The sequence below is a fragment of the Lepus europaeus genome, chromosome 13 (genome assembly GCF_033115175.1).
Source record: "Lepus europaeus isolate LE1 chromosome 13, mLepTim1.pri, whole genome shotgun sequence".
Lineage (NCBI taxonomy): Eukaryota > Metazoa > Chordata > Mammalia > Lagomorpha > Leporidae > Lepus > Lepus europaeus.
In genome coordinates this window covers 31519996-31808353 of record NC_084839.1, presented here as the reverse complement: position 1 = coordinate 31808353, position 288358 = coordinate 31519996, and positions in this window count along the sequence as shown.

The following is a 288358-nucleotide window of genomic DNA, read 5'->3' as shown; positions in this document are numbered from 1 at the left end:
TAAATGTCATATTCTCTGAAGGTCTTTCTAAAATTTTATTCTTGCTAATCTGGTATTTTTAATCTATACCCTTACTTTATTTTTCACTTAGTACATGCTATTTATTGTACTGTACATTATTTTTTTAAGGCCTATCTTTATCACAACAGTGTAAGATCCGAAACAATGATGGTTTTTCTTCACAGCTTCATTGCTGGAGTCTAGAATATAGTAGACTTCCAATAAATGCATATTGGGTATGTGTATACCTGAATAACTAATGGCTCCCATCACTTAGCCCAGTTTGCTTCCCTAACCTCTTCATTTGCCATACCTGCAACTCTGATATTCCAGTCTGTTCACAAAATCTTGCTGCTCATTTTATATTTTTCTATTCCTCTGTACTTTTCTGTTTTACATCTATCCAGTCATCTTCATCACCTGCATGCAGCATTTCCTGCTGCTACTTTCCACTCCTCAGAAATCTATGATTTCTATCACTGAGCACAAATGTTATTACAGGGATCTGTGGACTTGTTTGTCTTGTTCCCTAGCCTTAAGCTCACTGAGGATATCTACAGAAGAGATAACAAATACCATGCAAAAGCAGATATATTTTACCCTCTAGCTTTTTCTGATGAAAGAGATAATACATATGCTAAAAAGAGTAAATGACTAAGTAATGAGAGAGACTGGAATATATAAACAGTGTGAAAGAAAAAGGTGTGAAAGTGAAAAAGCAGAGAGGGCAGATTAACATGAATCTACACTTTTTAGAAAACAAAATTCAATTATGAATTCAGGATGTATTCATGATCTATTCTGGGCTGGATATTTTACCAAGATAAGTGAATGGAAAGGAGAATAAATCTCTTCTGCTGTCCTCATGGAACTCATACTATGAACAGAAAGACAACCTCCGTTGAAGTATGCCCACCTAGAGCAAGCATTGTGGTGCTCCTGATTAATCAGAGTACCAGTGAGTCCCAGCTATTCTGGTTCCAATCCACCCTTCTACTAATGCTCCTGGGAAGGCAGCAGAAATGGCCCAGGTACTTGGCCCCTGCCATCCATGTGGGAGCTCAGGATGGAGGTCCAGGTTCCTGTGTCTGACCTGACCCAGACCTCTATGTTGTGGTCATTTGTGGCCATTTGGGGAATCAACCAGCAGAGGGAAGATATCTGTCTCCCCCCTACTTCCCTTTCTCCCCCCTTCACTCCACTCTCTCCCTCCCCCTCTCCCTTCCTGTCTCCCTGTTTCCCCCTCCCTCTTTCTCTGTCCCCCTCCCTCTCTCTCTCCTCCCTCTTCCTTCCCTCTCTGCCCCCTCCCCTTCCCTTCCTCTCTCTCTCTCTCTGACCCCCCCTCCCCTTCTCCTTCCTTCTCTCTCTCCTCCTCCCCTCCTTCTCTCCCCCTTCTTTGCCTTTCTCCCTCCCTCTCTCCCCATTTCCTCCCTCTCTGTCCCTCCCTCTCTCAATCTCTCCTTGTCTCTCCCTCTCCCTGTCTCTCCCTCTCCCTCTCCCTTTTGCTCTCTTCCTTCATCTCTTCCTTGCTCTACCTTTAAAATATTTTTTTAAAAGCCACAAAGGAAGGAGTATGTCTGGGCAATATGGTGAGAGAATAGATCCTATCAAAGAAGCAGTGAAAGCCTGCAGCTTGGGAAGACTTTCAAGGATTAATTGAAAATCAATAATTAATTAATTGATTGACTTTGGCCTTTGTGGATGAGTAGGATAACACTAAATGATGTTATGCTGAGTGGTGTAATGTGATTTATATTTTGACTGGGTTATATGGGTGTCCAGAGAGGAAAGAGGGGATCCATGGTAGCCAGGTGCCCTGAAGTCAATTGAAGAACAATGCTTTAAAGTACGTGGCATGGTCAGATATTCCCAAAGTCATCAATAGGTAAAATAAAAGCTGGCTAACTGATCATTAGAGATAGCAAGAGTGATGGCATTGCTAAATCCACTAGTGCTGCTGATGTTTTTCTGCAATGTTAGGGGGGAAATGCCTAGTTACAGAAAGCACAAGAAAGAACAAAGGGAAATTTTCAGAAATTTGTTTTGAGAAGTATGTACAGATATATCAGGGCCCACAAAATAATTACTTACAGTATAATAGCTACTTGCAATAAAGTGCAACAATGGGTGTTTAAAAGTTTTCTAATATGTTTTGTAAGCTCAGTGACGGAGACAGAAAAGGTGATTCAAGAAGTAGAATCCCGGGTAGAGAGTTTCCAAATAGGCTTGCTAGGAGATTACTACATAGACCTTAAAGTTTTGAAAATGTAACCCAGTGTGTTTGGAGGATACATCAAGTCCATATTTTCATATCGTGTCATCTTTAAAAATTAAATTGTACTTGGTCATTTTACCTCTAACTTGCTTCATTTATGTGAGAGCTGAGCTGGTTTTCTCACAGTGGAGATGGCTGGTGGACACCCTCCTTCCCCCATCAACAGAGACAGATAATTAAAGGCTCTCAGTTGAGGTTAAAAGTTCAGATAATGATTGCTGAGTGGCATCTTTCTTCGTTCAAAGCTAAATAGCGCCCCTTGTACCACTGGCCACTGGCCTCATTAGCACCGTTTTTTTGTATGTTTGTTTGTTTGTTTTAGCATATATTCTTTTCTTTAGAACCAGTATGTTCAGCATTGCCAACTATGTCTCACTTTTTTAGTTCTCCCATGTTTTATGTTTCATCTCCTTTTCAATCAAATCCTATGTGTTTCCACTAAAAAATAGTATTTTACAAAGCAGTTGCCATAAGGGTTCAGAAAATCCTAACATACTGCCCAAGGCAGGCTTGTCATAACATGAAAAATTACTGGTCATCCTGAGTCTTTGGCCTGCCTTGAAGAATGCCCTTTGCTGTGAAACTATAGACATTTCTCAGGACTCTTTTCAGTTTTCCCAAGGGTGGCAACATATTTTACAAAATTTGAGCAGTCTGTGAGCTCATTAAGAAAGTGGGGAATACTTTATGAAGTAGTTTATGGTGAACAGATTTTTAGAACGAATCCATTTCATCTGAGACTTTTAATGGATTTGCAGCTTAAGGCTGTATGATAAGCTTTGTTATATGGCAGGGAGCACAGATTCAAGTATTTTCAAGGATCAGGAAGATAATACAAATGAAAGAAAACTAGCTGATATACAATAATAGAGAGTTGCGGGACCTTGGGGAACAGATAGAACATACCCTGGCCAAGTGAACTAGTAGGTGCACATAAAGGTGAAGTGTTAGAATGAGGGCTGGAGATATCAAACCTTTTTATTTTAAAGATTTATTTATTTGGGCCGGCGTCACGGCTCACTTGGCTAATCCTCCACCTGCGGCTCCAGCACCCCAGGGTTCTAGTTCCGGTTGCTCCTCTTCCACTCCAGCTCTCTGCTGTGGCCCGGGAAGGCAGTGGAAGATGGCCCAAGTGCTTGGGCCCTGCACCTGCATGGGAGACCAGGAGGAAGCACCTGGCTCCTGGCTTGGGATGGCGGGCCTTAGCGGCCATTTAGGGGGTGAACCAATGGAAGGAAGACCTCTCTCTCTCTCTCTCTCTCTCTTTCTATGTCTAACTCTGCCTGTCAAAAAAAAAGAAAAAAGATTTATTTATTTGAATGGAACAGTTGTAGAGAGGGAGGGAGAGAGAGAGAGAGAGAAAGAGATCTTCCATCCACTGGTTCATTCTTCAAATGGCTGCAAGGGCTGGGGCTAGGCCAGGTCAGAGCCAGGAGCCTGGAATTCCATCTAGGCGTCTCACATGGGTGGTAGGACCTAAGAACACTGCACAGAAATTCCCTTTTTTCTTCAGTCCCTCTTACACACACAGGCTAATGTTTACCTAGCTACCTTAACATTTTTAATGCATAAAGAGGGACCTGGCATTTCATTGTTGCAGGTAAGAGTGGACTATGACACTGAAGTGATTGGGCAAATAAAAATGGTGGATGGTGAACACACACAGTGAGACGCTGGGACATAGGAGTTTAGGATAAAGGTCAGGATAATTTGCTTGGCATGAGGATTCATCTCTACAGAAAGTTTGAAAGTTTAGGACCCACCTCCTGTGGAAATATTTATTTCTTAAGATCGGGAGTTGGCAAACATTTTTGCAGCAAACCCTTTGTAGACATTTAGGCTATAAGAGCTATGTGGTGTCTGTTGCAAATAGTCAACCATATGCTAATTGTGTGTAGAAGAAACTACAGACAGTGTGTAAACAAATGAGTGTGGACATGTCCCAAAAAAACTTTATTTAACTCAAATGGGCAGTGGGTCACAAGTAAGCTTGCAATTGACTTCCATGAGAGATAATGAACTTTCTGTTATTTCAAGAAATGCTGACAATAATCTATTGCTTAGAGTAGCTGTTCTCTCTGTAGTCACTGATGTCTGCCTGTTTGAAATGACAACTCCTATCATAGTTAACAGCTTCAGGTAAATCTAAAAGTTTTCTAGTAAACTTTTAGGTTTATTTATTAATCTAACAAATATTTATTGTGTTCTCATTTTTGCACAAAGCATAGTCCTTGGCACAGAGAATATTGGAACAAAAAATAGTTTCTTATGTCAAGGATTGTTCCAGTTTATTGGCAACTTAATAGGTGACCACTGAAGATGATATTCTGGGTATTTTTAGACAGACAGTGTGGAAATTCTCCAGGAAATTCCCTGGAATCCTAAAAATATTTTATATTGAGCAAAACAAAATACTGAGAGAGGGGAGCCTGAGTGGTGCACCTTTTAGACTCTTCTTGACTCTTATGAAGTATGTCTGCAGGTTCAGTCCCTGAGCAACAGGACACGCTCACTGATGCTAACCACTTCTCAGCAGCACTGATACAGCAAAGAGGAGAAAGGGGAACTTTTCAGCTAATGATTTTTTTTTTATCCTTTCTGGTAGTTACATTCTCACAGACAATTCCATGTTGATAGAATGAGGGGCAGCATTCTAAAATGTAATTAAAATAAGGATTTTTCTTGAGATATATTGGCAAAATTTTTAAAGCCATGGTAATGATTTCTCATCATGGTCTGAAAGCAAAGAATAAACTGGCTAAAATGCTTGATAGATTTCACAGTCTCAGTTGCAAGTGCTTAGCAAAAAAAAAAAAAATTGCGAGCTAGAGTGCCCCAATAAAACATCCCATAGTAAAAGTGATGATAGTTATAGTAAAATAAAATAGGATGACAGCCAAAGTGAAGATGTACTGCAACTTCTCAAACAACATAATAGCAAAAGAGTGGGATGGATGTTTTTTCTACATGATATTTCTGCAGCCCACAATTCTTCCTTCTTTTATTTTCAAAAATAAATCTTTCACAGTTGTTAAATGTGCCACTTCTCATTGTAACCATGCAGCATTATAGTTTGAGATAATCAAGAACACTGAAGGCAAATACTCAAAGTTTTTGGATCAAGCATGAGAACACCATCCTTGTGAATGTCATTTTGGCTGTATTTCTATCAAGGTATCAATTATTTATAAACAGCCTCTGATCTTGATGCATTTCTCAGTTAAGGGATTGTTGTACAATGCATGTGTATGGAGGATGAGGGAAGGCACCTGTAATGGGACAGAAGTAGAGCAGTTGCAGGAAAATAAAACAAAACCCACTGGGAAGGTTTTTCAAAGTATAGCTAAAGCTCAGAATTTTTTAATTCACTATGTACTTTTTAAAAATAATTATTTATTTATTTGACAGGTAGAGTTATAGACAGTGAGAGAGAGAGACAAATAGAAAGGTCTTCCTTCCATTGGTTCACCCCCCAAATGGCCATTACAGCCAGAGCTATGCCGATCCGAAGCCAGGAGCCAGGTGCTTCCTCCTGGTCTCCCATGTGGGTGCAGGGGCCAAGCACTTGGGCCATCCGCCACTGCCTTCCCAGGCCACAGCACAGAGCTGGACTGGAAGAGAAGCAACTGGGACCAGAACCCGGCACTCACATGGGATGCTGGCGCCGCAGGTGGAGGATTAACCAAGTGAGTCATGTTGCCGGCCCCACTATGTACTTTTTATAATGTAATTTTTACATTTAAATCTGAAAGGCTTATTAATCACACAGATGAAATAAATCTTCCTTCCTAGTTGGTTTACTATCTGACAACTGGGAACACAGTCTGGGTGATCTAATTTAATCCTTAAAGTGGAATAAGATAAAATATAATTATGTTGCTTTGCTTGACAAAATATCAGTTTAATTATTTGATCAACACTAATCCATTTTCCTTTCAGCTTCTTGAAATTATTATTTAAGTATGTGTGTGATTTTCAACCTTTTTCTGAATATAGAAGCTTCACAGCCCTTGTTTAAGCTACTTATATAAGCAAATTTGAATATGTATGTCACTATATATGATTTAAGATGATATAAATATTAAAGATATATATTTATAAATATATTGCCTTGAACATGGTAGAAGTTTAATAATATAGTTATTGAAACAGTAAGAGTTGAAAATTTAAGTACTGATTTAATATGAATATGTCACAAATTTGGAGTAGATTATTGAAACTTCTGAGGAAAAGCTGTTTTTCATGTTAGCAAAAGTTCAACCAAACAATTTTTTATGATGATCCAACACAGACTATTATCTGTTCCAAATACTATGAAGCTCCTCTTTAAGGGTTCTGAATGTATTGTTGGCAGCCTTCAGCAATTTGTAACCTTGACTGATGACCTCACATACTACTTTTGAGATTTCTTGATTCTTTTCATTGATATTAATATGACAACCTCAGGCAGTAAAAATGTACAGGTGATTTTTCCGGAGTTTGAAGATATGTTTGCACTTTTCTCTCTGATAAGTGACATTTGAAGGAATGCCAAGATGTTTATCATATATAATTTTAACTAAAAAAACCTTTTTATAATTTTAATGTATTGAATATATCATAGATTTCATCACCAGGAATACATTTGAGGGGGTCTTCAGAAAGTCTGTTGAAAATGAATATTAAGAAAAATCTTTGCATAAATTTCAAAATTTTTGTACCAAAATATACTTATCTTTTAATTCCATTTTTCAGCAAACTTTTTGTAGTCTACTTTGCTAACTGGCAAAATAACAAATATCTAATTAGCTTCTTGTATGTAGTTATTTTTCAGTCCAATTTACTGAGCTATGATTGACATATAAAAAGCTGTAGACATTGAATGTATGCATCTTGGTGAGCTTTCAGATTAGTATGCAACATGAAACACGATCATCAAGGCAATGAATATACCTATCACCTCCAAATGTTTCATCCTACATGTATTATTATTATTTGGTAGGAACAAATAACTATCCTCATTGCAATGTTAAATACACAGGACAGTATTGTTACCTATGTCAAAATGTTGTGTAGATCCCCAGAATTTATTAATTTTGCAGAACTGAATCTGGGTAGCCTTTGACTAGTACGCCCTAATTTAACTTCTTCCCAGTTCCTAATAACCATCATTATATTCTATTCTCAACTCTACCAGTTCAACTATTTTACATTTTTTTTGTAAGTGGTGTCATGTAATATTTTGCCTTCAGTGCCTGGCATACATCACTTTGCAAAATGTTACCCATATTGTTGCAAAAGGCAGGATTTCCTTCTTTTCAAGAATGAGTAACAATCCACTGAATGTAGATATTACATTTTCTTTATCCCTTCATCTGTCAAGAAGCATTTAAGTTGCTTCCATATTTTGGCTCCTGTGAATAATGCTGCAGTAAACCTGGAGTATAGATATTTCTTTGAAATTCTGATATCTGATTTTTGTTCCTTTGGAAACATACCTAGAAGTGTGACTGATGGATCATATAGATGTTCTATTTTTAAATTCCTGAAGAATTTCCATACCGTTTTAATGATGGCTACAAAAATCAACACTCCTGCCAACAGTGTCAAGAGCTCATTTTTCCACATATCCTTGAGAAAGCATAACGTTTAATTTTCCAAGTAATATCTATCCTAACACATATAATGTGGTACTTTGTGATTTTGATTTTCATTTCCCTGATGATTAATGATGTTAAATAACTTTTCATGCACCTGTTGGTCAGTTTATTGTCTTTGTTGGGACAATTTTTATCTGTATCCTTTGCCCTTTTTTTGGTAGGTTATTTTCTTTTTGTTGTTTTTATTGAGTCATCAGAGTTCCTCATATGAGTGTAGTTTGAATATTAACCCTTTATCAGTAAATGCCTGCTAATAATTTCTTCCATTCTGTAGATTAACTTTTAATTATTTTCAGTGCTGAGCTGAAGGTTTTCAGTTGAATATCATTTGTTAATTTTTGACTCATTTTCTGTGCTTTTCATTTCTTTCCCAATAATTGTTATAAAGACCAAAGTAAAGGAGATTTAGTCCTGTGTTTTCTTCTAGGAACTTTATGGTTTCAGGTATTACATTTCAGTCTTTTATCAGTTTTGAGCTAAATTTTGTGTCTAAGTGTCCAATTTCATTCCTTTCCATATGGATATCCAATTTTCTGGACATCACTTGAAGATATTAACCTTTTCCAATCCTGTATTCTTGGTGTCTTTAAGATTAGTTGGCTATTTATACATGGATTTATTCCTGGGCTCTTTATTTTGGTCCATCTGTCTATGTATTTTTTTCATTTTTTATTTATTTATTTAATTAATTAATTTATTTGTTTTTGACAGGCAGAGTGGATAGTGAGAGAGAGAGAGACAGAGAGAAAGGTCTTCCTTTTTGCCATTGGTACACCCTCCAATGGCCGCTGCAGCCGGCGCATCGTGCTGATCCGAGTCAGATGCTTCTCCTGGTCTCCCATGCGGGTGCAGAGCCCAAGGACCTGGGCCATCCTCCACTGCCTTCCCGGACCATAGCAGAGAGCTGGCCTGGAAGAGGGGCAACCGGGATAGAATCTGGCGCCCCAACTGGGACTAGAACCCGGTGTGCTGGCATTGCTAGTGATCCTGAACATTTTTTCATGTGTCTGTTGGCCATTTGGATTTCCTCTTTTGAAAAATGTCTATTGAGGTCCTTGGCCTATCTCTTAAGTGGGTTGTATGATTTGTTGTTGTGGAGTTTCTTAATATCTTTGTAGATACTGGTTATTAATCCTTTATCTGTTGCATAGTTTGCAAATATTTTTTCCCAACCTATTGGTTGCCTCTTCACTTTCCTGACTGTTTCTTTTGCAGTACAGAAACTTCTGTGTCTCCATATGAATTTCAGCATCATTTTTTCCAGATCTGAGAAGAATGTCTTCGGTATTTTGATTGGTACTCTATTGAATCTATAAATAGCTTTTGGGAAAATGGACATTTTGATGATATTGATTCTTCCAATCCATGAGCATGGAAGATTTTTCCATTTTTTGGTATCCTCTTCTATTTCTTTCTTTAAGATTTTGTAATTCGCATCGTAGAGATCTTTAACATCCTTAGTTAAGTTTATTCCAAGGTATTTGATTGTTTTTGTAGCTATTGTGAACGGGATTGATCTTAGAAGTTCTTTCTCAGTTGTGGCATTTCCTATGTATACAAAGGCTGTTGATTTTTGTGCATTGATTTTATATCCTGCTACTTTGCCAAACTCTTCGATGAGTTCCAATAGTCTCTTAGTAGAGTTCTTTGGATCTCCTAAATAAAGAATCATATCATCTGCAAAGAGGGATAGTTTGAGTTCTTCTTTCCCAATTTGTATCCCTTTAATTTCTTTTTCTTGTCTAATGGCTCTGGCTAAAACTTCCAGAACTATATTGAATTTGAATAGCAGTGGTGAGAGTGGGCATCCCTGTCTGGTACCAGATCTCAGTGGAAATGCTTCTGACTTTTCCCCATTCAATAGGATGCTGGCCATGGGTTTTTCATAAATTGTTTTGATTCTATTGAGGAATCCTTCTATACCCAATTTGCTTAGAGTTTTCATCATCAAAGGGTGTTGTATTTTATCAAATACTTTTTATGCATCTATTGAGATAATCATATGGTTTTTCTTCTGCATTCTGTTAATGTGGTGTATCACATTGATGGATTTGTGAACATTGAACCATCCCTGCATACCAGGGATAAATCCCACTTGGTCTGGGTGGAAGATCTCTGTGATGTGTTGTTGCATTCTATTGGCCAGAATTTTTTTTTTTTAATTTTTGACAGGCAGAGTGGACAGTGAGAGAGAGACAGAGAGAAAGGTCTTCCTTTTGCCGTTGGTTCACCCTCCAATGGCTGCCGCGGTAGCGCGCTGCGGCCAGCGCACCCGCGCTGATCCGATGGCAGGAGCCAGGTGCTTCTCCTGGTCTCCCATGGGGTGCAGAGCCCAAACACTTGGGCCATCCTCCACTGCACTCCCTGGCCACAGCAGAGAGCTGGACTGGAAGACGGGCAACCAGGACAGGATCGGTGCCCTGACCGGGACTAGAACCCGGTGTGCCAGCGCCGCAAGGCGGAGGATTAGCCTGTTGAGCCATGGCGCTGGCCCTATTGGCCAGAATTTTATTGAGGATTTTTGTGTCTATGTTCATCAGGGATATTGGTCTGCAATTATCTTTCAATGCTGCATCTTTTTCAGCCTTAGGGATTAAGGTGATGCTGGCTTCATAGAAAAAATTTGGGACAATTCCCTCTTTTTCAATTGTTCTGAATAGTTTGAGAAGAATTGGAGTTAGTTCTTTAAATGTCTGGTAGAATTCAGCAGTGAATCCATCTGGTCCTGGGCTTTTCTTTGTTGGGAGGGACTTTATTACTGATTCAATTTCTGTCTCAGTTACGGGTCTGTTTAGCTTTTCTGTGTCTTCATGGTTCAATTTAGGTAGGTTGCATGTGTCCAGGAATCTATTTATTTCTTTTTCTTTTAAACTTTTATTTAGTAAATATAATTTTCCAAAAGTACTGTTTATGAATTACAATGGTTTCCCCCCCATAACTTCACTCCCACTCGCACCCCTCCCATCTCCCACTCCCTCTCCTATTCCATTCACATCAAGATTCATTTTCAATTCTCTTTATATACAGAAGATTGATTTAGTATATATTAAGTAAAGATTTCATTAGTTTGCACAACACAGAACATAAAGTGTAAAATACTGTTTGAGTACTAGTTATAGCATTACTTCACATTGGACAACACATTAAGGACAGAGATCCCACATAAGGAGTAAGTACACAGTGACTCCTGTTGTTGACTTAATAATTCGACACTCTTGTTTATGGTGTCAGAAATCTCCCTAGGCTCTAGTCATAAGTTTCCAAGGCTATGGATGCCTCTTGAGTTCACTGACTTCGATTATGTTTAGACAAGGCCATAGTCAAAGTGGAAGTTCTCTCCTCCCTTCAGAGAAAGGTACCTCCTTCTTTGATGGCCCCGTTCTTTCCACTGGGATCTCACTCACAGAGACCTTTCATTTATGTGTTTTTTTTTTTTCCAGAGTATCTTGGCTTTCCATGCCTAAAATACTCCCATGGGCTGTTCAGCCATATCTGAGTGCCTTAAGGGCTGATTTTGAGGCCAGAGTGCTATTATGGACATCTGCCATTCTATGAGTCTGCTGTGTATCCCGCTTCCCATGTTGGATTGTTCTCTCCCTTTTTTATTCTATCAGTTAGTATTAGCAGACACTAGTCTTATTTGTGTGATCCCTTTGACTCTTAGACCTATCAGTGTGATCAATTGTGAACTGAAATTGTTCACTTGGACTAGTGAGATGGCATTGGTACATGCAATCTTAAATGGATTGTATTGGAATCCCCTGGCACATTTCTAACTCTACCTTTTGGGGCAAGTCTGATTGAGCATGTCCCAAACTGTAAATATCTATTTCTGATAGATTTCCCTGTTTGCTGGCATACAACTCTTTATAGTAATTTCTGATGATTCTTTTTGTTTATCTGGCATCTGTTGTTACATTTCCTTTTTCATCTCTGATTTTATTGATTTGAGTCTTTTCTTTTTTTAGTTAGTTGGACCAATGGCATTGTCAATTTTGTTTATTTTTTCAAAAAAACCAGCTCTTCATTTGGCTGATCATTTGTAATTTTTTCTGGATTCAATTCAGTTGATTTCTTCTCAGATTTTAATTATTTCTCTTCTCCTGCTAGTTTTGGGTCTGGTTTTATGCAGTTTTTCTAGATCCTTGAGATGCATTGAAATCTCATTTATTTGGTGCCTTTCCAATTTCTTGATGTAGGCACCTATTGCTATAAACCTTCCTCATAATACTGCTTTTGCTGTATCTCTACGTTTTGATATGTTGTGTTGTTATCCTCATTTACTTCCAGAAAGTTTTTGATTTCTCTTTTGATTTCTTCTATGACCCAATGTTCATTCAGGAGTATGTTGTTCAGTCTCCATGTGTTTGCATATGCTCTAGGGATTCCTGAGTTGCTAATTCCCAGCTTCATTCCACTGTGGTCTGCAAAGCTGCATGGTATGATTCTAATTCTTTTGAATTTGCTGAGACTTGCTTTATGGCCTAGTATGTGGTCAATGCTAGATTACGTTCCATGAAGTGCTGAGAAGAATGTAAATTCTTTAGATGTAGGATTGAAAGTTCTGTAGATTTCTGTTAAAATCATTGGGCTATAGTGTCAATTAAGTCTGCTGTTTGTTGATCTTCTGTCCGCTTAACTGTCTATTTCTGAAAGTGGAGTATTGAAGTCCTCCAGTATTATTGTGTTGGAGCCTAAGTTTCCCTGTCTCCCTTAAAGTCTCTTAACATATCTTTTAAATAGACCGGTGCCCTGTAATAAGGTGTATATATGTTTTTAATAGTTACATCTTCCTGTTGAATTGATCCCTTAATCATTATATAGTGCCCCTCTTTGTCTCTCTTAATAGTTTTTGTGTTAAATTTTATTTTGGTCTGATATTAAGATGACTACGCCAGCTCTATTTTGGTTTCCATTGGCATGGAATGTATTTTTCCAACCTTTCACTTTCAGTCTGCATGCATCTTTGTTGGAAAGATGTGTTTCTTGTAGGCAGCAAATAGATGGGTTTTGCTCCTTAATCCATTCAGCCAGTCTGTGTCTTTTAACTGGAAAGTTGTTTTTGAAAACTTCTAAATGTTCTTACCATATAATTTTTGAAATCTGTATCTTGCATTTCTTCTATCTCATCATCTTCATAATCTTGGATTGGAGTGTCATGTTCATTTGGTGGCGTCATAATGTTTTCCTTGTTTCCTTGGTTTCTGCGTTTGTTGCTTGGCATTGTGGAGATATTCTTTGGTTTCTTCTTCTTCTTCTTTTTTTTTCTCTCGCTGTGGTGGCTTTTCTTGTTATACTATGACTCTAGATTAAGTGGACTGTCTGCTGTTGGTGATTCTTTAGAGACTTGTGATGAGTGTGGCCAGAGAGCTCTGTTCAGTTCTTCAGGATTAAGGGTGTGCCAAAGGTGATGCACCCAGGTTTGGTGTGGTAAATCTTCTCTCTCTCCCTTTTTTTTATTCAGAAGGGAAGTAATTCCGCACAGTTCAGCTATTCTCCTTGAAAGAATCAGTGTCTGAGCAAACTTTAACACAAAAACTATTAAGAGAGACAAAGAGGGGCACTATATAATGATTAAGGGATCAATTCAACAGGAAGATGTAACTATTAAAACAGATATACACCTAATTACGGGGCACCAGTCTATTTAAAAGATATGTTAAGAGACTTTAAGGGAGACAGGGAAACAGGCTCCAACACAATAGTACTGGAGGACTTCAATACTCCACTTTCAGAAATAGACAGTTAAGTGGACAGAAGATCATCAATGAAACAGCAGACTTAATTGACACTATCGCCCAAGTGATTCTAACAGATATCTACAGAACTTTTTGTATTAGTTTTGCTGTACAAAACTCTGACTGTAAAAGTCATGGTCATAGTGCATAGTAAGTTCTTTGTTAAGATAAAAAATGCACTAAATTATAGGGTTCAGTATCTTGGATCTTGGAACATATTCCCCATGCACAAGGGGGCAGAGACTACTGTGTATTAAATGCATTTTAATTTTTACTAGTTTAAACTTATGATATATTTATTGATATGAATGCCATAAAAAGTTGAGGTGCATCTATATATACACATATTCATGGATAGCTATAGACACAAATACATTTTTTTAAATGTAAATAATTTCCTTTAGTTGACTACCCAAAGACAATATGTATTTGCTAGTCTTGTTTCATATTGTTTGTTTATTTAATAAGCTTGATTTCTTACAAAGGAACACATTGAAATAAATAATAAACTTTTCATGAAAAACATAGGATACTGAAAACACAGGAAGTATGCCTTCAATAATATTTGGAATACAAATTTAATTGTCAAATTCTGTTATGTATTAAATATGAATTATATAAGAAAAATATATGAGTATAGAACACATATTTTTAACAATACTACAGCTCAGAAAAATTATTTTATTCACTGACTTTTAAGGAAACTTAGGGGGTTACTTCTCAAAAATGACAAAATATATTAAAAATCAAGAAAGAAGCAAGATCTTGTGGAAAGACTATTTAACTTAATTGATCAATAATTGTAATTATAAGAATGCAGACAGATTATAAACCTTAATAAGAGATCCAGATTGTTGGGGCTAGTATTGTGTTGCTGCAGATTAAGATGCCACTTGTGTATTGAAATCCTGGTTTGGGTCCCAGCTGCTCTGCTCTCTCCTAAGGCACCTGCCTCCCATGTGGGAGACCTGGATACAGTTCCTGGCTACCAGCTTCAACATGGCCCACACCTGACTGTTGTGGAAATTTGGGAATGAACCAGCAGATGGAAGATTTCTGTATCTGACCTCTCTTTGTGTTGCTCTACTTTTCAAATATATAAGTCTTCTAAAAAATTCCTAATTTTCATAGGCAGAGTGATGATCTACAAAAAAATAAAAGTGATGAAAAATAAAATATAAATAAAACAAAAATCAAATAAAGTTTGAAATATCAATTATTTGAGGACATTTAAAGGCATAAGAATACAGACAAAGGAGATCATTTGAAAGTGTTAGAAATATATGTAATTCTAAAGAAATTTATTGAAGTAATGTAGGATATGGTATAATTTTAGACAATTGTTTAGAGAAAAGAAAAGACAATTTATTTGATTTGATGTTAGGACCATTCTGACATTGAATTTAGGGAGAAGGAAATACAATTGTTGAAAATTATCTGACATGGCATTGGACAATGTTTCTCTAAGTTCATAGTAAAATTTCATTTACTGCTTTCCTTTTTTTTTTTAAACTCAACCAATGAACCAAATAATAAAGATGATTATTGGATCAAGGAATGCTATTTACCTCACAATCTTATTTTCTTCTATTATTTGCTAATACAACCTCATATTTTGCTATACAAAATAGACTAGTTATCACAGATTACAATTACCTGAGGGTGCTATCTGACCAAGAAGTAAGATGGAAGTGGAAATGATTGTTAGAAACTCCAAGAAACTTCCTTAAAAAGAAAAGGCTCACATACCACTCTCCTTCTGACTCTTGGTTTGATTGCTTGTTCCTTCTGCATTATTTCCCCAATAGCTGGAGCTACATCATTAGTTACCTTAGGACACAATGAAGATGGTATATGTGCACCAAAATGCTAGCACAGAATAACAGATGGTCCCAGTGTCCTAGTGAGAGTTAATCTGCTGCAGGACTCAGGACTATCCAACTCCAGACTTCCTTTATAAAGAAAACTGAATATACATGTATTTTGCTTTTTTCCCATAAAATGTTCTTTTTTCCCCTATTATATGTGTCTGAAACAATTCTAATTGACTGAGTTATGCTTAAATGACAGGGATAATTTGTTAATAAGGATAATAATGTTGATAGTGAGAAGTAGATATTATAAAATTAGAGGATTTAGAAAAATTAGAGTAGGAATAATAATAGCCTTATGGAGTAGAGAGAAAACATTAGGAAGATAATGTGCTGACAATTAATAATTTAAGAATATTATTTAAAATTACAAATGTTGGCCGGCGCCACGGCTCAATAGGCTAATCCTCCGCCTTGCGGCGCCGGCACACCAGGTTCTAGTCCCGGTCAGGGCGCCGGATTCTGTCCCAGTTGTCCCTCTTCCAGTACAGCTCTCTGCTGTGGCCCGGGAGTGCAGAGGAGGATGGCCCACGTTCTTGGGCCCTGCACCTGCATGGGAGACTAGGAGAAGCACCTGGCTCCTGGCTTTGGATCAGTGCGGTGTGCTGGCTGCAGTGCGCTGGGCGCGGCAGCCATTGGAGGGTGAACCAATGGTAAAGGAAGACCTTTCTCTCTGTCTCTCTTTCTCTCTCACTGTCCACTCTGCCTGTCAAAAAAATAAATAAAATAAAATAAAATTACAAATGTAGGGGCCAGCACTGTGGTGCAGCAGGTTAATGCCTGGCCTGAAGCGCCGGCATCCCATATGGGTGCTGGTTCTAGTCCTGGCTGCTCCACTTTCAATTCAGCTCTCTCCTATGGCCTGGGAAATTGCAGAGTGGCTAGGAAAATGAGCACATGGCATGCCCCAACAAACAGACACTCTTCCATGTTTATGTGGCCTCTTATTAAACCAAACTGATTTGATCATGTGGACTCATTTTAATAACCTAATGCAATGTAACCATTTGTCAAAGTTTCAACCTTAGGACACCATAATTGTATAAAGTTTCTACACTTATAATCCATTAACCACTAATTGTTTAACCATTAACATAAGTCTTTTGGGAACTATCTTTGGTACACAGGCTTTAGGGAGACACCCAAATCCAAAGCATAGCACATTTCTAGACTTTAATTGTAAGGAGCTATTAGGCATATGATAAATTATGTGAAGGAGAGTTTTAAATTTGTTATGTATTTGGGAAGGCAAGAACATAGACAGAATGATAAACAGAGATCTCCCATCTGCTAGTACACTATCCAAATTTCTCACGAAAACCAGAGCTTCATCCAGGAGGTTGGAACTCAATCCAGGTCTTCCATGTGGGTGACAGGGACGCGACTTCTAGAGCCATCACCTGCTGCCTTCTAGAGTGTGCATCAGCACTAAGCTGAATTAGAAACAGTATCAGAACTTAAACCCAGGTACTCTGATATGGGATCCAGGTGTCCTAAGCAGCATTTTAACTACTATATCAAATGCTGCCCTGATGGAGAGCTTTATATTATTTCTATCTGGACAAATAAAATGCAAAGTATAAATAAGTAGGAGAATACTGGAAAATATGTTTAACTCACAATAGATAGATCAGGAAGTAAAATGGGAAGAAGATAGAACCATTTATTTCTGAGTAAGATCATAAATAATAACTAAATCAATATTTCTTTAATCTTCAGATTTCACCTTCATCAAATGTTAAACACATTTTTTAATTTTTTTTATTCTGGCTGCTCTCTGCTGCATGAACATGATCAAAATGTTTCTGAGAAACTTTTCACCCTAATCAGGCATATGTAGTGAATTATGGTTTGCTTTTCATGATAGTACTACTTGATGACATGTAAGTTATCTGATCACTTTCCTACCTAAATGAATGCTTTATTTCTCATAGTTTTGCTGATAATATATGGATGCAAAAAGAACGCATATCCAACAATTTAGTAAAACCCCCACTGAGCTTGAAATGTTGTCCTGTGTACTTGTACCGAAAACTCATTCTACATTCTATTTCATACAGACCTTTCAACCTGACTGTAGTCTTTAAATATTTACTACCTAATATAAATATTTAAAAATTTAATATACAGCACTGACCTCCGTGAAACTGCTCATGCTGAAGCAATGACTGGATATTTTTCTTTTTTTTTCTTTGCAGTTTGTTGGATTCTTTTTTGAATGCATAAACTATTTCCATAACAAGAACCTTTCAGTATATGTGATACATGTAAAACATACCAAAAGTGAGTTGAGCAGATGCATAAAATACTAGATATGGAAAAGTTTAATGAATTGGTGTTTCCATTTTCTAACAATAAATGAAATTTACTGAACATGTAATAATGTTGGTTCTTTTATTACTGTAGAAAATTTTGAAGCTATACACTGTTAGTTGCTGGCTGTTGATACCAATTCATCTGTATGTAGTGTCTGAACACTATTAATAGGAGTAAAATAAGTAGTTATGAGCATTGCATATGTGGTAAATGTAAATGTTGAGACACAAAGTTACAAATAATTTAAAGCTCATCTCCACATAATGATAATGAAGCCCAATAGTCATTTCAGCCTTTTATTCTGCTGGAATAAATTAAATCTCAATGAACTTTGGGTCATTTCTATCTTTATTCCTGCAAATATAAGTTATACAGGAGCTTTTTAAGTGCCAGATAATATGTCATCATATATTCATTCTGGCGTCAGGTCATCTCCATGACATTCTTCTGTTTCTATGCTAAGAGTAGTGTGTTCTTATTACAGTTTTCAGAATTATTCAAAATGGTTGCATTAATCACATATTCTTTCAGTCTTCTTTCATATACACAGAATCTGGATTTGAATTTTTTTCCTCTGTTCCTTGAACAAGGTGTGTTGATTAGTGACCCGATTATATTTGGATTTGGGAAAGTAATGATAAGCTTATAGATAACAGTGACAAATAACTGAATTCAGATAGTGCTTTCTTCTACAGTGCTTTCCATGCAATGTATTAGATTCACATAAAAAACAATGAGATATCAATTATAAGTATGCTAACTGTAAAGATTAATTGATGCAAAGAAGTTAATTGACTTTATTAGCTTGAATCTGTTGTTGATCTATTATTTGACTTTGCAGTTTCAATCAATATAATTTTCAAAGGGATTATTACTATTTTGTTTGTGTGCATATAACATAGTTACCTCACCATTTTATTTGTTTACACACTTAATAATTATTTTATATTCACTTTCTAGGGTAATTTTTTTCTGCTTCATCTCATTTTCTTTTTTCTTTTTTTTTTTTCTTTTGGTGACAGGCAGAGTTAGAGAGAGAGAGAGAGACAGAGAGAAAGGTCTTCCTTTGCCGTTGGTTCACCCTCCAATGGCTGCTATGGCCTGTGTACTGTGCCAATCGAAAGCCAGGAGCCAGATGCTTCTCCTGGTCTCCCATGCGGGTGCAGGGTCCAAGAACTTGGGCCATCCTCCACTGCCTTCCCGGGTCACAGCAGAGAGCTGGACTAGAAGAGGAACAACCAGGACAGAATCCGGCACCTGGACCGGGACTAGAACCCGGTGTGCCAGTGCCACAGGCGGAGGATTAGCCTAGTGAGCCTCGTGCCGGCCTCATTTTTTTTTGTTTGTTTCTATTCTCATTGCTTTCCAAACATAAAATTCATATTATTTGGAGCCTTAAATGAGGTAGCACTTAGATACTTCTGTTGAAGTTAGTTCCACAAAGTTCGCATTATTTTTCACCATTACTCCAAAACACAGGGAAACTGGGGCATATTGTAACTGAATTCTTGGCTTGACTTTTTTCCAGACCACTTTGTAGTGTAAATTGCGGAGAAAAAAAAAAAGCAAAAAACCCCTGCATGAGATAGACTTCTCTTTTTCTATACGGAAATAAAAATAATAATTTTCCTTGAACTTTTCTTATTTTCATTTTTTAAAAATTTTATAAAGATATTATCTGGAGGCCTGGAAGGTAATGATATTATTGGTTCATCCATAAAGTGACAGATCAGGCCATTGTGATTCTTTTCCTATGAACAATACTTCCCACTAGAACCCTCTATATCTTGAATTACTGATGGGCTAACAAACCATGAAAAAAATGCCCAAAGGGCAAATGTAGCTTCTCTACTCTTCTTGTTTCTCTGGCATCTCATTTTCACTTAGTGTTTGAGTTCCAAGGATTGCTTCTTTTCCCTACAATTTCATGACTTACTTAGAAAATATAGTTAAAGGTATAACAGATATTTTTAGTTGTTTTCATCAAAGAGAATATTGAGAGTATTCACACTTCCAAAAGCATGAAACTGAAGTTTAATTCCCTACTGTTGGAATACTAATTTTTCTGTTATAAATACTGCTAAATCTTTGTATATATCTTTAAACACATCTAGAGAAATAATAAAATAAATGAAATTGGTGAAATAGTATGATATGGTTGAGACTTAATTTTGTACTAATGTATTGTCCATCACCAAGTTTTACCACTATCAGGGTTAACAAAATTGAATAGGAGTCTAAATATAATTACTATTACATCATTTTACTTTTGAAACATGGTAAACTAAAATGTAGCATTTATTTTGTGTGCTATTAGACAACACTGATTAGTATGTATTGAAACAATATGTGATTTACTTGATATACAAGGAGCTTTATCATAATTATTGAAAAACTAGCTATATTACAGTATACACTTAATTCTTTTATTTTGTGATTCTTTGTCAGTAGAGAGAAAATTACACAGTTTTCTGTTGTGAAATTTTTTTTGCATCCTCTTCATACTTTTCTATCAGAATGAGCATTTTTTTAATTTCAAATACTTCACAATTTAAGAATACCTGATGGTTGGCCAGCACCGTGGCTCAACAGGCTAATCCTCCACCTGCAGTGCCAGCACACTGGGTTCTAGTCCCGGTTGCCCCTCTTCCAGGCCAGCTCTCTGCTATGGCCCGGGAAGGCAGTGGAGGATGGCCCAAGTCCTCGGGCCCTGCACCCGCATGGGAGACCAGGAGAAGCACCTGGCTCCTGGCTTCGGATCAGCGTGGTGCGCCAGCCACAGCACACTGGCTGCAGCAGCCATTGGGGGGTGAACCAACGGAAAAGAAAGAACTTTCTCTCTGTCTCTCTCTCTCTCACTGTCCACTCTGCCTGTCAAAAAACAAACAAACAAACAACAACAAAAAAAAAAAAACAAAAAAAAAAACCTGATGGTTTAATTTGTCATTTTCTGATAGAAATCTTAAATTTTATATTTTAAAAGTTAAACATTTACTTTCCCTTTTTTATCTTTCTTTTGACATTATGCTTAAAATATTTCTTCTTAAATAAGTGAATTTTGTTCTTATTCCTTTATTATCCTATTTTTTTTAAGATTTATTTATTTGTTTGAAAGTCAGAGTTACAGAGAGGCAAAGGCAGAGACTGAGAGAGAGGTCTTCCATCCACTGGTTCACTCTCCAAATGGCTGCAACAATGACCAGAGTTAAGCCAATCGGAAGCCAGGAGCCAGGAGCTTCTTCCAGGTCTCTCATGTGGGTGCAAGGGTCCAAGGACTTGGGCCATCTTCTACTGCTTTCCCAGGCCATAGCAGAAAGTTGGCTTGGAAGTGCAGCAGCAGAGACTTGAACTGGTGCCCATATGGGATGCCACACTGCAGGCAGCGGCATTACCCACTACACCACAGTGCCAGCCCCTATTATTATATTCTTACCTATTAAATTAATCTGGATAAGTGGTTTTTTTTTTTTTGCAAAGAATGAATTACTTATCCTCTGTATCAAAACCAATTATTTACAAAGTCATCATTTCTCCACTTGTTTTATATATAAATTATAATTCACTTTTTACAGAATTAAATTATTCTACACAAGGGTTGTTCACAGGGTATTCTCTTGTTTAAAGATGACACTGCACCATTTTCTTTCTTAGATTCAGTGAAGTTGTATTGATCTCTTAATCATATAAGTGATTGGAAAGCCCAAATTTTCTTTGTAGGTATATGAATTCAGAACTTCCTGTTTGTAGCAGAGATCCTATATTTTTCTTTGAATCCGAGAGTGTGTATCACAATAATATATGTGTTTTATCCAGGGTTCCTTAAGATGTTAGCAAAGAAACCTAATTTTAATCAATTTAATAGTGGGGGGAAATAATAGGAAAAGCAGAGGTTCTTGTTTACAAAATCAAATGATGGAAAGGTGTGACACTGGGCTGCTTGGCACCTCTATATACCCATAGCCACATCCATGGGCATTCTGAATGTTGCCTTATTTAGGGGAAAAGGGGATCTTTTTGGAGGTAATTATGGAAAATTTGAGAGAGAGACACACAGAGAGAGAGAAAAAAATCACTATTTCTGGCTTAATAGTGACAATGTTAGTTATAACTATCTCTGTACAAAGAATTGTTATTGCTGTATGCTAAAAATGCTTTCTAAATGGATCTAAAAGGGAGATAGTTTTTGAACAAGTAAAGTCAAATAAGTGAATAAATGTCTATCCTATCCCATTCCTTTATTCTGTACACACACACACCCACATTATATACATACACACACAGAGGTGTTCATACATGTATAGTGATAATTTCAATACCTGAAAAATGTTGAGTTTGCCTTAGCTACCACTCTTTTTGTGTTACTTTCACTTCTTTTAGCCTGAAAAGCACCTACATTCTATGAATGATTCTAACTCAATATCTGGCCCTTTATGTAGAGGATGAGGATGACAAAGGAGTTCGTTTTAATACCTGCCATGGTTTTACCCCATTGACAAACCTATCATTCCCAACTCTCACTTTGTTTCTTCAGTGTGTGCTCATCTGAGTACTGCCAAACAAATACAAAACCTTGACTTGTTTTCTATAGCTGACTCCTGTGTCATGTTAATTTTTTTAAAATTTTCTTTTAACTGACACATGAAAATTATATATTTTATGTAGTATTATGCAACAGTTCTATACATGTATATACTAGGTAATGGCAAATCAGGATCATTGTATCTACTCAAACATTTAATATTTACTGATGCAAAAACATACAAATTTCTTTATTTCATTCTTTTTTTAAGAGAAATATACACTACATTATCATTAGACTTAGTAAAAAGAATGATATCAAAGTTTGGATGTTGGATGGTTTTAAGAAATGTTCCTGTGATTGATCCATTGATACTGTCTATTTAGTTTTTCCTTTTCTGTAGGAGGTTGTGATTCAATTCTTCCCACCTCTACCAAATACACATGAACTAATTCTACATTGCTGAATATGAAAAAAAATCTGTGAGTTATTACAAGAAAGATGGACTATATGTATAAAGTTTCTAGAATTCAATATAATAAATCCCTAGAAATCTAGGTATTATATACAAATGCAAGTTTGACATCAATTTGTACAATCAATTATGTTGTATCATATCTGACATTCTCTAATAGTGATGAGAATACAGTATTAGAGAGGTAATAAATACTTCAATATATAAAACTTATTAAAGAAGAAGCAAAGAAAATATGTAAAACATAAGGATGGGATGTATTACACTGCTAACTGTAAGATAAATTTTGTAGAACAATTTTCTGTCTGGTGGCAAATTTTCTATTCCAAAGGAGAACTAGTCAAAAATGGATAAATTTCATGCTTCACATAAACTACAGTGACAATTTTGGGAGCTGAGGAAAAGTCATATAACATTCTGAGATACACTTAGCAGATGAGAGAAATGATATACTAAAGGCATCAATTGAACTGCAAGTTGTGTGTGAAGCAGCATAAAACATTAGGTTGGAATTTGATGTGCCAAAAATGAAATTAAATATAAAAATGAATAAATCTGAAAGCCATTCTGTCTCAAAAGCAATCTCAACATTTTTCAATAAGAGAAATGACATATCCACATGTGGCTTCTTCAGGAAAATATGACAAGATTCTTGAATTCTCAGATCTGACAGGTCCGCCAACAAAGCAGAGGGGAAAAATCATCTAAAGCTGTTGGGTTTTAAATGATTTTTCTTAGTCAAAACTTAATATTTAGCTATATTTAATAAATCTGTATTTCCAGAAAATTCATGCCTATAAGAGGGGAAAAAAAGAAAACATAAACTGACTCCCCAGGGAGCAGTTATAATGATGACACTTTTTTCTCAACCTAATTTTGGCAATTTTCAAGTGATTGTACAACATATGGGAACCTGTAATTTTTGGTCCCCGAGTCTAGAACAATGTCTAGCACTTATAGGTTTGTTCTGTGAAATGTACTGCTGAATTTCTTAGCAACACATAAAAGGTCAAACCACTCTGCCTGCTTCCTTCATCCACAAACTGTAATGCAGCAGCAAAGTGGCTCTCCTTATGCAACACTGAACAGTCAGATTTAAGCTAAGGATATGCAATCCATCTGATTAGTATTTTCAAACAAGAAAATTTGAAGTTTCAATAAATCAAGCACTCATTTAGTAAAATAACTTACTTTGAATCTGGTTCCATTCTTTAGCATTGTATACATCAAGAGATGGCAGGGCAGGCACTGTGGCATTGCAGGTTAAGCAGCTGCCTGCAAAGCTGGCATCCAGTGTGGGCTCCAGCTCCTGTCCTGGCTGCTCTACTGATCCAGTTTCCTGCTAAGGCGCCTGGGAAAGCAGTGGAAGATGGTCCGAGTGCTTGGGACCCTTGTTACCCATGTGGGAGACCCAGAGGAATTTAGAGGAAACTCTTGGCTCCTGGCTTTTGTCTGGCTCAGACCCAGTTGTTTTACCCATTTGGAGGGGTGTGAGCCAGCAGATATATTTCTCTCTCTCTCTCTCTTTCTCTCTGTCTCCCCCCCTTTTCTTTCCCTGTAATTCTTCCATTCAAATAAATAAAAACAAATCTTTTAAAAAAACAATTTGCAAACTATAGCCCCTGTGTGAACTATGTTTCATGGGTGAAATATGGCCTATTATTTATTTTAGTAAATTAAGATTTATTGGTGCATAGTCCTATCGATTCATTAATTCATTACCTATTGCTGCTTTCTTGCTACAGTGGCAGAATCAGGCAAACAGCACAAATGATAGCCCACAAGGGTGAAAATATTTCCTGCCTTTCTCTTTACAGAAAAAGTGTACCATCTTTGGTCTCTATATGGCAAATTTTGGACTTTCATAAGAAAGAAAATAAAATGCTGTAAGTTGCATCCTTCATTACAACTTGAAAATGCTCTGGCCTCTAGGGAATATACATGTCTAAATAATGGCACGCAAAGCATAAAATGTAATCGGATTTGTGGATTTTCAATGAAGAAAAGTGAACTCTTAGGAGGAAAACACTTCAAATTCGGTAACATTGAAAACTAAGAAGCACAGGAATGGCTTAGAACAAATATGATCTTTTTAATCTCAACTAAGGGATAAAAACAATGTCCAGTTTCTTCTGCTCAGCCTTGTCCTGACTTTGCGGGCACTGTGGCAACTGCCTGCAATGCTGGCATCCCATATTGGCGCAGGTTCAGTGCAGGCTATTCTACTACCAATCCAGCACTCTGCTAATGGCTTGGGAAAGTAGTGGAGGATGGCGGATGGCCTAAGTCCTAGGCCTCTGTACTCATGTGGGAGACCTGGAAGAAGCTCCTGGATCCTTTGGCCTGGCACAGCCTTGGCCACTGGGGTAGTTTGGGGAGTGAACCAACGAATGGAAGATGTGCCTCCTCCTTTTGCGGTGACTCTTGCTCTTCACGACCAGAGAATTAGGCAGGCTGCCTGCAGCTTGCCTTGGCTGAGGAGGGGAAGTGCGCCACCCACCACTCAGCCTTCCCCCAACCCCCGGGGGACAATCAGATGCGGTGGGGAGCCCAGTGGAAGCAGGATCTCACTTTATTGTAAAAGGGAGGTGTTTATTTAGCTGTGGTACAGAGCTACAGAGTGGGTGCAGGCAAGGAGTGTGGTGATGTGATGTAAAAGGGTCTTAGCCACTCCTATTATACCACCTTAATGATCATTAGGTAAAAGCGCGCTGGGGCTGGGGTGTTTGCCACCAGGGATTTGAAACTTAAAGACAGGTTTTCAAATTTGAAGCAGGCTCAGGAAGTTTCCTCTAGGCCTCTCCAGATTCAGCCTCCCCCACATCCCTTTCTATAACTCTACCTTTCAAATAATTAAAATAAATCTCAGAAAAGGAGAAGTTGTTGGAAATGCTTTGCTCTCTTGAACCACATACAAGAAGGGATCTACTGATCCTACCTTTTAGGTGAAATATTACCCCACTCCATGTTATCCCTTAGAGTTGAGGATTAGTATGGCAGTGTGGGGGATCCTGGGTAAACCACCGTATTTTAGTCAACTCAATCTTCAGATTACACTGACCACTCTCATCAGATATGCATCCATTTACAATTATGATTTATTAAAACATAGAAGCAGATTGAATCAGGGCCAGCTCTGTGGCATAGCAGGTAGAGCTGCTGCCTGCAGTGCCGGCATCCCATATGGGCACTGGTTCAAGACCTGGCTGCTCCACTTTTGATTCAGCTCTCTGCTATGGCCTAGGAAGGCAGTGGAAGATGGCCCAAGTCCTTTGGCCCCTGTACCCACGTGGGAGACCCAGAGGAAGCTCCTGGCTCCTGTCTTCCGATTGGCGCAGCTCTGCCCATTGTGGCCAATTAGGGAGTGAACCAGTGGTTGGAAGACCTCTCTCTTTGTCTCTGCCTCTCCTTCTCTCTCTCTGTAACTCTGAATTTCAAATAAATAAATAAATATTTTTAAAAAAAGAAGTAGATTGACTAGGAAATAATTGATTTATTTTATGTCCACAGAGACAATTATAAACCCTTCAGCAATTGTTTAAGCATAATTCACAGAATTATCTGCCTGCAGTTATAATGCAAACATAATAAAATTGTTCTGCTACCTCAAGTTTCAAAATATATGAAGAAGAAAATAAAGACAATATTTTAATAAAGAGTATATTGAAAATATACTCCAAAGGTTTATTCTATTATTGTAGGTAGAAGTAATAAACAAAAATTGTACTTTAATAATAACTACACTATATATAATATATGTATTTTTGGATAACAGTTGACTTTAAAGACTTTGGAGAATGGAAAATGAAATCTTGTGGTAGGAAACAAAGTTTGAGTCAAGACAAAATGAACAACAAACAAACAAATGGGTTTAAAATCTCTGTCTCATCATGGTGATGTGATTTTTTAGTGTTCTGCATGTAGTGCCAGCTCAGATCCTCCTTGGCTCATCCTCTCCTCTCTCCAACCACTCTCCCCACAACAACCATGGAAAAGGGTTAATAAAGATCAGCTATCAGCTCTCTCAAGAATTTTCCCTTAGCTAAAGACAGCCATCTCCCTTAAAGTCATACTTTCTTCCGAGGTCAGCTCCCAATCCATGATTGATCAATATGTTGCATAAAGGATCAGACCTCTCTTGTCTCAACTTGAGAGAATTCTGAAAAGCTATCCTGCCTTCAGAATTTTATATAAAGTTTGTTGAAGCCTTATTTTGACTGCTCTACAACCAAATTTATCCTTCTATATCTTGTTTTACTCCTTGCCCAAAGTATTGATTCCAAGAGCACTTGTGAATCAACTTCCAGCATGGTACTCATCACCAAAACATTGGCTTCCAGGGTAGACATTTGGTATAGCAGTTAAGCTGTCACTTGTGATGCCTGTATGCTATATTGACATAACCGGCTGAAGTACTGGCTCTCAGTTTCTGATTTCAGCTTCATGCTAAAGCACACACTGGGAGGATGCAGTTAATAACTCAAATAGTTAGGTCCCTGCTACGCATGTGAGAGGCCTGGACTAAGTGCGGGACTTCAGGCTTTGGTGGTCTGGGAGAGACCTGGGCAATATAAGCATGTGGGGAGTGAACCAGCAGATCAAAGTTTTCTGACTCTCTTTGTCTTTGTTTTCATTCCTTTCAATCATCGTAATAATACATACATACATAGAATTCTGCTTTCTATAAGAATCAGTGGTAGCACTTGTTTGAGAAAGCACATCTTAAAAGGAGATTTTGGAGCCACAGCACCCCATCCCTACTGGAAAGAACACAGATGGTAATCTGGTAATCGGAGAAAAGAACAATGGCCCAAATCATGAATTAGCTGGCTAGTGTGTCTTGGTAGAGAAAGAGTGGCTAACAGCAAGCTCTTAAGTGACTAGAACTATCCACAATACAATTGGTTATAAAATTAAAGATGATTGGTGGATATTCCTTGGGAATGGAAGCTACAAATTTGGGATTGAGCATTAGCAGGGTGAGATAAATTGAGTTATTCAACAAGTTTTATGGACTCCATATTGATCAAACCATTGAATTAGCATCTCTCCCTTTGCTGAAATTTATGGTCACATAGCTGTTTTCTCATGAACAAATGATGGAAAGGAAAAAAAAGTCACGCTTGTTTCGCTGATCAGAGTGCTTAGTTTAAGTGACTGAAAATTGAAAATAAATAGCAGTTGGAAATCCACGTTGGGCTGAAGTAGGAGTGGCCTGACAAACCTATGTGTGCATGTGTTTGTATAATGTACATACTCATAAGCAGTGACAAATAGCTTGAGGGAATAACCATAGACTGGAAAGAGAAAAAAAATAAATGTCTTCGAAATTTTATGAGAGACTCTTCTGGGGTGTATTATGGGCTTTTGCTGCCCATATTCACGCAGATGTTTAAATCTCAAAGTCTTGTTAATCACTGATGCATTAAGGTTAGATATCTGGTCTAATTATGGTATCTGGGAGGTGGGTCTGTGGCAGGTCTTTAAATCAGTGATGTTGTGCTCTAGGAAAGTAGTTTTTGCAAAAGAGTTGTCTGTGTTCAGTCTATCTTTTCTCTTTGATTCCCAGCTCAAAAGGCAGTCATACTTCTGTTATTCTTCAGCCTCACCAGATGCCTGTACCAATAAGTCAACCCATTCTGGATTGTGAACTTCCAAACTGTAAGCTAAAATCAATCTACTTACCTCCTGAGTTGTTTTTCTCAGGTACTTTGGTTAAAGACTGATGAAGAGACCTACAAAAAAAATTTCAGATAAAGGACACAGAAGTCTGAAATAGCAGCATGGGATAAAAATTTGTGTAGTCAATGTTGATGCTCACTAGCATGCATCCACACCAATGAGGGCACTAAAAAGCCAAGTAAAGAACACGTTAGCTGGTTGATACCAGCTGCCTATGTTATACCTCCATCCCCCATTTCTGATTCAATGAATGAAAGAACAAAATAGTCAGGAAGGCAAAGACATTCATAAGCACAATTCCCACTTAACAACATGGTAGAAACTACAATTGGTGAATTTCCATCCCATTAACAACCAAGTCTAAACCTAAGCTCCAGATACAATTCAATCCCCAGGAGAGCATTTTATGCCTTTGCATCACATATACTTCATTAAGCTCCCTCTGTCTGGAATGATAGTGACTTATTTTTATAGGGATTGATACATTTTCAGGTATGGATTTTTGTTTCTGCTTGAAGAGCCTCACATAGGTCCACTATCAAGGGACTAATAAGTATTTGATATATTTATATGGCAGCATTATGAATAATATTATGTTAATTGGGTTAATTTCATAAAAACTAGAAGTATAACAATGCATACATAACACTGGCATCATATGATTCTATTACAATCTGTCAGAACAGTGGGATAACCTATTGATGGTACAACTGAGACCCCAGTTCATCTGTGACCCTTCTTCATCTGTGAAAATGAGGCAACTTTTTCTTGATAGCACCTACACACTAAATCAATGAGAATTATACAAACATGATGCCATATCCATAGCAGGTAGAATACATATTTTGGCAAAGCCAAAATAGAGGGAAAATAGATGGACTCTGATTCTCATTCTGAGTGACTCTATTGAATAACTGCTTTTTATTGGCCCTACAATTCTGGTGGTTTTGGTGGGGGGCTAAAAAGTGATGGTTTTCAAGGAAAACAGTTCCACCAGGAGACTTAACAAGTGTCAAGTTGAACTTTCATCTACACTTTCAATTGCGTACTTTGAATGTTTGTGCCATAGGACAAGCAAGAAGAAAAATAGCCATCAATAGGAAATACAGTCCATGCTATAAAAGGGGACAGAGAGGAATATGTTCAGTATCTCAAGGATCTAGCTGTAAATTTATTATTCTTTTGTCCAATTTGATAGTAAATGGATAAATGCAAAAGTCTAAGCCTGAGATATGGTAAACAAGGGCTCACACCACTCAAGAATGAAGGTCTGGATTTTCCCAATAAGGGAATTTACCTAAAACAGTAGAGGTGTTAACCAAGTATGGGTGGAATCTAGGATTGATGTTCATAGATTGTTATGTTAAGTATCAGTTATGTTTGTAAGATCATCTTTTGTGGCAGGGCTGTTAATTCAAGTTAATATCCATCCTATTACAAGAACTTCCCCTATCCTATTCCTACTCTTAATTTTTACAAAGATCTATTTTCAGTTTACATTATACTAATAAGATTAATTCTACACTAAGAGTTCAACAAAGAAGAGTGGGAGCATAGGTGGGAAGGGAGAATAGGGTGGGAAGTATCACTATGTTCCTAAATCTGTATATGTAAAATTTGTATACCTTAAATAAAATTTTTAAGAACTTTAAACAAGAGAGCCGGCACCGCGGCTCAGTAGGCTAATCCTCCGCCTTGCGGCGCCGCGCCGGCACACCGGGTTCTAGTCCCGGTCGGGGCACCGATCCTGTCCCGGTTGCCCCTCTTCCAGGCCAGCTCTCTGCTGTGGCCAGGGAGTGCAGTGGAGGATGGCCCAAGTCCTTGGGCCCTGCACCCCATGGGAGACCAGGATAAGCACCTGGCTCCTGCCATCGGATCAGTGCGGTGCGCTGGCCGCAGCGCGCTACCGCGGCGGCCATTGGAGGGTGAACCAACGGCAAAGGAAGACCTTTCTCTCTGTCTCTCTCTCACTGTCCACTCTGCCTGTCAAAAAAAAAAAAGAAAGAAATTTAAACAAGAAGAACTTCTCAAGGAAACGAAGCCCAGTGCTTGGAGTTCAAAGATAATTACTTCTAGGACTTATATGAATCAAGTGTATCAGATAAGCCTAATAAATGAACCTTCTTGGATGTGGTAATCTGCAGTTTAGATTTCTGTTCAGTCCAACTGCTAGTAAATTTGTCAACTGAAATTTTTAGCTGTGAACCCTTTCCCTTTGGTAAAATGTAACATTGCATGAGGTCAAAATCATTTCACATGACAGCTTGTCATATGACTGGCCAAAGTGGAGGTATAAAACATCTTGCTCCCCAACCCCAAATTGAGACATGTAGAGGGCAATCCAGCGTCATAGCTCCCTATGGTTTGCCAAATCCTTGTTGAGACAATATTGTAACACATATTCTCTCTTGGTTCAATTCCGCTTCCTTACCTTGCCTAAAATATAATGATCTCAGGAACCCTGAGAATTTTCTTCCATGCTAATCTTTGACTCAGGGGAAATTTAATTGACATATTCCCAATTTTTTATTTTCCAAATGATGGATAGTGGTCTAAAAGCAGCACTGTCATGGTAGTTGAAACAATGTACAGGAAAATGCCTTGACTATTGCCTAGAATCTCTGGATATTTAAATAACTGTTAGTACTCTTATTTCATTTGCTTTTCAAAATAATAAAATGATTGGAAGAGTTTATTACTAATATAAAATATAATTTCTCCTTATTCAAAAATATCTCCCTCCTGAAGATGTCACATATGAAAATCATTTTAAAATTACACAAATATTTTCTTTCTCTCTTTTGATTACTGTTTCCCATTTCACCAGAAACTAGTTCAAAAACAAGCTTCATTTTAATATATCTTTAATCTATTTAGTGATTCAAATTTATCCTTTACACTTGAAATAGACAATATTTCTAGTAATTTGTGGTCATGGCTTAAGATCACAAAAAGTTGGCTCTGATTGCAATTCATTTTCTCACTTATTATTTGGCATTAGGTATTACATTTCTACCAAGGGAAAGGTATACTGGAATTGGTGTTCAATAAATAAGCAGTAGTAGATTGTAAAGAAAGAGAAAGCATTTAAGCAAAGAGAACCACTTGCATAAGGTTTTAGGATAATAAAATTATATACAGGTGACTCTGAATGTACTGAGTGATGGTAGGCCATAAACTGTAACAGCTACAAACATAATACATTGAATTTAGATTGAAAAATCATTGTCATGTTACAGAATATGATTTGCTTTGTTTCTGAAAAATTACATGAATTATATGAGCATTTCAATTGGCTGTTGGCCTCATGTGTTTCAACAGTGACATTTATCATGCTTGCTAAAAACAGACAAAACCTGTTTGTCCACATAGACATATAATATTTTTTACATAGACCAAATAGAGATTGTTGTAATCATGTTATATAATCATCTTAAAATCAAGGCATTTAAAAAATGAAGAGAAACAAGTTCTGGAAACAACTTTACTTGAATAGCATATGGGAGAGTTTTTATGTCAAAACCCTTGAAGATAACAATTTATTTCAATTAAAGATTGGAATTATATTTTTGGTCTTTAGCATTATTTTGTAGTCTGTCATATTAGCTCTCTGCTGCTATAGAACTTCAAGTACATCTGATGTAGCTTGTATGCCAACATGAAATTTATGTGGAAAAATGAGACTAGAACAATCAGAAAAACTACAGATAAGAACTCATGTTCCAGTTGTTAGTCATCTATTTTAAAATCATAGGAGCTCTTAACAACCAGCTTTATTTTACATGTATATATATATATATATATATATATATTTACATGTAAAATAGTATACTATTTTAGGATACTATATAGTTCTATGTTAATTATTTTCTGGACTGAAATTTTATGACTGAGCATTACATTGGCTTCCAACTCAATTCAGTTTAAATACATGGTTGTGTGCTGTGATTGATGTTCTAGAACTTTTTTTTTTTTTTTGATGTAGAGACAAGTGGACTAATGAAGCTTTATAGGAGCCATTCATATCTGGTTGATGATATGAAAATATGTAGAAAGAAACAGTCAAGCTACCCTCCTATTGGGAACTACAGTATATGAATCTTGTGAAAGTTTCCTATTGATATCAGTTTTCAATCTCCACATACCTTTTTTATATACCCAGATAGTATTAGAAACAAGAGACTGTATTCCCAATACTAGCTAGCTATCAATTTGGGCACATGAACAAAAGTGATACGGCCCTTTCGGGATCATATCTTCAAAAAAGAAGCTGCCTTCTCTTCACTTTGTGTTTCCTTTTCTGACCTTCAGAAAATAAATAAACCCAGAAATAAAAGCTTCCTGTAGAAGATAAGAATGGTCTTCAAAACTATATCTTCCTCTGTCACTGTATTTTTAGATATCTCTTTCTTAGAGAGGTATACTTCAAGCCATGTAAACAAATATACCATATAAATCAACCAAAACATGAAAGAAAATTCAAGTGCCATGTCTTGGCACATGAACAAGTAACTTGTATTGGTCCTAGGAATCAAGAGTAAATATGAAAGTCTTTGAGAAATGAGGTGAGAGGTGTATAATATTAAAGATGCAAGAATTTGAAGAAAAGTATAAGGAAGAAGAAAAGCTTAGAAGAACAGCAACAATAGAGACCCACTAAATGACTCTTACTTAAATAAGTGGCCAGAGTTCATGGCAATTTTATATGAAATTCAAACTGGAAAGGCATGGACACATTGATCTTAATTCAGATGTTCACTTTTATGTTTCCAATGTGGATTCCTTATTGTTTTCCCACAATTCAACTCTGAACTGTAACATACAGTCATGGGGAAGGGGGTGCTTAGAGCTTATTATGAGTATTTAATTTTATGTGCTTTTTAAAATTTTATTTAAGTTCTATAAACTTCATGCATTTCATATATACAAATTTAGGAACATGGTGATTCTTCCCACCCTACCCTCCCTCCTGCTCGCACTCCCACCATTCTTCTTCCTCCTTCTCCTAGTCTCATTCTTATTTTTTACAAAGATCTATTTTCAGTTAACTTTATTCTCATAAGATTAACCCTACACTAAGTAAATAGTAAAACAAATAGTAGGGAAAAATTATTCCTCAACAGTGAGACAAGAGCTGTTAAAAATCATTACCTCTCAAAATGTCAATTGAACTCCTATAGATTATCTTTTAGGGACTCTTGGTTACTACAGATCAGAAAGAACAGGCTCTCATACAGAAATCACCAAACAATGTGGGTAAGGGTGTGGAGGAAAAAGATACCCTAATCCACCATTGGTGGGAATATAAACTGCTGTAGGCGCTGTGGAAGACAGTATGGTGATAAATCAGATGAATGAACATTGATGTACCATATGACTCAGCCATCCCACTCCTGAGAATTTATCCTAAAAAATCAGCATATGAAAGAGTTATCTGTACCCCTTGTTTATTGCAGCTCAATCGACAGTAGCTGAGATATGGAATCAACCCAGATGTCCATCAACTGAAGACTGGATAAAGAAATCATAGTAGATATACACTAGGGAATACCACACCTCAGGGGGGAAAAAAAAGTATGTGCTTTTGTTGCAGAATTTCTCAGACTTAGTTCAGTTCTTTCAATGACTTATTAGACTCTGAATTTCACTTTGTTCTTCTGTATATGAGGATCATATTACGTACTATAGGACGGTTTAAATAAGTAAAAATATTTAAAGGGCTTATTAAATTTCCTGGCACAAAGAAAACATGAATTTAATCAGTTTATTGTTAGAATGTTATTGATAAACAAGATCATAATTGATGTTGTTTTGTTCAATGATCAAGCCTATTGTTATTAAGATACTTGAAAGTGAAACATTTTATTGTCTCTCTTCCTGTAGGTTTCTAACATATTAAAGAAGACTTACACAACTAGAAAAATAATGAGAAGTTTGCATCTGCTTTCTTACTTCACAGTGATTGCTGATCCAAAGACATTTTTAGTGTGATAACTCAAAAGTCTATTCTCCAGATTCCTTCATCCATGCAGAATGCTGTACTCTTTCTCTATTTTCGAGTCATAATTTAATATGGGTCAAGGTCCTGGTGTTTAATGATAAATGACAAAGAAAATGGCCTCTCCAAATGACAACAAATTAATGGGCCAAGACCACAGGTTTGCCTGCTTTGCTTACTAAGCTTAGAATTTAGCAAATAGCTCCCTGCATGCACATTAGAATTCTTATAGATACATTTTACAGCACAAAGAAACTTTGTGTATGTAACTATTCATATGGATCATTTTAAGTTTGGGGAACTTTAAATGAGATAGGTAGAGTTCCTGAAGAAAGTAATGAATCATTGGAGCTGAACTTTAACACCCATCCAACATATAATTAGTTGAATTAGAGCCACTTTGTAAGGGAGTTAATCAATGCTTTAGCTTTAGCTGCCCCAATGCTTCTGAAATTTGCTGATGTTATCATTACATTGGGGCGAGACACACTCTGCATTCTAATAAGAGCATTTCTTGCAGGACCTTAGTGGTACAATACAGAGCAAGTACTTAAAACACATATATATTTTTTCTACAAAATGAGGACTTTACAAAGACAGCATTATGAGCTTATCTGCATAATACAACAAAATAATTTATCAATCAAACATTGTAGCTTCTTGAAGAGCTGCTTCATAGACTATACTTAATGCAGTGTCTGGCATAGACTATGATTTAAGTAAAATCTTTTATAACATTGTTTATGTTATAGTAGTAATATATAATTATCTATTTTGAATAAACACCTAGTGCAGTGGGCTGCTGAATACCCAATACAGTATAAGAGCCTCAGAAAAACATTTTATCTATCCCCTAGATATTTTTTACTTAAAAATTATTAGCTTGTCACTAAAGTATGCCATGACAAAAATGCAAAAGAAAACAGCTTTTAATTTAAGAATACCTATACTCCAATATATAAAGTGTAACTGCATATCAGGCATGCGACTAAGAACTTAGAATTTTTTTATTTACTTATTTTTATTTCATTTAAAAGGTAGAGGCAAAGAGAAAGAGAGTTCTTACATCCACGGGTTCACCTCCCAAATGTTCAGAACAGCACGGGCTAGGCTAGGATGAAATTGGGTGCCTGGCACTTAATGTGATCTCCCATGTTCGTCGCAGAGACCTCAGTACTTGAGTTGTCATCGGCTGCCTCCCAGAGTGTGCACTAACAGGAAATTGGAATCAGAAGCAGAGCCAGGTCTCAAACCCAAGCACTCCGAGATGTAGTTATCCCACATGCCAAACATCTGCCCAAGACTCAGCACTTAAGATACATTAGCTAATTTAATCCTTACAGCATTTAACGGTACATAGTACTATTATTATTTGTTATTATTAGCTACATGTGAATGCATTTGAAAATTGGTGAATTAGTAAACTTACTAGAATTCTGAAGATGCTAGCCATTAACTGCTAGGAGGCTATTTTAGAAAACTCCATGTATCTAGAGGCTAAGTCCTTAATTGAGTAATTAATTAATGATTTATATTGAATCTAATTATGACTTAATCTTTCTGAAACACATTATGCTCTCCCAAATTTGACCTTTTTAAACTCAAGACATATGGGACTAGAATATGCAATGCAGAAAAATGCAAGGCATGATATGTAACACATTCAAGAGGTGCTGAGCAAAAATCTTGATGGGGCAGGTATTTGCCTTAGTGGTTAAGAAACTGCCTGGGACACCTCACCTGCATTGGAGCACCTGTATTAAAATGAGTTCAGGCTCTCATTGTTGTGCACCCTGGGAGGAAGCAGGTGATAGTTCAGGTAGTTTAGCCCTTGCCACCTATTTGAGAAGAGAAGGCTCCTGGCTTCAGCATGGTCCAGCCTTGGCTGTTGAAGATATCTTGGGAGTGAAACAGTGAATGGAAGGTATCTGCCTGAATCTGTCTCTGCCTATGACATATAAAAAATATATAAATATTTTAATAAGTAAAAATATTTTGGCCGGCACCGGAGCTCAACAGGCTAATCCTCCACCTTGTGGCGCCGGCACACCGGGTTCTAGTCCCGGTCGGGGCACCGATCCTGTCCCGATTGCCCCTCTTCCAGGCCAGCTCTCTGCTGTGGCCTGGGAGTGCAGTGGAGGATGGCCCACTGTACTTGAGCCCTGCACCCCATGGGAGACCAGGATAAGCACCTGGCTCCTGGCTTCGGATCAGTGCGGTGTGCTGGCTGCAGTGCGCTGGGCGCGGCAGCCATTGGAGGTTGAACCAATGACAAAAGGAAGACCTTTCTCTCTCTCACTGTCCACTCTGCCTGTCAAAAATATTAAAAAAAAATTTTTAGCATCAATGTAAAATGTCTTGAATCAACATAAACATCTCCAGCTTTACTAGCTCTCTATGTTAAACTATCATTTCCTTTAATCAGTTCATGTACTGCATCATACTTATCATCACGCAAGCACTTTGAGAAAGACATTGGTTTTGAAGTTCCATGTTGGAATTCTTGTCACTCCTGTCAGTGTGTATTTGAAAATCAATATCATTAAATAATTACATGATTTAACATTCATTCTCTAATCTAGATTATTGTTTCCTCTGCTAGGCACCAGAGGCCTGCCAATGTCTAATGTGGTATTTTCTTGATTTTTAACTGGACTTCTGCATGTTATTTGGGGATTATTAAAATTTTCATATAGGACAATCTGTTCTATAGCATTAGTAGCGTTTCACATGCCAAAGAGAAGTACGTTAAAAACTGAGTTGTATTAATATCTATAAGTTAAGTCCATAAATATGCAAATGTGATGCCTCAATGTGGAGATAAAATAGAAAACATGACTCCCTATATTCCATCCGTATGAATGGCCTACAAAAATTCTGTGGAAAATGTGTCTTGTGAAAAAACTAGGCATGGATTTCAATTTTTTGCAAGAAAATAAAGGTATCTTATGATTCCATTTTCCACATTTATTTATTTATATTTTAAGGAATTTATAGATACTTTAGATTCTCAAGGTGCTAGCAAATGATAATTACCACAACACAATTCTCATCAATTTTCAGTTACTGTGATATTAATACAGATAGAACAAGTTCAGTGTGGTTCATAGATGCAACCCTACATCAAGAAATTGGAGAGGCACCAAATAGATGAGCTTTCAAGTCATCTCAAGGATCTAGAAAATCTGCAGTAAACCAAACCCAAACCCAGTAGAAGAAGGGAAATAATTAAAATCAAAGAAGAAATCAACAGGATTGAATCCAAAAAAACATTACAAAAAATCAGCCAAACGAGGAGCTGGTTTTTTGAAAAAACAAACAAAATTGACACCCCATTGGCCCAACTAACTAAAAAAAGAAGAGAAAAGACCCAAATCAATAGGATCAGAGATGAAAAAGGAAACATAACAACAGACACCACAGAAATAAAAAGAATCATCAGAAATTACTACAAGGACTTGTATGCCAGCAAACAGGGAAATCTATCAGAAATGGACAGATTCTTGGACACATACAACCTACCTAAATTGAGCCAGGAAGACATAGAAAACCTAAACAGACCCATAACTGACACAGAAATTGAAACAGTAATAAAGGCCCTCCCAACAAAGAAAAGCCCAGGACCAGATGGATTCACTGCTGAGTTCTACCAGACATTTAGAGAAGAACTAACTCCAATTCTTCTCAAACTATTCAGAGCAATCGAAAAAGAGGGAATCCTCCCAAATTCTTTCTATGAAGCCAGCATCACCTTAATTCCTAAGCCGGAAAAAGATATAACATTGAAAGAGAATTACAGACCAATATCCCTGATGAACATAGATGCAAAAATCCTCAATAAAATTCTGGCCAATAGAATGCAACAACACATCAGAAAGATCATCCACCCAGACCAAGGGGATTTATCCCTGGTATGCAAGGATGGTTCAACGTCCGCAAAACAATCAACGTAATACACTACATTAACAGACTGCAGAAGAAAAACCATATGATTCTCTCAATAGACGCAGAGAAAGCATTTGATAAAATACAACACCCTTTCATGATGAAAAATCTAAGCAAACTGGGTATGGAAGGAACATTCCTCAATACAATCAAAGCAATATATGAAAAACCCACTGCCAACATCCTATTGAATGGGGAAAAGTTGGAAGCATTTCCGCTGAGATCTGGTACCAGACAGGGATGCCCACTCTCACCACTGCTATTCAATATAGTTCTGGAAGTGTTAGCCAGAGCTATTAGGCAAGAAAAAGAAATTAAAGGGATACAAATTGGGAAGGAAGAACTCAAACTATCCCTCTTTGCAGATGATATGATTCTTTATTTAGGGGACCCAAAGAACTCTACTAAGAGACTACTGGAACTCATCGAAGAGTTTGGCAAAGTAGCAGGATATAAAGTCAATGCACAAAAATCAACAGCCTTTGTATACACAGGCAATGCCACGGCTGAGGAAGAACTTCTAAGATCAATCCCATTCACAATAGCTACAAAAACAATCAAATACCTTGGAATAAACTTAACCAAGGACGTTAAAGATCTCTACGATGAAAACTACAAAACCTTAAAGAAAGAAATAGAAGAGGATACCAAAAAATGGAGAAATCTTCCATGCTCATGGACTGGAAGAATCAATATCATCAAAATGTCTATTCTCCCAAAAGCAATTTATACATTCAATGCAATACCAATCAAAATACCGAAGACATTCTTCTCAGATCTGGAAAAATTGATGCTGAAATTCATATGGAGACACAGAAGACCTCGAATAGCCAAAGCAATCTTGTACAACAAAAACAAAGCCGGAGGCATCACAATTCCAGACTTCAGGGCATACTACAGGGCAGTTGTTATCAAAACAGCATGGTACTGGTACAGAAACAGATGGATAGACCAATGGAACAGAATAGAAACACCAGAAATCAATCCAAACATCTACAGCCAACTTATATTTGATCAAAGATCCAAAACTAATCCCTGGAATAAGGACAGCCTATTCAATAAATGGTGCTGGGAAAATTGGATTTCCATGTGCAGAAGCTTGAAGCAAGACCCATACCTTTCACCTTACACAAAAATTCACTCAACGTGGATTAAAGACTTAAATCTACGACCCGAAACCATCAAATTATTAGAGAGCATTGGAGAAACCCTGCAAGATATAGGTACAGGCAAAGACTTCTTGGAAAAGACCCCAGGAGCACAGGCAGTCAAAACCAAAATTAACATTTGGGATTGCATCAAATTGAGAAGTTTCTGTACTGCAAAAGAAACAGTCAGGAAAGTGAAGAGGCAACCGACAGAATGGGAAAAAATATTTGCAAACTATACTACAGATAAAGGGTTGATAACCAGAATCTAGAAAGAAATCAAGAAAATCCACAACAACAGAACAAACAACCCACTGAAGAGATGGGCCAAGGACCTCAATAGACATTTTTCAAAAGAGGAAATCCAAATGGCCAACAGACACATGAAAAAATGTTCAAGATCACTAGCAATCAGAGAAATGCAAATCAAAACCACAATGAGGTTTCACCTCACCCCGGTGAGAATGGCTCACATCCAGAAATCTACCAACAATAGATGCTGGAGAGGATGTGGGGAAAAAGGGACACTAACCCACTGTTGGTGGGAATGCAAACTGGTAAAGCCACTATGGAAGTCAGTCTGGAGATTCCTCAGAAACCTGAACATAACCCTACCATACAACCCAGCCATCCCACTCCTTGGAATTTACCCAAAGGAAATTAATTTGGCTAATAAAAAAAGCCATCTGCACATTAATGTTTATTGCAGCTCAATTCACAATAGCTAAGATCTCTCTTAATTTTTATAATATTCTACTTTCAGTTTCCTTTATACTCATAAGGTTAACCTTACACTAAGTAATGAATTCAATAAATAGACGAAAAAAAAATCACTGTTCCTCAACAGTAGAGACAAGGGCTATAGAAAATCATCAGATCTCAAAATGTCAATTTAGCTCATACATATTGCATTTTTGGTACCCAATAGTTACTGCAGATCAAGGAAAACAATGGCATTTGTATTTGGGGACTGGCATATTTCATTAAGTATAATGGTTTCCAGTTTTATTTATTTCATTGCAAAACACAGGTTTCCATTCTTTTTATGGCTGAGTAGTATTCCATAGTGTATATATGTCATAATTTCTTTATCTATTTATCAGTTGATGGCCAATTGGGTTGATTCCATATCTTGTCTATTGTGAATTGAGCATCAATAAACATGAGGGTACAGATAACTCTTTCATATACTGATTTCATTTCCTTTGCATAAATTCCCAGGAGTTAGATTGCTGAGTCATATGGTACATCTGTTTTCAGCTTTCTATCTCCATACTGTTTTCCACAATGTCTTTACTAGTTTACATTCCCACCAACAATGGATTAGGGTATATATTCCTTCAAAACCTTGCCAGCATTTATTGTTTGTTTGTTGATTTCTGCATGAGAGCCATTCTAAATGGGCTGAGATAAAACCTCATAGTGGGTTAAGGTTTACTCATTTATGTGAACAGCAGTATTACACAGAAGAAGAGGCAAAGAGAACAAAAAGAAAGATCTTGTATTCACTGGATAAGTCTCCAAATGCAAAGTCGAGTTGTGATAGGCCATAGCCTGGAGCCAGGAACTTCATCTGGGTCTCCAGATGGGTGGCAAGGACCCAAACACTAGGGCCATTTGTTACTTTCCCAGGTACATTAGCAGAAGGATGGATCTGAAGTGGAGCAGCTGGGACTCAAAGTTGTACTTGTATGGGACACCAGTATCAAAAGTGGCAATTTAACCTCTAGGCCACAATGCCAGCCCCAGGTACTACTGGTTTCTTAGCTGTGACAAATACACCCATAATCCTGTAAGAAGTTAAGAAAATGAGAAAATGTGGGAGCTCAGCCTCCTCATTGTAACTTTCCTGTAAATCTTATACCAATTCTAAAATTTAAAATAATTGATTTAAAATATAAAGTAAAACACAGAACATATAAATAAATTGTAGCCTTGCACAACAACACTAAAGAAGTAAAAACTACTTGAAAGCACTTGAGAATGAGTAAACTGCAAACAGATTTTAGAGTGGTCAACAGTTGGCAAATGGAGTAACCCAGAGTTTATCGTTTTTAGTTTGCAGACAAGTCGAAGACACAATGCAGGGTGGCCAAATTCCAAAAGAATATTTTCAGTCACATCTTGCTCACCACAAAGGACCAAAGGACAGTTTTCAGACAATCATAGTTGCTAGAGCACAACAGATAGGGACTAGAAGGGGTAGAAAGATGCTGAAAAAGAGAGAGCCAGAAGTGAAGCCCTAAATTATGTGTATAAACTGTCTGTATCTCTGGATGAAGCTGAAATCACACATGGGACAGACTCCTCATAGCCCAGCTAAGGATAAAATACCTGAATTTGAGATTAAAAAAAAAAGATTTTAATTTATCTATTTATTTATTTCAAAGGCAGAGCAACAAAGAGAAAGGAAGAGGTAGAACAGATCTTTTATCCAGTGGTTTACTCCTAACATGGCCATAGTAGCCAGGTCTGGGCCGAGCAGAAGTCAGACGCCAGAAACTCCATCCTGGTCTCCCACATGGGTACCAGGAACCCAAGTGCAGGGTCATCTTCTACTGCCTTTTTAGCCACATTAGCAGGAAGCTAGGTTGGAAATGGACTGAGATTTTCAACTGGCATTTTGGGAAAGGATCCTCACTATACCACAACTCCAGCTTGCAGAATTTGAGTTTTGAGTTGATCCTAAACAGTAAAGTTTACAGGCTGAGATCAACTAAATGAATTGCTTGCTAAAATGACAAAGTCTACATTTTTCTAAAAAATTATAGGGAATTAATCTCTTGGTAGAGTGTGGGCATTGTCTACTTTATTTAGGATTAGTCTGTAAGATTTATCTCATTTCTTTTATTTTAATTATGTATTCATTTATTTATTAACATCTGTATATATTCACATACACTTATTTTGCATTTGGGGTTATAAACTTACGGCATGCTGTGTATTTTGTTTCTCAAACTTTTCCAGTTTTGCCTTTGGAATGTCTTTCATTTGGCTCCTGAGTCCCTGTAACATACTCACATCATCTGTTTTATTTGGCACTTCTTATTTTTTGGCATGATAAGATGTTTCTTGCTTAGCATGTATTTTCCCTGTTCTAACCCATTGAGGGTCAATGGATTCAATAAGAATACCAAAAAGATTTGTCCATGAAATCTGTAAATGTAAATATATATGGAAACACTAGATTATAAGTATAGAAAAAGGAAAGTTTTGTATAAATAGTGAGGAGAGAGTAAATTGCATGGGTTCATTAGAAGCAAGAAAATATATTGAATCCAGAAATAAAGTATAGTAATTAAAGTTGTATTATTGTCATTTAGATTCATAGGTAAACAAATATAGGCAAAATGATATATAGTACTCATACAAGTAGAGCTCAAAAATTCATAAATATAAGGGAATCTAATATAAACACTTCATGCAATGTTAGTATGGAAAAGATGAATTAGTCAACAAATCATGTCAGGAAATTTTCCTTTCTAATAGAAATACTGTTAGTTTTTTTTTAAATTAAATATTCATAAAAATAAATTCCAGATATATAAGCAACTTCAGCAGATGATAATAAAAGCAAAAATTAAAACTCAATTAAAAGTTATAAAAATATAAAATGATCTATTGCAGAATATGCTCATGGACTATGGAAATGAAAAAGTAAAAAAACTTATGAAGGATGAGAATAGATAAATCTGTCAAATTTAATATTTAAAACCTATGTGCCATATGTAAAAATGATTGATTGAAGAAAGTACCAGAACATACACCAGATAAATTAGTAGTGCTCAAAAACTTCATTAAAGGCAGATTTTCCAATTTTAAACTGGGAAAGATCTGTGCAAAAAAACTTCAGAAGAGGAAATACAAATAGTCAATAAAAATATGATTTATATTTAGTAATAATCAAATTCATGATAATCGTGCCAATGAGATATTTTTTCTTTATTTTTTAAGATCTATTTGAAAGGCAGAATTACAGGAGAGAGATAAAGAAAGAGAGAGAGAAAGAGAGAGAGAAATATCCTGTATCTGCTGGTTTACTCCTGAAATGGCCATAATGGCCAGGGTTGTAAAAGGCTGAAGCCAGGAGCCTAGAGCTTCCTCCATGTCTCACATATGGGTTTAGGGGCCCAATCACTTGAGTCATCTTCTGCTGCTTTCCCAGATGCATTAGCAGGGAGCTGGATCTCGAACTGGTACCCACGTGGGATGTCAGCATTGCAGGTAGTGGCTTAACCATTATATCACAATGCTGGACCCAAGATATTATTTTTCAATCAACTAGATCACTGTGAGGGTTTTAGAGTCTCAATACCAGTTTTGTCAAGAATATGTGTGGTGGTACAGAAATTCTGAAGACAATTTGGAAGATTTTAATAACTTTAAAAATGAATACAACCTGTAATCCAATATTTATTCTAGATCCAGTGCAGAGGAAAGCATGAACATGGAAATTAATTTGTAGTATACTTTAGAATGCTAAAATATTCCAAACAGTTTAATTAGGAGACTATCTCAAACTTCAGTGTGACAATTATAATGGAAAATTTACAGCAATTAAAAAGAAGAAAAAATATTTACATGTACTATCAAGGAAAGATCTCAAAGTATATATTTGAGAAAAAAGTTTCAGAAAATAATATGTTATAGAATGCCTATAAAAATGTAGTCACATGTATTTATCATTTATAAGGAATAAACAAGGATATTTATAAGGAAAACACATTAACATACTCCATGTATATTAAAACCAATTTGATTCAACCACAGAAGTATACACACACTTGATCTTAGCCAAAAGGCCGAGAAGTGATCAACCACAGAAGTATAAACAGTCTAACTCATAAAGTAAGATTATTACTGACATAATCTGATTAATTTATCTAGTACTGAGCCTTATTAACAGTAGTGTGTGATATCTGAATAAGAGTTTTATGACAGTATGTTTCTGGTATGATATCATACTATATGATAGTAGGCAGACGTAGTTGAAAGACATGTTGCAAAGACACTAAAAATAGTTCAGCCTTTATTTCAGAAAAAAAAAAAGGTAAAAACCAAATCAAAGCCCTTTTTCTTTTAACATATACTTTTATTATTTACAAAACATATGGGGATCATGAGTCATGTCACAAATTACAAAAGGGAAGAGTAGACACAAATGAGCTAAATGGTAACAAGGTAACCATTTGTATCCAAAGCCCTTAGATACTGAAATGTGGAAAGATATGCCAATAATATTATAAAAATAAATATTTTTCTACAATATTATTACATGATTCTTACAATAATGTTGACTAGAATCAGGAAGGATATAGACTCTCTAAAATCACTACAATTATAAAACACTGTTAAAAAATTCTGGCCAGTCTAATGAGATATAAATCCAAATGATACAATAAAACAAAGAATTATAACCACTAGAGAGGAGGTACACATTTTATGGTAATATTTCACTGTTGCCTTGAGACAGTCCAAAAATCTTGGAAACTCCACCTCTCTATTCTGTTTCTAGAAGTTCCATGTGCCCATAATCATTTTTAGGGGTCCCTGAAACCAAATTTTTAAATCTACATGGCTTGTTTATACTATTTGACATTCTTTCTCTACTTAATGGCAGTTTATTTGAAGCTGCCTTAAAGTTATATTCATGGTTAGTGATCATTTCACTGTACTAAACATAGGGGACAACATGGCAGGGAAAAAAAACTCATCTATACTGTCAGGAACGTTTCAATGATAAGCAACAAATTACTATTTTTTACAAATTTTTTGAGGTAATTGGAACAAGTTTAAAAAGAAGTAACACAAAATCTGCATGACAAAATTCTTAATACAGCCCTGAAAGGCACAGAATTAGACTTCAACAAATATTGACATATACTTGTTTCACAGGCAATAAATAAAGAAAATCAGCATTATTACCAAGGCATAACATTAGAAATTGGCATGTAACCAGTATTGAGTTTATAGTAGTGGTAACAGGTGATTCGCCTGACTCCTTAGTGACTTCTCTTTTTTTCTCCCTTTGCATGTGTCTCCCTTTTCCCTTTGCCTCTCTTTCCTCCTTTGTCTCTTCCCCACTTTCTCATTCTCTTCTTTATCGTGATATATTTTCTTCAATTTTGGAGACTTATCTGAGTTCGCACCATAATCGCACTAGGAAAGGCTCTGTGCTGTCATCTTCCAATTCTTTCCCCAATAGTGAATCTGTCCCATTCCTATCCACTAAGGGTCCTTTATTCATACTGCATCTGGGCCCTTTAGCTCAAGTATTGTCACATACTATGCTCTAACAAGAAAGAAAAATATTTTAGTATAATTATTTTTTAATTTGTTTTTTTTTTTCTCAGTCACAGAGCAGAGTCAAAAGTTCGAGGGATGCTTTCCTGCATAAGATGCCTGTCCATGCTTGCTGGTTTATTAACCATCTAACGATCAGGAAGTGTATTCTTCAGTATATATTAATAAGATATTAAATAGTACATGAAATTAAATAATAAAACCATTCAAAATCTCTAGTGTTTGAGTCATTTACTTAATTATTGCTAAGTCTGCAATAACAAAACCTCATGAGATTGCCCTTTGCTTTTAGACTAAATGACGTAGGCACACATACACATCCGTGTGCTTGCACATACACATTTCTTACAAAGAAAACTATATTGCTAATAATTACTCATAGAGATTCACAGTCTAAGTTTCAGTGTTATAAACTTGTCAGCAGGAGCTCTGGTAATGCTGAACTGGACAATGTTTTACTCAATTTTGTGTCTTTTGGAAAAAAGCCCACAACAATAAATGAAAGGAAAATTATCTGTTCAGCTACCTTGAGCCAGAATCTTAGCATTTTCCTATTTTCATTGCCTTGCAAAAGATCATTCTTAATAATAAGCAAAGGACTCACTAAAAAAGTAGTGAGATGTTTTCTAAAGCTTCCTTGTGATTTTTCTCAGCTCTTAAAATTTGAAGACAGAATGTTGTATACAATAAAATAATATTATATAATTTTAAGTAAAATGACTAAAATTTAGAGTTTGAATTCCATTGTCTGTTATCATTTCAAGTTCAATATAGCTGATCTCAAATAAATCACTTTTTTTTTTTAACTTTCTGTTCTGATTTTTTTTCTATTTTTTTTTTTTTAGGAAGCACATAATGTTTTTTGTTCATTTTTACTAGGATTCAAACAAAAGCAGATTTCATGGAAAATTCCCTCTAAAAACATTAGCTGTTGTCAAAGCACTTGTATTTGTCTATTTTGGCAATATTTTAGGATCATTGGCAAGGATAATGCTATCCCCTGGGGAAAAAAAAGAATTGATCCATCCTATGGAAGATTTTTTTTAAGCAATTCCTTTGTTAATATCTTTGAAACTGACAGTTCTTCTACTGAGAATGCCATCAAATTGAATACAAAACATGAGATGAGTAGTATGGTATTGAGGCATAATTATTTTGATGTCTAGAGGATAGAAAAGAATTTTAAAACCTTTCCTCTCATTTTTGGCTGATTGATACTTCCCTTCCGAAATATTAGGCATTGTGAAGTCCTTTTGGAAAAAAATAGATTTTAATGCTTGAGTTAGCATGTAAGAACTTCAAAACTTTTAAACCACTCATAAAAGGTATGAATCCGATTCTCTGTGACACAGGTGCCTTCCTCATTCCCACAGAGCAATGATTCACTCCTCACTGCTGCCAGTTTTTTGTCTCATAGGCAGCTGAGACTCCAGGAGGTTGCATGTGTAAGGCCATTTAGTATTTTCCCTTGAGTCACACTGTATGGAGAAAAAAGGGAAGGTGCACAGGGTAGGAGGATTGCATTCTGAAGCGACTATAATGAGTTTTCAAATGTTCCTTTCAATGGCAGATGAAACCTTGGATGTGGGTGATAGCTTGATGCTGTTCCTTTCCAAAGACAAAGTGAAGAGGAAAAGAAAAAAGCGTTATTTTATGTGATCATTCACTTTGATAATAGAACTCACAGGATTTGGTAATTTGACTCATTCTCTCTGGTTAAGTTTTCTCCTAGACAAGTATTTTGCATTTAAATGAACCCTTCTTTAGGCTGTAGCCATGCCTGAAGCAGGTCTGTTGAGAACCTGACAAGGGAGGTGAAGGAGGCAGTTCTATTTTTCAATATTTCTATGGATGTTTATAAGGTGGAAGAGGAGGAAATGAGATCATTTATGTTGCGTTGTTAGGAAAGATACATAAATGGTGTTCAAGTGTCATAAGAAGCCTAGGGAAAGAACTGAAGGATATTAAGCCCTGCTGACTTTACATCAGCAATTCCAGTAGCTGCCAAGGGAGAATGTATAGTGTTTTATTTATCACTGGGTATTGAGAAAAGCAGTTCACCGATGCAATCTCTCCAACAATGAGCTTAAATAGTTGAAACTCAATACTGTTTAAACTATCTAGGTTATAAAACCTCATGTGGGGCCGACACTGTGGCACAATGGGTTAAAGCCTTGGCCTGAAGCGCCAGCATCCCATGTGGGTGCGGGTTCTAGTCCTGGTTGCTCCTCTTCCAATCCAGCTCTCTGCTATGGCCTGGATAGCAGTAGAAGATGGCCCAAGTCCTTGGGCCCCTGCACCGGTGTTGGGAGACCCGGAAGAAGCTCCTGGCTCTGGTCTTCGGATTGGCGCAGCTCCAGCCCTTGCGGCTATCTGGGGAGTGAACCAGTGGATGGAAGACCTCTCTCTCTCTCTGTCTCTACCTCTCTCTATAACTCTGTCTTTCAAATAAATAAAATATATCTTTAAAAAAAAAAACCTATGTATATGGTCCATAATAGACACATCAAAATAAGAATGAATTTGTCTTTAAATCCAAGGGAGAGGACTGGCACTGTGGCATAGTGGATAAAGCCACCGCCTACTGTTCTTGCACCCATATGGTTGCTGGTTCGAGTCCTGGCTGCTCCACTTCCAGTCCAGTTCTCTGCTATGGCCTGGGAAAGGAGTGGAAGATAGCCCAAGTCCTTGGCCCCTGCACCCGCATGGGAGACCTGGGAAAAGTTCCTGGCTCCTGGCTTTGGATCAGCATAGCTCTGGCCATTATGGAGAGTTAACCATCAGATGGAAGACCTCTATCTCTCTCTGCCTCTGCCTCTCTGTAACTCAGCCTTTCAAATAAATAAAGTAAATCTTAAAAAAAAAAAAAAAGGAGGGGGGATACTTAAGACTTCTTTTAGAAATAAACTATAAAAGTCAACTTGTTACTCATGTAAGTTTATCAGTTAATATTAACTTATCCAAATTATTTTTCAGAATCTTTGTCAATTATTTTTGTGTGTTTATTCTTGACAGCTTAAATGATTTTTCACTTCTTTAGCTCTTCATTTTACTTTCTCAGTACAAACCTCCCTAATTAGGGATTGATTATACTTGGATACACTTCATGCTATGCAAGAGGATTCAAGAAATCAGAAAATACGCTTCTAAGAGATAAATTACCTCTCTTTCCCTTCCTGCCGCCTTCTGTCACTTTCTTAACTTAACCTACAGATTTGTATAAAACCAAACCTATCTTTTAAAAAAAGTCTTCAAATTTATATTTTTATTTGACCAATCGGCATTGAAACTCTTACCTCAAGCCCCTGGAACATCATTTGAAACATAGCAACAGCCAATACAGAAGTTATTAATGCCAATATTTTAGAATTAGTAAGCTTACGGATCCTAAAAAAAAGTGAAGAGGAGGAAATTAAAGAGTATTGACTTGCATATTGGATTAACACTCTCAATAAAATGACTTGAAAGAGTGAAGAAGGGCAAGCTGGACATGAACATTTTTTTTCTATTATACCTGCTTAATATTCCAGTGTACTTGTGCAATTGTCTTGAAGTGTATGAGATTTCTGAGTGTAAACTTATAACTAAAGTTATTGTTATGAACATCTTCCTGTAGATAAATAGTATATAATAGATTCAGCTTGCTTTGAAAAAGTCTGTAGAAGTGAAAGAAATCAAAGATAGAGTCCTGGTACTCTATCATATTTTGAGGTCAAGTAGGGAATATAGTATAGAGAGGACACTGACAAGGGCATTTTAACTATAGAGTAGAATGTGAAATTTATATTAATAAAATAATTTTAACATTAAAATGAGGATAGTGGAAGGATTTTTGTGCTAATATGTGACAGCTTGATCTAGATTTTCTGACCCCTGGGGGCAAATGCTCTTGCCTTTAAACTTTAAGGGGCACTGTGGTAAAAATATTTGAGAAGTATGCTACTTTCTCTAAAATAAACTACTTTCTATTTTTTGCAGCAAAGGTCAACAATGACCTTTAACTCTGTACCCTTGGCCTCACACAGTCATATAAATCATAAGAATGAAAAGGTTTCTCAAATACAGAGACGAAAAGGGCACTGAAATTTTTGTGTTGTGATTCTTTTTCTCCATATATTGCTTCTTCATCTGTTTTACCAGTAATCTCTAGAAAATTCTTATAGTAAAGCAGAACTTTTTGTCTTTGAAAATTAAAAAAATGTGAAGTAAATATTACCTTTAATATTCGTACCACTAATTAATTCTAATTTAATAATATAAGTTAAAAGAAAGATATACATTGGAATCCCCTGGCACATTTCTAACTCCACCATTTGGGGCAAGTCCGATTGAGCATGTCCCAAATTGTACATCTCCTCCCTCTCTTTTTCCACTTTTATATTTAACAGGGATCACTTTTCAGTTAAAATTTAAACACCTAAGAATAATTGTGTGTTAATTACAGAGTTCAACCACTAGTACTAGAACAACAACAACAACAACAAAAATACTAAAAAAGGATAAAGTATTACATTGTACATCTAGAGTCAGGACAAGAGCTGATCAGGTCATTGTTTCTTATAGTGTCCATTTCACTTCAACAGGTTTCCCCTTTGGTGCTCAGTTGTCACCGAGCAGGGAAAACAAATGATACATGTACCAATGCAATCTTACTAGTCCACGTGATCAATTTCACTTCACAGTTGATGGCTCTGATAGTCAAAGAGTCAAAGGGATCACACAAACAAGACAAGTGTCTGCTAATACTGACAGAATCAAAAAGGGAGAGAAGGATCCAACATGGGAAGTGGGATACACAGCAGACTCATAGAATGGCAGATGTCCTAAACAACACTCTGGCCTCAGAATCAGCCCTTAAGGCATTCGGATCTGGCTCAAGAGCCCATGAGAGTATTTTAGGCATGGAAAGCCAAGATACCATGGAAAAGAAAAAAAAGAAGAAGACCTAAATGAAAGATCTCTGTTAGTGAGATCCCAGTGGAAAGAATGGGGCCATCAAAGAAGGAGGTACCTTTCTCTGAAGGGAGGAGAGAACTTCCACTTTGACTATGGCCCTATCGGAATAAGTCAAAGTCAGCGAACTCTAAAGGCTTCCATAGCCCTGGCAACTCATGACTAGAGCCTAGGGAGATTACTGACGCAATGAACAGGAGTGTCAAATTATTAAGACAGCAACAGGAGTCACTGTGTACTTACATCCCATGTGGGATCTGTCCTTAATGTGTTGTCTAATGTGCAGTGATGATATAACTGGAACTGAAACAGTATTTTTACACTTTGTGTTTCTGCGTGGGTACAAACTGATGAGATCTTTACTAATTATATACTGAATCGATCTTCTGTATATAAAGATATTTGGAAATGAAAAAAAAAACCTGGTGTTAAATTGGAAATGGCATAGAAAATTAATTAATTTAAAAAAAATATTATGTAGGATCTCTGTCTTTATTGTGCTGTACACTGTTATTTAATGCTATAACTAGTACTCCAACAGTATTTTTTTCACTTTGTGTTGCTATATGGGGGCAAACTGTTGAAATCTTTACCTAATATATACTAAACTGATCTTCTGTATATAAAGAGAATTGAAAATGAATCTTGATGTGAATGGAAGGGGAAAGGGAGCGGGAAAGAGGAGGGTTGCAGGTGGGAGGGAAGTTATGGGAGGGGGGAATCCATTGTAACCCATAAGCTGTACTTTGGAAATTTATATTCATTAAATAAAAGATTAATAAATGAAAAAAAAAGAAAGATATACAGAGAACGTACTATCTCAAGATGTTTTATATATATACCACATACATATTTTTATATTTCTTATTCTACCATTGAGGAAACATAACTTTCTTTTAAAATACAAATATTCCTTATCAAAATGTGATAATTCTAACAGATCATATATTTTGATTATTTACCTTAGGCTGACACTTATAATAAGAGATATCTAATGAAAATCATTCAAATGATTAATATTAAATCATAAGCAAATAAATGGTTCCTGACAAAAATAGAACTCAATGACAATAGTGGCAAGACCATGCAGACACATGTAGAAGGACTTTTCAACTGGCAGGGGACACAGGACATTGGCACCCAGTCTGAGAATGCCCTAGAAGTCAATAACAGAATCAAAATATGAGATTGAGGTACTGATGATGACCAGCTTCCCAAACTCCCCAGTGATAATTTTGGTCTTTTTGCTCATATTGAATGTCTAAAAGAAACACCATGTCCTAGTGATAAAGATAATGCACTGAGTCTGTGGATGAAGATTCTCTGCTTGGCCAAACTTTGGTCAAACTTGGATCACTTATGGCCAAGAACCCTGTTATGTCAGTTTGGCAAAAGTCTCTACTCTTCATACCCGATATGCCTCAATAACTGATCAGGTTCCTCTGCCTCCACTATCTCCCAGGTGACATCTGATCAGGCTGGCCTGTTTCTATCAAAAATCATTTTGGTCAGTTTAGCCAAAACTCTCCTTTCTCCTGATGTTCTGATAATTTTTCACCCAATTCCACCCTCCTGTTATTTTGCTATAAATTCCAACTTGCCTATGTTGTAGTCCAAGTTGAGCTCAAATTCTCTCCCTCAGTTCAAGATCTCATTGTAGTGGTCTGTGTACCTATTATGATAGATCTGAATAATCTTCCTTACCAGGCTTCAAGAAGCATCACTGAACATTTTTTCTTTATACCAAATAAATCTGATTTTCCATCCTGACTCACATGTGACTTTGGACAAGTTATTTATTTTCCTCGAGCTTAAATTTTTTCCATTTGTAAGAGTAATAAGAATTTATCTCAAGACATTCCTTGGAGGATAAAATATTAAGTGAGCAGATACCTTGGGTCTAAGCTGTCAACAAATGTCTAGTATTAATACTCCAGAAAATGACAGAGCAATCTCACGATCTCTTATTATTTTCATTCAAACAGAACCAACTCTTCATTAAAATTTTCAGAAGAAGCAATGACAGATATTTTAGAACTAAAGTAAAGATATTAAATATAGGTGCTCAAAGATAATATTAAGTACATGGTCACATATTATAGAAAGAGGACTTTGAAAGGGAGCTAGGCTTAACAAAGAAGGCAACTAAGATTTTAAATTGTTCTTAAAATATGTGACCATAATCCAATTGGCTGCATTTGTCTTAATTTTCTAGATGTTATTTAAGACTAAAGTATTCCTCTGTAGTGATGTTAAGTCTGATGAAATAATGTGCCCACATTATGAAGAATGAAGTTCAGCTACTTGATATTTATTATAGCACCTTCAGTTAGAACAGTAAAAAGGGTGATTCTGATTCCTATGGAGAACCTCCTACCGAGATGAGTAAAGCATTACGCATCCCTGTAGGAGGTCCTCTACAGGCAGTAAAAAGCTCTCCACAGGAGACAAAGAACTCTCCCAGAAACCACAATATAATTTAAAGTGAGGAGCTGCATTTAGTCAAAGCTAATCTAAAGCTTCCAGCATTTTATTTTAGGTAGATGTCCATATGGAAAATAAATGAAACAAAAGTTATTTCATTCTTACCAGAAGAAAAACTGAATATTGAACAGTTACTCATGTTTTTGAAGTTTGGCTTTACATATTTAAATTTCTTAAATACTCAGACACTCACACCCAATCTTTGCTGATATTCACACACATATATCAGCCTTGCAAAGATTTCATAAATCACCAAGGATAATGATTATTTCCAAGGGCTTGGTGATACAGAGTCTTGTGCTAATATTCAAAGTTGTTTTTTAAATTAAAATGAAATCATTTATTTGAAAAACAAGTAGAGAGAGACAAACAGACTGAAAAGGAGAGAAAAAAAACAGAGAGTGCTCACTTGCCAAATTCCCGCAAAGGCAGAAGTTAGACTGAAAGCTGGGAACTGGGAACTCAATCTAGGTTTCTGCTATGCATGTCAGGAAGCCAATTACTTGAGCTATCAATAATGCCTCCAAGGGTGAGCATTAGGAGGAAGCTGAAGTTGAGAGCCAAAGTCAGGAAATGAACCCACATAACTCTACGGGCAGAAGGTGTCTTAATCACTAGACTAAATGTCCACTTATCTAAAGATTTGCATGCCAGCAGAGGAACGCATATAATTATATAAGCATTTTTAGTATATTATTTAACAAACATGTACTTTTATGAATAGTACAAAAATATTCCCTTAAATAAATGATTATCTTTTAAATATTTAAATGTTTTGTACATTTAATAAATCAAGTCTTAAATGCAAGAACTTCTTATTTACCCAAATACTTTACAAAGTTTACCATTTTATTTCTCCTGAAAACTGAACTGCAATTACAAGTCTGAAATATCAGATCAGGTAAATACATGAAAAAATTATCAAAATACATGCATGTATTACAATAATTACAAAACACTTTATATATTCCTATTGAAAGCAATTACAATGAAATGAGTTATGGTGATATCAAATTTGCTACTTTCGTCATCATTGTCATGATTATCATCATGCTTTTTATTCTTTTCAACATTTTTCTGTCTTACTGAGTTGTTGGCAAACTTAATAGGCCATGAGAATAAAGACTACAAGAACTGTAATTATTTGATTCTCAAGGGGAAAATAGGCAATAATGTTTAGACCTAAAGAAAATGTTCAGACAGATACTAAGATAACCATTTTCTCCTTCTCAATTTAGGATTTAGTTTTAGTAATATAATGTGCTAGGTTTTAGGACTGTTTTACTAGCATCAGCCAAAATTTAGGATATAAATTTTAAAAAAATCTTTGCAACGTATTAATGAACAAGTAGGAAAGAAAGCAATTCTCAGATCAAAAGAGTTAGTGAAGAAGGAAACCTTGGCAGAGCCTATGGAGCAGAGCCTTGCTGTCAAGTTGGTTATCCTCAGGACATTTACTAAGCTATATGATCTTGAATTTTAGTTTTCATTGCCTCAGAGCACATAGGAAACAAGAGGGCCCACCCCACTTGAGGAATGTATTAAGAGCTGTGATCCATGAAGCTGGAATACAAAAGACTACAAGATTAGTATAAGAAGGAAAACAAAAAGTTGTTTAATCAGAAATGAAAACAAAAGGAAATTCTATGATCTAGAATCTACTTAGAAGAATTTTAAAAGTCCTTGAGAATCTGGATCAAGTGAATTCTCAGGCAGTTTTGTACTCTATATATACATCATTCATAAACACAGAGGAAGAAATTAGTTTTAAGTGATCTTGCATTGGTACCTTCTGTCTCCTGGAAAAAGCAATGCAAATCTCTGAAGTAAACCAACTTTTTCATATAACTTAAAAATTTTCCATAAATTAATTTTATTTAAATGAACAGCTCACAGAAAAGAAAAAATAGGTAACAAGCAGAGAAAGGGAAAAGTGGGAGAACCAGGTGTAGCCTGTGAAGTCTTCTGGTTATGAGACCTTGTTTCTCACCTTCTTAGATAACGAAGTTTGACCTCAAGCTGCAATTAATCACACACAGCCTTTCCTCCATCTTCGTACATATATGCATGGGAGCATGTTTCAAGAAAAGAAATTCCAGATAAATTTCCTGATTCCAAGTAGTGACCAAAAGTCCATTTTCCTATGTCTATGAGATTCTTTAATCCCTGACCTTTCTTTTTGAGCACAGATTGCAGTCTCTCTGTCCAATTCTGGTCTAGCAGTACACAAGATTGTGCTTTAATCCTCTTTATCTCTCTGCATTTCTGTTCTGCTACCAGGGATACACTTCTTTGTGTTGTTATGCATCCCATTCATGTGGCTCAGTTTTTCTTTTATATTTTGTCATGAGCTGAATGTTTTGGTTTTCTCAAAATTTAAATGGTGAAATACTAATCTGCCAGATGATGATGTTGGAGATGGGGCCTCTGGGAGGTAATTAAGGTTAGATTAGGTCATAAGGGTAGACACTCATGATAGGAATCCCCTAAGAAGAGGAAGAGAGGGAAAGAAAGAGAGGCCAGGAGTGGGCAGGAGAGAGAGAGAGAGAGAGCTCTGTCTTCATGTATACACACCAAAGAAAGGCCATGCAAGGACACAGCAAGAAGTCATCCATTGAAAGTCAACGATATACAAATTGGTGGGTAGTTTGATCTTAGATACCCCAGCCTACAGAACTGTGAAAAATAAATTTCTGTTAATGAAATCACCCAGTCTATTTTACTTCTGCTATAGCATCCAAAGCTGACTAAGGATAATATTATCTACATTTGAAATCAATGTACTGAAAGTGTTCTCATCACTCATTGACTTATCTGATGATTTTGTCAATGTAAAGAAAAATGATCAAGACAACAATAAAATTCAGAAATGGCCAATGTGATTACAGAAACAATACTATCCTAGTGAGAACTGATATTCCTTCTGTAGAAATCATGTAGACTATACACTTCAAAAGCAGAGGTAGCCATTACTCTCATCTCTCAGAATATATATAAGGTTAGAATCAGAGATGCAAAAGATCTATTTCTTATTCATAGTCCAGACAGATTCCCCATTATGTTTTGTTGAAACAAATTCCTTGCCAACAACTGAAAACAAAATTATAGCTATGTTATTATTTACTATCCAATAATGAAAAAGTTATTCCTGAATTGAGTTATCTCAAGATATTTATTTATTGATTCAATAAGCATATGTGAAATCCAACTGTGTTCCAATTTTTAAATTTCGAGTCCCGACCATTTACCTCATATCCAGACTTGTATGGCTTCTTCCTTTGGACTTCTCAATTTGAAAATCTAATAAGTATCCCAATTTCATGCTTCCCTCCTGACAAGTTCTAGTTGCTCAGGCGAAGAGGTCTGGATCATCCTTCCTGGTCATTAATCTTTCACACTTCACATTCACTTGCAATTCTAACAACTCTATTTTTTTTTTTGCAGCCTACACTGCAACAAGCTGTTTCAAGCAAAAGACTAAATAGACTGTCATTCCTTACAGTACACAGAGTTACAATAGACCTTTTTTTATGCCAAAACTTATAATGGCTCCCAACTACTTCAACATAAAGGCCACTTCTTTCTGTAGCATACAAGTCTCATAGGATTCACTCAACACCATTTCTGTGCTCATCTCCCACAATTCTAGGCTTATTATATCAAAGCTACAGCCAGGGTAAGCATTTGGACTAGTGGTCTGGGCTCCTGATTTCTGTCTAAGTTAGCCGAAGCCATAGCAGATATTTGAGAAGCGTATCAGTAGATGAGAGGATGAATGTTCTTTTTCTCTTTCTCTCTGCCATTCAAATAAGTAAAATAAATAAATATTTTTAAATAAAGCCACACTGTCTTTCTTGGTAGTCCTAGAATATGACAAACACAGACCTGTCTCAGAGCCTTTTATTCTACTGTTTCCTTTGGCCAGGACCTCTCTATGTGACACAGGTCTTGCTCAGTCACGTGTTCATCTGCCTGATCAAATATGATGCTCTGGGAAATCCCTTCCTTCCCCACCCTATATACAACTGCACATTCTCCCCACATTCCTTTCCTTACTTCCTTTTAAGTTATTCATATTTTTTTTTCTTTTTTTTTTTGACAGGCAGAGTGGACAGTGAGAGAGACAGAAAGGTCTTCCTTTGGCCGTTGGTTCACCCTCCAATGGCCGCTGTGGCCGGCACACTGTGGCCGGCGTACCGCGCTGATCCGATGGCAGGAGCCAGGTGCTTCTCCTGGTCTCCCATGGGGTGCATGGCCCAAGCACCTGGGCCATCCTCCACTGTACTCCCTGGCCACAGCAGAGAGCTGGCCTGGAAGACGGGCACCCGGGACAGAACCGGTGCCCTGACCAGGACTAGAACCCAGTGTGCCAGCGCCGCAAGGCAGAGGATTAGCCTATTGAGCCACGGCGCCGGCCATTATTCATAATTTTATCCCTTCCCCTTTTCATTATCCACACACGAGACTGCATTTTTCTGTGATTGCTGTTAATTTGTTATATTTACTGCTGCTGATTACACAGAAAAATCTACTTATGCAAAGATTTTTTTCACTTTCTTTCCTGTTTAAAGTTTTTGACTGTGATGAGACAAATGTGTATTAGTCATCAGTCATTGAATAAATAAATGTGCCCTTTTTCAAGGAAAATACTGACTTATTTGTAGCATCTTTTTTTTTTTTAACAAGGATATGCTCCATTTTTAAAACCCATCAACTGAAACTGAAAATACACTGATGTTTTAGAGAAACATTTTAAAAGTTTTTTTTTTTTTTCAGTGAATACATTTTCATTCATACTTCATGTAAAGGCCCTATAGACTATGTAGTCTTAGGTAATGAATGCATTACCTGGAGGACGCCCTGCCTGATTGCTAAGAAAACATGCACCTTTTCCTTTGTCCAGAACTCTTCTTCTGGATAAAAGGACAAAGATAAAGAAAATCCTGATAATGACTAAAATTCACTTTTTCCCAATCTGTAAAGAATGTGATTGAGATTTGAATTTTAACTGATTTTGAAGACACTGTGATCAAATGTTTTGCTTATCATATGTTTGCTTTGATCCAATGTTTGTATTAAAGGCTTTGTTTATCACATGTTTATATTCTATGTGACTTAGCATCTTAAGAATTCTATTAGGCACATCTATCTCACCTTTGCATGTCTTGAACTTCAAGGTCTTTAGAGAATGTGTGACTGGAAGTAGTCCTTGATTGTTACACCCCTTTCTACTCTCTTAAAACACTCTCATTCTGGATGAGTATTGCTCAAAATCAGAATTACCTGTCCTAATCATTAATGAACCCCCAAACCTTCCATAAAATCTTCCAAAAAACCTTCCATAAAATCTCCCATAAAATTTAAGAAAACAATGATATATTTGGTTGTAGATGTAGATATAATTGAGCCATCTTTGAGGTAAAGGGATTTCGAGGTTAAATCAGTATAATTTTTAAAACTGAGTCTTTAGGAAGATGATATAAAGATGAATCTTTATATCACCCATAATTAAACCTTTTGTCAGACTCATACAGATGGAGACCCTTTTGTGGAGAGTTCATGAATACATTATAATATCTAGTTTAGACATTCATCTAGGAAAGTGTTATGCTTACTAAGTGAATGAATGAGCTCCAGATGCTCTTCTATTCTGGTGGCCTAAAATTATTGTGCTTCGATAGAAAAGCAGTATCTTATAGTGAACAAGGAGGCAGCGTGTGTTGCTACTTAGATGCCACCAAGAAACTGAATTCCCACGGCCCTTATATGCTATTCTTTTTGTTTGTTTTTGACAGGCAGAGTGGACAGTGAGAGAGAGAGAGACAGAGAGAAAGGTCTTCCTTTTCCGTTGGTTCACCCCCCAATGGCCGCTGCGGCCGGCGTGCTGCAGCCGGTGCACTGCACTGATCCAAAGCCAGGAGCCATGTGCTTCTCCTGGTCTCCCATGCGGGTGCAGGGCCCAAGGACTTGGGCCATCCTCCACTGCACTCCCGGGCCACAGCAGAGAGCTGGACAGGAAGAGGAGCGACCGGGACTAGAAACTGGTGTGCCGGCGCCACAGGCGGAGGATTAGCCTATTGAGCCACGGTACTGGCCCCTTATATGCTATTCTGAAAATCTTGCTTTGATTTTCTTGCCAACATTTATGATAATTTCCATTTATTGATTCACTTCCTGTTTGCACTGAAAAGGATGATTTTGAAGCTATAATGTTATTTTTCATGTTTAAGCTTTCAAATACTTGACAGTTATTTGTCATATTTGTATTTCTGTAATATTTTGAAATTCTGATTCTCTTTGAAAACTACTTATTTGTAAATTACTTTTTCTTTCTACTCATATCCAAATGATCTATTTGCACTAGCTTATTAGTGAACCTCCAGTGTTCATTAAATGTGGTTACATTTTCAGTTCTTTAGCTTGTGTTGTTCAAGTAATCTATCAATAGAGTGGAGGTGGAGCATTTAGGGAAATCAGTATCTGGTACAACAACCCTAAAATTCATAAGCACATGAATTCAATGATATGAGATATTTTTATCCATAAACTCTTTATAGGTCTGGTGACCTTATCTGCTTTTGTAAAGCCCATACACCCACAAAAAGGCTGACAAACTACATTCTTTTTGGGGGTTATATTCAGAAAATATTTGAAGTATTCCTAAAGATCTGGAAACATAATATGTCTGTTTGAGAAAACTGGTTCTGTGTTCTATGGTAGCATTTGAAAGATGCTAAAGGGCACTTCTTCCATCTCTCTTCAAATTCATTTAAAAAATCCAAATCATATAGTTTTTAAAAAGAGTTATTTAATTATGGATATTCCCTGCATGGGTCTTTAGACACTGGAGTTTGCAGAATACATTATAGAAATTTACAGTATTAGCTAGCTATTACTATTTCTAATAGGAATATTATCAGAATAAATCAGAATAGTTTTATTAAATGCCTACAAAATAAAACAGACCAGAGGAAAACACCTCAGTTATCCAGAAGATGCATTTGTTCAGAATCTCAGATGGGACAGTTTCATATTCTATCAGATTTTAGCTGAAGGCAACCCTGCAGCCTCTAAGTTGAAAGTGGAAGAAACAGAATTTGGAATACGACACCGATTTATATATTGATCCACAGGAAACTGTAAGTTTCTTAAGAGATACTGGCCATAGAATTCTAGCAGCAATAAAGTGCTAAAAATTATTTTACAGCTACTTTTATGGCAGCCTAAATTAATTTAATAGAGCACTGTCAAATCAATTCATTCTCTTAACTGTTAGGCTGCATCACTGTAATTTGAATTGTTGGAGAATCAGGCCATGTAGCAATTATAGGGCGGCATGATGTTTGATATATTATCCACAAGGCCAGCCACCTGAAAAACGAAAGCAGAGGTATAAAGGAAATTGTGAACTGGATTCTCCATAAATTGCACATCATTGAATGATGATCCTAGAGTTTCAGGCACACTAAATGCATACCTTTACATCACAGAAAGAATTATCACATACATTTATGTTTATAAAGGGTTTAAAAAGTAAGAACTATAGTTTTATCAGTAGATAAAACTTAACATACAATTTTAAGCTATACAAATATTTATGAGGCAAATTTAGCATGACATATTTACCTTGTAGGCTATTCAAGTTGAAATATACTTGGAGCATGAATAAGTATGTTTCATGAGGAAAGTCATATGGCAGTACATACACAAAATATCTTGTGAATTGATCTTTATAGCAGTTAATACAAGTGTTGTGTATATCTAAGGAGTTTGCTAAGCATGCTGGATGTATTATTTCATATAACATTATTTTGAGTGAGATAAATGAGGCTTTGAAAGGTGATGTGGCCTGCCTTAAGACAGTCTAATAATAACTGGAATTAGGGTTAGATTCTGGCAGATATCTTAGCTCTTCTGTGGACCCTTATACATGATGCTGTACCTCTATGTCACCTCTAAGAGAAAGTCAGAAGCCATGACCCTGCAATACAAATATTCTTCAATTCTTTATACGTTACTAGGTAGCTGCTAAGTGCTCACAAAAGTCAGATAGATGATGAACTAATAATGTCAGCTGTACCTTCCTATTTCCCAACAGAACTTTTAAATGTTGTGTTTATTTCTATCAAACTAAAAGTTTAACCTTTTAAGTTATTCAGTGAGTAAACTCATTATTGAAACATTTTCCAAAAATTGTTTAAAATGATATTTTGTGCATTCTTTAAGTACTGTAGTCATAGGCTAGACACTAATACAACAATAGATATAATACCACAGGGGCATTAACTTTTCATAGTTAACTACAATTCTCTAAAATAAATTCTACATATTAAGAATAATTTGCAATGATTTAGGTGAGCAAAGAAGATTATAATTTTTAGTTTATTAACAATCCCAATGAAAAAACAGTTATTCATTGAAGTTCAAACTTTAGATGACTATGGACTTTTTTATAAAAGAAAGTACATTTTTATATTGATAATAGGAATACATTAGAGTTGTATTGTCAGACCACTGTTTTATTAGCCATTCTATGTCTAGAAAAATCATTAATTAAAATGAGAAACATTGCTCCCCTAATATGACAGAGTTGATATTGAATATAAAGAGTAATGTGGGAGCTGGCACTGTGGTGCAGTAGGTTAAACCTCCACTGGTTCTAGTCCTGACTGCTCCTCTTCCAATCCAGCTCTCTGCGATGGCCTGGGAAAGCAGTAGAAGATGGCTCAAGTGCTTGGGCCCCTGCACCTATGTGGGAGACCGGGAAGAAGCTCCTGGCTCCTGGCTTCAGATCGGTGCAGCTCCAGCCTTTGTGGCCAGTTGAGGAGTGACCCAACGGAAGGAAGACCTTTCTCTCTGTCTCTTCCTCTCACTGTCTACTTCTCTAATAAATAAATAAAATCTTAAAAAAAGAGTAATTTGGCCGGCGCCGTGGCTTAACAGGCTAATCCTCCGCCTTGCGGCGCCGGCACACCGGGTTCTAGTCCCGGTCGGGGCACCGATTCTGTCCCGGTTGCCCCTCTTCCAGGCCAGCTCTCTGCTGTGGCCAGGGAGTGCAGTGGAGGATGGCCCAAGTTCTTGGGCCCTGCACCCCATGGGAGACCAGGATAAGCACCTGGCTCCTGCCATCGGAACAGCGTGGTGCGCCGGCCGCAGCACGCCTACCGCAGCGGCCACTGGAGGGTGAACCAACGGCAAAAAGGAAGACCTTTCTCTCTGTCTCCCTCTACTGTCCACTCTGCCTGTCAAAAAAATAAAAATTAAAAAAAAAAAAAAAGAGTAATTTGAAGAAGACATTATAGAGGAGTAGAAGATAAATGGACATGATTTTCAGTTATCTTCCAAATATCTACAAAATCCTGAATAACCCCTACTTACTATAAAAATACTCCAGGGTGGGAGTTTCACCTGTCAGTTAAGATGCTGCTCTGACACATGTATCCCTGATCAGAGCACCGGAGTTCAAATGCCAGCTCCACTCTCATTCCAGCTTTCTGCTAGTGTGCTCTCCAGGAGGTAGCAGAAGATAACTCAAGTTTTGAGTCACTGCCACACACATGGGAGAACTGGATTGGTTCATTTAGTGAGTAAACCGGCCAATAGGAGAGCTCTTTCTCTCTGTCTCTATGTCTCTCTCAAGCTCTCGCTCTCCCTCTCCATTTAAAAAAAAAGAGAAATGCTCCTTTTGAACTTCTATTTTATTTCAGATACAGATGGTTTTATTGTAACTCTTAAAGCCTAATAAATACTAAAATTAGTATAATTACATTATTATCATTGTGAAGTTATTTTATTTGACTATAAGTACTTCGAAGTTAGACCTACATTTTTGTGTAATGTAACTAAATACAATTTCAATAGATAGGGTATTACAATGGTGGATGTTCCATTAAATTTACCTAATGTGGTTTATTAGTACCTATTAAAATAATCAAAAGTCACTGAGGAAGATTTTGGGGAGTAATTTTACATAAAATTCAGCAAAGACCCAAGCCTTCCACACGAGAAATATGGGATAGCTTTCTATTGTAGCCCGGTTTTCAGATGTCTGCAGTTCTTGCTGAAATTTTTATGGAGCTTCATGAGAGAAACTGAGCCAGAAACACGCAGATGCACCATGTCCTAACTCACAATACACACAGACTTTGTTTTAATCTGCTAAATGTTGGGTTAATTTATCACAAGAGACAACTAATAGATAATTATAGTTCATCTACATTGTATTATATTTATTTTAGATATTAAATTACATTTTACATGTCTCATTCTAAGAAACAGGATACCACGTTAGAAGGAAAAGAGAGAATTTTCCTGGAAAAAAAAAAACAAAACAAAACTTTGCTTTTTATTTTACCAGGAATTTGGTTGAAACGAAGACAGGACAAGAGGAATGTTGCCATGGTTCAGGAAGAGTCATCACTAAATATTTAACAGAATGGGTTCAAGTTGTACAATGTATGTATCAAAATCCAGATGAACTATTTCTTGGTTACATGACAAGGGAAGATTTATTCTATTACTGTAGAAAATAATTGATTCACATGGAAAGTAAAAATAATTTAACTGTGCTTCTTCCACTAAGTTATTTTATAATTTTAATAAGCTGAGGCCGTTTAATCACTTACCAAAATAATATCTGGAACATACAGGAAAAGAGCCAGAATAATCCAAACTTGTATATACTTCTTTTTTTCTAAAAACGATGATTATGCTATGTAAAAAATAGTATAGCAGCACTCAGTATCAGAATGGATTTTCAAACAAATAGTTTGTCATATTCAGCATCAAATAATGTGAACATCAAGGTCAAATAGAGAGCAATCAGTAAAAATGACAGAAAAATAAACTCAATTTCCTTTTACTAAAAGATTATTAAACTTCTAAATGAAGGAGATAGATTAGATAAATTGTATCAGAACTTCAGTAAAAATGCTTTACACGACATTTATAGGGAAAATGATGGAAAGTGGATGATGATACTGTGTGAGAAATTTGTTGTTAGTTTGACAACTGAATCTGAAAGTTATCAATTTATTAATTTGTTTTCCCTGAGAGAGTTCTTGAGTGGCATGCCTCAGGGTTACTTCTTCTTCCAGTCATGTCTCAATCCTTTTGTCAATGACATGAAAATAGATTTCACATTTGTCAGTTCCAAAAGAAGGAGAAGCAGCGAGCATATTTCAAATGGGGAAAAACACTTTTGAAAGTATAGAATTAAATGCTAAAACCCAGAAGATGACATGTTAGTGAAGGAAGTAATAGGTGTCAAAAATCATGTCCAACATTTAGATGTAAAGAAACTTTACTATGAGGTACTTGAAAAACAAAGTTATCAAGACAACTAAAAATTTAAAGTGAGACTGTTTATAATGCTATCACAGGTATAAAAATGGAAAAGAGACAATTGCTGATATTTAGCCCTGTTTGCAAGAGAGAGCTTAGCCTACCAGAATTTCATGGGGACTGGCAGAAGACAAGTGACTGCAAGGTCAAAGACAAAGGATTGCTTATTACTTTTCAACAGCAACAATCAGAATATCATCATTTGTACCAGTTCCCTATGATCAGTTCCCACAGGATAAAATCAGAGGGCTAGCTGACTCCTGCATGTGTGCTGGAATGCATTGCAGCAGCAAAGCTCTGAATGTATCATGTACAGTAAGCAAGCCTGACTTTTGTGTCTGCACTGTCTTTCCAAGGATGTTTGTATAGCAAATGTTCTTTAAATGTATTGTGTCTGCTTTCACAATCAGGAGAAGGTTTGCTAATTGTTCAATATACTAGTATTTCCCTTTAAGACAAAAGACAGTAACTGCTTCTGGTTGCCAGTTATGCAAAAATTTAACAGAGCTATAAGGAACTGCATGCCAGCCTTAGCAATTTGAAAATACAATTAGAAGCTGGCAACCAGATCTCAAACTATTACCATTTAATAGTAAATTGCACAGCTTGCACCATTAGTTTTTTTTTTTTTTTTTCAATTTTGAACAGCATATTTTAAAGTTCCCCCACCCCACATTCTGTGGTAACTGAAGCTCAGGGAAGTGGTACAAATGGTGATATTCTAATTTTTGCTATTGAGAAGTAATAAACTCTCATTTATCTTTGACCTGGGTGCCTTTGTCTCCTGGCCGCATCCATGAAGCTGTCAAGCTAGCTTCTTTCAAGTACTCAGGAGAAGGCCGAATGTGCAAAACAATACACTTGGGAAATTATTGATCTACAAAATATCACAGATTAAAAAAAAAAGAACTAAAAGGAAACTTATGGGTGAGTACTAAGAATTTTAAGTGACTGCTTTGCAGTGAAAATAAAAATTAGAACTTCCTGCAACTCTCTCCAATCCTTAGCTCAGCTACATGTAATACTTCCAACTAAAATTTGTGTTTCTTCAAGTGTGCTCTCAGAATCATTTGAGTTTGAATCATAATCTTTGGAAAATCTCTAATGCTTCAAACACTTGAAAATCATTCCATAATACATACTTGCCTCACCGTAAGACCTAAACAAAATCACTTCTCAGAAAAAGGAAAGTAATCATGAATTAAGAAAATTCTAAATCTGAGCATATTTGAAGTGATAGGAAAGAAAATTCAGTCAGGGTGTGAGATAACTAAGAAATTCATGGTCATAAGGCCGGCGCCGTGGCTTAACAGGCTAATCCTCCACCTTGCGGCGCCAGCACACCGGGTTCTAGTCCCGGTCGGGGCGCCGGATTCTATCCTGGTTGCCCCTCTTCCAGGCCAGCTCTCTGCTATGGTCCGGGAGTGCAGTGGAGGATGGCCCAAGTGTTTGGGCCCTGCACCTGCATGGGAGACCAGGAGAAGCACCTGGCTCCTGGCTTCGGATCAGCGCTATGTGCTGGCCGCAGCGGCCATTGGAGGGTGAACCAACGGCAAAAGGAAGACCTTTCTGTCTCTCTCTCTCTCACTATCCACTCTGCCTGTCAAAAATAAAAATAAAAAAAAAAAAGAAATTCATGGTCATATATGTGTGGTTTAGAAGAAGTAGAGAAGGGTAATGCAGAATAGTCTCTGGGAATCACAGTCATTAGTATGCTAAGGATCTAGAATAGCACTGACTTCAGAAATTCTGTGTTGTGGAGGAATCCCAGTGAATCTCACTCAAGGACCTCATATCATGTCTTTTGATTCTTATGTACTGTGGGAAATTCTGGCATGGAAGACGCCAGGCAAGCCTAGGGATATTTAGGTTTATTTATTTGAAAGGCAGGTACATAGAGAGATGGAGGGAGGGAGGGAGGGAGGGAGGGAGCGAGAGAAGATAGAGAGGGGACAGAGAAGGAGAGGGAGGTGAAGGGGGTGTGGGGGAGAGAGTCTTCCATCCATTGGTTCACTCCTGGCCAGGGATGGGCCTGGCCAAAGTCAGGAACCTGGAATTCCATCCAGGTCTCCCATGAGGATTCAGGGATCCAACCACGTGGGTTCAGGAGCTCAATTACTTGAGCCATTTTCTGCTTCTTTCTCAGATGCATTAGCAGAGAGATGAATGGGAAGTGGAGCAGCCAGGACATGAACAGGTACCCATATAGGAGGCCTACATCATAGGCAGTGGCTTAACCCACTGCACCACAATGCTGGCCTCAGGAATTTTCTTAATAGTTAAGGATTCAGCAAAAGCAATGTATGATTGGTAAATTAAGGAGAAGTAGGATAGATATTTCCATTTATGACAAAAAAAAACAACACTAGAATAAGTGGTACATTTAACTGGGGGTACCAAGAGACAAACAATAAAATGAAGAAATGAATCAAACATAAGATAATGATTTCTAGTGTGGGTGACAATACATCACCTGTGGAAATAGTGACAAGAACATTTTAATTATACAAAGACATGGACATAAATATAGACAAAACTTTGGTTGTATGAAAAACTCTAGAGGGATGAATCAGTACAGAGAAAAACAATGAATTTGAAAAGTAATTTTATAAAATGTTTCTTGAAAAACGGTGTTCTAAATTTACAGAAATTAGCTTCAGGTATCAGAAGAAGGTTTTGAACTATGTTTTGTGTCTTCATTTTCTACATTGTAATAACCTGAGCAGCTTTAAAAAAATACTCATTCTAGTAGAGTGACTATAGATAATGATAATGTAATGTTAATTTATTCAACAAAAAAAGCTATAATAAAGTATTTTAGATATTCACCATAAAAAGATGGTACATTATGGAAAAGATAAAATATTTTTACCCTGATTATACATTACACAATCTGTACATATATCAAGAAATCACATGGTACCCCATGAATATGTGTAATAGTAATGTATCAGACCAAATTTTTAAGAATTATCTCTGAATATTAATTCCACAGAAATTCTTATATAATTGGCCAGGATATACATATTTAAGAGACAGAGAAGCAAAGAGAGCATTCTCATTCACTAGTTCACTCTTCAAATGCCTGCAGTAGGTGGTCTTGGACTGAAGCCAGGAGTTGGGGACTCAATGCAGTTCTTTCACAAGAATGCCAGGAACCCAACTACTTGTGTCATTATAACAGATTTCCAGGGTCTGTAATACCACGAAGATAGAGTCAGTATCCAGAGCTGGGCATTAAACACAGGGACTCTGGTGTGAGACATGGACATCTTAACCAGTATCTTAATTATGAAGCCAAATTAGAACCCCAGGATGCTATTAAATGCCACTTGGGTAACCTGATGTGAAGTTAAAGTTGAGGACCATAATTTAGAATTGGAGTAGAGACCACTTACAGAGGCTAATCTGAAGATCATTAAACATATATTTGACCAAGGAATTCTTATTATCAGGGGGTAAAGGCTGTTTTTGGTGAAGATGCTGTTTTTGAAAATCTTGGTTGAAATATAAGTGCTACCGGAAAGAATAACAATGTGAGTGCATGGAAACACAGAAAATAGTAAAAACAAAGTTACTATTATTATCATGGCTGATGATTATATGGTACGCATCATCCATGTCACGGGTTCTTGTCCATAGGACACAGATTCCTTATATATTGACTTATACATTATGTATAATATCCATATATGTGAGTCCCTATGCTCTACTGGTCTTTAAATGTTTTAGCAATAACCAGTTATTAGTATTAGTCAATGACATTGAAGTATGTTCATGAAAAATCTTGCTACTTATCAATTACTAAAGCAAATTAGACAGGAGGCATTTAAAATGTTGAAGAAATCAAGTCAGTAGCAAGAACATATTGTTGAATCAGAAGACTCAAGAGCACTCTGGGTAGTCAGGGGATGGCTTGGGTTTCAGTTATCCAGGAGAGGACTATGGTGTTTCACTAGAGAGGAGTTAGGGGCTTAGAGTCAAAAGGACAGAGTGTGTAGTGACGTGATATGTCAACTAAACCCAGGCTTGGTTTAGCTAGAGCAAGCAGTATTTTTATTATTTATTTATTTATTATTTTGGCTAACAGCAGGGCAAGTTATAAGGCTGAGAATAGAGAGACCCTACTCTTGCAGAATAAAGAACCACAACACCAAAGAAAAGATGGCATTTCCAGGAGACTGATGAGGGAAAACTGCAGTAAAGAAGTGATAGGAACTATAAGAGCACAGAGACTCAGAAAGTCCCAGAAAAAAGCATACAAAGGCTGCTATCCTGGCTGCCTTGACGGGGCCTCCATGTTGCCTGGAAAAAAAATATACAAAAAACTACATAATTCCCATCATTGCTGCAAACTAGCAGTCCTAACTACAGGAGAATTTCACTGTCCTCACTATCTTTAAATCCAGTCTAAAAAGCTGAGGTCTGAATGACTGCTTTGCTCCAGAAAATAAATGCACATTGTCCCACCACTCACCTTCCCAGTACTTCAAAACCCTAGACCAGAGCTGCAGCAGCACAACCATTATAAACTCCATTCTGTATTAGAGGAGAACAGGCAGCCCCAGAAGTCCCCCACCCTGGTAACCACATGTCTGCATTCACTCTATAATTTCCATGTGACTGTGGTGTGATATTTGTATTAGCAATCTGTGTTCTTAATCTGTCAGAATTGTCCATTCATTTATTTTTATTATAATATTTCAATGAAATCTATTATAATTATAGGTTAAATATTAGCTAATTAAAAATGATAGTATAAAGATTATATATTTATGTGTGAGCTCAATATTCACACATATATACTTTAATTTATTTTTGTTCATTTATTTGAAAGGCAGAGCTACAGAGAGGACAGAGTGACAGAGAGGGAGCATCCATTTGCTGATCATCCCCAAATGGTCATAACAGTCATGTGTAGGACAGACTTATGCCAGGAACCAGGAACTCTTTCCAGTTCTTCCACATGGGTGGCAAGGGCCCAAACACTTGAGATGTCTTCTGTTACCTTCCAGATTCATTAGCAGGAAGCTGGATCAGAAGCACAACGATAAGGACCTGACTTTGGACTCTGATATGGGATGGGATGCTGGTGTTGCAAGCTGTGGCTTGACCTGTACAGCACAATGCAAACACTGTTCCCTGTATAGTATTTTATTTTTATTAAATTATGGACAATAAATATGTTATATTATCAAATACGTGCATTTGAAGCCAGCACTGTGGTATAGGGGGTAAAGCCACCTCCTGCAGCACCGGCATCTCATATGGGCACTGGTTCAAGTCCCAGCTACTCCACTTCCTATCCAGCTCTCTGCTATGGTCTGGGAAAGCAGTAGAAGATGGCCCAAGTCCTTGGGCCCCTGCACCCACCTCTGCACACCTTCGAGTCCCAGAAGAAGCTCCTGCATGCTGGCTTTGGATCAGTGCTGCTTCAGCCATTGTAGCCAATTTGGGAGTGAACCAATGGATGGAAGACCTCTCTCTCTGTCTCTCCTTCTCTCTGCGTGCAACTCTGACTTTCAAGTAAAATAAATAAATCTTTTTAAAAATGTGTATTTTATAAGCTTTCTTGAAAATGTGTTGTTTTGGTAGACAGTTATGTCACATTCGTATCATCTTAATACTGTCAAGCATGGTTTCAGGTTTAGGATGGTTCTATAGTAGCTGATACAGTAGAAATGATTTATTAACACTAATGACCTGCAATCCCAGTATGGAATGGACTGCGTATTCATTAGTATCAAAATCTTATAAAGTTCTATAATAAATATTGGTGCTTATTACACATGAAAGTATATAAGTTGTACTTTTACTGAGCTTTTTGAAAAAGGAAATAAACATATGTAATCTAGAACTGCCCCATGATATATGGGTAGGACAATATGTGAAGTTTCAGGATTTGGTTTACAAAATACAAAGAAGACAACACAATTGCAGATGTCCCTTTATTCTGTCATCTCTATGGATCTGGAGCTATAAACTTCTGTCATTTTGAGACATAGAATGAGGATGAATCTTAAACGTGGGTGCAGTGGAACAGAAATGTTGAAAGCAATTTCCCCCTTTTGACAACCTTGAATTGCTGAATACATGTAACTGTATCTACTTCTGGTCTTTTTGATAAATGCTACAGTATATATCTTAGTCATCTTTTAAAACATATAAAACAGTGCCTTCATAACTTAGTTTAATATCTGTTGGCCAAGAATTGAAAAGCATGATCAATTATATCATTCCTACTTGCTGCTTGTTTTCCATTTCCTGACATTTTATACTATTCTAGTAAATCATATGATTCTACTAATTTGAAATAAATGTATCATGAATCTCCAGACAGATACTTTTCTACAAGTTTACCCAAAGAATATATCAATCTCAGAGTGTCTGCCAAAAGTAGCACCCTCCATTAGGTTATATCTTTTTTCCAATAACTCTCAGCTTCTCAAATGAAATAATATCTTTTAATGTAGGTAAAAAAAATAGCTCTTTACCTCTGTTCTCTGTTCTTGCTTTCTCTAGTTGAACTATTATAGCTATTAAGGACTGGTGGTTGCAGAAGTAAAATCTAACCATAGTATTGTTTATTTTCCTCATCTGACAATTTGTTTTAGAAACATGAAGAGTAAAACTGACTCTTGACCAGATAAGCTGAAATGTGCATATTTATTATAAATATTGACATGTTCAACTTTCACTTTTCTCAGTTCAATCTTCAGACATAATTAATATCTTAATATTACTAGCAACAAAAATAACAACATTCTTGCTTTAATTTTACATTAAGGAATTACTTTCAGTGTGTTTTGAGAATTATTTATTTATTTATTTCTAATATGTTTCCCAGAATCTTCACATTTTTCAAGTGAATTACAAGGATTTTATTTTCAATAAGTCCACGTATTATACTAACAGATGAAAGTGAGGCTGCTCAGAGAATATTTGACAATGTTTAATTGATGGATAGAACATGTGGTGTCATGAATATATAATATATATTCAGAGGAATGTAAGTTTAAATAGTTTGATAGGGAAATTATTGAGCATAATGGATCTTTAGTTTGACATTAAAAGACATTGAAAGGTGAATATTTTTTCTTACAATATGATAAAAGAGTATATTCTTGACAAGAAAGTTTAACCAGATAGCAATTTAAAAAATTAGAGAAATGAAAACTAGGAATCATTAAGTTGATTTCGAACTGTCCAATTACATTGTTATGATCAGATTACATATAGAATAAAAAAAGTAATAGGAATTTAAAATGTTAAGATACATGAAATCTGTAAATGTGGAACAAAAGATAGTCCATAATCTTCCAATATCATACTGGAGTATTGCCTTACAGGTCTTCCCAAGGACTATTTCATATTTTGATGCACCTTTCTTGTCTTGTTTGCCACTGATAGGAAAACAGATTTTTTTGTGTGAGATTAAAGGAGCATTTTTAGGTTTTTGCCCAGTTAAGATGCAAATGACCCTTGTTCAGTAAAAACACAGCTCCAAACTAGCAATGTGTTTCCAGGTAGGAAATGAACCAGTTTTTTCTCAAATTTTGCATATTTATTTTGATATGTCTTCTTGGCTAGCATATAAACAACATTTTTTTTCTCTAATTCTTCTGCAAATCAACTTTAGTTTTCAACCAGTTTTTCATTAAAATAAATGCTTGACACATACTTGTTCTCTACATAAAACATGCTTTGAACATTTTTCATAATTATACATTGACAAAAGAATGGGAAAATGTGAACTGTTGTACAGATATGTTTAGGAGGACTTCCTATGAGAAATAAAAATGCTATATTTTCAACAAAGACTTACACCACTATGCAAGAATGAAATTTGCAGCTACCTTGTATGTTCTGTTACAAAATATGAAATAAAGTTTTTCTTTTTTAAGTAATGTAATCTTTTATAAAGATATGTATCTTCTAGTTGAAAATCTTTAACAGCAGGATATTCACTATATTTACAAGATAATTATCTTAGTTTCTAAACTACTCATTTATTTAGCAATGTTTTCCTTAAAATGAGCTACATTTATCTGCTTTATAATTTAAATCTATCACCATTATTTTTAAATTATGAGGTACAAAGAATATGCCAACTTGCTTATAGATATACTAACACTTCAAATATTTCCAGCAATTATAGTTTGCTGAAATAATTCTCTTTTCCAAGTTAAATATCTGTAATTCATATAATTGACTCATTAGAAATTATATAGCAATCTATTATTGCTCTAATAGTTACAGGACATTTTCAATTTATTCTCAATTTTTTTTAAGATATGCTTAAGGATCTGATCAAATACATAAGTTTATAAATAAAGCAATGCATAAGTAGCACTGGGAAAAGATATTACTAGAATTACAAACTTTGAAAATTACTCTGAATTTATGAAAGAAATCTTAAAGGAATGTGGTTCATAAGCCATCACAATCAGCTTATTCTGAATCTTTTTTATAATTTCAAAAAAATTGACAAAATTCCTTCCATTTCTTTCATTTTAGAATCTTATGAAAGACGTGTGTTGTGCTATCCCAGTAACTAAATCCATATTTCATTAATAATAGTAATCACAGCATAATTAACACATAAATATGACCCTAAAAATTCCCTAGCTAACCAATTTAAAATTAGAATTTTACTTTATCATAGCAACCACAAGTTTCTATCATAGTAGATTACACCTTTGTGCTATATATGTATGTGCAGGTGGGTATGTGTGTCCTTTGTGGTTTGTCTTAAGATAAATTGAAGTTCCATGGAATATTAACCACATTTTACAAATGGTAAAGCATTCAAAAGAGAATAGATTGACTGTCAACCTAAACTCTGTGAAAAAGAGTTCTACAGAATTTTGTTTCTTCTGTAATTTGTGTATCAATAGTTCTGCTGATCTCAAAAAAGTATGATTTGTGTAATTTATTGAGGATTTCTAATTACCACAAAAAGTGTGAAAGTATGTCACTACTTATTACATACAACCCTGTTTATTTCCTAATAACTAAGCATAAGTACTTATTCCTAAAATAATTTCAATTAGTCAAATTTTAATTTAAAAGATATATATTCATGCATATATTTATTTGCAAGACTGAGAAACAGAGTGATGAGAGACACAGATATTTCTTTCACTTGTTTGGTCAACAAATGCCATATATAGTTGAACTCATTCCATTTCTACATGCCATAAACATTGTAGGATATAGTATATCTTTAAATATGGCAACAAATCCTCCATATTGGATTTGTTTAATATTGCATTGGCTCATCTAGATAGTTTCCATGCATAATTGAATCAGCATCAAATTCTGCCCCCCAAAATCCATGGTTTAGTCCTAAGTATTTTATATTGTTACAATAATATCATAAATAAATTACTTTTAAATATCATTTTACAGCCATTTGCCACTAGAATACCCAAATACAGTTAACTGTATATTGATCTTGCACACTGTAATTTCACAGAATTAATTTATTCATATTAGCAATTTTTTTGCAAATTTGTTTTCAAATGTTTATTTAAATAAAATAAATAATAAATATAAATAAATAAAAAGATTTATTTATTTCATATTTGAAAGGCAGAGTTACAGAGAGGCATAGACAGAAAGAGACAGGGAGAGAGAGAGAGAGAGAGAGAGAGAGGTCTTCCATCTGCTGGTTCACGCCCCAGATGGCTGCAACAGCCAGAGCTGTGCTGATCCAAAGCCAGGAGCCAGGAGCTTCTTCTGGGTTTCCCACGTGGCATCCATATGGGATGCCGGCACTGCAGGCGGCGGCTTTACCTGCTACGCCACAGCACTGGCCCCTATGTAAATAATCTTTTCACCTGTGATATTTCAGTTTGAAAATCTTCCTTGAACACATTTTTAAATAGAACTATTGTTTATATTTTAGACTTTGTTTATTTGTACATATCTGTATGTCACATTTAATAAAATATTTTCCTAAACAGACAATTGTGTTTTGAGTACTCTTCCTTTCATCACTTTCAATGTTATTCCATTGTATTACCTGTCCATTGTTTCTGATGATAAATATGACATCAGTGAAGTTTTTTTTCTCTTGAATATAATTTATGTTTTGCTCCCATCTGCTTTTAAAATTATTTTTTTCACCTTTGGTTTGTAGCAGTTTAAATCTGATGTGCCTACATGCGGTTTCATTCATTTGTTTATTGTTAACCAGACTTGGAAATTTTTCATTTACTTTTCTTAAATTATCCTTCACACCCCGTTTTCTTTCTTTTCTTCTGAGGCCTCAAATTATATATATGTATGTCAGGCTACAGGTTTTCCATATCAATATTATTCTCTGTGTTTTTCAGATTGTACATTGTCTAATGTTCAGCTCAAGTTCCCTGCACATTCTTTTTCCAAACTTCTATCCTTGCTTATTAAAAGTTTTATATTGCATCTTGACCTAGAATTTCTTCTGAAATTCTTTGAGTTTCTAATTCCTTACTGATGTTCTTCACTTATTGATTTATTATGATATTCTTTTTTGTCTTTGAACATACTTATAGCAGCTGCTATAAAGCCCTTATATACTAATTCCAAAAATAGGGTCATCTCACTATCTACTTTTATTAACACTTTCACACATTTCATGTTATTTCCTTTTTGTTCACATGTCCTCTGAAACTTATTTTATACTAGATTTGATGGATGGCATCCTGCAGAAATCCTTTAATCTCTTATCTTTCTTTTAACAATAGTAAATTTTGTGTTGCCGAACACTTAATATACTGGCTTATTACCTTGAATTTGTGGAGGGTTATTTCATACTTCTTAGAGATGGTCTACTTAATTTTGTACTATTGTCTTTATTCATGTAGCACAGCCCTTCTAATGCTTCAGTGCAAAATAAGAGATACTTACCAAGGCATTGCACCTTGGCAACATTCAAATGGCTACATTCCCTTTCCTTAGAAGGGTGACAATTCACACTGCTCAGAATTTTCAACCATTCAGCAGGCAGGATACAACAGATTTCTTGAAATCCACTCCGTTCACATGCACAACTCATAGGCTGATACAAATTGGAAGCAGGATTCTGAACTCTCCCTCTCTGTTTCTCTCTCCTTGCTGGAAGTTGCCTTTCGATTTCCAACTACTCTGGAAATGGTGCACTCTGAATTCTGAAGTCTGGCAATGATAAGACTGACATTTTCTGCTTGACTTCTTGATGTGCTACATCTTGTAAACCAGAGAATTCCCTTGAGCAAATACTGTACAAGTATCTTATCGATGGAAGTTCTTTCTTTGCATGAAAAAAAAAAAATCTCTCCAAGTTAGAGTTGTCTTGTTTTTGTCAACATTGCTATAACTTCAAATACAGCTGTGTGTGAGTGTGTGTCAGACAGAGAGAGAGAGAGAGAGAGAGAGAGATCACTTTTGTGTATTTTAAGTCTTTAAAAGTCATCATGCAATTATCAACACTGCAATTTCTAAGTCTAAAACACATGAAAATAATTTTTACCAATTGTTAGCCAGACTTCCATGTTTTTGGTTTAAAAGATTCTTATAATTGTAATTACAGGCTTTGCATTCATACTACAAAACTTAAATATATTTGTGTGATATAATTGTATGTTCTAATAGTAATGTGTTTTTATTAGAAACCCTACGTAAGTACTTATATTTTAATTTTGAGATTATTGATTATTGCATATTACTCATAATAGTCAATCAATAATTATTTTCAATTACTTAGCAAGTTTTGTTTATAATTGAATTTACTTGTGTTTTAAACAAAAAATAAATTTAAGAGTTTTTTTTCTGTTTATTGCCTTTACTTTAAATTCCAATGCAATTCCACTTAAGAATTTTCTCATTAAGAGGAGTTCAAAAAAATGGCAGAAGACTTATTGTGACCCAAATCACTTCAGTTGGAACAATGTCTTATATTTGCAAGTTATCATTAGTTTTCATATTTGATGGAATTTCTAAAGACCTTAAAGTTGATAGATACTTTAGCCATATCCCCTAATCAGGTAAAACATCAGAAATATTTTGGTATAATAATCACACCCATAGATATTAAATGTGAAATATAGAACATTTTCATCTTTGCGGAGTCTTCTGCCTCTATTTTCTTCTACCCAACTCTCACCCAACATAAGCAATGATCTGATTTCTACCAATATTGATTAAGAATTATTAGGAGTAATATATTTATTTGTATTTTTATTGATTCTTTGGTGGGAATAATTTTACTACATAGATGGCATTTTTAATTTTCATTACAACATTGATTGAATCAAGGTTTAAATATGTAAGGATCAATTCAAATAATGTTTTGGGATGTTGGATTCATTCTATTTTTTTTTTCCCGGTGGTGTACACTTTAAAAGGTAAAATTTGGGGCCAGCGCTGTGGTGCAGCAGGTTAAGCTGCTGTCTGCAGTTCAGGCTTCAGAGTTTGGCTGCTCCAGTTCCAATCCAGTTCTCTTCTAATGTACCTGGGAAAACGACGGAAGAAGGCCAAAGTCCTTAGGCCCCTGCATCCAAGTGGGAGACCAGGAAGATGCTCCTGGCTCCTGGCTACAACCTGGCTCAGCCCTAGCCATTGTGGCCATTTGGGAAGTGTGAGAGTCTTAAATCTACTAGAGTCCTAGACATCTCCCCGACTCTTTCCTGGTGTCAGAAAACAAAAACACAAAGGTGTTCTGCACCTGGAGAGCCTCACTGTTCCCACAATTTGTCTCAGCTACAAGTCAGGGAAACATCCTGTGCCTCCTGGTTCCTATCACTGCCCCAACAATGAATCAGGCATCCCTGGAGACTCCCTGTTTCAGGGACATCCTTTCTCAAGACAGTATCTGGGGTCCTCTCCAGCTGCTCCAGCCCATCTCCCACATTCCTTTGTTTGGCCTCTCCAACTCATCTCCCCCTCATCTCCCTTCTCCCTTGACTCCAGCTCATCTCCCCCCATCTCCCTCCTCCCTTGACAAAAGTTCCCTGTAAAGCCCCAGCATTACAGATGAGCATGGAGCTCTTCTCTCTCTGAGGCTGCTCCCTGCAGTTATTTGCCCTAATAAAACTCTTTCTTGGCCTGCGCCACGGCTCAATAGGCTAATCCTCCGCCTTGTGGCGTCGGCACACCGGGCTCTAGTCCCGGTTGGGGCGCCGCATTCTGTCTTGGTTGCCCCTCTTCCAGGCCAGCTCTCTGCTATGGCCCGGGGGTGCAGTGGAGGATGGCCCAAATGCTTAGGCCCTGCATCCCATGGGAGACCAGGAGAAGCACCTGGCTCCTGCTATCGGATCAGCGCGGTGCGCCGGCCGCAGCGCACCTACTGTGGCGGCCATTGGAGGGTGAACCAACGGCAAAAGGAAGACCTTTCTCTCTGTCTCTCTCTCTCTCATTGTCCACTCTGCCTGTCAAAAACAAACAAACAAACAAACAAAAAAACCTCTTTCTTTGCTCAGCGTGGCCTTGCTTGTCATTCTTGGTTGTGGTTGAAAACCCTAACAGGGAGTAAGCCAGAGGATAGCAGACCTCTCTTTCTATCTATAAATATGTTTTTCAAATAAATCTTTTAAAAAGGTAAAATTTACTGTATATAAATTTTAAACATTAAGAATAGAGGCATTAATTCAATTAGCAAAATTAGCATTTGGGTTATTAATTTAGAATGTTATTATACTTAAATTAGGGTTTAGACCATATGCTTTTTTTGAGTATATATTTCAGGACAAAAAAAGCAGTACATATTCTTATATTTACTTAGTAGCTTTATTTTTCATAGTAATATTGATACTACTCTTTTGGATTTCATCTACCTACCATCTGTCAAAAGTAGATATAGCAAATCAGTTATTAATAATAATGGCCGGCGCTGCGGCTCAATAGGCTAATCCTCCACCTTGCGGCGCCAGCACACCGGGCTCTAGTCCCGGTTGGGGCGCCGGATTTTGTCTTGGTTACCCCTCTTCCAGGTCAGCTCTCTGCTGTGGCCAGGGAGTGCAGTGGAGCATGACCCAAGTACTTGGGCCCTGCACCCCATGGGAGACCAAGAGAAGCACCTGGCTCCTGCCATCGGAACAGCGCGATGCGCAGGCCTCAGCACGCCGGCCGTGGCGGCCATTGGAGGGTGAACCAACAGCAAAGGAAGACCTTTCTCTCTGTCTCTCTCTCTCTCTCACTGTCCACTCTGCCTGTCAAAATAATAATAATAATAATAATAATGGGACTGGTATTGTAAAGCCACCACTCGCGGTGCTGGTACCTCATAGAGGCACTGGTTTGATTCCTGGCTGCCCCACTTCTGATCCAGCTCCCTGCTAACATGCATGGGAAAGTAGTGGTAGGTGGCCCAAGTGCTTGTACCTGTGCACTCACATGGGAGACCATAAAGAAGCTCCTGGCTTCAAACTGGCCTACCTTCAGCCCTACCTTTCAACTGAATAAATAAATCTTTAAAGATAATTATGTTAGTAGGAATCAACATTTTCAACATAAAAGAAAATAGATACTAATAAATAAAAGAACCTAAGTTAAATAAAATCCATGAAATATTAATTTTGATCTGGAAATATAATTATGAACTCATTTCTTCTAAAAATATACATATATTTTATGTCACTATTAGAAATAATGAAAAACAATGATAATGATATCTAGCTTCATGATTATAATAACCACATAGAATTTCCCACAAAAACAGACCAGGATTCTGGGACAAACATAAGATTTCATGTCTGTGACAGAAAAAGGATAAAATAAGCCCAAAGAAAGCAAAGACCTTATCTAGAACTGATAGGATTATGTCAGATGGACACAAAATCCAACTTCAATGGTTCCCTCTGGCCAAAGATGTACAAATTTGAGTGTTATAACCAAGGTGATAAAGAATTGCAATTCAGATATACAAAATTTCATGTGTTTGTAATGGTACTTGAAAAATCAAAAAGGATTTCATGATGATGTTTTGAGTTTTGCTAACAGCATATCCAGTGAATTTCTATAGATACAAAAAAAAAATCAATCCTTTTTCTATATGGACTTTCCTAGAGAGACAAGATAGGTGAAACCTCTATAGAAGAGCTCCAGAGAGAAATGTCAGGAGTTACAAAATAACTGAGACTTTGCCCCATTTACAATCCCAGAATTTAACCTATTATGATTATGAGGATGTTGGCAGAAGACATGAAAGTAGTACATTCCTCAAACTCCAGTTCCTCAAAGTACGTGATGAGGGACACATGATGTGCACACGCGGAGTGAATGTGTTAAAAGAGAGGAACTCTGAATTTTAGGAATGGACTACAAGCAAACCCATTCAATTGTGTTTCACTATTGCAAGCAGCAAACAAATCTGCACTGTGCTCCAGAGAAGTTGCCATCTCTCTCTTCTGAACTGGTTCATTACACATACATCCTTGAATAGATACTCTGGATTAAAGGCCATCAGTACTACTTCCGTCAAAATGTGAAGAAACACAAGAGATCCATGGATCATTGACTCCCAACAATAAATGTAAAAGTAAGATAGAATTAGAAAATCACCATTTTGCAACTTCTAATGAAATAATATAGCTAGGCAGTGATTACCAGTGAATGTAAAATCATTAAAGCAATGGTGGGTGAGGAATTGATAATGAATGCATCAGGCTGACAACACCTAAATCCATTGACCAATGTCAAAATCATTAAAAGTGAAATTATCAGAGATCACATACCTCCTGGTATAATGAAATAGGAAGTTAAAAGCAACACTTACATTGTACTCTTGCAAAAATTATAAGCAACACTTACATTGTACTCTTGCAAAAATTATTTAATTTGCATATAGAAAGTTCTAGCTCTAATTGCATGTAAAGAGATACAGGAGAACTAAAAGTTTAAAAAGAAATGAAGATTCAATCCTCAGAAAGTAGAAAGTAACAGGTCAAATGTCTTATTCCATAAAAAAAATGGTAGAAATAAAAACTACATTGGGACTTTTTAAAATTAGGAGCTGTAGCAACCATATATATGTATATGTATATATGTATATATAATATATACAAATAACAAGATATATATTTTTGTTTTAATCTTTACTTGAACAAACAGAAAAAAGATATTTTGGGATAATCTTGTTAAATTCATCATAAACTAGTTATTAGGTATCAAGAAATTAACATTAATTATGTTAGGTGTATGTTAACCACCCTGGTATTGATTTTTAAGTAAGGTTCATGTTTTTTAAAGTATTCTAAATTAATTTATGTACAATACGGTGCCCAGGCTTCACTTTAAAATATTTCATCAGAAGGAAGGATGGAAGGCAGGCAATATTGATAATTGTGTGATGAATGCAACTATATCTAATATATTACCGTATCTAATTTTCTGTAAAACTTACATTAAATGCATTTTCCGATAAAAGCACAAACTTACCAGTATTATCCTTCTCAAGATAACTTTGGAATGAATAATCAACCTATTATAGCTTGAAATATATATTAATTAATAAGAAATATACATATGGATTCCCTGGAAGTTTTTGGGTTAGAATGTCACAATACAATCTTGTGAAAATAAATCCTAACATTATAGTGCAAGTACTACATCCAAATTTCATATGGTTTACAGTTCTTGTCTAACTATAAGACTGCTAAATATAAAAGTTAGAGACACAGAAGTAAAAGTAGGTCTGATTGGAGCTGGTGCTATGGTGTAGTGGGTAATGCTGGCACTTGGAATGCTGGCATCCCATGTGGTACCAGTTGAAATCCTGACTGCTCCACTTCCTTTTTTTTTTTTTTTTTTTTGACAGGCAGAGTGGACAGCGAGAGAGAAACAGAGAGAAAGGTCTTCCTTTGCCGTTGGTTCACCCCCCAATGGCCGGCGCTGCAGCCAGCGCACTGCGCTTATCCAAAGACAGGAGCCAGGTACTTCTCCTGGTTTCCATGCAGGCGCAGGGCCCAAGGACTTGGGCCATCCTCCACTTCACTCCCGGGCCACAGCAGAGAGCTGGACTGGAAGAGGGGCAACCAGGACAGAATCCGGCGCCCCAACTGGGACTAGAACCTGGTGTGCCGACGCCACAAGGCGGAGGATTAACCTATTGAGCCGCGGCGCCGCCCTGACTGCTCCACTTCCCATCCAGCACCCTGTTAATGTCCCTGGGAAAGCAGCAGAGGAAATCTCAACTACTTGGGTCCTGGCACCCACGTGGGAGACCCAGAAGAAGCTCCTGGCTTCAGATCAGCTTAGTTCTGGCCATTGTCGCCATTTGGTGAGTGAACCAGCAGACCGAAGATCTTCTCTCTGTCTCTGCCTCTCTCTTTCTCTCTCTTTCTGTAACTTTGCCTTTCAAATAAATAAATAAATCTCTAAAAAAAAGAAAGAAATTAGATCTGCTTTGCTGAGGTTTAACAGAAAAATATATTATAGTATCTGATTAAAACTAGGAAAAAGACAAATGCTCCAGTGGTAGGTGTTTGCAGCAGTGGTTAAGGTACTGCTTGGGACACCTGCATCTCATTTTTAAATGTGTGGATTTGGAGTACTGGTTCTGCTTCCTATACCAGCTTCCTGCTAATGTGTAACTTGGGAGCCAACAGGTGATACTTGGGTCCCTCCCAGTCATGTAGGAGATGTGGATTGAGTTCCAGATTCCTGGTTTCAGCCTGGCTCAGCCCTGCAAATTGTGGGCATTTGGAAAGAGAACCAGCAGAGGCATGAACTCTCTTTGTCTCTGTCTCTCTCTTTGTCTCTTTGCCTTTCAAATTAAAAAAAAAAAAAGAGAGATTGAAATAAGAGAAAAGAAAAAAGAAAGAAAAAGAAGAAACAGAGAAAGATGTATCTAGACCGTTTTGTAAGAAGCAAAATGTTTTTTTTAATTTTTTTTATTTTTGACAGTCAGAGTGGACAGTGAGAGAGAGACAGAGAGAAAGGTCTTCCTTTTTGCCGTTGGTTCACCCTCCAATGGCTGCCGCAGTAGCGCGCTGCGGCCAGCGCACTGCGCTGATCGGATGGCAGGAGCCAGGTGCTTCTCCTGGTTTCCCATGGGGTGCAGGGCCCAAGGACTTGGGCCATCCTCCACTGTACCCCCGGGCCATAGCAGAGAGCTGGCCTGGAAGAGGGGCAACCGGGACAGGATCGGTGCCCCGACCGGGACTAGAACCTGGTGTGCCGGCGCCGCAAGGCGGAGGATTAGCCTAGTGAGCCGCGGCGCCGGCCAAGAAGCAAAATATTTAAGATCCATTAATTCTAAGTAACCAAAGCAGCTCAGGTTTCAAAGACAGAATTCTACTTTGTGATTGTCAGATTTCAAGGATCCGTCTATTTTTACATTGTAAAGAAAAGTCTGACCTATTGTGTCACAACAGTAGTGTGTGCCAAACAAAGAGAAAATTCTGGTGAGGGTTATATGCAGGGTTACATATGTTCTCAGTAGCAGCGATGTCAGGCAGTCATCTAGGGATCTGAGAAGCAGTAATCGTTGTGGGAGTGGTCACAAAGAATGAAAGTCTGGAGCCATATAGCAGAACCCACAGAAACTTGGAGAGGGTGTTGTGTGCTTCCTTCCTTTGCTGTTTCCCACTGAAGCCCCTCTGAGGAAGCACCAGTCCCCTTTCCGATCCAGTGATGCCCCCTGTCTGTAGGAGTCAAGCACAATCAGTCTGATTTGTGATCATTTGTTTATCTCCCACCTCGGAGAAAGGGACTAAAGGTTGTCTTGATTCTTAACAGAGGATTTTTCATACTTGCAAAGATCACTTCAAGTCTTCCCTTTTGTTTTCTGGTAAGATTTCTCTTTTGTTATTTCAAATATATGAATAGACTTCCCATTGAGTATAGAAACTTCTGCAGACTCTAGGCAGTCCGTCTTCATGAGTCACATGTATAGATAGCTTAATACAGTGTGTTTTTCTTGTGTACTGAATGTTAGCTTCTGAGTGATTCAGTTGATTGAAGAGCCCCATCTATCACTGAAGATTTTGCTTTTCTCTAGAACTTCGTATTTACTGCCTCTTCAGCATATGGTTTGTGGTGTATTAGAGTGATCTTCACTTAAATTACATTTCACTTTGGTATTTAAATCAATGAATTTAGAATACTGCATAATGATTACTTTCAATTAGCCTTCACTTAAGGAAGATGATATAATTAAACATGTTTGTTTGATCAGGTCTTGCAAATGAACCCACACATTTATATTGGATCTCTGAGATAATTCTCTCTTGCTTTTTAAACCATTGGAAGATTTCAACATTTCTATGGCTAAGACAGATTTCTCCCTTCTCTTTCTCCCTCTTTCTTCAAACTCTTCTCCCTCTTACTGATTTTTCTCTTTCACTCTTGTCCCTTTCTGTATCCTTCTTTTCTTACTGCCATTTACTCTATTACCTGCTGATTGTGTGGCAGACACTGTGCTAAATATATTGTGCTAAAATACTGAATAGCTTAGAAGTTGATTCTCACTTGTGTTGTCAATTAGGGACCAATTATATTTGCTATTGCTTCCCATGCCCAAGGAATTTGCACTGCAATATTGGCCAGAGACACCGTGCAGAAGTTAAAAAGAAAAATCAATTTTAAAGAAAGGTCGGTATACTACTCCATGTTGCCAAAATGTTGAGATGAATGAGAATGGTAGATGGTCACCTAGATGATATCACATGCTATTTCACCACTTTTTCATTATCATTATCTTCCATTTCTCTCTCTGATATTCTCATGCTTCACTCTACCTTTTTGAATATATGACACGTAGATACAAATACTGTTTTATAACCCAGTCTGCTAATTTTATCATTTGTGTAGTATCTTAGTTTCTGTTGATGGATGTCACTTTTTGTGTATTATAATTTCTTGCTCCTTTTAAAAAAATACTCATTTATTTGAATTCAAAGTTATAGAGAGAGAGGGAAAGGGAAAGGGAAAAGGAGAGAAATACAGGAGGGGGGAGAGAGAGAGAGAGAGAGAGAGAGAGAGGGAGAGAGAGAGACACTAGAATTGAACCAAGCTCCACGCTGAAGCCAGGAGCCAGCAGTTTCGTCCAGATCTCCTACATGGGTAACAGAGGCCCAAACACTTGTGCCCTTCTCCATTGCTTTTCCCACATCATTATCAGGGAGTTGGATCTGAAGTAGGGCAACAGGGACTTGAACTCATGTCCAAATGAGATGTTGGTGTTACAGGTGGCAGTTTTACCCACCATGCTACAATGGCAACCCTTCCTGTTCCTTTTAATGTCTGCTAATTTTTTATTTGCTAGAATTAGAATTTTTATCATTTTTAGTGCTCTATAATTTTGTAATCCTTTAATGGTGACTCTGGAATCCAATTAACTAAAATTTTGATTTTTCCCCTTATGTATTTGATAGACACATAAACAGAGAATGCTCATTTACACTTACTTGTTCACTCTCCACATGCCAGTAGTAGCTGGGGCTGTGATGGACTGAAGCCAGGAGCCCAGAACTCCATGCAAGTCTCCCACATGGGGGGTAGAAATCCAATTTCTTGATTCATCACTGCTTCTTTTCAGGAGTCTGCATTAGCAGGAATCCAGCGTCAGGAGCTAGAATTGGGAATCAAACACAGGTACTTTGACGTCTGATGCAGGTATCTTAACTGCTCAGCTAAATACTCACTCTCTAATTAACTAATTGGAATCAGTTTAAAATATTTTAAGGTTTTCTTTTAAATTTTTGGAACAGGGAACAAAGCAATTTCTGGCATAGAGCTAATTTTGCTCAAATTCTGAGATTAAAAAAAAGCATAACTTTGGAGTACTCAATCATCCATTTTGTGAGATTTCACCTGGTAAGAGTTGTGAAGACTGTTTAATTCTTGATCTTTCTGAGGGTTCTTTCCCAACTTTGGGTATTTTCTTCACAGGCACTGACATTTACATTCAACTGAAGGTTCAAGGGGAGCTTTTTATACATTTCAAGAATTCTCTCGTTGCAGAGCTCTCTTCATGAAGCATTCTCTTCCCCAGGTGGCTCTTTCCTTTTGGTCCAGCTCTCCTCTTGGTACTGTGCTCTGTAAGCTATGGGCAGCTTGAGCTCTGCATTCTCTACTGTGTGCCTTCATCTGAAGGTATCTGCTGGAATGTGTTTGGGCTCTCTTTTGTTATGCTGGAGAAGAAAATGCTCAGTGGAGAGAGAGATCTGCACATTGAGAGAGCTCTTGAGATGTATGAGTTCCTCTTGAACCTTTAGCTGAATATAAATGTCAGTGCATGCAAACAGAATAGCCAAGGCCGAGAAAGAACCTCAGAAAGGACAAGGTGACGTGGTCCTCGGAGCTTTCATAAAGAGCAGTCTTCAGCTGGGATTCCCACCAGATAGAATGGAAAACCTCATAATATACAGACGATTGAGTATTCAAAAGTTATTTTTTTAACTTTAGTAGTGGAGCAAAAGTAGCTCTATACTTAAAACGGCTTTGGTTCTTTATAAACAAAAGAGCTGAAATTCATCTAGGATAAATCATTTGCTCAAAATCACATATTTAGTACAGACAGAGCCAATAGACAAATGCTGTCCTCTCATATAGAACTTCATAGCTCATATTCATTTAACCTTTACATTAAGCTGCACATTCTTGATCCTAGAAAATCACTATAGAATGGTGGGATGGATAGAATGTAATTTCTAAGAGATCAGAAATAGGTGGCTCCTACTGAAAATGATACTTGCAGACTTATTTCTCCTAGAACTTTGGCTGTAAAGGAAGAAAAAGATGACTACCTGAAATAAAGAAAAGGGATGGTAACCTAAGAAGAGTGCAACAAAATTGAGGGATCTTGTGTACCATACATATTTACTCTCAACCCGACTGCTCTCTAGTCAGTCAGAGAGACTGGCAGTGCTCAACCTAGTCAAAGCTTAGAAGACTCAAGAGGTAGAATGTTCTAGGCAAAGATCTTCAGAAAGTGCTTGCTGGAGTAGTTGAGATGCAAGAAAGTCCTGGAAATACTTAGAGGCACCAGGGAATTTGTTGCAGGGAGCTTGGGAAGAGAGGAAGTAGATGTGTGGGAATGTACAAGCTGTCTTTGCAGGACAGTGAGAAGATAATTTCATGTACAGAAGACAGATTAGTTCATTATTTCACTGCCTGTATTTTATTACAAAACACATACTCATTGTCAGAACAGTTGGGGTCTAGGGACCACAGACCAGAGCTGCCTACTAGTTTGTCTAACTCTCAGTTCCCCATACACACATATTCAGTTATTAGCCAACAAGACTTACTATCTTACAAGTAAATTTGAAAGTTTGGATGAAAACCGTTATGAATATAATTATAAGGGAATCAATGTGTAATTGATATTTATTTCTGCAAACAGATTAGTTCAATTCTTTCATGGTACAGGAATCTGAAGAATACTTTCCAATGCACTATGTTCTGTATGATTCACAGGAGAATTGCTTCATCTGGCCACCTCTTTGCTTACTTATATCAGTGACCCCTCCTCCAGACACATCTCTTCATCTTTGTGAAGAATACTGAGGCATTCTGACCTATGATTAGGTGAGAATTTGATTCATTTGAATTCTTACTAAACGTCTAGTTCACGACAACTTTTGTTGACACATGCAAAGGTCATTGATAGTGACAATAAAATTGAAGACAATGTACTCATATTTGTATCTAAGAACAATCTTGAATAAGAAATTCATGTTGCTTAAATGGATGATGCAATTCCACTGTAAGATCTTCAGATTATCTGTTTTTTTTTTTTACATTGAGGCTAAATGTCAGTATATTTAAGGAGCCTAGACTCCTGAGAAATTAGGAAGTTGTTTCTATTTCTTAGACAAAATCAATTACTATTTCTGAGCAACAGATTACTCACCTATAAAACAAAAGTAAATAACCTGCTTTATTAACCTTGGAGACCGAGACGACTTTCCCTTTGTAAGGAAGCCATGCTGGTGGCAAAGAAGTCAGCAAAGTCAGAGCAAGGGTAGAAAGTAAAAGACTGGGAGAGAAGACCAGCTGGGAAGAGGGGGGGACTTCAATGGTGTGATCAGACTCTGCAGAATGTTGTGTTGGAGAAAACAACAACAGCAACAACAAAAACAGAAACAGGACAATCATGCCTGAGGGACTTAAATATTGACTCTGGCTGGGAGTACAGTGCATATCTGTTTCTATTAAGAGGGTTCTAAATAACTTGAATACTGTTACCCTACACTCATGTAACAACAAGAATATTTTAAATGTTGAATTTTATGGGATACATAGGGGGCTCCAAATTATATAGCATGCCTATACTACCTCATGACAATAAGTCTTCCAGATTTTAACCTATAAAAGTGTAGAGATGAAAAAAGGTACAAATGAGCTTCAACTGACAGCACCACGTCCTGAAGGCAACTATATTTCATTTTTTAAATTTAATTTATTTAATTGAAATGGAGAGAAACAGAGAGAGAGAGAGAGAGAGAGAGAGAGAAACAGGGACCTTCCATGCAGATAGTTGAGCTATCAACAGCAGCTTCTCCCCCAACCCACCCCAGGATGCACATTAGCAGGAAGTGGAAGTGGAAGTGCAAGTGTTCCAAGTACTATCATAACTGCTATACCAAATGCTCCCCCACATAAAAAGTATTTCAATGCAGCAGGAGGAATGATAGCAATTTCACGATTTCATGAATTTTATAGATGCAATTCCAAGAATACAATGATACTTTCCTTCCTCCCTTCCTGCCTCCATCCTCCTTCCTTTACTATTTTTTTTTTTTTTAGTTTTTGTGATAACATACTTTCAATTTACTTTATAATCACAGGCACAGTGCTACTGTAAATAATGAGCTCTACAAGTAGAAGGTAGATAGGCCACTGTTTCACAAATATATAGACAAGAGTTACAGATAACAATCAAATCACAAGATGTCAGCTTAGTTCTATATACATACAGTTTCTTTTTTCCATACTCTATATATTAACTACAACCAGTCAGAGAAAACATATGATATTTGTCTTTTTGGGACTGGCTTATTTCACCAAGCATAATGGTCTCCATTTGCATCCATTTGTTGAAAAAGACAGGATTTCATTCTTTTTAAGGCTGAGCAGTATCCCATCATGTATATGTACCACATTTTCTCTTTTTTTAATGTGAAAGTCAGAGTTACACAGAGAGAGAAGGAGAGGCAGAGAGAAAGAGAAAAAGGTCTTCCATCCGCTGATTCACTCCCCAACTGGCTGCAAGGGACAGAACTACACCAATCTGAAGTCAGGAGCCACGAGCTTCCTCCGGGTCTCTCACAGGGGTGCAGGAGCCCAAGGACTTGGGCCATCATCTACTGTCCCAGGCCATAGCAGAGAGCTGGATTGGAAACGGAACAGCCAGGACTCAAACCAGTGGGATGCGGGCATTGCAGCAGCGGCTATACCTGCTCTGCCACAGCACTGACCCCCTATTTTCTTTATCCAGTCATCAGCTGAATGATATCTGGGTTGATTCTGTATCTTAGCCATTGAGAATTGAGTTGCTATAAACATAGGGATAACAGATAATTCTTTTCTATGTTGATTTCATTTCCCTTGGGTTTATTGCCAGGAGCAGGATGGCTAGTTCACATGGTAGATCTAGTATCAGATTTCTGGGGGATCTCCATATTGTCTTTCACAGTTTTACTAGTTTACATTCCCACCAACAGTGTACTACGGTACTTTTTCTCCACATCCTCACCAGCAGTTGCTACTTTTTGACATTTGGATGACAGCCATTCTAATTGTCACCCAGAAAGACGCTTACCCAGAAAGAATATTACTTAATGTGATATACTAGCAGTCCTAATACAATATATAAGCTACCTGAGGTCTTGAAATGTGAGAGAAAGAATTAGGATAATAAAAAAGGTGTTAGGGGCCGGCACTGTGGTGTAGTGGGTAAAGCCACTGCTGACAGTACCAGCATCCCATATGGGCACTGGTTCAAGTCTCAGCTGCTCCACTTCCGACCCAGCTCTCTGCTATGGTCTGGGAAAGCAGTGGAAGATGACCCAAGTCCTTCGGCTCCTGCACCCATGTGAAAGACCCACAGCACGTTCCTGGCTCCTGGCTCCTGGCTTCAGATTGGCCCAGCTCTGGCTGTTTCGGCAATCTGGAGAGTGAACCAGCGGATGGCAGACCTCTCTCTCTCTGCCTCTGTCTTTCTGTTACTCTGACTTTCAAGTAAAAAAAAAAATAATGATTTTTTTTGACAGGCAGAGTTAGACAGTGAGAGAGAGATAGACAGAGAGAAAGGTCTTCCTTCCATAGTGACCCCCGAAATGGTCACTGTGGCTGGCCCGCTGCGCCGATCCGAAGCCAGGAGCCAGGTGCTTCCTCCTAGTCTCCCATGTGGGTACAGGGACCCAAGCACTTGGGCCATCCTCCACTGCCTTCCCAGGCCACAGCAGAGAGCTGGCCTGGAAGAAGAGCAACCGGAACAGAATCCGGTGCCCCAACCAGGACTAGAACCTAGGGTGCCAGTGCTGCAGGCGGAGGATTAGTCTAGTGAGCCACGGTGCCAGCCAAAAATAAAATAAAAAAAAAAAGAAAAATATGGTGAACAGTAGTCAGATATTTCTTCATTTTTTTAAAACTTTTATTTAATGAATATAAATTTCCAAAGTACAGCTTATGGGTTACAATGGATTCCCCCTCCCAAAACTTCCCTCCCACCCACAACCCTCCCCTTTCCCGCTCCCTCTCCCCTTCCAATCACATCATGATTCATTTTCAATTCTCTTTATACACAGAAGATCAGTTTAGTATATATTAGGTAAAGATTTCAACAGTTTGCCCCCATATAGCAACACAAAGTGAAAAAAATACTGTTGGAGTACTAGTTATAGCATTAAATAACAGTGTACAGCACATTAAAGACAGAGATCCTACATAATTTTTTTTAAAAAATTGATTAATTTTAGTACACTAAACTGATCTTCTGTATATAAAGAGAATTGAAAATGAATCTTTATGTGAATGGAAGGGGAAAGGGAGCGGGAAAGGGGAGGTTTGCGGGTGGGAGGGAAGTTATGGGAGGGGGGAAGCCATTGTAACCCATAAGCTGTACTTTGGAAATTTATATTCATTAAATAAAACTTTAAAAAAAATAATTAATTTTCTATGCCATTGCCAATTTAACACCAGGTTTTTTTTTTTCATTTCCAATTATCTTTATATACAGAAGATCAATTCAGTATATAATTAGTAAAGATCATATCAGTTTGTACCCATGCAGAAACACAAAGTGTAAAAATACTGTTTCAGTACTAGTTATAGCATCACTGCACATTAGACAACACATTAAGGACAGATCCCACATGGGATGTAAGTACACAGTGACGTCTGTTGCCGACTTAATAATTTGAAGCCGGCACCGCGGCTCACTAGGCTAATCCTCCGCCTTGCGGCGCCGGCACACCGGGTTCTAGTCCCGGTCAGGGCACCGATCCTGTCCCGGTTGCCCCTCTTCCAGGCCAGCTCTCTGCTGTGGCCAGGGAGTGCAGTGGAGGATGGCCCAAGTCCTTGGGCCCTGCACCCCATGGGAGACCAGGAGAAGCACCTGGCTCCTGCCATCGGATCAGTGCGGTGCGCTGGCCGCAGCGCGCTACCGCGGCGGCCATTGGAGGGTGAACCAACGGCAAAAGGAAGACCTTTCTCTCTGTCTCTCTCTCACTGTCCACTCTGCCTGTCAAAAAAAAAAAAAATAAATAAATAAAATAATTTGACACTCCTGTTGATGGCGTCAGTAATCTCCCTAGGCTCTAGTCATGAGTTGCCAGGGCTATGGAAGCCTTTAGAGTTCGCTGACTTTGATCTTATTCTGATAGGGTCATAGTCAAAGTGGAAGTTCTCTCCTCCCTTCAGAGAAAGGTACCTCCTTCTTTGATGTCCCCGTTCTTTCCACTGGGATCTCACTCGCAGAGATCTTTCATTTAGGTCTTCTTCTTTTTTTTTTTTTTCTTTTCCATGGTATCTTGGCTTTCCATGCCAAGATATTTCTTCATTTTATGGGCAAAAAATATGACATGATATATAAAGGAGTCAAAAGTTATTTGTTAGATACTGCTCAAGATACAAACTGAGGGCAATGCATTTTGTTCTTTAGAGAACATATTTTTAACTTTTATTTCTATATAAGTGATCAGAAAGAATAGTATATAATAATAGTGTGCAACAATAAATAGCCAATTCTATCCTTGAAAGGCATCAAAGGGGTTACAGGTACTTATGGCTTTCCTTTGTACAGTGGCAGAAAACCTATTTGACCTTTTAGACCAAGAAAAAGAATACAGGCACTGATAAGAAATGGAGAAATATAAATCTATTTTATATGGTTTTTGTGTGGTAAACAAAACAAAAATATCACAGAATAAAAATTAAATAACGAGATAAATATTTTCAAATAATTCTGATAATGTATGTGTGTATGAATATATATATATATATATATATACATATATATATAAATATCTGAAATCCACAGAAAAGAAAGGCAGAGGACAGAAGAGAAGCATGAAAGCAATGAGAAAGGAGAATAAAGGAAGTATCCAAAGGAAGCAAGGCTAATTGGCTCATTGGGGATTGGATCCAACACCTTGAAGAAGGAGTTCAGGAATTGGAAAGTGTACGACAAAGTGGAAATAGGAGTCAAAGAGACAAGGCAAACTGTGTCCTAAGAAAGCCTCAAGGACTCATTAAAATACCCAAATATGGGTAGGACTAATGTAAATTAGATGTGACCAGGAAATATAAATTTCGCAGGGAATGCAAAGGTTGGAGTTGAAGCCTAAGGGACCATGAAAAAAGGAAATTCTGATGCTTTTGAGTTTAGAGAAAAAATATTTTCCATTTTATAGAAATTTATCATACATTAAGCCTCATTGCATAATAATTTTTGTAATCGTTCCTTTTACTAAGAAATTGTTTTCATTTATGCATATATATTTCAAAAATCAATACAATGTATAAAATAATAAGAAACAATAATTTATAACAAATATACATTTCAGCATTTACTTCTCAATAATGAAAGTAGTTAGACACGTAATATAGCCAGATGCTTGTTAAAATCATGAGGTATGTGACAGAAACAAATGCAAGCTAATAGGGAAATCTTGTAATGATGAATCAAAATATAATCAATAGTGGGATTTCATAAATATGGTTACAACTTGATCATATACGAATGCAAGTGTGTTTGCAAAGACAAATATTTTTTGTAATCTTCCTAAGATAAGAGCAAGAATCCTTTAGTACTAAACTGAAACTAAGAGAAGTATATATTTCTATAGGATGGCCTAATTCCAAATTTAAATTCTTTGTAGTCCATCAGATATATACCTATCATATCTTAGACATCGTACTAAGCTCTCTGGAATTAAAAAAAAATGAATGGTAGCCTCTGATCTTAGGAAACTTTAGTATGTTGGGATATATATACACACATATACATATATACATGCATTCATACATATAATGACTAATCTGGTTCAAAATTACTGTAGTGATAGTTATTGCTAAATTTCTTAGTAATGATTACTAAAGAGGTTAAAGCCTGAGATTTGTTCCTATTTTGTGCTTTGAATCCTTTTATGCCTTATATATTAACTGCTTCTAATGGACAAACATAACAGTGCCCAGGATCTGAAATCCCCATCCTATCCTAACTTTTTGCATTGTGCATGTTCATTCTTTCAGTGGGTCTTCTCTGAAGATATTTAGAGCAAAAGAACAATCTTAGTTTCCCTGTAATTTCTAGTGTGTATTCTTAGGCTAATACACAAAAAGCTTCAACATCTATGAGCCACAGAATCACAATGTATCCCTCTAGCTATAGCTATATTAAAATCAGATTTAAATACTCTGACGTGCACTTCCATTCCTTTAAGCTCCCCTCTAATCCATGTTTGCTTTCTTCTATTTAGATCACATTAAAGTATGATACATACCTGAAAAAATTACTTTAGAGGCAGTTAAGATGAACAGGAGGTCAAATCAAATAAAACAGGATTCTGTAAAGCCTTCAGTTCTCATTATTAGAAACCTCTGATTAGGGGTTAAATTGACAACTGAGACGCTGGCATCCCATATCAGAGTGCTGGTTTGAGTCCCAGTTACTCCACTTTTGATCCAGTTATGACTGAGAATGCACAAAAATGCTCCAACAGCATGGGTTCCTGCCACCCATGTAGGAGACCAGGAAGGAGTTCCTGGCTCTTTGTTTCTGCCTGTTACAGACAAGGCTATGGCAGCCATTTAGAAAATAAACAAGTGGACAAAAGATTTTTCTCCCTGTATTTCTCTGTCTGCCTGTCTTCTCACTCTTGCTCTGCCTTTCAAATAAATACACAAAATAAATCTTAAAAATATTTTGAGGGGGGCTGACACTGTGGTGTAGCAGGTAAAGCCACCGTCTGCAGTGCCGGCATCCCATGTGGGCACTGGTTCAAGTCCTGGCTGCTCCACTTCTGATCCAGCTCTTTGCTGTGGCCTAGGAAAGCAGTGGAAGACGGCTCAAGGCCTTGGGCCCCTGCACCCGCATGGGAGACTTGGAGGAGGCTCCTGGTTCCTGCCTTCGGATCAGTGCAGCTCTAGCTGTTGTGGCCAGTTGGGGAGTGAAGCAGTGGATGGAATACTTCTCTCTCTCTCGCTCTCTCTCTCTCAATCTTTCTCTGCCTCTCCTACTGTCTGTGTAACTCTGAGTTTCAAATAAATAAATAAATCTTTAAAAAATAAAAAAAATAAAGTTACAGCTTAAAGATATTAAAAAAAAAGCAGGAAAATCTACCAAAAAACAGAAAAGAATGTTCTAATTAGCATGAATTCTTGAACATTTGAATATGTTGATTCAGAAATCTAAATTGACACATGTTCTTATCAAAATATAAACATAAAAATATAAGGAGTTTTGGGTGGGAAAATTGCTGAACATTTCTGAGCATTTTTCTTTTAATGTACAAAATAGGTAAGATGAAGACTAAAATTATTAAGCTAACACTGAAAAAATGACAATTTTTTTATAATAGTTAGATTATAGAAGTGTTTCTTGAAAAGATTAAACATGAATAAAGAGGGGTTTAAAGAACTACTCTTTAAAAGATTGTCCAAGGGTAGGAAACATAATTAAAGATAAATCAATTTTCAAATGGGATCAGAATTGTCAAGCTTTTGAAGAGGACACTTGCTTTTGTGGCAGGCTTGGGAATCCCTTGTCTGATATTTTTATCCATGGAATTTTAACAGAAAATGAAACCTATATGGATTTTAACCCATGTCAGTATAGAGAGACTTAAGAATGAAGTAGAATTAATCACCTGATCCAGGAATACCTTAACATATATTTGGCTGAGTATTTGCAAATGACTTAAAGCTGCAGCAAACCATACTTGTGAGACATTGCAGGAGGAGCCACAAGTTTAGAAATAGAAAGGCTAAGATTTAGGCACACTATTGGAGGCCTAACATTTAGCAGTCTGACAAGGTCTAGGAAAAAGTGGCCATCTGTGCATATAGCTGCCAGTGTGTTAAGCTCACATGTAAATCTTGAAGCTTGAGTCAAAAGCTTAAAAATTTCCAAGGGCAGAGCTAATCTTAACAAATAACCCACTCTATATGCTCTAGAAGAACCAAATAGGAGGGGAAGAAAGAGAGCCAAATATAGATTTTTAGGGCCAATGTTTCATGTTTTTATTGCTGCATTATAAACCCGTCCAAAATTTGGTGGTTTATATAAGCAACAATCATTTATTTCACCCCAACTCTTGCTATGTAAGCTGACTGTAGCAGGGAAGGTTTACTAGGGGGAACAGACATAAAATCATTCTTTCTCAATGAAAAAATTGGTCCCCTTTTGGTCTGCCACAGACAAGGAGCCAAATTAGAATCTCTAGGAGAGTATCAAAAGTAATACTGTGGTAAACATATAGTGGCCTGAATATGAAAAGTAAAGAGATAAATTAGAACTTTGATATTATTCAGTGGTTCAAACAAAGGTATAATGGGAAATGTGCAAAAATACAACCATCTGTATAATGGATGTGCGATGCTACCCAAATCAGAGTTCTAAAAACTTGAGAGTTAATGCTTGGAAGGATGCTAAGAAGCATACACAAGGGGTTATAATCACTTCATACTTATATGCTACCACTGAGGATCAACATTGGTCAAGTATCTGGTTAATCTAACTTGTCCAGATAACTGTTTTCCTTACTTAGGAACTTTAGAAACAGAGATTTTCATAAAAATCAATTTTTCTTTGGTATAGTATGTCACAATTGAAGCAGAATGATAATATTAATATCACCTAACACATTCACACACTTTCTTGCAGTAATAGAAAAAATAAAGTAATAAATGAAAAAAGTGCATAATTTAATATCTAGGTACTTTCCATTTAATCCTCAGTTACTAAATATCACTCCTAATCAACACTGGCTTAATCTAGGCATACAAAATTAAAAAAAAAAAATCTTAGATCCAGCCTACAGAAATCATTCTGTATGTCTTATGAAGGATATACACACTAACTCTAATGATTACTATACAACAAAAATAATCTGTATAATGTACAACTTTGTGATTGAAAAAAAATGTATATGGGTTGTTTGTTAGGGTTCAAGGCAATCAGACACATACCATCATAAAAGTGAGTGGAGATTGTTTTGATACAGTAGTATTAAAGTTGCAGGATTGCAAGATGGTGAAATATGGAAAGTACTACTGCTTTAGGCTGGGGAAAACAGCAAAAACACAGAGGATGTGCATTCCCAGGGGAAAGCTGGAGAAAAATTTGCAGTGAAAATTCTACAGAAGAGAGATGGGCAATGTAGATCAGCAGGGAAGGTGTGAACACACAGCAACTAGAGTGGACACAACACATGACCTCTGCAGCTAAGACACAGAGGATTTTACCAGAAAGAAAAATCTGTATTTCCCACTGAATTTGAATCTGTCTAGGAGGATTTACAGAGGATGAAATAAAGACGTTTCATAATAAACAGAAATTAAAAGGCTTTGTCACTACTCGTCCAGCATTACAGAAGATGCTTAACGATGTGCTAAACAGGGAGATGAAGATATATTTATCATCTTGAAAGAATGTGAAGGCAGAAGATCTCCAAGTAAAAGTACACAAAGGAAATCCAAAGCAAACAACAGGAATACTAATGGAAAAATGGTAAGGTCAAGTCATTACTTATCAATAGTAACCTTGATTATAAATGGCCAAATTTTCCATTTAAAAGATACAAACTGGCTGAATGGTTAAAAAGCAACACCCATCTATTTGCTGCCTACAAGAAACACACCTCACTAACAAAGGTACAATAAGACTGAAAGTGAAAAGATGGAAAAAGACATTACATGCTAATGGAAAGCCACAACTAGCAGGTATATCCATCTTAATATCAAACAAAATAGAATTTAACATAAAAACTGTTAAAAGAGACAAAGAAAAGCATCAGATAATGATTAAGGGATTAATTCAACAGGGAGATGTGATTATAATAAATGTATATGCACACAATGCCAGAGCTCCTGGCTATTTAAAACAAATGTTAATGGATCTAAAGAGAGACTTAGAATCCAATACATAGTAATGTGGGACTTCAACACCACACTTTCTTCAATGGACATTTCAATTAGACAGAAAATTGACAAATAAACAACAGAGCTAATCAACACTGAATCAAATGGACCTAAGTGATATCTATAGAATGACAGTTGTAGAATACGATTCTTTGAATCAGTGCTTGGAACTTTCTCTATGATATTCTAAATGCTAGGCCATAAAGCAAGTCTCAGAAAATTTAAAAAATTGAATCATACCATATACCTTCTCTGACCAAAATGGAATGAAGCTGGAATTAAAGCAACTGAAGAATCTTTAGAAAATATGCAAACACATGGAGACTGAACAATATGCTCCTGAATGAACAGTGGATCATTGAAGAAATAAAAAAAAATTCTGGAAGTGAATGAACATGACAATACAACATATCAAAACTTATGGGGGTATAGCAGTAACTGCAATAGCAGTGGTAAGAGGGAAGCTCATAGCAACTGGTGCCAACCTCAGAAAAACTAAAAAGTCACCAAATAAATGAACTAGCAATGCATCTCAAGGACCTAAATAAAAACCACAAACCAAACCCCAAATTAGTAGGAGAAAAGAAATAATTAAAATAAGAGAAGATATAAACAAAATTCAAATAAAAATACAAAATATCAGAGGAATGAAGAGCTGGTTTTTGAAAAAAAAATAAGCAAAATTGATACATCATTGGCACAACTAACCAAAAAAAGAAAAGTCCTAAATAAATAGACTCAGAGATGAAAAAGGAAATGTAACAACAGATACCACAGAAATAAAAAAGAGTTACGAGGATTTACTACAAAGAGCTACATGCCAACACCTTGGGAATCCTGCAAGAAATGGGTACATTCCTGGACACATACAATCTACCAAAATTGAGTCATGAAGACATAGAAAAACTTAATAGACCAATAATCAAAATTGAGATTGAGTCAGTAATAAAGAGCTTCCCCAAAAAGAAAAGCCCAGGACCAGATGGTTTCACTGCTGAATTCTACCAGACTTTTAAATTAGAAAGAATTCCAATTTATCTCAAAACAATTGAAAGGGAAGGACTCCACAGAAACTCCTTCTATGAAGCCAGCATCAATAAACCCTAAACAAGAAAAATATAAAACAGAAAGAGAACAACAGACCAATATCCTTGATGAAAATAGATGCAAAAATCAGCCGGCGCCGCGGCTCACTAGGCTAATCCTCCGCCTTGCGGCGCCGGCACACCGGGTTCTAGTCCCGGTCGGGGCACCGATCCTGTCCCGGTTGCCCCTCTTCCAGGCCAGCTCTCTGCTGTGGCCAGGGAGTGCAGTGGAGGATGGCCCAAGTCCTTGGGCCCTGCACCCCATGGGAGACCAGGAGAAGCACCTGGCTCCTGCCATCGGATCAGTGCGGTACGCTGGCCGCAGCGCGCTACCGCGGCGGCCATTGGAGGGTGAACCAACGGCAAAAGGAAGACCTTTCTCTCTGTCTCTCTCTCTCTCACTGTCCACTCTGCCTGTCAAAAAAAAAAAAAAAAAAAAAAAAAAAAAAAGAAAATAGATGCAAAAATCCTCAACAAAACACTAGCTAATCAAATCCAATGACACATTCAAAAGATCATTCACGCAGACCAAGTGGGATCCATCCATGATATGCAAGTGTGGTTCAACTTGCATATTTATAAATTTATAAATCAATAAACATGATATATCACATTAACAAACTAAATAAAACCATATGATTATCTCAATAGATTCAGAGAAAGCATCTGATAAAATACAACATTCTTTCATGAGAAAAACCTTAAGCAAATTTTGCATAGAAGGAACATTCCTCAGCATAATCAATGCTACTTATGAGAAATCCACAGTTAGCATATTATTGAATGGGGGAAAGTTGGAAGCATTTCCACTGAGATCCAGAACCAGATAAGGATTCCCACTTTCACCACTGCCATTCAATATAGTCCTAAGGTTTTCACCAGAAACATTAATCAAGAAAAAGAAAGCAAAGTGAATCAAATCTGAAAGCAGGAAGTCAAACTATCCCAATTTGTGGATGGCATGATTCTACATATAGGGGATCTAAAAGACTTGACTAAGAGACTATTGAAACACATAAAAGAGTTTTGTAAAGTTGCCAGGGTATAAAAATAACACACAAAACCTAGTAGCCTTTGGGTACACAGATAATTGCATGGCTCTGAAAGAACTCCTAACATCAATCCAATTCACAATAACTACAGAAAAAAAAATAAATACCTGAAATAATTTTAACCAAAGTGTTGAAAGATCTCTACAGTAAAAATTACAAACATTAAAAAATAAATAGAAGAAGAATCAAAAAATTGGAAAAAAATCTTCCATATTCACGGGTTAGAAGAATCAATATCATCAAAATATCCATAGTACTGAAAGCAATTTACAGATTCAATCAGAATACCAAGGACATTCTTCTCATATATAGAAAAAACAATGTTAAAATTCAAATGGAAATACAAGACACCCCAAATAGCTAAAGCAAGCTTATACAACAAAAACAAAGCTGGAGGCATCACAATACCAAACTTCTAAACATATTACAGGGCAGTTTTAATCAAATAGCCAGGTCTTGGCACAAAAACTGATGATTAGACAAAAAGAACAGAATAGAAACTCCAGAAATCAATCCATACACCTATAACTGATCTTTGACAAAGGTGTTAAAATCAATGCCTGGAGGAAGGTCAGCTCTTCAACAAATGGGGCTTGGAAAATTGGATCGCTGCATGAAGTGTGAAACAAGACCCTTGTTGTACACCATTTACACAAATCAACTCAAAATGGATCAAGGATATAATTCTATGAACCGATATCATCAAGCTACTAGAGGAGAACATTGGGGAAATTCTTCTAGACATGGCATAGGGAAGGATTTTTGGAAAAGACCCAAGAAGCACGGGCAACCAAAGTCAAAATGGACAAATGAGGTTACATCAGGATGAGAAGTTTCTGCACTACACAAGAAACATTTAGTAAAGTGAAGAGGCAAATGGCAGAATGGGGGAAAATATTTACAAACTATGCAACTGATAAAGGATTAATATCCAGAATCTCTAAATAGAGTTCAAGAAACTCAACAACAACAAAACAAACAATCCAGTTAAGCAACTGACAAAGGACTTTAACAGGCATTTCTAAAGAAAGGAAATTCAAATGGCCAACAAACAAATTAAAAAATGCTCAGGATCATTAGCCATCAGGGAACTGCAAATCAAAACTATAATGAGGTTTGACCTCACCCCAGTTATAAGGCCTTTATATAGAAATCGATGAACAGTAAATGCTGGCAAAGATTTGGTTAAAAAAGTACCCCATTCCACTGTTGGTGGGAATGTAGACTCGTGCAGCCATTGTTTCAGACAATATGTACAATTCTTTGAAAGTAGAAAATAGTCATATCATATGACTTGCAATCTCACTCCTGGAAATTTACCCAAGGGAAACCAAATCAGCATATGAAAAAGTGATCTATACCCCCATGTTTATTGTAGTTTAATTCACAATAGCTAAGATATGTAATCAATACAGATGTCTATCAACTAATGAGTGGATAAAGAAATTATGGTAGATATACACTATCAAATAGTACTCAGTGATTAAAAAAAATGAAATCCTGTGTTTTTCAACAAAATGGATGCAACTGGAAACCAACATACTTAATTAAATAAGCCAGTACCAAAAAGTTAAATACCACATATTTTCTCTGATTTGTGGTAACTAATAGATTCCAAAAATATAATGAGTAAGAATGAAATTGAAATTTTGAGGTTTGGGAAAAAATTAGTTGCTAACTCTTTTGAAAATAAATAGCAAATAACAATGAAAGAGAAAAAAAAAAGTTGTGATAGTCCAGTGAGAATTTTAATGGAAAGAAAACAGTCACAAGAAATAATTTTGAAAACCCAGCAATAACAACAAAAAAAGTAAACCATCTCTTTCAGAGTTGCCAAATGACATTTTCTTGAAATTGATTTCTAAGCTCACATGACCAAATACATTGAACATATATGTCTTAATGTCCTCGCTTATGGATGAGAATGAAAGATGTTTTGAAAACCATATTTTGTTTTGAAAACCATATTTTATTATTTTGAGGTAGAAGAGGCAAATAATTAAAAAGCAGTAAGAAACTTATACCAGTAAGAACTTCAGTGGAATATATTAAAGTGCCTGACAAGTTTAAGCCATTAAAGAGACACGATGTGCAATGGTAGTTCAATTTTATTCCAACTGACAGATAAATCTTGCTTTAAAAATAACTTTTTTGTGATCTGCAAAATGATCAGAAGAAAATTGTGAGTATGCAAACAACTGTAATAAATCATCTGCATATAGAGAAACAATATATCAAATGATGCCAGTTCAAATATCTCATGAGAAATTGAATTAAGATGAGTAGCAAGAAGCTCAACTTAAATTTAAAGAAGGTGAGATAAAAGGCAGGCTTGTATTGATGCCTGGTTCCTGTTGTTATTAAAAACAAGGAAGCATCATGTATTGTTAGCTAGGATACAAGACCAAAATTCTCATTTCAATTCTTAAGACTTAAGAGTTATGTTAGTGTGCAAGGAAATACAAATGAACTTCAATTGTATCTACAGTCATCCAAATGACATGCAAAGTTTTATGTTATAATGAATGTATGATTTTCTCTAACTCCATGTTAAACAGAGGCTACTGAATTACATATGATAATTATGTATCTTTAGATAAACTCCTGGAAACATTGTGTATATAGTGTGAGCATGCACACACACACACACTACACACACCATGTACAAAAATATAAAACACATGCATACATATGTATACATATTCATAAATATATATGTATATGTAAATAATTGTATATTTCAGTTTAACTGTCACTTTTTTGTACAGAACTATAGACTTTTGTTTTTAATTCTATAAAACCTAATACATATAAGCATTCATATAATTATCACTTCTTTATTAAAATCAGACAGAATACTTTCATCACCTATGTTTTCTAGATGTTACATGAGGGTACTTCAAATAGATTGTGGAAAAACAGAATTAAAAGTATGAGTTTACTTATGCATAAAAGTTCTAGAAGTCCATGCACAGTATTTTATAATATGCATTACCAACTAGTTATGAAAAAGTTTTTTGCACCAAAACAAGCACATAATTTTAATTCCACCTTTCCATGAACTTTTTGAAGTATCTTCATATCTAGAGTCACATAATACGTTACTTGTAAGACCATAATTTTTAGTGGCTTGGTTCATACAGTACAATGACTATAGAGTTTTCAAAGTTATTACACACATAAATAATTTGCTTTTTTTATTAGTCCAGTATTCCATAATATAGCTGAACCACAGTTTGGTTATCCATGTAGGCACTGAAGGATGCTTGGGTAGTTTCCAGTTTGGGACAATACAAATACAGCTGCTATAAATATATATGTAAAGGTTTTTCTGTGAATGTTAAGTTTTCATTTGTCAAGGATAAATATCCAGTCTTGGGAATGTTAGGTCACATAGTATGAGTATATTCAGCTTAGAAGAAACTGTCAAGCCATCTACCAGAGATGCTAAAACTCAGGAACATTCTATCTACATCCAAAAGTCTCCTTGCATAATGTGACACTTTTAGTGTTTAGCTATCAAACAAGTCTTAAAGAACTTAAGTAGGAGAAAAACTAAATGCATTTACCCAAAATTTTACGATATCTATGGTTTTTCCCTTAATTCTAATGTTTCATGTTTTCCTTTTTTTTGTTTAAAAAAGGATTTATTTATTTATTTGAAAGGCAGAGTTATAGAGAGAGACAGAGAGGGAGAGAGACAAGGAGATCTTCCAGCCCCTTTTCATTCCCCAAATGGCTGCAAGGCACAGGGCTAGGCCAGGCCAAATTCATGAGCCTTGACCTTCTTCCAGGTGTCCCAGGTGGTGGCAGGGACCCAAGCAGGTGGGCCATTCTCTGCTAGTTTCCCAGGTACATTAGCAGGGACTTGATCAGAACTGGAGCAGGAGGTACACAAAACCGCACCCTTATGGGATGCTGATGTCACAGACAGTGGCTTACACTGGTACGCCACAGTGCAGACTTTTGTTTCATGTTTCCTTCTAAAATCATTCCCTTTCTTTCTGAAGAACTTTATTTCTTCACATACATTTTCAATATCACTACTCATCTTCTCATCCTTCTGGAACTCTGATGATGTAGATTTTATATTTATTTCATATTGTTTCAATCTGGTATTCAAACAGTAAATTTTTAAAATCTTGGTTATGGAGTTTTTCACTTGTATAATTTTCATTCTGTGACTCTTGATATCTTTCATTTCTTTGTTGGGACTTTCTGTTTTTGCATTTTCTTCAAAATTGTTCAGAACTGCTTTTGATAAACTACATAATGGCTGTTTTTAAGCATTTTTCTGATAATTTCAACATCTGTGTCATCTTAACTTTATCATTTGATAACGGTCATTTCCCTATGTGAGCTGAGATTTTTATTTTTCTTTGTAGGTCAAGCAATTTTGACTTGTCCTGGCACATTCTGCACATTTGAATATGACACCAAGGGTCTTTTCTAATCCCTACGGAGAATTTGTTTTAGTCAGCAATTGTCCTGGTTGGATTTGGTCACAGGCTCAAATCTATCTTCTGTGTGCTATGGTACAGTTTATGGATTACAATAGCTTTTTCCCCCTCATAACTTCCCTCCACCTGCAACCCTCCCCCTCCCTCTCCCCTTCCATTCACATCAAGATTTATTTTCAATTATCTTTATATACAGAAGATCAATTTAGCATATATTAAGTAAAGCTTTCAACAGTTTGCACCCACGCAGAAACACAAAGTGTAAAATACTGTTTGAGTACTAGTTATAGCATTAAATCACAATGTACATATAACAAATTAAGGACAGAGATCCTACATGAGGAGTAAGTGCACAGTGACTCCTGTTGTTGACTTAACAAATTGAACCTTGTTTATGGCATCAGTAATCCCTCTAGGCTCTAGTCATGAGTTGCCAAGGCTATGGAAGCCTTTTGAGTTTGCCGACTCTGATCATATTTAGACAAGTTCATAGTCAAAGTGGAAGTTCTCTCCTTCTTTCAGAGAAAGATTCCTCCTTCTTTGATGACCTGTTCTTTCCAGTGAGATCTCACTCGCCATCTTTCATTTAGGTCATTTTTTTTTTTTTTTTTTTTTGCCACAGTGTCTTGGCTTTCCATGCCTGAAATACTCTCATGGGCTTTTCAGCTGGATCCAAATGCATTAAGGGCTGATTCTGAGGCCAGAGTGCTGTTTAGGACATCTGCCATTCTATGAGTCTGCTGTGTATCCCACTGCCCATGTTGGATCATTCTCTCCCTTTTTTATTCTATCAGTTAGTATTAGTAGACACTAGTCTTGTTTATGTGATCCCTTTGACTCTTAGTCCTATCATTATGATCAATTGTGAACAGAAATTGATCACTTGGACTAGTGAGATGGCATTGGTACATGCCAACTTGATGGGATTGAATTGGAACCCCCTGGCACGTTTCTAACTCCACCATTTGGGGCAAGTCAATTTGGGATTGAGCATGTCCCAAATTGTACATCTCTTCCCTCTCTTATTCCCACTCTTATATTTAACAGTGATCCCTTTTCAGTTAAGTTTCAACACTTAAGAATAATTGTGTATTAATTACAGAGTTCAACCAATAGTATTAAGAAGAACAAAATATACTAAAAGGGATAAAGTATTAAGTTCTTCATAAAAAATCAGGGCAAGGGCTGATCAAGTCACCATTTCTCATAGTGTCCATTTCACTTCAACAGGTTTCCTTTTTGGTGCTCAGTTCGTTGTCACTGATCAGGGAGAACATTTGATATTTGCCTCTTTGGGACTGGCTTATTTTACTCAGCATGATGTTTTCCAGATCCCTCCATTTTGTTGCAAATGACCGGATTTCATTGTTTTTTACTGCTTTATAGTATTCTATAGAGTACATATCCCATAATTTCTTTATCCAGTCTACTGTTGATGGGCATTTGGGTTGGTTCCAGGTCTTAGCTATTGTGAATTGAGCTGCAATAAACATTAAGGTGCAGACAGCTCTTTTATTTGCCAATTTAATTCCCTTTGGGTAAATTCCAAGCAGTGGGATGGCTGGGTTGTATGGTAGGGTTATATTCAGGTTTCTGAGGAATCTCCAGACTGACTTCCATAGTAGTTTAACCAGTTTGCATTCCCACCAACAGTGGGTTAGTGTCCCTTTTTCCCCACATTCTCTCCAGCATCTATTGTTGGTAGATTTCTGAATGTGAGCCATTCTAACCGGGGTGAGGTGAAACCTCATTGTGGTTTTGATTTGCATTTCTCTGATTGCTAGTGATCTTGAACATTTTTTCATGTGTCTGTTGGCCATTTGGATTTCCAGATGGATTCACTGCTGAATTCTACCAGACATTTAAAAAATAACTAACTCCAATTCTTCTCAAACTATTCAGAACAATCAAAAAAGAGGGAATTCTCCCAAATTATTTCTATGAAGCCAGAAGCACCTTAATCCCTAAGCCTGAAAAAGATGCAGCATTGAAAGATAATTACAGACCAACATCCCTGATGAACATAGATGCAAAAATCCTCAATAAAATTGTGGCCAATAGAATGCAACAACACATAGAAAAGTCATCTACCCAGACCAAGTGGGATTTATCCTTGGTATGCAGGGATGGTTCAATGTTCACAAATCCATCAATGTGATACACCACATTAACAGACTGCAGAAGAAAAACCATATGATTTTCTCAATAGATGCAGAGAAAGCATTCGATAAAATTCAACACCCTTTCATGATGAAAACTCTAAGCACACTGGTATAGAAGGAACATTCCTCAATACAACCAAAGCAATTTATGAAAAACCCACGGCCAATATCCTATTCAATGGGGAAAAGTTGGAAGCATTTCCATTAAGATCTGGTACCAGACAGGGATGCCCACTCTCACCACTGCTATTCAATATAGTTCTGGAAGTTTTAGCCAGAGCTATTAGGCAAGAAAAAATTAAAGGTATACATATTGGGAAGGAAGAAGTCAAACTATCCCTCTTTGCAGATGATATGATTCTTTACTTAGGGGATCCAAAGAACTCTACTAAGAGACTATTGGAACTCATAGAAGAGTTTGGCAAAGTAGCAGCAAATAAAATCAATGCACAAATATCAACAGCCTTTGTATGGTTTCAATATTCCAATGCCAGTTATTGTCTTTCATCATTCAGGAACTAAATGGATATCAATCTCTTTACTGTCTTCAGAGTGTTTGGTATGATAATTGGGATTGAATACACACATATGCAGCTAGCGGGGCAAACACAGAAGCTTAAAAACAACTTTATGGGATTGCCATTTTGTATCTCAGACTAAGCAGTAAGATAAAAGAGAGGGGAGACTGGTGCAGGAAGAGAGGGTGGAGAAGGAAAGGAACTGAGAAAATTGGTGGATTCAGCCGCATGCTCTGGGGAGGACTGCTCTACTGAACAGATAGGGAGGCTCACATATTAAGAATTGTTCAAAATTGTGTCTTTTGTTTTCTCACCATAACTTTTCACCACTGAATTACTTAGGATTGGGCATGATAATAAACAGAAAAGAAACTTGTATGGCATTTCTCCTGGTTTCTGAGTGTTGGACATTCCTGTCACACTCATCAGTTCAGAACTGGAAGGCATTCTCCCTGAACTCTCTCTCAATGGATATGATTGCCAACTGGGGACTTTGAGCTGCCTTGAGTCAAGACCAGGAAACAGCAGTAGAAAAATTGGTAACCTTGCAGTCAGTTTGGTGGTGTTGTTCTTTGAATTTTGTTACTCTTCTCTGATATACTTGATGCTTTTATCTCCGAGTCTTCGTTACTTGCTCCAAATTATATAAATAATTACAATAAATATTAATAATCTAAATTCCCAATTAAAAGGCAGAGATTAACAGGGTAAATTTTAAAAAGCTACTCAAAAACAAAGTTGTACTGTCTATAAGAAACTCCCTTCAAATGCATTTATATAAGTAGATAAAAAATGAAAGAATGTGTAACAGATAGTATGAAAAGAAGTTTGATGGGCCAAGATTGTGTCATAACAGGCCAAATAAGTGCCTGCAAGTATAGCATCCTGTGTGGGCTCCACATCAAGTCCTGGCTGTTCCACTTCTGATCTGGCTCCCTGTTAATGTACCTGGAAAGGAAGCAAAATATAGCCCAAGTGCTTGAGCACCTGTACCCATATGGGAGACCTGGATGGAGTTCTAAGCTCCTAGCTTTGGCCAGAACCATCCTTGGCTGTTGGTCCTGGCTACTGCTGCCATTTGAGGAGTGAACCAATAGATGGAAGATGTCTCTCTATATAACTCCCCCCCCCCATAATTCTGCTATTCAAACAAAATTTAAAAATAAATCCTTTTTATAAAAGAAGTTGAGTGGTTAAATCAATATTATTAAAAAAATGAGTTTAGAACAAATGAAACAATTAAGAACAGCTAGGGACTTTGCATAATGTTAAAAGTCAATATATTAATATAGAACAATCTTAAAGGTATGATCATAAAACAAAAGAGCAAAAAAATTATATGTGAGGCAAAATTAAATTGATGGACCAGCATTGTGGTACAGTGAGTTAAGCCACTATTTGCAATGCTGGCATCCCATACTGGATTGCCACTATGAGTCTTGGCTACTCCACTTCTGATCAAACTTTCTGCTACTGTGCACAGAAGGTAGCAGAACATGGTCCCCTGTGGGAGACCTGGATGCCATTTCTGGGTCCTGGATTTGGCCTGTCCCAGACCTAGCTATTGTGTTTATTTGGGGAGTGAACCAATATATCCAAGATTCATTCTCTCTCTCTCTCTCTCTCTTTCATTATGCCATTCAAATATAGAAATAAATATTAAAAAATTTCATTGAACTGAAACAGACCTATACACAATTAAGGTTATAAACAACTGAAAGAACAAATGAAGAAGAAAGATACAAAACTAAACAATATCTTCAACCAAAAGAATTTTATCCACATTTATAAAATAATACCATAACAAAGCAGAAAGCATATTCTTTGAAGTTTCCATGGAATATAAAGCAAAATATATCTTATCTTGTGCCATTACAAAATAATCAAGTTTTAAAGAATTAAAATCATACAGACCATTTTCAAATGAGAAATCAGTAACAGAGTTCTAATAGAGGAATCTCCAAACACTTGGAAACTAAACAATACACTTTTAAATAATTCACAGGTCAAAGAGGTTGTCCCAAGGGAAATTTCAAAAAAATACTCTGAACTGAATGCAAATAAAAGTACAATGAGTCAGAACTTGATAGACATATCTAAAAAAGTGCTGAGAGTCAGAATTACAGTGTAATAACTTGCACAGGAAGAAAACAATATCACAGACCCATCATCAGTTTCTGATCAGGCAACTAAAAAACAAAAGTAATGTTCATCTACAGTAAACAAAAAGAAAGAAACAATAAACCATAGAAATCAATGAAACATAAAATAATAGGACATGTAATCATAGAACATAAAATAGAACATATTAATATAATAAAATTTTGGTACTTTTTAAGAAGTCAATAAATTTGACAAATCTGTAGTGAGAATGAGAAAGTACAAAAAGGAGATGACACAACTCCAAATATCAGGAATAAAATAGGAGATATTACTGCAGAGTTTGATGTCAAATGGTTAAAAAATATCCTAAGAACAACTCTACACACACAAATTTGAAATGCATGGAATAAGTGGATCAATCCTTTGAGAAATACAACTACCACAATTCATCCAATATGAAATAAATAATGCAATTCCTGTATATATAAAGGAATTCAATTTTTATTCATAGAGAATTTTTCATTTTATGTAAACTGTAAATTAATAGAGATGCTAGAAAAGCAACTTTAGAAAGACAAACCTTATCATGTTTTAGTTTTAAATTATCATATGTTAAATTGATCTTTTAATTTTGCTATACAGTTATTTATATCAGGAATATTCAAAACCTCCTCTACCTTGTCAACTCTTGTCAACCATACTTATCCTGCTACACTAAAGTATATCAGAAGCTATTCCTCCTATTTAAACGTACTGATACTAACCATCCTTTTTCTACCCATGCTGTAATTGCATTTTATTCTTCTTTTTCAAATTGTTATATCTAGCCAGCTCTTAAGCCCTTCCATATAAATTTTTGAATCAGCTGAGACAAGAAATTTTAAAGAGAAAATATTTACATCCTTAATCTTAACCAATTTAACCAACATAGGGATGAAAGAACAGTTTTAACTTCTCTTAAGAAGAAAAACAAATATTTAATATTTTATGGTGATTTTCAAATATATACCTGATGTGCACAGATACCAATTTATAGAATATTAGCCAAAAATATTTAATATTAAAGACTCAGGTTTTTTGGCTGCTATTGATTTATATCAAGTTTAATTATTTCCCACAGACATAATCTGCTATATATATATATATGTATATGTGTATATAAATATATAGCTAGCATAGTAAAGTGAAAATAACAAAATTAAATACATCTAAGAAACTTTAAAAAAATTGAGAGGCAGAGAGACAGATAGATTTCAGAACCACTAGCTCACTGCCTCAATGCTAGCAATAGCTACAGCTTTGGGCAAATGATGAGAGATGGTAAAATCTCCCACGTGAACGACAGTGGCCCAACTATTTGAGCCATCACCTGTTGTCCCAGGGCATACATCTGCAGGAAGTTAGAACTTTAATAGGAATTTGAACTCAGTGTATCCTATCTAGTGTATTAATCACTAGATCAATACCACTCCTTAAATATCATTACAAATAACAAGATTTGAGCTTTGTTAACCCTCAAGGTAAATAATAAAGCCATCTGTTTGAGACATCTAACATTCCATATATCATACCCCCTTCAATACCTTACTTTCCATTAAATCCTATCCACCTCATTGAACACAAAACTTGACTCTTTCTTTCCTATCCCCCTTTATAATGAACCAATTCTGGGGCTGGCGCTGTGGCTCACTTGGTTAATCCTCCACCTATGGTGCCAGCATCCCATATGGGTGCCAGGTTTAAGTCCCGGTTGCTCCTCTTCCAGTCTGGCTCTCTGCTGTGGCCGGAGAAAGCAGTGGAGAATGGCCCAAGTGCTTGGGCCCCTGCATCCACATGGGAGACCAGGATGAAGTACCTGGCTCCTGGCTTTGGATCAGCGTAGCTCTGGCCGCAGCGGCCATTTTGGGGGGTAAACCAATGGAAGGAAGACCTTTCTCTCTGTCTCTCTCTGTAACTCTGTCAAAAAAAAAAAAAAAAAAGCTTATAATGAACCAATTTTGGAAAATAGTATCAGGAACCCTTTGGTGGAATTCTGGAAAAGTTTTTCTCCAAAATGACACAAAGAAAAATGCCTGCCTTCATTTACTCATGATGTATCCATGTTTGGATGTCTTACACAGTAATCATCCTGTGACAATGAGAATGATCATGGCAATAAGTGGTGTGACTGAATGTAACAATAGAGGAGTGCGTCATTGATGAGATTTCTGCATTTCTGTATTTGCAGCCAGTTCTGGATCTGCCATATGTCTCCAGAACAACTCCTTGAAATGAATTACCCTGTCTTCGAAGTCATTTTTGGTTGGGATTGCTATTATTTTTCAAAGGCCTCTTAATACTTAAATCTCCATAAATGTACAAACAAGAGAAACATAATTCTATTGTCTCTTCATTTCTTTAGCAGAGAAACTGAAAGCCTTTAATAATAGAGTAAGACATTCACTCAGGACTCCTACACGACCATGTAGTGAAAAAGAATTCTGTCCAAACACTCTGACTTCCTTTATTAGAAATCTATTCAAATTTACTCACCCTGAATTTCACAGTTGTGGTTTATAATTAAAATGGGATACATGGAGCAAAAAGAACTACACTTGGTGTCCACAGATCTCAATCTTGTTTCTGACTATGCTAGTAATTAATTCATCGATTAGGGTGATTCATTAGCTACTATGTACTAATGAAAAATGACCCCTCTATGGAAGTATTGTAAATTCTATAAGAAATTAACTACTACACTACCAAACCATCACCCTAACACACAAACTCACTGTACTGCTAAGGAGTACACCTAAAATAAATGACAAATATCTAATTATACATAGAACGAGATTTGGGATCCTCCCTAAGGTTCCAGTTTTTGTAAATTTTGAAATATTCACACTCTCTATTTGCTGGTTCCTGTATCTTTGGTAGAATGCAACAAGCTTTCTATTGTCTCTCAATTGAGATCATCATCACTCACCTAGACAAACACTAGGTGGCTTAGGAAAATTCTGTTACTAAACTTGCCTGAAAAGTATATTATTTCTACAATTCTTCCTGCTATTATACTAGAAAAGTAATCAGGTTTAAGATTATTGTATAAGGATAGAATGAAGAGGTCAAGAAACTGATTGAAACTTCATCCAGAGGAGAAAATAAAATCTGTGCTTTCTTTTAAGACTCATCACAACAGTGTGATGTCAGGTTTTCTTCTCTTGTTGACATCCTTAACAATTCTGCATATTTCCTAGGCCCTTAAGCAACCAGATACTTTCCTCTGGGTATCTGGTCCATTGTGTGCAACCATTGTATAGGTGATTGGCAAAGACTGAAGGAAAGAATGTCAGTTAACATGAAGAGATATGATCTGCACTTTCATTGAATAGGACTAAAAATTTGTAATAAAGGACACTTACATAATCTTTAGAAATGCATATCACTTAAATACAATGAGAAATTAATTCATAACAGCTCTAACAAAACTGAGGAAAAGTATTGAACCTAAAAACATGGCTTGAAAAGTACAGAAATTGGCAGAAGTAGAAAGTATAATTGTGCAGATCCAAAGCCAGGAGCCAGGAGCCAGGAGCATCCTCCGGGTCTCCCATGAGGGTGCAGGGGCCGAAGGACTTGGGCCATCTTCTACTGCTTTCCCAGGCCATAACAGAGAGCTGGATCTGAAGTGGAGCAGCTGGAACTCAAATTGGTGCCCATATGGGATGCCTGCATTGCAGGCAGTGGCTTTACCTGCTATGCCACAGAGCCAGCTCTAAGAACATGTTTTTGTAGGAGACCAAAAGCATGGAGATGTCTTGAAATGTGAATAGGTGAAGAGATCTCATCTATTGCTAAATATTTTATTTAGAACATCACTTTTTACGATCCATAAATATACAAATGTGTTATTTGTCAAGTAAAAATAAACAAAACTTTTAAACTCACAAGCATATCAAAGATGAAGCTTTGATATGTTAATTATATCATATTTGAAATACCTGAATTTCTTTGATTTAATCCATGCTTAACATAGTAAGCATGAATTTTTACTTGTGTACAAGGCACTCTAATGGTACTAGGGCAAAAAGATTTTGTCTTAGGTTACAACAGTTTTAGTCTTTTTCTTTAATTGCCTTAATCTCTAAACAAGAAGACTAAAAAATAACTAACTACAATGAAATGTCCTATCTGGTATAGTAAGCAAATACCTATTAGAAACTCTGGTATATACTGAGTATTCAAAGGGTACTTAATTGAAAAACAGAGATAAATTGATGCAAGTGTGTGCATGCCAAATTATGCGATGGTCCTGTGATCAGAGAAATGTTTAGGAAATATTTACTAGAGGAAGTGGGTGTGGAAGAAACAGTAGGAGTTGATCTTGATGAACACAGAGCAGAATGGCATCATAGGCACAGGAAGTGTGCCTGAAGAGTCAGAGAGCTGCATTTGTAGAATTGTATTTATATTTGGCAAGAAGTCTGTCCCAGAAGAGGCTCTGGCATTTTGTTAATGTTATGAGGGAGTATTGTGGTTAGCCTCTACCTTTCCAAGATGGGGAGTGCTTGTAGTCCGTTGCTCCTGGGAATCTGATTAGACAGCATTGAGAAAGCTGTTTGTTCATTCACTGAGTCATATATTCTTGTATTCAAATACATTTAAGTAAATATTTCCATGAAAATCTGTGTTACTAAATCTGTAAAGCCTGTAACCCAGGATGTTTCCCTGGCACAAGAATCATCTCCATTGCCCAGGAGTTTGATAGAAATGCATATTACCAAGGCCAGCCGCCAGCCTACTCAATCAGGCTCTGCATTTAATAAGATTCCCAGAGAGTTCATATGAATATATCTTAGGGATACAAAGAGCTTGCTTACAGCTTTCCAAGATTTCTCAGTCTAATAGTGGAAATGAAATTCATATACCAACAATCATACTGTAAGACCCATACCTATGTGGCCAGTGCCAATGTGTATAACACAGCTGGTTTTATACAGCCTGACAGATATTGTGTAGTCAGACTAGCCTCAACAAAAACAAAATCTCAGGTGATTATTTTCTTTGTGAAGTTGGGCAAGTGGTTTTCCTTTCTCTGACTCAATTTCTTTTGTAGACTGAGTGTTAATACAAGAGGTCAAGTATACAGATAGAGATATTCGACACTCCAGTCATGATTTTCAACTATGTGAGCTACATGTCTTACCCACACAGCTGCTACTTGAGAGTCAAGGACTTTATATGTTATAACAGAACATCCATCATGCAATTTGGACCTGATGGTAAATTCAGACTGATCATCAGTTTAGACTGATCTCTCAGCCCATTCAATAATATAGAATAAACTAGATAGGTCATTCAAATGCATAACTAATTTTGTTGCTTCAAAATACTGTTAAAACTAAATTCTTTCAAAATAAGCTAGCTACCTCTTCTCATCCTTTTATTTCTCCTAGAATTAAAATGAAATGGCTTGGCTTCTTTTTTACTGTTGAAACACATTGAAGATTTATAAAAATCACAAAATTCAAACATGAGTATGCATAGTGAAGAGACAAATACACATCATGCGCTTCAGAATTTGCTGCAATTTGTTAACTATATTCATTGGTAAAGCATAGACTTCTATTGTGCATTGTTTTATTTAAGAAATTGTAAGCAAATAAAACCATTTCATCAAACTCACTTTCATTATCAAAGCCATGATGGGTGACAAAAACTTGTCTTTTCAGTGTGCACTAGCAAGAGCTTCCATCTCTTTTATATCAAACACCGAAGAAAGGCAAAGTGTCTAAATCATACTAATGAGACCATGACTAATGCCTAGCCACTTAATTATTTCATTGCAATTTTGAGTAAACTTCTAGTTAAAAGTGCTATAGCTAACACTCATTGTGGAACTATTCAGAAGGTAAGAAAAGGCAGTAAGGGACTTCATATTTAGGGACATGCCTGTATTATTATTGAGTATTCCAGAATTTTTCTTCCTCTCCCAAACCCCTGAACAACCAAAATGAAATAATCTTCAGAGGACAACAGGAAGTTACATAGAGATCAGACAAAGGTATAGAAAACAGAACTCAGGGCTTCCTCATCAAATACTCCAGTCCCTCAAGGGCTCGTATATTTCCATCTGCCTCAGGTTCTGCTTTTTATCAATTATGCTGGTTTTCTTTGTCTTTATCTTTTTTTCCTCCCATTGGGAGCCCGTAAAGTGGATGTTAAGACTTCCATCTGCCTTCCACCTGCTTACTCAAGAGAGTGAATTTTTGCTACAGGCAAGAAATAGACGAGGTGCTGAAAGCTTTTAGGTTTAGGTGTTTTAAGAAGGTCATAACGCAGGAATTTCCAAAGTGTGTTCACAGGGCTAGTAGTAGTGGACTCTTGATATTACCATGTGTTCTATAAACAGCTTGACAATTCGGGACTAAAAATTAATGAAGTGCTTTGCCCCCAATTATTCCACGAATTTTATTATATGGAAGGTTTTCACTAAGGTACTATTACAAGCTTAAAAAGTTCACTCGTTTTTATTGAAGATACTTTGAACAGCTCTTCTCACATACCTTTGCATTTATAGGTTGTTCCTTGTCACAGCAAAGTATTTCCCATCTTTTGAATGTTATTATTTACATAGGCTAAATTGGCACATCCATTGTTTTTGTTACTTTTTTATTTTAAATTATGATAAAAGGTCCATTAAACTCAAAAAAAGATACACTAAAGTACAAAGGAACAATAAAAGAGTCTGTGCTTTAAAAAGGGAATATGTAAGTGAGGTAACTTTTATGTATTTTAAATAAAAAGCCAGTTAGAAGTATGATATAGCCACTGGAAACAGATTTTTTTTGTAATTATAATCACTTTTTCCTTTAGTCCGCACTGTCTTATCTGTTTAAATAAATTAGCAACAGGTCTTGAAGCCAAAGATTCTTTTCTTTCTTTTTTTTTTTTTTTAATTTATTTGACAGATAGAGTTAGCGAGAGAGAGACAGAGAAAAAGGTCTTCCTTCCGTTGGTTCACCCCCAAAATGGCTGCTAAGGCCGGCGCGCTGCACCGATCCGAAACCAAGAGCCAGGTGCTTCCTCCTGGTCTCCCACACGGGTGCAGGGCCCCAAGCACTTGGGCCATCCTCCACTGCCTTCCTGGGCCACAGCAGAGAGCTGGACTGGAAGAGGAGCAACTGGGACTAGAACCCGGTGCTCATATGGGATGCCAGCACCACAGGTGGAGGATTAGCCAAGTGAGCCATGGCACTGGCCCCCAAAGATTATTTTCTTTTTATTTTATTTTTTTTTATTTATTTTTATTTTTTTTTAATTTTTGACAGGCAGAGTGGACAGTGAGAGAGAGACAGAGAGAAAGGTCTTCCTTTTGCCGTTGGTTCACCCTCCAATGGCCGCCGCAGTAGCGCGCTGCGGCCGGCGCACGGCGCTGATCCGTTGGCAGGAGCCAGGTACTTCTCCTGGTCTCCCATGGGGTGCAGGGCCCAAGGACTTGGGCCATCCTCCACTGCACTCCCTGGCCACAGCAGAGGGCTGTCCTGGAAGAGGGGCAACCGGGACAGGATCGGTGCCCCGACCGGGACTAGAACCCGGTGTGCCAGCGCCGCAAGGCGGAGGATTAGCCTAGTGAGCCGCGGCGCCGGCCCCCAAAGATTATTTTCTAATAAAACACAAAAACCTATTTGTAGTATCAATAGATTTTCCTTAACAAGTGTAGAATAATGCTGTCCTGTATGATTTTAATACATATGGTCACTCATGGAGTAGAAGATACACAGAAAGCTGTTTCACTTATGACAAAAAATAGCCAATTGCTTGTAGAGTAGCTTATGAAACCAGCAGCAAAATTAAACAGTGTTCTCATAGAGAAACTAAGGAAGCATTGCCAAAATCTTTTATTAAATGGCATCACTGAACATCATATAGTAAGTACCTTTAGGAGTAAATGCAGATATTATCACGAGTGGAGATTTGCAGACGTTTATTTTTTTAAAGATTTATTTACTTATTCATTTATTTGAAAGTCAGGGTTCCACAGAGAGAGGAGAGGCAGAGAGAGAGAGAGAGAGGTCTTCCATCTGCTGGTTCACTCCCCAATTGGCTGCAACAGCCAGAGCCACCTGGATCTGAAGTCAGGAGCCAGGAGCTTCTTCCAGGTCTCCCACATGGGTGCCATCTTCTACTGCTTTCCCAGGCCACAGCAGAGAGCTGGATTGGAAGTGGAGCAGCCGGAACTTGAACTGGTGCACATGTGGCATGCCAGCACGCAGGAGGCAGCTTTACCTGCTATGCCAAAGCGCAGGCCCTGACTTGCAGACATTTAAACACACATTATTCTAAAATTGTGCAGTGTTATGGGACCAGTGTTGTGGCAAAATGGGCAAAGCTGCCATCTGCAATGCCAGAGTCCCATATGTGTGTCAGTAAGTGTCCTCGCTGGTCTACTTCCAATCCAGCTCCCTGCTAATGGCATGGGAAAGGAGTAGAGGATGGCTTAAGTGCTTGAGCCCCTGCCCCTCACATGGGAGACCAGGAAGAAGCTGTTGGCTCCTGTCCTAGTCTGGCCCAGGCCTGGCCATAGGTGCCATCTGGGGAGTGAACCAGTAGATGGAAGATTATCTTTCTCTTTTTCTTTTTCTCTTTCTTTCTCTCCCTTCCCCAACCTCCCTCCCTCTGCCTCTCTTTCTGTAACTCTTTCAAATAAATAAAGAAAGAATTTTAAAAGCAAAAAACAAAAAAACTATGTAGTATATGAATATATTCCTGGCATACATATTTTGAGTAAATGTTTATTATTTGTAGCTTTGATTTAGATGTAAGCAGCTTTGTTAGAATCAAGGCAAAGACTGATGTCTCGCAAATAAAGGTGTGCACCTAATTGCCTGTGCACCCTTGCTTTATTCATAGAAAACCGTCAAACGAAGGCAAAATAATGTCTCATTTTGGGTATATATTAAAATAAAAAATAATGAAATTGTAAATATAGCCAAATAACAACCATACAGAAATCATCATTCTTTAGGGAAACTGGCTGTGTGCAAAATAAAATTTACAAATACATGGTAATTGAACAATATGATCCTGACAAACAAATGAATCATTGAAGAAATTAAAAAAGAAACTTCAAAAAAAATCTTAAAACAGATGCAAATAATAACAACATAGCAAACCTGTGGAATATAGCAAAAGGATTATTAAAAAGAAGTTGTATAGTAATATGTGGTCACATTTTAAAAAAAGATCTAAATAAATAATTTAATGATGCAGCTCAAGGGCTTAGAAAAACAAGAACAAACCCCAAATTAGCAAGAGGTGTGAAATAATATTGGAAAATAAATAAAATTGAAACTAAAAAATACAAAAGATAAACAGAAGAAAACATCCTTTTTTGAAAAGGATAAACAAAATAGACAAACATCTCATCAGTCTAACATAAAAAAGAAATATTCAAATAAATAAAATTAGAGATGAAAATGGAGACCTTAATCACTATTAACACAGAAATAACAAAGGATCATAAGAAAGTACTATGAACAACTGCACACTAACAAATTGGAAAACCTCAAAGAAATGAATAAATTCCTGAATGCATATAACCTATCAAGATTAAATCAAGATGATATAGAAAATCAAAACTGATCCATTACAGGTAATGAGATGAAGTAATAATTAAGCATCTATCAAAGAGAAGTCCAGCAACTGATGGCTTTACACCTGAATTCTACAAGACATTTAAAGAGCAACTAATTCCAATATTGTTTAAACTATTCAAAAATACTGAAAATGACTGAAGTCTGTCAAACTCTTTTTATGAGGCCAGAATTACTCTGAGACCAAAACCAAAGACACCATATAAAAAGAAAAATACAGACCAATATCCTGAATGAGATAGTAAATTGAATGTAATACTATTTCAAACGATCATATATCACAAGCAAGTGGGATTTATCCCTCAGAAGCAAGGGTGGCTCAATATTCTCAAATCTATTAATGTTATAAATCATATCAACAGAATGACAGAACCTATATGATCATCTCAACAGGTGCAGACAAAGCATTTGATAAGATTCAACATCTGTTCATGATAACAAATAAACCTTCAACAAATTAGGTATAGAAGGAACATACCTCATAATTATAAAGGCTATATATGACAAACCAACAACCAATACCATTGTTACCGAATGGGGGGAAATTGAAAGCATTTCCCCACAGTTGTGGAATGAGACCAGGACGTTCACTTTCACAGGTGGGTCTTATTCAATATAGTGCTAGAAGTAGCAAGAGCAATTGGTGGGGGGTGGGTGGGGAAGAATAAAGGAAATCAGAATTTGCAAAGAAGGAATCAAAATAACCATGTTTGCAGATAGCATGATTTTGTAGATGGAAAAACTTACATACTCCACCAAAAGGCTGTTATATCTGATAAAGCAACTTAGTAAACTCACAGGGTACAATCTCAACATATAGCATTTTTAAATGATTTATTTTACTTATTTGAAAGGCAGGGTGACAGAGAGAAAAAGATGGAGAGAGAGAGAGAGAAATATTTCTTCCATCCACTTGTACACTTCTGAAATGGCCACAACAGCCCAGGTTGATCCAGGTAGTGAAGTAGGCAGGCATACAGGTTAAAATTGTTAGATTTGTGAACTGGAAGACCACGCCTTTGCCACGCCCCTGTGTGACCTCATGTCCCTACCTGATGCCTTTGCCACACCCCTGAGTGGCCTCATGCCCCTGCCTAGCCACACCTGGGTGCCCACCAGCCAATCAGGTTAATTAACCACTCCCCTTTGGAAGTGGGTTAAAAGCCGGACATGGTGTGGCCCAGCCTGCTCTTCTTCCCTGGCCTCTTGTCAGGAGGGGGCTTGCTGTAGCCCCACGCCTCCAGGGTGCATGGCCTTCGGGCCATGTGCTGTAGGCTTTCTGGCCTAGATAACAGGCCTAGATGCTCTTCCACGTGGCTGGTTCCTGGTGCTCGGTATGAACCCCCATTCGCTTCTCTCTCCTAAATAAAGCTCTCACTCTCCTATGCATCTTTCTCACTAAATAAAAGCTTAAAACGTACCATGCTGCCTCGTTTATCTGTGCCGGTATTTAGAATTCTCTAAATATTAGGCAAGAACCCTCTTGGGCTTATTAATATCGAGGATTTAGTAATAAGCCCGTGGTGAAATCGTAAGACAACCCAAATTCCGGTAGCACATGTGGCTGGATAGCATTTCTAGGGAACTTGAAGGGGCCACATTTCAGGGTAAATTTTCGGGGGTCTTCTCCGATTTCAGTAGAAGCTAGGAGCCCAGAACTCCATTTAGGTCTCCCATATGGGTGGCAGGGACCCAAGTACTTGGAACACTGTCTGCAGTTCTCTCGGTCACATTGTCAGGGAGCTAAATTTGAAACAGAGCAGAGTAGATTCAAACCAGTGCTCTGATGTGGGATGCTACTGTTGTAGGCAGTGACTTAAGCCTTACACCACACTGCAGGCCCAAAAGGAGATCTTTTTTGCATTTTTAGTGGAAATACAAATTAATATAGCCGCTTTGGAAAACAGTATAGAGATTTCCTTTAAAACTTGAAATAGAACTGTCATAAGACCCAGCAATACCACTAATGGCTATATATCTAAAAGACACAAAATCATTTTATCCAAGATACCTCCTCCACCATGTTATTGTAACAGTGTTCACAATAGCCAAGGTACTGAATCAAACAAGTTGTCCATTATCAAGTGAATGGCTAAGGAAAATGTCACATATACATATTCAATGTGATGCTAAAATAATGAAATCTTATCATTTGTAACAAAATGGGGTAAACAAGAGGACATTATATTAACTGAAGTCAGAGAGCCAAATATTGCCATATTCTCCCTCATATATAGGAGTAACAAAATTAACTCAACATGAACATAGAATGTAGATCACTAGTGCCTGGGCGGGCTGGGAGTGACAGAGGGAGTTTGGATTGAAAAAAGAGGTGAAGCTGGGTGTGGTTCTATGAGTTGTGAAAATACTAATAAAAGATGTTAATGGAGAATCTGGGTGTGCAGAATATGGGAACTCTTATAACTTTATAACTTTTGTTTTTTAAATTTAAAGCTATACTGAAATAAAAAGTTAAAAATATAAATTTAAAAATAGGCAATAAAGCAAAAAAAAAAATCCCTTTTCCATTCTTATGTTAGCCAACAGCAAATGGTCAAATACTCAAATAATCATTATAAGTGACTGATGGATTAAAAAAATTTTAATGACCAATTATATGATTACTAACATTTTGCTCAAATGTTGTTAACAACTGAGTTTTGAAGAGATGTAAGATGTTACTTTACAACTGAAATATGGAGTTAAAGTGGTAGATGAAACATCTGGGCTCTGTAGGCAGGGAAAATTCAATACAAGTGGATCGATTACTAAGAAATGTATTCTTTCCCAAAAAGTAATAGTTGTTTTCATTCATCTGCAAATCACCCCTGAATGCTTAGACAAAATGTGATGAAATTCGTTCTATAACAGAAAGCAGTAAATAAATGGATAGACAAACTGTTTGTTCCTATTTCCCAACATAAACATAAAATGTCAATTTATATTTTAGTGGAAGCCATGAAAAAGTTAATAAATACTTTTTCCTTCTGACTTTATGTTTGATCCTAATATAGAGATCTAACATAGTTGTCAAGTAATTATTCTTATTCCAGACAAACTATCATTGTGAGCTAAGGTAGTACCAAAAAATAAAAAATAAATAAAAAATAAAAGAAACTAAGGATCACAGTCAAGCTACTCACCATTAAATCAAATAAAAATAATGTATGGAAAAAACTGAAATTAATATCCTGTAAGATAGAAGAAATACTTTATATGATCATATTGTCTTAAAGATTTATTTTTATTTATTTGAAAGACAGAGTTACAGAGAGAGGTAGAGACTAAGAGAGTCTTCCATCTGCTGGTTCACTCCCCAAATGGCCACAACAGCTGGAGCTGAGTGGATCCAAGGTCAGGAGCCAAGAGCTTCTTCCAGGTCTCCCATGTGGGCGCAGGGGCTAAACACTTGGGCCATCCTCCAGTGCCTTCCCAGGCAACAGCAGAGAGATGGATCAGAAATGGAGCAGCCAGGACTTGAACCAGTGCCCATATGGAATGTCCGCGCTTCAGGCCGGGGCTTTGACCCACTGTGCCATAGTGCCGGCCCCTACGATTATATATTAAACAATAATGAATAAGTATTTTATAATTCGGAAGATGGCATATTGTTAATGAATATGCATATTAAGTGGTCTGCTAAAGTAAGACATTTTGCAATAACTACAAACCCGAGGCAACTGCTTAGACTTTTAATCTCTTAATTTGCAACTGTCATGTCAGCATTGGTACTCCCATTTTCTAGAGAAAGAGAAACTGAGATTGCCCATCCACTGATTTTATCCCCAAAAGCTTAGAGCAGTCTGAGCTGGGCCAGGCCAAAGCTAAGAGCCAGTACCTCAATATGAACTTCCCACATGAGTAGCAGGGACCTCATTTCCGGAGCCGTAATCTGCTACTTCCCTGGGCTCTGCATTGATATGAAGCTGCACTTGAGAGCAGAACCAAGAATCTAACACAGACATTCCAATATGTGATGCAGGTGTCTCAAACAGCATCTTAACCATTGCACCAAGTGCCCACACTGTATACAGGCTTCTTAATTAAGAAAATTCCTGCTCCTTGGAAATGTTTTACTTTGCATGCATATTCAGCAATCTCTTCTAGCTGTGGATAAAATTTAAGAAGCAAAATTTTTACCTTAAAATACTGAAATATTGGCCAATGTTAGCTAGGTTTCAGTATGATGAGAAATGAGATATAATTCTCCTTTCATTTCTTTTAACAACCTAATTTTCTTCTTAGAAGTTTTTATATCCCAAGGTTCCTGATAATATGCCTTAAGTTACTAGTGCCTCATTTATGGTGTGGGGCACTCTGGGCATCATTCAACTTAGAAGTTTATATCCTTCATCTCTTGGAAAGACCCAACACTATCAATTTTTAAAAAGTTTTATTGATAAATAGTTCACATATCATATGATTCAACCATTTGAAATATACGATCAAATAGTATTTGAATATTCTAGGTTTAACATCCATTACTATGATCAATATATAAACATTTTCATTACACATCCCCTCCTCAAATAAAGTACCACACTTAGCCATCAATACCCATCTATCCCACCCATCTCTAGGAAACTACTAATCTACTTTCATCTCAAAATTCTGTCAACTAGGATATTTCATATAAATGTATAATCCTTTGTGACTGACATAGTTCACTTAGTTTTCTTTCTAGGTTGAATTAGGGTATAACATGTATCAGTGCTTTATTTCTTTTTACTGGAGAATAATGTCATAGGGATATGTCCCATGTATTTACCTGTTCATCAGTTGATAAATATTTGAGTCATTCCCAATTTATAATGCTAATATGAATACTTTTGTAAAAATTTTATGTGTACAGATATTTCTTCATTTCTCTTGAGCACAAACATAGGAATTCAATTGCTGCATCATTTGACAACTCTGTATTTAAATTTCTGAGGAACTGTTAGGATATTTTCCAAAGAAGCTATACAATTGTACATTCCTAAGAGCAACATATGAAGGTTCCATTAGACAACTATCCTTTCCAACACATTATTAGCTTTTTCTATTATGACAGACTAATGGAAGTGAAATGGTTTCTTATTTTGATTTGTTATTCTCTTATGCTTAATGATTTTGAACATCTTTTCATAATCTTTTTGACCACTGGTTTATCCTCCTTAGAACATTGTTATTCATATCAATTGATCAGCTCTAAAATTTATTTATCTATCTATTTATTTGTTTGAAAAGCAAACAGAGAGGTGGAGAGCACTAGAGAATGGGGGGAGGGAGGGAGGGAGGGAGGAAGAGAGAGAGAGAGAATTTTCCATCTGTTGGTTCACTTCTCAATACCTGCAAAAACGGGGGCTGGGCCCTGCTGAAACCAAAATCCCAGAAGTCCACCTTCGTGGCCCACCTGGGTGGCGAGGACTAGATAGTTGATTCATCACCTGCTGCCCCTCTGCCCAGGTGCCTATGCAGGAAACTGGAACCGAAGCAGAGGCAAAACTCTCAATTCCAGGCACTCTGAGATGTGAGGCATCCTAAATGGTGGTTTCTTTTCTTTTTTTTTTTTTTTTTTTTAAGATTTATTTATTTATTTGAAAGTCAGAGCTACACAGAGAGAGAAGGAGCGGCAGAGAAAGAGAAAGGTCTTCCATGTGCTGGTTAACTCCACAATTGGCTGGAACGGCTGGAGATGCGAAGATCCGAAGCCAGGAGCCAGGAAGCTTCCTCTGGGTCTTCCCCTGCGGGTGCAGGGGCCCAAACACTTGGGCCACCTTCTACTGCTTTCCCAGGCTACAACAGAGAGCTGGATTGGAAGTGGAGCAGCCAGGACTTGAACCAGAGCCCCTATGGGATGCTGGCACTGTAAGCAGTGGCTTTACCTGCTATGCCACAGCGCTGGCCTCCCAAATGGTGGTTTCACCTGTTGTGCCACAATACTTGCTCCTCTAATTATCTGTTTTTCACTATATATTTGGTTACTTTATTATTGATTGGCATATTTTATTTATTTGCCTATTTTCTCTGACTAGAACTTTATCCAACAGAAACTGTGAAAACAGACATCTTTAGTTTGTTCTTGATTATAGGGGGCTAGATTTCAGGTTATCATTAAGTATGATATTAGCTGTGAGACATTTATATATGACCTTTGTCATGTTTAGCAAGTTCACGTCTATTCCTAATTATTTGAAGGTTTTATGTGTTACATTTTGTTAAATACATTTCTTAATCAATGTAGATAGTCATGTGGATTTAATATAATGTGTTACATTTATTAAGTATATTTTGTTGAATAATCCTTGAATTCCTCTAATATAAGATCCCAGTTGTTCATTGTTTTAAAATCTTTAACAGCTGCATTTATTTTGCGTTGTACATCATTTTGCAAACACTTTGTAGTTCTCTCATGATCCCTTTGTCTAAGTTTTTTGTTAGAGTATCTTTGACAGAGAATGAGGTAGGAAATAATCTCTTAGATTGAGAGAGACTTTGTGAAGTAATGGTTATTATTATTTCTCCTCAAAACTTAACAAAAGTGAAGCTATCCATCTAGATTGTTTTGCTGTTTGGGGGAGGTTTATGATTATTGATTCAATCTCTTTACTTTTTGTTATCTACCTGGATTTTTTATTTCCTCCTGAGTCAGTTTTGATAGTTTGTATGTTTCCAGTGTGTTTTCTACTTCACCAAGGTTATCTAATTTATTGGCATACACTATTATTTATAACATTGATCTATAGACTCATCTCATTTTTTTTATTTTTTATTTTATTTTTTTTTTTTATTTTTGACAGGCAGAGTGGACAGTGAGAGAGAGACAGAGAGAAAGGTCTTCCTTTTGCCGTTGGTTCACCCTCCAATGGCCGCCGTGGTAGGCGCACTGCGGCCGGCGCACTGCACTGATCCGATGGCAGGAGCCAGGTGCTTCTCCTGGTTTCCCATGGGGTGCAGGGCCCAAGGACCTGGGCCATCCTCCACTGCCTTCCCTGGCCACAGCAGAGAGCTGGCCTGGAAGAGAGGCAACTGGGACAGGATCGGTGCCCCGACTGGGACTAGAACCCGGTGTGCCGGCGCTGCAAGGCGGAGGATTAGCCTAGTGAGCCGCGGCGCCGGCCTAGACTCATCTCATTTTTAGAAGGATGATACAAATGTTTCTACATTCTTTTATGATTTAGAAATGTCTACCCCTTTAATTTATTGTTCATTCTAGCTAAAGTTTTGTCACTTAGGTTAATCTTTTCAAAGAACCAATTTTTGCTTTCATTAATTTTTGTCTTTATTTTTTATTCTTTGTTTATCTCTCTACTTCTTCTATCGTTAGTTTTAATTTGTTCTTATTTATCTACTTCTCCAGGGTCTGGAATTGTTATTATTTTAAGAGATTTCTTATTTGTTTTTTGTTTGCAGATAAAAATTTCCCTATGAGCAGTGATTTTACTACATCCTTTAAATTTTTGGTACATTGGTTTAATTTTCATGCATATCAAGTTATTAAACTATTTTCTAACTTCCTTTGTGATCTATTTTTTTTAACCAGTGATTTTTTTTTTTATTTATTATTTGAAAGTCAGAGTTACACAGAGAGAGAAGAGGCAGGGAGAGATAGAGGTCTTACATCCGATGGTTCACTACCCAGTTGGCCACAACGGCTGGAGCTGCGTCAATCCGAAGCAAGGAGCTTCTTCCGGGTCTCCCACGTGGATGCAGGGGCCCAAGGACTTGGGCCATCTTCTGCTATCCCAGGCCACAGCAGAGAGCTGGATCAGAAGTGGAGCAGCCAGGTCTCGAACCAGTGCCCATATGGGATGCCGACACTTCAGGCCAGGGCATTAACCCGCTGTGCCACAGTGCCAGCCGCCAGACCAGTGATTTTGAAATGTATTTCTCTTGCTGGTATCTCACCTTTGAACTTTAGATACACTATCTATTTGTTTTGTTTTTTTTTTCAATTTTATTTAATCAACATAAATTTCCAAAGTACAGCTTATGGATTGCAATAGCTCCCCCCCCCCATAACTTCCCTCCCACCCACAACACTCCCCTCTCCTACTCCCTCTCCCATCCTGCCCTTCATTGAGTTTCATTTTCAATTACCTTCATATACTGAAGATCAACTTAGTATATACTAAGCAAGGATTTCAACAGGCTGCACTCACACAACTGCACAAGGTATAGGGTATTGTTTGACTAGTAGTGCTGTCTTTAAGTTTCATAGTAAAACACATTAAGGACAGAGATCCTACATGGGAAGCATGTACCCAGTGACTCCCGTTGTTGATTTAACAATTGGCACTCTTATTTATGACGTCAGCAATCACCCGAGACTCTTGCTATGAGCTGTCTAGGCTATGGAAGCCCCTTGAGTTCACCGACTCTGAACTTGTTTAGTCAAGGCTGTATCACAGTGGAGGTTCCTTCCTCCCTTCAGAGAAAGGCGCCTCTCTCCTTGATGGCCTGTTCCTTCTGCTGGGGTCTTGTTCACCAGGATCTTTCATTTAGATTGTTTTTTGCCACCGTGTCATGGCTTTCCATGCCTGTGAGACTCTCATGGACCTTTTAGCCAGATCCGAATGTCCCAAGGGTTGATTCTGAGGCAGGAGTGCTGTTTTGGGTGTTTGCCAAACTATGAGTCTGCTGTGTGTCCTGCTTCCCCCCCAGGATCATTCTCTCCCTTTTAATTCTATCCTTCATTATTTGCTTACACTGGTCTTATTTGTGAGATCTCTTCGACACATACCCTATCTTTTTGATTGGATGTGTATTTATACTTATCACTTTACACAGTGTGCTGGCATTGGTACCTGCCTCCTTGGTAAGATTGAATTGAAATCCCCTGGCATATTTCTAGTTCCACCATTCCAACCTATATATCTCTTCCCTCTGTTATTCCCACTCCTATGTTTAACAGAGATCACTTTTCTGTTAATTTTAAACACCTAAGAATGATTGTGCATTGATTACAGAGTTCAACCAGTGGTCTTATGTAGAACAAACAGAGCAACAACAACAACAAAAATACTAAGAGGAATAAAATAGTAAGTTGTTCCTCAACAGTCTAGACAAGTGCTGATCATGTCATTGTCTCTCATAGTGTCCATTTCACTTCAATGGGTATCATTTTAGATGCTCATTTAGTTGCCATCGATCAGGGAGAACATATGATATTTGTCCCTTTTGGACTGGCTTATTTCGCTCAGCATGATGTTTTCCAGCTTCCTCCATTTTGTTGTAAATGCCCGGATTTCATTGTTCTATTTCTGTTCTATTTATATTAATAAAAATATAAAAAGAATGTTATTTAATGTCCACATGGAAATATATAATTTTCTTTAAAGTTTCTATTTCTATTTCTATTGCATTATTGTTAGAGAAGATATTTTGTACTATATCAAGTTTTAAAAGTTATTTTCAAGATTAAACTTTGATTTATCCTGAAAATTGGTTCATATTAACTTCAGAAGATTGTATTTTATCCTGTTGTTTAGTGGAATGTTCTTTACATGGCTATTAGGTTCAGTTGATTTATAGTGCTTTTTAAATACTCTTTTTCCTTATTGATTTCCTAATTGTTGTATGTGTTATTAAAAATAGGTCATTGGAGCTGGTGCTATGGCACAGAGGGTTAATGTCCTGGGCTGTAGTGTTGGCATCCCATGTAGACGCAGATTCAAGACCTGGCTGCCCCACTTCTGATCCAGCTCTCTGCTATGGCCTGGGAAAGCAGTAGAAAATGGCCCAAGTCCTTGGGCCACTGCACCCATGTGGGAGACCCGGAAGAAACTCCAGGCTCCTGGCTTCGGATCAGCCCATTTCCTGCCGTTGTGACCAACTGGGTAGTGTACCCTCAGATGGAAGACACCTCTCTCTCTCTTTCTCTCTGCCTCTCCCCTCTCTGTGTAACTTTGACTTTCAAAGAAATAAATAAATCTTTAAAAAAAATAGGTCATTGTAGTCCCCAGTTTAAATTACAGAAATATCCACTTAACTTTTTATATTTTTCTAATTTTGCTTCACACATTTTTTCATTCTGTTTTAGGTGAATATACTTATAGTTTTATGGCTTCATGATAAAGTGATCCTTTTTAATTACACAATATTTTTACTTAGTGCCCTGTACCAATTTTTTACTTGAAGCCTAATTTTCTGATACTAGTATAACATCACTCTTATTTCTGGTTAATTTCACTTTCAAACTATTTATTTCTTGTATCCAAAGCTGGTGTCTTATAGAGCTTAATCCATTTACATTAAAAGTATCTGCTAATAAATTAGGATTTCTAGTATTTAGTTTTTTTTCTTTATGTCATCTATTTAGTACATTGCTTCATTGTTGTATTTTATGAGAAATTGATTTTTAGTTATGTATCTTTTGTCTCCCTTCCTATTTCCTTTTATGTATATATTGTAGTAATTATCTTAGAGATTAACTTGAGCTTTAAGATTTACATTTCCTCTCCAGCTATTATAATGTATATTTTTTGATTAATTATTATTTTTTGCACTATGCAGAAGTGGCTCAATTAGCTTCCTAAACTTTGGAAGAACATTCTTTTCAAAATCATTTCTCCACTCCAAGAGTGTAAAGTTAGGCAAAACAAAGTCAGTCCCTTGTGTCATTTCTTCAAAGATTTCCTTACACAGGTCAAGCAGAAAAAAATTCCTTGGAAATGATGTTAACTCTGCTTCCTTCTTAACCATGTGTTTTCACAGGGTTCATGGACTGAAAACTGCTCTTAGTCTTGGAAGAGGGTTATGAGTCAAGGGAAAGTAAAAGTACCACAAATCTCTCCTATTGTATGTTGGAAGCTTTCATCCTGATTAAGCATCTGGTTGGCTGCTGTAAATCCTTGACTATCTCCCACAGATCTTATAAGGCTGATTTCTATCAGTTCTGCCAGATTGTTCCAGGTTTTTGAGAATACATGGGCCCCAGGAGTCCCCTGCTCCATTGTTTTCGCTGACACCATTTGCACGATTCTTGTCCCTTGTGCTGTGGAAAATGGCTTATGAATTTTTTTGTCTAGAATTTTTAAATATCTGTATTAATTATTGAGTTTTTTAAAAATCTCTATTCAAGGGAGCCAGTGTGTGGCACAGTGGAATAAGTCACAACTTGCTACACTACCATCCTATATGGAGTGCTAGTCTGTGTCCCAGCTACTCTGCTTCCAATCCAGCTTCCTACTAATGTGCCTTGGAAGACAGTGGATGATGGCCCAGGTACTTGGGCCCATGCCAAGCATTTGTGAGACCAGGGTGGAATTTCTGGTTTTTGCCTGACCTAGACCTGGCTATTGTGAACATGTGGAGATTGAACAACTGAATGAAAGATTGATCTCTCTCTCTTTCTATTCCTCTCTCTCTCCCTCCCTTGTTCCCTTTATCTCTCCCTCTCCATCTCACTGTTGTTATGCTTTTCAAATAAGTAAATATTTTTAAAATATGTATCCCTAAGTGAGATAATTCACAATAATTTTACTGTATAATGTTCTTTTCATATCAGCTGCCTTCTCTGCTATACATGTACAAGGTCTGAAATAATCTATTACTTAGAATACTATGTAAATAACATTGGATACCTACATAACAGTTTATGTCTGTGTGTTTTATCTAGTAGTACATTCATTCTATCTAATGAACCATCAAGACAACCTTAGTGACATAAAATAGAAAATGTTTGTTTGCTACCACTATCTTTGTTATCTTTGGTTTGTGTAGGTCATTTTGCTGACTTGGGTTGAATGTACTTATTTGGGTGTCAGCTGGCTGCTGACTAATTTTGGATAGCCTTGAGAATTGAGGGAATTTGGCTTCATTTCAGATATTTCTCTTTCCATAATAGTCTAACTTTGGTATGATGTCATGGGAGTACTGAAGGTGAATAGGCAAGCAAAAGCTTGCAATCCATGTTACTTAACTTCTGTTGGTATCATGCAAATATTTTGTTTGCTAATATTATATCTACTAACATTTTGTTGGTCAAATAAGTCACAAGGTCAAACCTAGATTCAAGTAATGAGGACATAGGCTTTGAGAAACAACAAAATCACAACGTTTAAGAATCTGGATACAGAAGAGGGTAAAGAATTGTGCTCATAGATATTAGAAATTTTTTTAAAATGACAGATGGATGCATATCAATAAATTAGATTATTTCCTAAAATCAGTTTTTGGGAAGTTTAGATAAAGACACAAGCAGGAGAATGAAGAATGTGCTAATGATAGGGTCTGGATTTTAGGTAGCACTGAAAACCAGTGGAAGAGCAAAAGGCAAGTTTTATTAATTGGTAATTTGTAAATTGCCACAAATCATTTATAAAATATTTAGTTTCAATGCACATTCTGGTATATCAGAAAGCTCATTTTTAAGTGTATTTCATTTAGTCATTAAGAATTTTAAAATTTAACTGACATGATATATCACAGAGCAATACATAAAATAGCAGTGTGAATTCAAGTATCGTAATTCTAATTTTTGCTAACTTATCCTAAAGTAAGTCATGTATCAGAGAGTAGCTGAAGGTAATACTTGATGGGCAGCTTGAAAGAGAAGAAATAAGCAATTTCTTACATATCTAAAATAAATTATCAGCTGCCTGATAATATATTTTAGCATGCTAGTTATACCCTGAAGCTTTTCAGAAAAATTTTCCACAGAAACCTTTTTCTTCCAAGTAACCATGTCATTTCTTGCTTATACCAATTGTATTATTTTTCTGTGAGTGGTTTGGCTTTTCTTCTCTGTTGACATATATTTATATCTTCGTTTTTCATTTTTCAAAATAATGCAAACTACTGGGCCAACCTTTTCCCTCATTCCTTATCCATCCTATTGCTTATTATTAGTTTCATTTTTGGTTGAGAAGGAGGGAAGGAGAAAGGAAGGTGGGGGTGGGGGGAGAAATAGACAGACAGAGTAAGCTCCCATCCATTGGCTCAGTACCCAGATGGTTAAAACAGGAACTGAGCCAGGCTAAAGCTCAGAGCTGGAAACAATCTAGGACTACTTTATGGGTGGCAGGAACACACTTACTTGAGCCATCACTACTGCCTCCCATGGTCATCAAGACCAAGAAAGCAGAATCAATTGCCAGTGCCAGAGATCAAACCCTGTTACTCTGATATGGGATGCATGCGCGTTAATGTGTGTCTTCACCACTAGGTTAAACTCCTACTCCACTATCTGGTTTTTAAATTAATATTGTTGGAAAAACAATCATATTTTATTTTATGGAATGTGTGATTATGTTTTCAAATGAAAAAGTGCCATGTTGAATGACTGCAACAGGGATCCATGCAACATATAAAACAACATAAAACAAAAAATAAAAATAGTATTCCTGGCCTCTTATAGACTGTTTTACTAGGGTATAAACTGTTCATGTGCAGAGATTTAGTAATATTTTTCAAACACTTGATGAATGAGTTGTCTCAGTTTTAACACCATCTGATATTTTATAGTGAATTTGTTCAACCATATATAATTATCCTGAGGATACTTTGACCAGGGATGTCACTCATATTTAAACTGCCTTCAAGAAAGGTAAAACCCTGTTGGAAAGTTATGAGCAGTTTTGTATGAATTAGAGGTATTTTCATACTTACTGATGGTTTGGTAAAGTAAGTCTAGTAGGTCCTCATGGGACTAGAGCAATGCATTTTGACAATTTCCAATTAGCAGCCCCAAACTGAATCTCCAAATAAGACTGCAACTTCTCAAAAGACCCATGTTCTCCCCAGGCAGAGCTGAGTTGCTATAAATCATAGTGACATAATGCACTCACCCATAAGACCTAATATAAGGATAGTCTCCCAAAACACATTCCAATTCAGCCTTATCATAAAAAGCACCTTGGGGCACACTGAAAACTCTGACCACTTCAGTCTTTTTATCAGTTATAAATGGATGAATTTTAAAAAATGAATTTGTGTGTTAAGAAAGCAAAGTAAAACTTGACTGTTTTGAAACATTTTAAAATTAACAGTCAGCATTGTGGGTGATGCAGTCTAAGTTCAGGATCATTACATTTTCATTTACATCCAGAACGAGCAATCCATATGAATACAGTCAGTCTAGCTGTTTAACATCTTGCAGCACACACCCCTATAAGTATAGTCAAAAATACAGAGGTTTAGTTATTTATCTGTAGAAGTAACATGTTTATTTCAATTGGGTGCCTAGAAACGGTTTCTTAGCTTTACACATATGTAACGTGTATTGCTGATACTAGAAGAATGCAGGAGCAAAGAGATAATTAGATGCTTAACTATTTAAAAAATCAGATTACTAACACATTTAAGTCATAGTTGTTTTTTTTTTTGTTTTTTTTTTTTTTTTTTTTTTTTTTTTTTTAGCAATAGATAAGATTTGAAGGAATATCTGGCCAGACATACTCATTTTAGAAATGGGCAAAGAGAAAAGTGATTTGTCTGAAGTTTAACATCTAGCCTTAGTATAAAGACTAGGATGAGATGCCTTTTGCCCAGTTCCTGATTGGGCAACTACACATTGCTGTCTTCTTATGATATTAATCCCAAAGAAGATTTCTACCATTTTACTCCTCTTTGATAAGAATCAGATGAGATTTCATTTTGTCTGACTGGAAGAGAAAGGCACCATTATTCCCACATGGCGGATTACACAATTGAAGGCTGGAAGTGAGAAGTGATATGCCCAAAGTTAGGCTGCAGGAGGTTTCAGCACCCTCTCTGCCGGTCTCTTCACTGGACTCCCACAGAGGGGGCTGGTTTCTGCATGATGCTTATTCAACAATTTTCATTCCACAGACAATCAAATGGTGCATTCTGTAACTATATGGCCACAGGGCATGATTAATTACAGTGTGTGTTAATTTAGATGTTGTGGAAATTAAGAGATAATTATATGTCACTAAATTATCTGAATACATCACCAATTAACTTAAGACTCCATTGTTGGCAGTAACACTGCCCTATAGGAAAAAAAAAAGACAATGTAATGTGAAAAAAATACATTTTTCTAAGACAAAAAAGTAATTTCTGATTATCATGGTGGTACAAATCACTTAAGAGAAGTGACATTTAGCCGGCGCCGCGGCTCACTAGGCTAATCCTCCGCCTTGCGGCGCCAGCACACCGGGTTCTAGTCCCGGTTGGGGCGCCGGTTCTGTCCCGGCTGCCCCTCTTCCAGGCCAGCTCTCTGCTGTGGCCAGGGAGTGCAGTGGAGGATGGCCCAAGTGCTTGGGGCCTGCACCCCATGGGAGACCAGGAGAAGCACCTGGCTCCTGCCATCGGATCAGCGCGGTGCGCCGGCCGCAGCGCGCCAGCCGCGGTGGCCATTGGAGGGTGAACCAACAGCAAAAGGAAGACCCTTCTCTCTGTCTCTCTCTCTCTCACTGTCCACTCTGCCTGTCAAAAATAAAAAAAATAAAATAAAATAAAAAAAATAGAAAAGAGAGAAGTGACATTCTTAACTTGCAATATTATATTCTTTCTTTTTTTGTAATGAAAATCCCTAACACTGTCTTGTGAAATGATAACCTACCACCTATATTTCCCATAGTTTTAATGTCCAGATGGTGACTTCAGTCTTCATAAACTACTTTGAAGCAGTACTTTGTTTAGGAACAGGAACTCTAAAACATATCAAAACATGTTTTCAGTGAGATGTAAATAGGAAAACACAAATCTAAACTCTGACACCTCATCATAACAAGGCCTTCTCTAAAAACTACTTGTAATTATGAAAAGAACAGGCCTCACTGTGCTATTTTCCTAAGTTTCCCTCTTTCTCACATCTCTCCGATGTGTTTCTCCAGATAATAGTCTATAGTAAGCATTAGGAAATGGAAACAATTTAATGAACATGATTTTAAGACTCAACTAAATCAATTAATAAACTATTTACATATATATCTTAATGCTATCATTATACTTTAAAAAGCAGATCAACTTCTATGCAGTTTTTTAAGACTTTCTAACATTTCATTTTCTAATCATCAGTAAATTATGTTCTGAGTTTAGCGCAATCCAGATGATGTTTGTTGGCAAAGAAGAGAGGTGGTGAATGATATACGTGTGCTTGTATGAATTTAGTGAGGGATGGCTACTGCTGATCAAGTCAATTTAGCTGTCATGATGGAATTAGGCATATTTTGTCCTTAGACATATTTTAGGCAATTAACTCCAAGTCAAAGAATAACTATATTTTGTTTGTTTTGTGTGTCAGCTGCCAATCATGGCTTTTTATCCGGGGAAGGAGAACATATTAGTTTGTGTGTCATGGAGAACAGTTTTTCAAAATCTAGATGCCAAACATGATACTTCTTTCTGAGGAAATCAAATGAAGAAGAGAAATTTATTCTGCCCTTCATAAAAACTTAAATAAAACTGGGTTATTTATTTTTCTTATACCTTGAAGAACAGTAATAAAATTTTCCTGTCATTCTTGAAATTCTGACATACTTCATTCTCTAAATTCCTGAAAATAAAAATGCTTACGCTGTTACTAATACAATATTGTCATTATTCTTAATACCTCTATGATTTCTTATAATAAACCCTCAGCATATCAAAGAAAACAGGCAATGTAAAAGACTGGGAAGTTGGAAAAAAGCACCATTGCTATACTTCAGAATACTCATGGAGTAGAAAGGAAACACATATTTCATCAGTGCTAATCTGCTTATTTTCATTAGTTAGTGGACAAGAAGTCTTTAGAATTGAATCTACATTTTCAATAGTATTTCCACTACTAAAGTTTCTAGACTTATCTCAAATTATAACCCGACTTTCATTATTCATTCCAAAATAAGTATTTTATGATCCACCTATAAATAATAGTTTATAGGATAAATTCAGTTCTTTTTGCTCAGCTCTTTCCTACACTCTTTCTCTTATGTTTAACAGTATTTTACTGACCTGTTAAAATCTAGCCAGAATGCTTTGCTCACCAACAATGAGACATAATCATGAGATACAGCCTCACCCCTTTTTCCCCACACATGTATATCTCCATCATCACAATCTGTCTCTTACTGCAGGAGCTTCATTACCTACTTCTTTATCTCAAATGACAATAAGATGTTTAGGAAAATGACACTGATTATAAATCTCTTTATATATTCTGCAGGGAGTAGGACATGGGCCACCGTATGGTTAATGCTTGAATAGTTTGATGATCTGAGCAGAGCTGAGTTGATTCTCATTTGGTCTGTCCAGTAACATTGCTTTTTTTTTTTTTTCCTTTTAGAAGTCTTGATTAGTTGAAATAATGAACTTTGCCCTGTTTAGAGCAACCTGCTTCATAATAATGTCTTTAATCAATTATTTTCAAAATATGGTTCAAAGAGAATGAAAATAAAAATGTCTTCAAGAATTGAAATAAAAATATTCCTTAATAGTTAACAATATAAAATCCAGTAAGAAGAATGGGTTTTTCCGCATGCATAACAAAAAACTGCATTTTTTGACTCTTATTAAATCTACCCCAATCAGATTTCAGAAATTTCACGCTGAATAAACCTCATGGAAAAAAATGACCTAATTAGTTATTCAGGAAGGTTATTAATGAACCGAAATTGTGAATAAAATAATATTTCCTCTGCTTTATTTGATTTCTTCTAAAGCGTTTTAAATATTTTACATTTATTGCATTATTTTAGACTTTCTAGTTTTTGCAAGCTGAAATGATTCAGGTATTACTTAACTACTTTACAAAAAGTTAGTAACTGAACAATAGTGGTCTATGAAATCATCTCTTTAAATCTTGTTTTTTCTTTTTCTCTCCCCTTGGATATGATACCATCCCTTATATTTCTGAGGTTCGTTTCTATTTCTCCCAGGAAAATTTGTGGTTGTCTGGCCTACCTGGTGCCCTACATTTACCCTTCCATGAATTTAAGTACATCTCACTAAAATGTGTGTTTTCAATATCTAACAGACAGATATCTACTGGGCATTCAATAAATATTTGGTAGAAAGTGAAATGACTGGTTTTAACTTTGCAAGATATGTATCTGACTGTCTAACTTTTTCTAATTTTATACAAATATACTCAATGTGCTTCTCTAATATAAGTTGAACTAAACCATAATGAAAATTTTTATCAAACAGTAAATTACCTTGATCGTTTTTTATCTCTTCTATTCTCTTTCTAAACCCCCTTAGAACACACACACACACACATACACACACATAGAATTCAGCAACTGAAGCATAATGATAATTACTACATAATTCCAGGCATTTTTCCACTTTTAAAATCACTACTGACTGAGCAGTTATGACAAGCACTATTTGATCTTTAGACCATGCAGAACATTATTTCTAAAAACAATTCATTGCAACAAAATTTATAATAAAAACATTATGTTTACAGGAATTGATCTTTTTATGTATAATAGAAAGTGTTCTCTAAGTAATTATTAATGCAAATCATTTATAAAATTAAACAAATTTTGAATATTTGCCTTGCACTATTCTAATAGGTAAAGATGAACAGTATTTTTAAAGTGCGTGACTTATACTTTCAAGTTAACTGAGATGTGATTTACCACTTCTAGAAAATGACTTGAAGTAAAAACAGTAGTTCTCCATCTTGATTTTTTTTAGTTTTGGGATTACAGTAAAAACTTGGAAAATGCAAAGTAGAGCTGCTTTTTTTAATTTATGCAGAATGGCCACAATGCCTTTCCCTACTTGTGACCTCTCCACTTCATTGCAGTTTGAGCATCTACTGATATTACTGAGCAGTCTCTGCAAATGAGGCTTAATCTTACAAGCAAGATTTCTGAATTGGAATTTAGAGAAGGGGTTCCATTACAAGTACATGTACAACTGTATGACAAGAAAGATGATAACATATTTTCCCACTAAGTATAAAAAATAATATATCATTAGCTTCTTAATTTCTTTTTTAGTTTCCTAAACTATATTTCTTTTTATATAATAATAATTTGTATAACAATTAGGGCAGTGACTCTGTTGACTATTGCATTTCAAGGATTAAGTAAAAACCATTTAACAGGTAAAATAATATGAAAGGAATGTAATAAAACTAGTAAGTGATGTAATTACATTCTTTGAATTAAAAAGGTCTCAGGCATCGTTTTTTTCTACATTTAAGTTGGGGGCTTTATCTTCATTCAGCCCTCAAATGAAGGTAATTTACAAAGACAGACTTTCTGTGTTTGGTACCATTTGTTCTTAGAACTTGAAAAATCACCTCTGTGAAACACTTCCATGAATCTCTTCTCTGTCTCTCCTCTATTATCACCAAGCTTACTCTTTATTTTTGAGTCTAATTTTACAGTCTCTCTTTTTGACAGGTCTCGGTTGGAATCCAGTCATTTGTCTCCCAATTATAACTTTATCAGGGCTGGCATTATGGCATAGTGGGTCAAACTGCCACCCACAGAGCCAGCACCCCATATGGACACCCATTTGAGTCCCCGCTGCTCCACTTCCAATCCAGCTCTCTGCTATGGCCTGGGAAAGTAGTAGAAGATGGCCCAAGTCCTTGGGCCCCTTTACCCGCATGAGAGATCTGGAAGAAGCTCCTGGCTCCTGGTTCCTGGCTTCAGATCAGCCCAGCCTCTGGCAGTTGCAGCCATCTGGAGAGTGATCCAGCTAATGGAAGACATCTCCCTCTCTCCCTCTCTCTATCTCTTTCTCTCTCTCCCTCCCTCTCTCTCTATCCAGCCAATGGAAGATGTCTCCCTCTCCCTCTCTCTCTCTCCCTCCCTCCATCTCTCTCTCTGCCTCTCTGTAACTCTGTCTTTCAAATAAAATAAATATTAAAAAAAATAACTTTATCTAGGTTACCCATTTGAATAACGGTTTTCCAGACATGAATGTCTATCTACTCAGTCTCCTTTTTACATTTCTTTTTTTTTCTTTTTTTTGGACAGGCAGAGTTAGACAGTGAGAGAGAGAGAGACAGAGAGAAAGGTCTTCCTTTCATTGGTTCACCCCCCAAATGGCAGCTACGGCCAGTGCACTGTGCCAATCCGAAGCCAGGAGCCAGGTGCTTCCTCCTGGTCTCCCATGCGGGTGCAGGGCCCAAGCACTTGGGCCATCCTCCACTGCACTCCCGGGCCACAGCAGAGAGCTGGACTGGAGGAGGAGCAACTGGGACAGAATCCGGCGCCCCGACCAGGACTAGAACCCGGTGGTGCTGGCGCCGCAGGTGGAGGATTAGCCTAGTGAGCTGCAGTGCCGGCTCCTTTTTACATTTCTGTTCCTTTACACTCAATAATTTACCATATCCTACTATTTTGTTTAATAGCTCTAGGATTAGTCTCCTTGTATTCACCATAGCTTCCCCAGGCCCTAATCATCTTTGTTTTGTCCTCTTGCAGTTAGTTATCTCCTCAATTAACTGCTAGGAAGCCATCTATATTCCTCAAATATAAGGTAGATAACATCACTCTCTTCCTAATGATTCTTCAGTTTCTTCTCATTGCCTATAGAATACAATCTAATTTTCTTGACTGACGTTCAATGCCCTCTAACATCTACCCAATTTTCCAGGATTATAAGATTTTATACATACTGAAATAATCACAGAGGATTTGTCTACAGTCTTCAAGATGGCCATATATTGTAATATTTCCAGACTCAGCTAACCATTCACGTGAAACACCACCTCATGGATGAAGTCTTCTCTGATACTCTCTACACGGTTTTGCTAGCCTTATTTTATACCACAAATTTATTTCCATCTACCACTGCTCTTTTTTCATATACACCTGTCTCTATATTGCCTAGGAAACCTCTACAAACAGGGATTGGATTTTGTTTAGCTTCAAACCTTTCAAAAAACATTGAGTGAATCACATCAGTGTTCTCTGGAGGATTCATTTGGATATGTCATTTCTTTCACCAAAGAGGCTAGGATGCTACATTTTCAATCTGTTGTGAGTAGGAATGTGGGAAGGAAGAAGAAGTGAGGTTTGAAAGCTCTGGGTGATTCTCCAGCAGTGCAGGCTGTGGTTTGACAGCTCTAGGCTTTCTGTGGTTTGACAGCTCCTGTGCAACTCACTGGGATGGCCCTAATGGCCCTGTTGGGATGGTTCTGGTGGCCAACCTACTGCAAGACATCCATGTCCACCCTCTGCATCACAGCCCAGCCCAGCCCACATTGACAGCCTGCTCAGTTAACATGACAATCCCTTTTCTGTGCACCATTCAAATTCCCTTCCCTGTCTGTGCACCATCCAAGCCTCCAATTTTGTGTACTATCCAGGCCCACCTCCTGTGCACCACCAAGCCCCCCACCTTCTCTGTAGGAGAAACTGCAAGTCCTATGATGTTGCAAACTTAGAACCAGTGCCAACTGGAATTATCCAATCTGTGTGCAGGATATATTCTGATGCTAACCTTCAGGTCATTATAATATCATTATAATAAAATATCCACGGCCAGTACTCCCACTCTCATCATGTACCTGACATCGTGACATTTCTGATATTTCCAAAATAAGGTCACAGAAATAGCTAACACTCAATCTGGGTCCAAACCTCCATCTATATTTTTTAATTCAATTAAGTTCTACCCATGACACCATTTCCTGTGTCTCCTTCTAGTATAGAGGAACAGGCAAAACCTTGTTGTGGGGTGTTTGTTTCATTTGGGCTTTTATTGTTTTTTTTTTTATTTTATTTTATTTTTGTTAATTCTCTTTCTCTGTGTTTGTTGAACTGGCCTGACTTATTTCTAGATGGTGCACTTTTATTTGGAATGAATCCTGTTTGCCTTTATACTTTATTCCTTCACTTTGAATTCTTTCACTCATGGAAAGAACAAGCTGGAATAAATCGAGCTGAGGACCTGGCTAACTGCAACACATTCACTGTGTAAGGCCAAATTTACTTCTTAAAAAGTATTTATCTGTTTATTTTAAAAATTTATTTGAAAGGTAGAGAGACAGAGTTTGGGGAGGGAGGAAGGGATGGAGGGAGGAAGAGATAGAGGGAGGGAGGGAGGAAGAGATAGAGGGAGGGAGGGAGGGAGGGAGGGAGGGAGGGAAGGAGAGAGAGCAGAGAGAGAAAGAGAGAGAGAGATCTTCCATCTGCTGGTTCATTCTACAAATGACAAAAATAGTCAGGTCTGGTGTAGGCCAAAGTCAAGTAACAGGAACTCCATCCTAGTCTTCCACATTGTGCCAGGAGCCAAAGTACTTGGAACACCTTCTGATGACTTGCTAGGTGCATTAGCAGGAAGCTGGATCAGAAGCACAGCAGCCAGGACTCAAGGTGGCACTCTGATATAGGATGTTGGCCTTGCAAGTGTCTTTTTAATCCACTATGGGCAATACCAGCATCCCAATTTACCTTTTTTTTTTTAAATGATTTATTTATTTATTTATTTGAAAGGCAAAGTTACAGAGAGGCAGAGGCACTGACAGAATCAGAAAGAGAGAGAGAGAGAGAGAGGGAGAGAGAGGTGGCTTCCATCCTCTGGTTCACTCCCCAGCGGCTAGAGCTGGGCCAATCAGAAGCCAAGAGCCAGGAGCTTCCTCTGGGTCTCCCACGTGGGTGCAGGGGCCCAGGGACTTGAGCCATCTTCTATTGCTTTCCCAGGCCATCACAGAGAGCTGAATCAGAAGTGGAGCAGCCAAGATTCGAACCGGTGCCCATATGGGATGCCAGCACTGCATGAGGCAGCATTTCCCACTATGCCAAAGTGCTGACCCCCCAATTTACCTTTTAAAATTGTATCCTTATCTTAGATGCAATAATCAGTTTAATCAGACATAATAACAATAGAGTCTTCTATAATTTCCTGATCAAGAAATATCATCTAGTAATAATTTAGATAATTAAAATAAGTGTCCTGAGATATAAACACAAATTTAACATGGAATGACAACTTCTAAATAAGCATGCAAATGGGCCCTTTAGCCATATAATTACTCAGTTGGTGGAACAGATTCCTGAATAGTGTGACTTGATCAGTCTGTGCTACAAGAATATTTTCTGTTTATTTTATAGGTTTTGTTGCATTTTATTTTATAGTGTATTTAATACATATACATATATGACAGTCTTCCAACCCCTGCCAAAAAATAAATAAATAAATAAATAAGAACAAACTACTCCAGCTAGAGAAATTTGCAGCACTCAGAATCTTGAATGTTTAAAAACGCTGAGTGGATCAAAAGTGAAGAAATAAAACTGTTTAGTTTGTGAAAATACAAATAAGACAGGTTAGCCTGAGGCTTGAAGTGCATAGGCTTCATTTAAAGGTCATCTGTGTCAGGATCTGTCAGACATCAGGGCACAAATAGTTAACCACAAACCTAGTAAGATACATTGCCTCAGCAGCAACTTTAACAAGCCAAACTGCCAGAACTATACATGGCAAATGAGTAGCTTTGCCCTTTCTCTTCTTGCTTAACATGGCAACTAGCTATGTGTGAAACTCCCTGTCTTCAACCCCCCCCCCCCCCCCCCCGCTTCCCCTTATCATGATCAATAGTTACTGATGAGGTTTTCTTTTCTTTATTTTTCTTTTTAATATTTTTCCATATCTGGCCCTTTGTTGGCAATCACCCCTCAGGGCCAGTAGCCTAAAAAGACTCTACCCTCTGGCTGGGTGGGACTGAAATCTTACTTCAAGTCTTCACTGCCTGCTGCCTGGGCAGGCTAAAATCCTATTTTACTATGCTGTTCTTTATAAAAGCAAGCACCTTTTCTGCCTTGACTAGTCATCTCCTAGTTTATGCCTGGCTGGGAGAATGCCTGCCTGTTATATATTTCTGTTAGCTGTCACAAAACACACCGAACACCAGAGTAAGAGAAAGAGTTTATTGGGGAAAACGCAGCAGACTGGAGGGACGGGGCGAAGAAAGAAAAGAGAGGTGGAGACTGTAAGAGAGAGAGAGACAGAGAGAAGAGAGACGAGAGGGGGAGAGGAGAGCAGAGAGGAGCCAAGAGAGCAGAAGAGAGGAGAGCGAGCAGGAGAGAGCAGAGCAGAAGAGAAGAACCAAGAGAGAGGAGCCTGTTCAGGAACAGGTCCTTTTAAAACCCTGGCTTCCAGCAATGGTGTGGGGGAGGGGGGAGGACTAGACCTAGGGATGTAAATCAGGGTGTAGATTGCGCCATAGATAAAACTGCACCAGTTTCCTAACACTGCCCAGCCCCTGCAGGAGGTTAACCTGACTGCTGGCAGGCAGCAGGAGCCCCAGGCGCGTTTCCTCCACTCCCTCTTTCTGTTGAAGAACCTTGTAATTGCCAATCAGGTAAAGTGCTCCCTGGTGTGGTCCAGGTCCATCAGGAAGGCTACATGACCTTCAAGCTGAATGGAGAAGCACAGCAGTGCCAACATCAGCTTTATCCTATAGAATTAGTGTTGCCCTGAATTAGCTATGCCCCCTCTGCCTGCCCTTTAAAAGGTTATGCTTGATCATTAATAAGTGGACATATTCACCTAAACTTGTCTCCGGTGCTTCTTGTTGAAGAACGTTGTCACCCCACCATCCTGGCAGTGTGGACCTTGCAGGACGAGTCTGCAGTCTCCCCTGCACCTTTTTCTAGACCAGTATATTAAACTTAACACTGGTGCTAAAACCCAGGAAGGAGCCTTAGTGGCAGCTGGTCTGTGGGCAACCCCACCTCCCCATTGCTCCTCAAACACATCACACTGGTCCTGGGAACAGAAGTAAATTATTTTGAGGCCCATCTCAAGGGCTGGGACATATTCCTGTTTCACCAAAAATCCTAACCCTTGGTCAAGGTCCTTCCCCTAGCCTGACGAACTGTCTCTTCTGTCCTGAGCTTCTGTTACATGGACATCCAGAGTAAGAGATGGCCTCACCATTTTAAAGTAGAGAGAGGGAGATGATTGGGGGATGCCTTTCTTCCTCCTCCTTCCACTTACTGACTCTAGAAGTCAGCATACACTCCTTTCACATGGAAAACACACCCTCATGCCCACCTAAGGATTTGTCCCTGGGGTGTCTCCTCCATAACCTTAAGACCCTATATCGAGAAGGAGAAATTAAGCAAAAGAGGCTCATGTTTTTTCTGCAATTCGGTTTGGCTACACTATAAACTAGATAATAATAGTCAGTTGCCTTCAAATGGGACCTTTGACCCCCAAATTCCCTGAGACTTAGTCAATACCATAATTCACAGTGGAAAATGGTCTGAGGTTCCCTGCGCTTGGGTATTCCTCTTTGTCAGTAATTGTCCTTTACTCCGTCAACCTTATACCACCTATCATAATCTCCCTTTTAGAGAAAAGATCAAATCTTTAACCCCTGATCCTCTAAAGCCTGGGTCTTAATTTGATCTTGCCGATCATGTCCTTCTACCTCCTCCTCCCCCTAATCCCCCCTTGATACTCCGAGAAACATCCTCTCCTTCCAAACCTTTTTCTCACATGTATGTCTCAGCTTTCAGTACTTTGCTGAGGTTCCCTGCCTGGTCTGTCAGGTGCATTTTCTCCATTAAACCATGTAACCTTGCTTCTTGCTTACCCCAGTCTGAATGACTGGCACACTCTGTCTCATATTCCATCTGGAAATGCTCATCTGTTCTGATAGATGCCCTACTCATTAAAACTTGCTGTCTTGCTTACCCTTCTCTATGTCTCATGCCTAAATTCTTTACTTACAAAAAAATACGATCAGCCATCTTCAGTAATATTTTTGATAGAGCAAATCAAGAGAGAATGGTTCCAATGGCTAATTTCTAGGGTTCACAACACTTTGATAAAGTACAATTATGTACCTGTTTTCTATTTATTCGTCTAAAATTCAAAAACTGCCTTAAAGTAGCTGTGGATTAAGATGCTGTATGTTCTATTGCTTCTCAGCCTTTTGGCTAAGATCAAATGTAAAATGCTGTATGTTCTTTAAAAGATGTTTTTCTCTTAATTTAAAGGTGTCAAGTGATTGTTTTAGGATGTAAATTAAAGGAACTGGTAGGAAGGAAGGACAATTGTGGATACAGCTATAAGCATGAGAATATATTCTTGGTGATAAATATTAGAAATGATAGAAAAATTTTTAGATTCAAAGAAAAAATGAGGGAATTAGTATGTTTACTGTGAAAGGTTTTTTGGAAATTAATTGCTGTGTGAGATTAGGATGGATGAGAGTAAAATGAAATTATTTGAAGCTAGCTATTCTATGTCTTAAAGGTCCAGATAACAGGATTACCTGATTTTTCTACCTCTTTGTTCTTTGATAGATTTAACTATCTTAAGTAATATTTTTGTAACTAGCCTAGGTAATGGTAACTTTATGTATTTCAGGAAGGGTTTCTCATGTTTTCTGTCATTATTCAGACTTAATTACTTGAGAAAGCTGAGTCTTAAAAGAGTTAACTTTATCTGCCTTCTAAAAATAGTTTAAACCTCTGACAATTCTTAGATTCAAATATCCAAACTCAATCTTTTGGCCTTGAGGCTTCCACATAGATTCCCTGAAGTCTCTAAGGATAAGACTCTCACCTGAGAGAGATAAGAACAGTTTAAGTTAATTTAGACTGTAAAATATATGGTAAGTTTATAAAATGACGCCAAACTTACATTATGCTTATATAAAGGTTTGTTATTTTGTGTTCTGGGATCAATGGGATGCAGTTCAAGAACTAACCCATCTCTGCCTTGGATTTAGATTGGTTACATGATGATGGGTGTAACAAAAATGTGTGCTGTCTTCTCCATGCTCAGTGTCTGACTAGGGCTGACCAACACGACACAGGGAGCTGACTGCCCTCTCCCACTGTACTCCCATCCTTTCTCAGAACCCTTTTCCCCTTTCTTCTTCCTACTACATGTCCAAGCTCCCAGAAGCCATCTCCAGCTGCTCATCCCCTGCCATCCATACCTCTCTTGCCTCCTTCTCTCTTGCCTCTTCGTGAGGTGGCTGGCACTGAAGCTATCATCCATGTCCATGTCCTCTCTTTCTGACCTGGCTCAAATTAAAAAGTGCCTGGGTTCCTATACCATGGATCCTGACCAATATGCCAAAGATCTACTGTACCTTACCTACCCCTATAACCTCAGGTAACACCCTGCTGAAACACATGCTGTTCCTTCTAATGAACTCAAATGGAATTATGATAATATTAAAAATTCACCCAGGGCCACTGTTGTGATGTAGTGGGAAAAGCCACTTCCTATGATGCATGCATCCATATAGGTGCTAGTTTGGGTCCTGGATGCTCAACTTCTAATCCAGCTCCCTGCTAATGGACTGGGAAAAGCAGGGGAAGATTGTCCAAGTGCTTGTGCCTCTGACACCTGCATGGGAGAAATAGAAGAAGCTCCTGTGTCCTGGCTTCAGCCTGGTCCAGCACTGGCCACTGTAGCAATATGGGAAATGAACAAGCAGGTGGATGATTCTCTCTCTCTCTTTCTCACTCTCTCTTTCTCTCTCTCTCTGTAACCCTGGCTTAAATAAATAAATATATTTTAAGAAATAATCACTCAAAGACTTGGTGAGAACCCTGCAACTTTTATGAGCTGACTCACAGAGGCCCTTCTTAAATACAATTTAGACCCAGTGTCAGAGGCAGGGAGATTCTACTCTAACTCATTTTATTTCCAAAGAATCCCCAGATATCTGAAGAAAAGATAGATAGCTCAAAAAATTAGAAGATGGTATCCAAACCCCTCAAGAGGATCCCAGGACCTTTAAAAATAGCAGGAATCTAAAACTCAAAAATGATAATGAAGACCAGGCTAAAAACCAACTACATGCTTCCATACCTCAAGGAAGCAATAAGAGACATCCTGTTTGACACTCTTCTAAATCCCCAGGGCCTTGCTTCAAGTATGGCAAGGGAGGACACTAGACATGAGCCTACCTCAATCCCTGAGCTGTGCTGAGTTCATGTCTAATGAGTAGGGGACAGGAACCCCTGAAAGTCTGAGTGCTGCTGCTTCTTTGAAGGCAGGGTCACTCCTTCCAACCCTAACCAGAGCTGGTATTATCCCTTCCTGACCTCTTTGGACTGGCTACTGAGGATTCATGAGGTCTGGGTTTAAAGGACCCCACCACTTTCATCAGCAGTACAGACCCCAGGGTTTGTCTCATGATAGTGGGCAAGCCAATCTCCTTCCTTTTTGTTACATGGGCAACTTATCTGGTCTTATGGGAACATGCAAGACTTTAGTTCCTTCCTCTCTATTATAGGGGTCAGTGGCCAAATTTTATAGCCACCAATGCATGATTCAACATCTTATTTGATCAAGGATCTAGTATATTTACTCACAGCTTCCTTATTTTATCTGCCTGTTCAACTCCACTCCTTGGTTGAAACATGTTGACTAAGCTACACTCCATCATTACACTACAGCCCTTTGACTCTCACCTAACTATTCTCCTGTTACACACTCCCTCTCTTGAGACCCCAAACATCTCACAACTTCTGAATATCCTTTCCAGCTAGCTAGACCCTCTTTTCTGGGATGCTCAACATCCTTTACCACACCCCAGTAATGATAGCCTTCAAGGACCCCTCTTCATTCCACAGGCAATCTCAATATTCCTTTAACCCACAAGCCTTACAAAGGTTCCAACTTATAATCACTAGACTTTTAAGCCAACTATCAAGCCCTTTTTAACACCCACATTTGTCCTGTCAAAAAGCCTGACAGAACATATCATTTGGTCTAAGATTCACATATCATAAATGAGGCTACATTTCCCACAGTTCTGGTTGTCCCTAACTTGTGCACTGTCCTCTCTTTTTCTCCCACACATTACTCATTTCACTGTCATAGACCTCAAAGATGCTTTTTACTATCCCTCTCAACCTTCCTCTGATGATCTTTTTCCATTTACTTGTACAGACCCCTCTACTAATATTTTTCAACAGTCAACCTGGACAGTCTCCCCGCCAGGGATTCTGGGATATCCCCCACCTCTTTGACCAAGCCTTATCAAATGATCTCTTCTTATTGTCTTTGCAACCCTGAACTCTTCTCCTGCTTGTAGATGATCTCTTTCAGTGTAGTCCTCCTTAAAACAATATATCTCACAGACTATCCCATTTCTTAACTTTTGAGCCCACCAGGGATATTGGTCTCTTCTCAAAAGTGTTAGTTTTTCAAAACTGAAGCCACCTAGCTAGGATTACACATTACATCTACACACAGGACTGTAAGTACTTAATTGATCATGCCTCTTTCCCAATCAAAGTCAGACTCATTGTCCTTCTTGGGATTGGACAATTTCTGCCACATACCAGGGAGCTTCTGGAGCCCTTCATCATTCCCCTAAAACTCCTATCTCTGTCAGAACGGCTTTGACCTCACTATGAAAGGTCCTCACTTCATCCGTAGTCCTTGCTCTCCCCATTCCCTATAAATACTTTCATTTATATATAGAGGCAAAAAGGGTCTTCATACTTGAACTCCTTGCTCAGTTTTTGTGTCTCAATATCAAAAAAAGTAGCTGACCTTCTCTAAACAGTTGAATAAAACTGATGGGTTGGCCAATCTGTTTTCATGCTCTTGCTGTGGTCTCACAGTTAATACTACAAAGCTGAAGATTGTTCCTTTCTCACAATCTCACTGTATACCACTCACATTCTATTCAGGCCCTTCTATCTCACCAGGCCATCTCTATGACCTCAGCTACTCATTCACAAATCCTCCATGCCACCCTTCTATAAAACCCCAATATTACACTTCAGACATGCCCCTCTCTTAATCCAACCACCCTCTTTCAGACTCCTACCCTCCCTGATTCCAAAGGTCTCTAACACAACTGTGATAGAATTTTTGATCTATTCTTAAGCCCCTTTCCCCAAGTCTCTGATTCTTCCTTACCTAAATACACCCCACCCCATGCCCCACCCTCTGCAGCACACACACCACTGGTTTATAGAAGGGAACTCAACTAACACTAAGGGTTCTTCATTAGCAGGCACTCCCAATGCCTGGGGAAATGAACAAGGAACAAATTCAGGCATTTACATGTTTAAACCTCCATTCTCCATCCATCTGTCTTGGAACATGAACAACTTTCTTACACTTACCTCTGCCTCCTAACAACTGGACTGAAGCATTTACTCTTGTTTTCTTGTCCCCCAGTAACAAATCTCTTTTGGTCCCTCTGACCACAAGCATTCACAATAAAGAAAACTGTCACCCTAACATGCCCCCTGGCTAGCTTAGGAATTGCTGCCATAATGGGTACAGGGGAAGGACTTGCTATATCTCTCTCCTACTACCAGGAGGGTCTCTGCTTATTCCTACAGGAAGAATGCTGTTTTTATGTCAATTAATCTGGTCTCCTCCATGAAGCCACTCACAAACTGGCAGATAGGACATCCAAAATTTGTCATTTAAAATTCCACAGTGAACGTCTGACCCTTGGAGCAACTGGTTTCCAAAATATTCCTGGATACCTTGGTTTGAAAACTTTCTCATTCCCCTCATAACAATTTTCTTCTTATGTCTCTTGGTCATGCCTCCCTCAGTTACTGAAGTGTTTTGTTCAGTCAGTGCTCTGGAACCTCATTCAAACCCATGGTGACAGTATCTTCCTAATGAGGGACCTCCAGTACAAACCACTGCCCCAGTGACCTCAGTCCCAGTATGGAGGAAGAGAAGAGCCACTTTGCTCACTAAATCCCCTCCCAGCAGGAATCAGCTATTGAGATTTGCCTTTGCCCCTGTTTCTTCCTCCCTCCCCCCAATAAAAGCCTTTGATATAACACCAAAAGTTTTCTATATATATATATATATATATATATATATATATATATACTCTGCCTTTGTCAGGATCTGTCAGACCACATGGCACAGATAGTGAACCACAAACCTGGTAAGATATACTGTCTCTGCAGTAACTTTTACAAGCTGCCTGACAAGAACATTTCTAAACTGCCAGAAGGATCCACTGTAAATGAGTAGTCTTGCCCTTTCTCTTCTTGCTTTATCATGCTCAGTAGCTATGTGAAACTTCCTGTCTTCCTAGACCAACTCTGCTGCCCCTAACAGAATCAATAGTTACTGATGAGATTTTTCTGCACATCTGCTCCTCACTTAACAGGATCCACTCCCCTCCCAGCCACTAGCTGAAAAGGCTTCTGCCTGCTGGCCAGGCTGTGCTAAAGTCTTCATCCCCCACCCCGCCCTGCTGCCTGCTGACTGTGTGGGCTAAAATCCTACTTCACCATGCTGCCCTTTCTAAAAATAAATATCTTTTCTGCTCTGACTAGTCATTTCCATACCTTTTTTGGACGAATATCTTAAACCTAATAATCTGTGGAAGTTTCAAATAGTGATATCAGCCTTAAAGCCAACTACAGTAACACAAAATAAAAACTAAATAACTCTCTAAAATATGGTGTCAGAATGGAGAAAGATTTCAGCTGAGACCCCCAGAAAATGGAACCAATGAAAAACAGGTTTTATAATTGAATATTCTGCCCATGTGCTTAGCAAAATGTAATTATACAGATGTAGAAGGAACCCTGGGTTCAAGTTAAGTCCAGAGAGTAAAAAATTCAATAAATCTCTCCCCATTCATGCAGTCTATTAATTCCATAGAAGGCAATGCATGGGCAACAGCTGTTTCTTAAGCTCTGACAGCTTAAGTGAGTAAGAGGGGCTGGCATTGTGGAGTAGCAGGTAAATATGCCACCTGCTGTGCCAGCACCCCAGGTGGGTACCTGTTGGAGTTCCAGCTGCTTCACTTTTGATCCAGCTCTCTGCTACGGTCTGGGAAAGCAATAGAAGATGGCCCAAGTCCTTGGGCCCCTGCACCTGTGTGACCTGGAAGAAGTTCCTGGCTCCTGGCTTTGGATCCGCTCAGCTCTGGCCGTTGCAGCCATCTGGGGAAGACCTCTCTCTCTGTAATTTTGCCTTTCAAATAAATAAATAAATCTTTTTTTAAAAAAAATTTACGGTGAGAGACAAGATTTTCTAAAAAATGATAATGCTTGCTATGTAGAGGTATGAGGAATTCATTCTCTCACAAGAGTATAAAACTCAGGTCACTGAATATGACTGAGGTTCCCGTCAACAGATATTCTGCATATAGTTGATTTGTGTCTATGAGTTTTTATCTAGTCTACGGGAACTGCTATGTGAAACAGGCAGCTCTGTCTCTTGTCCACACTGCAGACTCCCTTCATTTACTCCTCATCGTTGATACTAATGTGTAAGAACCTACAGAAGACTAAAGTCAAGTTGTTTCATGAAGTGCTAAGTTTCCCTTGTCTCTGCCATAAACCATTAAAAATGTACACATTTCACTATTAGTTGAGCACATTGGAAGTTGTTTGTGAAAAAGGAAAAAAAAATTATCAGAAATCAGGTAACACTGAAAATGACATTTGTCTTATTAGTGGCCTCTGTCTGGAAATATAAATAAAAAAGTGCTTAGTCTGAAAATGGCATGGAACTGTGGATAGTAGGGAAGAAAAATACTGGGTAGTGACTATGTACATTAAGAAAGTATTATCTTCTCCAGATTTTTTAGCTGTTGGGACTCAGAAGAGAAGCATTCTGACACTTATGCTACAAACATATATCTAAAAACTCTACAAGTCAGTTTCCCAGATACCAAAGATAAAACAACTAGGACTTGCTTAGACAAAGTGGAGGCTGAATGACTTGCATAAAGTCTTGAAAGAATGCAACAACTTTAATAAGCTGTGGTAAAGGTATATAAATAAGAGAAAGTTAGAAATTATAGTTCACTAATAGAATTGTTTTATTTTATACTTGAAGCTAATATGAATCTCTGATAACTATAAATATTAAGAAATTAGACTACAAGAAATATAGTGAAATGATCACATTTTACATAAGACTTATTAATTCAGGCCTTCTGTGACTTTTGGTAAAACTAGCAATAATTTATAGGTGTATCTCTTATGCTGCCTCCATGTGAGAATAAACATCAAAACAAATGAAAAATATTTTGTTGAAATTTCCATGTTTTGTTTATATGAAACTATATGTTCAGATATTAGTTCCAGTAGGGAAAATATTGTAAAGAAAAGTAACTATCAGAATACACTTTTTTTAAAATTCAGTAGCCATCATCAATTCCTGACCACAGTAAATCAAGATACAAATAGAATTCACCCTGAGTACAAGATATTCAAATACTGCTCGTACTGGCCTCTTTTTGTTAGGTTTAGACTAAGAATTGCCATTACATACATTATTAATCAAATGATACAATCCCTTCATAATGATTCCACTACCTACTTTTCAACTATATCTCTATAAGCTTTATATTGGAATATAAATAGGCCTTTCAAGTGCTGCTATTTGCTTCCCAGCATTCTTGCCTTAGGCTTTCTTTAAATCTAAAGTATCTATAGACACTTAAGTTGCATTTGAAAATGCCATCTGCTTTAATATGATATTTAGCTTTTCTTCCTTAATGAAAACATTTCCCAGTTATTATGCATGTCTTAAGTTTTTAAATTGCCATAATTGGGCAATGTTAAGACATGTTATAATGAAAAGTCATTTTATTAAACAATATTTTTTTCTGTGTGCTAAGAACGACATATGTCTTTCAAATCAGAAGGCTTGTATTATTCTCTTTTATAGGAGAATTGAAGCCAGCAAAGATTAAAAGGAGGCAATCTGATTTAATGGTTTGCAATTATAGATGATAAAGAAATGTGTTAATCTAAAAAAAACTAACTTGGATTATTTCCTATAGAAAAAAATGAAATCAAAGAGAGTAAAATTGGAATTTAGCCTTCAATTTGTTCTTTCCCATATCAGTATAGTAGCAAAGACATATGTTAAGGAGAGTATCAGCAAGGAGTCTCATTCTAAAAGTGCACCTAGATTGTTTGAAAATTATGTCTTCATAAAATGAGAAAAACTATGAGTGAAACTGTGCTGCTGCGAATGCAAACACTAAATGTGATATCATAGCTCATGAAAATGGAAGTGAAATGAATCTTTAAATCATATTTATCAATGCAAACTGAAGAGTATATTCTATAACTGCAATTCCCAAAAATGTGCTGTCTTGGATTATGAAGGGTCATAATAGGATTTGTTGTCATGCTGTGAAATGATGTGCTATTCACAATATGAAATACTATTGCAAAAAACAAAATCCAACTTCCATTCATTATCTATGCCTTACAATTTTATGATGATAAAAAGATGACACTTAAATATATTTTCATGAAATTTTATATAGATTGAATATGGAGACAGAGAATTCTTGACCTTGCATTGTGTTGGTAGACTTCTGGTGATAAATTAAACTTATTCACAAATAGTATAGGAAGGTGTCTGGAAAACATATTAGCTCAAATTCTCAAAAATATAAGACTTTTTTTCTCACTAAATCAAAACAATTGTGTCAGGTGAAGACAGAATTGTTTTGGAGCTAACAGAGAATGTAACAAGCCACTATACAGGACCAATGCAGAATGTTTTGCAAGCTGTCGAGTGACGATGGGCACTTGTTAAAAGCAATAATTGATCCTAAGAAAATAATAAAGGAGAAATCTTTTCATGCATCATATTGCATTCAAGAACTGATTTTGATGCAAAATTTCAGGCATAGTATTTTCAGTTTGCTAACTCACATGAAATTAAAATGAAAATAAAGGAGATACTCAACCTTCTCATTCTTGGACACAGTTCTTGATTTGACCTATTTATCTAGCAGAGAGGCAGAAAGACTGATCTCACATTCCAAGTGATGCTATCTTAAGACAATTCTCATCATCTGTTTAGATGGCAAGAGCCATACTTTTCAGGTCATATTTGTTCTTGAAAAATGCCTGTAAAGAGCTCCCTGCTTGCTCTCAAACATGTTTCAGTTGGAAAATAGGTTGACATATATTTAAGAACTTTGAGATTGGTATTTTCAATACAGGTATTTTCAATACATCTCCTATATTTGGTCTAAACATGTTTTCTTCTATGTGTACCCAGGTATATGCCTGTAAGAGCATAAAACATCTTTAATTAAAGATATATAAGTTAAAAATATTTGTTACTACACAAGAATGAGTACTTTAAAAAGTTTTTCAAAAATTGGAATTGGTGCAAAGTCATGATAGACTTTATAATGTGTGCTATTTGAAGACCCCTTGTAATGTAGAAAGACTTCAGATCTTTTTAACATTACTTTATACATAAAGTCTATGATATATGTTTGTTTTTCAATTAATGATGATATCTGTTTTGGCCATCATAAATTTTAGGTTTAATTTCTCACAATTTACGAAGAACAAATGTAATTTATAGTGATAAACATACATTTTATTATTTAAGGAACACCATATATGTGATTTGTTAAAATAATTTGAATGAGTTTATGGAGCCCAACTTCAGTTCATAAACTTCCCCAGTTACCCTGTATGTGATCAATGAAGACATTTTTGTTATCTGTCTTGTCCCTGTGAATGTTTGTGATATATTGTTAACATTTAAATTATTAATAACAGCTCAGTATAATAAAATTCTACTCTAGAGTAGGGGAATCTGGACTCTAGCTCAGACACCATAACCATGGAAATAGCATTTCTTACATGGATGTCTAAGTTTCTTTCTCAGTAAAATGGTAATAATAGCACTATTCAGAAGTTCCATATTATTGGAAATATGACAATAAAGCTCTAAACAAATCATGGCTACCATCCCACTGTTACACAACTCAACAAAGATATCTGTACAGTACAATGATGATGATTACATCATTCTGCAAAAATATTTAATATGGTACTTGGAGACCAAGGCAAGGTTATAGAAAACTACTTAATGAATCAATGAATCAACTATTTTTTTCTTTCTTCATTGACTCTAAGTTTTTGTTTGTTCACTCATTTTCTTTCCTTCCTTCCTTCCTTCCTTCCTTCCTTCCTTCCTTCCTTCCTTCCTTCTTTGTTTCTTTCTTTCTTTCTTTCTTTCTTTCTTTCTTTCTTTCTTTCTTTCTTTGTGACAGGCAGAATTAGACAGTGAAAGAGAGAGAAACAGAGAGAAAGGTTTTCCTTTTCCGTTGGTTCACCCCCCAAATGGCCACTACTGCCAGTGCGCTGCGGCCAGCGCTCTGTGCCAATCCGAAGCCAGGAGCCAGGTGCTTCTCCTGGTCTCCCATGCGGGTGCAGGGCCCAAGCACTTGGGCCATCCTCCACTGCACTCCCGGGCCACAGCAGAGAGCTGGACTAGAAGAGGAGCAACCGGGACAGAATCCGGTTCCCCAACTGGGATTAGAATCCGGGGTGCCGGTGCTGCAGGCAGAGGATTAGCCTAGTGAGCCACGGTGCCGGCCCACTCATTTTCTTATGACTGTTTTTATGTCAGATGAATTAAGTGTGAGTTAGTGGCATGTGTCCTGCATCTGCCTGTTTGAGGAGGCAAAATGTGTTACATGAGTATTTCTAAGAGTATGAATCAGTGCCTCTAAAATGAGGAGTGCCATCCCTCCACCTCTTCTAGGTTTTTATACAGTTGGGTTCTGATGCAGCATCAGGGATTTGACCCCTGAGGCTTGAATACAGCTCTTTACACAGCATATTCTCTGATATCTTTTTGGTTCATTTCCCCAAACATAGACACAGTCATATGTAGACAAAGCTTGAAAAAGCAGCATTTGGAATAAAGAAGTAAAAAATATTCCCAACTTTTTAAAAAAAGTGCTTCAACTGGCATTATATACAACTCAGTAGTCAAACTGACACATGCTTTTTATCACAAAGCCTATGAAATCACACAGTCATCCCTGCGTCATCTGAGAAATGAGTCCAGAGTACCATTCCTCTAGCTAGCTGGTTAGCATCATGGTCATTGATGCAGCTCCCTGCTTTTCATTTCTGTGACTAAAACCAGCCAATACTTTGTTAGTTAAGCCCTCCTGGTTGACTGAATGCCATGGTAATGTTTCCCAAAGATGCTCAGAAAGTAATTGAAAGGGCTCAGAGTAGAGAAAAACAAACTAAAATCGGTGAAGAGTGACAGACATGTAATCTTGAGTCTGATTGCATGCCCATATTTAAATGTCAAAATGGAAAATTCTCAATTCTGCCACAATAGAGCAAGCACCCTGAGACCCATAAATTCAATGATAGCTGATGAAGCTGAATCTTAAAGTCACTTTGTGGCTAGAAATTAAAAGAAAAAAAAGATAGTTCTTAGTTCTTTGAACTAATAACTTTTGTTATATTGAGATAAATTTCTGTCAATTTTAAAATTTTAAGTTAATTATTATATATATTTGTCGTTGTAAGATAACAATAAGCAATAAGTGGTTAATTAAATTGCTATTTTAAAATCTATCGTAGGTCTTGATTATATATTCTCTGTGGCAATTTGGCTCTCGAGATGTTTTAGTCTAACCTGCTATCTAATTACACCATTTTTGCAAAAAGTTCAGCTCAACCTTGCTTTGAACATCTTCTACCTAAGGATTCATGATCTCTTTTGGCTGTCCTTTCAGAGATCCAGAAATTTCAATCTGCCAGCTAATAAATGCTACCATTTCTTTCAGATTAGACAACTCATTTCTAAATTATATTTTTTCATCTTTTTATTTCAGAAAAAGAGATTTAACCAATATGAGTCAACAAAATAATGACATATACTGTAGTATTCATCAATAAAAATTAGTCCATTCTAAAAATTATCATGTGTGCTCAAATTAACTTAAAAATAAAAGAAACAATAGAAAAATTGAAATTCCCTTTGTAATCCCCAAACCCATTTCCTTCACTGGCTTCTCAGAAAAAAGCATTATTATAAATGTGATGAGTATTATTTTAGTTCATGTTTATGTATATGTATATTATCCTATAATTTTACTTTGTTTTTAAATGTGAATTCTCTCTCATCAATGTAATATTTTGCAAGATATGTTGGTTCTTGTTTTGGTATTTATCAATGGTGCCTCATATAAGTCTTATAGACTTAAACTTTTACATAGTAATCTGTGATGGAATGAGAAGGCCAAGCCAAGATGGCCACTGGCAAGCCAGTGTCAGTTACTCAGGAATGGCTTCAAAACCCACCTGGCAATGGAGCCTGCCTGGCAACAGGCTGTGATTGGTTAGGGCATAAACCGCCCCTTGACAGGATTGGCTGCCCTGGATATTTAAGCTGCTGTACCAACTGAAATAAACGAGTCTGTGTGCTGCTCGCCTCTGGCCTGCTTTCACCTGACTCCCAGGATCTGTGTGTTGACTCCATACCTCTTGCACCCACCACGCTCATCCTCTCAGAACGAATCCTCAGCAACAGTAGTCTACTGTGTGGTTATAACACGTCTTATCTATCCATTTCACAGTAACTTGAACTTAGTAGTTCCCATTATGTTTTTAATCAACAACAATGCTGCACACATCTCTTTGCAAGTATCCCTCTATTCACCTTGGCATGAAATTTAAGGGGTGGTAGAAGTGTTCTCAATTTTGCAAAGTATGAAAATTTCTAAAAAAAATACCTGTGGTAAACTGCATTTTTCTTAGCAGGGTCTAGAGATTCACATTACCTCTCATTGTTACCAACAGTTGGCAAATTGTGAATTTTTCAATAATATGGAAGTGGAATAATACTTCTCTGTTGTTTTCTTGATAAATAGTAAAACTGAGCCTCTTTGTATGTGTTTATTTTCCAAATGTCTTTCCATATGGCATTGCTCATATTTTTTAAAGATTTATTTATTTATTTGAAAGGCAGAGTTACAGAGAGACAGAGACAGAGGCAGAGGCAGAGAGAGAGAAAGAGAGAGAGAGAATGTCTTCCATCCTCTGGTTCACTACCCAAATGGCCACAATGACTGGAGCTTGGCTGATCTGAAGCCAGGAGCCAGAGCTTCTTCTAGGTCTCCATGCGGGTGCAGGGATCCAAGGACCTGGCAAGTCTGCTGCTGTTTTTTCAGGCCATAGCAGAGATCTCGATCAGAAGTAGAGTAGTTAGGACTCAAACCTGCGCCCATGTGGGATGCCAACACTGCAGGTGTTGTCTTTACCCACTATGCCTCAGCGCAGGCCCCAACATTGTTCATATTGAACTGTCTGCTCTGCTTAGTGACTCAAATTTTCTCTGCAATTGGATACTAAGCACTTCTCCTTGGCATGCAGTATAAATGACATCTTGTCATCTGTCACTTGTTAGAAATTTGACTGCAGAGATTTTAATAATAAATCAATATTAATCTTTGTAATCAAATTTATGATTCTATCCTTTAAGTGTTGTATTTTCTTCATATTCTATGTATTACAGGGTATTTATTTTCCTCCAAAATCATACTCACATATATTTGACATACTTGGTTTGTTTGCTGTACATGTCTTCATTATATAATAGTTTAACCTATAATATTTGAACTAGGATTTTTGTCCTTTTTTAAGCAATAATCTCCCTAGACAACTATCCATAAGGTCATCATTAAAATACAGAATTATCAATTTACTTTGTTTTTTTCTAGGTCTAACATTGCCACTTTCTTCAACTCTTTTTCTTTGTAAATTTAGTACTTTTACTATTTTAATTGTTCCTCTTAGAATGTGCCTCAGTTTTCCTGTATGTGTTCATGAACATGCCAATTAGAACTTCACAAAATAAATTATTTTAAGATTGATTTATTCACTGTAGAGCAGATTTATTCTTCTTTTGCTTCAGATGTTATATTGCTCTTAAAGCAGCCAAAATGCATTGTTTTGAGGTCTTGAAAATTAAAACTCTTTATCCAGGGTGGGCCTTTAGCACAGTGGCTAGCATCACTTGGGATGCCCACATTCCGTATCAGAGTACCGAGGTTCAAGTCCCAGCTATACTTCTGATTCCAAACTCCTACTATTACACAACCAGGGAAAGAGCAGGGGATGGCTCAAGTACTCAGGCCCCTGTTACCCATATGTGGGATCCACATTGAATTCTGGGTTTCTGGATGCTTTGACCTGGCTCAGCTGCTGTGGGCATTTGTAGAGTGAACCAGTAAATGGGAGATTTCCATCTCTTTGTCTGTCTCTCTTTCTCTGCTTTTCAAATTAATAGAAAAGTAAAACACTTTGTCCTTTGTACAATGTCTTCTATTAACAGCACCCACCTTGGCTAGTATATGTGAAATTTGTTGGAATTTTAGTACATTGATATTGATTAAATTTCCCATTTTAAAGCAGAGAACACATAGTTTTAATCTTGAACTAATTAAATTTTGATTCTGTCATCTAATATTTGTCCCACTCTACAAACTGTGTGTGTGTGTGTGAGACAGAGAGAGAGAGAGAGAGAGAGAGCAATCTCTCCACTTAGAACTCTTATTTTCACTCTCATAGAAATTACATGAATTTGATACTTTTTATAGGTTCTTGAACATCTGTAAAATAGGAATTACAATAGTTATCTCTATCTTTGCGAGACTTAATTTAGATACTATATGTAAAGACTCCACATGCAGGGTTAGCCTGAAAATGGGACTCACTAAACGTTATTTTCTTCCACCTTTATACTGTAAACTGTGTGTGCGTGAGTGTGCATGTGCGTGTGTGTGTGAGTGTGTGTATGTGTCTGTGTTATAATCGCTTCTTGTTGGGAAACAGATTGGTGTATTACATTTCCCATCTTGCACCTCAGCTACCCTCAGACCTGTCTGAAGTCACTTGTAGGTTTTCAGAGCCATTTCTCCAGGCTTTGCGGCAGAGATTCCTTATAGGTTTCAATCCCCAGCATCCAGGTAATCCCTGCAGAGCTCACCTAGGCTAGACCACAATGCACTAACATTTAGTAGCTATTGTCATTATCTAATTCACCAGTTGATGATAATGATTTAATTACTTCTCTCAGATGACATTTTGACATGAGAGAAACGTGAAAGATTAAAGAGACTTTAGGAACTGAGAAAGAGACATAAACACACATACTCTAAGTATATGAATGTTTTTTCTTTTGTTGATTTACAATGAGAGACTGAAACTCAAACAAAACTTAATGGACAGTTGCAGTGTCGAATGCTTCCATTTAATATTCAGATAAAATAAATAGAAATAGATTTTTGTAAGTTTGATTGTGACTTTTGACACATGTCTTTCAAAAAGAGCAGTTCCCTAAGTTTTCTGAATAGGTTTAGGTTATGTATGAGGAAGTGTTACTCATCAGCAATGAACCCCACCCCACTCACTCACTTACTCTACCAAAAACAAACAAGGGAATGCAAATTTAAAATCTCAGAAGGTTGTTGGGGCTCGAGAATAAAGAAATGCTTTGATAATGGTGCTATTTACATCAGTCCCAGAGGTCTCTCTCTTTTTTCTGAACTCAAGAGCCAATTTTGGTATCCTTTGGCCTAATGGCCATCTCACCTTCAGGGATTTTTATTGATTTGTCTACTCTGCTGACATAGTTGAACAGTGTTGGCACCAATATTTGAAAAGGGGCTTTGATCTCCTGAAGGTGATGAATGCTGTCATCTTCAAAGTGTCTGTCACAAATGCTCCGAACAACACAACGAAGGGTCCGGTGCCCGTGTAGGGCTGCCTCCTGAGCCTCTCTCTGTATTTCTCAGATGTTCTCACCTTGTTTGCGTACAACAGAGTGGGACTTTACTCCTTAGTATTTGCATAAAACTTTTGATTACAAACACTGTATGCATACAAATAAATACACATTAATATATATTTCAATGTCTCTAAAATATAATCCATTCCTAAATCAATAATTGGAGCTTTTATTCCTTTGGATCCTGACTTTCTTAGAGGTCATGGAGTTCTCAGATTCACTGCCCTAAATTTAAAAGGTGTTTTTGTCAAATGACTGCTTTTTTTCAAAAAAGGTTTGTTTATTTGAAAAGAAGAGTTAGAAGGAGAGAGAGAGATTGACAGATATACCATCTGCTGGTTCACTCCTCTAATTGCCACATGGCCAAGGCTGAGCCAGATTGAAGCCAAGAGCCAGGGTCTCCCACATAAGTACAGGGTGCACTAACAGGGAGCTAGATCAGAACTGGAGTAGTCAGGACTAGAACTGGCACCAAATGGGATGCCAGTGTCACAGGCAGCAGCTTTACCTGCCACACCACAATGCTGGCCCCAGACTGCTATTTATTTTTAAAAATAATTATTTGAAAGAGTTAAAGAGGGAGGGAGGGAGAGAGAGAGACAGAGAGACAGAGAAAAAGAGAGAGGTCTTCTGGGTTCACTTCACAGATGGCTGCAATGGGGAGGGCTAGGCCAAGATTCAGCCAGTAGCAAGGAGCTTCTTCCAGGGGCACAAATTGGTGCCTTTACTGGATGCCAGCATTGCAGGTGGTGGCTTTAATGGCTATGACAAAACTCCAGTCTCCAAATGATTGTTTTCTTAAAAAGCACTGATTTTATGGACTGTATCTAGCATTTTTGTTTCCAGGGTTAGAATTGATTATTTAATTAGTGATTATTATCTTTATTAAAGTCTTTTAATATACAAAAAGTGTTTTCATAGAGTACATCTCTGCAGATATTTTGTGCAGTAACTGTCAATGATAAATGTCACCTGAGTTCATTATCCTTCTGAAAGTCTTTTTCCTATTTAAATATATATACAATGTGGTAACAGATTTTTATAAGATCCTTACAATAAAAAGGGAATTTATTTAATGTGGCAGAAAACCACCAATGCCACCATAGTTGACTCAGTTTTTCATTCAGTCATTCAACACACTCTTATTGGAGAGTTAGCTTTTCCAGTGTCACTGAAATGCAGCAAGGATGGTACAAGCGTAAGTTCATAAGTCTTAAAATCAGAAACATGACTCATTGGGATACACACATGTGCAAATAAAGATGTTACAGTGCTTTATACATTCACATAATGGTAACTCGAACTTTTGTACCACAATTTACTCAGAGAAGGGGAAATAACTTCTAGACAAAGGAGATCAGGGGAGTCTGATGGTAAAAACTGCATTTGAATTAGTGGTAAGGGCTAAATGCCCGAAATAGAGATTGAGAAAGAGGATATTTCTATGCCATGATCAATGACATAATGTGAGACAAAAAAGGCATTTTCAGGGACTGCTAAGCACTCAGTTTTACATCTAAAATTTGGTTGATTTGCGGTAGGGAAAAATATAGGTTGAGTTCATAAGGGGAAGCTTAGAGGACTAGATTAAAAAGTTCATGCCTAGTTTGAAAATCCAAAAGGAACTCTGAAATGTTTTGGAGTAGAAGAGATCTCTGCCTTGGAAGCTCATCTTGGCTGCTTTGTAACAAATTGATTGTGGGAAGGGCAATGAAGGAGAGGTGGGAGGTCACATGTTCAGCTACTAAGGTGAACTGAAAGAGATGTCCTGTGTCAGCGTGAATTTAGCAGGAGTTAGCAACATTTACAAATAAAGGACACTGCATAGGCTTACAAAGAAAATAATGCATAATGTAGGGTTAAACATGACTCTAAGATTTCAAGTACTGATTGCTATAAATCAGACTGCTTACATTTAAATCCTTACTACCATTTTCTATCCTGTGGTACCTCAGGGAAGCTGCACCTCTATGTATTGTACTTTCTCATCTGTGAAATGAGGATGATCATAATAGTAACTAGATAATGCACTGTTGTGTTGATGAGTTAATGAGTGTAAAACTGTTAAATAGTTTTTTTCCCTATAAGCAGTAAAATAAAAAATGGGTGTATTGCTATCTAACTCTATTTTCTTAGTTTTCAACATCACCAAACAATGAGGCCCAATTTATGTTTAAAGAGAGCAAGCAGCCTTCTGCATTATCATATTGCAAGATGCTTTATGAAATTCCATCTAAAATTTCCGTCTAAAAGCTTGTCCCACATTGAAAGATGGTAGCCAAAATAATTGTAGATATTTTCCTATACTGTTGTTCCTCTTTCTAATCATTGGCACTATTAAAATTTACTTGAGGTGTAATTAACATCACCATTTTATATATTAATTTGCAAGACCAAGTAGAATAAAAATATGATTTATCTGAGATCATATCTATTGGGAAGTAGATAAGACCTGAACAGCTCCTAAACTAGAAGTCTACGAACTTTATTCTTTTTTTTTTTTTAAACAGGCAGAATTAGTGAGAGAGAGAGAGAGAGAGAGAGATCTTCCTTTTTTCTGTTGGTTCACCTCCCAAAGTGGCCGCTACGGCCGGCGCACTGCACCGATCCAAAGCCAGGAGTCAGGTGCTTCCACCTGGTCTCCCATGCAGGTGCAGGGCCCAAGGACCTGGGCCATCCTCCACTGCCTTCCCTGGCCACAGCAGAGAGCTGGCCTGGAAGAGGAGAAACCGGGACAGAATCTGGCACCCAGACCAGGACTAGAACCCGGTGTGCCAGCGCCACAGGCGGAGGACTAGCCTAGTGAGCCACGGCACCGGCTTATTCTCTTTTAGCCATTCACTTCAGAGACCCAAAATTGTCAAGCTGTTAGTATAATGCCACTTCATAGCTTGAAATTAGATCTGGTGTCAACTCAAGCCCTATCATTCAAGTACTCATATAAAATCCATAATTGGTTTGGAATAAAGTAAGGACTATAGGGCAAGTCTCTTGACTCCTATACATGGCTCTTCACAGGATGTTTCATTTTAAATACATGTTTTTTTTTTCCTTCTGTTGAGAAATAAAATACTACACACATAATACATATATACTCACTATATGTTTCTATCTACCCACATAAATGACAATACAGTAATGAGCTAGTTCAATACATTTGCATTTTTCTACCTCTTTATGCTTTAAAACTAACCCCTCCATAACCCTGAATGCACTTACTTAGGCATGTTATCCTTGCAGTAGAGTTTGCTTTTCAAAATAAATTCAAGGAGGATAGTAGAAGATGGAAGATTCCCAGATACAGCATTTATCTCATAGGAAAATCTAAATCATAATACAATTTTTGAGTAAGGAAAACAACGATGAGCATTGTGCTCCTTGAGGTCCTGTGATCTGGTAAGGGGCAGAAGGTGTTTGTTATCTGGGACTTCATTGCTATTCAGTCATGTAAATGGCCTGTGGCAAATTGGAAGGAGCAAAACATTCAACTATGTCAGATTCCAGAGGCCTGTGTAGACAAAATTCCAGAACCTGGAAGGCAGCCTTTCCACCAGTCTTTTACCACCAAACAATATCCGTGTTCAGGAAGATAATTGGCAGCATCAGAAATCTTCCCAGCTCATAGCAATGCATTCATCTGTTGCTTAAATTTAACTCTCTTTAAGGCCTTTGTTAACTGAATGGAGAACTTCTATTTTTATTATTTTTGACAGATCATTCTTTGGATTTTGTTTTTCTAGGGAAATTTATACAACTAGTATAAGGTTAACTGCTTATTATATGTTAAAACTGCAAGACATAGTGGGAGCAACATCTCTGACAATTTTTGTTGTTTTGTTTTCAGAAGCCACGCTCCAGTTTGGTAATGTTTATAGCACTTGTCTGTACTCCTGAGGAACAGTGGTTTTTCTATTTAGTATTTGTTGAGTTCTTCATTTGGTGGAGGTTAAGCTTGTGATTATAAATTAAATTGAAAATATGTCATTGCAAAAATTAAAAGAAAAATAAGAAAGGAAGAAGGAAGTGTTGTGGGAATTAGTGAGGGGGGGTGGTAGGGAGGAAAGTATCATTATGTTCTTAAAACTATATATATGAAGTACATGAAATCTGTGCCCTCTATATAAGTAAAAAAAAAAAGAAGCTAAGTTCCTATGCTCTCTCTCAACCATTTTCTTATTCACTCCTTTGTTCACTTTTAATTTAATAAGGAAGAAAACATCTCAGAATCTACACAGTGACTATTGAAGTTTTTTTTTTTTTTCAAGATTTATTTATTTTTTGAAAGTCAGAGTTACACAAAGAGGGGAGAGGCAGAGACGGGGGCGGGGGGAGAGAGAAAGAGAGAGAGAGAGGGAGGGAGGGAGGGAGGTACTCCATCTGATGGTTCACTCCCCAACTGGCCGCAATGGCTGGAGCTGCACCAATCCGAAGCCAGGAGCCAGGAGCTTCTTCCAGATCCCCCATGCAGGCGCAGGGGCCCAAGGACTTGGGCCATCTTCTACTGCTTTCCCAGGCCATAGCAGAGAGCTGGATTGGAAGAACAGCAGCCAGGACTAAAACCAGCACCCACATGGGATGCTGGCACTTCAGGCTGGGGCATTAACCTGCTGCACCATAGCGCCAGCACCGACTATTGAAGTTTAAATCATGACTTTTCAAGTTACCCAGAACTGAAGATTTAAAATCAGGTATAGAAGACAGAATCCATGCCTACCTCATACACAAATTTTGAATTACTGGATTTTGGGGCAAACATTTGCAAATTTGCCATAATAACCTGGGAAAATTTAAAATATCAAGTGTTAGCAATCATATATTCATAAAATAACTGAAATTTTTTATTTACACCCACACCAAACAAACACCCCTAAAAGCATATGTATACTATGTGTTCTCTTTTTTTAATAAAGCAGATCATTTTCAGTCAGCATTGTAGGTAGCCTTAGAAATGCATCTTACATAAAATGAAAAATAAAACTTTAAAACAAACAGTATAGAAGCCAGCATTATAGCATAGCAGTTTAAGCTGCTGCTTGCAACAAAAGCATTCCACATCAGAAGACTAGTTCAGATCCCGGCTGCTCCACTTCAGGTCCAGCTTCCTGTTCATGCATTTGGCAAGGCAGCAGAAGACAGGCCAAGTGTTTGGGTTCTTGACACCCATGTGGAAGACCAGGTTGAAACTCTTGGCTCCTAGCTCTTCGTTTTGGCCTCGAACAGCCCTGGCTATTGAGTGAACCATCAGATGGAAGATGTCTCTCTGTCTCTCTGTGTCATTCTACTTTTCAAATAAATAAAATTCAAAAAATAATTGTTTTCTAAAGTTCTTTCTATTAATAACTGCTGTAATTACTCAAAATAGGGTTAAATATATATCATATATTTGTACAAAGATGTATATGGACATATCTATATATTATGTCTATTTTAAATACATATACTCAACCAACTGTCCACAACAGGCAGTATCTACGAAAAATAGTTTTGATAATCTGATAAATAAGAGTGTGAGATATTTTTGAAACAAACTAATATATGATCTATACAAACATTAAAAAATACAGACTTAGGAAAAGTTATTTCATTAGCTGTTAAATAATATGGTTAAATATTAGCCAGTTTAAATTTATCAGAAACACTAGGAAATGTTTTATGATCATCTGTTATACATTAAGTCCACAAACTTTGAGTTATCAGTCTATGGAGATAGGTTAAAAACTGTTGGATGATAATATGGGGATTTACAGTAAAATTAACTTTAGGCACTGGATAAACAATTAGCTCAAGATTTCTCCATAACAGAGGTTTTCAATCTGATTTCCCTATGAGCATGGGACTTCAATGGTGTGGCGTTGCTAGAAACTTCATCCTGAAAAGAGTAGCTATCTCTGGTTTGGAACAAAGTAACTTGGATGTGACCTGATTAATGTGTTGTAACTTCATGTAAGATTTTACTTGAAATAAATGTCTCTATTACCATACTTTGTAATCCAGAAGAAGAGATCCGGAAGAAGCTCCTGGCTCCTGGCTTCGGATCAGTGCAGCTCCAGCCATTGTGGCCAGTTGGGGAGTGAACCATCGGATGGAGAACCTCTCTCTCTTTCTCTCTCTCTCTCTGCCTCTCTCCTCTTTGTGTAACTCTGACTTTCTTTCTTTCTTTCTTTCTTTCTTTCTTTCTTTCTTTCTTTCTTTCTTTTTTTTTTTGACAGGCAGAGTGGATAGTGAGAGAGAGAGAGACAGAGAGAAAAGTCTTCCTTTTTGCCTTTGGTTCACCCTCCAATGGCTGCCACGGCTGGCACATCTCACTGATCCAAAGCCAGGAGCCAGGTGCTTCTCCTGGTCTCCCATGCGGGTGCAGGGCCCAAGGACTTGGGCCATCCTCCACTGTACTCCTAGGCCATAGCAGAGAGCTGGCCTGGAAGAGGGGCAACTGGGATAGAATCCGGTGCCCCAACCGGGACTAGAACCCGGTGTGCCAGCGCCGTAAGGCAGAGGATTAGCCTGTTAAACCACGGCGCCGGCCTGACTTTCAAATAAATAAATAAATCTTGAAAAAAAAAAACAAAAAACACAACTTCAGTAGTCTGTGTAGTCATGTACTTCATATATATAGTTTTAAGAACATAATGATACTTCCCCCCCCCACCCCTCACTCACTCACTCCCATAACCCCTCCTCCTTCCTTTCTTATTTTTCTTTTAATTTTTGCAAAGACATATTTTCAATTTACTTTATTTTTTTTAACTTTTATTTAGTAAATATAAATTTCCAAAGTACAGCTTATGAACTACAATGCTCCCCCCCCATAACTTCCCTCCCACCTGCAACCCTCCCCTCTCCCACTCCCTCTCCCCTTCCATTCACATCAAGATTCATTTTCAATTCTCTTTATATACAGAAGATCCGTTTAGCATATATTAAGTAAAGATTTCAACAGTTTGCACCCACATAGCAACACAAAGTGAAAAATACTGTTTGAGTACTAGTTATAGCATTAAATCACAATGTACAGCACATTAAGGACAGAGATCCTACATGAGGAGCAAGTGCACAGTGACTCCTGTTGTTGACTTAACAAATTGACACTCTTGTTTATGGCATCAGTAATCCCCCTAGGCTCTTATCACGAGTTGCCAAGGCTATGGAAGCCTTTTGAGTTTACCAACTCTGATCATATTTAGACAAGGTTGTAGTCAAAGTGGAAGTTCTCTCCTCCCTTCAGAGAAAGGTACCTCCTTCTTTGATGACCTGTTCTTTCCACTGGGATCTCACTTGCAGAGATCTTTCATTTTTTTTTTTTTTTCCCCAGAGTGTCTTGGCTTTCCATGCCTGAAATGCTCTCATGGGCTTTTCAGCCAGATCCACATGCCTTAAGGGCTGATTCTGAGGCCAGAGTGCTGTTTAGGACATCTGCCATTCTATGAGTCTGCCGTGTATCCCGCTTCCCATGTTGGATCATTCTCTCCGTTTTTGATTCTATCCGTTAGTATTTGCAGCCACTTGTCTTGTTTATGTGATCCCTTTGGCTCTTAGTCCTATCATTATAATCAATTGTGAACAGAAACTGATCACTTAGACTAGTGAGATGGCATTGGTACATGCCACCTTGATGGGATTGAATTGGAATCCCCTGGTATGTTTCTAACTCTACCATTTGGGGCAAGTCAGCTAGAGCATGTTCCAAATTGCACATCTCTTCCCTCCCTTATTCCCACTCTTATATTTAACAGGGATCACTTTTCAGTTAAGTTTCAACACTTAATAATAACTGTGTACTGATTACAGTATTCAACCAAAAGTATTAAGTAGAACAAACAAACAAAAAATACTAAGAGGGATAATGTATTAAGTTGTTCATCAAAAGTCAGGGCAAGGGCTGATCAAGTCACCGTTTCTCATAGTGTTCATTTCACTTTAACAGGTTTTCTTTTTGGTGCTTGGTTAGTTGTCACTGATCAGGGAGAACATATGATATTTACTTTATAAAAAAACCTTTTTTTGCTTTGTTTTGACAATTGGTGATCCAAACAGTAACTCTTTTTTCTTAAAAACCTACTTTTCCTTAAAAATCTTTAAATGCTTGGTACTTCTAATTTCCAACTCTATATCCAGATGTTCTTTTCCATGCTTGTATTCTAGACTCCCAGCAGATATAAAGTACCTGTATTTCCCTAGTAATTTCTTAAGCTTCCACTTGAAAAAAAATAAAGAAAGAAAGAAAGAAAGAAAGGAAGAAAGAAAGAAAAGAAAAGCAGGAGAAGAAAAAAGCATTGCTTTAACACCAAATTTTCTCATAGCTACCTCCTCCTCCTTCAGTTTTTGTTAAGCCACATTAACAAAGCAGTTGCATTTATCTTGTGAAAGCTTTCCAATGTTTAAGTATTTACTCAGCTTTATTATGTTTGTCTACCTTTCTCACTTTCTAATTTCAAACTATTCATTCTGCCATTTGCCCCTAATATAGTGATTAGCACACGTTAGACAGTCAATTGGTTATGTCATATTAATAAGAACTTTATGAAAAATTTTGGAAGGAAATATTAGAATGAGTCAACTTGCTTAAGATGCTGACAAAGGGAAAGGAGCATTTAGCATAGCTGTTAAGTCTCCTGCTTCCCACGTTGCAGCGTCTGCATTGGACTCCTGGCTCCAGCTCCTGACTCCTCCTTACTGCTAATGCTGAGCTTGGAAGGCAGCAGAGATAGCTCAGGTGATCAGCTTCTTTCCACTCATATGGGCAAACTGGATTTTGTTTTTGACTTTACCCAGGTCCAGCTCTAGCAATTGCAGGCCTTTGGAGAACGAACTAGTAAATGGGTTCTCTCTCTTTCTCTCACTCCCTCCCTCTCCCTCCCTCCTCTCAAATATGTTTTTAAAAAGATGCAGTGGTGCAGTAGGTTAACGCCCTGGCCTGAAGCACCAGCATCCCATATGGCCACCGGTTCAAGACCCGGCTGATCCACTTCCAATCCAGCTCTCTGCTATGGCCTGGGAAAGCAATAGAAGACGGTCCAAGTTCTTGCACCCCTGTACTCATGTGGGAGACCCAGAAGAAGCTCCTGGCTCCTGGAAGAAGCTCCTGTTTTCAGACTGGCGCAGCTCCAGCTGTTGTGGCCAATTGGGGAGTGAACCGTTGGGTGGAAGACCTCTCTCTCTTATTCGCTCTCTGTGTAATTCTGACTTTCAAATAAATAATAAATCCTTTTAAAAAAGGTGCCACAATCAAGTATTTAATGGACATCTACCATGACTTTAGCACTGACCAATGGACAGCTTATTGGACAATTCTAAACTCTATGCAGAGCAGAGGGAAAGTGAAATACAAAATAATTAATGGAGCTAAAGTTATAATCTGCTATACTTCAGGCCTAATATTGGCCAATGTTTTTCAACTCCAACTGTACCTTATCATCTTCAATGATTTCAAATACTTTCACTTGTCCAGAATTATGCCAATTAAAATAACAACCATGGGAGGAGGTGTGCGTGCTTGTCTGTTTTGTCTTATTCTTCCTGTTGTCAGCTCAAGCTTATCACTATACATTCATACTTTCAGATTCTTCAGGTCCATGTCAGATTCTAGCCATTGTTCTCTGTTCATCCCCAGAGGATATATGTCAAGCTCACTGGGGAGCCTCCATGAAGCCATTCTCATTAGGCTTTAGGTAAGCACAAGACACTTCCATCCTTCGCTTTAAAAAGTGAAGCACGTAAGATGATGCATGGGGCACAGGCATCACTGGTCTCAAATGTCTCATGATAAAAAGGATCTCTTTTTAAGTACCTACTTCAATGAAGAAAAATGTAAAGAGTGGGTTATTAGGCGTGAGATAACGATAAGAAATACATTTTAGTCTTTCCCCTCCACCTCACTCCCCCTTCCTCCAGGTACCCCTTAAATAAAGAGCCACCTTGAAAAGACAAATTGAAAGGGCAGGACATCGTTTGTCAGGGAAGAGCATTTCTGCTTAATGGCCCCTTGAGTAAAGTGTTTCTTTAGGACATCACAGCTTGTGTGACGGCAGATTTAAAGGCCAGGGCATCAATTAGAAATCTACAGTCTTGCTGTCTAATCGTTCTTTGTAGGGCTTCTTTTAGCAAGATAAAAATACCATCAAAATGGAAATGAGAATTCCCCAACAATTCCAGTTCTTCCCTTAGGCCACAAATGTCAGTAGTGTCAGACATAGCATTTCTGTGTCTCTGGTAAGGGTTGGGAAGGATTATATAATATTTTATCTAGTTTGAAGCTATCTGCAATGCTGACTTAAAGAGAGGCATCAGCAAAGAACAGTCTGTAACTGACCTGGTACTGACAAGTTTTAGAATAAAAGTGATCACTAAAGAATTAGGCAGAACTACTCAATTCTTTCTTTCTTATAATGATATAACTGAACACAGATTGCTGATATTTATGTGCACGTGTGTGTGTATGGATGTAGGCACACGGGTCTTAAATTTGTACATAGTTTTCATATGTGTGGACATATTTGTCTTAAAATTTCAGGAAAAAATAGCTTTACATACCAAAAGAACAAAAACTGTATAAGGATAATAATGCCCCTTTCACTACTGTACTTGAAGTATTTGAAATATTTGAGGAGTTCTTTATCTTTATTCTATGGAAGCATTACAAAGGATATTCATCTCAACACTTAGATAGGGTCCCCTAACTCTAATCCCCATGGTTAGTCACCTCATTATTCGCTACATTTAAAAAAAGACAGCGAAGTAATGTAATTTTAAAGCTCTAGAATAGAAGGATAAGGATTATCTTTTAAGAATCTGAAACTTGCCAGAATCTAGAACAATAAGAAGCACATTTTATCTCTTAAGTAACACTTACTCTTCTTGATAACCCTGCTTGTATTTGACCTAGAAAATAATTTACCTGCCTCATCACTCATTTGTGTGGCTTCACAAAATTTCTTAATATAAAATGGATTCACTTCAAAATTTGCTTTCGTCATGTCTTCTGCCTGCTTCAACCTACTAGATGTGGCTAAACAACGAATGTTTTGAAATTCTGTCATGACCACAGGAGCTCAGCTGCCCCGGTATAAAGCCCTCATTTTAGGGGGGGGGGGGTATAGGATATTTCCTTCTTTCCTGATCTTGCATTGTTTTCTGGGGCCAAAGAAACACTTATTTGTTGCTTGTTGTGAGTTTCGCTGCCCACCTTAATCTGTAACTCCTATGTTTCAAGGAATCACTGTTTGGACATTCCAACAAGATTGTTCCTTTGGTTTTTAGTTCCTTTGATTTTTGCTAATTAATCAGTACATTTGTCTTGTCAAATTCCTTGATTCAAGTTTCTCAGAACAAGATGAATAAAATTATTATTATTGTCAAATACACAGAAAACAGTCACTTTAACTTAACTATCTACTGTTTACTTTTGCTCTGGATGTAAACACCAATACTTGTCTATTGGCAATTTTTGTTTCTAATTGTTTCCCAGAATTTTCACTTTCTTTCCTTTCCATATCATTTATCTGCACATTTGTGAAGGTAGAATGTATGTGAGAGGTACTGGCTGGAACTGTTCCACTAAAGGTCATGGTCACTACTTTCAGATCATTGACGATAACTGTAGAGAATGCTGATAACCATTGATAAAAATCACTTGAAATACATCTTATATAGAGGTTATAAAGTCATGATAGGGTATGTCATAGCCTTAATCAGGATAATAGCTTTCAAAATTTAACTATAATTTCCAACTGCATGAATAAATCAACAGCAAGAAGGAGCCAACACTTCTACTAATGTTGCAATTACTTTATGAATGCTGCATAGTAACACACAATTCCTTAGAACAATCATGGCAACCAGAAAAAATCTAGAACACTCATAGTCTCTGCAGAGAAACTTTGCATAGTGGTCATGGAATCGGTTCCTTACTGCAGTTCAATTTCTGAGAGCCTTGATAAAACAATGAAAAGACTCCAGAGAGGGTCTGCCTTGCGGTGCAGTGGGTTAAGTGCCTGGTTGCGAAACAGGCTTAAGTCCCAGCTGCTCCACTTCTAAATCCAGCTTCCTGCTAAGAATCTTGGAAAGCAGAGCAAGCTAACCCAAGAACTTGGGCCCCTATCACTCATGTAGGAGACCAGGATGGATTTTCTAGTTCCTCGTGCTGTCCTGGCCCAAACCTGCTGTTGTGGCCATTTTGGCAATGAAACAATAGATGGAAGATTGATATTTCTCTCTCTCTTTCTCTCTGTCTCTTTCCTTTTCAAATAAATCTTTTTTTAAAAGGAAACATATGGCTTCCAATTAGAGATGATTCCACCAGAAAATACAGGATGAGGCAAATTATGTTATTTTCAAACTATGTTGGGATAGAGACTGGCTTTAAAATTCATCTTTGTGAGTATATTAAAAATGACTATATTGCACTGTCACTTTTCTTTCCTTTTCTACATCCTAATTGAGACTTTCTTCTTAAAATAAAATTAAATATATTTTAAAACAGATTGAATATCCACGTTTATTTTTTATGATTTAAATCATGTTCATTTGTCTTAGTGTAATGTTGTATGTGTTAGAGTTTTGACCTTCTTTGCCCTAATAAAAGTAGTCTTTTTTTAACGTTTTATTGAACATATATCTACCACATGACCTAGCCATCCCACTTCTGGGAATTTACACAATAAAATACAAGAGTTATCTGCACCTCCATGTTTATTGCACCCCAATTCACAATAGCTAAGATATAAAATCAACCCAGATCTCCATCAACTGATGACTGGATAAAGAAATCACAGCATATATATAATGGAATACCACTCATTTGTAAAAATGAATCAAATCCTGTCTTTCACAACAAAATGGATGAAACCGGAAACCATTATACTTAATGAAATAAGCTAGGCCCCAAAAGACAAATACAATATGCTTTCCCTGATCTGTGGTAATTTATAGAATGTATAAAATGTATTGTATGAGCAAAATTAACATTTTGAGATTTGTTATTGTTTATAGCCCTAGCCTCTACTATTGAGGAACAGTGTTATTTTCTGCTTCCCATTTGTTGAATTCTTTACATAGTAAACCGTATAACATAAACTGAAAGCAGATAATTGTAAAAATTAAAAGAAGGAATAAGAAAGGAAGGAGGAGGAAGTGTGGCAGTGTGAGCAGGAGGGAGGGTAGGTGGGAAGTGTCACTATGCTCCTCAGTCTGTATTGTTGGGCACCAAAAAATATGTTGTGCCCAGATCGTTAGATCCTCGCAGAGACCCCCAGAGAGTCGATCACACTGAACTGCAAAAGGAAAGAAAGCTAGGCATCAGAAGCAATGGGTGGCAGGCCTATTAATGGCTGATCTGTACGGTGATCTGCCCTCAAGGAGACCCAACAGGCCAGTCCACTGCAGTGGCTTTCAATGTGGTAAGCCTGGGCTTCAGCAGAAGTCAGCTTGTGAAGAGCCCTGGCAGCTCTGCCAAGAGTTGGATCACTGGAAATGGACCTGCCCTGGAGTCGAAGGATGCCCAGGTCAGAGCCACAGATCTTATTGGCTCTAAGCTGAAAAGCCCTTCACTCAGCCCAACTTCCAAAGTGACCACTGCAACTGAGGGTATCGTCAAGTAGGGTCAGCAACATTGCAGGCAGAACTGTAAATTTCTTGTTAGAGATGCCACCTGCCTTTACCTGGCCAGCTCGCCTCCCAGGCCAGCCAAGTAATGAAAGTCAACAGAGTGCCTTCCCCTAGGAGGTTCACACCTCCCTTAGGATATACCCCATGTGAAGAGATAGATAGGTCTGGGCCTCTTAACTTACAAGGCCTAAAGCCCAACAGATTATTATCAAGCCCCTTCTGTCAGGTTCTATTTGCCTCTCAATCAGAAAACTTAATTGTAGCTTAGACAGCACCTTTCTTAGCTCCTCTAATAATGACTCTGTCCTTTGTTCTAGGCCCTGTCTAACACACTTGGGCCTCATTCCTTTGTAATCATAACCTCTACTCTACCACCAATGGCTCTACTCCCAACCTGTGTGTACTGATGGTCCTCTTCCCCACTTAATGCTGTATAATTGTTCAAACCTGGTAAATGCCACTCTTAGGATCATTGGTTACTATCCTCACTCTGTCTTTTATGACCTTGTCTAAATATGATCAGAGTCGGCGAACTTGGAAGGCTTCCATAGTCTTGGCAACTCATGACGACAGCCTAGTGTGGTTACTGGCGCCATAAACTAGAGTGTCAATTTGTTGGGTCAACAACAGGAGCCACTGTGCACTTGCTCCTCATGTGGGATCTCTGTCCTTTATGTGCTGTACATTGTGATTTAATGCTCTAACTAGTACTCAAACAGTATGTTTCACTTTGTGTTTCTATGTGGGTGCAAACTGTTGAAATCTTTACTTAATATATGCTAAACTGATCTTCTGTATATAAAGAGAATTGAAAGTGAATCTTGATGTGAATGGAAGGGGAGAGGGAGCGGGAGAGGGGAGGGTTGAGGGTGGGAGGGAAGTTATGGGAGGGGGAAGCCATTGTAATCCATAAGCTGTACACTGGAAATTTATATTCATTAAATAAAAGTTTAAAAAAAAAAGAAAAAAAGAGTTACATACAGCATGGAAGCTTTGGGCGCAGGGAGTTACTTTGTTCAGCAATCTCTGCTGCGTTGTCCTTGGCCTACCGAGCTAGCTGTCGCTGGTAAGCTTTGATATCTCCGGAATGCCTGAATGCCTGCTTTTACAAGGACCCGGGTCTGCTATGGGAAATGGAGGCTGTTTTTTTATTGTTTTAAAATGGAGTCACTTTGGTTCTTCAGTATGTCATGCATGAAATTTGTGGACCAAAAAACTAAATATATTTAGTGAAAAGCCAGTCACAAAAATACAAATACCATGTTTTCCCTGATTTGTAGTACCTAATATAGATAGAAAATTTAATGTATAGGAGTGAAATAGACTTCTTGAAATCTGATCATTGTTTACAGCCCTTGTCTCTACTATTGAGGAACAGTGTTTTTTTTCTTCTTACTATTTGTTGAAATCTTTACTGAGTGTGGGGTTAATCTTATGAGTATAAAGTAAACTAAAAGTAGATAATTGTAAAAAGTAAGAGTGGAAATAAGAAATAAAAGAGGAGGAAGCATTTGAGCATTAGCAAGAGGTACAGTAGTTTGGGAAGTATCATTATATTCCTAAATCTATATATATGAAATACATGAAATTTGTTTACCTTAAGTAAAATTAAAACCCTTCAAGTGCCTCTCAATCTTTCTATGTAGCTGCTAAATGAAAATTCCTGTTATTGAATGCTTGTTTATTTCTTCTTCTATATCAGTTCCAGAATCTAGATGGAATATAGAACTTATAACCTATGATTATTTATTCTGTGAATAAATGCCTATTTCTGTTACGAGTTAACTTAGATGACAATCCACATTTTCTTATTCATTACATACTTGTTATGAAATAGATTCCAACGTACAAGTGTAAGTATATAACAGAATAAAAAAAACAAGGCTAATGTGAAAGGCAAACAAAATTATTAATTACAAAGTAATAATAATACTGAGGAATTTCCAGCACCAAGCACTTACATGTTTAAACTTTTAATTCTTTAACCATAAAGAAGATAACATGCTTTGAACATACTAATGCTTTGTTTTATGTAATTTCTTTTAAAACAGGTAAGTAACATTGGTATAAATTATTTAAAATGCTGAATTGAAGTAGTTCACTTATATAAAGATGCTATGTAAAAAAAACAAATACATATGTTTGTTTTAATGTTATATAAACATTTAAGAGAAGAAAACTTAATCTATGTTTGTTTCTAGGAGACCTTATTTTAAAAAAAACAAAAAAAGTTTTACTTTTTCTAAAATCAAATGATAAATTTGGATCTAGACATGATAGGAAAATATATGCTTTGTATAACTTTCATTCTTAACATATTGTCTTTAAACATGATTTGCAAGAGATTTCTCTGCATGGTTTAATGTCCAGTGTAACACAGTCACTAAATTTGATATGCTTTCAAACAACACTATAATCTTATTTTATAACTCATGCAAAAAAAACTGGAGCATTTACTAGAATAACAAAAAGAGTAGAACTACCATCTTAGGGTCTTTTTTGAAATGTAAAAATAAATGCTCAATTTAAAATCATTCACCTAGAAAGCACAGAAACATAACTGTGATCAGATTTGATAAACAAATATATGTGAGTGAACAACCTAAAGCAATAATATTCAAGAACATTTCTAGAGTAGTAGTAGAGCTCATCTTCAGGGAGACTTACAATACTAGAGCAACAAAAATATAAAGCAATATATGTACAAATGAAAAGCTAATGGAATCTCAGAAACCGTTCAAACTTCTCTAATCAGAGAACTGGGAGCTCACAACACAGGAACTGAAAGAGCCAGTAGTAGTATGAGAAAAATACAAAGATATAAAGGCAAGGAGAAAAACATTCCATAAGGTTGTTGAGAGTCAATACAGAGAAATCATGTCCATAGTTCAAAAATAGAAAAAAATGAAGCCAAATAGCTGTTATCTAAAAACAAGCTGAAATAAACTATATGAGAAAGAAAAATGTGCAAAGTTAAACTTCTACTAGTCACAAAGCACATTCTTATCAGTCTAATCAGAAAAACTTATCAGATAAAGTACAAAATCAGGAATTTAAAAAAATAGAGAGCTGATATTGCAAAAATATACAAATATGTAAATTACACAAACTAATAAAGCCAATTAGAGAAATGAGAGCCCTAGTATCTTCCATCTTTGTCAGAGTATTGTTAAGAGGAAGAATCTACCATAAATATGAATAAAGAAAACCTAGTCAACCATCTAATGATTTTTTTTACAAATTCTTTGTTTACTTGAAAGGCAGAGTGACCTAGAGAGAGGTGAGAGAAAAAGAGAAAGCGAGTGAGAGACGGAGATATTCTGTCTGCTGCTTTACTTCCCAAACAGCAAAAGCCAGGTATGGGCCATGCCAACTACATCCTGGTCTCCCAAGTGGATGGCAGGGGGCCAAATATTTGGGCCATCTTTCACTGCCTACCTAGGTGCATTAGTATGGAGCTAGAGCAGAAGAACAGCTAGGACTAGAACCAGTGCAAAAATATGGGATGCAAGCATCACTAGCAGTGGCTTAACACACTGTGCAGCGATGGTGGTCCCTGAATTTTAATAGTTGTGTGTAGATTAGCATGATGGATTAATAGCCTGAGTACAAAGAAGGAGTTTATACCCACTTGACAAATCTTTCTCACCTGCCCTCTCACTCCTGGTAAAAGGGTAGATGAATTATACTAAAAGAACTAACAGAATTTATTATCAGGCAAATTGAACTTTCCCCAGTGAGAATCAAAGAGCTTTTTAAGGTGGTATTTGGTGTAGAAGAACTCAGAGAAGTCCTTCTGCAGCCCCTGACCTACCCCCACTGAACTGCCAACTCCAAGCCAACAATATCAAATCCCCTAAAATATGCAAACTTGGATTCTCAAAAGAAGAGAAGAGAGAGAATGGGAGCAAGGGCACACTAGGTCATACCCCAATCAATATGCTGAAACTAAACTAGGCAGCTAGAGAAAAAAAATGGTATAATAGAAATGGCATAAAATTAGTAAGATGACGGCTGACGTCTCATCTGAAACAGTAGAGATTAACAATTATGGAATGAGAGCATTAAAGAGCTAAAGGGAAAAAATCTACTAAGATAGAATTCTGTTTACAAAACGAAACATTTCTCAAACATTAAGACAAAGCAAAGTTCTTTTCCTATGCTCAATTTTTTAAAGAATTTATGTGCAGTAGACTTTCACATCACAAGAATACCAAAATACATAAAATGAAAGCCAGTAACTGTAGAGATGAATGAAGATAACCAGAAATGAAAGTATATGCTTCTATATAAAGCTATATCAAACACAAGAAGCTAGTACAGGACAGTTTTAAATAAATACAATAAGAAATGAAAAGAGGGAGTAGTGAGGGAGATGGAATCAGTAATAAATATCCTCTCAACAAAGAAAAGTTTAGGACTGGATGGCTACACTTCTGAATTCTATAAGATATTTAATAAAGAACTAATTCCGATTCTTCTCAAACTACTCAAAAACAATTGAAAGGGAATGAATCCTCCAAAACTCCTTCTATGAAGCCAACATCACCTTAATTCTTAAACCAGAAAAACATACAACAGAGAAAGACAACTGCAGATCAATATTCTTAACAAAAGTAGATGCAAAAATCCTCAAAATTATTAATAAATGAGTACAACAACACATCAAAAAGATCATTCACCCAGACCAAGTGGGATTTATCTCTGGTATGCAAGGATGGATCAACATTAACAAATCAATCTATGTGATACATCAGATTAACAAACTGAGGAACAAAAACCATATAATTATCTCAATAGATGCAAAGGAAGCATTTGATTAAATACAGCATCTTTTCATGATGAAAATCTTAAGCAAATTGGGTATAGAAGGAACTTTCCTCAATACAGTTAAGGCAATCTATGACAAATCCATGCCAAGCATCTTAATGAATGGTGAAAAATTGGAGGCATTCTCACCAAGATAAAAAACCAGACAAGGATGCCCACTTTCATCACTGCTATTCAATATAGCCCTGAAGTTTTAGCTAGAGCCATAAGGCAAGAAAAAGAAATCAAAGAGGTTGCTGGAACTGTGGTGTAGTAGGCTAAGCCCCCATCTGTGGCACCAGCATCCCACATGCGCGCTGGTTTGTGTCCTGGCTGCTACTTTTTTTTTTTTTTAAGATTTATTTATTTATTTGAAAGTCAAAGTTACAGAGAGAGAGAAGGAGAGGCAGAGAGAGAGAGAGAGGTCTTCCATTTACTGGTTCACTCCCCATCTGGCAGCAACTGCCAGAGCTGCACCAATCCGAAACCAGGAGCCAGGAGCTTCTTCCCGGTCTCCCATGCAGGTGCAGGGGCCCAAGAATTGAGTCAAATTCTACTGCTTTTCCAGGCCATAGCAAAGAGATAGATTGGAAGAAGGGCATCCGTGACTTGAATTGGTGCCCATATGGGATGCCGGCACTGCAGCTTTATCCCCTATACCACAGTGACGGCAACAGCTGCTCCTCTTCTGATCCAGCTCTTCTATGGCCTGGAAAAGCAGTGGAAGACAACCCAAGTGCTTGGGCCCTTGCACCCAAGTAGAAGGCCTGGAGGAATCTCCTGGCTTTGAATCAGCCCAGCTCTAACCATTGTGGCCAATTGGAGTGTGAATCAAAAGATAGAAGATCTTTCTTCCTGTCTCTCCCTCTCTCTGTCTATAATTTTACCTCTCAAATAAATAATTAAAATCTTAATAAAAAAGAAATAAAAGGGATACAAATTGGGGAAGTTGAATTCAACCTATCCTTATTTGCGGATGACAGGGGATCCAAAAGAGTCCACTAAGAGACTATTGGAATGCATTAAAGAATTTAGTAAAGTGACAGAATGTAAAATTAACACAAAAACAACAGCCTTTTTTATGCACAGAGAAAAACAAGACAGAAGGAATTTCTTAGATCAATGCCATTCACAGTAGCAACAAAATTATAGATTAATTAAATAATTAAATATTTTGGAATAAATATAACTAAGGATGGCAAAGATCATTAAAGAAAAAATAGAATACAAAAATGGAAAAATCACTCATGCTCATGGATTGGAATAATTAATATTATCAAAATAATCATACTACTGAAAGCAATCTCCAGTTTCAATGAGATTCCAATCATAATACCAAAGGCATTTTTTCTAGAAAAAAAGACTCTAAAATTCATATGGAAACAGAAGAAGCCCCTAATAGCTACAGCAATTTTGTACAACAAGCACAAACCCAGAGTAAACTAAAAATATATCTTTGTAAAAATTCAGAGTGGAAATAGTAGAGAAAGGATGAAGATGGGTGAGATAATGGGAGGGATGGAGTGTATGGTGGAAAAATCACTATGTTCATAAATCTGTACATAAAAATGCATGAATTTGTAGACCATAAAGAAATTTTTAAAAAATGAAATCTAATTGTCTAGATCTACAAATACTAATCAAGCCATATTTCTATGGAAATTAGTGTTCCATAGAAATATTTATCAATGTTGATGCAGTACCCTCACTGTGTTAATTATATGTAAATAATTTTCTCAATCAGTGTTTCAAAAAAAATCTGAGAATTTATATGACCATTTATACTTGTACATTGGCTTTGAGAATGTATAATTTACCTATTTCAAAATCTACATTAATCAAAAACCAAGTTAGCTATCATGAAGCCTTAAATTAACAAATTTTTCAGAGAGAATATTATTGTACATAATTAGCACCTGAGTAAAAAGAAATGGTTAGTATCCATGGTAACAATCTCATTTACTGAAAAGTATGTCCATTTTACTAGAGATGAGTGAGATTTATATTTTTATCACTCAAGTGTTGAAGGTGAGAGGAGATGGAATCAAATAGAAAAAAAAGAATGAAGTCTTCATGCTTAAAATTTTTACTGATTTTCTGTGATTTTTCAGTTATGTTAAGAACTCTACAGGAAAGACAGGTATGGAATGAGTAGCTGACCTCCAACAGTGACAATCTGAAGAAGCCGGGAAAAGACTTGACATAATTTGGGTATGCTACATTTTAGATTAATTACATATTAGAAATATATAGATCATTATTTGGAGAGAAAGAGGGTTAAAATGATAGTTTTGGCATCCTTATTACTATAAGTCATGGATGAAACTATCAAAATTACAAAAATCGCTCATAAAGGAATGTAGCTAATTAAGAGAAAAATTTATTTTTTATATTAAAAAGGATGAGACTATTTGTAACCATTATTTTCCCGTGGTTGTTAAAGCTTTATTGAACAAATATTAAAATCATATAACCTAAGAACTTATAACTATGAGAATATGCTCAATCTATATGTTATTTGAGTATCATATTGTCTTACTTATTGAGGCTTTAAAATATTTCATACTACTTACAGGATATTCTTAGATAATTTACTTCTATATAATATTTAGATTGCAGTAAAATATACCATATTTTACTACCATGTAATAATGATACATGTTCATACACAGAAACAGAAGTTTCCATTTGTTTTGTAGAAACAGTTCCAAAATTCATATCTTTTGCCTTTATGAATTTAATTCTACTTCAGATTATTTGTACTTATTCAGGAATATGTTACTAAAATTTTTTTTTAAAAGATTTATTTATTTATTTAAAAGTCAGAGTTACAGGGAGAGAGAATGTGAGGCAGAGAGAGAGCGAGAAAGAGATGTCTTTCATCTGCTGGTTCACTCTCCAATTTGCTGCAATGGCTGGAGCTGTGCCCATCCAAAGCCAGGAGACAGGAACTTCCTCTGTGTCTTCCCATGTGAGTGCAGGTGTCCAAGGATTTGGGTCATCTTCTATTGTTTCACAGGCGATTACAGAGAGCTGGATTGGAAGTGGAGCAGCCAGTACTTGAACTGGTGCCCATATGGGATGCTGGCACTACAGGTGGTGGCTTTACCCGTCAAGCCACATCATTGGCCCCACTAAATCTTCTAACATATGTGCCTTATATTTAGTCATCTCATTATTTCTAATTATTTTTGTATGTTCTTTTAGTTTTATCAAAGATTATGTCATCAATATATGTTCAATTTTTTCCACTTCTATCTATCTTTAAGATCTTATTTCTGTCTCAAATCATATTGAAATGATCAAAAACCTGAATGTACTATCATATAGTCATGTATTTTTGTTTCTTTCAACTTTAATAAGAATGCTTTTATTATTTATCATTAAATGTATTTTAGCCTATGGTTTGAAAAAAATCTTCTTTATAATATAAAGGAAGTATTCTATGCCTAGAGGTTTCAAGGTGTGCACACGTGTGTGTCTGTGTATTCAATTATGATTAGGTGTCTTTCAGGAGCAGGCATTGCTTCTCAGTGGTTTGTGTCTCTGCTTGGACACCTGTATCCCCTATCAGAGGGTCAGGAATTGAATCCCATCTCTGCTTCTCATCCAGCTGCCTTCTAGTGCACCTATGAAGCAAGAGACGGTTGCTGTTGGATTTCCTGACTCCGGGCTTCAGGCTGGTCCACACTTAGCCTCAGAAGTTGTGCTTTAGTCAAGTTAACCAGTAGATGGTCTCTCTCTTTTCTGTTCTTGGTTACTCTGTCTTTCAAATAAATAAACCTTTTTCTTCTAAAGTTCTTGATTTGAAATCATAATTACTAAGTACTTTTCTACCTCTTTGTTGACACATCAATGCATTTTATATCAATTGACACATTAATATGCTTTATTATCTTAGTGCATATCAATATAATTCATGCTTATGTAATTTACTTTGTTTATTTTGACAATGAATTTCCATCTGTAGACTCATAGATATAAAAATTCTAATGTATGAAAACTCATTTTAAAAGAAAATCACAATTACAAAATATAAAAAAGCTACAAAAGAAAAAATAATTTTATGTTAATGAATGAAGTATGGACAAAATTTTGATTGTGCATAAACAGCAGCAGTGCTTTTGAAGAGATTCTGTTTAATCTGAGTAATAAAGAATGCACAAGATTTTAGAGAGATGAAAGTTGGAAATAAAATAAGACGGGTCATAGAAACCTTGTGTGCATGGGTATGTAAGGGTGTGTGATTATGAATGTGCATAGAAGTATGTGTTTACCATTGTGTTTCATGTTTTTTGAAAACAGAAACTAGGGTAGGCAGAGATATTTAAAGCAAAATCATCACTATTTTACTTGGCTAAGCACTCAAGTGAAATAGAGGAAAATTTCAGTCATTAGTATTTGTTTAAAATTTTCACATTTGTATTATTGAATTAGTGTGGTCTACAAGCAAGTGTTTTAACTTTTTAGAGAAGAAAAATGCATTTGAAATGCTGATATGATTTATAATGTCTCTATTTCATATTGTTCATAAATGCCTGCAATTAGCTGAAATAACTGATTAATATTATATTTACATGTTTTTATGTTGTATTTTGCTTTTCATTGGTGTTTTCACTTCAATTTACCATGCTTATTAATTTAATAATATATGATATATAGCAATGTTTATATTACATTTAAATGTAACATAAAATAATGCTTGTAGACATTTTATAAAGCAAGAGATGAAAAATTAAGATATGAAAATGGTGGGAGGCTTTGTGGTACAATGAGTTAAAACACCACTTAGGATGCCGGTATCCCGTATCAGAGGGCCTGTTCGGATAGCTACTACTCTGCTTCTTGTTCAGCTTTCTGCTAATGCATAACGTCAGAAGAGGAGGTGAGGATGGCTAAGGTACTTAAGTCCCAGCCACCCAAGTGGGAAACCTAGATAAAGTTCCAGGTTCCTGGCTTCCACCTGGTACAGGACTGTTACAGGTATTTGGTGGGTGAGGCAGTGAATGGAAGCCCTCTTTTTCTCTCTCTCCCTCATTTTCAAATAAATAAAAATAAATACTAGCAAATTAAAGCAACACCAAAGACTCTCAGGTAAAAATAATCTATACTCTATTTGGGAGGAAGTGATTTGGCATAATTGTTAAGGAATTATGTAGGAGTTCCAGCTCTGCCTCAGATTCCAGCTTCCAGCTAATGTACGTCATGCTAGCTAGCAGGTTATGGTTCAAGAACTTGAGTCCCTGATCCCCCACAGGGAAACCCAGATTTATCCTGGTCCAGCCCAGGCTCTTGAGGGTGTTTGGATAGTGAACCAGCAGATAAGCATTTCTCTGGCTGTGTCTGTCTCTTTTTCTCTCATTGTCTCTTTGCTTTTAAAATAACATTTAATAAATATTGTGTTTTGCATTCCATTTTCATCTATGCATATAACTGCCTATCAACAGAAGCACAATTCATAATTTTCCCATTTACCTTTTTAACACAGCATGGATTTTTTACTATTTAAGTATTATTATAAAATATAATTTAATATTGGTGTGTAATTTTGTAGATTTAACAGAGTAAGATTTTACCATATTATTTACAGTTGTTCCCCAACTTTTTTTCTTAGCTCTGTTTATAAATTTCTTAGTTCCAAAACCATTTATCCGATATTATGGCAGCAATGATATCTTTCTATGTACATTATAGTCAGTGGAAGAACTGATATGACTGAAAGATACGTGTAATTTTTGTCTTTGATTTCAAAAATTATTTCTTGACAGTCGGACAAGCAAATCAGAGCTTCAAAAATAAATATATAGTTATTTAAGTTCTAAATGAGTAAATGGACAGATGTTTTAGAAAATAGCTATTCCACAGAATAGAAAGGTGTGAAGACAGAAAAACAATTTCACCCTACACAAAGAGAGAAAAAGTTTTGATTATCCTATAAAAGAAAGAAAATTTAATGAAACATGAGGATTTATATCTTAGGAATAACCCAGATGGCTCTCCAAGACTATTCCTGGAGGTTATCATTAGAAGTTGCAAATAGCTTTTGTGAGATGTGAGGAAGAATTGATTTGTTTCTTGGAAGTCATTAATGGCTCCAGTAAACCTAACAGAGAAGTCATCATTTCAAACATGGCAATATAGAAACCAGATATCCATGATGATAAGCTTTAAGTAGGCAAATTTAGTCTGAGTTTGACTATTTAGTATTCTGCAGGAGACGATTCAACTGTCATTATACCATCAATGTTTAGGACAGTGTAATTTACATGAAAAGGAGGAGGAAGAGTAGTAAATGAACAAGAACAACATAAACTAAACATTCAGAAAACAAAAGGGAATATAGAGTCGCCAACTCTACGTTTTGGTGAGTTACAAAGGACCAAAGGCCACTGGCGGTTGTGTATTTCAATAGAAGACAGCATGCTCAGATGCCAAGGTACAGAAAAGATTGGTTTGTGCTGAGAATGTCTAAGCATCTTATAGTTCATGGCCTCTTAGAAAGAAATGAACAACTTTAATTAAAAAAACTGAATTATTTGGTACTTATTCAAACAAGACAAAAATATGTACTCCAAGGTTAATGTGTCTATTAATTTAATAATTACATAATTTAATTACCCACTGTTGAGATAAATGGATGACTGAAAACTGAGTTCACTTATGGATTAATAAACCATAGGATTGTGACTCTAAAGCTCTTATTACCATAGACGTATCATAATTTTACTATCATTAATAAAATATGAAATTGTCCATTAAAAGATGATTCTGTGAAATAGTCCAATTGTAGATAAAATAAACATCATTCCACTTAATAATGCCAAACTTCCTGGATTATGTTTATACTATGTATAGATTTTCATCTTTTTATATATTTCAAATGCATATATTCTATTTTAATTTTGGTAAATATCAATTGGCAAAATAATTCATGAATTATTCAACAAAATATACCTTTTATAATTAATAGGGTCACACATGTGAGTGTAAGCTTGATTTCTTTATTCCTTATCCTAACTGAAAATCAATAACAGAAAAGTAATAGGAAAAGCCCTAAATATTTGGAAATTAAACAAAATACCTTGAAGTTATACAGGGATAAAGAGAAATAAAATATTTGAACAGCCCCACATTTTTGTCCATCTTCAACTTTCCATTAAAAATTAATCTTGGGAAAGCAATAATTATTTAATTTTTATTTTCCATTTCCTTTCTTACAGAGGATTACCTGATTAGGTGCCAGAAATGATAATTTTGGCCTCATGAATTCAAGGTGTTTTTCATCTGCTATTTTCTGGAAGAGACTGAATAATTGATGTTATTTCTTCTCAAAGAGTTTGGTGGAATGCACCATTTAAATAATAAGAGACTTGAAATTTTTTGGATAGATATTTAGTGATGAGTTTATTTTTAACAAATAATAAAGGTGGATAATTGTTATTTTGTGTTGTTTGATAACAGCAAAACTTAAGATTATCCACCGAAGAATAAGTGTGTAAGAATCAAAGTGATACATGAATTAATCAGTGCATAGTGGTATTTTTATTCAAAAAATAACTTTGATATTCCATAAAATTATATCATGCTTCTAATTTTATGTGAGTGGGTGTTGCTTTTCTAGTATTTATACATTAGCTTTGTTTAATGCAATAATAGAATTATTGGATTTTTGTAATTTGTCTCCTCTTCAAATAAAATAAAATGCCATGCCAAGCAAAGAAACTTTGAAACAAGATACTTGAAATTATATGATAAATTAATTGGCATTTAAGTTTGATATCTTACCCAAAATTAACATAATTTGATCAACTCCAAACATAATGGAAATTATTTTAAGTCAGGTTTGCAATTTGTTGGAATCTTCCAGAAACCTTCCCTATAGGTTTCATAAATGAACCAAGGACAACTGAAAATGACAAGTTCATTTTCGTTTCACTGAAGGATCCAGTGACTATTGTATGACATACTGAGAGACATCTGTGTTTTTAAGCAATTAAACTATTTTGAACACAGTCTTGCTTTTATCACCTCAATTGAAACATTGTTATAGGCAATTAAAATATTCCTTTGACCACATATAGAGATAGAAAAACACTTTCACTCATATTTCTTTGTTTTTTTCTTTCTGCTTTCTAACAACAGTGATAAAAAATCAGTTCTACAACAGGAGAAATGTCCCATTAACAACAACAAAACAACGAAACACAGCTTCACTTTTTTGTTGGAAATGTGTTGTATAATGATAAAGATAGTAAAAACTGCAGCACGTCACTTGGCAAAATTATGTCTATAGTTATCTTTACAGCTAAAGGGTTCAATGCACCAAGAAGATGAGTTTTAATAACTACAATAGCCAATGTTTCTAAAGAGCTGCCTCATGGGCAAGAAGAGCCATTAACTGTCTCCAGCCCTGAGTTGCGAAGTTCCTCTGGGGATATCTCAACCAATAGGTGGTTTGATTCCATCAGTCTAGATAGAAGCGTTCCAAGAGAGGATGCTTTTTTGTAAAGTAGAAAGATCAATGATTTCCAGTCATTTTCTGCTGCTCACTTATAATAAATAATGCTTACTGAACATGTATTTTGGACATCTTATAAATTCTTTCAGATGTTACTTTATTTAATCATCAAAAACCTGATGTGCTAGTTAGATTTGCCATCTGAAATTTATAGTGGGAAGGAACTGATGATGGAGAGTGCAATTAGTCTGCCTATTGTCATACTGCCAAGAAGTGGCAGAGTCTACAGTCAACACACAAATCTGTCTAAATCCAGGATTTAATTCAGGACCTTATTTAAACATTCTCCATAATTATTAAAGATTACAACCCACATCCTTAAGAAAACAGAGATGTAACACCTAATAATATATAGAATGCAGTGCAGGTATTTATCCCAAGAATTGGAATTAATATCTTAGTGAAATAAGCCAGTCCCAAAAAGAGAGATATCATACGTTTTCCCTGATCAGAAGTAACTAATAGAGTACCTGAAATGTTATGTATTGGAGTGAAATAGACATAATGAGATTTCATGATTGTTTATAGCCCCCCTCTCTTCCACTGAGGAACAGTGTTTTTTTTTTTTTCTTTTCTTCTTTATGCTATCTGTGGATCTCTTTTACTTACTGTAGGTTTAACTATATGATCATCAAGTAAACTGGAAATAGAGCTTTGTGAAAATTAAGAGTGGGAATATGAAAGGGAGGAGGAAGAAGGGTTGGAGCATGGGCAGGAGGGAGAGTGAGAGGGGAAGTGTCACTATGTTCCTAAGTCTCTTTTACTTACTGTAGGTTTAACTATATGATCATCAAATAAACTGAAAATAGAACTTTGTAAAAATTAAGAGTAGGAATATGAAAGGGAGGAGGAAGAAGGGTTGCAGCATGGGCAGGAGGGAGGGTGAGAGGGGAAGTGTCACTATGTTCCTAAGTCTCTTTTACTTACTGTAGGCTTAACTATATGATCATCAAGTAAACTGAAAATAGAACTTTGTAAAAATTAAGAGTAGGAATATGAAAGGGAGGAGGAAGAAGGGTTGCAGCATGGGCAGGAGGGAGGGTGAGAGGGGAAGTGTCACTATGTTCCTAAGTCTGTATATATATGAAACACATGAAATTTGTATAACTTAGATATAATTAAAAAAAAAAAAACTAGGTGTTTCTCCATTCCATGCCATTGTACTATTGGGCAGCATCCAGGTGTACAAGAAATACACCTTGATGGGATTGTATTGGAATCCCCTGGCACATTTCTAACTCCACCATTTGGGGCAAGTCCGATTGAGCATGTCCCAAATTGTAAATCTTCTCCCTCTATTTTTCCCACTCTTATATTTAACAGTGATCACTTCAGTTAAAGTTTAAACACCTATGAATAATTGTGTGTTAATTACAGAGTTCAAACAATAGTACTAGAACAAAAAATATACTATAATGGATAAGGTATTGCATTGTACATCAACAGTCAGGACAAGAGCTGATCAAGTCACTGTTTATCATAGTGTCCAATTCACTTCAAAAGGTTTCCCCTTTGGTGCTCAGTTAGTTGTCACCAATCAGGGACAACATATGATATTTGTCCCTTTGGGACTGGCTTATTTCACTCAGCATAATGTTTTCCAGATTCCTCCATCTTGTTGCAAATGACCGGGTTTCATTGTTTCTTACTGCTGTATAGTATTCTATAGAGTATATGTCCCATAATTTCTTTATCCAGTCTACTGTTGATGGGCATTTGGGTTGGTTCCAGGTCTTAGCTATTGTGAATTGAGCTGCAATAAACATTAAGGTGCAGACATCTTTTTTGTTTGCCAAATTAATTTCCTTTGGGTATATTCCAAGGAGTGGGATGGCTGGGTTGTATGGTAGGGTTATGTTCAGGTTTCTGAGGAATCTCCAGACTGACTTCCATAGTGGCTTAACCAGTTTGCATTCCCACCAACAGTGGGTTAGTGTCCCTATTTTCCCCACAATCTCTCCAGCATCTATTGTTGGTAGATTTCTGAATGTGAGCCATTCTAACCGAGATGAGGTGAAACCTCATTGTGGTTTTGATTTGCATTTCTCTGATTGCTAGTGATCTTGAACATTTTTTCATGTGTCTGTTGGCCATTTGGATTTCCTTTTTCGAAAAATGTCTATTGAGGTCCTTGGCCCATCTCTTAAGTGGGTTGTTTGTTTTGTTGTTGTAGAGTTTCTTGATTTCTTTGTAGATTCTGGTTATCAACCCTTTATCTGTTGCATAGTTTGCAAATATTTTTTTCCCATTCTGTCGGTTGCCTCTTCACTTTCCTGTTTCTTTTGCAGTACAGAAACTTCTCAATTTGATGCAATCCCAAGTGTTAATTTTGGTTTTGACTGCCTGTGTTCCTGGGGTATTTTCCAAGAAGTCTTTGCCAGTACTTATATCTTGCAGGGTTTCTCCAATGCTCTCTAATAATTTGATGGTTTTGGGTCATAGATTTAAGTCTTTAATCCATGTTGAGTGAATTTTTGTGTAAGGTGAAAGGTAGGGGTCTTGCTTCATGGTTCTACATGTGGAAATCCAATTTTCCAGCACCATTTATTGAAGAGACTGTCCTTATTCTAGGGATTGGTTTTGGATCCTTGATCAAATATGAGTTGGCTGTAGATGTTTGGATTGATTTCTGGTGTTTCTATTCTGTTCCACTGGTCTATCCATCTGTTTCAGTACCAGTACTATGGTGTTTTGATAACTACTACCCTGTAGTATGTCCTGAAAACTGGTATTGTGATGCCTCCAGCTTTGATTTTGTTGTACAAGATTGCTTTAGCTATTCGAGGTCTCCTGTGTCTCCATATGAATTTCAGCATCAATTTTTCCAGATCTGAGAAGAATGTCTTCGGTATTTTGATTGGTATTGCATTGAATGTATAAATTGCTTTTGGGAGAATGGACATTTTGATGATATTGATTCTTCCAATCCATGAGCTTGGAAGATTTTTCCATTTTTTGGTATCCTCTTCTATTTCTTTCTTTAAGGTTTTGTAATTTTCATCATAGAGATCTTTAACGTCCTTGGTTAAGTTTATTCCAAGGTATTTGATTGTTTTTGTAGCTATTTTAAATGGGATTGATCTTAGAAGTTCTTCCTCAGCCGTGGCATTGCCTGCATATACAAAGGCTGTTGATTTTTGTGCACTGATTTTATATCCTGCTACTTTGTCAAACTCTTTGATGAGTTCCAATAGTCTCTTAGTAGAGTTCTTTGGGTCCCCTAAATAAAGAATCCTATCGTCTGCATAGAAGGATATTTTGAGTTCTTCCTTTCCAATTTGTATTCCTTTAATTTCTTTTTCTTGCCTAATAGCTCTGGCTAAAACTTCCAGAACTATATTGAATAGCATGGTGAGAGTGGGCATCCCTGTCTGGTACCAGATCTCAGTGGAAATGCTTCCAACTTTTCCCCATTCAATAGGATGTTGGCCATGGGTTTTTCATAAATTGCTTTGATTGTATTGAGGAATGTTCCTTCCATACCCAGTGTGCTTAGAGTTTTCATCATGAAAGGGTGTTGTATTTTATCAAATGCGTTCTCTGCGTCTATTGTGAGAATCATATGGTTTTTCTTCTGCAGTCTGTTAATGTGGTGTATCACATTGATTGTTTTGTGAACATTGAACCATACCTGCATACCAGGAATAAATCCCACTTGGTCTGGGTGGATGATCTTTCTGATGTATTGTTGCATTCTATTGGCCAGAATTTTATTGAGGATTTTTGCATCTATGTTCATCAGGGATGTTGTTCTGTAATTCTCTTTCAATACTGCATCTTTTTCCGGCTTAGGAATTAAGGTGATGGTGGCTTCATAGAAAGAATTTGGGAGGATTCCCTCTTTTTTTGATTGTTCTGAATAGTTTGAGAAGAATTGGAGTTAGTTCTTTAAATGTCTGGTAGAATTCAGCCTTGAATCCATCTGGCCCTGGGCTTTTCTTTGTTGGGAGGACCTTTATTACTGTTTCAATTTCTGTCTCAGTTATGGGTCTGTTTAGCTTTTCTATGTCTACCTGGTTCAATTTAGGTAGGTTGCATGTGTCCAGGAATCTATCCATTTTTGATAGGTTTCCTTGTTTGCTGGCATACAAGTCCTTGTAGTAATTTCTGATGATTCTTTTTATTTCTGTGTAAACTAGAGTGTCAAATTGTTAAGTCAACAACAGGAGTCACTGTGTACTTACGTAACCTTAATGTGTTGTCCAATGTGAAGTAATGCTATAACTAGTACTGAAACAGTATTTTTACACTTTGTGTTTCTGTGAGGGTGCAAACTTATGAAATCTTTACTTAGTATATACTGAATCGATCTTCTTTATATAAAGATAATTGAACATGAAAAAAAAAAACTCTGGTGTTAAATTGGAAATTGCATAGAAAATTAATCAATTTTTAAAAAATATCATGTAGGATCTCTGTCCTTAATGTGCTGTACAATGTTATGTAATGCTATAACTAGTACTCCAACAGTATTTTTTCACTTTGTGTTGCTATGTGGGGGCAAACTGTTGAAATATTTACTTAATATATACTAAACTGATGTTCTGTATATAAAGATAATTGAAAATGAATCTTGATGTGAATGGAAAGGGAGAGGGAGCGGGAAAGGGGAGGGTTGCAGGTGGTAGGGAAGTTGTGTGTGGGGGAGCCATTGTAGTTCATAAGCTGTACTTTGGAAATACAGATTCATTAAATAAAAGTTAAAAAAAAAAGAAATACACTTGTGCTTTGGGGGTCTTGTACAAGTCATCTGCTACACAAATAACTTGAATTGTTTCCCCTGTTGTTTTGGCAGTTTCATAGTTTCTGGTCTTACATTTAGGTCTTTTATACCTCTTGACTTTAATTTTGAATATGATCAGAAGGAAGGATCCAATTTCATTCTTCTACATATATACATCCAGTTATGCCAGCACCATTTATTGAAAAGACAATCCTTTCTAAAATGTATAGTTCTTGGACACAGAAAGACAAATGCCACTTGTTCTACCTTTTATTTGGGAGCTAAAGTCTTAAAGTAACTCAATCTGAACACAGAATGCTGATTGCTAAAAGCTGGAAGGGTTGAGAGGGATAAAAGGAATTTGCCTAAAATGTAGAGGAAGCTAGATATGGTTAATCAATTGTGACAAAGATGCTAAGAAGAAATGTTGATAGGGTGAAGGGTTTTGGGAACTCTTTGTATTACTTCCTCTTAATTTTTGTTTTGTAAATTTAAAACTACTCTGAAATAAAAAAGTTTTTAAAAAAACACCAGAAAGCTTAAGTACAGAGAATCATTCTTAAAAGCTAAACAGATACAGACTTATATATACATTTAAAGAGAGTTCTCATAGACTTCACATATATGTTAATGGTAAATATTAACTGAAGAATAATCATATTAACCCAAAATCTGAAAATCAAATCCAAACTTTTCAATGTATTGGTTACCCTTCTTAATTAACTAAATTTTCTGACCTTGAAGCTGAAATTCCAAAAATAAACAGATTGCGTGCAGCATCACTACCAGTAGAAGCAGCAGCAGTAGCAATAAAGAATCAACACATATTGAATAGTTGTTATGGGGCAGACACTGTGTTTAACTGTTTGCAAGCATGAGCTAACCCTTGGAGTTGTGACATAAGAGCTAATTATTCCCATTCTCTAGGTGAGGAAACAAGCTCAAGCTTGCTAATTAATATTTGTAAATTCACACAGTTAGGAAATGGCAGTGCCAACATCTGAGAATATTTAGTTGTACTGTGGTGTTTACTTTTGTAACTGTTAAGCAATCCTTGTGCACATATATTTAACAAGAGCTCAGTGTATGTTTGCAGGTAATTAGTGTATTGAGTATCAGAGTATATATGTAATTAAACAGCTAGAAATATTTTGGTGGCATATATAGAAAGAGAAAATACATCTGAAATGTAATGAGGACTCTTTAAGATCATCTAATGACAATAACTGCTGCTGTACTACTTAATGGCTAATCCCTGCAAATTGTAAACTGGTGCAAAATCTCGAAGAATTTTTCTGTGAAAATCACCATAACTTTGCAAAAAATTCTATGTGTGCTCAAGAGTGTTTCCTTCTATGAGAAAAAAGGTTATCTGTTTATTATATTGTTGTCACTTGGAAAATATTTTATTCCCCCTGAGTTCTCTGCTCTGCATATATTGGCCTTTCTTAAAAGAGCATAATAAACATGACACAAGCAGCTTCCAGGTTTTGAAGGATTTCAGATAAGTATGTTTATAATGTTTTAGGATGGAAAAATGGCTTGAAGATCCAACAAATTTGTATCTAGTCTAACCACAGTGAAACAGGAGCGGAGGAGTATATTGCTACACTGTGAAACCCATTTTTAAATCCAATTATCTGTATTGCCTATGACCATTATATCTATCAACCATGAACATACAAAACTGATGAAGGTCAAAGCCTCTCATAGTAAATTCTGTCACTCAGAACCTGAGTTGAAGAACTTCAGAAGTAGACAGGTAGTGAATAGGAATATGTTGATATTCTGCCAATAAGAGTTGGTATTGATGACTGAAGTAGTGTCACTGGTGACTACTGAGTTAAGATTTTGTTCAGGGCCGTCACTGTGGCATAGCGAGTAAAGCTGCCACCTGCAGTGCCAGCATCCTATATGTGTGCTGGTTCAAGTCACAGTTGCTCCACTTCCAATCCAGCTCTCTGATATGACCTGAGAAAGCAGTAGAAGATGGCCCAAGTCCTTGGGCCCCTGCACCTTCGTGGGAAGACCCAGAGGAAGCCTCTGGCTCCTAATTAGCCTACCTCTGACTGTTGTGGCCATTTGAGGAGTGGAACAGTAGATGGAAGACCTTTCTCTGTATCTCTCTCTCACTCTCTAAGACTCCCTTTAAAATAAATAAAAAAGAAATCTTTTAAAAAATATTTGCCATAATCCAACTCTTTCACATTTTTGCAATGTGTATTATCATCTTTTATATTTTTGTTGTTGTTGAAGGAACATCTGTGTTTGCAAGATAATATGCCATGGATTTATAACTCTTTCCAAATACTGTTTAGTTTCCTGTCTCAATAGTATATGGATAGTCAATAAAAGCTGTCTCTAATTTATAAATGGGTTGCATTCCAAAAAAATCATTTATGAGTTGGTTGTCTGGAAGTTAGAGTAAATTTTAGCATATAACCAATGTAATAAATTGTGGTCACCCAGCCAGATTGTATTAATGCAAGTTCTATATCTTAGAATCAATGATTTTATGTATAAAGATAAAGGAAAAGAGAAAGAACAACTTAGGAGAAATATAAGTAGAAGTTTGAAAACAGAGAACTGTGATTTTTTAAAATCCTTCATCCTGTTCTTTTAAGAGTTGCTCATATATTACTTGCATATTATACCTAGGCTTCTATTCTTTACCTTGAAAGTGATCATACCAAATGTTGGTGCTCCCTCACCTCTTCAATCCCATTTTCCTAGGTAGTCCTATGCAGCCTGAACCTGTCCCATATCAGCTCCGTAGCCTCTCTGTTGCCTATTCTAATGTGAAACTCTTATCTTCCTCAATCATAACATTTTGCCCCTCCAAAGAGACTAATTCAGCTGTGGGATGAAGGATATTAAATCTATTTTGATAAAGTGGTGAAGGACTCAAATATACAAGCTGCTTTAAAGAAGAGCTATGCCTACTCACTCCTCTATTATATCCTAATACTTCAAATAGTGCTTAGATAATATTAGCATTATTCAGTGTTTTAAATGTATAATAGTATATCTTTTTTTAGATTTATTTATTTATTTGAAAGTCAGAGTTACACAGAGAGAGAAGGAGAGACAGAGAGAGAAGTCATCCACCTGCTGGTTCACTCCCCAAATGGCCGCAATAGCCAGAGCTGGGCCAGTCTGAAACCAGGAATCTGGAGCACCCTCTGGGTCTCCTATGTTGGTGCAGGAGTCCAAGGACTTAGGCCATCTTCTACGGTTTTCCGAGGCCATAGTGGAGAGCTGGATTAGAAGTGGAGCAGCAGGGACTTGAACCAGAACCCATGTGGGATGCCAGCACTGCAGGCAACGGCCTTACCTGCTACACCATAGGCCCTAATAGTATATCTTTTAATTCTATATCTAATAATATGTATTCATTATAAACAATATAAAGGTATTATATATTTTCTGTTATCTACTAATGATATTTTTTATGTATTTGTTTATTGGAAAGGGTTACAGAGAGAGAGAAGGAGAGTAAGAGAGATATCTTCTATCCACTAGTTCACTCCCCAGCTGGCCACAATGGCCAGCGCTAAGCCAGGCTGAAGCCAGGAGCCAGGAACTTAATTCAGGTCTTTTACAAAGGAGGCAGGGACCCAAACATTGGGCCATCTTATGCTGCTTTTCCCAGGCCATTAGCAGGGAGCTGGGTGAGAAGTGGAACAGTTGAGACATGAACAGGCATCCATATAAGATGCTGGTGTCACAGTCAGGGGCTTTACCTTCTGTACTACCATACCAGCTCCAACAATAAGGTTTTTATAGATCCTTGCCTTGAACATTTTTAAACAAATGTGACTGAGGCCAGGTGTGGCCAGGTAGGCCACCACCTGCAATGCTGCCATCCCATATGGCACCAGTCAAGCCCCAACTTCTCCACTTCCAATCCAGCTCCCTACTAATGCATCTGGGGAAGTGGAAGATGGCCCAAGTAGTTGGGCTCCTGACATACACATGGGAGAATTATGGAGTTTTGGGCTGCTGGCTTTGGCTGGGAGTAGCCTAGGCTGTTGTGGTCATTTGTGAAGTAAACTAGAGAATGAAAGCTCTCTCTCTCTCTCTCTCTCTCTCTCTCTCTCTGTCTCAGTGACTCTGCATTTCAAATATGACAACTTTTTCAAGTGAAGTGAAATAATATACACTGAGTAGCTAGTAGGTCCTGGGCACTTTAGATGTTTTATATAAATTTACTTAAAGTACAATCTATGGAATAAATATCATCCCAGTTTTTAGATCTGGGAACTGAGGGTCTGTGAGTTCAAAAAACTACTCAAAGTTGGTCTCTGTGAGAGCTGACAATCAAACCCTCTATGCAAGACTCCCAATCTACTCTATTTCTGTTAAAATAAACTGAAAAGGAAATGAGACATGTTAATAGCTATAACTGTGGTAGATGCAGAAAATGAAAATAAAGATTTTAGAAAATATTGATGAAGAAAAGTTGCTGATGACTACTGTTTTATTGATTTGTGACAAAACCACTCAGGTCTTAAAACCTGCTTGACATTCTGCCCTCTGGCTGTAGCCCTTTTACTGTCTTTTGTTGTACCTCAGGGCCTTATGTTTTCAAGACATCTTATGCTGCCTGAAGACAGACATTGATGCTACAGATTTCTCTGTCTCCATATGCAGCTCTGTGCTCAATCCTTCTCTGTTAATAACTGTTTTTTAAATGGATAAATATCTTCCAGATCATCACATAGGTGACTATTATTTCTTGAAAAAGACTTGCTTTTATTTATATATTTTTTTAATTAATGCATACATTACGTTTCCATTCACAGTCCTAAAATGTTTCTTCCATTTTATTTAGATATTTGCAAGAGCTGGTTAACACTTCATCTTAAAAGCTATGGCTTTTGCTAAGAGGTATTATGAACCTAATTCTTTGTATTTCGTGATTGAAAAATGCAAATAGACAGTATTTTTGGAGAGGTGGCAAGGTAGAAATTTAAGCAATATTCCTGATGACTGGTATCAAACCACATGGTTTATCTGAATAATTCACACAAGTTTTGTGTTAAGACAAAAGAATGAAGCACTTGCCTGAAGTTATCTAGACAAGACAGTCTGCACTGCAAACCTAGGGCAGGGCATGGCATGCTTCGTGGTACTGAATCATATCCAAGAGTTAAGCAGTTCATTCATCTTCTTCCCAGGAGATCATCTAAATCTACTAAGACAGCATCACCTGATGGTGTGGTATTCAGACTAGATGAGATGAATTACACAAAGACTATTTGATTCTTTTTTGATTTGGCTCTTAAATATTGAGAGTTTTTCTCATAAAAGAAGGAATTGAAATTCAAATTTAAGCACATAGAAATTTAACCATTAAGCCATTTGCTCTCTGTGACATTTTCTGTATTTCAGATACTAATATATTACTTTCTAGTACTTCAGATTCTTATACTGGATTGAGTTAGGTTTGTGGGATTTTAAAGTAGAGTACTGAGAGAAAAAAATACCATGATTTAATTCAGGTGGAAAAACAGTGTCATATTTATATCAGTCAATACTTTCTTGTCTTTTTAAAGTAACTGTTACATTTTATCAGGTTGGAATGGATTATGTTGTCAAGTATCAGTGGACTCACATAATAAAAGTATATGTCCTGCTTTATTATATGAACTACATGATTCAGAACATGTACTCAGAGACCCAGACATCAGCAGTGGGAAGTAACTGCAGCAAATCCAAATAATGCACTGAGTCTTTTATGCTCTACCTGGATGTAAGCTATCAGATTCATTCTATTGTCCAAAGCAATGCTCATGCCTAACTTCAGAATCAGATGAGAATGCAACTTTGTGCCCTGGAAGTCAGAGTTCCAAAAGGTTTGTTGATTACTACATTTGTTACATCACATACTGGTGTTTCTCCCTTTGTTGGAATCTCAAATCCTCATATCAGAAGGTATGAGTTCAAAGCAGATCGAGCAAGTAACTAAACATTCCTAGGCCTCTATTTTTCTCATCTGTACAATGCAACAATAACAGCAACCTGAAACACAAATGTGTTTAGTATTATGGAGATAATACATGAAAAACCTCTTAGAACACTTAAGATACTTAGAAGTATTCAAAAAATGTCAGAAGAAAGATCACAATGTGAGGAGCCTGTGCAGCAGGTTAAAGCCCTAGCCTGTAGTGCTGGCATCCCATATGGGTACCAGTTCTCATCCTGGCTGCTCCACTTCCAATCCAGCTCCCTGCTACTGTGCCTGAGAAATCAGCAGAAGATGGCCTAAGTTCTCCCTGTGTGGGAGACCTGGAAGAAGCTCTTGACTCCTGGCTTTGGATCTGTTCAACTCCAGCTATTGCGGTCATTTGGGGAGTGAAAAAGTGGATGGAAGACCTCTCTCTGTGTCTCTATCTACCTCTGTAAATCTGTTTTTCAAATAAATAAAATAAATCTTAAAACAAATTCACAATGTGAGTGCTTTGCTTAGAAATATCTTCAGCAGCTTGGGCTGGCGCTGTGGCTCACTTGTTAATCCTCTGCCTGCAGCGCCGGTGTCCCATATGGGTGCTGGGTTCTAGTCCCGGTTGCTCCTCTTCCAGTCCAACTCTCTGCTGTGGCCCAGAAAGGCAGTAGAGGATGGCCCAGGTGCTTGGGCCCCTGCACCCACATGGGAGACTAGGAGGCGGCACCTGGCTCCTGGCTCTTGGCTCCTGGCTTCGGATCGGCGCAGCACCGGCCGTGGTGGCCATCTGAGGAGTGAATCAATGAAAGGAAGACCTTTCTCTCTGTTTCTCTCTCTCCCTGACTATGACTCTACCTGTCAAATAAAAAAAAAAATAAAGAAATATCTTCAGCTAAATATACATGATTGTTGCCTACAAGTTCTGCTTTCCATCAAAGGTTAGAATTCATTTCAGTCACCTGTTTTTGCTACATTATAACAAAGATTACCTTTTCTCCAGTTTTCAATAACATCTTACTAATTTCCTTCTTATACTTCACCAAAACCACCATTAATGTTCATATTTCCACTAACATTCTTTTCAACATTATACATGTATTAAGATGATAGAAATTTTCCACACTGTTCATTTCATTTTTGCTTGAATGCTCACCAGAATGTAGACCTTTTCTATCATAAACTTCAAAATTCTTCTAGTCTCCACCCGTTATTCTGATAAAATGCTCAATTTTTTAGAAATTTAAATTTGGTTATTGCAGCCCTCCACTTTCTGGTACAAAAATTTGCATTTGTTCCTGGACCTGCCATACAAAGTGCCACAAACATATTCCATCCTGGAAGTCAGAACTTTGAAATCCACATACAAGTAGATTTCTTTCCTTCTGAAGGTCCAGAGGAAATTCACATAATATCGCTCCTTTGGCTTCTAAGAGCTGTTGGCAACAACTGGTGTTCTTGATGTGGGCTCTAGAGCTCTCAAAAAGGAGTTTTCGCTTCATTGGGATCATCACTTTTAATAACCCTAGGATGCTGAGCGAGCGCTCTTCTGCACAACCATTCACTTCCATAACGGGCACACTTTGTAAAAGTAGATATAAGAATAAGATAACACTGTCTACAATGGTTGACATTTAAATGAAAGGTGAAGGTATCTGGGATGAAAATGATGAAAAACCTATACTATTAAATATAGGAATAAGAGTATGTGGGTACATTAATATCAAATACAGCAATCGTTACTATAGAGAATTTATCAGAGCTAAAGAGACACTCATAACTGCAAAATTGTCAATATATCCAAAAATCCAACAATTATGAAAATTTATATGTATACATTTTATAGCATAATAATAGCAAGAATAGATAGAATTAAAGGAAAAAAATAAAGATAAATCAATCCTTTTTGGAACTACCATTATTTATCTTTTCAGTAAGTGACAGATAAGCTAGATCAAGAGGAATAAGATAAAGTTTTGAGTAGGATTATTAATGGGTTGTAATTTATTTGACATTAATATGTCACAGAGAAAATGAAAAATGCATATGATTTTATGTGTACAAATCCTGAATTACAAACTAAGTTTCAATTGATTTTAAAGACTGAAATTATTCCAGTAATTATCCTTTGTCCAAATGTCTTGAAAGTATTCTGAGTCTTTACAGTCTGAAGATTGTCTTATTCCTTGCTGTTTGGCAAAATGTTGGCTACCCAATAGTCCTAGCTTTCTGCAATATAAATTGTTTTTATATTTGTCTTGCCTAGGTTCTGCCACTAACAATTTCCTTTGCTCCTATGATTTTGGTGATAGATACTTTAGTTTAATTTGCACATAAGTATTAGCCTTATCTATAATAAATGGACTTCCCAACGTCCATTATTATCAATGTATGGCTAACAGGACCTTATTTGGTAAAAAAAAAAGAAAATAAGCAGTCTTAAAGTAAGCTAACACTGTAACATAGTACTAAAATCACCTGCATTTACTCATACTTATTAATATAGGTAGAGGAAAAAACAGAACTCATGTCTTTGTGTTCCACACAATCTACATAAACTTACTTTATGTTAAACTCTGAGTGTCACATTTTGAAATAGAAATTGTTAAGAAAAGGAAAGCAAAGTGAAGGGCAATTAGAATGATGAACTGATAGAAATGTGGTATGAGGAACACTGGGAAAAAAGAAACAGATAGAGAGAAAAACAGCTAGAGACTTTCCCCCTAGAGATAAGAGATCTTAGTGGAGACATGACAGATGTTTTCAAATATTTGAGGTGCTGTCAAAGGAGAGAAGAAGAGAGGATAGAATTAATGTTTGTCACTGCTAAGAGCAGAATCACGATTCACATGTGACTTTGAAACACTGACCTCCTAGCACATTGAAAGGAGAATATCTGTCACAGTCCCATCCATCTAAGGAAGGGACCACTTGTCTTAAGAAGTAATATATTCTCTGGCCAGCACCATGGATCAATAGGCTAATCCTCCACCTGCGGCGCCGGCACACCGGGTTCTAGTCCCGGTCAGGGTGCCAGATTCTGTCCCGGTTGCCCCTCTTCCAGGCCAGCTCTCTGCTGTGGCCCGGGAGTGCAGTGGAGGATGGCCCAAGTGCTTGGGCCCTGTACCCCATGGGAGACCAGGAGAAGCACTTGGCTCCTGGCTTTGGTCAGCATGGTGCACCGGCCGCAGCACACTGGCCACAGCAGCCATTGGAGGGTGAATCAACAGCATAGGAAGACCTTTCTCTCTGTCTCTCTCTCTCACTGTCCACTCTGCCTGTCCAAAAAAAAAAAAAAAAAAGAAGTAATATATTCTCTAAGAATTCTGTCTGCAACAATTGGGAGAAATACATACTTTAATACGTACATGTGTATGAAAATGGATTCTTCCTTAGTATACATTCTATACTGCCTACTGATGCATTACATAGTGCCCCATAAACATGTACAATTTAAATATCTTGAATTTTTTAAAAACATTTATTTATTTATTTGAACGTCAGAGTTAAACAGAGAGAGAAGGAGAGGCAGAGAGAGGTCTTCCATCCGCTGGATCACTCCCCAATTGGTCACAATGACTGGAGTGCACCAATCTAAAGCCAGGAGCCTGGAGCTTCCTCCATGTCTTCCCATGCAGATGCAGGGGCCCAAGGACTTGGGCCATCTTCTACTGCTTTCTCAGGCACAGAAGAGAGCTGGATTGGAAATGGAGCAGCCAGGACTTGAAATGATGCCCATATGGGATGCTGGCACTGCAGGTGGCGGTTTTACCCACTATGCCACAGCGCCAGCCCCCAAATATCTTAAAATTTTTAAAAATTGAAACAGAAATACTATTATTTTTAAATGCTACATATTTAATGTCTTCTGAAATGCATTAACCAAATACATTTGTTTATTATTAGTAATATTTCACAGATACCCTTGCTTTCAAATTAAAGTATGTTAATCATGTAATTTTAAATTAAAACATGCTTCATTCAGAAACACAGTAAACCTCATTATAAAACAAGAATGCAACAGTGACATCCAATAAAATTCAAAATATAATAAGGAATTCACATCATGGATTATGAACACTTTCACATATAATGTTGATGACTAAAATATAAAGGTCTATAAAATTTCATGAATTAAAAGTAAATCTTGAAAAAATTTCTACAGTGAAGCAAATGAGGCTTAAAGTCAGCTAACTTTCAGAACTCATGCCATTGAGCATAGGATGATTATAAGTATGTATTATGTCTCTGTCTACTAAACTAGACTTGATTTACCTTTCAAATATGAACATTAACATGGAAGTAAAACAGTAAATTCCTCTGCAGAATCTGAAGTGCATTTTTTGTCTTTGGGAGTTTCTGAAATTAGCATTTCATAATAGAAATGCTAGTTTCACATTCTCATTGTTGATATTTGAAAGCTGCTCAAACATGTTTTCTTCCTTCAAACTATTACAGTTTGATTTCAATAAAATCTCAGGTCTATTTACATTTGTCTCAATACCCTGTCTCAATCAAATTTATAGTTCCTTCTCTATTGCAATTTAGCTTAACAGCAAAAAGAAACTTACAGAGAAATACTAAGTGCTATAAAACTATTTCAACACCAAATATAATATATAAAGTTTATAATATTTTACTTTATTTTTATGATTTATTTTATGATGTATTTGAATATATATATTTACAGAAGAAATCTGTAACAATGCTGACAATAACTATGTGAGATCTTTGAATTATAATATTTGAATAAATTTTTAAAAGTCAAAAAACATTACAGTGTTGACTTATTAATAAAAAGTTAAAACCACAATTTTAAAAACCCTTGTGATTAACAAAATCTTTAGCAAATGTGAGCTTTATTCACTTTGGAGAGTATAAACAAGAGTATGTTTCCAAACAGACCCAAAAGACCATTATTGAACAGGATGAAATTCAGTTGATAGATTTACTAGTTTTCAGTAGTTAAAGAATTTTTCAGATTTGGGACTGTGAATAGAGCTATTATGAACATTACCATGGAGAATTTTGGGTGGATGCAAGTTTCATTTTCCTGGGGTAATAGGAATAAGAATGCTATGCAATATGTCAAGTCTGTGTTTTATTTTATATATAAAAAAAAAACCTTTCAGATCTTATGAAGCAGTTGCTTGTCACTCCTACTATCAATATTAGAATGTACTACTTTTTCATAACCTCACTGGCACTTCCCATATAGTTAGTGTTTGTCTTGTAGATACGTGCTGGTGTCTCGTTTTAATTTGCAGTTATCTCAAGAAAAATGAGGTTGAACAGATTTTCATATGCTTACTTGCAATGTGTACATCTTTTTGGTGAAGTGGTTATTCATGCTTACCTACTTCAGTTGTTTCTTGTTATATTATTTAGTTATGTGAGGTTTTTTATTTTTATTTATTTATTTTGAGACACAGAGAGAGAGAGGCAGAGAGATAGAGACAGAGAAAACATTGCCCATATGCGATCTCAGCGCTGCAGACAGCAAGTTTATCTGCTGCACCACAGGGCCAGCAACAGTCAAGTTTCTTAAATAAAATATATATGATTATCTAATTGTTTAAGCATTGATTCCAGGGGCAGTGAGTATGCTCATGTACTTTGAATGAAGTATGTTTATAGATGACCAAAGTAATGGGAAAAGGACAAGGATTTTAAGATAATGATTTTATGATATGTTAAAGGATATATAGAGAAAGTAGATGACTCACATGCATAGGTATGGGTTTCTGATAGAGATATTAAAATATAAAAAGGAATAAAAATAAATGCTAGATTTATAAAATCGTGATATCAAAGATGAAAAATCTCTTTGATGGTCTCATTAGCCAAACTTATTTTGGAAGGAAATCAGTGAGCTTGAAAAAATTTCTTGAAAAAGAAATCAACATCACTGAAACTAAAGGCAACATAAGAAAGGATCACAATTGGACCTCCAGAGAAATGGTCAGGGGATATTTTTGAAATGAAACTGTCAAACCATAGAACCAGGATTCTACAAGAGCACAAAATAAGGGGAAAATCCATCTTGTTGAGTGTAAGGTGCTACATACTAAAACAAAAGAAAGATCTGAAAGCTGATGGAAGAGAAAAAATATTATATAGAAAATAACTAAGATATGAAGAATGTTTCTTGTTATAGATCCCATCAACTAAATAGCTGTGTTACAGGTTTGTACATTTAACATTTCTCTACACAGATGCTGCACCATGGTAGCATTCAGAATGAATCTTCCCATTATTTTGTTGACTTAAAGAGGATCACTAAGCCGGTGCCGTGGCTCACTTGGCTAATCCTCCTCCTGCGGCGCCGGCACCCCAGGTTCTAGTTCCGGTCTGGGCGCCGGATTCTGTCCCAGTTGCTCCAATTCCAGTCCAGCTCTCTGCTGTGGCCCAGGAAGGCAGTGGAGGATGGCCTAAGTGCTTGGGCCCTGCACCTGCATGGGAGACCAGGAGGAAGCACCTAGCTCCTGGCTTCAGATCGGCACAGTGCACTGGCCGTAGTGGCCATTTGGGGGGTGAACCAACGGAAGGAAGACCTTTCTCTCTGTCTCTCTCTGTTTCTGTCTAACTCTGCCTGTCAAAAACAAAAACAAAAAACCCAAAAACTAGTCTTTCCTTTCACCTAGTGGTGAATTCATAGGACAGTTTTTAAAAATATGTCAAATGAGCCAGCGCCGTGGCTCACTAGGCTAATCCTCCACCTTGCGGCGCCAGCACACTGGGTTCTAGTCCCAGTCGGGGTGCCAGATTCTGTCCCAGTTGCCCCTCTTCCAGGCCAGCTCTCTGCTGTGGCCTGGGAGTGCAGTGGAGGATGGCCCATGTGCTTGGACCCTGCACCCCATGGGAGACCAGGATAAGCACCTGGCTCCTGCCATCGGATCAGTGCAGTGCGCCGGCCGCAGCGGCCATTGGAGGGTGAACCAACGGCAAAAGGAAGACCTGTCTCTCTGTCTCTGTCTCTCACTGTCCACTCGCCTGTCAAAAAATAAAAATTAAAAAAAAATGTTATAAAAAATATGTCAAATGTTCATTCTAATTCTTTCAAAAGGTTGTGTTTACCATTCAGCTTACTGTAGTCATTTTTAAATATTTAAATAATTGCCCTAAGTGCCCTTGTGGAAATTCTACTGACTTGAGTAGAGGTACCCTACCTAAGAGTAGTATATATTTAAGACAGTTCAAATCAAGAAGGCATCATTGATTTCTTTGTGTTTAGGAAAAGCCTACGCAATGCAACAGCTGATGTTGATGTGAAACTAATAGGAAGATTTGAAATACAGTTATGGGTATTATATGGTATCATACAAAGACAGGAAATAGGAACCAGAGCAAACTCTTAGAGAGCACACTGATATTATCGTATTAGTGATATTAATACACTGGTACCTTGACCTCAAAGTCAGCAGTGCTTCGATGTTTATCAAGACTCCCAAATTCCTTCATGGGGCACATCTATTAGATATTTTGGATTGAACTAAATCACTGGTTGTCAACCAGACATTTTTGTCACACTGCAGGTGGGAGTGTCAACTGCTACTGGTGCCTCACAGTAGCCCATGTATGCTTCTATAAATCCTACAATGTACTATAAGGCCTACAAGCCTACATGCTTCTATGTATCATACAATTGCAGGGGTCAGCACCCTGCAGTGAGAAATTATCTAGCCCCAAATGTCAACACAATAGTATACTGGTTAAGAGAGGCTGGCCTAAATATAAATTCTCATCTTTTTCCTTTTTTTCTTCATTTATAAATGTATCTATACCCAGAAACTAAAGGATAAAGCTGAAAACCATTTTTGAGAAACAGCATTCAGAATCATGTGCACATCTATGTAGTATCACTGTTCTGGTCTAGATAGTCACTTAGAATATTACTGTACTATCTAAAGGGTATTATTACAACTAGATGTTCAGTTCTTTAAGTATAAACATGATGGAATATATTCCAATATTGTTTATTTTTGTTGAGAGAGAGAGACAGAGAGAGAGAGAGAGAGAGAGAGAGAGAGAGAGAGAGAAACACTCTATTCTGCTGGTTCATTACCCAAATGCTGGCAATGGCCAGGACTGAGCAAGGTCACAGCAGGAACTTAATCCAGATCTCCTAAATGAGGGGCTGAAATTCTATTACTTGAACCATTACCAACCGCCTCCAATGGTCTGATTTGGCAGGAATTTGGGGTCAGGATCTGGAAGTGGTTATCAAACCCAGACACTCTGATATGCGACACAGGAATTTTAAGTGCCATCTTTACTGCTAGGACAAACACACACTCCAAGAAATTTCTTGATTATTTAGGTAACTTACTGAAATGTTTTCTACATAATAATGTATATTTTATGTGCATTTATATATACTTACTTACAATTTCTAAATATGAAGTTATTTGAGTAAGTTCAAGGAAAATGTAATAGAAAGAAATTTTGGTGCATTTTTTAACATCACAAAAATTATTCAAAATGTTCATAGAAAAATGTGTATTTATGAATAAAATGGGTTTCATTTTTTTCACCAAAATAAGTTTATGTTTTAATTCCATTTTCCACTGAACTTTTTGAAGTATCATATTATAAATTGCATAGGTCAGGAAATGTGCTTGCTTTTGAGTATCAGTTAATTCTTGAAATAGTTGTATAGGCCAGATTTATTTCTATGAGTGCTCTGCAAAAAGGAAACTGAAGGTGTGAATGTTATATATCTTGTATATCTATGTGATTAACAAATTATAAAGCTGTATCAATATTTTTGCATTCAGAAAATTCTCTTACCATTTTTAGAGACAATTGGATAGAGAAAGAGGGCAGGTGGACAGGTGGTTTAATCATGATCTTGAAGTCTTTTGGCCAAGAATTTTGATGTTATTTTAATGGCAAAAGAGAATCACTTAAATATTTTGTGCAAATAATTGATTTCTCAGTTGCTCTCTTGAGATGAAGCAGCATAGGAAAACAGTTAAGCTTAGAATCTCTGGAGTCATATTTCTTTTCCTACTATTTGGAGTATAATCTTGGGCAAATGACAACCTTTAGCCTTTCAAGTGGGAATAAAACTGCTACTTCTATCAGTTTGTGTGTGTATGTGTATGTGCATCATCAACAAAATGTCCTCTGTTAGGTTGTGCCTAACATACTTCATTCAGAGTGGATAGTAGCCATCATCAATAGCACCAACAGTATTAAGTATTACATTTTTGATTCAGAAATATCACTTTGATTGCAATTCAGAGAAAGCGTTGTAGAGTAGCTAGATGGGGATCGAGACCATTTTTCGATACCCTTTGTACAGAAAAATAAAAAAAATGACAACTTAAAATATGACAATAATAGAAAACATGAGAGAAAGAGTTCAGATCAAGTGACACTTAGAAGTATACCAGATAGGTTATCAACCAAGTATATGTGAGAAATGTAGAGAAAAATAATGTGCTATTCACCAACATAGGGACACCAAAAGAGGAACAGGTGATGGCAAGATGTAGCAAGTTCAATTTTGAGTATGTGGAATTTTAGGATTTCATTACCAAAATGAGTACAATTATTTGTCTACAGAACACATGGGGGCCGGCGCCATGGCTCAATAGGCTAATCCTCCACCTACGGCACCAGCACACCGGGTTCTAGTCCCAGTCGGGGCACCGATCCTGTCCCGGTTGCTCCTCTTCCAGGCCAGCTCTCTGCTATGGCCTGGGAGTGCAGTGGAGGATGGCCCAAGTCCTTGGGCCCTGCACCCCATGGGAGATCAGGAGAAGCAGCTGGCTCCTGGTTTCAGATCAGCGCGATGTGCTGGCGGCAGCGCACCAGCTGCGGTGGCAATTGGAGGGTGAACCAATGGCAAAAGGAAGACCTTTCTCTCTGTCTCTCTCTCTCACTGTCCACTCTGCCTATCAAAAATAAAATAAATAAATAAATAAAAGAACACATGGGATAAGACTCATAGCTCTGAATGGGAAATGGAATTAGAAAAATAGATTAAAAATTATCTTCACTACTGGAGTAAGGGGAGCATTTCTGTGTAAACAAATAAATTCTAGAATATCTGCCCCCAATCTATCTCCTCACGTGCATCTTAGTATTTCAAAGGAAAAACTAAATGCATAGAATCTATATCAGTGATTCTTCTTTGTCTTGTCTGTCATCCTTCACGCAGAGAGCATGTGCTCTTGGCTCTGTGTTTTGGAGGAAAATCATGTTTCCACAGAGCAGGCCACAGTGGTTCATGCTGCCAGTAGCTGAATGGGTGCTCCCTGACACATTCCACTTAGCCAAGTGTGGAGGGCACCAAGATATCAGCTCTTTCAATAATATAATTATGGCATTGTTATTTCAATCTACTTATGTCTCTTTTTTTCTTTATATTGTCAAAATTCAGGTGAGAAAGGGGTGTCACTTATCAGGCCCCCTCCAGGGCTCCAACCTGCATACAGGTAGAAATACTTAAAGGTATTAATATGAATGAAGGGCCTTAGGAATAAAAAGAAGATTAAATGGAAAGGAGAGGTAAAGAGAAGTGAGTTAACCTGAATAAAAAGAAGAGGAGCACACAATCCTAAGGAAAATTAATATTAAAGAATCAGGAAGAATACTTTATGGGATGCACAGAGATGAGAGCTAGAAAACCAAATTGTTATAAGAAGACGTTGAGAAGAAGCTCTTCTTAAAAAAGCATATTATGTTGGGGAGATGACTGGGGATCAGCCAAGAAGATCAAGCACTGAAGAACTGTCAGGATAAGGCTAGACTATCTTCAGATCTGGTAATAAGTATGGACTTGGGGACCTTACAGAGAGCTATTTCAATTCAGGAAAAAGTAGGGAAAAGAGACAGGAACTGGATTATTTCTTTCTTGCTAATGTAACTGGGTGTGCACATGTGTGTGAAGGTGAGCAGATGAAAGTGTATATATTTTCATCATCTTCATCTTAATTTTTTTAACTCAGAGTAAAATCTTAGAAATCCTATTAAAATTATTAGGGTACAGACATTGCTTTCAAATCTAGTTAACAATGGCAAAAACTTACGTTTTATTTTTAATATCATTGATACCAGAAACATTAATCAAAAATATTAATTTAAAAACAAACCTTGGTCAGGCACAGAGTTAATTTTTGGGAAACTGTAAAACATACCGCACATTCCTATGGGTGAAACATGAATAGGAAAAAACATATTCTCTTGTTTTTTATATTTTAAAAGGCATTCTTTTTCTTCAAAAAGATAATTATATTTAATATCTATATGCAAATGTTTAAAATCTCAGTATGAAAATTGTAGGTTTATTTGTAAAACTTTTCCCTATTTTAGCAAACCAATGTAAACCATCCCAGACAGAACTTCTATGTTAGGCATTGTTAATACTTAAAATACTAACTTCAAAAAATAATGTATCGAGCAATTTCCTATTGTTACTTACGTTACTTCTATCATGTTATGGTTAACCTAAATAATTAGTCAGCATTAAATGTGGTTGGAAAAAAGATAACAGAACCAATAGGCTATTCTTCTAAAACGTGTTATTTCTGGAACACTGATCTTATGCTTTTTCAAGGAGCACGAGAATAAAATTGCACATGATTGGACTATATTCTAATTTATGGGGGAGTCTAAGACAATTTTAGGAGCTTAACACTGCAATAGCCCTTTGGGGTATTAAGTCTGTCAGTTGGCCTGCAAATCAGAAAATTGATAGCTCTATTATGAAGGCATGTGAAATACCAAATACACGAACTCGATGGAATACTTAACTGCTTTATGAGGTGACCAGAAACTGCTGACTGATTTGTTGGCTTAAATCCTGCTGAATGGGTCCCTTTAATTTCCTTAAGAATATCCTATTAAATAATTCAAAAGATCTGGGCCAAAAAAGGGCAAAATACATAAATTTGAATGAATATATTTAAATTAGAAAGTGTTTTTGAGCCACAGTTTAATATTAAAATGGCTAATATTTCAACCATACTTAAAAGCTAAAACCTGAAAACTGAGTAAGATGAAAGAGACAAGCGGGATTCTTTACTTTGATATCCCTGTTCCTTTCTTCATGATTCCCACCAATTGATAGTATCATATTTGAAGTATTTTTACTAAATCATCTTTTTCTCAGCATAGGACTATGCACCCAGGGGCAAATCAACAACCAAACTGACCAAGAAGAGTAATAAGTTTCTTGAATAGTTACTGCATGCTATGCAGCTTTTCACCAAGCATACTGTGTGAATAAAACACAGTACCTGCATTTAGTCAGCTTACATATCTCATATGAGGTGCAAGGATTTTCAAATAAGTTTCATAGCAAAAATGTTTCAAGATTAAATATATGTCATCACTTTTTGAATTTCTTCAAAAGTTTAGTTTTCAAATCACAAGCTTGAAAGCAGATAAGGCATCTTACATAAAATTGCTCATTAATGTAAAGAAATAAAAAAGAGATAGCAAGGTGTAATTGGAATGGGATTAATGCCAAGGTACCAAAAATATGTTAAAAGTCCTATAAACTCACCCAGGGTAGAAAACATAAATGATCCTCAGCTTTCTCATAACATCTTTTAGCATTATTTAGATACTGAGTTAAAATCTTAGCTCTGAAATTATTAGATAAAATTGATATCTCTGGAAATGTATACACAACTTATTCATTATCAACTTTAAAAATGTCTTTTAACAAATTTCTCCTGAAAATTATTTGGTTCATCCTCATGTAACTCTACTCACACTCCTGAGGGAATAACCAGGTGGGAATTATTCTCCAATTCCTTTTTATATATAGTCTATGTAATATAGCCAAAATTGCATGGACTTTTCTACTACACGGCAATCTCCAAACCCCAACATTTTATCTCGGTCCTCCAGCTTTATTTGCAGAATGTGAGAGTGGGGTTACTGGGAAAATAACATGATTATTCTTGGAATAACTCTAACTAATATCAGAAATATAAGACTGTAATCTCCTCTCAGATGAAGAAGGAACATAGTGACCTCTTGCAAAAGTTCACAGAATTTTCCTTTGAAGGGAAGTACCTCTTCTAGTCTATAGTAGCCAGCTATGACCACTCTTCACAATATATCCATGGATAACTAAAAAAAAAAAAGTGTGAAAGAAAAGGAAATTGACTCAGAAGTTCCCAAGATCATGTGTTCTCAAAACATATCATTGTTTACTACCTCACTCTTTCTTGTCCGCAAGGATCCTATGGATCCTATGGATCTGCCATACTAGCGTATTGTTAGCGTATTCTTTCTGAAATGAGAGAGGAATTTTGACTATACCATTTGGTTCTTGATTAACTCATTATCTATAGACCAACATAAATATATGCAATGATTTGGTAAATTATGTGGAGTAAGAACCTATCTTTCCCAAGTAAAGAGTAGCAGACCTTGGCCACATCTATCATGTCCACTTTTCCCTTGACCTTGGAATACAAAGATGTGTAATTCAGAGCACTCACAGACCTGACATTATGGTATAATTACAAGACAGCCTACTGTGTGTGAAGCCCAGCATAGCACTATAGGTATACAAAGTAATTATCTTCCCAATCTAACTTCTATTTTAGTGTATCATCCTTTTCTTCATTTGCATTGGGAAAAAAAGGTCATGCCCCAAAATAATCAAGAAACAACTCCTCCACACATTGAAACCACTGAACGATGATAAATGATTTTACCAGATTCTAAGCATTATGTTCAATGCTAGTGAAGCTTTGTTCATCCTGTGATTATTTTTCTCCTGTTAAGTTATTTAGGTTATGATAGAGAAAACTTACATCAGAATAGAATGGGCATGAGACAGTTAACGAGTCTTCTTCATTAACTTTGGTCAAAGAACCTTTAAGTGTTACCCAGTGGAAAATATTTGCGATTTCTTAAGTAAGGAAAATATCTATCTTTATAGAATTTCTTGAATAATGAAAAGCTAGGGACAAATGTATTCAAATAATGTCAAGATTCTGATGCATAGTTCATTGGGGAGGAGAGATTAATATCAGTTTCCTTAGATGTTTTGACAGTCTGTGAGATGAGGCATAAGGGACTGACTATTCAGTCAAGCAAAATTTTGAAAAGCTTTTCTACCAGCCTCATCTTGGAAAGGCAAGAATCTTCATTCTTTTCTAAGTAAGAATTGGTAGTAATAATACAAATCAACTCTTCCAGGCATATAAAGTGACTTTAACAGTGAAATATAAAGATAAAAGTAACAAAATGGAATAAATAACACTTGGTTTAATTGTATCACAGATGCATTATGCTAATCTTGTCATTCATTTACTGTACATACATTTTATTCTGACATATCATTTTATATAAATGATGGGGCTACCCCCTTTCTTTATTTGGAATTCATCTTTTTATATGGAGCATGAAATCTCTTCCACATTTATATTAAAGGTAGTTCCCAACTGTTCATTCTTCTACTCTTAGGCCTTATCTGACTTCCAGACAATGGTAGGTTCCTCTGTTGTACACAAAGCTATCTAAATTAATAAATTAATAGCCATCTATCTTTTTCCTTTCTAGTGTTTATCATTGTTCTTATTTCATATTCAATGACAGAAAATTTCCCATGGAGAATATAAGCATTGATTTCCAAGGATGTTAAGTTACTCATCAGGTCTGCCCCCTTCCTCTCACCACTACACTAAAATCTCTTGACTCCTGATGCCTTTGCATATATGCAATATGGGACCATATAAGCTCCACAGAAGAGACTATCAAGAGACTATACTGTTAAGGCATTGACTAAATTGTTGCAAAACTATTCCTGATGTTGTTTAGATACACTCTGCTTTTAAAAATAATTCATATTTACTTGAGTAATCTGAATGTATTACTACGTTATCCTCTAATATATGTTGTTAATGATATGAAGTTTAATTTCTGATTATATGCACTTTTATTTCAAGCAATTTTGGATATTTTTGATAGTTTGCAGTTCAGGTGCTAATTTATTAACCATCTTTAAACTGGATGTGATTTTTAAAATCATTATGATTATATCACTTATATTATTCTTATTCTTTATCTGTATTCTCTCTCTCTCTCTCTCTCTCTCTCTATATATATATATATATATATATATATATATACATACATACATATATTTGGACAGGCAGAGTGGACAGTGAGAGAGAGAGACAGAGAGAAAGGTCTTCCTTTTGCCATTGGTTCACCCTCCAATGGCGGCCGCGGCGAGTGCACTGTGGCTGGTGCATCACGCTGATCCGAAGCCAGGAGCCAGGTGCTTCTCCTGGTCTCCCATGCGGGTGCAGGGCCCAAGGACTTGGGCCATCCTCCACTGTACTCTTGGGCCACAGCAAAGAGCTGGCCTGGAGGAGGGGCAGCCGGGACAGAATTCGGAGCCCCACAGGGACTAGAACCCTGTGTGCCGTTGCCGCAGGCGGAGGATTAGCCTGTTGAGCCGCGGTGCAGGCCTCTCTATTTATATTTGTAATATATTGGAATTTCTTGAACTAATCCTGTGTATCTTAAACTCTTTCTTATAGTTTCTACTTTTGAGCATGTTTGCTTCAAGTTTTCTGAAATTTCCTCAATCTTATTACAGTATAATTATATTGGCCTCAGCCTTGTCCATTTTCTGATTTAAGCTTTTCCATTAAAATATTTTAATCTAGGCAAAAAGCTCTTTTTGCTAATTGATCATTTTTCATATTTTGCAGACTTATATCATCCTTGATAGTAATAAGTGCTAATATGTGGTGACTGGTTAGGTTGAATGAAGCACTGTTATAAGTTCTTTAACAAAGTTAAATCATATCAACTCCATGAGTTATACTATTTTACAGATTGCAAAACTGAGAGGAAGAGTATAAAGTAACATACAAAAAGTCACACACAGTAAGCAATTGTGAGATTTTTTAAATTTACTTTTAAATCTACTTTTTACTTTTTAATCTACTTTTTAATTTACATGTCTCATTTTGCTCTAAAATTTTACCTTTATGTTGTATCAATTTTTTACTAATTCATTTATTTCTTTACACATCTCTAATATCTATTTGAATATCCTCTCCAGGTTATTCTAAAATCTCTAAATCCCAGGAATAAATCATCCTAGTTATTTAACTTCCAGTTATTTTCCTTAGCATTGAACTTTCTCATTTACCCATTAGTTGCACATACAGAGTCTAGGCATTCAAAATCCATAGAATTAAATCCTCAGGAGTCATATGTACATGATATACATGTATGTGTGCTTTCCAGAGCAATTTCTCTAGTTGCTTCTTCATCTTTTCTATTGAGTTAACCAATTCTGAAACAGATTGAGATAGTTAGGCTTAAGAATTTTGTACTACATGAAGTTGAACCTCCTAAGGTTTCAAGTATTTACAATTTCATTGTTCCTTACTTCCAGAATACCCTAAGCATTTCCTGAAACAACTTCAGACTGATATCCTTGATCATCATACTTAATGCTCATGGTCTATTTTTGATGTCACTCTCCATTTTCAGGTGTCTCATCTTCAAATATAAGTTATGTATCTCATTACAGTACCTTATAGCTTGCTTAGTTCAATATCTGGTTAGCAAAATGGTTATGAGGTGTTTTGCAGTTGTCTGGCTTGGCGTTGAGCATACTTGGGCATTTTCTTTCCATAAATGTGAGTTCTGAGATACATTATTAATTGTTAAATATATATAGTCAGCATTTTTTATTATTTGGGCCAGGAGAATATTTTCGATTCTTGTTAATATGCGTGGCTCAGAAGTCCATGCTTTTACATATGAATCAGTTGCACTACAAAACTTCTCTAGGCACAGATCTTCAAAACTTTCCTGGGTGAATGAATATGACTTTGACTCTTCAACATCTGTCTTTATTGTAACACCAAGAGAAAAGACACACTTGTTTATAACACAGGAATTTAATGCTTTTTTTGGTCATTTCACTTCTAAGAAGAAGCCAATTATACAAACATAATGCATGATTTTACTATTCCTTAAAGATATGAATATAGTCTTCAAAAATTATTTTATTCCCCAGTGGTTCAGATAGTATGAAATCAAGCAGGATATATCATCTTCAAACAGACAAATATTGAATTAGTGCTTTCAGTAAAATTTAATTCAAGAATGTTTATCTACATGAAATTCTGTGTGTATATCTTTTTAGTGAGTTTCATTATGCCAGTTTGAAAGTGAAACTTTTTAAAAAATATTTCTAGAAGTCTTACGATGGCAAAGAAAAGGAGAAAAGTATAGCTAACTTTTTTTCTCTCTACTGATTTCTCTTTCTTCTCATCAGCAATCTACCAAATATATTACAAGCAAAATTAAGTAGAATCAAGACATCCCAATTGGTCTCCTTAATTAAGAATCCTTTTAATAGAGCAGGAAGGAATGACAAGGCAACATAGCCTCTTTGAAATAAGCTCTGAATATTGAGATGCTTCTTTAGTGGCCAAAGCTTGGCAATACTAAAATATTTCAAACTTCCAAGTGAAGTATCAAAATAAACCAGCATAATACTGTATGCAGCTCAGATTCAATATATAGTCTTTCATTGTTAAAATTATACACTTGCTCCTCATGTGGGATCTCTGTCCTTAATGTGCTGTACATTGTGATTTAATGCTATAACTAGTACTCAAACAGTATGTTTCACTTTGTGTTTCTATGTGGGTGCAAACTGTTGAAATCTTTATACTAAATTGATCTTCTGTATATAAAGAGAATTGAAAATGAATCTTGATGCAAATGGAAGGGGAGAGGGAGCGGGAGAGGGGAGGGTTGCGGGTGGGAGGGAAGTTATGGGAGGGGGAAGCCATTGTAATCCATAAGCTGTACACTGTAAATTTATATTCATTAAATAAAAGTAAAAAAAAAAAGAAAAACATAAAAGGAATAACTTGAAAACAGTCCTTAACAAAGTGCTATATTTCAAGAGATCCTTACAAGAAAATGAAAATAATTTTCTCTACTGGATTTAATTTTTTGTTTAATGTTGTGGCAGGTGTAGAGAAAATCTGGAACTGGCAAATCATCAGTTTAATTTGACAAACACTTATTTAATGGCAACTCAGTGCAAAGCATCCTGATAAATGTTCTAAGTGAGTAAGATGAAATGTGTTCTTTGGAAGAGCTCCCACATTTATGGATGAGATATATGTATAAGCAATTAACTTTAAAACAATGTACTAAGTGTTATAATAGCAGATTATAAAAATGTTATCAGAGCACAGCTCAAGAATTAATTAGGCTTGTTTCATGAAAATTGAGGTCTAATTTAGTAAAGCTCATAGAGAGCAGTTGAAGAGAAAGGGTTAAAGTTTATTTATGGCTCCAGAATTCTAATACTTCTCTTATGGGAAGGGAAGGAGTTTGTTCTTCTCCTAATAGGGAGCAACACTCTCCATGGCCACACTGCTTGTCTCTAACTGCTAGACGTTTATCACCGAGGTGTACTGAAGATCCTTCCCCAAACAATCAACTAACTGGCTTAGTACCTCAGTAGGAGTTAAGCAGAAGCCTGAAGAAAAATTAGCTACACACATGCAGAAAACCAAGAAACACTTTAATGCACCTGTTCCTATAATTCATTCATTCATGTAACACTTATAATATTGCTGAACTGATTTCCCACTTCATTCAGGTATGCTCATATATCAATTAACAATGAAAACTCTTATCAAGAAAGTGAAAGATTCTCCTTCTTTATACTACCTTATTATGATTATTTTGAACACAATCTGAAATGCTACATATTTGTTTCCTTGATTGTTATTTGTCTCCTTGTCACTAGACTGTAAGTTCCCAGAGAACAGAAATTCTATTGTCTACTACTGTATTTCCAAGTCCTTAAAAATGTCTCTACTTAATAGGAGCTCAATGTACATTTGCAGAATCACTGACTAATTGAATTAATTGCATTATGAAGATCTCATACTAATGTTGTGAAGTCAAAGAGAATTATTTTCTAATTTGTAACGAAGCTGATTTAGAGGGCGATTCCAGATCCAAACAAAACCAGAATGTAGCACAGCAACAAATAAAGAACATGCAACAAAGTGTTTTGAGCATTCACTAAAGGAGAGAGGAAGATTAGGAATATTCCCAAAGAACAATTTATAATCAGGCTTGATTGATGAGTAAGACCAATATGTATAAAATATAGTCATTACAGCAAAAGAAGAAACATGAGTTCTTTAGAAATACTGAACATCTATGTTTGGGCAACAATTAGGAGTAAAGAGGAAATGCATTATAGCTTACTTGAGTGAGAATATCAGGGGATGAGGCATGAAAGACCTGCACCAAATATGAGACTTCTTCTAAGCCATGAAATATTATCTTGGCTTGTTTTTGTGTTTGCTTTTAAAGAATAAACACAGCCTAACACAATTGTAGATCATCAAACTATGAATCTCTGGCTTTTGTTCCTTTGTAAATAAAGTTTTATTAGAACACAGTCATCTATACATTTACATATTGACAAGGCTGTATTCTTGCTATTACAGCAGATTTGAGAAGTTGTGACTAAAAACAGATGGCCTAAAATGCCAAAAATTCTTACTATTTGATCTTTTATGGAAAAAGTTTGTTGACAGAAGAGATACAGGCAGAACAATTAAGAGAATGCTGCAATGCTTCTGGCAAACATGATGACTGTGTTAAATGAGTGAAACAGATCTGTAAAGATCTCTTAAATTGTGGCAATAATTAAAAGGGGAAAATAGGGAGGGACTCCTTCTGTCACCTCTAGGAAGACCAGAGGCTCTATCAGTGTAGTCAGCAGTGTCTCTTAATGGCTGGACATTTTAGATAACTTGTTTTCTAAGCTTTTGGAAGGAAGGGAGTCTTCCTTTTGCAGATGCTAGGGTCACTCAAATTCCTGCTGTAATTAAGTTATTATTTTCTCTAGTGGGAACCATTTTCATGTTCAAAAGTCTTCTTAGAGCTACACACTTTGCTTTGTGAAAAAATTCTGAGTTTTGTTTAGAAGAAATATTCACAATATACTATTGGCAGATGACTTCTGTACTGCTGAGAAAGCACCTGTGAATATAACAGAGCCAGAGAAGTTCACTAAACGAACTAGAAACCGAGTGAAGACAGATTTCACATGAGTCCTGGAAAAACAGGACAACTTCAAAAGCAATTTTTACCTAGACTCAAAGACAATGTACAGTAGTCAAGGAATAAATGACCCTGAAAATATTTTTGTTTTATTTTATCTATTGAAAAATATTAATCATAGACATAAATTTTAATACTCTTTCAATCAATATTTAGAATAGGATTTCTCCACTATAACTTTAGTGAATAAACTGTTTGCAATTTAATTCTGATACTGTGGCTAAAAATACATATTTTAAGTTGTGCTTTCTTTTATTGTTTACTATTGAGGGAGCGGTTCTTTTCATGGGAACTGGTGTGGTGGTATAGTAGGCTAAGCCTCTGCCTTCAGTACCAGCATCCCATATGGGCACTGGTTCATGTCCTGGCTGCTCTTACGCTGATCCAGCTCTCTGTTATGGCTTGGGAAAACAGTAGAAGATGGTCCAAGTGCTTGGGCACTTGCATCCACATGGGAGACCTGGAAGAAGCTCCTGGATCCTGGCTTTGGATTGGCACAGCTCTGGCCATTGTGGCCATTTGGGGAGTGGACCAGTGGATGGAAGACAAACTTCGTCTCTTCATCTCTACATCTATAACTCTCTTGAATAAATAAATAAAATCTTTAAAAAGGAAGTATTTTTCATGACTATGTACAAGTTTGTTTTTGTAAATTCATAAGTTGTCTTTTTAAATATTTATTTTATTTTCAAGAGAAGGAGAAACAGAAACAGACATAAATAGAGAGTTCAACAACTTCAAATGGTTGCAATAGGTGGAATCAGGCCAGACTGAAGCCAGGAGCCAGGAACTTAATCCAGGTCTCCCACAATGGGAGCAGGGAACCAAATACTTTAGCAGTCACCGCTGCCTTCCAGAGTGCACATTAGAGGGAAGCTGGAATCAGAAGCAGAGATGGGACTTAAACCCAGGAACTCCAATGTGAGTTGTACATGTACCAAGTATTACCTTAAAAATCTCAACAAATACCCACTGCAGAAACATTATTATTAAATGAAAACCCCTTGTACCTAGTCCTACACTTGTTCCAATGAGACCTTGGGAAAATTACTGTAGTTTCTTTGTTTCAATTTTCCTCTCTGAGCTTCTCTGAAAATCCTATGGGATTTTGCCAGTCATCCTATAACACATAGTGTAAGACCTTAGATTTGGCAGCTGTCAATCTTGGAGTCTAGAGAAATGCCATTAAGCACCACATTTATGAGAGCAGGGTTTTGATAACCAGGTGGATCTAGCTTCATAAACTGATCCCACCACCTAACACAGTCAGAAGATTACCTGTCTCTAAGAGTGTCCATTTTTTAACACAAATAAGATTTACATGAAGTTTTAATACAGTTTTCTTCACATAAATCATTAAGCCCATGTTCAGGCACATAGCAGATATGCAATAAACACAGCTTGGCCTTACATTTTTGTGAATTTCTATTTTTGAACTCTGTTATTCCTTTTATTACCACAATGCTTTTTAACCATTTTCTAATTTCTAGTCCTTCTTTTCTCCTTTCTGCCTGCGTTTACTTTTGCTTGTCCTTCTTTCATGAACCATCCCACTCTCCTTGACATATTTTCCTCTTGGTGGAACCTGTATTATGTATGCTGTATGTCTTCTGCCCTTCCACTTCCAAAGGGATGAAAATATTTGCATGGAATTCCTTTCAGGCTGCTAAAATCTGTCTGCTTATAGAATCTCAAAAAAAGGCAGCTGCAATTAAGTTTGTTGATCATATAATTTACCATCAAATGGGAAATTTAGGGTGGAAAGTGAATGCTATTAATAACTACAATAGGGCATCTGGTGTAAACCAGTACACTCCCAGGCAAACCAGCATGCATGTTCACCATTCTTATAAGGGAAGTTATTGCTGAAATTTCACTTTGAAAGCACAGTACAATGCATTTCCTCATTGCCATTTATCTTTCAAGGCTTTGCAAATTGTTTTGTATTCTAAAAACTGCTGATTGGTATGGTTTCTGCATGCTCAGATCAGCTTTATGCAGTGAAATGGGAACTGGCTCAATGCCCCAAATGCTTGCAATCAAAAGATGCAGGTGATAGTATCAAAAGCACAAAACCCAGAGGAAATATAAAGCCAGGTAATCACTGACTCTGTGTGTTACCAAATCACATCGACCATTTTGACAGTGGGGATTTATAGTGAAGCATTTAGTTGTCCAAATAGAGATTGATGTAGATGGCCAAAAATAAATTCTCCTGGTTTTGCTTACCAAAATACAAACAATGCCAGGACTCCTGAATGCCTGCAGCAATTAATCTGAATTGCATACCAGATAGGTTTCTTCATGAATGCACTAGGTTTAATTTAAAATGGCAAAGCAAGGGTAAATAAATCAATAGGGTGTTCTCCTAGATTTCTGTTTCGCGTATGTAGTAGCTGAGTGCTCAAGTTGGCAGAAGTCCCCATGAAATCAGTGAACATTCATCAAACAAATGTTATGTGTCAGGCACCATGCTAGACACTTAAGACATTGCCCTAGATTTGAGTTTTTTTTTTTTCCCTTAGAAATGGTGGGGTAACATCATCTTACAAAGCCTGTGATTGCAATTCAGTTAGATTTCTGGGACACATTTATCAACTCCAGTTTTCTACATGTGACAGATACGTAAGGTGAAGGAAATACAGCTTCCCTCATTCCCAACCTCTGAAAGTGAGAATGAATCACTTATGCCACTCAGGGTAAGCTGGCAGTATTTGTTACATGAATACTGAACATAATCCTGCCTTAATGGATTTCTACTATCAGCGCTTTTCTCTCCTGGAAATTCTATGTTGCTGGAATCCACACGACTGCCTCAGACAGAATCCCTGTGCACAACCTTACCTCACACGTATGGGATGTTGGATCCCTGCTAGTTGGATGATGTGTATCCAGGACTTGGTTGTCTCCTTTATGGTAATCATACCTCCCTCTTAAGAATTAATGATCACCTTCAGGAACTTGAGTTTGATTTCTATCAGCTTTTTGAGTAGCCTGGATACTGTGTTGTTATTTGATTTGCTCTGTCCACTCAGAATTTTGGTTATCCTTCATACTTTTCTTCTCTGCAGCATTATAAAATTACCTTAAAGGCTTAAATTCCATGCTCAGTCTACGTTCAAGTTTCTCAGTTCTGCCATAACAAATCACTATGGCTGGGTGATGCCAATCACAATGGAAATGTGTTCTTGTATAGTTCTGGAGGCCAGAGCTCTGAAGTCAAGTTGTTGATCAGGGCCATACTCTCTCTGGTACTATGCAGAGAATCCTCTCTTGTCTCTTCCTAGCTTCTAGTGGAGGCCATCAATCCTTTTCATTCCTTAACTTTCAACTACATCACTCTAATATCTTCCTTGGTATCACACAGCCTTTGTTCTATGTCTGCCTCCACATGGCCTTTTCCTCTTTCAAAGACATCTGTCTTACTGGATTAGGACGTACCCTGATGATCTCATCTTAACTTGATTGTATCCTCTAAGCCTTTATTTCCAAAGAAGGTCATATGCAAGGTACTCGGGGTTAGAACATTGACTTTTTTTTTTTTTCTTTTTGAGAAACCAAATTCATCCTATCACAATGTAGGATACCTGAGTCAACTGCTGGACAGATGGCTTTCAGAGAAATTGTATCATCACAAAAGGCACATTCTCCTTTCACTCGAAGTCTTCCCTGATACCTAAATCAACATCAGTCCTCTTTTCACTTGTTCATATATCTGTCATTGCCATAAGCTATATCTGTCTCCTACTCCTTGTGGTAGTCATTGGAGAGCAGCACAATGAAGAAAAAAAAAAAAAAGATTGGCCATAGAGAAAGAATAATTTTGAGCTCTGATGTCCTCAGCAAGTAGGCTGTGAGGGATGATGTCCAGTGATTGCACACAGATGGCTACCGAACCAGGGCTCACTACACTGATCTCATGAGGAGGTATTGATGCTGCTCACAGCACCAGGGGAAAGGTTGTCACAAAGTGATCTAATTGGAATGCCAGTCACATCTGGAAATTGAACCTCCACAGCAGTGGACCAGCACGTGAGCTATAAGGACTAGGTAGGCATGTAAAAGCCACCACTGCCTCTGTACACAGCCTCAACATCAGCCCACAGTAAAATATTTTTAAGAGTAAGAGAGGAAAGGCACCAGCAGAAAGCTAACTCAGGGAAAAGGAGTTAAAATGCTTGGCCTGTTCTTCATTTTTCTACTGACACTAGGGTGATGTTTACAGGAAAAGAAAAACAGATAAACTTGATTCATTTTCTTGCAAATATGCTATTTACCTCCTGGTAAATAGCATAATGATATTTAGTAGGAGGAGATTCCTTATCTATCTAATATTCTAAACAGAATATTTCTGGTTTAGAACAAATTGTGGTAAACGAACCTAGAATCTATGTATTTATAATGCATGGTTTTCTGGAAAATGTCACATAGGCTGAAAAATTTTATGCTAGAAAATGAATTTATTTCATTACCTTAGTTATGCCTGCTGTGAGAGCTGCTTTTCATGCATAACCCTGCAGCAGTTAGAGGGCCATGGGGGATGTGTCTCTGTCTCCCCCACCTTTTCTGCATTCTTACTGCTTGTTTCCTTGATATAATTAAAGTTTGGCACAAGGCAAGATTTCTGAATTGGGTTAGACTTATTTGTCAATATGATCTTTTCTATAAACTCCCCTGCTGTGTTTTAAGTAGAAGGTTATTTCTGACTATAAAAACCAATGCAAATCTAAACAATTAGGAAAAAAGCATTCAAAATCTTCAGTCATAAGAAAATATTTTTACAAAAAATTATTTATTTATTTGAAAAGCAGAGCTACAGAGAGAGAAGGGGAGAGACAGAGATCTTCCATTTGCTAGTTCATTCCCCGAATGGCTATAACGGCCAGGGCTTGATCAGATGGAAGCCAGGAGTCTGGAATTCCATCTAGGTCTCTGACGTGGGTTGCAGGTATCCGAGCACTTGGGCCATCTTCCATCACTATTCCATGTGCATTGGCAAGGAGCTAGATAAGAAAATGGAGCTACAGGGACTGGAATTGGTGCTCATATGGAATGTCAGTGCTGCAGACAGAGGTTTAACCCACTGTGCCAACACGCTATATCCAAGAAAAGCATTTTTTTCTTTTAATGTTTTAATAGTATGTTTCAGTTTCTCTATTTCTTTCTCTCCCATTTTATCTGTTTTACCAATTTATTTTATTTTATTTTATTTTTTGACAGGCAGAGTGGACAGTGAGAGAGACAGAGAGAAAGGTCTTCCTCTTGCCGTTGGTTCACCCTCCAATGGCCGCTGTGGTAGCGCGCTGCGTCCAGCGCACCACGCTGATCCGATGGCAGGAGCCAGGTGCTTCTCCTGGTCTCCCATGGGGTGCAGGGCCCAAGAACTTGGGCCATCCTCCACTGCACTCCCTGGCCACAGCAGAGAGCTGGCCTGGAAGAAGGGCAACCGGGACAGGATCGGTGCCCCGACCGGGACTAGAACCCAATGTGCCAGCGCCGCAAGGCGGAGGATTAGCCTAGTGAGCCGCGGCGCCGGCTGTTTTACCAATTTTAAACATTTTGTCAATTTATACACATTAGCATAAAGCTAAATCTGAAGCAGAGTAGTTGGTACCTAAAATAGTCATTTGCAGTTTTTATAGTTATCAATAAAGCTGCAATGAGCATCTGTGTTCATATTATTATCATTCCTCACAACAATAAATTATATCCATTGTTTACCTACATTTATTAGTTTACCTAAAGCTTACATTACCACACCATAGTTTGCTTATCTAATCTGTGTTTGAGTGACAATTGAGTAGTTTCCAGTTTGAGGTGCTACAAATATTACTGTTATGAACATTTTGATGCATGCCTTCTAATGCATGGATAACCAGGGGTATAATTTGTGAGCCATAGGGTGTTACTATATTTAACTCCCTTTCCCAATTTATCAGGGTCTGCTTTTTCTTTTGTCTTTATTGACCCCCATTATGTCTAAATTGGATTGTATCTCAGTAAGATTTTCTATCCTAGAAAATAATTTGTGACAATTTTCAGGGTGGGGAACTTTTTTTTAATGCCAATGGTCATTTATACCATAATCATCCAGAGGCCATGCAAAATTATCAACTGTGAATTTCAAGTCCCACCTACAATTGCCTTGGCAGGGCCAGAACAAATGATTTCTGGCCTTATATGGCCCATGGGTCAGACTTTCCTCATCCTTGGCTGCTATTCCTTCACATCTTTCTGCAGTGATCTGGTATTCAGCCATTATTGGAACATGGAAAATGTCTTCCAGCTTCACCTGCTGTTTCCAAGTTGGCACATTGATCTTTATAGTGAATACCTTTTTAATTATTGGGTTCACTGTTGTTTCTTCTGATTCTTTTTGCATAGATGCTGACAATTTGTAGTTTTAGTTGTGGTTAGTAATTTGTGCCCAGTGACATATATTTTGGAATTCATTGGAGAACTATTTACCATCTACTTTTCTTGTGGATATTACCCATTTGTTTTTGAGTTTGATGCTATAGCTGCCTGTCACTTGAAAAATCATGGTCCCTCTCCCAGCATCTTTCTTCAATACTTTTTTTTAAATTTCTTGACAGACAATATTTTGATTTGAATGCCAAACTAATAAGCTTTATGCATGAGAAACTAAAATATTAATTAGTGTCTTTGGGCAGTGTTATCTCTCTCTAGTATTACCTTTACTCTCCTAGGTGGCTAGAATACAGGGCAGTCACATGAATCCAGTTGTGAGACTTGCTCTGTCTATAGCTCTTAAGTCCTTTAAAATGTAGTTCTCATGAGTTCCAACTGAGGACCTGGATGCGTTTTAAGGCTCTTCTTTAGCAGGTCATTGTCTCATTTCTTTTCCTTTAAACCATGAAAGCCTTCCAGAAACTCTTGATGTTTTTCTTGTCATGATATATGGCATTCCTTGATTTATGGCTGTTGAATAAGCCTTGCATTCCTTGCATGCATTAAATTTGATGATGAATTATCCTTTTTATGTATGCATATTGTTAGACGCAATTTGCCTATGTTTTGCTAAAATAATTTTCTTGTAATGCTTTTATCTGGTGTGAAATTAAAACAATGCTGACCTTATAAAATGGGTTGCATAGTGTCCCCTTCACTTCTATTGTTTTGAAAGATAAGTAGAAGTGATGTGGCTTCTTCTTTAAATATGTTTATTTCTGGGGCTGGCACTGTGATGTAGTGTGTTAAGCTGCCAGGTGTGATGCTGGCATCCCATAACTGGAGCACCAGTTCAAGTTCTGGCCACTGCTCTTCCAAACCAGCTGCCTGCTCATGAGCCTTGGAAAACAGAAGATGCCCAAGTGCTTGGAATCCTGGCAATCACATGGCAGACCCAGCTGGACCTCTGGGCTTCTGCTTCTGGCTGGATGAACCCCAACCTTTGTGGCCACTTGAGGACTGAACCAGCAGATAGATGATTTCTCTGTCTCTCCCCTGAATGCCTTCTTTTTCCTTTCTGTTGCTCTACCTTTAAAAAAGTCCTTAAAATTGATTTTTTTTCTTAAGTATTTTTCTCAAGTATTTTATTTATCAAATATTTATTAACAAACCCATTTGGCTTAAGGTTTAGTTGTGTTTTTTTTTTTTTTTTTGCTTTTGAAATGCACTTAGTAATGAATTCAATGTTTTGAACAGTTATAGCGGTATCTAGGTTATCTATTCTTTCTTGGCACTTTTTCTCTTTCAATATGTCAGTCCATTATATCTGTGTTATTAACTTAGGAGCATAGAGTTGATCACATATTATTTTATCTTATTAATCGTTGTGAGATCTCTAGTGGTGACTATTCTTTTATTTTTACCATTAGTCATGTACCTCTTCTCTATTTTTTCTTAATTACTCTGCCTAGAGACTTATCAATTTTTATTTTCAAAGAACAATATTTTTATTTTTTATGAAGTATATGTCCTGTTTTTGACTTTATTTCCGCATTACTTTTGATTACCTTCTTTCTGTTTGATTTAAATTTAACTCACCTTTATTCAGGCTCCTAAATATAAGCTGGAGTCACTGATTTGATATCGTTTTATTTTTCTAAAATATACATTTAATGTTTTTTGTGGACCTCCTAGCACTTATTTGGCAACATTTAAGAAAAACTTGATGTTAGATTCACAGTTTCATTTAGTTATGAATAAATTTTAGCTTCCCTTCACACATTGCATTTTATCCATAGGTTATTTATAAGTGTGTGGAACAATTTTCAATTACAGGTACATGAGAAGTTTTCAGCTGTTTTTCTGTTACTGGTTTCAAATTTACTTACACTCCAATTTTTAATTTTATTTATGTATTTGAAAGGTAGAGAGAAAGAGAGGAAAGAAATATATATATATATATATATATATATATATATATATATATATAGAGAGAGAGAGAGAGAGAGAGAGAGAGAGAGAAAGGGAGGGAGGGAGGGAGGGAGGGAGGGAGGGGAGAGGAGAATCTTCTATTCATTGGCTATCCTACTATATACTAGCAACAGCCACATGTGAGCCAGGCTGAATCCAACATTCTGAAACCCCACAAAGGTTTCCCACATGTGTCACAGGTACCCAAGTATTTGAGCCATCAACTGCTGCCTCACAGGAAGCACATAGGCAGGAAGTTGGATTAGAGGCAGAGGAATTAGGACTCAACCCCAGGCATTCTGATATCAGATGTGTGTGTCCCCAGGGGTGTCGTAACTATGGTAGCACAATGCCTACCTCTGTTAGCATCTTAAATATGTTTTGTGTGATATCTATTATTTTGTTTGTTAAGGTATATATCATGTCCTAAAGCATGGTCTATCTTGGTGAATGTTCTGAGTGAAGCTTGAGAAAAATGTGTTTTCTGCTGTTGTTGTTTGGCATTTATTCTATAAATGTCAATTAGGTCAAATTGATACATAGTACTGCACAGATCATCTATATTCTGACTGTTTTTCTCCCTGCTTGATTTATCAATTGTTGAGATGTGTCATTGAAATTTCCCACTGTAGTTCTGCATTTATCTATTTCTTCTTTCATTTCTGTCAGTTTTTATCTCACATATTTTGACACTGGTACAATATATTCTTTTAAGATGCTGTCTTGACTCAGTGCTGAAACCATGGTTAAGGCTCGCCAATATTTCTTAACAGCTAAGTTCATACTCCTCACCATGTCAGGTGCTCATGCACTGGGCCACTATACACCAGCCCTAACTGTCTCAAGGCCATCCCCTATCCCCCAGCACCTGCAGAGGCCATGCAAGCTATCCCAGCCCCAAGCTTGCTTGCTCTGTCTGGCCCTTCCCTTCTGCAGAAATCTGTCTTGTTCTGTATGGCCTACTGTGACTGCCTCAGGGAACTATGGGTATAACAAGCTATAATATTTTTTTCAGTTCCTGTTTTGATATGTGTCTGACTTCATCATACCTCACTTCAGGTGATGTGTTTAAAACAATTGCTAGGTAAAAGTACGGTTGGAAGAGTAAGGCTTTTTCTGAAAGATCGACTCTCATCATTTTACAATGTTCTTTATCCTGATAATCTTCCTACCCAGAAATCAACCTTGTGTGAATTACAGCTACTCCAACATACTTTTGATTACTATTAGTGTGTCATAAGTTATTGCATGTCTTTATGTTTAACTTATTTGCTTGTAAATATTTATTGTAAGTTTTCATTTAAATTCAACCAGAAATCTCTTTGGTTTCTCTTGTATTTTCATGATCAGATTTTGTTTGGTTTAATATGCACATTGGTATACTTGCTACATATTTTCACACTTGAGGCTCACTGAGCTAAAATATGTAGCTTTTATAATATTTGACAAATTTGGAAAAATTCCCTTTTGCTTCTTTAGTTATCAAATTTATCATATTCTCTGTAAACTAATTATACATGTATTAGGTTGCAAAAATTTGTAACAGATCACTGATGATATATTCATTTTATATTAAATTCTATTTTCTTTACGATCTTTAAATTGTTTCCAATAGTTTCTATTACTATATTTTCAACTCTACTAATAATTTGTTTTATAATATCTTCTCTGCTAGTAATCCTATTGAAAAATTTTTTCAAACCATACATTGTAATATGCCTGCATTGAAATTCTTTTGGGGTATATTTAATTTAATTTTCCATGTTTCTAATTAACCTTTTAAAATATAGAATCTGACAATGACACTGCTGAAGCAAGCTATGTAGCATAGCCAGCTGCTAGCTGTGAGCTCCCATCTTACCACGTCAAGGTAAGAAGAAATTGCTGTGTGTCCAGCCCTATACAATTTTAGCTGAGAGGGAATTCCACAGTCACCTACCAACTTACTTCACCCTGGAGAGCTGACTGGAATCTGAAAAACTGCTGGGCTTGGAGCAGGAAATCTACATTGTTTTCTCCCCTCCCCAACCTATGCAGAGTACCATACACTGCAGTGAAAAGTCACACACTGCACCTCTATTCTGCTCCTACCAGCATCATAGTCAGAATTAGGACAAGATGTGGGGCAAAAGACAGATGCCCTACATCCTGCAACTGTGGGAGTTTTGGGGCATTAGCCCCAGAGCTATGCTCACACACTCTACATGAGTAGGGGAATTCACTTCAGCTTCTGAGGACTAACACCAGAAGTAGCCCATTAAAGAAAATCTGCTATCAGCTGTGAGATTTAGGTAATGATCTATACAAAGCAACACCAGAACTGTATACCCACTATACCCTGCAATACCAGGACTGTATGATTCATTCTAAATTTCTCAGTGCCACTGGAATCTATCCAGTGAACACAGGGAAGAACTGACCTGAATTCTACCTATGTGGACTCATACCCTCCAGAGTAAAATCTCCTGCACACCTTATGATAACCCTGTTGGACTGGAACAGGCTTCAGTTCACATCCCCTAGCCCTAACTAGGGTTGTTGGTATGATAAGCTACAATACCAGTTGGACTTTACTAGCAGGACCTGAGAAAGGGTGCATCTGTATCATACGTTCCTAGAGCCATGGAAATTGGTGCAACAAATCCTGGCATAATTCAGCACAAGGGAACAGCCACTCTTGTCTCCTTCAGCACCAAAAAAAAAAAAAAAAAAAAAGGCCCTGCCATCACAATCACCAGGGAGACTGACACCAAACTCTCTGTAGAACAAAGATACATACCCAAGGAGACCCATATTCATCTCAAAGCCACACTTCTATTCCTACGAACAACAGCAGACTAGACCACTGTGCCAATTGTAGACATAGCTGACATTGATTAAGACAAAAGAACTAACTCAGTGACCACACTACTAGGCTTACCTTCAACCAAAGCCAAAGCAACAAGTAAGTGATGCCTTGCATTCCAACAGGCTTCCTTTCCATTGGTTCACCCCCCAAATGGCTGCTACGGCCAGTGTGCTGCGCCAATCCAAAGCCAGGAGCCAGGTGCTTCCTCCTGGTCTCCCATGCAGGTGCAGGGCCCAAGCACTTGGGCCATCCTCCACTGCCTTCCCGGGCCACAGCAGAGAGCTGGACCAGAAGAGGAGCAACTGAAACAGAATCCGGCGCCCAGACTGGAACTAGAACCCGGGGTGCCAGCACCGCAGGTAGAGGATTAGCCAAGTGAGCTGCGGCGCTGGCCCCATAAACTCTTTCACAATAAAATACACTCCATAAAGGGACAAGTACTCTAGATGGACAGGCAGCAACACGGAGACACAGGACACATGAAGAAGCAAAGCAGCATGTCATCTCCAAAAGAATACAATAATCTTAGAGAATTAGATCCTAAACTGAAGGAAACCTATGAAATGACAGATATAGAATTCAAATAAATGATCATAAGGAAACTCGACTAGATAAAAAAATACAGATAGATTAAAGAAATAAGGAGGACCGGTGCTGTGGCGCAGCAGGTTAAAGCCCTGACTTGAAGCACTGGCATCCCACAAGGGCAGCGGTTTGAGTCCTGGCTGCTCCACTTCTGATCCAGCTCTCTGCTATGGCCTGGGAAAGCAGTAGAAGAAGGCCCAAGTCCTTGGATCCCTGTACGCACGTGGGAGACCCAGAAGAAGCTCCTGGATCCTGACTTTGGATGGGCACAGCTTCAGCCGTTGCGGCCATCTGGGGAATGAACCATCGGATGGAAGACCTCTCTCTCACCTCTCCACTCGCTGTGTAACTCTGGCTTTCAAATAAATAAATAAATCTTTAAAAAAAAAGAAATAAGAAAATCAATGATTGATATGAATGAAAATATTACTAAGGAGATTCAACTCATTAAGAAGAAATAGATAGAAATATTGGAGGAGAATCTCCAAGCAATGAAATAAGAAATAATATTGAGAGCTTTCACAGAAGAATAGACCAAGAGGAGGAAAGAATTTCTGACCTCAAGGACAAGAATTTTGAAATAACTTAATCAGACAAAAATAAAGAGAAAAGAATTAAAAAGACTGAAGAAAGTTTACACAAAATAAGGGATATCATTAAATGACCAAATATTTGTATTACAGGTATTCCTGAAGGAGAAGAAAAGGAAAAAGGCATTGAGAACCTACTAAATGAAATAAAAGTTGAAGATTCGTCAGGTCTTGAAAGAGACATGAACATCCAGATACAAGAAGCTCAAAAGATCGCAAGCAGACTCAACCAAAAAAAAGCTCTTCTCCAAGACATATTGTCAACAAACTGTCAAAAGTTAAAGAACTGGAGAAAATCCTAAAGACTGTTAAGAGATGATTTTCAACTTACATATAAAGCAAAACCAAATAAGATTAACATCAGATTTCTCAGTGAAAACTCTATGGGTTGGAAGAGAGTAGGATAATCTATTTAAGGTCTTAAAATAAAATTTAAAATCCCTTGCAGCCAAGAATATTATATCCAGCAAAGCTATCTTTTAATAGTGAAGAAATAAAGTATTATCCAGATAAGCAAAGAGAGAGAATGCATAGTCACCAGACCAACCTTTCTTTTTTTTTTTTTTTTATTTAGTAAAAATTTCCAAAGTACAGTTTATGGATTACAATGGCTTTCCACCGCCCATAATTTCCCTCCCACTCGCATCCCTCCCATCTCCCGCTCCCTCTCCCATTCCATTCACATCAAGATTCATTTTCAATGATTTCAAAGATTTCATCAGTTTGCACCCACACAGAAACACAAAGTATAAAATACTGTTTCAGTACTAGTTATAGCATCATTTCACATTGGACAACACATTAAGGACAGATCCCACATGAGACATAAGTACACAGTGACTCCTGTTGTTGACTTAACAATTTGACACTCTTGTTTATGGCGTCAGTAATCTCCCTAGGCTCTAGTCATGAGTTTCCAAGGCTATGGAAGCCTTTTGAGTTCGCTGAATTCGATCTTATTCTGACAGGGTCATAATCAAAGTGGAAGTTCTCTCCTCCCTTCAGAGAAAGGTACCTCCTTCTTTGATGGCCCCATTCTTTCCACTGGGATCTCACTCACAGAGATCTTTCAAGAAATTCTGAAGTAAACATGAAAACACGTCATCAACATATTCACCAACAGAGCAGGTGGAATTATCCAATCAGTAAAATGACAGCTCTTTTGTTGATATTTTTATATTATTTTTTTTCATTTATTAAACTTTTATTTAATGATATTTTAATATTATTTTTTTCATTTATTAAACTTTTATTTAATGATATTTTTATATTATTTTTAAATTTTTTTAACTTTTATTTAATAAATATGAATTTCCAAAGTACAACTTTTGGATTATAGCAGCTTCTTTCCCCCATAACCTCCCTCCCACCTGCAACCATCCAATCTCCCTCTCCTTCTCCCATCCCATTCACATCAAGATTCATTTCAAGTATCTTTATATACAGAAGATCAACTTAGTATATACTAAGTAAAGATTTCAACAGTTTGCACCCACACAGAAACACAAAGTATAAAGTACTGTTTGAAGACTAGTTATACCGTTAATTCACATAGTACAACACATTAAGGACGGAGATCCTACATGGGGAGTAAGTGCACAGTGACTCCTGTTGTTGGTTTAACAATTTAGACTCTTATTTAAGATGTCAGTAATCACTCGATGTCCTTGTCATGAGTTGCCAAGGCTATGGAAGCCTTTTGAGTTCGCCAACTCCAATCTTATTTAGACAAGGCCATAATCAAAGTGGAAGTTCTCTCCTGCCTTCAGAGAAAGGTACCTCCTTCTTTGATGGCCCGTTCTTTCCACTGGGATCTCACTCACGGAGATTTTTCATTTAGGAAAATGACAGTTCTTAGTTCATACCACCTTGAATGTAAATTGATTAAATTCAACAACCAAAAGGCTTAGGTTGGCTGAATGGATAAAAATCAACAACCCTTCTACATGCTGCCACAGGAAACTCACTTCACAAAGATATACACCGACTGAAAGTGAAGGTTTGGAAAGAGATATATCAGGCAAATGTAAATAAAAAGCAAGAACATGTAGCTATCCTGATATCAGATTAGCAGAGTTTAAATAAAAAACTGAATGGGAAATAAAGAAGGACATTATATCTTTATAAAATATTCCATTCAGCAAGAAGATATAACAACCATAAATATGTATGCACCTAATTCAAGACCACCCAGGTATATATAGCAAATACTATTAGATCTAAAGGTAGATACAGACCCCAACACAATAAAAGTGGGTGACTTCAGTATGCCACTCTCATCAATGGACAGGTCATCCAGACAGAAAGTCAATAAAGATATATTGGAGTTGAAACATACAATTGAGCAAATGGATCTAATGGACATTTACCTGACATTTCACATAATAGCTATAGAATACACATTCTTCTCATCAGCACATGGAACATTTGCTAGGATAGACCACACATTTGGCCACAAATCAAGTCTCAGCAAATCTAAAAATACTGACATCATACCAGGTATCTTCTCAGAGCATAAAGAATTAAAGAAATCAATAAGAAAAAGAACAGAATACTCATGAGTACTTGGAAATTAAACAACATGCTACTGAATGATCAATGGGTCACAGAAGAAATTAAAAAGGAAATAAAAAGTTTTCTTGAAATAGATGAAAATGAAAACACAACTTATTAAAACTTTTGAGACACCAAAAGCAGTATAAAGAGGGAAGTTCACAGCATTCAGTGCTTACATTAAAAAAAAGCAAAATGTCTCAAATTAAAGAACAAAGGATGCATCTTGAAGACTTAGAAAAACAAGAACGAACAAAACCCAAAGTCAGCAGAAGGTGAGAAATAATAAGGATCACAGTAGAAATAAATGAAATTGAAACAAGAAATGCAAAAGATCAACAAAACAAAAAGCTGGTTTTTTTTTTGATAAGATTAACAAAATAGATAATAAACCTATAGCCAGACCAATAAAAGAAAACAGGGAAAATACTGAAATAAATAAAATTAGAGATCAAAAAGTAGACATTACAACTGATACCACTAAAATACAAAGGATTATAAGAAACTCCCATGAAGAACTATATGCTAATAACCTGGAAAACTTAGAAGAAATAGATAAATTTCTGGATTCATATAACCTACCAAGATTCAATCAATAAGATATAGACAATCTAAACAGACTTATAACAAACAACAAGATTGAAGTAGTAATCAAAAATCTTCCATCAAGAAAAGTCCAGGGCCTGATGGCTTTACTACTGAATTCTATGAAACATTTGAAGAAGTAACTTCAAAATTCTTCAAACTATTTCAAATACTGAACAGGTTGGAACTCTGCCAAACTCTTTTTATGATGCCAGCAATATTTTGATATCAAAACCAAAGGCATGATGAAAAAAGCAAACCACAGACAGATCCGTATCCTTAATAAACTTAGATGCAATGATTCTCAACGAAATACTAGCTAATCAAATCCATAATTGTGGTGTTTCAAAAATGAATGAGATAGAACATGGGCATCTTCACCTGAAAAGTGCTCCCTGGATTTGTCTGGCCAACAGTTAATATTAGAAGGTACCAGTAGGCCAGCGCCGCGGCTCAATAGGCTAATCCTCCGCCTGCAGTGCCGGCACACCGGGTTCTAGTCCTGGTCGGGGCGCCAGATTCTGTCCCAGTTGCCCCTCTTCCAGGCCAGCTCTCTGCTGTGGCCCGGGAGTGCAGTGGAGGATGGCCCATGTGCTTGGACCCTGCACCCTATGGGAGACCAGGAGAAGCACCTGGCTCCTGCCTTCGGATCAGCACGATGTGCCGGCCGCAGCGGCCATTGGAGAGTGAACCAATGGCAAAAGGAAGACCTTTCTCTCTGACTCTCTCTCTCACTGTCCACTCTGCCTGTGGGGGGGAAAAAAAAAGGTATCAGCAAGTCTACAAGCTAGCAAGCACGTAGGCTCAATTGATGTACAACTTTGGGTGAGAAAGGAATCTGGTCTGGTGATCCTAGACAGAGAACAGAGAACAGAATGGTGGTATTTATCATGACAAACAGATTCATTCAAATGCTATCAGAAATTTACTTGTTCCAACACCAAGTAACAAAGCCCATTAGCTCTTGCTGCTCTGGCTGCCACATTCCTCTGGATGTGTGTGTGTGTGTGTGTGTTGTTCCCTGCCCCTCACCGGGCCTGTTTTGGCAGAAACCAGAAACTGCAGTTAGTGCCTCTAATCCAGGGAAGTTTGCTTCCCTGAGAGACACTTAGGCAGCACGCTCTACACAAAACCACATCAAAAGGTTCATATATCATGATCAAGTAGAATTTATCCCAGAAATTCAGGGGTGGTTCAACAATCACAAGTCAATCAACATTATAAATCATATAAATAGAATGAAGAACAAAAACCATATAGTCATCTCAATAGATGCAGAGAAAGAATTTGATAAGATTCAACATCAAACTTTTGATAAGATTCAATTTGTGTATAAACCCTCCACAAAATTACATATAGAAAGAACACTCCTCAAAATCATAAAGGCTATATATCACAAACCAACAGTGAATATCATACTGAACAGGGTAAAGCTAAAACATTTCCTCTCAGATCTGGAACAAAACAAGTATACCCACTTTCACCACTTTTATTCTATACAGTGCTGCAAGTTTTAGCCAGACCAATTAAGGGGTAGAAAGAAATAAAGGCTTTCAAAATTGAAAAGAGGAATAAAGTTACTCATGTTTGTGAATAACATTATGTTGTACATGAAAAAACTAAACATTCTATTAAAAACCTGTTAGAATTGATAAACCAATTCAGTAAAGTTGCAGGTTACAAAATAAACATTGGCTTTTTTGTGTACTAAAGATGAAGTCACAGAAAAAGAAATCCCATTCACAATAGTCCCCAAATTCAAGTATTTATAAATAAATCTAACCAAAGAAGTGAAAGATCTCTACAATTATAATTATCAAAATGATGAAAGAAGTCATCAAGTACACATACAAAAATGGAAAGATATTCCTTGTTCATGGATCTAAAGAATCAGTATCATTAAAATGTCTATACTACCTAAAGCAACCTAGATTCAATGCAATCCATATGGAAGTACAAATGGCATTCTTTACAGAGTAAGAAAAAAAAATCCTTAAATTCATATTGAATCACAAAAGACCCTGATTAGACAAAGAGTTCCTGAGCAAGAAATATTAAGCTGGAGGCTTCACAATACCTTATTTCAAAGCATACTACAAAGCTATAGTAATTAAAACAGCATGGTACTGGCATAAAAACTGATATATAGGTCAATGAAATAGAATAGATAACCCAGAAATTAATCCATTTACTTACAGTCAACTGATTTTTTTTTAAGATTTATTTATTTAAAAGTCAGAGTTACACAGAGAGAGGAGAGGCAGAGGCAGAGAGAGAGGTCTCCATTCTGCTGGTTCACTCCCCAGATGGCCACAGCAGCTGGAGCTATGCCGATCCAAAGCCAGGATCCAAACGCTTCTTCCCGGTTTCCCATGTGGGTGCAGGGGCCCAAGGTCTTGGGCCATCTTCTACTGCTTTCCCAGGTCATAGCAGAGAGCTGGATAGGAAGTGCAGCAGCCGGGTCTTGAATTGGCACCCATGTGGGATGCCAGTGCTTCAGGCCAGGGTGTTAACCCACTGCACCACAGCGCTGTTCCCACAGCCAACTGATTTTTAACAAAAGTGCTCAGACCATGCAGTGGAGTAAAGATAATCTCTTCAAAAAATGGTGCTGCCAAAACTTGATGTACAGATATAGAAGAATGAAATTATAGCCATCCCTCCCACAATATTTAAAAATCAACTCAAGATGGATCAAAGACCTAAATTTAAGAGCTGAGACTATGAAGTTGCTGGAAGAAAAGATAGGGGAAACACTCCAAGACACTGGTGTGGGTGATGACTTATTAGATAAGACCCAGAGAGCACAGGCAACAAGAACAAAACTAAGCAAACAGTACTCAGACATTTTTACACAGCAAAGGAAACAATCAAGAGTGAAGACACATCCAACAGAATACTTAAAAATATTTGCAAACAGCTATCTGACAAAGGACTAATATTCCAAATATGTCAGCAACTTTAAAAACTCAACAAAAAAGAACCAATCCTGCAGAGAAATGAGTAAGGGATTTCAATAGACAGTTCTCAAAAACAGAAATACAAACAGGCAACAAATATATGAACAAACATTCAACATCACTAGCCATCAGGGAAATGCAAATCAAAATCACAATGATTTGTCATCTCATCACTGTTCAGAATGGTTAAAATCCAAAAGGCAAAGAGGAACAAATGCTGGGGGGTGGGGGGTTGTAGAGGCTGGGGAACACTTATACACAGTTGGTGGGAATGTAAATTAGTGCAGTCACTGTGAAAAACAGTGTGGCAATTTTTTTTTTTAAAACTAGAAACAGACTTACCACATGCTCCAGCAATCGCAATACTGGGTATGTATCCAAAAGACTTGAATCCAATGTATCAAAGAGATACCTGCACCACCATGTTTATAGGGTGTTCATCATCAGATGAGTTCATAAAGAAAATATGGGTCTATATACACAATGTTATTCAGCTATAAAAAATGGAATTCTACCACTTTCAGCAAAATAGACATAACTGGAGGACATCATATTGAGTGAAATATGGCAGACCCTGTAAGACAAATACTGCATATTCTCCATTATATGTGGGAGTTAAAAGTTAAAAAAAGAGAGAGAGAGAGAAAAGAAAGAATTATCTAACTATCAGTATTGCTTCAAATATAGTTTTTTTTTTTTCTTTTTGACAGGTAGAGTTCTAGACAGTGAGAGAGAGAGACAGAGAGAAAGGTCTTCCCTCCGTCGGTTCACTCCCTAAATGGCTGCGACGGCCGGCACTGCACCGATCCGAAGCCAGGAGCCAGGTGCTTCTTCCTGGTCTCCCATGCTGATGCAGGGGCCCAAACACTTGCACCATCTTCCACTGCCCTTCCGGGCCACAGCACAGAGCTGGACTGGAAGAGGAGCAACTGGGACTAGAACCCAGCGCCCATATGGGATGCTGGCGCCGCAAAGCAGAGAATTAACCAAGTGAGCCACAATGCTGGCCCTGAAAATATAGTTTTCTAAAACTTTGTTTTATACATTTGCCAAATGAATGGTTAAGAATGTTTTACCACCATAGCTTTAATGATTGGTTATTACTTTAAAATTTACTGTATATGAGTGTAATGGTCATTTTCCACCCATTGTTTATAGCCATTGTCCATATTCCCATTAAACTAGGATCTTTTGGCTTTTTACTTATTAAACTTTTTATTTGGTGAAGTATTAAGCCTATTTATTGTTATGTAAATGTAAAATATATTATCTCAAAAACTAAGAGAAAAAGAAAGGGAGATGGATGGAGGGTGGCAGGAAGAGAGGCAGAGAGAAGAGAGAAAGGAAAGAAATATTGTTTTCTTAGAACTGTATCTACAAATCACATTGAATCTATTAAGAACTAATTAAAATTGAAAAAATATAAAAACATAGAATGAAGGAACAGAAATGGAAAGTAGAGGAGGCGGCTCCACTTACCTTTATCTGGGGGCTTGGAGTTCTTCATGCAGTGAAATTACAGCAAAGAAGGATGATACGGTACTGGCTGAAGTGACTGATCCTATCTAGGAGAAAACAGGTTTATTTTACACAGTGCAGATAAGGAATAATGTGCCTCAATGTAGAAAATTTTCTAAGGCACTTCTTACTACTCCTGTGTACTAAAAATAAAGTTAACAAAAATGAAAATTACCCTGTTTAGGCAGCCTTGCTAATGGTTAAGACCCTTCAGAAATAACTTTTCAATCACACTATAAAGAAAGGCACAATGGCCTAAGCTGAGCTACTTGCTGAGAGCAGAAAGAAATGCAGATAGTGTACCGACAGAAGGTGATTATAAACATGCCCTGCGGTCACAAGGCAAGCTACAGAAATGAAGACTGTGAGAGGGGAGGGTTGTGGGTGGGAGGGACGTTATGGGAGGGGGAAGCCATTGTAATCCATAAGCTGTACACTGGAAATTTATATTCATTAAATAAAAGTTAAAAAAAAAAAGAAATGAAGACTGTGAATAAGAGTACTTCTTCACAACTTTCTCAAGAATATGTTTATATATGTGTCAAATATTTTTGTTTTCTTCATTTATTTCATCAGCTTATTGTGTACCATATTTGTTAACAGTAATTAGCTTTATACATTAGTATTGATAACTACAAAAATATACCCAGTACATAATGACTCCATTCAATCCCCTTATTGAAAGATTTGTTTTAATGTAATCATGACTGTTAATCAGCTTAAAGGCCATTGTCCTTTGCATGGTACCATCTTCCTTTACAATGGCTGCCTAAGAAAGTTCAGTGGTGTTTAAAAATTTACAGTTTGTTCCAGCTAACACTTGATGATAGGCTCCCTGACCCTCTCTCAGAGCAGTTATTTTAGAAGGTTCTGCTCCTTTAGAGATGTAAATCTTCCATCACCCAGAACTGTTTCTTCAAAGGCAGTCCCAAAGCCCTCTCTTTGAAATGCAAATTTGAGACACTCACTCTCAGAAGAATTATGCCTAATGTTGGCTAGTACAGTGCTTCAACTTATACCACCACCTCCTATTATAAACATACAGGCTAGAAGTTTATTCCTCTCTGGATGCACACCTAGGAATATATCCAGATGGCCTAATCTCAGGGACCAATACCCCTTTTCAGTTTTCTATGTCTTTCCACTTGTAGATCCCAGTTTTTAAAGTCTCCTCTTTTTTTTGTTTTTTTTTTTCTTGAAGTTTGATTTTCTCTAGGCTAATCTCTCTTCAGTATTATAACAGATATTGCTGAAGAAAATTTGTTCTCACTACTTTAACTAGTGTCTTCCTTTGGTTATCTTTTATAGTGTTTAATGTCAAGAGGATAGTGTTAGATAAGTCAGGGAAAGAACATCATGACAAAAAATGATGACAATGATAATTCTCATGAGAAAAGATGAATTATACGTATTCTGGGGGAGTTTTCTAGATTTTTGGCTGCATGTGGAATAACACTATCCAGTGAGACAGAAGTATGACAGTGCTACTATCTTACTTTTGAGAATAAGGATGGTTTAAGGAAAGTTTTAAATGTGTTGATAAGGGGTGGACTGTGAAGGCTGTCACGTGTTAACTTGTCCAGGCTGAACTAACCTTCCAAAAATCACACTCTGCCCATGCATTTGATAAGGGAAACTATAAGAGATTCTTGAGCAAGGTTTGGAGCATAGAAGAAAAGAATCAGCCATATATGAAGTTTACCCACATTGTCATTTAACTGTTGACTTACTTTGCTGGCATAAGACAACAGATGGCCTGCAGTAAGTCCACCTTTCAAGAAGTTTCAGCACTTGGGCTAGATGTATGTGCCTAACTGCATTGGAAGAGCCCCAATTTCTACAGGAAACCCATATCATCAAGGTCAGAGGAATGAGAACCAAGCTGCAGCACATGCTGGTAGATCCTGACTCATTCTCCCTTATTACATCTATTATTCCTTTCTGAATTCTTGTCAACAGACTTCAAACTCTAGTAGTGGGTACCAAACAAATTTTCCAGGTATTGCATAAATAGTTCTCATAATTATATAAGATTAAGTCCCTGAATGGCAATGTGGGTTCATTCAGGAGATAGGAGGCACACAATTGGTTGAACAAGAGAAGGTTAATATAAATTTATTAATATATAAAAGTAATGATAAGGAAAGTTATGGTACACCAGGACTGAGGGAGGAATACCCAAGGAAGGCACACTTTGAAGGGAGTACGTGTGGTTAAGACCACTGGGTAAAGGAGATATTCACTGGTTTGTACAGGCTGGATTCCTTTTGCAGTTCTTGGGCAAAGAATAGGTCTCTATCTACAGGGTAGATGGAAAAGCAGACAGTGGATTGTGTTATAGACATACAGTGGCAAGTTCAGGGATGTGTCAGAGCAAGACACCTTCAGAAAGTACAGGACATGTTAGAATATTCAAAAGGAACATCAGCTCAGTATGTGACACTCCGGGCCACAGGTGGCATTGTACAGTCTGCTTGGTGACTCAGGTGCCAGGACCTACAAGAGTTTTTCACAGCATAAGGACTGAAGGAGAGGTGAAGAAACTTCTCATTTCCACATCTCCAGACAGAGGACAAATTTACTGGCAAGTCAAGAGGGCAAGATTACAGAAGGCCCAGTATCTGTTTGACTCCAGCTGATGTCCTCCCATCTACATCACTGACTGCCGGATGGTACTGGACATGGCAGAAGAACCCATTTCTCCTCAATGTCCTTCCAGCACTCTTTGCCAAGATAGCTTAACATAATGGTCATTTCAAAGGGAAATACTTGTTTCACGATCAGGCAGATCTGGGGCCTGCTCTCCAAAGGAATGATGTAACAATGAAACTGCAACTTTTCCCATTTAGAAGAAAGCAACAGAGTTTTTCCTTACTGTTAAAGAGATTAATTTATTTACCAGAATTTCCCCTTAATTATATAATTAATATTCTCTGAACTGGATTAATTAGTTAAAGCTTTGACATTGGTACTTTAGCAATTTATGGAAACTCTTCATCGATGTTAGATGCATAGAATACTGTATCATTACCAGTCCAGGAAGTTAATGCCACATAAAAGGAATTTTTTCAGTACTTTTTCTTTACATCCCTTATCATTTTATTTTTCTTCCCAAGTATGACTTTGTACTTTGTTTCTCTCATCTTGCACTCCTCTGTCATACATGTATATAACTTTCATAATATGAGCTTTCTCTTCTTGGAAAATCTACTTGGCTTATTTCAGGTTATGTCATTTAATAACTATTACACTTATACATAATCATATATTAATATATTTAATTCTTTAATTTGGCTAGCAGGCAAAAATTGTTTTTTATATTTTTTCCTTTGCTTGAATTTATTGACTGATTTTTAAAATCCGTTATCTCAGTAAAATTAGAAATCTGACTTCTCTTTATATATTTACATTCTTAAATTTCATTACTCCAGTTTATATAGTGTTTCAAGTTTCATTCCTACCATTTCCCTTTCTGCTGCTACTCTCTAAAATGGATGTTATGCGATAAAATTCCTTCTGTCTTCACTAAGGAATTGAAATATCACAGACACAGAATGTTTTATATCAGTAAAAATAATTCTTTCAAATCCAAACTTTATGTTCAAAACACATTCATTTTCCCTCAATATATACGCTGAATATTTGGCTTTAATTAATTTGCTTTGGATAGTCTGTAAAGAGGTTTTGTTGAATTCTAATTCTTTTTTAGAATTGCTTTTTTAATGAGATTCTTACATGTATAATCCTATGAAGTTACTTTGAGCCACCTATACACATGGGAAAATTTTTATTATGCTGCATTTTTCCAAGATGAAAATTTCCTGATGAGTTTACGTAATATAATTCTTATAATGAAAATAAAACACATTAAGATCGTACACCACAAACCAGAACTCACAAGAAGGAAATACTCTAACAAATGTTAAGGCATTACAGCACAAAATTCTCGAAAAGAACTATTAATTTTAATTTTAGAGTGTAAGGATGTCATTCTTTTTTCTCATCAATTCTTGTATTAATGTGATATTAATACAAAGAGAACAGATCCAATATAATTATTAGATACAATCTAATAAAATAATATTTCCTTCCCTCTCTTCCTCACTTCCCCCTCATTCTAATTCCCTTTTTAGTTTTTGAGATAGCATGTTTTTAATTTACATTATAGTCAAAGCCTTAATGTTCCATGAAATAAAGTGTTCAACAAATAAAATTAAAAAGATCCTAGTTTGGCAGGTTTAAGCAAGGGTTATAAACAACAATCAAATGATAAAATTACCATTTCACTCAAATGCAGTAAATTTAAAAATAATCAGAGATCATTAAAACAATAGTAGTATTTCATTCTTAACCATTGGTTTGACAAAGAGCTAAAACAAAGTTTGAAAAAAAAACTTTATTTGCACCAACACTGATACACACAGGCAATTCTTTCCTTTTTCATTTTCATTTTTTATTTTTTTTCTTTTAGAATTTTAGCTCCCACATGTAAGGGAGAGACCTTACATGTGACTGTGGTATTTGTACCTATCCAACAAAGGCTATATATCCAGAATATGCCCAAGACTCAAAAAACCAATAATATATTCTCAAAAGAACAAATGCAAATGGCCAACAAATTTATGAAAAAATGCTCAATATCACTAGCCATCAGGGAAATGCAAATCAAAATCCCAGTGAGATATTAACTCATCCCTGACAGAATGGCTATTATTCTCAATACAGAAAACAAAAAATCCAGGTGAAGACATGTTAGAAAGGGGAACTATTGGTGGGAATGTAAATTAATGTAATAGTATGGAAAACAGTAGAGAGATTTGTTCAAAAACTAGAAGCAGATTTGCCATATGACCCAGCAATCCTGCTAATGGATATATATCCAAAATATGTGAAAACCTTGTATGAAATAGATACATACATGTACCAACGTGTTTATAGTAGCACCGTTCACAATAGGTAAAATGTGAAATCAACCAAGGTATTCATCATCAGATAAATGGGTAAAGAAAATGTGGGGACCTGGTGCTGTGGCATGGCAGGTGAAGCTACCACCTGCAGTGGCTGCATCCCATGTGGGCGCTGGTTCGAGTTCCGGCTGTTCCACTTCCAATCCAGCTCTTTGCTGTGATCTGGGAAAGCAATAGAAGATGGCCCAAGTTCTTGGTTATGGCCAACTGGGGAGTGAACCAGCAGATGGGAGGCCTCTCTCTCTCTGCCTCTCTTTCTTTGTGTAACTCTGACTTTCAAATAAGTAAATAAATAAATCTTAAAAAGAAAAAGAAAATGTGTTATATGTAGACAATGGAATATTATTCAGCTATAAAAAGAATTAAATTCTACCATTTGCATTAAAATGGAAAACTTCATGTTGACTAAAATAAGCCAGACACAGAGGATGCCATGTTTAGCTGATTTAACATATAATAGTCTGTTCAAAGTGGTAATGGCAACAATATATTGGACTGTTATGGCTTATGGATAAATGGGTTGTATAACAGTAACATTATAATGAATGGGAAAAATGAATTGGTAGTATGAAATTCTCAGTTATGTATGCTGTCCATGAAGTGATACAGTGTCTGACAGTGATTTAGTATCTTTTGTAAATATATATTACAAACTCAAGGGAAACCACTAAAATCAATTCATAAGAAGTATAATTCATACACTAAGACAGAAAATGGAATGGTATGGAGAAACATATGGACTCTACTAAAGGTCTGTTAGAACTGACAAATTCAGTACACTGGAAAGTCAGTTGTGTTTTTACATACCAAAATGAACTCACTGAGAAAAATTTTAAGAACAACTCTTTGCACAAAAAAACCAAGGGTTAACCTTACCATGGTGATGGGAGACAAATTGGTATTACTGTCAAGAGATTCAACTTTATTCTCTGTCAGACATCAGATAACTACATGACTGACTCAAAATAATTTTATAAGGAAGGCGCTTGTATTATCTCCATGTTACAGATGAGGAAACTGAGTTTCTATGTCTCAGTAACTTGTACACTGTCATACAAATAGCAAAGGAGGAAAGCGAAAGCTGAAATTCAGTCCTAGGCAATCCAGCTCAAGAGCTTGTTATTACTACAATTTCCTACTGGCTCAACCACTGCATGATCCTCAACTGGGCTGTGGGAAAACTATTATTATTGTTATTGCTGGCAATAACTTGTTCCTCAGAAAATACTTTACATGACAAACATTAATGAGTTTCATAGTAGAATACTGCTCTATGTTAGGGCATCTACATATAGGAATGTATCTGTAACTTACTTTTTAAAAAAAAATTATTTACTTATCTGAAAGGCAGAGTTACAGAGAGGCAGAAGTAGAGAGACACACAAAGAGACAGAGAGAAAGATCTCCCATCTACTGGTTCACTCCCTAATTGGTTGCAACAGCTGGATCCGTGCTGATCCTAAGCCAGGAGCCAGGAACTTCTTCTGGGTCTCCCATGGGGGTGCAGGGGCCCAAGGGCTTGGGCCATCTTCACTGCTTCCCCAGGCCACAGCAGAGAGCTGGTTCAGAAGTGGAGCAGCCAGGACTCGAATCAGCACCATATGGGATGTCAGCACTGCAGGCGGTGGCTCTACCTGTTATGCCACAGCGCAGGCCCCAAACCTAATATTTTGTAATGCTAAAGAAGAAAAAATTGAAACTAATTCTCAAGTGACACTCCCTAACATATGCAATGAATAAGCAAAATGTAAAATCCCTGAGGACATCTGAGTTGCAATTTAGTTTCTATGTGTAAGGTTTTCTTGGGCATTTTTTAATCTTTCTATATTTCTTTTTTTTTTTTTTTTGACAGGCAGAGTTAGTCAGTGAGAGAGAGAGACAGAGAGAAAGGTCTTCCTTTTCCATTGGTTCACCCCCCAAATGGCTGCTACGGCCAGCGCACTGTGGCCAGCACGTTGTGCCGACCCGAAGCCAGGAGCCAGGTGCTTCCTCCTGGTCTTCCATGTGGGTGCAGGGCCCAAGGACCTGGGCCATTCTCCACTGCCTTCCCGGGCCACAGCAGAGAGCTGGCCTGGAAGAGGGGCAACCGGGACAGAAGCTGGCGCCCCAACGGGAACTAGAATCCGGGGTGCCGGCGCCACAGGCAGAGGATTAGCCAAATGAGCCAGAGCGCCGGCCAATCTTTCTATATTTCTTAATGTTTTCCATCTGCTGCAAAACTTTCACATTGCCACAGTACAGTTTTACAGAGAAAGCATAGGACTTTTTAATATGTTGCTTATACTCTTGTAGGAAATTACCTTGTTGCCACGGTTCACTTGATAGCATTCAGTGGGCCAGCAGGTCATGGCTTAAAGACTTGAGCCACAGTGGTAATTCATAACCAGCTCTCATTGCACTTCACCAAGGTTCTGGGTCAAAAGCACCATTATCCTTCTCTTCAAGTTCATGCATCTTTCAACCCATCACTTTCACCCTGATAAACCTCTTGAGAATAGAAAGTACTGTTTATCTTGGAAAGATATTTGTGAGGCTATCGACAGTGGATAAGAAATCGCTTATTGAAAGAAAGCCAAATTCTTTTAAACATATACCATTTTGTCTATACACACCCACACATGCATTCACACACATATCCTCCAACATACCTAAAGGAAAGCAAAAATTATGGAGCACTATGAACAGTAGGTAAGGGCAGCAATTCACATTCCCAATTTTGCAAATAGTTATCCAAAGCTTTTATCCATTAAAGCCCTGCCTTTACCAGTTGCCATCATGCCTCTCAGCTGGTAACACTACATCATACTTTATTTATAACACAAAAGTACTCAGAGAGAAAATTCTTTTTACTCTATTTCCACACACATTTCTCTTTCTTCATTGTAGGACAAGAAATCACCCTGTTCCAACAGTGGAATAGCCTCATTCCTCACCTTCCCCATGACTTCAATATTGCATTTCTTTTTTGCTCATATCATTAGCTTTTCTCTCTCCCTGATCTGTCCTACCAATTGACAACATGTTCTATTGCCTTGAAAACCAATCGATAAATCAAACATACCAAACAAACCAACCATTTTTGAAAACTCCACTTCTGCTTCAGCTTTCTCATTTCTCACATTTTCCTTTCAGATATGGGAAAAACATTTAACAGAGTGGCTTTTATTTGCTGACTCTAATCCATGCTCTCAAACCTCTCTCTCTCTGTATATATATATATATATATTTAAATATTTATTTATTTTTTACTTGAGAGTCAGAGTTACACAGAGAGAAGAGAGGCAGACAAAGGGAGAGGTCTTCCATCTGCTGATTCACTCCCCAGTTGGCTGCAACGGTCGGAACTGCGCCGATCCGAAGCCAGGAGCCAGGACTTTCTTCCAGGTCTCCCATATGAATGTAGGTGCCCAAGGACTTGGGCCATCTTCTACTGCTTTCCCAGGCCATAGCTGAGAGCTGTATTGGAAGTGGAGCTGCCAGGGCTAGAACCGGTGCCCATATAGGATGCTGGCACCATGGCTCACTTGGTAAATCCCTCACCTGCGGCACCTGCATTCCAATGGGCGCCGGGTTCTAGTCCCAGCTGCTCTTTTCCAGTCCAGCTCTCTGCTGTGGCCTGGGAAGGCAGTGGAGGATGGCCCAAGTGCTCGGGCGCCTGCACCCGCGTCGGAGACCAGGAAGAATTACCTGGCTCCTGGCTTCAGATCGGCATAGCTCCGACCATGGCGGCCACTTGGGGGGTGAACCAACGGAAGGAATATCTTTCTCTCTGTCTCTCTCTCTCACTGTCTAACTCTGACAAAATTTAAAAAAAAACATCTGTATTTTAAACCAAACTTCAAAGGTAAGATAATGAAATGATTATGTTCATAACATCGGAGTATATGAAGATTTCTTAAAACACAAATAGAACTATGATATAAATCTTTTTTTTTTTTGACAGGCAGAGTGGATAGTGAGAGAAAGAGACAGAGAGAAAGGTCTTCCTTTTTGCCATTGGTTCAACCTCCAATGGCCGTTGCGGCCGGCACATCGTGCTGATCCGAAGCCAGGAGCCAGGTGCTTCTCCTGGTCTCCCATGTGGATGCAGGGCCCAAGGACTTGGGCCATCCTCCACTGCCTTCCCGGGCCATAGCAGAGAGCTGGCCTGGAAGAGGAGCAACCGGGATAGAATCCAGTGCCCCAACCAGGACTAGAACCCGGTGTGCCGGCGCCGCAAGGCAGAGGATTAGCCTGTTAAGTCACGGCGCTGGCCATATGATATAAATCTTAACAAAGTAAACTACAATGAAGATTAAAGTTGTAGATTCATAAACATGCACTATTATAATGAATAGGCAGACTATGTAATAGGAGGAGATGTCTGCAACTTATAAATCTTGTAAATGATATATTTAGAACATAAAAGGTCTCTTGCAAATTAATAAGAAAAAGGCAGATATTCCAATAGAATTAAAAAGATGATCCAGACACTTCACAAGAGGGAATATTAAAATAGAAAATAGTCATAGCATATGCAAATCTATTGCAACTTAAAGCAATGATCATTAGATAAACTGAAAGTAGATCTTTGTAAAAATTAAGAGTGGGAATGGGAGAGGGAGGAGAAAGAAAGGTTGGAACACGGGCAAGGAGAAGGGGGGAAGTGGGAACTATCACTATTTTCCTACATCTGTATACATGAAATACATGAAACTTGTAAAACTTAAATAAAATTAAAAAAAAATTACTGTGAACTTTTCAAGAAGCAGGTTTGTATATTTCCTAAGAGCCTAACTTTATTCTGTCATTTTAATCTGTGAGATTAATGTAACTCATGCCCAAAATTGAAGAGTTATAAGAACGAAGTCAACAAAAAAAACTGCATAGGGGTGGGGACTGTGGCATAGTGGGTTACTCTGTGGTATTGGTATCCCATATCACATTGTGAATTCAAATCCTAGGTGTTCTGCTTCTGATCCAGCTCCCTGCTAATGTGACTGGGAAAGCAGCAGATATGGCCCAAATACTTGGGTTCTTGTCATTCATGTGGGAGATGTAGACAGGGCTCCTGGTTCCTGTCTTCAGCGTGAACCAGCACTGGCAACTGAGGCCATTTGAGGAATGAACTATTGGATGGAAGATCGATCTCTCTCTCTCTCCATCTCCCCATCTCTGTGTTACTCTGGTTTTAAAATAATAATTTTAAAAATCCCACAATTTCAGTGTTAAAGTCAAAATTCAGACAGAAATAGAAAAAAAATTAAAGCAACAACTCAATAGCAACACACCTTTACCAGCAGATATAAAATTTTAAAGACCAACAATACCAAATGTTGTCAAGAATGAGGAGATATTTGAACTCTAATATATTGCTAGTGTACAATTACTTTATAAAATTTTTCTTTACAAAACTCTTTGTTAAGAAAACTATAAAACACTTTGGCATTATCTTTTAAAGGTGAACCTGCTCTTCCTATATATATTCTGAAAATAAATGCACCTGAATATTGGCCAAAATACATACAGAAAGCACAGACAGATTTTGAAGGACCTGGGACCAGCAGTGGCATAGCTGGTAGAGCCACCACCTTCAGTGCTGGCATCCCACATGGGTGCCAATGCAAGTCCTGGCTGCTACACTTCCAATCTCTCCTATAGCTTGGAAAAGCAGTGGAGATTGGCTCAAGTACTTGGGCCCCTGCACCCTTGTGGGAGACCCAGAAGAAGCTCCTGGCTCCTGGCTTCAGATAGGCCCAGCTCTGGCCATTGCGGCCATTTGGAGAGTGAACCAGCAGATGGAGGACCTCCCTCTCTCTCTCTCTCTCTCTCTCTCTCTCTGCCTTTGCCTCTCTGTAACTCTGCCTTACAGATAAATAAAAAATTTTAAAAAAAATTAAAAAATTAAAGGACCCAAATATATACACCAAAAATTGAATGGGTAAATTAATTTTAGTTTGTTAATTCAATGAAATAATATATAGCAATGAAAAGCAGTGAGTTCTTGAGATATGTATGAATATACATACTCATACATAACATTTCAAGATGTTAATAATAACAGTAAAAGAAGCCTGGCATATAACAATACTTATTGTATGATTTCAGTTATGCTTACTTTCTTTTTCTTTTGTTTATTTATTTGAGAGGTAGAGCTACAGACAGTGAGAGGGAGACACAGAGAGAAAGGTCTTCCATCTGCTGGTTCACTCCCCAAATGGCTGCAATGGCCGGAGCTGCGCCGATCCAAAGCCAGGAGCCAGGTGCTTCTTCTGGGTCTTCTATGTGGGTGCAGGGGCCCAAGGACCTGGGCCATCTTCTACTGCTTTCCCAGGCCATAGCAGAGAGCTGGATCAGAAGTGGAGCAGCCAGGCCTAGAACCAGTGCCCATATGGGATGCTGGCACCGCAGGTGAAGGATTAACCTACTGCACCCCATTATCTACCTTTCTTCCTTTCCTTCCTTTCCTTCCTTTTCTTCCTTTCCTTCCTTTCCTTCCTTTCCTTCCTTTCCTTCCTTCCTTCCTTCCTTCCTAGATTTATTGATTTGTTTGAAAGGCAGAGTTACAGAAAGGCAGAGGCAGAGTGAGAGAGTGGTGAAGAGGAGCATCAGTTTATGCATATTAGCTACTTAGGTGATGGTGGTGACCAGAAGTTTAACCTAAGGTTTGCCTTAAAGGAGAGTGGTTCATACTGAAGATATGAATTTGGAGATCATCAGTGCACAAAGGATATATAAAAGCATAAAATATTTAAGATAAAACAAGTGAATGTAGGTAAGTAAAAATATCTTAAAAACTAACTATTTAGGCATGCTGAACAGAATAGGAAAATAGAAGAAATAATAAATTGAAATGAAAGAGAACTGAAGTTGTGACAGGAAGATCAGAAACAGTGTCCTGGAAGTCAAATGAAGATCAACTATGGAAAATGCTGTATTAAGTAACGTTAGGACTGAGAACTGAATAATGGCTTTAGTAATATAGGTTATTGACATTCTTGGATAGTAGAGTGGGTGAAAGAATGAATGAGTAAACCAGGCAAACAGACGATTATTGGAAATCATATGAAAGTGATTTTTTTTGGTTAACAAGGGAAAAAAGAATTAGCTGAAAAAATGGGTTCAAGAAAAATTATAATATATACAAAGGGACTTCTAGTTCATGGAAAATGTAGTTAAAAGATAGGTCTAATTTGGTAAAATAATTTTTTGAAATCTGTGGTCTTTTCATAATACATATTTTCTATGAAGTTTCTGAAGACCCCCTCATATTTTAGGTGATAGAAACAATAACATGTGTCTTGATGGGAATGATAAAAGTAGAAGGAAATTTAATGATGTGGAAAGGACACAGAGAAATGTTGTATAATTTATTCCCAAGCACTGGAGAAAGTAGGGATGTGATACTATGCTTACTCCTTGTACTGTTTTCCCTTATTCAAAGTCAAACTCTTCCTCATCAACATAATTTGCCCCTGATATTTCACTATCACCTAATATCTGACTGTGGTTACCACTTTAGAGAATGTATTAATGACTATCCAAGTTCAGATTAATTTTCTATACTCACAAACAATTACTAGAAACCATCTGAATAACAAGTTCTTGAAGACGCTCATTGGTCCACTGGCAAGTAGATTTAAAAATTATGTCAAATAACATGGAATCCTGTAGTGTGTGTGAAAAAGATCATGTGAGAATAGAGAAAGAAGGCTCCTAACAAAAATGGGAGAGGCTTCAACACTAGCCAGTCTTGCCTGCACCTTAGTCTAGGGCCTCCAGTCTTCAAGACTGTGAGAAAACACATCTTATTGTCCAAACCAACTAATCTTTGGTATTTTGCTTTTCTTTATTTTTCTTACTTTACTTTTTTTTTTAATTTGAAAGATACGGTAACAGAGAGAGTAGAATCAGAGAGGTATCTTCCAACCACTGGTTCACTCCTCAAAAAGCCACAACAATGGGTTTAGCTAGGCTGAAGCCTGCAGCCAGGAGATAGGAACTACATTGGGGTCTCCCTTGTAGGTAGTAGGGCTCCACATATTTAACTATCTTCATTTCATAGGTTCATTAGCAGGGAGCTGGATCAGAAGCATGGCAGATGGGACTGGACCTCCACTCTGGATCTGTGAGGCTAGCATTGTAAGTGGGGGCTGACTCTCTAAACTACAATTCTGGCCCCAAATCTTTGATATTTCATTATGGTAGCTCAAAATCAATAATGTAACATATATTCCAAAGCCTGCCCTGGAACCCCCTCATTTCATCTGATAATTTCAGTTCTGATGTTTCATACAACTTCCTAGGTTGAGTGCGAAAAGATTGGTAGAGAAGAAGAAAAAGAGGTTATGAAGTAGAAGTAACATAAATTAGCTCTATGAAAACTCTTCTTTCTCTGCTAAAGCAATTGCTCCTGATTCTCTTGACAATGATATCACTGTTGTATGGATCTCTAGGGAACAGATCTCCATCTGTTAGTTGTTCTCTGAATTTTCTGATCAATTCTTTCATGGCTTTAAATTATCTCTCTGTTCTTCTGGTCCTGTATGATGAAAAGATAGCTTTGTAGGACAGAAGATATGTATAAAATCCTCTACTAAGTTTCCAGAATTAATTTCAGTATAACACAGAAGCATAATCCAAAGGGAATGAAAATTAAACTGTGAATAGAATGAAATTCCAGTGGAGGATAAATTTGGCAAGTGATGTAAAGACGACTGTGGACTCTATGGTGGATTGGGTTCTGAGTAAATGCTCCAGATTCATTTAAGTTCATTTCTACTCTATAGATATCAGTTGATTATATGAAACTAACTTATGAGTTTTCTGCCCATTCCCTTCTTTTCTATAACTCTCTAATGATGAATTCAAATTTAACTGAATCCATATGCAAACATAATTTAGCTAAGGCTTCTGTTCCATTATATGAAATCACTCCCATCCAAACGAGGTATCTGGGAAAACTAATTCTATTTATATTGAACTTTGTTTAGAGCATCAAAGCAGAGTCACTGTGGTAAGGCAATAGCAGAATTTTGTGAAAGATTACCTTTATTGGTAGGAGAGGTTTGATGTATGTATGCTTGTGGTTAAAGAGAGAGAAAAAGAAGGAAAGTGGGTAATCTTTGGTACTGATAATGATTATGCATACAGGAGATCAGAAACTGACCTTATCAATTCTTCAATTTATTTCAATCTCCAAAGACTTACTGACATAAGTAGGTTTTATGTGGCTCACAGGTAATGATCCACTCAAACATAATATTCTTTGCTACATATAAAGTAGTACAGCCAGCATCCCTGGGCCATGACATATTTGAAAGTCTTTAATGAGTTAACTTCCTCTTTATTTTTTCTTCAATTGTTTCCAGGTCAAATTATGTTCCACAGAAAGTGCAAACTCAGAGTTAATTTTTAATTTTTGAAGAATTAGTGAAAGGGAAAAAATATGTTTAAAGTGTGTTACAGGGGAAAAGTTTAAGAATTAACCTAAACAATGAATGATATAGTCCTTTAGCTAATTCTGTTATATAGCCTGAGGCATTATTTGGATTTTTACTACTTTTCAAATTAAATGAATATGTTCTCAGTCACAAATTTTCCTCTTTGTAAGTAAGTATTGATAGCTACTCATTAAACAACTAAATTCAATTATTTTACATTTTATCTCAACCACATTCTACAAAAGTTTAAAAAACACAACAGTGTGTTAACAATTAGGCAAAACCTGGACTGAGGTTTTTCAGTCAGTTCTATGTTTTATCGCTGAAACATATAAAATATTCATTCATCAATCATTTCCATTTGTTTCAAATCCATGCAAAATAGATTTTAGGTTGATCTTGTTTCATATTAAGTACTAAAATTTAATTAATTGAGTGCTTTAAAAATGTGTCACTTTAATTATTATATGTTAGTTACTGTCAATATTTGAGTTATATCTATTACTTATTAGTTAGTAAAACAGATTTTTAAATAATTAAAAATTCATTTCCCAATAGTCTTGAAAAATGGGATAAATATATCTTTGTTTAGAACCTTTAAGATAAAATTTTAGATCCATTACATGTGAAGTTCTTCAAGCTATTCTTCATTCATAATCCTCTGAAAGTGATATTCAATAATGCACATCTTTAAATTCATCATAGCCTAAAGATTTTTACAAGCAAGAAATAAGAATTGGTTTCATATAATTCATAAGGGAAAATGCAGACTCAGTTCAAAGAATGCAAAATGCAAACCATGAAATAAAATAACTGCTTTTATTTACAAAAGTAGAAATAATCAATCTGATTGGTGTAAGCTTATCAGCACTCAAATAGAAAAATGTGCTGGTGTGAACCATAAAAAATTACATCTGAAACAGGGAGAGCTCAACCATTGCACATTTTCAGAATCAGGACAAGTCCTATTATTTTATTACCTGGAATACTCTTTAGTTATTTGTATTGTGAAAAAATAACAGTGGAGTGGATTTATGTAGGATGTCACTTTGCCTACTGTCGTTAGTTAAGAGAACATTATTCCAGTCATTATGATTAGAAGAACACCAATATTACTGTACATTTAGGTACAATTTTAGGTATTTTCAGTATAATATATTACCTTTGTCATTTTTTTTTCTTTCCCATGGTTGGTCAATTACTTCTTTCTGAAATGCAAGGCATATGAAAGGTTAATTACTTGGAACATTTCTAGTCTTGTTTCATTATTAGCTAGTGTGATACAGCAGCAACTGATTTACAGAATAGGTTAAGTACTAGACAATGAATTAGGTGAATCTGGCATACCATCCTTTTGTATGTAATGTTTGTTATAGAAAGAAAAAAACATTTGTTTTCATTCCAGGCATATTTACCCTGAGGGTTATAACTTAAATGATATAAAGGGGGAAGAGAAACATTATCTATTACTACTGGCTAGGGTTTTCATTTTGAGCTAAAAAGGACATGTCTCTACATTTTAGTAATAACAAAATCTATCTCCAAATGTCAGTCTCAAAAAAATGTTGTTCATATAAAATTCATAGAACTAAAAGAGTTTCTGTAATAATGCTTTTGCAGAGCACTGTCAAATCTCTCTAGGCCTTTAGTTTAAATGTCATTTCTAGTCAATTTCAAGGATTTTGAAGTGTTTTAGTACTGTTTTTTTTTTCCCTAGGGATATATTGGGTTTTTCAAATAATTAATTTTTTTAATAAAAGACCCTCTGCTGTCAATCCCCTGTAAATCCCTCCCACATGATGTCATTTGTAAGTTACTTATAGGAGAAAATATACATGGATTTTTTTAATTGGTTTTCAAGTGGTAGAAAATGGACAAAAATTGCTAGGATAAGAGCTTCACAAATAATAAAGTTAACCATTCTGGCAAACTACAGTGGGATGCCTCTCTAATCCTACTCACTACAGGGAAGGGTGAATTATGAATCAAAATTGGCCTGAGATTTCACCTGTTGTATTCCATTGTTGAAGAATAAAAATGATTATACACTATACTGGATGCACATAAAAGGCCACCAATTATGGTAAGTCTGAAAATGTGTGGCATTCTAATACCCTATGGCTTTTTCTAGACATTCTTAGAATAAATATCCATATAAATTGGGGACATTATCTTCCAACTTGACAGGCGGTAATTATTTACAATATTCATAGATACATGCCCTAAAAGGATCATTTCTTTCTTTTAAAAAATACTTTGGGATGGCTTCTTCTGCTGGACATGGTCTTAGGTAGATCTGCTGTCTTTTGTTTGTTGTTATCATATTTATTACTAATATACTTTTATACATTTTATATAAATATACTTATCTATTTATAATTGTTCATCTACCAAGAAAATAGAAAAACTGCATTTATCATAAGTTCAGGATTTTATTTATTTTTATTTATATAAGGTGAAAATATTTCATGTATTTCATATATACAGATTTAGGAGCATATTAATAATTCCCACACTATCCTACTTGCCACCCGTGCACCCACACTCCTTCCTCCTTTGTTTCTTATTCTTTTAATTTTTACAATGGCATACTTTCAGGTTACCTTATAATCATAAGCTTAATACTGCACTAAGTAAAGAATTTAACAAATAGTAAGAAGGAAAAAAAACTGTTCCCCAATGGCAGAGATAAGGACTGTAACAATGATCAAATCTCAAAATGTCAATTTTGCTCATATAAACTACATTTTTTGTACTCTGTTACCACAGATAAGGGAAAACATATGGTGTTTGTCATTTCAGGACTGACTTATTTAAAAACTAAGTAAAATGGCTTCCAGCTGCATCCATTTTGTTGCAAAAGACGGGCTTTCATGTTTTCAATGACTGAGAAATATTCAATATTCTCATTCTACCATATATATATATATATATATATATATGCCATAATTTTTTTATCCAGTCATCAGTGGATGGAGATCTGGGTTAATTCCATATCTTACCTATTGTGAATTGAGCTGCAATAAACATGATGGTACAGATAACTCTTTCATATGATGATTTCATTTCATTTGCGTAAATTCCCAAGAGTGGGATGGTTGAGTCAAATGGTAGATCTATTTGAAATTTCTGATCAATCTAAATACCATCTTCCACAATGGCTGTACCAATTTACATTCCCAACAACAGTATATTGGGGTGCCCTTTTTTATGCATTCTCACCAGCATTTATTGTTTTTTGATTCCTAAGAGAGCCATTTTAACTGGTGTGAGGTGAAACTTCATTGTAGTTTTACTTGCATTCCCTTGATTTATAGTGATCCTGAGCACTTTTTCATGTGTAAATTTCATCTTTTGAAAAATACCTGTTCAAGTCCTTTGTCTATTTCTTTTTTTTTAACTTTTATTCAATGAATATAAATTTCCAGTGTACAGCTTATGGATTACAATGGCTTCCCCCTCCCATAACTTCCCTCCCACCCACAACCCTCCCCTCTCCCGCTCCCTCTCCCCTTCCATTTGCATCAAGATTCATTTTCAATTCTCTTTATATACAGAAGATCAATTTAGTATAAAGATTTCCACAGTTTGCACCCACATAGAAACACAAAGTGAAACATACTGTTGGAGTACTAGTTATAGTATTAAATCACAATGTACAGCACATTAAGGACAGAGATCCCACATGAGGAGCAAGTGCACAGTGGCTCCTGTTGTTGACCCAACAAATTGACACTCTAGTTTATGGTGCCAGTAACCACCCTAGGCTGTCGTCATGAGTTGCCAAGGCTATGGAAGCCTTCCAAGTTCCCCGACTCTGATCATATTTAGACAAGGTCATAAAAGACAGAGTGAGGATAATAACCAATGATCCTAAGAGTGGCATTTACCAGGTTTGAACAATTATACAGCATTAAGTGGGGAAGAGGACCATCAGTACACACAGGTTGGGAGTAGAGCCATTGGTGGTAGAGGTTATGATTACAAAGGAATGAGGCCCAAATATGCTAGACAGGGTCTAGAAATAAGGACAGAGTCATTATTAGAGGAGCTAAGAAAGGTGCTGTCTAAGCTACAATTAAGTTTTCTGATTGAGAGGCAAATAGAACCTGACAGAAGGGGCTTGATAATAATCTGGTGGGCTTTAGGCCTTGTAAGTTAAGAGGCCCAGACCTATCTATCTCTTCACGTGGGGTACAGCCTAAGGGAGGTGTGAACCTCCTAGGGGAAGGCACTCTGTTGACTTTCATTACTTGGCTGGCCTAGGAGGAGAGCTGGCCAGGTAAAGGCAGGGGGTATCTCTAACAAGAAATTTACAGTTCTGCCTGCAATGTTGCTGACCCTACTTGGCTGTCCCCTCAGCTGCAGTGGTCACTTTGGAAGTTGGGCTGAGTGAAGGGCTTTTCATCTTAGAGCCAATAAGATCTGTGGCTCTGACCTGGGCATCCTTCGACTCCAGGGCAGGTCCATTTCCAGTGATCCAACTCTTGGCAGAGCTGCCAGGGCTCTTCACAAGCTGACTTCTGCTGAAGCCCAGGCTTACCACATGGAAAGCCACTGCAGTGGACTGGCCCGTTGGGTCTCCTTGAGGGCAGATCACTGTACAGATCAGCCATTAATAGGCCTGCCACCCATTGCTTCTGGTGCCTAGCTTACTTTTCCTCCTGGTTTTTGTTAAAGCAGACCAGAGGATGCAAGTCAAGGGAGTGCCTAAGTCCCATCTCTAATCTTCGGTGGCCTGAACTATAAGTCTATAGTCACAGGCATGTTCTGTAGTAGTTTTTCTAAGGTAGACAATGCCCATGAGGAAAATTATATTCTCACTTTAAAACTTTCTTTCCCTTTGATCTGAAAGGGAGGTTTTTTCTACTTACTGTATACTTGGCTGATGGCGAAGTGAATCTAGCTATGAGATTATTATTTAAGTTCTTATTTTGGCTATTACTCTTAGAGGATCTCCAATTAGACTCACAGCAGACTTCTCATCAGAAACCCTACAAGCTAGAAGGGAATGGCGAGACATAGCCCAGGTACTAAGAGAGAAAAACTGCCAGCCCAGAATACTATATCCTGCAAAGCTCTCATTTGTGAATGAAGGTGAAATTAAGACTTTTCATAGCAAACAGAAACTGAAAGAATTTGTTGCCACTCCTCCTGCCCTGCAAAAGATGCTTAAAGATGTGTTACACACAGAAACACCAATATGAAAGAAGGTAAAGGAAGGAAACCTCACAGCAAAAGATCACAGGAAGCTCAATTTCTCTTTGACATAGAATTAAACTCTGATGCTCTGTTAAAGCAATGTGTTAATCTATTAAGTTCTCTTGATGTCTGTTAAATTCTAATTGTTCAAAAACAGCTGAATTTTTATTAAGAGCTATGGGTTATTTAATTATGTGCTTATTTTCAAAGATTTGAATAATCACCTTGTAACAATGATCAAATTTGGTCTATGTTATGTCATGATTTTAAGGAATCTTATTTCAACCAGATATTTTGGATTTTGAGCCTTCCTGGCATTATTGACAGGCGTTCAAAAAATCAAAGTTTCAAACAATCTGGTCTCTAAAATTTCCAGTAAATCCTGGACTTTGGTTTTTCCAGTTTGGGCCCAACAGAAAAAATCGAAAGACCTATGTCTCTCATCTTATAGAGACACCAACTAATCAGGCTATTTGGATTATATTAGAAGTACTGTCAAGATGTGATGTGGTACCAAACTTTAAGTTTCTATAATGGAAAATGCTATTAATACAAATGTTTGAGAATTAAAAAGTCTAATGATCTTGTGTTACTAGACATGATAGTTATCTTAATGAGAAAGTCCCAGAGGCCTAAAGGGTTAAATACTTGTAAAATCCTACAGGTGCTTTCAAAAATACTGTGAATTAAGCAAGTGCCTCTTGTTGGGTGATGAGTTTATAATTTTAAACATGGCGACTTAAAGTCTTTTGTCATCCACAGTTATATATGATGTGCTGCTCATAAAACTAAAGTGTTGTTGGTTCTGTGTTTAGCTGTCCTCCTATAGGTTCCTATGGACTTTTTCCAGCCACTTCTATTGTATTCAGTACTTTGGGATGGCTCTGTAAACAGATGAAGCCAATAATGTATTAACAGTACCAACGGAGAGAAAGTATGGTTAACTGAGGTTACTAAAAACAAAAAGCAATTCAAATCAATTGGCAATCTACAAAAAGAGTTAAAGATTTTAAAAGCTATTATTAAAATTGCTATATTGGTCTACTATGCTATGTTATATGTGTGTACATATTGTATGTCCACATGGGGAAATTTTATTAAGAGTTTTATTTTAAATGGCTTATGGATAATATTGTCCATAAATTTAAGCTGCTAAAATCAATCAAAGATACATTTTAATTTGTGTGACCTGAATCTGTGTATCATATGTTTTAAACTTGTTGGTAGAAAGAAACTAAAAACATTTTATATGGTTGTGCTTACGTTTACTGGTTAAACAAAGTACACCATGTTAGATATTTAAGAGGTGTTTTCAAATACATGATTCTTAAAATTTATAGAAGACATTGGACTTTCTGGTAAATGTTTTCTTAAGTTGTTATCTAATGGTTGAAACTGTTTGCTAAGTATTCATGTGATATTGCTAATGTCAGCAAGCGATCTAGGACTTGCTCCCTCATTTCTCTATTCTAAGCCCGACTTGTTCTTTCATTTCTCTATTCTTTTCAAGGTAGGAAACTAATTCTATTATGAAGGAATCTGTAGGACACACAATTTAATCTTTAGACCTTATAAAAGAGATGGCTAACATTTTTCTTTGTCTATTTCTTAACTGGATTGTCTGTTTGGTTGTTGCTGAGTTTCTTTTTTCTTTTTTTTTTTTTTTTTTTTTTACAGGCAGAGTGGACAGTGAGAGAGAGAGACAGAGAGAAAGGTCTTCCTTTTGCCGTTGGTTCACCCTCCAATGGCCGCCGTGGTAGGCGCGCTGCGGCCGGCGCACCGTGCTGATCTGATGGCAGGAGCCAGGTGCTTATCCTGGTCTCCCATGGGGTGCAGGGCCCAAGCACTTGGGCCATCCTCCACTGCACAACCTGGCCACAGCAGAGAGCTGGCCTGGAAGAGGGGCAACCGGGACAGGATCGGTGCCCTGACCAGGACTAGAACCTGGTGTGCCGGCGCCGCAAGGCAGAGGATTAGCCTAGTGAGCCGTGGCGCCGGCCTGTTGCTGAGTTTCTTAAGCTCTTTATATATTCTAGATAGTAATCCTTTATCAGTTGTATAGCTTGGAAATATTTTCTCTCATTCCGTTTACTTTTATTTTATTTATTTATTTATTTTTGACAGGCAGAGTTAGACAGTGAGAGAGACAGAGACAGAGAGAAAGATCTTCTTTTTTCCGTTGGTTCACCCCCCAAAATGGCTGTTATGGACGGCGCACTGTGCCGATTTGAAACCAGGAGCCAGGTGCTTCCTCCTGGTCTCCCATGTGGGTACAGGGCCCAAGGACTTGGGCCATCCTCCACTGCCTTCCCGGGCCACAGCAGAGAGCTAGACTGGAAGAGGAGCAACTGGGACAGAATCCAGCACCCCAACCGGAGATAGAACCCGGGGTGTCAGCACCACAGGTGGAGGATTAGCCAAGTGTGCCGGGGCGCCAGCCTCCCATTCCATTTACTTGCCTCTTCACTCTGTTGAGTGTTTCCTTTGCAGTGCAAAAGCTGCCCAGCTTGATGTAACCCCATTTGTTTACTTTTGCTTTTATTCCCTGTGCTTATACCGTCTTTTCCCAGAAATCTTTGCCTATGAAAATATCTTGATTTTTCCTAATGTTCTTAGTAATTTGAAGGTATCAGGTCATAGATTTTGATCTTTGATCCATTTTGAGCTAGTTTTTTTTTTTTTTTTTTTTTTACAGGCAGAGTGGACAGTAGAGGTTGACAGAGAGAAAGGTCTTCCTTTTTGCCGTTGGTTCACCCTCCAATGGCCTCCGCGGTAGGCGTGCTGTGGCCGGCGCACCGCGCTGTTCTGATGGCAGGAGCCAGGTGCTTTTCCTGGTCTGCCATGGGGTGCAGGGCCCAAGCACTTCGGCCATCCTCCACTGCACTCCCTGGGCAACCGGGACAGGATCAGTGCCCTGACCGGGACTAGAACCCGGTGTGCTGGCGCCGCAAGGCGGAGGATTAGTCTACTGAGCCGCGGCGCCGGCCTTGAGCTAGTTTTTATATAAGGTATGAGATATGAGTTTTGTTTCATACTTCTACAAATGTGGAGATTGAGTTTTATTAGCACTATTTGTTGAAGAGACTGTTCTTTCTCCAAGGATTAATTTTAGTTCATTTGTCAAAGATTAGTTTGTTGTTAATGTGTGGATTAATTTTTGGATTTCTATTCTGTTCCATTGATCTACATGTTTATTTTTGTGCCAGTATTAGGCTGTTTGATTATAACTGCCTTGTAGTATGTCTCAAAAATTTTTATCGTGATGCCTTCAGCTTTCTTATTGTTGTTTCTCACTGCTTACCTATTTCAGGATCTCTTCTGAATTTAAACATCATTTTCTCTAGATCTGAGAAATATAATGATTATAATGATTTGGATCACACTGAATCTGTAAACTGCTTTTGGTAGTATGGACAGTTTTATGATATTAATTCTTCCAATGCATGTACATGGATGATTTTTCCATTTTTTGTGTCTTCTATTTCTTTCTTTAATGTTTTATAATTTTCATTGTCTAGGTCTTTCTACTCCTTGGTTACATTTATTCCAAAGTATTTAAATTTTTTGGTGACTACTCTAAATGGGACTTTTCTTACAAGTTCTCTGTCCTGGCACTGTCTGTGTATACAAAAGCTATTTTTTTTTGTGTGTGTTTTGATTTTATATCCTCCAACTTCACAAAACTCTATTATGATTTCAACAGACTCTTGGTGGATTATTTTGCTTCTCCCATATATATTCACTTCATCTGCAAACAGGGATAATTTGACTTCCTCCTTTCCAATTTGTATTCCTTTTATTTCTTTTTCTTGCCTAATGGCTCCAGCTAAAATGACCAGAACTATATTGAATAGCAATAGTGAAAGTGAGCATTCCTGTCTTGTTCCAGATTTTAGTGGAAATGTTTCCAACATTTCCCCATTCAATATTATGCTGGTTCAGTGTTTGTCATATACTGCCTTCATTGTGCTGATGAATCTTTCTTCTATATGCAATTTGTTTGAAGTTTTTTGTGGGCCATCCCAGCAGTTAGCTGGCAGGCAGTGGGATGTGCAGGCACATTTTTCCCCACCCCTGCCTTCTGCCAATCAGGTCAACTATCGATTCCTGGGCTTTTCTGTGTCTTGGTTATTGGTTTATTTAGGTTTCTATGTCTTCATGACTCAATTTTGGCAGACTGTATCTGTCCAGGAATCTATCCATTTCTTTTACACTTTCTAATTTGTTGACATATAACTGTTTTTAGTAATTGTTGATGATTCTTTTTATTTCTGTGGTATCCATCATTACAGCTCCTTTTTAATCTCTGATTTTTATTGATTTGGGTCATTTTATTTTATTTTTTTTTTGCTCCAATGGTGTATTATTTTTATTTTTTCAGAAATCCAGCTCTTCATTTCACTGATCTGCTGCATTGCTTTTGTATTTCAATTTTGTATATTTTTTCTAATTTTAATTATTCTTTCCTCCTACAAATTTTGTGTTTGTATTTTCCTTGTTTTGTGCTTACATCAAAAGTCATACAATGGAGAAGCATGGTCCAAGTCCAGAAACAATGAAACTGTTCATCCAGCATATGTACCCAGCAAAATTCTCATTTATACATGAAGGTGAATTGAAGACCTTCCAAAACAAACAGAAATTGAAAGGCTAGACAAGTTGCAGCAAATGTTCTATACACAGAAACAGAGAATGATGGTAATCATTATGAAACAATGTGAAGGCAGAAAATCTCCTAGTAAAAGTACAAAGAAAATCGAAAGCAAACATTAGGAATATTTATGAAAATTTGTAGGGCCAAATCATTACTTATCAATAATAACTTTGAATCTATGAGATACAAACTGAATGGATTAAAAAATAAGACCCATCTACTTGCTGCCTACAAGAAACGCAACTCACTAACAAAGATGCACAGAGACCGAAAGTGAAAGGATGGAAAAAGATATCCCGTGCTAATGGAAATAAAAAACAAGCAGGAGTAGCCATCCTAATATCAGACAAAATAGACTATAACACAAAGAGACAAAGAAGGACATTATTTTTAAATTGGAGAGTTGAGGCCATTTATATAACTTACATAATATATAAAATTGTTAAAATAATAGCAGGTGTCACACTCTTGAACTCTATGCAAATCTAATGGAACTGAAAATGTACTTCACTTTTATATCTAAATTATTTTTTCCATCACAACTGTCTGAGGAATTTGGGTTTTTTTAATGAATAAAAATGCTAATTTAGCTGAATTTAGCAACATTTTCTCTAATTGTGTGTTAACATTCTTTTCTCTATAAGATCATTATAGTTTTTTCTTATCTGCTGCAAACTTTGATATATCTTTTATATGTGAAATTAAACTGTAGCAAATTTTATTTATTTTTCATATATAGATAAGAAATTGCATCAACACTATTTTATGTGGAGTTAATCCTTTCCAAAGAATATTCAATGTATCTTTATAAAAAGTGTTAACAGAAGCATGGTGTTTCTGTGCTCCTAATGTTTGACTGAGAACTTTTGCTAGTATTTTGTAAATATAATGTGATACTACAAATTAAACATTCTAAGTCTTTTTAATATTTTGGGAAAAATTATGTCAGCTTGTTTTTATATTTTTTTGTTTCTTTGAGGCTTCTAATATTTTTCATAAACATTTTAGCAACAGCTAGTCAGTTTCCTCGGAATATCCTATTGAAATTTTGACGGTAAATACAAGAAATACAAATATTTACTTGAGAATTATAAACCTTAATATTAAAGTTTTTTATATTAACAAGGCATGTTTTCAATTATTTAGATATTTTCAACTTTATTTTCATAAATTTTGGAAATATCTATATTAAGCTTGTATATTAGCTTAATATGTAAGCTAATATAATTCTAAGTAGATTTTTATTGAAATAGTGTATGATTTTTTCTTTGTTTTACAGACATTTGTTTTGAAAACTTTTTAATTTAACATACACACAAAAATTATACATATTTATTTGGTAAGATTTTTCTATACATGTATATATTGCATAATATTCAGTTAGAGTAAATACATCTATCCCTTCAAATATTTAGCATTTCTTATTGTGAATACATACAAAATTCTATCTTCTAGTTTGTTTATATAAAGAAAATAGCATATTACTTTTATCTATAATTACCTTACTGTGCAACAGAACTCCATAATTTCTTACTTTATCAAGTTATAACTTGGATATTTAGCATGGAGATTATCCACTTAGCAAAACTTTAGCATTAACTGTCATCATTTTCCTGTCAATAGTTTTAAAATGTTTCTCTAGTTTCATTTTTTTCTTTCCAACTTTTTTTGGTCTAGTTACATTAGGGAAGATTTTCAGAATACTGAATAGAAATTGTAATAGTGGGAATTATTGATTTTGAATAATAATTCCCATGGGGCCTCAGATGAAAATGAGGAATATGCTATCAGAAAGTAGAGGAAAGGTATTTCTTGTTATAGGAACTTGGTTCTATTCCTTTGTAGAGGAACTTGGTTCTTATCTTTTCTGGAAATCCCAATTTGTTAAAAAATAAATTTAAATTTTTAGAAAAACCATGTGGGTATGTTCTGAACATAAATACAAGGTACTTCTAAAAGTGGAGAATGAAATAGAAGATGTTTGTTTTGTGGCAAAATATAAAAAAACATACAAAGTTTAGCATAGTATTATTTCCATGATCTTTTTGAAAATGTCTTACATGCATAATTTTTATAAATTTGTAGAAAAAATAATATCTTTTAATTAAAAAAAAGATTTCAGTCATTTACCAGGGAAGCCTTCTACAAGAATGGACAATTTATTTGCTAAGGATGTTTATATATATATATATATATAAAAATATATATATTTAAATATGTAAATATATTGAATTTAATTAAATGTTCATTTTAAAATTAATGTTCCCTGTTTGATGTTCCTTCTCTCTTTTTTTATCAACAAATTTTCCAGAGGCTTGTTATCTAATTTCTCACAAATTCTGAATTATTTTTGGTAAAACTTTTATGTATAATACTTGTTAAGTTTTACTACTAACTTCTCAACCTTTTCCCTTATTTCATTTTCATTTCATTGGTTTTTTTTTAGTTATACAATTAATTGTAAATATACTATAATGTTTTTGTTTTCCATTATAAGTATATATGACTATATATGTCAATCAAAATATTTGAATGGAAGTGTGTAGCCTACTTTTAGCCTGCCCCATGAAACCTCTATGGTCTTCTGTTCACTCCCCTATATCACTGGCTGGATAGAGAGAATTAAGAACCCAAGAGATGATAAAGCCGGTAAGTGAAAAGAACTTGGGTCACGAATCGATGTGTGAGTTCCCATAGAACAACTAATTGAACATTATAGGGGCAAGAAAAACCTCTACAACTAGGCTTCTGCAATTTTGGTCCATACTCATTTGGCAGAATATAATTCACTCAAACTCAATAAGTTCCCATAAGGCAATCTACATGGTGTTGGTAGGAGGTAAACTGTGGGTAGTATGATAGAAATATTGTTATGTTTCTCCATCACAACTTAATTCCACAGTTCTTTGTGAATCATCACCTTACCTCCAAATCACAATTAGTATAGTAGCACATATAAAATTAGCACAGATTTTGGAGACAGGAAAAAACTCAATCTGAAGCCCAAAACAGAATAACTGTCTAAAATATATTGATAGTCTTCCTTTGTGTTCCTTTTTCTGTCCCTCATTCATTTCATCATCTAATTTTCCAGCCTCCCACATGTACCTATTGAAGCATTTATTAGCTATATCGGTTTGTTTTAAAATATTAACTGTGCTACTGAATTATCAGTCCTTTGAGACAAAAGATATTATCTCATTTAGGTCTATAGTCTCAGACTCTTAGACTAATGTTGATTACATAAGGAATGAAGATTGTCTAATTAAATATTGATTCAGTAAAGAAGGAAATATACATATGTTGGCATATTAATATTAACTAGAAAAAATTTTATTTTTATGACTTTCCCTTAAATATTGATGAAATGTATACTTATTTATATATCTGTTTACCTGTTAAATGTGTTTTCCTCACAATAATAAAAGTTATATGTATATATATATTTTGTGTATGACACTTTTGATGTATAGAATTTTTATTATGATATTGTTACTTTGTTATTTTCACCATGATTCAGAAATTCACCTGGATTTTTCCTACCCACACTGTTTTCTGGACAGTCTCTCCAATTAGCTTGTAACATTACAGAGCTCACTTCTTTCCCAGTCTCTTTGGGATCACAATGTTTTAACTGCCACATGTTGAATCTCTTAAGACCTAGTTTGAAGTGAGGCATCAAACTTTATCTTTTTACCTCATTTTCTGAATCACATCACAACATAAAAAAAAAAAAAAAAAGCCCATCAGAAAGCTTAGGACACAGAAGCTCCTAAAGGAATTCTGGTCTTCCTGGAAAAGTTTGCTTTTCTCCTTAGAAAAGTGACTACTGAACTATTAAGCTGCTTTAGATGGTGATTAAATTAAAGCTGGACTCCTGTCATTAAAAAAAGATAGTTCATTTGCAATAAGATGGAGGAATCTGGAAAACATTATGCTGAGTGAATTAAGCCAGTCCCAAAGGGACAAATATCATATGTTCTCTCTGATCGGCGACAACTAACTGAGCACCAAAGGGGAAACCTGTTGAAATTGACACTATGAGAAACAGTGACTTGATCAGCTCTTGTCCTGACTGTTGATGTACAATGTAATACTTCATCCATTTTAAAAAGTATTTTATGTACATAAAATAATTATATATATATATATATATATATATGTATGTAGAAAATCTAATGACTCTAGAGGGTAAGTTACTGAAATAGTATATGAATATAAAAAGATTTCAGGATGCAAGGCAAGCATTAAAAATAATGTATTGTTAAACTCCAATGACAAAAAAGAAAAAGAAATAAAAGCTTAATTATTCATCACATGAAAAATAATATAACTAGGAATAATTTTTACCGAAACAGATACTACTGGTATGGGAAACCACACAATATATAAGAGTAAATGATAGGAATATCAGCATAGGAAGGAAAGCATTCTGTTCTAGGATTCAAAGACTGAAAACAAAACAAAACAAACAAACAAACGGGACACTCTTCAAACTAATTTGTAATGAAATTCAATCCCATTCAAAAATCTATTAGACTTTAGGGAACAAACTGACAAGTTTGCTTTTAAATTCATGTACTGGTGACTGATTTATAAAACTCAAGATAATCTTCCAAAAGTGGAATAATACAAAGGACATTTCAAAAGTGAATACAAAGGATATTTAAAAAGTGAAGAAATGATGATAATCTAACCAAGAAAAGATGTTTCATGGTAAAGAAATGGAAGCAAATAGAGTCTAGAAATAGACCTACACTTACATGATCAATTCACTATTAGCAAAATTGCCAAGATGATTCAATAAATAAGAGAAATCTTTTCAACAAATGGTGCTAGGACAACTGCAGAGACTAATGGTGCTGACTGGTATGAAAAATTTTAAGTTTTTTCAAAAGAAAAGAGTCAACCTAAATAATAGCTAAAATGATTAAGTTCTATGTGAAATTATGGGACAAATATATTTACAGGTCAGGTAAAATTTTTTTTAAATAAGGAATACATGCAAGCTATTTAAAAACAGAGAAACTTCACCAAAATTAAAAATTCATTTTCCCAAGACATATAGCTAATAAAATAAAAACAAAAACTAACAATTGTGAGAAATTATTTATAAAATATGTACCTCATGGAAATGCTCCTATCTCCACTGTACAATGAACACTTGCACCTCTATAATAGGAAATAAAACTCTACAATAATAGGCAAACACCACAAAGTAGATACACAAATAGTCAATACACACATGAAAATTTACTCATTATTATTAGTCATCAGGGATATGCAAATTAAGACCATATGGACATGTTAATAGATGCAAAACAAGTATTCAATAAGATTCAACACCTGTAAATGATAAAGTTCTTAAACTGGGAAAGAAAATCTATTGCACTGTAATAAGAGAAATCTATTAATGTCTATAGTTATTTAACAACTGAAAAAAACCACAAGCTTAGTAAAAAGGCAAGCATGTTTGCTCATATCTCTTTAAAACTTGAGTTCCTACATCGGAGAAACCCTGCAAGATGTAGGCACAGGCAAAGACTTCTTCAAAAAGACCCCAGAGGCATAGGCAGTCAAAGCCAAAATTAACTATTGGGATTACATCAAATTGAGAAGTTTCTGTACTGCAAAAGAAACAGTCAGGAAAGTGAAGAGGCAACTGACAGAATGGGAAAAAAAATATATGTAAACTATGCAACTGATAAAGGATTAATAACCAGAATCTACAAAGAGCTCAAGAAACTCCACAACAACAAAACAAACAACCCACTTAAGAGATGGGCCATGGACCTCAATAGACATTTTTCAAAAGAGGAAATGCAAATGGCCAACAGGAACATGAAAAAATGTTCAGGATCACTAGCAATCAGGGAAATGCAAATCAAAACCACAATGAGGTTTCACCTCACTACAGTTAGAAATCTATGAACAACAGATGCTGTCGAAGATGTGGGGGAAAAGGGACACTAACCACTGTTGGTGGGAATGCAAACTGGTAAAGCCACTATGGAGGTCAGTCTGGAGATTCCTCAGAAACATGAATATAACAATACCACATGACCCAAACCATCCCACTCCTTGGAATTTACCCAAAGGAAATAAAATTGGCAAATAAGAGAGCTGTCTGCACCTCAATGTTTATTGCAGCTCAATTCACAATAGCTAAGACATGGAATCAACCTAAATGCCCATCAACAGAAGACTGGATAAAGAAATTATGGGATATGTACTCTATAGAACACTATACAGCAGTAAAAAAAATGAAATCCGGTCATTTGCAAAAAAATGGAGGAGTCTGGAAACATCATACTGAGTGAAATAAGCCAGTCCCAAAGGGACAAATATCATATGTTCTCCCTGATCAGAGACACCTAACTGAGCAACTAAAAGGAAAACCTATTGATGTGAAATGGACACTGAGAAACAGTGACTTGATCAGCTCTTGTCCTGACTGTCAAGAAACAACTTACTACTTTATTCCTTTTAGTATTTTTTTGTTCTACTTAATACCATTGGCTGAACTCTTTAATTTTTTTTTCTTTTTTTTTTTTTTTTTTTTTTTTACTTTTATTTAATGAATATAAGTTTCCAAAGTATAGCCCATGGGTTACAATGGCTTACCCCTCCCATAACTTCCCTCCCGCCCGCAATCCTCCCCCTTCCCGCTCCCTTTCCCCTTCCATTCATGTAAAGATTCATTTTCAATTCTCTTTGTATACAGAAGATCAGTTTAGTATATATTAGGTAAAGATTTCAACATTTTGCCCATATAGCAACACAAAGTGAAAAACCTACCATTGCATTACTAATTATAGCATTAAATAGCAATGTACAGCACATTAAAGACAGAGATCCTACATAATTTTTTTTTTCAAATTAATTAATTTTCTATGCCATTTCCATTTTAACACCAGGTTGTTTTTTTTTTTCATTTCCAATTCTCTTTATATACAGAAGATCAATTCAGTATATAATTAGTAAAGACCTCATCAGTTTGTGCCCACACAGAAACGCAAAGTATAAAAATACTGTTTCAGTACTAGTTATAGCATCACTTGGCTTTAGACGACACATTAGGGACAGATCCCACATAGGGGTGTAAGTACACAGTGACTCCTGTTGCTGATTTAACAATTTGACACTCCTGTTCATGGCGTCAGTAATCTCCCTAGGCTCTAGTCATGAGTTGCCAGGGCTATGGAAGCCTTTAGAGTTCGCTGACTTTGGTCTTATTCCGATAGGGTCATAGTCAAAGTGGAAGTTCTCTCCTCCCTTCGGAGAAGGGTACCTCCTTCTTTGATGGCCCCGTTCTTTCCACTGGGATCTCACTCACAGAGATCATTCATTTAGGTCTTTTTTTTTTTTTCCATGATATCTTGGCTTTCCATGCCTGCTATACTCTCATGGGCTCTTCAGCCAGATCTGAATGCCTTGAGGGCTGATTCTGAGGCCAGAGTGTTGTTTAGGACATCTGCCATCCTATGAGTCTGCTGTGTATCCCACTTCCCATGGTGGATCTTTCTCTCCCTTTTTGATTCTATCAGTTAGTATTAGCAGATACTTGTCTTGTTTGTGTGATCTCTTTGACTCTTAGACCTATCAGAACTATCAATTGTGAGCTGAAATTGATCACTTGGACTAGTGCGATGGCATTGGTACATGCCATCTTGATGGGATTGTGTTGGAATCCCCTGGCACATTTCTAACTCCACCATTTGCGGCCAGTCCGATTGAGCAATTTGGAACATGAACTCTTTAATTAACACACAATTATTCTTAGGTGTTTAAATTTAACTGCAAAGTGATCACTGTTAAATATAAGAGTGGGAATAAGAGAGGGAGGAGATGTACAGTTAGGCACTTGCTCAATCGGACTTACCCATAATGATAGAGTTAGAAACGTGCCAAGGGATTTCAATTCAATCCCATCAAGGTGGCATGTATCAATGCCATCTCACTAGTCAAAGTGATCAGTTGCAGTTCACAATTGATCGTAATGATAGGATTAAGAGTCAAAGGGATCACATAAACAAGACTAGTGTCTGCTAATACTAACTGATAGAATTAAAAATGAGAGAAGGATCCAACATAGGAAGCGGGATACACGGCAGACTCATAGAATGGCAAATGTCGTAAATAGAAATCAGGCCTCAGAATCAGACCTTAAGGCATTTGGATCTGGCTGAAGAGCCCATGAAAGCATTTCAGGCATGGAAAGCCAAGATACTGTGGAAAAACAAACAAACAAACAAACAAACAAAACAAAACACCTAAATGAAAGATCTCTGAGTGAGATCCCAGTGGAAAGAATGGGCCATCAAAGAAGGAGGTACCTTTCTCTGAAGGCAGGAGAGAACTTCCACTTTGATTATGGCCTTGTCTAAATAAGATTGGAGTTGGTGAACTCAAAAGGCTTCCATAGCCTTGGCAACTCATGACAAGAGCCTCGGGTGATTACTGACATCTTAAATAAGAGTCTCAATTGTTAAACCAACAACAGGAGTCACTGTGCACTTACTCCCCATGTAGGATCTCCGTCCTTAATGTGTTGTACTATGTGAATTATCGGTATAACTAGTCTTCAAACAGTACTTTATACTTTGTGTTTCTGTGTGGGTGCAAACTGTTGAAATCTTTACTTTTTAGTATATACTAAATTGATCTTCTGTACACAAAGATAATTGAAAATGAATCTTGATGTGAATGGGACGGGAGAGGGAGTGGGAGATGGGATGGTTGCAGGTGGGAGGGAGGTTATGGGGAGAAAAAAGTCACTATAATCCAAAAGTTGTACTTTGGAAATTTATGTTTATTAAATAAAAGTTAAAAAAAAAAAGATGAGAAAATTGAAAAAAAAAAAAGAGTTCTTAGCCAGTGCAGAAGACAAGAAAAATAAAACACTAAAATAAAATAAAACACTACAGACTAAATGAAGTAAAGCAAACTGTTTCTCTGATAACAAGCTTACATATGTACAAAACTGTAAGGAATAAATTTTGAGTGCATATTTGAATAAGGTAATTTAACATGCCGCAGAATAAGAAGTCAACATGAAAACTTAATTAAATTTCTATGTAATAGCAATGAATGATTGAAAAAATGTTATTTAACATATCATTTAATATATCATCCAAAGTAATAAAATATTAGCTTCTTGTTTATTTAAATTGATTATGTAAGATTACTTTAGATTTTGTTTCAACTTTGGTTTTACGTTTTTGGTACAGAATGCTTTAGACTGATGGGTGTTAGTGTCTCCAATGAACACCTTAAACTGTATGAGTTTTACAGGTCCACAGAAGGACAGTGTTTATTTATACTTTAGACTGTCTTTGTTTTTTTAATATAGTCTTTTAGATTATGTCCAGGGACATTCCCCTGAAAATTTGTTCCTTGACCTGTGGGAATTCCTCAGCCCACTACACAGTATAATTAATATGACCCTGTTACTACTTCAGTACAAATAGAAATCACAGCATTGTACTAAGGTATTCAGGAAATTGAATTCTCACTTCTCAACTAATACACATAATGAAATAGTCTTTGTAAAATAGAAAAATCTGAGTCTGAACTAAATGTGAATAAAATCCTGCCAACGTTTTAAGAATGTTTTTAAAAGACGTATTCTATTTGAAAGGCATTATGGCAAAGATAAAGAGAAAGAAAAGGAGAGAGAGAAGGAGAAGGAGAGGGGGAGGGAGAGGGGGAGGGAGGGAAGAAGGGAAGGAAAGAGTGAGAGAGAGATTGAGATTCATCCCCCAAATTCCCACATCAACTGGGACTGGGCCATACCCCGAAACCAGGAGCCTTTAACTACTGCTGGATCTCTCATGTACGTGGCAAGGTCCCAAGTACTTGCGCCACCAACCACTAGTTTCCTAGGTCCTTTAGCAGAGAACTGGAACAGAGGCAGAGAAACCTGGCTGCACTGAACTGGAGTTCTGATGTGGGATGCTAGTGTCGCAGGTGGCAGCTTAAACCATTGTACTACAATGGGGACTCCATTTTCTTTCAGAGAGTTAAGTTATTTATTCAAAAGGCAGAGTGACAGAGAGAGAGTAAGAGCAAGAATGAGAATAAGAAAGAGTTTGAGAGAGATCTTCTATCTGCTCACCTGCTGGTTCAGTCTCCATTTGAGAAAAAATTATAAACAAAACACAGACACAGCCACTACTACATGGAGCTACATGAAGGACAGGCTAAGTCATGTCAGGTTTCATGAGTGTGAGGTCATGCATAAGAAGAAAATACAGAGTCTTATCCTATTCAAACTTTTTAGTTCCATGCATATTGATATTTAAAATAATGGTTTCTATAAAAATGTACAAATTTATATTGGTCTCATTGCTCTGTGAAATACATGTAAACACATACACACAGAGTCTTAGAAAATTGCATGGAAAATGCACATTTTGAAAAAGGCTATGCATTCATTTCAAAATACTTTGAGTTAAAATAAACCTGTCTTTTGGTTCCATTTCCATGAACGTTTTGAATTACTTGCATATACACTTAGAATGTGCTCAAATGCTTTCTAATGATTTTCACATAACAAAGATATCACATAAACTAAGTATTCAGGGTTCTTGATACCCTGAGAATTGATACCCTACGAGCATTCAAAATATTTGAAAATATTTTGATGATTTCCTATTGAAAGTGAATACACAACTGTGCCTGAGTATCTATAGAGACCATGTTCCAGCACTCCCCAGGCATTCCCAAATCCTCAGATGTTGCAGTTTCTTCATACAAAAAGGCATTGTATTTGCACATATCAATTGGGTCTGGGCCAAGTCAAAGCCAGGAGACAAGAAATCTATCGAGGTCATTCACAGGAGTGGCAAGGGCCCATATACTTGCACCCATTTTCTGCTGTTTTCCCAGGCACAGTAGAAAAGCATTAGGATTTGGAAACAGCACTCTGATATGGAATGCCAGAGTCACAGGCAATGGTTTAACTTGCTGTTGCCCCACCTGCCAATTTTTAAAATGTATCATTCATTACATGAAAACAGATCTGGAGATTTCTGCTGCTATAAAAATAGATTTGGACCTGGTTCCTGTAAAAAACCCCTTCATATATCTGGCTTGTTTTAACAAGATATCTAATAACATTTAGATTTGTTTGTGAATGACAGTGCCACGCCCACAGCTGTGATACCCGCGTGGCAAAATGTTGCTACGTCGGAAGTCTAAAGCTGCAGGGTTTTGGGGTGAGCGCTTTGTCGAAGTGGAGCCTCAGGCGATTCCTGTGTAGTCCGCGGTTGTAACGACCCCCGACTCACAGTAATGGAAGCCAAGACTGTCCTTGCTAATTTTTGGGGGACACCGTGTCTCTGCTCTGCTGATGATCTCATTATGCATTATCTACCAGCTGTGTTTACACTTTACTGCTTACCCTCATAATTCTCAGAAACTAAAAAATCAAGAAAAAGAAGTTTCCCGTAAGCCAGGAATGCAAGTCAAAACATATCATTAGGTTCCCATTGTAGTAACAGAAAAATGTTAAGGTTACTCAGAGGTTATCTCCAGGTACCTAGAGGGCAAGCAAAACCTTGGACAGTTATTCCCCTAAACAGTTCAGTAAATGAAACTAAGTCAAAGGTCAATTCTCATCCTCAGTAAGTGAAACTAAGTCAAAGGTCAATTCTCATCCTCAGTAAACGAAACTAAGCCAAAGGTCAATTCTCATCCTCCGTAAATTGTCTAAAAACAATGTCCCCACTATGTTCCTCATAAAACCACTCATATGACATCATTGTTTTAACTCATTTTGTCAACCTTTGTGATAAAAGTTTTACATTTGCCTGCAGCATTGTTCTTTACTATATAAACCCAAGCCTTACTACAATAAATCGCAGCAGTAACATACACATAACGTGTGTGTGTCTGTCTGTCATTTCCCCGCCGATTTCTGACTCTCCTGGCTCTTCGTCCCTTGTTCTCCCCGGTCTGTGACTCCGCGAGAGCCGGTCCGCGGCATGACAGTATATCTTAATTTGCTTCATGTTTTTGTCTCATGATATTAGTGTATTTAATTTTTTTTCATTTAAGTCTTTCTCCCAAATGCAGTGGACAATTTCTTACATATAATGGATAAGTCTGTTTCTGCATTTGTATTTCTCCTAAGAATAGCTCCAGTGCTTAGTAGATATTAATAGTCTGAGCTATTACATAAATAAAATTGATCAGAGATTAGAAGCTAAACTATTGATATCTCAAATATTATGCACATGCTCCTCCACTCTACCAAATATGGAAATCTATAGGAGAAGGTTCCTGTCAATCTTCCAACATCTAAACAGTGTTTGCTGAATGCAATTTCAGATTCAACAGATATCACAATCTACCACCTAGTGGCTGGATGCTTTCATGTAATATTTCATTGGAATATTTTTCTTCATGATTATTAGAAACAAGTAATATTTTTTTCTATTTTAAAGACAATTGTGTGGGTGCAAACTGTTGAAATCTTTATTTAGTATATACTAGGTTGATCTTCTGTATATAAAGATACTTGAAAATGAATCGATGAAGAATGGGATGGGAGAGGGAGTGGGAGATGGGATGGTTGCGGGTGGGAGTGAGGTTATGGGGGGAAAAGCCACTATAATCTAAAAGTTGTACTTTGGAAATTTATATTTATTAAGTAAAAGTTAAAAAAATAAAATAAAATAAAGATAAAGGATCTAAAACCCAGTGATGCTCAAGAACTCAATTGATTGCAATTAGAATAGAAAAGACATTTTTATACCTAGGTTTCCCAAAATGCTACCCACTAGAATTCTATGTCCTGAGAGCCTCAAATTGAATGAATTGGTAAGCAGTTCAAAGCAAAAAAGAAATTATAGTGTTCTTTATTTGTCTGCCTCTCTACATATATACACATTTACGTAAAATTAAAAAAACTATGTAAATAGGGCTGGCACTGTGGTACAGTGGGTTAACGCCCTGGCCTGAAGCACTGGCATCCCATATGGGCACCGGTTCTAGTCCCGGCTGCTCCTCTTCCCATCCAGCTCTTTGCTATGGCCTGGGATAGCAGTATGGCCCAACCCCTTGAGCCCCTGCACCCACGTGGGAGACCCGGAGGGAGATCCTGGCTCTTGGCTTCGGATTGGGGAGTGAACCAGCGGATGGAAGACCTTTCTAAAAAAAATACACACACACACACATATATATATATATATATGTAAATAAATTAATTAAAGGAAACAAAATTTTAAGGCTTATCTGGAGAATTTCATCCCAGGAATAAAATAAATATGTTCTGGTATTGAATTTTCTTGAAATATGAAGAAAATACTGAATTTTTTCTCCAGAGCCAAGCTATAATAGTGGATATGCTAGGATTATGGTTAATTAGATTAATATAAACAAGGTTTCTGCTAAACAGTTTAATCTTTAATGACCCATTTAAAAACAATGTGCTTATGCCACTGTTCTCCTTTTTGGTTTCTTTTTTTTTCTCCTTTCCAGTATGTATTACTATCTCATAAAGACAATAATGTATTTATCTTACTTGTTTCTAATCCTTTCTAGGTTATGGACTCCCTGGAGCCAATTTTTTTAGCCTTGTTTTTCTCCTGTATTTTAAGTCTCTGCACTATTTCAGGTGCACAGTGATTTTCCCTAATGGATAAGTGAATGCATCCATGTTGGGATTCATATTCTTTTCAGGAAGGCAGTCTAATTGCATGAAAGTTTAAGGAATGTTTTTTCCCTCTCTTGCATGCAATTAAGGAAGATAAGGGTGTATACTTTCAAGCTAGGGGATTGTGTGGGTAAGAGAGGGTCAGTCATCAGAGGACACAAACTTTACTGCCTGCCCCAGAGAATGTTCTCATCCCTGAGGTCTTATTGTCTAGTTCCTAAGTGTCACAGGAAGTTCATCCTCTTAGTGCTTTTATCTTCGGGAGTTCATCAACAGTCACTGAAGCAAGCGTAACAGGCTATTGCCAGTGGTGAAAAGCTCAAGCGTACCAATTCCAACACTGTTGACACTGCCTGCCTGCTTCTGATATCTTTGTAGAGTACAAAGAGATAGGCAGCTGATTAACTCTCAAAATCACTTTACACAGGTTTTCTCAAAAGCAAACAAATGAGGAAAGATGAGACACAGAATCTAGAAACATTTGAGAGACATCCTTATGGGAATTCAAATTCTCAGATTCAGAGAATACAAAATGATTAAAGAATAAAAAAGCAAAGCCAAAAAATTTAGCACTCTTCTTACTCTTCTTAAATGCACCCAGCCTTCCTCTACTATTTAGCAATGCTTTATAACTTATTTATATATTTTACATTTTATAAAAATTTATTTTATAACTTAATTATATACACTATACTATTTAGAATGTTAATATACTCCATAAATAAAATGGATTAATACAGTCTCACAAAATAATTTTGTCTATTTCTTCTTAGTTTCTCTCTGTTCATAGTTATCTGAAGTGATGGTCACTAAATAGTAAGAATGGATGTTTCTTCAATATGCAGATAGGATGATTTTTAATTTTGTTAATTGTATTTTTATATTGCTAAGTGTTTTACATTTCTCATGCACTGATTAACAAAAGTAATGTTATTCTTGAAAGTAAATATATCAAATCATTCAGATTCTAAAACAAGGAACAACAATAATAATAATCAGTAATAGCAGTAATTATGCATAGGAATAGAATTTTCAGCATTTTCTTCTGAGAACATATATTTAGAAGTAAAGGACAGGGGTAGGCATTTTGCACAGCAGTAGGGAATATGACTTGGGATGCTCAAACCCCATATCAGAATGCCTAGGTTCAAGTCTTGAGTCTCAACTCTGCTTTCAATTCCAGCTTCCTGTTTATGCACCCCTGGGAGGCAGCAAATTATGGCTCAAGTACTTGAATACTTGCCACTCACACAGGAGTAGACTGAAAATCTATTTGTCTCTCTGCCTTTCAAATAAATAAAAAATAATTAAAATCTTTTAAAAATCAAATTATAGACTTATCAAGAGGAAAGAATGGAAGCATTGTTACATATAATATAATTTATTAAATTTTCCATTTTTATGAAAGCCTATACAGATCACATAGAATCTAAAACACTTCTTCCCTTTATTGAGTGAATGAACAATAAAGTATATATTAGGAACTAATGAGATAAATATAAATAAGCTAGAATTGTCATTAAGTACATAATTCAATGGGAAGGTAAGCTCGGAACAAATTAAAAATAAATAAGTGGAGTACAAGGAAGGGGAAATCATGTGGCTGAAGCAAATAGAGATAAACAAGATTTGCATGGATCAGGATATATTAAGGAATGTTGATAACTTAAAAAAAAAAATTCCTGGGGCAGGTGCCAGGGCTCACTTGATTAATCCTCCACCTGCAGCGCTGGCATCCCGTATCGGCACCGGGTTCTAGTCCTGGTTGCTCCTCTTCCAGTCAGATCTCTGCTGTGGCCTGGGAGAGCAGTGGAGGATGGCCCAAATCCTTGGGCCCTTGTACCCACATGGGAGACCAGGAAGAAGCACCTGGCTCCTGGCTTTGGATCAGCACAGCGCCGGCCATGGCAGCCATTTAGGGAGTGAACCAACGGAAGGAAGACCTTTCTGTCTCTCTCACTGTCTATAACTCTACCTGTCAAATAAAAAAAAAATTCCTGTGCTTGGCAAATTCATACATAAGTATTATACATTTCATCTATGAAACTAGTTAGTATTGCTATAATTTATCTGAAGTTTTAGTTCTTGTGACAACAAATGGTTCATATTTTATGCCTTAAAAACAGTGCAAATTTATGTTCTTAGAATTCTATATGTGAGAAGTCTGACCTGTCAAGATGTAAGCAAGAGTACATTCCTTCTGGAAGCCACAGAAAATAATCCATTTCCTAGTTTTTTCCAGTTTGTAGATGTCCCCCACATTCCTTTGCTCATGACCTTATCCTCCATATGCAAAAATATTTCATTGCCATTGCAATTTTCTAGCATTGTTCTGCAGTGCATCTTCCTCTGACTCCAACCAGAGAATGCTGCTTGATTTTAAGAACCCATGTTATTAGAGCTTACCCAGAGAAACCAGGATAACCTCTCCAACCCTAGGTCCTCAATCTAACCACATCTGCAAAGTGTAGCTGACACATAAGGAACACAGTCCCAATTTCTGGGAACTGGGACATGGGTATTGTTTGGGGGCCATCATTCTGGCCATTATAATCCATCCTCCGACCTCCAAATATTCACGTCTATTCCACAGACAAAAAATACTCATCCTATTTCAAGATCACTGAAATTTTCATTCCATTACAGCTCAAACTCACCTAATACTTAGCAGTGTAATAGCCCCATATCTGAACAATCTAAATATTCTTTAAAAATTATATATCCGGTATAAGTGAGACTTGACATTTGAACCACCCTGAGGTCTAATTAGTGGGTCTATAAAACTCAAGACACAAGTTTTCTGTGCCTACAATATGATAGTGGGACAGCATAGGTTGCCAGCCATAGATATTTTAGGGCAGAGAACCCACATTCTCATTTGTCATAAAAACAAATTTCCCTTACCCTGTTTTCTATATTTCAAAATTAATGTTGGCATTCATCTGCTCTTCTGATGCAGGACATAGAATAAATCTCAAATCTGTTAGTCTTGGTATTGAAAGAGCAATAATATCCAGGTATATCAAGAAACTTTCCATAGAAACATGTCCATAGAAACAACCAATTGTTCTATGATACCTTTAATAAGGAATTCTTGTCCAGTTTTGGAGTCAAGGTGACAAGGCAAGTATGTCTACTTTTAGTTCTTCCTGTGCTTCCTAATATTTCTTTAGCTTTATTAGGATTTTTGTAAAGAATAAGACAAAGGCAAGCCTGGAGGAGATGTTGTTGTATGGGGGCAACAAAATTTAGATGTTTTGATTTCTATAAATCTTGATAAGACTTAATCCTTTTGGAATGATGTGGACTCAACCTGCAAGGCCTACACTGTTGGGATGGTGGGACGACAGCTTTCTTTGACAAGAAGTATTGGAGACAGTTTTTGTGAACATGTCCATTTATTAACAATCAGGCACAAACTTTTAAAGGGCGGGCAAAGGGGAGTAGCTAGTTGAGGACAGCAACACTAATTCTATAGGATAAAGCAGATACTTGTGCCTCTATGCTTTTCCAATCAGCTTGAAGGTCACATAGCCTACATAGCCTTCCAGGTGGTCTTTATGGGTCTGGGCCACACCCGGGATCTGTTTACCTAGTGGACAACTACAGTGCTCCTTAACAGGAAGTGGGGGTGGGGAAATGTGTCTGGGGCTCCTGCCATCTGACAACAATCAGATCTTATGTGGAAGATCCCAGTGTACTGAGCTTTCCTCCAGGGTTTTACCCGGGAAGCATGATTGCCATGCCCTCTTAATCCCCTGCATGAGTTAGACAGGCAGCCTCCCACCTGGGTACAAGATCACCCACAGAATGAAGCTTGAGGAATCTCTGCCTTTGCTCCCATGATAGTTGTTGATATTGATAGATGAGATCAATAAAGTTTGAGATCACTGGGCTAGAGCAAGCTCTGTTCTTTGCTCAGAATGCTGAAAGACTATAGGGATGCAACCCATCCATGCTCATAAATATTAGAATTTAGAGAAGAGTGTTAAATTTTTACTTTTTATATAAAATACACATGATATAATTATAGCATATAAGATGCCATTTCTTCCATCTTCAGAGTCTAGATAGTATGCAATTAGGTATTGCAATTTAGTTTAAAACTAAAATAAATTTTACTTTTTTAAAGCATAATAAAAAGAACATATTTGGTCTTTTCCTCTGAACAGCCTTATTTGATAAACTCTGTCACTAGTATAGTTAGTAATGCACAGACAGCCTAGTCCCCCCATGTGGCTTTAGAGGGATTCTGAATGCTCCCTCCAGGGCTATGCAGAATTTGGCTCCTTTCTCTCCCTTGCACCATCTACTATGGAGTTTCTGGGAAACAGCCTTTTTCTGTGATATGAGGCTGGCTTCAAGGACACACAGAAATTGCTATACCTATTTGCTATGGGTCTCAACTACTTTCAGTGCTGAGTTGACCTGCACTAAGAAACACCACGAAGTCATCCATGAATGTGACTGGCAGAAATAAGATGAACTCCTCATTCCAATATCATTCTACAACGCAAAGAAGGCATGTGTTCTCAATTCTTTCTTGCCTCTTTTCAAACCAAGATCACCCTCCCTATTGAGCTTTTATTACTTCATCAGTTATAACTTAAAACTCAATTTTTCAATTTCCCAATATGAAAATTAAATGTGGAAGAGACATGTGAATAAATAAAATTAAAACATTTTCATATTTGAGGTTTAGAAAATCCATTTAGGCTATTAACCCATTAATGGTGAGGAAAACAGTATTATTACATTTTTAGATAATTAGATAAAATTTTAATAAGAGCAATAAAAGTAATAGTTTCCATATGTTCTAGTAAAAGTAGCTTCATTGCAGCAAATTACATCCTATTTTCTGAAAATTCTGCCAAAAAGAACACAAGTTCAGTTCAGGATACTTGGTAAAATCTTCCTCCTATGGAGGATCACCAGGTTCAGCCTGAATTCCCACGCACTCTCCTTGCTGTTACCTCTTCTACTGAAACATCCATCATTCTGACTTTTAAAACTAAGAGTTGAGTTGTACTAAAGACAGATGCAATTAGTAGCAGGCAATTACTTAGTTGATATGTTTTTACAGTTAACAGATTGCTGGTTATCTTCTGGATACAATGGATCATCTTTCAGTCCAACTTAAATAAGTAAGTCTATATCATAATACGGGTATACTATCATGTACTGGTGGTATCAAGACCCTATTAGTCTATTTTTATTTAGTTGATGCACACTTTGTTTCTCATCTACTAATCTTCATTATATGATATATTGCCATAAAAGAGATTTGATAATAAACACATCCCCACACAAACACACACACACACAATTTCAGACATAGGAAAAAATATATTATCAGTTAAAAAAATATAGCCCTGGAATTTGCCCCATACATAATACTGCTAGAGAACATTGCCCTCTGCTGTTAAAAATTTGTGACTTTCTGATAGAGCTGGTTGACACTTTTCTCAAAAATCTCTGTTAGGAATAGTCAGTCTCCACATAAATTTTTTTTCAGTGAAAGGCACATATTATTAACAACTTTAAATGTGTTACATAATGGGTAGCTTTCCAATTTTAAGCTTACAAATATTGTTTGTTTCCTCTCCTAAGCATGAGTTTTCATTGCAGTGTAATGGATCTAAATGTCTAACCACACTGATAATGATGGCGAAGGAAAAATATTACTTTAAACCAGTATTTTACATGGGTATTTGGTATTTATTTTGAATATTAAACAAAGGTCAAATACATCCCACTAAATAGAATGTCTTTATTAAAATTCTACCAATAAAACACGTGAAGAGGGGAAAAGATCCTAACATGAATGTGGATAATATTCAAATTGCTAAGTTTGCTCTGTGCTTCTGTTGCCATCTGTTTAATGACTTGACTTTTGAGAGATTATATTACCAACAATTTATAGGTAGATATATTAATTTCTCATGAGAAGCCAAAAATGATATGAGAACATGTGGAAACTAATCTATCTGCTGCCATGCTGTGATAAATTTGAGGTTGAATGAACATGCTTGGTAATGCAGCAGTTGGGGAAATGAAAATGAGACATCAGTTCCAACAGTGATTACCAGAATGATTACAAATGTCTAATTGATGGCACATTAGAGTTGACAAGTTTTTGACTACAACTAGACAGACTCAAGAAGAGTTTATCCTATACTGACAAAACTTTAATAGAGGCTGCCAGAATAGATAGAAGCATGGCAGATCTGCTGATGTGACAATCATCGCCTTAATGTCAAACGCATTGGCTACATCAGGTGTGTTCCACATGAAATGTGCAGGCATGCACAACTATGATATTTTGGAATTTTTATCTTCAATATATACTAGAGCAATCATTTCTTAAGGATAAGAAAAAATGAATAAGGTTCTCCTCCAAACTCTAATTTGTACATGGATTTTTGAACCCACTTAATTTGCCTTTTTCCTAAGAAAAAGACATCTCAAAAGTTGGCCAGGTAATAGATAAATATAAATATTTTCTCAAAGAAAACAAACAAATGGCCAAAAGTGTGTGAAAAAAAGCTTCAACATTGGTGTTACTAAGGAAATGCAAACCAAAATCACAATGAGATATCACTTCACTGCAGTTAGAATAGCTATTCCCCAGAAGACAAAAGATTTTCTAGAAAGAAATAGCCAATGTAAATGTTCTAGAAAGAAATAATTATGAATTCTTGTTTGATTGGAACTTTATTTCAAAATTTAGCTACTATTGGAATGAAAATATATTTTCTCTGAGTATTTTTTTATTTTGGATCTATTTTCAATGTTTTATGTATTCAGTATAGATAAAGATGAGTTGTATTTTACTCGAAATAAAGTCAATATTGATTATAATTTAACAATAATTTATTGAATACACATTTTTATTGTCAGAGAATGTAATTAAAATCTGAAAGAAAATACATGCTTAGAAGCAGCTTAGAATTTCACTGCAGCAACAGAGCAGGAAATGGAAAATGAATATGAGTAGCTCTTAAAATAATAGAGACATATAGGTGAAGGCTAAAATAAAAATTAAAAGCAGTATGTTTTACCAGGCTTAACTGAGAAAAAAAAAATCTGTACACACACACACACACACACTGAATGTGAGTAATACGAACATTTTGGTGAGTTCTGATGTGTATTCATGTTACCATTACCATAATCACCATAATAAACATATCAATCACTTCGGACATTTATGTCCTTTTTTGTTTTATTTGTATGTACTAAGAACACTGGCCATGAGATATATCCTCAGTCCTTTTATAAGTTAAACAGTTTCATACCTTTTTGTTAACTATAGGCAGTAAGTTGTACAGCTAATCTCTAGGATTTACTTATTTTATACAATTGCCATGTTATAGCTGTTGATGCTAATTCCACATACCTCTTGATTTCAGTGACTGGTAACCACGACTTCATTGTCTTTTCCTATATATTTATTTTATAAAATGCCTCATATAAGAGGAATTATGCAATATTTGTCCTTCTATGACTGACATTTCACTTAGCATGGTGTCCTCTAGGTTCATCCATGTTGACCGAACCACAGGCTATCTTCATTTTAAAGCCAAATAAAACTCAATTGTATATTTATACCACATTTTCTTTATACAAAATTCTGCTGTTCGACAATTAGGTTGATTCCATGCCTTGCCTATTTTGAATAGTGTTTCAATGAGTATGGGAGGGAAGATATCTCTTTGAGATCCTTGTTTCAATTTGTTTATATATATAAAGAATCGCAACAGCTGGGTAGTATCATAGTCAGTTTTTGATTATTTTGAAAAACCCCAAACGTTTTTTCCATAATGGCAACACTATTTTGCACTCCCACTAGCACTAATCAGAGGTTCTATTTCTTTACAATCTTACTAACACTGTTATCTTTATTTGTTTGTTTTGGGTGTGGGGCTTTGTGTTTTGTAACTATCATCCTGATAGGTATGAGGTGATATCTCATGGTTTTGATTTACATTTCCTTGCTGTTTAGTGATGTTGATAAAAGAGTAGATTTCATGTTTTTGTGTTATATATTAAAATTTTAAAATTAATCATTTTCTTACTGACATAAAAATTTTTTAACATAATGGTTGAAAATTTTGAATTTACAAGTACCTGAATGAAATTTAAGTTTTGATTTGATGGTAATGAAATTCTAAATTAAAAAAATTATTTTTGTTATTGTTACAATTGCTTTTAAAGTAGAACTTTCAACAAACACAATTCTATTTCAAATTCATTAATTTTTAATATAAAAAACAAAATACTGGAAATCATTCTCTTTTTGAAAAAAGATATATTTTATGTTAATATAAGAATATTATTTAATAGTAAAAGTGAAACTAGTTCAATATCAATTTAATTTCTATTTAATTTTGCCTTTCTATTCAAAGTGCTGGAAAGCCTTTGTACATAAATGAGTAGATAAAAATCATAACTTTGATATGGCAAACACCCAATTATTTGAATCCTTTCAGATTATATATTAAAAATTTTGTTATATTTTACAATGAACAGGTTTTTAAATTTTAGTTCATCTGAGAATGCATTAGATTTTCCTTCAATTTTGTCTATATCAAAGACTTTTCAACCATATGACTTTAATAAAGCTACTTTTTAATTTCTTGGATACACATACACACAAGGGTACTTCAAACAGTTTGTGGACACTAAAAGAAAAGTTCATATTTGTGCAAAAACTTTTGAAAACTATACATTTGAAGTGTCTTCAAACAACTTCAGGAAACTATACATGGATTTCAACAAAAATTTGTGTACAAAATAAATTTATCCTTTAATTCCATTTTCCACCAACTTTTTAAAGTATCCTCACAAACACGGGCTTCATGAAAACATGTAAAATTTCTAATAACCATGTTTATTAGTTTTTCTCTTGGAGGCATCCTGTCTATGGAATTGAAAATAATTGAAATGGACATTTAAAATGGTTCCCTAACTTTGGAGTTATCTTTTGCACTTTCTAAACAGTTTTTGTTTTATACCATACTTTTAGTAGTACAACTTATTTTGTAGATATTAAAAATGCCCATTAATAAGTATATACATATATATCATATGTTGTGTGTGTGTATATGTGTGTGTATGAAGGAGTGAAATTAGCATTCAAGTAATTTCAAATATGTCAGAAAACAACCACTCTTTCACAATTGTTAGGAAAGCAATGATTAAGGTAAAAGAAATAAGATCATCAGTATTCTCACTACTCCAAAATACTGTGTATCTGAATTTGATTTCAAACATTCTCAGGTTATTTCACACATTCCACACCATTATTTCATGCCTTTATCTAAACAGACACACACACAAGCCAATAAAGTTTCAAATAATGTCCTCTCAGACATCAGTACTGAGAACTGCCTTTTTGTTTGATGCTCAATGCATTACAGAAAAATTCATGATGGGATAGACTCAAAAACTGGGAACAGACAAACATGAGAAAGGAGATGGAAAAAGAACTCATATAAATTTTAAAAACGAGAGTGCTCTCAATAAGACCAATTTCCATATGAATATAGCTAAGTTATGGGATCCATTTGGAGTCCGTGAAATCCTTCAAGCCTGCACATGCCACAAAAAGTATATTTATCTGAGTTAGTTCACACAAAATGTCATGGCTGTTGATGTAAAATGATATGTTTGTAGAATTGTAAAAAAAGGAAGAAAGTTGTATAAAATATGATGTCAACAAGGGCTTCTATGATGGCCACAGAAATTGTTCATTTTTAATTGTTTCTAAATTTTAACATTTTGTCATTTTCACTCCATATGTAATATTATATACATACAAACATAATATTTTTCTTAAAATAGATTTTAATGCCAAAAATGTGGGATTCATGACTGTTCATAAATTGGGAGAAAGAAGGGTATATTGTCATGTACATAATATAATTAAGTCAAGTGATATGTATGGCATCCACATAATTTCTTAAATAATTTTTTTTCTCTGACAGGCAGTATTACAGAGAAAAGGGGTGGGGGAGAGAAGGAGCAAGAGAGAGAGAGAGAGAGAGAGACAGAGAGAGATACAGAGAGAGAGACAGAGAGAGAGAGAGAGATCGATCTTCCATCCACTGTTTCACTGCCCAAATGGTGGCAACCTGCTTAGCTAGGTAAGAGATATGGTTGGCAAGCTGCAAGTTGCTTTTACTTGGGTTTGGCTGTGCTTAACCTTGTTCCTATAGGAAAACACTAGTCACAGAGTGAACTTTGAACAATCTGCTTTCGAATCATCAGAGAATAATATTTAAAGAATATACCTTGGCCAATCATCTGAAACAGAATATCTAGAGATGATTTCTCAGTATCTGGCATCAAATGTTCAGGTTTAATTTATATAGTCTCAAGACAGAGAATTCTTACTGTAAGCATTTGGAAATATTGGCAGTTTCTGAGCATGGAAGACCATTCATGATAGTGACATTCTGCAACAGTAAAACTGGTTCTAGAATGACTGATGTGGAGAAGACTGGAAAGATAATAAAAACTAGTTAGCTGTGTACAATGTTTGGGCTTGGGCTGGAGATATATAGGGTAATAGGAAAAGTATTTTGTTGGATACTGAACTGGACCAGGTGGAATGTGCAGAAATTCGATAAGTGAAGGGAGAATGTGGAGTTCACACTGCAGTGAATATAAAGTGATGATGACGTGGTGGGAGGAGGGCCATCATTAGGAATCATGAGGTCCCTTGGTTAATATGTTCTTTATTTTTGCACATTATTTTATTTCTTAATTTCTTTTTGAGTATTATCTTCAGATAAATCACTCATTTAATTATTTACATCTGATTCTTTCAAATTCTCTGTCAATTATTTTTCACCAAACAGAATAATATAAGCTAAAATATTTAAATTAGTTAATACATGTTGTCTAAAACAAATCTGAGTACTGAATTAAAGATTCCACATCATGCTACATTTAAACACTGTATTTTTCTAATATTCTGTAAAAATAAAAAAAAAAAAAACTTAATGTAACTTGCTTCCTCTGGTATTTCTGAGAAATGCATCATTCATCTTTTCTTCTAAATCTGTCACTATTTGATTTGCCCTTTCACTGACCTTAATTTCTCTGGGAGCAGGCACTTGTGGAAATGCTTCATGTCATGTTTGCTCAAGGAAGGAGACAAGGGAGAAAAATATTTGTAATAAAGGCTTGATAAGGAGCTAAATGACACTAAAATAACCTATTCACTTCAAAATCATGATTATTGTGCAGAAAGTCCAAAACTATATTAGACAATAATACAAAGGTTGATGGGGGAAAATGAAGGAAAGAAAATGATGAAGACTCATTTTTATTCTTCAATTCCTTATTTTTAACTCAAGGGAAAAAGCTCCGAGTAAGGAAATATTGTGTATAAGAACACATTTCCTCAATACCCAAAGCAAATTGTGTAAGTTCAACTCTACAAATAACTCAAACTTATCAGCTCTTCTTACCTTTACGTTTTTTAATTTGCTGTCAGCATTTTTTTGGTGTTTAAGCACACTCTCTCCCAATATGCTGACTAAGCACCAAGTTCATCCTATCTCAGTGATTCCCAAGTGCTTCTATTTTACTCTACAACACTGACTAAAGGCATTAAAATGCAACCAGGCATAAAATATATTCACATAACTTTTACATGTTGTAAACATATGTGATTATAACAGAATGGTACATATGAAGAGTACTCGAGGGACTTATGTTGGAAGGATTTCAACAAATAAGGATAAAACTATTCAAAATGTCACTTCCTCATCCTTTTTTTTTAATTTGTGTGCATGTATATTCTGAAATCATGATATATTCATGAATATTACTTAATGTTCTAGAATAAATTTCTAGACTATGAGTACATTGGATGAAGCAGGATATTCTAACATCGCAAAAGATAAAACTAGTAAAATAAAAGACATCCAAAAGAGACTATGGTTACAATTCATTATGTAATACAACGACAGACAATCCAGTAATGGGAAAATTTTAAAAAGAATTAATTTCTCATGATACTTTATGCTTCTGTATTGCATAGTTTAACTATGCTTGATATACCTGGAGATAGCATCAGGAATAGTAACCATCAAGCCTAAGGAGGGTTCTATTGACCAAAGACAGACCCCCAACAGATGTGAAATTTAAATATGCATCTAATTTGTGTCAGCACTTCTATTTCAAATCTCTGAACTTAGGGTTAGTAAAAGAGAACATAAGTCTCTATCAGGTTGATGAATTATTCAAATAAGAGATTTAAAGTTCAAAATAGTTCCTGTTAGTTGGAATGGAATCCCAGGATTGTGGTAAGATACCACTCCCAGGCAGAAGTGTAGCAAAGCTCAACCTGCTACTGGAAGTGAGGTCATAATACCTCAGAGGAGAAATACGATGTCTTACTCTGCTTTATATCCTCAGTGCCTATAGCTTAGCAGTTACTTCTAAAATATTCAAAAGATTAAGTGATAAGCAAAGAGAAGCTAAGTCATAAAAACAAAGACCGAAGACTTATGTGACAAGACTTCAGTTTGTGAAAAAATTGAATTAGGAAATAAAATTATTTTGATATGAAAATAATTTGAAACCCATATGTTTTTTTTCATACTATGCATTTCTATGAATTTTCTTTTTTCTTCTTCTTTTTTTTTTTTTTTGACAGGCAGAGTGGACAGTGAGAGAGACAGAGAGAAAGGTCTTCCTTTTTGCCGTTGGTTCACCCTCCAATGGCCACTGCGGTAGGTGCGCTGCGTCCGGCGCACCGCGCTGATCCGATGGCAGGAGCCAGGTGCTTCTCCTGGTCTCCCATGGGGTGCAGGGCCCAAGCACTTGGGCCATCCTCCACTGCACTCCCTGGCCACAGTAGAGAGCTGGCCTGGAAGAGGGGCAACCAGGACAGGATCGGTGCCCTGACTGTGACTAGAACCCGGTGTGCTGGCGCCGCAAGGCGGAGGATTAGCCTATTGAGCCGCGGCGCCGGCTATGAATTTTCTAAAGAGTTTTCAAATATGCTCATGATCTGTGCTTCACAGGTGCAG